This window comes from Tachypleus tridentatus, chromosome 13, assembly GCF_004210375.1.
Source record: "Tachypleus tridentatus isolate NWPU-2018 chromosome 13, ASM421037v1, whole genome shotgun sequence".
Lineage (NCBI taxonomy): Eukaryota > Metazoa > Arthropoda > Merostomata > Xiphosura > Limulidae > Tachypleus > Tachypleus tridentatus.
Genome location: NC_134837.1, coordinates 254,690,668 through 254,968,937, shown reverse-complemented (window position 1 = coordinate 254,968,937; position 278,270 = coordinate 254,690,668). Strand labels below are relative to the sequence as shown.

Here is a 278,270-nt window from a genome sequence, read left to right as displayed (position 1 = left end):
AAATAAAAAACGAAATAAGATTTTGTTTTTATTTGACTCGTAGAAATTTTCTCACTAATTTCCTTCTTGTATGACACGGTAGAAGCGGCAAACTCTACCTACTCATTTTTAGTTACACTGTAGCCCAGTCGATATATTTCATTGTCAAATGGCTTTCGAACTTGAACTTCGTGTAGTTTAAATTCGAACAATTAAAAGTCTAGTTCCAATCACTCAGTGGCATTAGCTTTATAAACCTGCTGTGTAGATGTTTTGAATATAGTTAGATCCACGATTACACATTTCATTATTTTAAATGTGGAGTGTTTCACGGACTCAACTGTGGAGTCTTATAACTTCGAAAGTCGGTTATTGTAACCTCAACAATTAATCCTGCTATTTACTTGTTTATTATCAAGCATAACGCTTCACGAAGGTTATTTGTTCTGCACCTACCTCGAGTATCGAAACCAAATTTTCAAAATTATAAGCCCTCAAGTTTAATAATGTCACAAAAAGAGCCACAGGGTAAAAGGTTAGGCAATGTTTTATCAACGAATAGTGGGATTGACCGTCACATTATAATGTCCCACACGGCTGGGAGGGCGTGCATGTTTGGTGCGACCGGTATTCGAACCCGCGACTCTCGAATTACGAGTCGAACGCCTTAACACGCTTGGCCATGCCGGGCCAACATGTTAGGTAAAATCATTCACCACACTATGTAACAAAATTTTTACTTTTTCTTGTTCCTGGACAGAAAGTGTTATTTCCCAATTGCTCATGACTAAAGTAAATGGAAAAGACCTATTTTTTTTCTTCTAACTTTTCTTTTGTGACCTGGGTGATGAAATTTTCAAATTTACCCATATTTCAGAACATTCCAGGTAGATTCAGTGCTGAGTAGCTGATAGAGAATTTTCTCGAACTTATAAGAATTTTCAAGAACTTTCTAGAATGTTGTAGAAGCCTCAAAGCTGTGCTGCTCCACAGCGGAAATAAGTATCTGTCTCTCTCCCTGACTCATTCGGTGCACCTCAAAGAGGAATACAACAGCATCAAGACCTTGCTAGAAGCCTTGAAGTTTGATGAATATGGCTGGGAAGTTATTGGATACTTCAAAATGGTGGCATTCCTGGCGAGTCTCCAAGGAGGCTTTACCAAGTTTCCCTGTTATCTTTGCCTTTGGGACAGCGGGGACACCGCAGCGCACTACAACAGGAAGAACTGGCCACAAAGGACCAAGCTCTCTGTGGGGTGGCACAATGTTAAGTGTGAGCCACTAGTGGACCTCCAGAAGGTGTTTTTCGCACCATTGCACATAAAATTGGGTCTTATGAAACAATTTGTCACAGCTCTTGATTAGGATTCTGCAGCCTTTAAGTACTTTCGAGACTTCTTTCCTAAGCTGTCTGAAGCAAAGGTCAAAGCTGGTGTCTTCGTTGGACCACAAATAAAGAAGATCCTGGAGTGCACAGAATTTCCCAAGAAGGTCAGTAGGAAGGAAAAACAAAGCTTGGGGCAGCTTTGTCACAGTAGTTCGGGGCTTCTTGGGCAATCACAAAGCCGAAAATTATGTGGAACTGGTTGAAGCTCTGATGAAGAACTACGGCAAAATGGGCTGCAGGATATCCTTGAAAGTCCATATCTTTTAGGCTCATTTTGATAAATTCAACGAGAACATGGGATCATACTCAGAGGAGCAAGGCGAGCACTTCCACCAAGATATACTGGACTTTGAACGCCGCTACCAAGGAGCGCGTTGCGAAAATATGATGGGAGACTGTATTTGGGGGGCTGATACGTGAAAGTGATTTACATTACAGTCGCAAGTCTCGAAAAACTACTCACTTATAAACATTTTAGTATAACTTTAGTATAAATACATGTAAATCTTGATTCGTAAGTTGTTTTATTCTGACCTTATGTAAATGAAAATGCGCAAATTTGCCCGTTTTTTTCATACAAAATAGGTTAATTTCTAAATTTCATTATCCAGGTCACAAAAGCAAAGTTTGAAGGAAATAATGACCACTTTGTGTACTTTTACAACATAAACAATTAAGAAATAACACTTACTATCCAGGAACAAAATTTGTGTTGCATAGTGTTATTTATAAATATGTGAATAAAAAAGAAACGACAAGACAACACATTGAAATATGCATTTGAATAATCGGTTATTATCATTTTTAATAAATAAAGAAAAACTCAGTGATGTTTTTTTATATATTATTATTGCTTTCCTTTATTGAAGGATGGCCTTAGTGGATACACTAGTTTTGCCAAAACTACTATAATGTTCAACAAGATAATATTTTGATAAATGAAACAATGAATGTGTTCACATTTTGTTGTGGAATGGCTCCTGCTCCGTACGGTGCAAAACACCCCAGAACATCAGCGACAGAATATGAAAACTACGTGATGTGTAGACCAGTGTCCAGTGTTGATAAGCAGACGGAATTCCAGGCAAAATATAGAAGTCCAGAATTAAGTAGATCACGCACCGAATTGATTCCAGTAATGGAGCCAGTGGACTACAAGAGAAGCACAAATGTTAACCACATCATACAGTGAGAATACGACCATCACATGTTCACATCCATCTAACAAAACTTACTTCTCCATCGAACATTCTATGACATTCTGTGTACTTCGAAAATGACGTATCATCTGTCGTCGGTTTTAAGCAAAACTTTTAAACTAAAGCTGCGAGTGATTACATTAAGAAACAGTGCAAGACAAAAAGTAAATGTATTAATAACAGATAATTAGAAACCAGTGGGTATATTCTTTGGACTGCTGGGCCTAGCATGGCCTAGCGCGTTAAGGCGTGCACTTCGTAATCTGAGGGTCGCGGGTTCGCGCCCGAGTCGCGTCAAACATGCTCGCCCTCCCAGCCTTGGGGGCGCTATAATGTGACGGTAAATCTCACTTTTCGTTGGTAAAAGAGTAGCCCAAGAGTTGGCGGTGGGTGGTGATGACTAGCTGCCTTCCCTCTAGTGTTACACTGCTAAATTAGGGACGGCTAGCACAGATAGCCCTCGAGTAGCTTTGTGCGAAATTCCAAAACAAACAAACAATCTTTGGACTGGTTTACTTGTCGTGGCTGATTCAGGCTAAAAAATAAAATTGCATAGACATTGGTTTGACATCCACCATTGTCCGGAGTAGAGTTTCTTTTTAGGAGGGGCTACTTTGGCTGCACATATTTTTTTTCTAATAATTATTTAAAAAGCAATAAAGAGATAGTGCTAGACTTATATAAATGGTGCCTAACATAAAGATGTGTCGCATATTAATTTAATTGTATGTATACATGTTTCGAATTTTGATAAATGATTGATTTTAATTCGTTTTTATAGTAAAAACAAACCCTTGTAAACGTTTTCTGAGCGGTCCTGCTCAGATCTTTCTTCTATCTTACATTATTACAAATTGTGTCATTTTCAATTTCTTTTCATTATTAAGTGATATCCAGTGAAACGTTGTGAAGGTAAAAGTGCACCAACTGGTATCCTTATTCAAAGAAATGTTGCGATGCAGAAAATTTGCCTCTAAAAATCACTAATTATTATGTCACAAAAAGAGTAAAATCATTAAAAGATAATTTATAAGTTGTTATAAAGCAAAAAGTTGGACTTTTGTATTTAAAAATAACTCAAAAATTCAGATAAAATATGAATAACCTACAGAATTTTCATGAAGCATTTTTATAGGCTTTAGGTTCATGTATTTAACCTGAATTAGTGCTCGCTAACATTGATATCACAAAGGAAAGACAAGCAGCTGAATTTGTTACTCCATTTACAAGAGCGAAATCCACAAGTTAGTATATTTTTTGTAAGCTAAAATAGTTTGTTGCCATTTCTTGTAAGCAGAAACGAGTTGCTGTTGTTTGTTTTTTGTAACGGTATAAGTAAATTCTGTTTTAAATTGCATTTATTTTATAGTATTTAATAATTAACTTAAACAATAAAAAAGACGAATAAAAAATACATACCTGATTTCTAAAATTATGGTTATGACAGTCAAACCATACACCAAGTAGGTAATGGCGCATGTTAAAATGAAAGAAGAAAACTCCTGCAAAGGAAATATATATATATATATTTAACGAATTATTAATATAGTTTAAATGTGTTGTCCCCACGGCATGTAGGTCCTAACTATTCAGATGCATCTTCTGCAAGGATACATTATATATTGTCGTTTGCATTTTAATTTCATTCGTCTGCGCTATATTAGTAACTCTCTTTGTTTTGGACCTTGTTTTTAAAATTATGCGCAAATGTATTTATATCTTTGAGAAAATTAAACACATGTTTTTTTCATAATTATCAAATAGTAAAAAGAGGAAATACGACACTGAATTTAAAATGAAGGAGTGGCTTGTTTATATATAAACAAATAGTAGGACAAAGCTGCATAATTTTGAAAGAGGAAAAAAAACCCCAGCTAAGCCCAAAAAATATTTGACAATTTATAAAATCCATTATTATAAATAAATAAAATTTGATATTTCTTTCAAACTTATAAAACCTTACCATTTAATACTATACTAATTTATAATGTTTATATGAAAACCCATTCGGTTTAAAAATCGTAAATGTTAACACGGTATGCAATGGTAGACTGCGATTCTTGTATTAAAAAGAAGATAAATCGGAAAATATATAAAACAAACTAGTTAAACGTAAAGCTGTATTAAACCTATAGACCAGTTTTATTTTGGTAAATATTAATTACTTTGTTTTCTACGTAGTCTATAAATTCGAGTGTCAAACATAAAACGCTGCAAACTATATTACCTGAGAACCGTCAACATGTGTCTTAAAACAATTCCTTGTCTCAACGTACTGAATCAACACATTATGTCTACCTAAACTTAAAGTCAAACTACAACTTATTGTTTCTTTGTGTGTTTTTTTAATTTCGCGCAAAGCTACACAAGGGCTATCTGCGCTAACCGTCCCCAATTCATCAGTGTAAGACCAGTGGGAAGGCAGCTAGTCATCACCACCCACCGCCAACTCTTGGGCTACTCTTTTACAAATTAATAGTGGCATTAACCGTCACATTATAACGTCCCCACAGCTGAAAGGGCATGCATATTTGGTACGACCGGGATTCGAACCCGCGACCCTCGAATTACGAGTTAAACGCCTTAACCCACCTGGCCTACTCTTTTATAAATTGTATAATAAAAAAGGTTTTTTTGGGCAAATTATTCAAAGTCGAGCTTATATGTATGAAATGAGTAAATCTAGGTATATTTTGCTCTTTTTACGAATCATATAACAAACAGCTAATCACATATAAAAAATATGTACCATTGTTGTAATACAACGAGAGTATAATTCATAACAAAAAAAAGAAACCCATAGACGCTGTAGAATTTGAATATATACAGCTTAAGTTCACAACGCACCCAAACTGACTAACAAATTATGACACCCAGTTTGTGACGTTTTCCCGTGAGTCTTCTAATTCAGCGACCTAAAATACACTCTAAGGCTTAAGGCAATACCTTCTGATAATTATCTAGACGGCCTTACACACGTGTTAATAACAGCTATAATTATCAACAAATGAATAACTCAAAGGGAAGAAAAACAAATAAAATTATTCTCACTCGAATTTGCTCATTTATTTCTAATAACTCGTGAAAGTAAATAAATTGGAACTCTAAATCTAAAGAACAAACGATGCTGAAGTCGATGCAGTGTAGCTAATTAAATAGATACGATAAATTTAGTGAAAATTGAAAACAAACAGCTAGAATTTGAAAATGGCGAAGATATAAGTTTTGTACTGATAGATTCTAAAACTACGTTCATTTGTTGTTTTTTTTAAACATATCCTCTTGAAACGTTCCAAATTAGTTATGTCTACAAAGTCTGTTATAACATTTTGTTCATACAAAACAATGTTTTGAACAAATATATTGGGAACCATCTGTGTATTTCACAGAAAAAACAATGATTTCACCCAGCATGGTTTTTTTGGTAATGTATTTACACAAAGTGTTATAACAGACAAACATCGTGTTTTATGTGTAGTTCAGTGGTACTAAACAATAAAAAAGCCGGTAATGTTTGAGGTTTAAATTACATTAAATCATTATTTGGGCATTTTCACTATTATCGATGTTTTCGACCATAATCCCAATAATATTACACACTTTTTTAAGCAAAAAAGACTAAACCCACGTCTATACATGTATAAACACTAGAACAATAATTCTATTTCGTGCATTATTCCCACCTTTTTGTTTATATATTTATCATGGCATTCATTGCGACTTCTTTGAAACGACTATATTTCTTTATGTAAACAAACAACTGTATACGTAACCCTAAACCTAGAATATAACTGATGATTATTTATTCAAGTTAGAAATTGTCAGCTTGACAAGAATTATCTATGTCTTGAAAAAACACAAAGTTTCAAGATCGTCCTCTTACCATATGTCTGTCAATTAGGTTCCCAAGTTCCAAAATAAGTATTGCAAAATGGCACACTATATACAACTTACACCAGAGTGGTAATAGAGGATCAAACTTTGGATCATTTGGGTCAGGCTATGTACAAAAATAAAGAGAAACTGTCAGAGTCTTTTAAATACTGGTTAAGAAAACGAAAACATCTACTGAGCGTACATCATTAACAAATCTGGTTTGATTTTCGCGCAAAGCTACTCGAGGGCTATCCGTACTACCTATCACTAATTTAGCAGAGATAGAAAAAAGACAAGGCAACTATTGAACACTGTCAACTTTGGGCTACTATTTTACCAACCAATAGTGGGGTTGGCTCTTACAGTATATTATTATCACGAATGAAAGCGAAAGCTTATTAGGTGATAGTGATTCAAACCCGTGACCCTCAGGGCTATGCCAGACCTACTCGTGAAATGAATCATATATTGGACTAATAACTGGACTAATATAGAATTGTCGCACTGTTTCATAGTAAATTGTATGTCTAATACTATTTATAAAGTTTAGGGGCTATCAGCTCAAAAAAAAAAATAGTTCGAACTTAGCATAAAACATGAAGACGATATTTTCAACGTGAACGACGTCATATAAAACGCATTGTGTGTACATTATAATTTAGACATACCTGATCCAAATTATGAACTGTGCTAACCAGAGGAAGGGCAACCAGTCAGAAACACATGCCGACTAAGTGGCTATTCTAAACCGAACATCGGAGTTAAACTGTCACAGTCAAAACGAACCAACTGAAAGTGCAGAACAAGACTAGCGTTTCATCGCGACTCGAACCTTGAACTTCTGCTGTCCATTTTGACACGCTAATTCTGGGGAGAGGACGTTTGTTTTAATTTTGCGCAAAGCAACACGAGGGCTATCGGATATCCGCCCCTAATTTTGCAGTGTAAGACTAGAGGGAAGGCAGCTAGTCATCACCACCCACCGCCAACTCTTGGGCTACTTTTTTGCCGACAATTAGTGGGATTGACCTTTACATTATAACGCCTTCGCGGCTGAAATGGCGAGCATGTTTGGTGCGATGGGGATTAGAACTCGCGACATTCAGATTACGAGTCGAACGTCTTAACCACCTGGCCTCATATCGAGAAAGTTCCTGTTTGGCACTATGCAATTTTGAGATTCATTTCACTGTATGTGTGTGTGTGTTAATGTCTATATAAATATAACAGTACTGTATTTTGTATGTTCATGTAACTACTTCTCAGAATGTGGATGGATCTTCACCAAAACTGGCATAGAGGTTCATTAGGTCCGTGGTAGGGAAGCTACATATAGATTTTAAGTTTTGCTGTGTTTTGGGCTGTTTTTGCCTTTTAACCACTTATTCGTCCCTTGTTGATAGAGTTTTACCAAATTTGGCATGAAGGTTTGTCGGGTCCATTCGGAGGTACACTCAGACTTAAAGTTTCAAATCTTGTATTTTGCTTTCTTAATAAGTGTTTTCTTACAATTACCTGTAAGGGATGCAACTTTTCATATTCTATGATAACCTTTCATTAATCACAAGTTCACAAAACTTTCCTCCAGGGTACAAGTACTGTAAAACTGTATAAACTGTAAAAGCTAAATGTGTAAATGTTCTTGTTTATTTTAACAAAAGTTAAAAAAATATGTCAAATTTTAATTTTGTAGCACAGTAAGTGTATTAAAAATAAAAATATTTGTTCATAATTTTTAACTCTTCTGAGTGAAGAGTTAATACAAAACCCGTTCAAAACTAAAGTGAAGCTTCCAGAGTTTCTCTAAGTTACCAACAGATGGCGCAAAACAAAATGCTTTTGTCCTCGAAATGGAAGAATGGCGTTAAGCCTTTTTACCATAATTAATATTACTTTTTATCTGATTTATACACGACATATTTATCTAATTAATTCACTCGCAGTACGTTTTCGTGTGAACCGTAGTAGTCTTTGATTGGTCATAATACGAACGTAATCAGATAACAGCTTGAAACTAGGAGCTGAGATGTGAGAACTGCTTGCGTCTGAATATGGTATACTCTTAACGTTCGTCGAAATGTCGAACATTAATTCTGTTCTAATTAAACTATTACACTGTTTATTATTTGCCGAAAGTAGTTAGTTATTCAATAAATGCAATTGCGAAAATATAATTATGAAATTGGTTTATTCGTTTGTAGTTATCATAAAATTACACAAGGAGCTAATTATGTTGTGTCCACCACGGGTATCGAAACCCGGTTTCGAGCGTTGTAACTCCACACCTTAGACATACCGCCGTGCCACTGGAAGACTTTGAACATAGAGAAATCATGTCTGTTTTTGGTGAAACCAGAATCCTTGTATTATGAATGAACGACGTTTATCATTTAGTAAATTAATTATCAACTTCATGTAACTGTAACGGAACCAATCGGCACAAGTCTAGTAAATACCAACTGTAATGCGACATCTAACAAAGTTTGCGTAAAATATTACAGACTATTATGTCATATGACGAGTGCCTGCACAATCAAACGTTTCCATACACAAATACATGTATATCTCCTTTTGGCGACATAATTTTGCAAATATTAGTAGTTTACACCAAGTCAACAGATAGCAGAATAACCAGCTCTTTATGCGTTTTGAAGCGATTTACACCATATTAATCATTGGCAAATAGGCTTGATTATACCCATATTTTAACGTATAAGCCTCACTTTTATTGAGTAATAAAATCGTACGATTAACGGAGGTAAATTTCTAAAAGATAACACGATTTTCTTTAAATCATAATCGACATACGTAATAATCAAAGCTAATTTACAATATATTTGGTATCGTGTCATCCCTCAGTGGGACCGCAATAAGTGTATGAACTTCACAACACTAAAATCTTAGGGGTCAATTCTCTACGATGGACACAGTAGATAGCCCATTGTGGCTTTGCTCTAAAAACAAACCAAGCAATAACGTTTATACTATGCTTATAATAATACCAAATAACTCAGTAACAACAACAACTACTATCAGAATCTGTTTATCAATCATTGAGTGCTCGTATAAGTGGATTACTGTCTTCAGATGTATTATAAAATAAATGTAGTACCATCAAAGCAAATTACTTTTCGTACCTCTGGTATATCTTCCAAATTACCAAGTCGAGGAGACCCTAGGGACCATCCGGGGCCTTTGAAAAGCATTGAAAACTTGTTGGAAAATCCTTTCATCTTATGAAATGTGTTCCATATGTGCATAAGCTGAAGAAACTATAGAATACATATAAAGTTCACACACTGCATCTTATAGCTACACTCAAACACTTACAAATCAACGGTGTATATTCACTGAACAAACGTGTCTTTATGTTAATTCATTTATCTAATTATTCGTAAATTTTACTCGCCATTGTTTATTAGATTAAGATTCATAATTCATCGTTCTGTATTTTTATTTCTATGATTCACTTTTATTAGTTTATTTCGATCAACAGTTTATCTTGTCAAAATCCAAAGTTCAGACGTTTTCATTTTGAGCCTATTTGCACAGAGAAAAGTGTGAATACTGTATGTATAGAATTATCAGAGTAAACATATAATAAAAACTTAACAAAAATGCCTAAAAATAGTTCATATAGGAAAATGTGAATGCTGTATGTATAGAATTCTCAGAGTAAACATATAATAAAAAACTGAACAAAGTGTCTAAAAATAGTTCATATAGGAACATGTTAATACTGTATGTATAGAATTCTCAGAGTAAACATACAATAAAAACTTAACAAAATGCCTAAAAATAGTTCATATAGGAAAATGTTAATACTGTATGTATAGAATTCTCAGAGTAAACATACAATAAAAACTTAACAAAAGTGCCTAAAAAATAGTTCATATAGGAAAATGTGAATGCTGTATGTATAGAATTCTCAGAGTAAACATATAATAAAAACTTAACAAAAGTGCCTAAAAATAGTTCATATAGAAAAGTGTGAATACTGTATGTACAGGATTATCAAAGTAAACATATAATAAAAACTTAACAAAAGTGCCTAAAAATAGTGCATATAGGAAAATGTTAATACTGTATGTATAGAATTCTCAGAGTAAACATACAATAAAAACTTAACAAAAAATGCCTAAAAATAGTTCATATAGAAAAGTGTGAATACTGTATGTATAGGATTATCAGAGTAAACATATAATAAAACTTAACAAAAGTGCCTAAAAATAGTTCATATAGGAAACTGTGAATACTGTATGTATAGAATTCTCAGAGTAAACATACAATAAAAACTTAACAAAATGCCTAAAAATAGTTCACACAGGAAAGTGTGAATTTCAGAGGAAATATAATATGAAACTCATTACGTAAGTTATCTTATCTTAGTTATAACTTATCCAACGATCGATGATAAACTTATCATAAGTGTCCGTCTATCTGATTTTCTAGCTTTGTCTTACATTCAACCACAAGACATTCATTGTTTTGACAGGGTGAACAAGTCCATAGTAGATTCTTTCTTTTCCTTCTGCCTCAAACGTTCCAAATAAATGATCCCACATGATCAAAACTCCTGCATACTTTTTTGTCAATACACCGACGGTTCCTCCCTGGAAAGGTTAAGAACCATTACTTATAAAGTTATCATTCAACCAATCAAGTATTGACACTTCAACTAAATCAGTAAGCTCAGTTTCAAAGTCAGGTTTCGATTCGTTTTTCTCATGACATGACTGATACATGTTAAATATTTCCAGTTGAATGTAAAATTTATCACAATGTATAGATGATTGAGTAAGTTATATCGAAACGTAATGGAATGTATCATAACTACATTTTGACATTGTGTGACATTACGAAATTAATGTGATGTCACCACAAATTGAATTTTTAAGGGAGTGTACCTAGCATCCCTTTCCAAAGCAAAATATTCGTATGTTTAGGTGATAAATATGTATTTTGACCGAAAATTTAAATTTACAAGATGGGAATATCCCTTGCAATTAAAGACACTGGGAAAAAAAAACAAAAAAAATATGGATCAACTTGGGGCACCGGGCCTATTGAGAAAGAGCTCCACAACAAGTCGTACCCCGGCCATGATAAGTAAAGGGAAGTGTTTTGTAGGGAGTGAAAAACCACGAACACAAAAATTGGTGTCAAAAAACCGTCCACGTGCCGAATGCAACATAATCCAAAAGTATCTTCGTCTGAGAAAGTGACACAAGTTACGTGTGGCGATGTTGCTTCCATGACATACCCGTTCAACCATCTCATATGTGAAACAGCATAATAATGAGATGGGCATTAATCCTATTCCATGAGAAGCTTACCGATCAAGTTGCTGGACCTGGCGTCCAAGGATTTCTGTGCGACCGGACGGACCATCGTGATGCTCATTGGAAATTACAACCTTGCTGTCACATTGCACTGGACAACAATGTACAAATAAGTTTTCTATCATACAGAAACTTAAGTTATAGTACATGATATATTGACATATACGAGAACTTCCGTCAAAATCGTTTTCGTTTAGTGACAACTGACATTCAAATTATTAACAAGGGTATTGGATTTTCGTTAAATTACAATATTACTTTTCCTAAGTAGTTTGTTTGCAGTTAAACACAGAACTACAAACGGACTGTGTGTGCTCTGCCCACAACGGGTATCGAAACCCAGTTTCTAGCGTGAGTCAGTAGACATATCGCTGTGCTACTGAGGATATCAATTAGTCATAATATTATAGTGACCCGTAAGTATGTAATTTGTTTCTTTGTTTGTTAAACACAAAGCTATATTATGAGATATCTGTGCTCCGCCTATCGCGGGGATCGGAACCATATTCTTAGTGTTATAAACTCTGAGATTTACCGCTGAACCACCGGAAATATACGTGTAATTCATGAACGTGTGATAAAGTAATGCCAAAGTATACACAACATAAATAAGAGAAAGATAGATTATAGCTTAAACGTGACAGATGAATACCTTGGATTTTAAACTAGTTATATTACGCAAAAGTATTGGTTGTGTACAGTGAGATGCCATTGTGTTAATGTAATGACCATTTCTTGATTCATCAATACAACCTCGTTGTGTTGTTATTCAACACGTAAAGCACTTCAGTGCTGATAGTAATAAAACACCTCATAAACCGAAGGACGTTTCCATTATTACTTACATTATTACATTTACAAAAATATTTACGTAAACTTCTCAGCCTGAACAGTGAATTTCTAGTGTAAGGTTTAGGGTCGTAAAATATAAACTCCAAAGGATCATAATAAAGCCTTGGTTTGAATTTCGCGCAAAGCTACTCGAGGGCTATCTGTGCTAGCCGTCCCTAATTTAGCAGTGTAAGACTAGAGGGAAGGCAGCTAGTCATCACCCCCCTTCCCCACCGCCAACTCTTGGGTTACTCTTTTACCAACGAATAGTTGGATTGACCGTTACATTATAACGCCCCCACGGCTAAAAGGACGAGTATGTTTGGTGTGACGGGGATTTTAAACCGAGATCCTCGGATCACGAGTCGAGAACCTTAACCACCTGGTAATGCTGGCCGAGAGAAAGAAAGTAAACTGCAAAAAATCATACCGTGATGACTTCGATGGTGACTTGGTGTATTCAAGATGTATTCCAAAGGACCAAGCTTCCCACTGCCTTTAGGAAGAGATAAAATTGAAAATTAGGTACTTTCAATTTGTTTTTACACAGCAGAAAAGCTATCACAATAAAATTAGTTTTTCTATAGTGCACAAACCAAAAGTATCTAAATAATGTGCTACAATATATCTACAAATACCCATATGTATATTGCTACTAGCAGCTACACAGCTATTTATCTCTATATTCCCAAACCACTGTCCAATTAGCATACTAACAAATACCAATATACTTATATTTATATTGGGAACAGCCTGAATATTCCTAACCTACTTTACACTACCCATACTTATATCTCTGATGGAAGCACTGTGAATATTATTGATTTATTTCAGACTAACTTACTAATATTGTGGTGCAGAACAGTACCCTCTTAATTATTAATTAAAATGCAACTTATATCGAAATATATCATGTTTTCTAAAGTTTCCAGATTAGACGAAAAGAGTTGTTCAAGTAGGCCCATCAACTCTCCTTATTTAGGTGCATACAAGATACGAGTTCATTAATGGGCAATTAACCGAGTTTCTTGCAGGAAAAGTAGCGCGAGCCATCCATATATAGAAACTGTCTTTTCTGTCCGAGAATCAGATGCTAGTGAGCTTTGTTAGTGCTCACATATTCTGTATTTAAGACTAAGTTTTCCTCCAACCTCGTAAGAAGACAACGTTTTACTTAACTTTAACGTACAGTATTGTTTGTGGGCGTTTTTATACAGTTGTGGTAATTTTAATTTATTGTAGAACTTTGCTTTCGAAATAGAGTTAGGGTTTGCTTTTACTTAAAGTTCCGGTTTAAGCATTCTGTTGGTTTGTGTTTTTTTTTCTATTCCGCGTCACAACAAAAGACTTACCTGATGGATATACGTCAGACTGCATCTTAAAACACTGTTCAACAAATGAAACAAACACGTTATAAGAATGAACATATATTTCTAAGAAATTGTTAATTCAGCTATTTATATTATGAAAACACACACACACACTCAAGTCAAAATTTATTTCCCATAACTATATAAATGATACCCACTTTGCATCACCATACATTTATAAAAAAAAACATGTAAACTAGAATTCTGTAAAAAAAACTTATTTTGCAATTAAAAGAGTATATTGAATTTTCTACCTCTGTGTGAATGCAAAACTGTTAAAGGAGATTCAACTGATAGTGAACAAGAAATGCAGAGGGTGGTATGAATATAGCCAACCTGTAGGAAAGAGAGCAAATGTGTTACAGGATCAAACTGGATTTTTAAAAAAAGTATGTATATATGTATATACATAAATGGTGTCAAATTTACTTAGAATACAACATTAATAGTTATTCAACATAATATATGAAATCTGTTTTGTCCCTTTAGAAATATTAGTTTTTTTTTAAACAGAAACAAGCTGTGAAATGTAAATTGAGTCAGCATTATAAACTGCACCTAATCTTTCTAACCTTAGTTACATGTTGGTGTTCCTCTCCAGTCCTTAAAAAAACAAAAAACATTTGAATTGTAAACTGATGAATAATAGTAAAACGTGTTGCATTTATTTTGAGCGATTGTAAACACAACCGTAGACTGTCAACCAGTTTGTTATAAAACAACGACATAAAATCTCACGAGACCTTAGATGTTTTGATAGAAATCCTGAATGTGGTTTTGCAGCCGACGACATAAAAAGTAAAGCATAAATAACTAGATGTCATTGTCGTTATAAGCCTAAATAACATAAAGTTAACTAGATGTCCAGTTCAGTCGTTATAAACACTGGTGTATTACAGTTCAAACAAGTAGTTCCATAGGGTGTATAAAAGTAAGACTACAAGTAGTTCCAGAGGGTGTATAGAAGTAAGACTACAAGTAGTTCCAGATGGTGTATAGAAGTAAGACTACAAGTAGTTCCAAAGGGTGTATAGAAGTAAGACTACAAGTAGTTCCAGAGGGTGTATAGAAGTAAGACTACAAGTAGTCCAAAGGGTGTATAAAAGTAAGACTACAAGAGTTCCAGGTGTATAGAAGTAAGACAAGTAGTTCCAGAGTATAGAAGTAAGACTACAAGTAGTTCCAATGGGGTGTATAGAAGTAGAAGTAAGACTACAAGTAGTTCCAGAGGGTGTATAGAAGTAAGACTACAAGTAGTTCCAGAGTATAGAAGTAAGACTACAAGTAGTTCCAGAGGGTGTATAGAAGTAAGACTACAAGTAGTTCCAAAGGGTGTATAGAAGACTACAAGTAGTTCCAAACTACAAGTAGACTACAAGTAGTTCCAAAGGGTGTATAGAAGTAAGACCACAAATAGTTCCGAGAGGTGTATAAAAATAAAACTACAAGTAGTTCCAAAGGGTGTATAGAAGTAAAACTACAAGTAGTTCCAATGGGCGTATATAACTAAGACTACAGGTAGTTCCGAAGGGTATATAAGTGTAAGACCATATGTAGTTTCAAAGGGTGTATATAACATTACAAGTACAAAGGGTGTATATAACACAAAGACCAGAAGACCATATGTAGTTTCAATATAACACAAAGACTACAAGCTATACCAACCATCACAATGATAAAATTGTATTAAACACATAATGAGTGTTCTTACAGTTCAACATTGAAAATAATTAAATTTGTTGACTTATATTAAACAAGCCGTAAGTAATAACTAAAGAAATGTTAATATATCTCAGAACGGTTGGTGTAGGTATTAACACTTCTACTAATAAAGCAGAGAACAACGTTTGATCTTCCTAGGTCATCTTCAGGTTAAGAAAGAGAGTTAAAGAAATGTTAATAATGACAGACTGTCATGTTGTTAATAATGGTAGACTATGAAAATAGAAACTGAAACCCAAAGGAATTCGAAGCTATGATTTGCTAAGGTAAATATTTTATAACTAACTAAACTACTGGACCTCGGCCACTGGCACAAGCTAATGAGTTTAGGAAGAAAAGATCTTAGGAAAACCTTTTACCTCATAAGATCAAAACAAACGAATGTTCTGATTTCTGTTTGTTGTTATTTTTATTTTTTTTCAAATCTCGTGCAAAGTTCTTCGAATGTTATCTACGCTAATTGTGCCTTATTTTTGAACCGTTAGACAAAAGGATTGTTTTGGTTGAGTTTCTTTGAATTTTGCCCAAAGCTACACGACGGCTATCTGCGCTAGCAGTTCCCAAATTAGCAGCCTAAGACTGGAGAGAAGGCAACCAGTCAACACCTCCGACCGCCATCTCTTGGGCTACTCTTTTACCAATGAATAGTGGGATTGATCGTCAAAATACAATCCCCCAAGGCTGACAGGGCAAGCATATTTGGTGTGGCGGGGATTCAAACCCGCGATCCTGAGATCACGAATCAAGCGCCTTAACTTCTTGGCCATGCGAAGCCTAGACTAAAGAAAAGGCAGCTGGTCAAAGAGTTACCAGTTCTTGTCGTCAGACCAAATAGTGGTATTTGACCGTCACTCTTACAACGAACGTGTAGCGCCAGTGTGCTTAGCACGAATTAGTTGTTTTTGGTTTTGGAGCAAACCACTGGGCTGCGTTCGGCTCTTAGTTACCGAGCTGATAGATTGCAATGTATTCTAAATAAATATTGTTTGAGGAAAAGAAAAGATAAAAAGATAGTAGGAGTGGTAAAACAGAATAGTTAACAAGAAATAAACTGATAGGTAAAGTAATGATTTTAAAAAATGGTAAAAGTGCAAGACAGTTCTCACTTTACACGATACGTTTGTTACTATTGCTTTAAATATAGATCCATGAATTACTTACTCCTAAACCACAGCAGTTAGTACGTCTTGCTATTCGTTTACCCAAGATGAAAATGGGAGAAGGAAACTGATACGAAGAGACGTGGTAGTGTTCAGCTCCTCAGATGAACTTGATGAAACATCCAAAAAAATATTCACTTCTGATTAATAGTGAAAATGTTCTTTATTAAAATATCGTAATACTTTAAAAAAATAAATATAAAACAAAATAGCATAGATTCATTAAATGTCTAATATCTATTCAGAACGTAACACCAGACATCAGTGGAAACGTCTTGTGATAGAGTTTCTGAATAAAATATATATTATATAAATGTTAGCACTTGGAACATTTAGATTTAAAACTCTCGTGCATTAAGATGGCTTATTATTTCCATGATTCTTAACTTAAAGTGTAAGTTTTGAGTGTGCATAAGAAAAAAACATTTCCATGAGAAATATTCTTCCAAAATTCGTACTGAAGGGATTTATTTACACATTTTGATAAAAGTTAAGAAAAATCGACCGTAACGTTCCGGATAAATATACTCGTAAAAGAATATATTTTTATTTAAACCAACGTTTCGTCACCTTTGCGGATTTTTTTACACAGAGCCCGGCACGGCCAAGCGTGTTAAGGCTGTGCGACTCGTAATCTGAGGGTCGCGGGTTCGCATCCCCCTTGCGCCAAACATGCTCGCCCTTTCAGCCGTGGGGGCGTTATAATGTGACGGTCAATCCCAATATTCGTTGGTAAAAGAATAGCCCAAGAGTTGGCGGTGTGTGGTGATAAGTAGTTGCCTTCTTTGTAGTCTTTTACACTACTAAATTGTGGACGGCTAGCGCAGATAGCTCTCGTGTAGCTTTGCGCAAAATTTAAAATATACATATACACAAGCCTAAGAACACACGGTTCCATTAGTTCAGTGAAACAGTTCGGAATATCCGTCATAAAGAGAAGGACAGGTGACGAAAATTGAAGTTTTAAAATAATGGTGTCTCCAGATCTTTAAGAATATTTCTGGAGAATTATGTTTCATATTTTACGGTTCATAACATTTTCTATTTGATATTTTTTTAAATTTTTATTTGGGGGAAAGTTTGAATTTAAATTGTAAATTAATTAGCAAAAATGGTAATGGCCACAAAAAAAAACTCAACACGTGACTTCTAGTGTATCACTCCGCCTACGTGTGTATGGGTCGTCTGGTTGAACACACATCATGATAACCCATGAACTCCTACAGTAATTGTCATGTCAGAACCAGTCATTCTCTGGTGTAACATGATAAGTGCGCTCCAGAAGAACTGTCATGTCACAAACAGTTTTCCTCTGACGTAGCGAAATAACCTATGCATGTCCTATAAGAACTGTCGTGTCACAGACAGTTTTTATGTGTCTTGAGTGGTGCGTTACCAAACAACCATAACAGTACTGGTGAATGAACTCCAAACTTAATATAGCTCTCATTTATGTTAATTGAAACACAACCTAAATTATAATATCTGTAGTGGCTGGTTTGAACAAATGAATCACGGTACATGACCTGCACGTGTGACCTGCTTATATCACACTAACCTCGTTCATATTCAATCCAAACAAGTTTATTTTACACTTCTAGTGTTACCATGACCTATCTGAGACACGACCGTCAGGGGTACTTAGTTAATGATAGGCAAACAATCTCACCATGGGATAGTCGGTGCATCCACCAATAACAAAAGTCAGCTATCAAAAAGGCTGCCAGCCATGTCCAGGTACTGTCCCATGGTAATGTTAGTACTCTGAAATTCCTGTATATCCAGCAGTATATCACTAGCTCCACACTACGACATGGAATTCTGCGAGAGATCAAAGTATTCATTAAGTTATCGATTTCTTCCCTAATATCAGATTCACTGTTTAATTTAACAAAACCAATTTCGTGCAGGGTGGACATATTTGAAACACAAAGTTAAAATGACTTAAACGTTGGTGAACCTGCAAACGAAACAAAATAAAGTATTTAAGTGGTTTTATTATATGTTATTAACATTGAATTGTAGTTATTTTATTTAGTGTAATGTGCTTCAGGAATGTTTTCGACTCTCTCTTTTTTACTCTCGTGTAAAATAATGTTCTTTCTTTGACGAGTGACCTCACAGTGGCACAGCCGTATATTTGCGGACGTACAACGCTAGAAACTGGATTTCGACACCCGTAGTGGGCAGTGTACGGATAGCCCATTGTGTAGCTTTGTGCTGAACTACAAGCAAAATCTTTGATGACTGTTAGTGGCTTATTCCATCAAGATTTGACATCCTTTTAACAGATCGCTGTTGAGAATATTCGAGAGTGGTAACTAAAAATGTTGTGAAAATTATAACTTAATGGGAAATTCAATATATTACAGGTTAAATTACAGATGAAAATTGCGCCACCTGTTAAAAGTTTTTTCATTAAATCAATTTTTTTTTTAATTTACTTTCTCAACATGAAATTCAATTACTGCACAAAAACTGTGTTTAAATTGTCTAATTTTTTTGTGCATAGTTACTCACCGTGTTATACAAGTGGTTAATATTTTTCGCATCCCCGTCACACCAAACATGCTCGCCCTTTCAGCCGTGGGGGGCGTTATAATGTTATCGTCAATCCCACTATTCGTTGGTAAAAGAGTAGCCCAAGAGTTGGCGGTGGGTGGTGATGACTAACTGCCTTCCCTCTAGTCTTACACTGCTAAATTAGGGATGGCTAGCACAGATAGCCCTCAAGTAGCTTTGTGCGAAATTAAAAAACAAACAAACAATAATATTTTTTATTTTGGTTTTAAATGGTAATGTAGTAATTTTAAGGTGTCGTAAAATAAAACTGATCGTAAGTAGGCTCCCGTCTACAAGATTAACTACTTTAATTATGTTTATGAGTTACTCTCAAAATGATAAACCCCTTTAAGTAATACAATTTTTTATAAGTGTGTTTGTTTGTTTTTGAAGGCACATAGTCATCACCACTCACCGCCATCTCTTGGGCTACTCTTTTATTAAGAAATAGTAGGATTGACCGTCACATTATAACCCTCCCACGGTTGAAAGGATAAGCATGTTTGGTGTGACGGGGATTCGAACCCGCGACCCTCGGATTGTGAGTCGAATGCCTTAACACACGTGGCCGTGCCGTGCCGGGCCTTTCAGAATATGACGGAGAATTTTTTTCCAGTTCCGTATTTCTTTTTTTTAATTCATTTTTATATAACCAGTAACTCCTGTCTCTTCGATGAGACTAACTTGTCAACTGCACTTGTGCTAATGTACTAGACTTTTCCTGTTTTCTGACCATTGGCCAGTAATTCACCTTGTGGCTATTTACCTTCACCATGGTTGTTTCTCTTCCAAAGACGACTATTTAGGTAAAGGGTAGGCTAACAACTCTTAATTTTCAAATATTCCGTCACCATATTGTGATTTTCGCATCGATAGAATATAATAATTGCTACTTAGAACTTTATATTTAAGAGACGGTTCATTGATATTTTATCTCATTTATTTTTGCTGTACTGCTTGTGAAGGTCATTCCTGTAACGTTCAGTGTTGGTTAGGAAGGTAGACAATGCTTGGTATTGACTAATAATAACCCAGGCTACACAGCCACCACTTATCTCCAACTGTGTACATGGCCCGCAAGTTAAAAAAAAAAAAAATCATCGCGATATTTTGTACTTTGCACACGTCTGAAACATGAATAAAACAAAAGGAAATGTTCCCAGTCGAAAAAGAAGTAATCGCGGATGTAATTTTTTTAAAAAACGTTATAAAAACAAAGATAGACGTTGGCTTGTATGCATTCCTAAATATAAGCTTGACCTGCTGTTGAGAAACATTCGTAATAGCTTGCGAATTCTAAGAGGAAAAATTAGTTATATACGTGTCACGTGTGGTGTTATCAACACATTAGGGATAGTACTGTACGTAGCCTTTGCCTTTAAACTGGATCATCCGAATAGTTGCAATGTAACGTATTCATGCAGTAGTGCCATCTATTTGTGTAAATTCGTAATATATATCTCTAATGAAAACCTTTAAGAACGTAAGCATAATATTAACAAAACTATCAATATTTTAGAACAAGCAGCTTGGTTTGTTCATCTCAGGCACTGTTTAGTAAAATGCTGCTGTTGAATGTCAGAGTTAATTGTGAATCTAACTGAGGGTTGATGTAAATCCTCCATTCAAACACATTAACTGAAGATATATATATTTAAAACGGTTTACACTTGTATAGAAATATCACAAATATTGTTGTTGTTTTCTGTTAAGCACAAAGCTACACAAAGGGATATCTGTGCTCTGTCTACCATGGATATCGAAACGAGGTTCCTAGAGGTATAAGTTCGCAGACATATCACTGTACCGCTGGGGGCCTCCACAAATGTACAAAAGCAATTGAGATGACCAACATTATCGCGTAGTACATTGATTTAAGATAAAAATATTAAGATATTATTATTATGATATCCCTTATCAAGTTAGTTTCACACACTTGAGCATTGATCATTATCAGTATGGAATACATCACCAAGTTAATTTTACACACGTATTATGTGTGCGTTTTTCTTATAGTAAAGCCAATTCGGGGCTATCTGCTGAGCCAACCGAGAGGAATCGAACCCTTGAGTTTATCATTGTAAATCCCGAGACACACCGCTGTACTAGCGGGGACACACACGTGTTAAGTTCTATATTCTGTTTTTGGAAATTTCTAAAACGAACGTTAAAGTAACATAAAGACATCAACAGCTTCACACTCACCAACATTCATTTGGAGGTTTGCTTGCATTCCACAAAGACATCTGTTTTCTCATCTCAACGCGGGTATCAAAGCCCGATCTTTAGTATTATAAACATGGGAGGGGGTTGATTTAAGGGAGAAATATGTATAACGTTTATGATATTTAGTTCATTTCTCTGTTTTAACACCAGGCGTCTAGTCGAAACGAAAAAAAAAATAGTGTTATATTAACCGATTTTTGCCATCATGTTTCAATCTCAGTTATTTTGGTTTCCCAGTGGCTCAACGGTAAGTCTGCAGGCTTACGGCGCTTAAAATCGGGCTTCGATATTAGTGGTGAACAGAACACTCACAAAGCCAATAGTGTAGCTACATGCTCAAAGGAATGATCCAGATTACACTCATTTATTTTCAGACAAAAGTCATTATTTTTCTTCCACTATTTTTCTCTGGTAATTTCTGAGCCAGTTTGTGCTGGTATTATTTGAAGACTGGTGGGTTCTACAAAAAACCATTGGAAAGAAAATGTATTCCAAGAACCCTTCTTTAACTTACACTTAGTCCGATTAGGTAGCTATTTGGATTATAATTTAAAGTACTCGTTTTTCATTGAGTATTTTGAAAACCACATGTCCTTTTCTTATGGATAGGACTTAATTAAACAACTGAAGACAAAACTGAACAAAAAAGAAAGGTACTGGATTCAAAATAAATAGGCCTGGCATGGCCAAGCGCGTAAGGCGTGCGACTCGAAATTCGCGGGTTCGCGCCCGCGTCGCGCTAAACATGCTCGCCATCCCAGCCGTGGGGGCATATAATGTAACAGTCAATCCCACTATTCGTTGGTAAAAGAGTAGCCCAAGAGTTGGCGGTGGGTGGTGATGACTAGCTGCCTTCCCTCTAGTCTTACACTGCTAAATTAGGGACGGCTAGCACAGATAGCCCTAGAGTAGCTTTGTGCGAAATTCCAAAACAAACAAACAAACAATTCAAAATAAATATTTACAACGTAGTGTTAGCGATTTGTAATAAACACACAAATATAAGAACTTAGGACTTACATCCATTTCTTTGCCGCCGATGTTGTATTGTGTGTAAACGATTTGTGGTAAACTCACGAAGATGAGAGCTTAAGCCTTATAACCCTATTTTTTGCCACCGATGGTGTTTCAAGTGATAGCCAGTTTCTGATCTAAGAGACTTTGCGCAAAACGTATGGTAGATCAACGTTGCTTCCTTCTACCCTCTTCATATCTTTTCAAAAAGTACATCAAACATCATTCTATGATGGAACTCTTGCTTATATGATATTGGAAAAACTTTTTTATTATGATGATGTGCAACCCTTAACTTCGCGAAATTTTCTCAAGATGCAAATATGACGTCATGAATACATCACGCGTGAAACTAATACACTAGCGCCATCTGTATAAATATAATAGTACTGTTTGTTGTATGTCCGTGTAAACACTTCGCAGGGTGTGAATAGATCTTCACCAAAATTGGTGTGGAGGTTCATTAGGTCTACGGGAAAATACACAAAATTTTCAATTTTGCATTTTTATTAGTGTTTTTGTGGGGTTTTTTAAACCACTACATCAGAAATTTGTTGTGTGCATGAGTAGATACATGGAAATTTAAGGTTTCACATTTTGTGCTTTGCTGTTTTTATGAACGTTTTGATTTTTTTAATATATGTATAAAGGAAACAACTTCACGTACTAAGATGACCTTTCATTAATCATAAACTTACATAACATCTGACCAGGGGACGGGTACTCCAGCTAGTGCGTATAAAACATTTTTCGAGGTTCTGTTTGAGCAATCCAAAAACTCACGTATATGTGAGGAGATTTCTATGAATGGTATATCATAAATTTGTGTCTGGACTTTCACCTTCGTGAGAAACCTTGTTTTTTACAAGTTTTAAAAATATTGGTACACAGGGGTTTTTCAGTCAATAAATTGGAATTTTACCTGGAAAGTTGTAAGAGCATTCCAATGGAAATGGACACAACGGTGTCGTTCACACGAGCGAATTTGTGACCTTTGTACAAAAGGATGACCTGTTCGATGAACATAACAACCACCATTGCAGGTAAAGCCTGTAATTAGAACAAAGTAAATAAATAGTAATTTGTTAACCTGTAAAAAAGAAGTTAAAATATTACAAAATCAGATAATGGTATTTCATATACAATGGCCTGTCGTATTATCGTGAACAACTTATAAATACTTTTATATCGATGTATGTTATACCAAACTCCAACACAGCCCGAGCAATAAAAAACAATAATATCTGATAGTTTGGAATTAAAGAAATTGTGTAATACGTTACATAGTTCATCAGATTTCGAATACAGTTTATTTGCATTGGCGTGTAATGATCATGGTTTTCACATATTCTAGACATGTTCGAGTTGGGAGTTGGGAGTACTCAGAGAAGAAACTACAGCCCTTCTTATTTCTTCAAATTAGTGATGATTCTTGACGGGCCCCCGCCAGTACAACGGTATGTCTTCGGATTTACAGTGCTAAAATCAGGGGCTCGATTCCCCTCGGTAGGCTCAGCAGATAGTCCGATGTGGCTTTGCTATAAGAAAACACACACACACACGCTAATTCTTGACGTATGTCATGTAATATTTTTGCAGATGACGTGATGTAAACTGCAAAATCCCTTGGTACAACAATGGTATCAAATGATTGAAAGGTTAACATTGTAACTTCTGGAATTGGATGTTCCTCGACGAACATTAACGAGTTCTTCCCACTGTACCAAACCAGACTCGAGACGATGAAATTACAACCACAGTTTGTTTACCGTTGTCTTTAGACAACTATTCTACAATGCATTTCCAGTCTTACTCCATATCAAAATTTGTGTTTTCTTATAGCAAAGCCACATCGGGTTATCTGCTGAGCCCACCGAGGGGAATCGAACCCCTGATTTTAGCATCGTAAATCCTCTGTCTCATCGGAAGACATATCCAAACGTGCCTATCTGAATTGCATTGTTGGAAGTGGGTCTAATCTCAGAACAAAACAGTTTCCAAAACAGTAGAGGTCTGTCTGTCCAACATCTTGTCCACCCTCTGCTTTCTGCACTGTATATTGTTTCTAGCTGCGGGAACTGGCGATGTCCGCAAGGTGTATTGTGGGTAGGAAAATGACCTGATGGCCCTGATAATGCTTTTCAGGCTCAACTTAAAGTTCAAGATATCTGGTAATCCAACCCTTACTTTACCTACATTGAAAAAGAGAGAAAATATCCTAAGTATTTCCTCTCCACAGCATATTATATACTCATCTTGAGTTCCACAATGCAGACGGTTAATAGTTATACCATTTACGTGGGAGATTTCGGTCTATATAGCAATCTGGGGGATCGAATACGTGAGTGAAGCAGGACACTGTACAGTCTGTACCCAAAAAAATATCACGTATGTTATGAAGCTTTAAATCACTGAATAATCACGTGTGGGGGATGGGAAGACGTATGATAAAACAAACATTTTGAGAAATAAAATGGTATTAAATAATCTTTGTTTTATACAACGTTTCATAAATACGTTCTATAAAAAAAAAAGACCACAGAACTTCGGGTCAATTTAATGTCCACTCATATACTAGCGATCCTAGTAGTTGTGTGACTTTAAAATATGATAAAGGATAAGTGTGTATGAAAAACAAAAAGCAGCAATACTCATATAATGAAAAACAGACTTGATCAAGATTCAGTGAGTTTGGATCACACGAAATAATAACAGTCTCATGTGGAAGAACATGAATGTGAGTTCAGCCTTGAAACAAATATAGGCATGTTGATCACGTGTAATTTTTCAACATGAATAATCTAGTTTTCTTTCATTTAATAAAAAATAAAACTTTTGTAAGAACTGTTACGTTTGATTTGTCTTAGTGACCATTTTATTAAAAACTTACATCATTTTCAGCTTTTTACTTTGTTGACCTACCCCCCCTTTAAAATTGCTGCCAAACCCGGATGAAAAAACGTGTTTTTGATTCTAGTCCTAACAAAAATTTATTGCTTTTTACGACAGTTGCGTGTTGTGTACGTGTTTTTCTTACAGTGAAGCCACTGTAAGATGGCTCAGGAATCGAGCCCCTGAGTTTAACATTGCAAATCTGTAGACTTACGGCTGTCCCAGTGGGGGACAGTGGCGTGTTGTATAAAATGAACATAATTTAAAATATATACAGGTAGATTAAAGTCGTTTTATCATATGAAATACCTGAAAGAGACAACAATCCTGGTAATAAATAGTTATGTCAAGAAAACACGTGTATTTATTAAAGATCATTCCAGAATTTAAACCTGTTCTTTCACAGAGATCTAGCATTGTGAGATTTGTTTTAAACTGATCTTCGTTTAAAACTTGTTTAACATTCAGCTCGTGGAAGTAATTCCTGAACATATAAGGCATTGTTAATATTTTAGCAAGCTCAAGTGAAAGAGAGTAGGACCCTTTCACTAACCGAATATTTTATAATTCTTCAAAAGTTTTAACCGAATACTGTAATCAAAATTCCTGCTTAGCCTCACGAAAATAACAGGCAAAAAAAATTACAGAAATAACTTATACATGAATACCACCTTCAGTGCATAATGTGGAACATCTTCAGCGTTCTTAAAACTGGTTTCTCCTGGAGTTACAAGGTAAAAAATGTATCTTAACTGTGCGAAAGCTTCCCAAAAAATTTCCATGGTGACTTACAACCAAGTGTACGTGTACGTCCTCTCGAAGAGTTTATTAGATCTAATAAAAAAAACATGATTAGAAAAACAAATATTTAAATAGAAATTTTAAAAGAAAATTATTTTTGAACAAGAGCTGTAATAGACCATAATAAGAATTTACAAGGTTCTTTGTAATCTGAATAACATGAACCAAAGCAGCTAAACCGGTTTGACATCCAACTTTATAAAACAATCAGGTACTTACGGTCAATAGTGCAAGGTACTGCAAGTGAAATCACCAACTTTAAAAACTGTGTCACGTACTGAAACATGCTTGCTCTCAAAACCGTTTCAATAATTCCATACTGTTTTAGCATCTTTTACGCACTGCTGTTCAAATCGAATGTGCCCCAGGTAATTACCAAAAAATCGCTTGGAATCGTATCCTCTGTAAAACAACAGTCATGAGACAGTAAATGTTCTAAGCCAGATTTAAAATGTTTGTGCTGTTGTTACAAACGTCTGCGCATGAAGATAATTACAACCTTTAATAGATATCATATCGTTAATATAAGATCTAGTTTGTAACCTTTAATAGGTACCATATCGCTAATATAAAATTTAGGTTGCAACCTTTAATAGGTGCCATATCGCTAATATAAGATCTACGTTGCAACCTTTAATAGGTACCGTATCGCTAATATAAGATCTAGATTGCAGTTTTTAATAGGTACCATATCGCTAATATGAAATTTAGGTTGCAACCTTTAATAGGTACCATATCGCTAATATAATATCTACGTTGCAACCTTTAATAGGTACCATATCGCTAATATAAGATCTAGGTTGCAACCTTTAATAGGTACCATATCGCTAATATGAACTTTAGGTTGCAACCTTTAATAGGTACCATATCGCTAATATAATATCTACGTTGCAACCTTTAATATGTACCATATCGCTAATATAAGATCTACATTGCCTAACATGTTTGATCTTCGTGATCTAAAAACATAAAATCGTTATCCGAGTGACGAAGAAACTCGATGTAAGTTTTGCCTACCCGATCAGAGCATACTCCAGACGAGAATAGATTAATCGTTTCTGTTACTCCAAGTCATGTGTGCATTTCTGACGTTCATCGTAGGGTAAAATCAGGAGGCAAGCCGACCTTGGACTCTTTCAAATCTTTATGAAGTTTAGTTACTTTGTCGAATGGAAACAGACTTTATGTTTGTTACCTCCTTGTAATAATTCAGAAATTTCCAAACTTTCAGTACTCTATGTACAAGTATATATCCTACACTTCTAAAGTTAAATAAGCTGTTGAATTAATGTAATCACGGACACTTGTTTCTGAATCTAAATCACTATCGAATAAAAAATGAATTTCATGAAAAGGAAAAACAAATCTTCGGTTTTATAACACCTATAATTAGGTTAGTAAAGCCTGTTTGTTTTTTTGAATTTCGCGGAAAGCTACTTGAGAGATATCTGCGCTAGCCGTCCCTAATTTATCAGTGTAAGACTAGAGGGAAGGCGGCTAGTCATCACTACCCATCGCCAACTCTTGGGCTACTCTTTTACCAACAAATAGTGGGATTGACCGTCACATTATAACACTTCCACGGCTGAAAGGGCGAGGATGTTTGGTGCCACCGGGATTCGAACCCACCACCATCGGATTACGAGTCGAACGCCTTTACAGTTAGCCTTAAGCTAGAGTGAACTCAATATAATCTTACAAATATTATCGTAAGCAGACAGGATTTGTGCATTTGTTTGTTACGTAGTTGAATTTCGCGCAAAGCTATTCAAGGGATATCTGCGCCAGGCTAGTAGTTAGGGCCCTACTTCCATGTAAAGACGCCAGAGAGCGCTACACTCATGTCGAATTCGGGGAGAGGGACGATGTCATTAAAGATGATGACGACACAGTTTCATAATGACACAAGTGGGGCGTGTTGTTAGGGTTGTGTTGGTAGACCGCCATGACAGGTGACCATCACGTGGGACCCTACCTACTCTATTTTTGGAATGGTAAGACCAGAGAGATAAAGAATAGTTAACGCTATCATCTTACTATTCGTGGGATAATTTTTGCCAAGAATAGTGTGGATGACCGTCGCATTATGACATTATCTGAAAAGGTGAACATCTGTGGTGACGAGGTTCGATTGTGTAATCAACAGACTGTAAATCGAACACTCCAGGCCCATGGTGAGGAACATATTTTCAACTGAATTGGAATGACTTACTTCAGTAAAAGAAAACAAAAACGTTTAATGTTTACAAGTATTGAACAACTGGTTTCCTCACTATCAACAGGCTGTTGTGAGTGTGTTTTCCTGTGTTTCTAGCACAAAACCACACAACAGGTTATATACATTCTGTCCACTGCAGGAATCTAACCATAATTTTAATGTTTTTAGTCCGTAAACTTACTGCTGACGAACTAAAGGTCAAAAGCACCGTAAAAACCGTTTAATCATTATAAACAGGCTATAAAAAACTATTAGTCATTGTGACTAGATTGTAAAACCAAATGGTATAACCCGTGATGACGAGAAAACCCACTTGTAGAGAAATATATATATATGTAAAAACGGCTGGTATGGGTTGAGAAACCACTAGTAGAGGAGCGAACAAAGTTTCGACCTTCTTCGGTCATCATCAGGTTCATGAAGAAAGAAAGGGTTACTGAGCGGAAGTTGACCACATGTTTGAAGGCGGTTGTGTAACTGAGTGACCTGACGATGACCAAAGAAGGTCAAAACGTTGTTCGCTCCTCTACATTTTCTCTACCTATACCAGCCGCTTTCACATATATAAATGGTATAACCATTATAAGTACTGTAAAAATAGTTTATTTATTATAAACATCGTGAAAACACTGTTTAACCATTATAAATAGATTATGGAAAACGATTCGTCATTATTACAAACAAACAGTGTAAAAACTGTTTAGCCATTATCACATATTGTGTTTGTGCCAATTTTCTGAGTTACCAAATGTTGTCTTAGCGATCACGGTTTAACATCTATGTTATACTTTTCTTACAAAATCTCATCTGAATGCAATAAAACAAACCGGTTTTGAAATAATGAAAGAACACATTCGGTTATCATATTTCGAACTCCAAGGCCGACAGTCTTCGTATATAATTTTCTTTGTCGTTATTAATAGCAACTGTGTTCTTTGACTAATTTGTTTGTTTTGTTTTTTGTTTTTTTTGTTTGTTTTGAAATTTCGCACAAAGCTACTCGAGGGCTATCTGTGATAGCCGTCCCTAATTTAGCAGTGTAAAACTAGAGGGAAGGAAGCTAGTCATCACCACCCACCGCCAACTCTTGGGCTACTCTTTTACCAACAAATAGTGGGATTGATCGTCACATTATAACGCCCCCACGGCTGAAAGGGCGAGCATGTTTGGCGCGACTGGGATGCGAACCCGCAACCCTCAGATTACGAGTCGCACGCCTTAACACGCTTGGCCATGCCGGGCCGTTTTGTTTTTTAATTTCGCGCAAAGCTACACGAGGACTATCTGCGTTAGCCGTCCTTACTTTTGCAGTGTAAGTCTGACTAGTTTTGAACTGTGTCTAAAACATGTGTTAACACCAAGAAAGACCCTGGCTGGTTCGAAATACATTTAATGAGTGGAAATGTTTTACTGCCGAAGAGAAGTACATTTTTCACACAAACGTGTAACATTTAGCTGAGTTTTGTTTTCTTATCGCCCTCTTAAGTTAACACTATTTAACATCGGTGAAAAAAGATAGGCTTTGTTTGCTCTTAAGCACAAAATTGCACGGTGGGTTAGATGTGTTGTGCCTCACCACGGGTATCGAAACCTATCTCCATTAGTCCTGAAACTTAGCGCTAAACCTACTAGTAAAGTGTTCGGAGTGGAATGCTGTGGAATTTATTTGATGTGGGTTGTCATGAGCCAAAATGATTATACAAACGCTGTAATTCTAATTTTGTAATTAGCAATTTAGCTATGAACTGAGAAAATGTTCACCAGTTTTATAGCGCAGATGAACAACATTCGTGCCATATAGTTGATTCCATATATAAAAAGAATTGTTTTTAAACACAAGAATACAGTTTAATCACTCCAAAGATATAGATTGCGCCTGGTGATTAGGGAGCTACAGTAGTATTATAAAAACCTTAAGGTCAAAACCTGTTGCGGTGAGGGCGTTGTAAAGTTGTTAAAGTTCCCTCCTGTATATTACTTCAAACCCAGGGACAGTCCTAGAATAGCTTCACTTAGTAATCCTTTACGATAGTAGGGACAGATTCACCGCCTGTCTAAATATCGCAGACCACTAAAATATAAGTATAATAAAAAACAGTTATAAGGTAGATATGAATATTCTCCAAGCTTGTTGTTTTAATGATCGACCAGCGCCTATCCAGGAAACTTGTGGTTGAGAAACGCTGATTTAAATAGTTCTGTGCAAAAGTGTTAGGACAAGAAAATATTTTTCATTCTTTTCATTTTATGGGGCTAATTCTTCCATGCTATTACAGAATGTAAATTTTAACATTATGGTAATGTTTCACTGATCCATGTTGACAACTGAATGAGTCAGGGTGAGAATACTTATTATTCTATAGAATTACCATATACTTGTACTAGGTTAATGTCATAAGGGTTCAGTTTGAATGAACATACTGATCAAATTTAGGGTCTGAAGTAACTGTCATGGTGTCCAATGCAGTGTCTTGACTATATAGAAAGAAGCTAGCAAGGGGCTGGTGCTGGTATATGCTAGAATAACTCAATTTAGTAACACTCAACAAATAAACCTTTATAAAAATAGTGTTTAACACTATATGTTAAGTTTTGTTGTCACCCGATCCTAAAGTGTAGAGAATTGTTAACACATCAGGAAGATTGCATAAATCCTTCACGTGATGCTGGTTGGACTCACTGATAAATTGCTATAGACTTAAAACACTTTCCAAACATTGTCAAGTACATCCTAGATCGTGGACCAAGACAGGTAAATTTGAAAATATTAAAGAAAGAGGCAGAACACCTAAACCAATTGATACTGATGTTAAGTATCTTTGTTTATGAAGCCTTCAGGACAGAAGGAAGACTGTCACTGATCTCAAGCATGAGATAAACAACCAGGTACCACATGATAGAAAAGTGTCCAGATGAACAGTATCAAGAAGACTGAATGAGAATGAAATATTTGGTTATGTATCAGTTGAAAACCTTTACTTCTGTCTTTAAATATTGTTAAGAGACTCAAATGTTCTGAAAAGTACAAAAACTGGACTTTTTGTGATTGGAAGAGGGCTTTATGCACAGATGAGTCCAAGTTTGAAATACTTGGGTCAAAGCGTAGTTTGTACGCCAGACGGAACAAAGGTGAAATATACTTACCTCAGTGTACACCACCTACCATAAAGCATGAAGGAGGCAATGGGATGGTTCGGGGGTGACCTTCTGCTAAGGCGACAAGAGATGTTTAAAAAGTAGTTGGAATAATGGACTGGCACAAGTACCATAAGACACTGATCCTACATGGTATACCCAGTGGTTTGCATATTATTGGTAAGAATTCTACTTCCAAGAAGATAATGACCTCAAACATTCATCTAACCTATACAGAAATCGCTTAGTTACGAAAGAAGCTGCTGGAGTCATTCATATAATATAATGTCCCCAACAGAGCCCCGATCTCAACCCAAATTAACAGATCTGTGATATGGTAGATCAAAAACTTGACAAATCAAAAGTTATTTCCAAGAAATATTATGGGAGTGTACTAGAAACATTTGGAGTAAAACTCCAAAGGACACTTTGATTAAATATGTTGCAACAATGCCCAAAAGATTGTATGCACTTATTAAAGCAAAGGGGAACACACAATATATTAACTGTTTACTGAACTCAAACACTTACACTGAGTTTCTGTTGTACTGGACCTGAAGATTAATAACATGTTGATGTTTCACCTTATTTATCTTCTGCTGTTCTTTAAAGTAGCCTGAAATCTAATTTCTAATTTTATCCTAACACTTTTACACAGTATTGTGCATTTACCAAAAGTATTTGTTTTGTTTGTTTGTTTGTTTGTTTGTTTGTTTGTTTGTTTGTTTGTTTGTTTGTTTCTTGAATTTTGCGCAAAGCTACACGGAGGCTATCTGCGCTATCCGTTCCTAATTTACTAGTGTAAGACTAGAGGGAAGGCAGTTAGTAAATACCACCCACCGCCAACTCTTGGGCTACTCTTTTACCACCGAATAGTGTGACTGATCGTCACATTATAACGCCCCCACTGCTGAAAGAGCGGGCATGTTTGGTGTGACGGGAATTCGAACCCACGACCTTAAGATTGCGAGTCGAATGCCTCAATCACCTGGTCATGCCGGGCGAAGTATTATTATAACACACCAATTGCTAACTAGTTCTTATCTTACTTTTCGACCGCTTATCTGTCTTCAAGAAAGTCTTGAAAAGGATTGTCTTTCATACGCTAGCGATGGAGATTCGAACGAAGATTTTTCCTCCGGGTATATTATAGGACAGTTAGTAACCACTATCCAATTGTAATAATAGCAACATTAATAAAAAGTTACTTATTATAATTATATTTAATGATCGTATATATACAGGTTGCTAACTGTAAACACAATTGATGTTAAAACGCTTCTCTTTTATTCTGAATTTCGTACTGTAAGACTAACAATAGTTAATTTGTACTTTTTAGGATGGATGTTGAAGCATCCAAAAAATAACTAACAAAGATTGGTCTTTCAAAAGCCACCCCTTTTTTTTCCAATAGAAACACGTTACTTCATTAAACTTTAACCACTCAGCTCTTAACCATATTTCCTGAACACAACACTAGTAAACCCCGTAGCTCAAAAAGAACAAAAGGTAGATGTAATTTCCTTCCTGAGCCTTGGTTTACAGTAAACTTCTTTAACGTTCAACTAAACAAATGTTTGTTTCGTTCATGCACGTTGGCTCAATGGTATATGTTGTAATTGAATAGTGGAAGAAGCTTACAATGCTAAAAATAGATTTTCGATACCTGTGATGGGCAGAGAAAAGGTAGCCTATCATGTAGCTTTGTGTTTAGCATCTATCCAGCAAACCATTAAAGTTTATTTTATAACTATAGCTAGCTTAGAAAGTTAAAGTTAATGCATTATTTACAGATGATGTAATATCAAAAATTAGTGGTTGTATTTTGTGTAAAGCTATTGGAAGGTCATCTCCGCTAGACGTCTTTAATTTTCAAAACACAAAGACAGAAGAAAGATAGCTAGTTAATATTTTGGATTACTTTCTTTCAATCTACGGTCTATGGACCTGCAGATCTTATGTTCACGTCCTGTTACTGCGGGCCCATCATGGCCAGGTGGTTAAAACATTCGACTCGAAATCCGAGTCAACTCTTGGGCTACTCTTTTACAAACGAATAATGGGATTGACCGTACATTATAACGCCCCTACGGCTGAAAGAACTAGCATGTTTAGTGTGACAGCGATTCGAACCTACGACTCTAAAGTTACGAGTCAAGCTCCCTAACCACCTGGCCATGCCGGGCCTGGCTGTAGATGCAAAAATAATTGCTAAAAGTGTAATTATAATGAAAAAAAAGAAAATATAACACAGTAGATTTCATTAAACTAACTGTAAATAGACGAGTTATATGTAAGAAGTAATTTTAAATCATCAGCTATTTACCGTTTAGATTCAAGTCACCAGTATACAAAATATAAACATACTTGTGTATTTGATAAAGTGCACATGAAGGGTGAAAAGCTGGTAGAATATGTTCATCAGTTACCTATCTACTGATGTATTACATATGCACAAGTCATTATGACACCAGTATAGCAAAATCTATATACAACTTTCTCCGAAAACTTGAATCATTAATGATAATACATTTATAGTAACTAAATATATTTCTGGAAATTTATTTACTTCGTCATGTAAGTTATATAAACAGAGTAAAACTTGGAGGAATTGGAATCGTGAAATTATTAGATAAATGGTTATTTTCATTTCTCGAATAAGTAATAACTTACAAGGAGTTGTAACAATTATTTTTCCCAAATGTATATTTAAATATCTTAATAAATCTGTGAATTATCAACCAATTAATTTATAAGTAAAGTTTAATGATTAGTATGAGAGTATAATGTTACATCTGATTAATGGTTTCTGAAACAATTTCATAAAACACTGGTGAATAGTTCAGCTCTCTTTATATTTAGCGTAATTTGGTGTAATGTTGAACAAAGTTATGTAAACAAAATGCGTTATGCATAATACTATTGTAGAAACCAGTAGTTCACAAAAGTAACTTAAGGTGGCGTTTTCTAGTTCCAGTTTATTATACGCTGTGTATTTCCTGCTACTAAGACTTGTTTAGTGATTATAATGTAAAAATTTCGTTTAACTGTGGGTACCTTGAGATGAATGTTGTAGGATGATTTGTTAGTGTGTTCAAATTTCAAATAACGTTTCAATGCCCAACTTTCTCAATTGTTTTTTTTATAAGACTTGGTAATATGTACTGTTTTCAAAAACTTTACCAAATTATTCTTAGAACTTTGTAAAAACTGAAGTGCAGCTCATCTCTAGTAATTATCTGTTACAGGTAATAGGACTACTTTCCTTCTTGTCATTACTGTTTTAGGTAGAATATCAGAGTAATAGCTCAAAGTTTGTTTTGAAGTTCGGGAAACCTTTCATATATTTTTGTCGTTAATAAACTTGTACTAAACAAGTATATTCATTATACTTTTTAATTACCACAAAATCTGTTAAAATGTTATGGTGATTTGTAATACACACTTATGAATAGGAACGTGAGAAACGTAACTTTTTCACTTAAACGTTATATATGTACACAACCAATATGCAGGTTTTTAAATATACTTCTGACATTACTGTATCTATTTTGAGAAATTTTAACGTTTTAAGTTTTCTTATTTAATATCAGAAACTTTTCACTTATTGCAAGTGTAGTTTTAACAGTTTAAGTTTTAAATCTTAATCACTTCAATATCATTCAAGATTCAGCTAAGTATACGTCAACCACAAGTACTGAGAAGTTATGCTGATAACTGCAACAAGCCTAGTTAACTCCTCTGATCTCTCTTTAAAATCTCTAATCCTAACATTCCTAGATAAAATTAAACCTTTAAAAAGAGAAAACTAAACTAACTGTGGTAAACAATGAAGTTTTTTTATGGTTCAGTTGCCCTGCTCTTAATTTCAAAATGGTGGATTTCTTATACCTCCCCACTCCATTTTTCTACATTACCATAATTTAATTAGAACTAGGTAATTTGTGGCATATGGTAATATATAAATGTTCAGGTTCATTAATTGCTTACACTCAATTAATCAATTACTCTCATATGTGATTTGGATGACTGGAATAATTGCAAATAGTAATAATTAGAAAAATTAACTTCAGTTAGTTAATTATATTTGTTGCTAGGGGAAGTGAAGCTTCCTCCATTTTGTACATATTAATGACTTTATCAATTTATCTAAATAATTATTTTTCATTGATTCTGGTCATCGTCCTAGCGATTGTTTTTATTAAAGAAAAATGTATAAACTGATAAAACAAAATGTTTACATGTTCACCAATTTCCACGTATACCTTCATAACTTTGTACTTTGGTCATCTTCAGGTACAAAAGTGTCATTTTCCTCCAGAAGTGCTGTTCCCTCTTTACTGAGGGTTGATCCTAAATACAACCCACAGTACAAACATATATTCTAATATGACCAAAGGGTAGTCTTTGTTGTCAAGGAAGAAGTGTTCTAGTTCATGTTGTAGCCCTAATTCTTCTTAGTGGTAAGATCTGTTGTGAGGTTAGGGTTAGTGTAGCCACACACCGAGTATAATTCTTATTATGAAAAGGTATACAGAACTGTGTTTTATTGTACACATACTCTTTATAAATCTATAACCTGATGCTGTTGGAGAAACATAACGCATATGAATTACCATAATTTCAGTTATAAGTATACTTTGGATGGGACTAACCTAGACAGTGTCGTGGAAGAAAGCAACCTTGGTAAATAGTTGAACAGTTTCTAAAGCCATCCAACCAGTGTGCTGTTGCTAGTGGTAGGGCAAATAGGATTTTCAGTTGTATCCTTAGAAATATTGAATATAAGCTAAAAACGGTTATTTTATTGTACAAGTCACTGGTTAGGTCACATTTGGAATAACATTTTCAATTTAGGGCTCCTTACATTAGGAGATACACCAAAATGTTGAAATAGTTCAGTGTAGGGTTACTAAAGTGGTATCTGGGATGGAGAGGTTACCACAAGGAGAAGCTGAAATCTTTCAAACTGTTTCCTCTTGGAACAAAGAAAGTTGGGATATATGATAGAGATTTTTAAAATTGTAAGAGGAAATGCTTATGTTGAACAGTGAGAAGTAGGGTTAAGAGACATAGTATAAAATTTTGATATGGTAGGAGCCATCTTCAGCTAAGACATTTTCAAATTTGTAACAGTGTTCTTGGCCTTTAGAACTAGTTGCCTTTGGATGTTGTAGAGGCAATACATTTCAATGAAATTAGTGAAAAAAAAAACTTGATTAGTACATGAATTATAAGGGCTTTCTTCAAGATTTTTATTTAAATTACTTTAGTTTATAGGATTGGAGAGCTTAGATGGACCAATGGGTCCTATGTTGTCCCAGGACATTATGTTATGTTAAAATGAAGAAAGGAAAACAATGACTCAGTTTCTGTTTATTGACAATATTATCAAATATTTATACAGTATGATTTAATTATACTTGCCCGAAGAAATATATTTACATATTAAGAAAGAAAATATATTTTTTTATGTTCATCTAGTTTATCCTTTTGAATTACAGGATTATTAATTCCTGTTCACTTCCCTATGTGTATATTTTATTTAAAAATAATAGCTGATATTTTAAGATTGTTTATTAACAAAATAATAACTGTGGTATTTTATTAGAATATGAGTAAAGATTTTCTCATTGTTACACATAATTTTGAATCAAAGAAACTGTATCTCAGGTTTAATTTGTGGTAGGATAACAAGAACTTTGTTTAATTAGTACAAAACTACACAACAGACAATATATGCTCTATCAACCAGAGGGAATCAAACCCCAGACCTTAGCTCTACGAGTCCATAAAATCACGTATGATCTACTTTAGAGAGAAAACGAGGAAGTAAGGGTGAAATTAGGTCTATATTTTACTATATTAATCTATGGGTGAGATAGAATTATTCCTTGCACAGAGAAACCACATGAAATTAGGTCCATATTTTACTATATTAATCTATGGGTGAGATAGAATTATTCCTTGCACAGAGAAACCACAAAGTTTATGATGTACACTGACATGGCGTCATATTTTCTAAGCAGTTGATGTATTTTTGAGGATTTAATTAATGTTTTTAATGCATACTATCACCTTGGCTAAGTACTAGTATTCAGTGTGCATGTGAGCTAAACACCATTATTAGGAGAATAATGTTGGCCCTTTATTTTTGATATCCTAAGGTGTAACACTCACAAGAACTGGTTACCCGCAGAATACTACAAAGCAGTGTTACCTGAGCAGTTAGGCATTTTGTCAAGATGTCAACCACATTTTATGTGTGGGTAATATCATGCAAAGTTAAGACTTCAGTATCTGTGGCTTATTTTACTGTGCTGTGTGCTTATTGTAATAATAACTTGTGTACTTGCTTAATTACAGTATGCACATTGCACAGTAAAATAACCCACAAGTAGTAAAATCTTAATTGGTAGGCCTAGTGAGTATGCAGCATTATAGTAGACATTGAAGTCTACTTTGATGAGATAGAATTTTTATATATTTATATAATTCAAAGTTAAGTGCAGAGGATAAATATTTAATTTACATGCCATTGAAAATATTTCATATACACTATCATTAGTGTATTTATGTAGAAGTTAATAACTCATCTTGAATGTTTGAAACTTAAAAACACAGAAGAGGAACTATGTTTTTAGTTTCGTATGTCGATTTAAAAAGTTAGTCGATGTTGTTTACGTTTAATGAGAAAGCATCTTTACATCTTTATTACATCCTGAAAAGTTCCTAAAACTTTGGAACTTTTAACATAAATTTCACTGTTTCCAGAGTAGTTTTTTTGAAATAAGTATGCCTGTATCATTCAGTTAAATGTCCATGTGTGTGTGTTTATATATACACAAAAAAACGTATGATGAAATATGCAAAAACAGATTATTCATTGTCCAACAGCTAAACTAAATTAACTTTGTTACTCCCCCTATTGGTGGGTAAGCACTTGAATTTGAAGGAATAAACATAATACATAACAAAAGGAACCTAACTGAGGTTTGTCATATCTAGCTTATGGCATACATTTACTCTGGTATATGAAGCTTTAAACCTGCTAGTTCTTTCTTTCTTTTCTGAAGATATGACGAGAAAAGCATATCTAGTAATCATAAGGTCAAAGGCAAGCAGGATGTGGCATCATTATTACAAGGGACCTACCGTTAAATTATTACTGTTAAAATCTCTTTTTTTGTGTGTGAGGCAAATGCAAAAATACCTTTAAGTATAGGTTTATTATAGTGTGAATAGTAAAAAGAAATGACATTTTTTTAAGTTGAGTGTAATTCAGATTTTTATGAGAAAAATGCTACTATGAAAGATAATTATGTTTGTTTATTATTTTTTGCCCTCTTCTCATACCTCAAAACAGATGGTGAGAGGGAGAAATTGAAAGATACACACATATATATTATATATATCAACTCTGTTAGGTGGTAGCTTTCATGTCTAATTAATAATTATCTTTCTTAGTCTAATTACTAAATGTAGGTCTATTTGAAGAACTGTTCACATATACAGAAGCAATCTACTCTGTGTCTGAAATCCTCATTTCATAATTTCATACAAATAATTTTGTTTCTACAATAAAGATTATCTTTTTATGTGGTTAAGAAAATTAAGTTTCCAGTCCGTTTAAAAAAAAACAACATTTTTTAAGTCAATATTTAAAACACTAAAGGTGACTTTAATCTGTACAGTTACCCGTTACAACTACGTAAACTATTATATTTTAGTTATCTAACGATAGTTTTTCAGTCTTGTTACCAATCTGCCACTTCTGGAAGTCCATCCAGTTCATGACCACTTGATGATCTCATCAGCCCTGAAAAAATTGTAAAATAATGATGCACGTGAACAAACTTTCAATGTGTATTAAATGTAACTAAACTGCTAACAGTTTTACAACTTGCTGATAACATACATTCCCTCTGTCACTTCCTGTTTCCTAAGAAGGGTCTGTAAAGTCAGAAATCTTCAAGTGTTGTCTTATAAAACACTTAGAAGTAGTTTCCAATGACTCAGATATAAGTAATTTTCAACTAACCATAGTCCAACCAACATATGCCATATCCGTATTAACTTAATAATACGAGTTTAACACGTCTATACATTCAAACACTCTCTTTTGTAACTTGCTTTTATCATGAACTTACAAAAAAAATCACAATGTGTCTCATTTATATAGCACACTGTCTTTAAACAACACAGGACCCGTTGGTTCATCTTGGCTGTTCCGTACTCTAAACTATGTTGAAACTATTAACAAATAAATCAGAAGAAAAATTCTTAAAGCAACCCCTTACCATGTTGACTGTCCAATAAAAACGATTTTGTTAAATGACTTTGCAAAGCATCTTTCATCAGACTTTCCAAAACTTTTCCCACAAATTATATAAATCTAATGGGTCTATAATTACTGGGACAATTTTTATCACCTTCCTTGAAAAGAGGAGTCACTTTAGCCAACTTCCATTCCTCTGGAAGTAATACTTGTACAAAATTACTGTTAAAATTATAGTTATTAAAAATGAACACCAAAGAGAAGTTACTTTAGCCAACTTCCATTCCTCTGGAAGTAATACTTGTACAAAATTACTGTTAAAATTATAGTTATTAAAAATGAACACCAAAGAGAAGTTACTTTAGCTAACTTCCATTCCTCTGGAAGTAATACTTGTACAAAATTACTGTTAAAATTAAAGTTATTAAAAATGAACACCAAAGAGAAGTTACTTTAGCCAACTTCCATTCCTCTGGAAGTAATACTTGTACAAAATTACTGTTAAAATTATAGTTATTAAAAATGAACACCAAAGAGAAGTTACTTTAGCCAACTTCCATTCCTCTGGAAGTAATACTTGTACAAAATTACTGTTAAAATTATAGTTATTAAAAATGAACACCAAAGAGAAGTTACTTTAGCTAACTTCCATTCCTCTGGAAGTAATACTTGTACAAAATTACTGTTAAAATTATAATTAAAAATGAACACCAAAGTATGTCATTTGTAAACTATACATAGTAAGCTTAACTTAGAGAAAATAATTAATTTGGTTTTATCCATTAACTTACAAGCTCAAAATACTCAGTGCATTAACAGTGGTCAAAATCCAAGCAGAATGTTGTATATTTACATTATCCAAGCTTTAATATAAATATTTCTTATTGTTACAGTCTCATCTGAGGTGAAAATAAAACTTTTATAATTCCCAAGACTTAGAAAATCTAGTTCTTCATACAAGAGATTATATATGTCTAACTGGTATTCTCACCAGTAAACTGAGAATCATTTTATAATTAATTAAACTAACTTCATGTTCCTAAGCCTTTCTGTTAAGGAAACTTTAAAAAAATAAATAACCAAAATACTAAATATAACTTTGTTTATGAATATGTGTGTTTTCTTACAGTAAGGCCACATCGGGCTATCTGCTAAGCCCACTGAAGGGAATCCAACCCCTGATTTTAGCATTGTAAATCTGTAGACTTACCGCTGTACTAGCGTGGGGCACTTTGACAGTGAACAGCATCTTGTAGTTAAAGCCTTTCTTAATTTGAGACAAACCTTACAACATCTATTACATTCCCTTTTTTTTAAACAAGGCTCGAATTCATGGTAATTTAAGGCATAAAAATGTGAAAAATGTTATTTTTTGTTTCTTATTATTTCGAGCACGATAACAAGGTAAAGCTAGATGTAGTATTTAAAAATATATATTTGTGAACACTAAATAGCATTCTCACAATGTAATTTCAGTGATACAGTGTAATTATACAAAGTAAGTTGATAAGATAATCAGCAGTAAGTGGGTAAAATGATTTGATAAAGTTTCTTTAAAACAAAATAATATTACATTAAAGGTGTCACATTCTCACAAAGATCTGGACAGTTTGCTAGAGGAAAGCTACGCTCGGCAATCTGCTGTGTCAATCACGAGGAACTGAACTCCCCAGATTTTAGAGTTATAAGTCAGTAAACTTACTACTCCGTAACCAAAGAACAATCTGGAGAGAAAACTATCTTAACAAAATTTGTACTCTGTAAAAATATGAAAGTGTTGCTTAATTATCACTGCCTGTTTTACATATTTACACAGAATAAGAAGCATTTTACAAAATGTCTTTGTGTATTACCTTACAATTGGGTAGAACAGAAATTGCCATAAAACTTATCCGTCCATATGTAATGATATGACCGCTACACAGAATATCTATGATGTTACATCCAAACTTTGTGTACTGGAATACCTGCACACTGTTCCTGAGACTGAAATAACATTCTGTACAAAACTGCTTCAAATCTGACCAACTTAATGGATTCTACATTGTTCTCGTGTATATACAGATGGAACTTACTTAAGAATTAGAGAATAAATTAAGGAAAGGAAAGTAACATGGCATGGACAGGTGGTTCGGGTGCTCAACTCGTAATCTGAGGGTCGAGGATTTGAATCCCCGTTACACCGAACAAGCTTGCCCTTTCAGCCATGGAGGAATTGTAATGTGATGGTCAATCCCACCATTTGTTGGTAAAAGAGTCGGGGGTGGGTGGTGATGACTAGCTGGCCTCCCTCTAGTCTTGCATTGCTAAATTAGGGATAGCTAGCACAGATAGCCCTCGTGTAGCTTTGCAAAAAATTCAGAAAAAAAAAAAAATTGAGGAAAGTAGCATACCTAGAGCCAAACAGCTACAGGACATCATCATCTAGGTTTTGGTTCAAAAGTTCTTCCAGAGAAAGTGTTATTACTTTTGACTGGGTACTGGTGAGAGGCAAGACCTGTCTCTGTCCATCTGCACCCACTGCTGTTGTCTTCTCTTTCTAAATTGCAAGTAATGATTGAAGTGTAAGGACTTACTTCCTTAGTACGAAAATATCTCAAGCTCTTTTATTTATCTTCTGTTTCTACACATATCACCCTAGGTTTTCTACATGATATTAAAAAAAAAAAATGTTATAATTATTTGGATGGAGCTATTCTGCCCAAATAAACTTAAACCACATTCAAATATTCATATCTGACATCTATCACAAGTAATAGGCAAAACACTAAAATTTACCTAACCCTTTCTGTAGTTAAGAATATTGTAATTTTCCTGAAGAAAGTGAATTGTACAAAAACCATTATTTAATAAAAGTCCGTGTGTGTATCTGCTTTTACTGCTGAAATCCTTGTCCAGTTGTCATCAAACCTGGTGTGTATCTTTAAGTCTTCCCAAGTAGCAATATAAGGGGGAGAAGTTAGGGTTCTTACCTGACCCTTCACATCACCCCAATGGACTCGTATGTCTTCTCTGTGCATGGTATCCCCTTATAACTGACAAACTAGATGAATGATTGTCACCAAACCTTGTATATTCCCTTAGTGTCTCCTGAGGAGCAACAGAGGGGGGCAGGAGCATTTGGATTTTACTTCCTTATTTTGCTCAAGGCCCTTCTATCTTTATGTATTTTCAACAGGTGTGTCAGCTAGTAGTTACTCCAACATCTTTAGAAAGTTTTCTTGTTATTTACTAGTGGCGGATGTCAAATATGTTTCTAACAGCAACATAAACCACACTTCAATAATATACATAATATTTAGAAATGCTTGTTATATAGCAAAAACTAAACCAAACAAGTATTTTTTTCTCTTTCAAAGTCAACATAGAACAGTGCTTATAAAGTGAAGAATAACCAATCTCTCACCTAGTTCTGGGTAAAAAAAATTCTTACCAGGGGAAGTGGTAACAAATGTCTCTAGTTTATTTTTCAGACTGTTAACCTCATGTTCTGGTGGTCTGTATTCAGTTTCAAGATTCTGGTCCAACTGTTGCCACTGTTCATCCAAATTACTGACATTCTACACATGCAGACAACAGACACACATAAACGTGTCAAAACTCTCTCACGCATGAATGTAAACAAGACATTACATTTCTGACAAATAATAATGGAAACACATACAATAAACCTATAGGTACGAAACAAGCATACATAAAAGAAGTAGAAATAAGACATGAAATATGCTATTCACACAATTTCATAGATTATACTCGATTTTGTTACCGACATTTTTAGGTACACAACTGTGTTGAACCAGTTAAAATACAGCCCATACAGAAACAACATATTAAGATGTTACTTACAAAAGCCATTAAGTTTTACAAGTGTATGAGTAGACAACACTAGTGGAGCATATACAATAAAATTCAACTACACATAAAGAAGAAAACAACATGCAACATACAAAAAGACCAGTTTGCCAAAAATGATATGGATGTATGTACACGTATTAACTGTGCTAAACAGCCCCAAAATTGGAAAAAAATGGAATGTATCTCATGTTTTCTATCACTTTCTTTAATATGCAAAATCGTCTTTGAGCTTCTATCTTGTATACATGTGGCTTTATATGTTCTTAATTTAGAAGTTACTCTGTACTTTGTGCATGTTTCATAACTATGGTGAGCACAGTACAGATAGTCCACTGTGTAGATTTGTATTTAAAAACAAACAAATGATTCTTGCACAACCTTCTGTGTTGTCAAATTTAAAAATTAAGAAAATATAAAAAGGAAAAAATAAATAGAAAATCAATACCTGAAACAGACATAATTAAAATTTAAAATTTTACTAATTTTATAAGTAGTTTATGAAGTTATAAGATTAAAAATTAAAATTAGGTGCCAAAAATGGGTGCAGCCTCGGAAGTAAGAAAAACAGGCAAAAATTGATATCAATCGTATGTTAAAACAAAAAACCACCACACAGAAAGTTACATCACAGATATTCATGGTTACATATCTATCAAAACTTTAGAATAACAGAGAATGAGGTAGGCTTGTCTGAACAGAATTACAACAGTAACTTATATATGCACAGTATCTACAGCTCAACGATGTATTTTTAGAAAAAAATAATTGTCATTAATAGGGACGTTAGAATTCGTTTGAAATTATATAGTGACAGTAACTTTTAGAATTGTATAAACTGCAATAAAAAGTAAAGTTTAGAAAGTGTTGAAAAATTATTCTCACATATTAAAACAACCCCCCCCCCAGATTGTTTTGGCTCAGTTGGATGTACTCATTTCGATATAAAACAGTGTTTTCTCAGTTCTTTACAAAGCCTTCTTAAAAATTCAATTACAACCACTTAGAAACATAATTACTGCATACATAATTAAGTTGTTATTACTCACATGTTTTGTTGAGTCATGCTTTTGCAAAAGGTCTCCATTTTCATCTTTTGGTTCTGCTTGTTTTTGTTCATCGAGACTTAAAAGCTGCTGAAAGATTGAACCATAAACAAATGTCCTTTCAGCAAATAATGGCTAAATCAAGAATGTTTACAAGTGTTGTTGTTTTTTAAATATAACTTATTTTCTTTATATTTTATGTTGAAATATTAGTGTTTACCATACCCGAATCTTCACAGGCTTTAACATTTGTGAATTTTTGTCTTTCTTTCTTTGATAAACTCCAATATTTCACAAACAGAACAATCCTAAGATGTAAAAAAATATTTCCAGTCATTTTGAGTTGCTGATTTAATGATAATTTCCTAATACTGATCCAGTGTAACTGAGCAGGAAATCACTTAGATAACTCTGATAGATTTTCACTGACATTTCAGAAAACCACCAGCTGTATGGTCACTACATATATAAAACTACCAGCTGTACAGTCATGATACACATAAAACCACCAGCTGTATGATCACGACATCTATAAAACCACCAGCTGTATGATCACGACACCTATAAAACCACCAGATGTATGGTCACGACACCTATAAAACCACCAGATGTATGGTCACGACACCTATAAAACCACCAGATGTATAGTCACGACACCTATAAAACCACCAGATGTATGGTCACGACACCTATAAAACCACCAGATGTATGGTCACGACACCTATAAAACCACCAGATGTATGGTCACGACACCTATAAAACCAACAGCTGTATGGTCAAGACATCTATAAAACCACCAGCTGTATGGTCACGACATCTATAAAACCACCAGCAGTATGGTCACGACATCTATAAAACCACCAGCAGTATGGTCACGACATCTATAAAACCACCAGCTGTATGGTCACGACATCTATAAAACCACCAGCTGTATGGTCACGACATCTATAAAACCACCAGCTGTATGGTCACGACACCTATAAAACCACCAGATGTATGGTCACGACACCTATAAAACCACCAGCTGTGTGGTCACGACATCTATAAAACCACCAGCTGTATGGTCACGACATCTATAAAACCACCAGCAGTATGGTCAAGACATCTATAAAACCACCAGCTGTATGGTCACGACATCTATAAAACCACCAGCTGTATGGTCACGACACCTATAAAACCACCAGATGTATGGTCACGACACCTATAAAACCACCAGCAGTATGGTCAAGACATCTATAAAACCACCAGCTGTATGGTCACGACATCTATAAAACCACCAGCAGTATGGTCACGACATCTATAAAACCACAAGGTGTATGATCAAGACATCTATAAAACCACCAGCTGTATGGTCACGACACCTATAAAACCACCAGATGTATGGTCACGACACCTATAAAACCAACAGCTGTATGGTCATGACATCTATAAAACCACCAGATATATGGTTCAGACATCTATTTATCCAGATGGCAGGTAACTAATTTAATCTCAGCAGGTGAGGAACATTTATAGCTTTGATGGAAAAGTGTATTTAAATAATCTTGACCAATGAGATATAATAGCATAAGCAGGACAGTAAACTTGCTGTACTGTTTGTTTCAAGATAAAATTAAATACTAATTTAGCTGTCGAGTTCAATGTTTCAACACTACAAACAGACATATATTGTTTATGGTTTTGTATTATCTGTTTTGAAGTTTTAACTCAGTTAATTCTGTATTACCTGAATATGAAATTTGAAAAAAAAAATCACAGAATAATGTTGTTATTACTTTATTACCAAGTTGAGATATCACATAGTTGCTGTTACTTTATTATCATGTTAACATGTTATGCAACTTCTGTTATTATTTGATTACCAAATTAATATATTACATGGCTGCTGTCATTAATTTATTACATGATTGAAGTGTGAGTCTACAGATGTGCTGAGACTACAACTAAGAAACATCTAATACTCATTACTGGAATGTTTTTACAACTGTATACTTCAGTTTCTTTTTAAAAACAATCATTTATGCTATGTAATCAAAAATCATGTTATCATTATCGCATCTCATGAATTATGAAAACTTAATGGGAGACAGATACCGAAACCAATGTGCTGTAGCGGGATGATTTTTTTCTTTTGTATGTGTGAAGTAAATGCTTTAATGGTTAGTGATGTGAAGAAATACAACCTTAGGATTTCCTACGTTTGTAATCAAAAGCACCATGGAGATAATTCTCCAGTACAGAGTTAAATGTTCATACCTTTAACGTTTCCAAATTTACGTTATCTGTATCTTGAGGAAGTTCTTTTCTCTTCTCAACTACTTCTGATGTCAATATGGCTTGTAGCTGTTTGTTTCTAGCAAGTAAGTCAAACACCTGTGAACAGAAGACAACTATTTGATGTCTGTGGAGGTTTATACTACTGTGATTTATGTTTGTTTCCAGGTTCTCGAGTGTAGATAACTTTTGGTAAAAAAATTCAATTTTATATGCATGATTAAATAAAGGAAAGGTGGTGGTAATATTTAATTATATTATTAATTATATTAACACAATAATTATTTATTAGGACATACAGCTGTGTGACTAATTACATATACGGTGTACTAATACTGAATCAAATGTATTTTAATATTTTAAGCCTACAGTATTCAAACATTTTAGAGTATTTTAAAAAAAAGGAAAATTTTTTGTGTACAATATGTATTATTCAAAATTCCTTACAGTATTTACTACAAATTTTCTATTATAAAATAAAGAACTATACAAAGATTTTATAATTACCAGAAGTGTCCCCAAATGTGCTTACCTGATAGCTGGTATTTTCAAGTTGCTTATTAAGCATTTCCAAATTCTCCTTTAAAGAGGCATTCTCCAAACATTTAATGGAGTATTTTTCACACAGTGCAAGTATTTCTTGTTTAATTTCTTGAAGTTCTGCCCTAATAATTTAAGAAGGTCAAAGTTTCTGAAAACTAGTGTACAGGTAACAGACAAAACGTTGAATTTCTCAATAGAACTATTACTTGAGATTGAGAAAATATATAAATTTCCCATTAAAACTGAACATTTTTTATACGATAATTTCCTATTGAATACATGAGCTAAAACATTTGGTAATCAAGTACATCTTGAAAGAGCACAATGATATTAGAAACATAATTAATTACTAGGCCTAATCTTCATGATACGATTCAAAATAGATTGCAGATGGATTTCTATTCATTGCTATTGTTTCATCCATTGCATATTTCATGTTAGAGTCATGTAAAACTTGAATTTAAATCTATTTTATGTCTGAAGCATACTTGCTTGCTTAGAAATACAAAAGGTTTAATATTAAGGTGTTAAATGGAAAAACGTAGCAAAACTTCCAGTGCTTAACACCATCTAATTAGTGTTTGACACAATAAAAGAAAATCTAAGAAAATAGTTGATATTAACATAAACAACACTCTGAAGCACGAGCCAACATAAACTAACCAAAACAAAGAGTTTTCCCGTTATGAGGTAATGCCTCAATACATATCTTTAAACTAATTACAAGAAAGTTTTAAGAATTTTGAAGAGAATTTCAATTTAAAAAAAAAGTTAACAAAGAGAATTGGAGAACATACAAACATACTATTAATTCCAAAAATTACATATAGCTCTAAAGAATACAAATAGAATTATTAAGTCATGAGCTTTTCTTGAATGGCTATTCTGTATTGCCAAACAAATAACATACAGCCAGAGTACACACACTTACTCATGTTCCTTATACTGACTCCCAACACTGCATGACCGTTCTGTCTGCTTAAAAAATTCATCTTTAAACTTAGCAATTTCTTGTTGAAGGTTTTCTTTATGAGCTTTTCTCAGAGCATCAAGGGCTGTAGACAGAATTATTCATCCATTTTTAGTTAATCAGATACATATATGAATATAACTGTCAAAGGACAACTGAAGGACTTAAAATGCAATTATGTTAATAATAAAATGTCAGTAAAATACATTTTAATAATTAATATACATTAAATTATTTTATTCCTGAAAATGTAAACAACTTATTAGCTCAGGTTTAATAAAACATTGGTGTAAGATAAAAAAAAACGTTTTAAGAAATCCTTATCCTTAAAATGCTTTATCACTTTTTAACTTTCTAATGAGACACACGATCTTCAGTACTAAAAATTCCTGAGTGAACCAGGAAAAAAAATCTAATTTTTTCAAAGTCTGAAGTAGAAACAGTATTGAAAATATTTATGAAAAAATTTTGAAAAAGAACACAAAAGCCAAGTACCACTGAAATCCAACTCCCTTTGCCCTTTGAAAATGCACTGTGACAGAGTACAGTTATTTGACTGGCTATCATTTAGCCAATAAAGTGCCACACCAATATAAAGCTTTCAAAAGCAAAAGCAGTCACACTATGCCTAGTAACAATAGTGTAATTCCAGTTATGATTTCCAGAACTGAAATTCTGCATTTAAAATGTGTAGAAATCAAACTTTCTACTGAATATGGATATTCAGTTCAAAAGATTACAGCAACATCTCATGTTTCAGTAGAAGTTCTATCTGAAACTTCGAAGAGTGTATACAAAACTGGTAGGAAAAAAACCCAAGAAAAACTTCAAACTTTCCAAAAATGATGCTAGTTATGTTAAGGTGTACCCCACAAGATAAATTCTGGTCAAGTATGTTATTGCAAATTATCATATGTAAATACAGATGTGAATGTTACATCAAGAACAGTAAAATTGACATTAGCATAATATGAACTCTATACATGTATAGTTAGCTGTTTGATAACCATGTTTGGCAAAAAGAAGCCAATAACAAGGGGGTTAAAACAAGTATTTCACTACAAACAGTAAAATAAGCAAAGTTGGAGCTGTGTGCTTTTTACAAATGAAACCAACTTTGAATTGTTTGGCAACAATCAATGACATTTTGTTCAAGAGCAAGGACAACAATGATATAGTTTACTTACAACACCCACAGCAAAGGATGGTGATGGATCAGTTCAAGTTTAAGCCATCAGTGTCAGTGGTCTACATATAAATTACAAAACCCTGACAAATGGCAACCATAGTCAGATGTTCATTCATCATGCCAATCTCTCAGAAATACAACACACTCTGTGGAGATTCATCTACTAGCGAGACTACAATACCAAATGGAGAAGGTCAAAAGACAATAAACAAATTTGGCTGACTTTTGTGGAGTAATAAAGGGCATTTAGAAAATGACATCTGATTCTCTTTGAACTCAACAAGTTACTAATGTGCTGTAAAATTACATGCCTATCTTTATATTTTATTTAATAATGTTTCGTAACAATGACAATACTAAATGATATTTAAATCTCAAATCTCTGGGAATATAGATACTGCATTTTCAGCAAGTTATATCAAACAAAGTAAAAAAGTATTTTAAAAAGATTTCTGAATTTACAGCTACAATATATTCTAACAAGTAATTAAAATAAGTAAGAGTATGAAAAGTTACATGAGTCATTCAGAACAGACATTATTAACAGAAGTTGTGATATTGGGAGATCTCTCAATTAAAACTTCACTATTTGATGATTGTTTCAAAATATTTTAATCAGAATGGGGTAAGTTACTGTTTCCACTAAATGAGAGATTCTATGAGGATGAATTGCAGGGCCTTGATGATTTAACAATTACTTTCCAGTCCTCTTTAACAATCTCATGTATTGTGCTGTACCTGTAGCCACAGCTAACTCAATTTCATTTTTTGAATCTAAATCCTAACAACATCTGAGTTTTATACCCTTTCAAACGAATCTGGATTGGGAAATAATCTCGAAACCCAATCACACACATGATCATCCCCATAGACAATTAGTTCTCTCATGCACAGTACCTGAATATATGAAAATTGATACTTACCTTTGAGATGACGCATGCAATTGTATAGAGTGTTTTGTTATATTGCCTTCATACATGTTATATGTCTTCACAGTTTTGTTAAGTTATAATTATGTCATCATTGTCAACCAAGCACGTAAGAATACCTATAAATAGATTTACTATGAGGTCAGCATGATCACAACCACGTGGGATTTCTTACAATAGACACTGGAGGCTTTGGAATTTGAATTAGGGACTACCCATGTACCTGCTCAAACGAGGAATTGATTTTTTATTTTTTTGGAAACTCTCAAAGATTGTCTTGATTTTGATAACGTGAGAGTCTGAATGTATAATATATTTAGTATAGGCCTTAATTCATTGTTTCTATCTTGTCATGACCCCATATTGAACTGATATGTCTGTTACGCTGTAATTTCGTGTTCACACTAGTAATAATATGGCTTTTGTGTACAATTGTCTTCTATAGGCCTGTAATTCAACGTCGCTAAACTTGATTGTTACAGTTTCATGGTGTGGATGATATGAATGCAGTTCATCACATTAAATTACATTTAAACATCAGTGATCGTCATGTGGGTTCACATGGGACAACACTACCCAAAATGTTTTTAAATTTCATTCTGTTACTTTGAAACTTACGTTTTAATTTGTTTAATATATATTATTTAAAACGGAATATAAATAGATCCTGAAACATTCAAGTATTAATGTCTGTCACCAATCCACAAGTGTCCAATGTCTGTCACTACCGTCATTGTGATTTTACTATTCACATAAATTCTAATTCACATCTGATGAATCTGTTTGTATAATTACTAAATTCATCATCTTGTTAGCAATTCACTTTTTTGTGACTCCTATATGCCTATCATGTGTTTGTGTGTTTTCATAAGTACAGTACACAAAATAAGCAGATCTTCTCCGTGGGACACACAATGTACATACCTGCTCTAGTTGCCTGAGTTTCTTCTGCTAAAACCTTCTCCTTTTCATTCTCCAACTGTTCAAGTTCTAGTTGATGTTTTTTCTGCATATCTGATATCATTCGCTTGTATGAATTTTCCATTGCTATCAATCCTTTTTCAGAGAGACCCTACAAAATAGCAGGAAAATACTCAATCCTTTATCAGAGGGAACCTACAAAATAGCAGGAAAATACTCAATCCTTTATCAGAGGGAACCTACAAAATAGCAGGAAAATACTCAATCCTTTTTCAGAGAGACCCTACAAAATAGCAGGAAAATACTCAATCCTTTTTCAGAGACCCTACAAAATAGCATGAAAATACTCAATCCTTTTTCAGAGAGACCCTACAAAATAGCAGGAAAATACTCAATCCTTTTTCAGAGAGACCCTACAAAATAGCAGGAAAATACCTTACCTTACCTCTTCTACTGTACCCTTCAACAATACCTTCCTAATGCAATTCAATTTTACCACACAGTGACATTTACAAGTTAAGTTTATTTGAACACGTATGTCTGCCCTATAAAATAAAACATGGAATAGACTGTGTAGTGCAACGAACAGCTAATCACACCATGTCTATTTCAATTCTTGTGTACATTGACCTGTCTGTTAATATAACATCACTACATTTAAGAACAGTAGGTCTAAAAATGTCAAGAGATTTTTGCAATGTTGAAAGATCAATGAATATGACATCATAAATTCTACCATGAAATCATAAATAACCTGATTTTATGGTTTTGATACTTAGTGTAGCAAAAAATGGCAACATTATAATGAAACTGTCATGCACAAGAAACACACTGCTGCCACAGTTGTGATACATACATACATATAATGTGAATATACACAAAATAATCAAAATAAAATCATTAAACTTAGCTTTAAATACATCCTTAATGTAGCCTGTAATGTCATGTTGAATATAAAACTATCTAAAAAAACAGAATAAAAAGACAACTTTTTAGGTTGCATTGGACAAAATAATTAACTGTCTTAAACTAGTAATTTGTTTGGTGACTTTCTTGAATAATACTACAGAATATATAGTGACAAAATCAACTGATATCAAAATAAATAATTCATCAAATTTAAAGCTTGATTACAATTAATGTTTAACAAAGAACTTGCTCAGATTCTGTAAAATAATATCCAATTAATGAAACAAACTTACCTTCCACTGTTCAATCTCTGACTGGTATCGTCTTCGTATGGCCTCCTCACTGATAATGTCATGTTTTGTTTCAAGTTTGTTGTGATAACTCTCGATTAGGATCTTCATCTGTTCCTCATGTTCGAACTATAATAAAGGAACATATCATAAATACTATTCAGAAAGCTGTAGTTCATTTCCATTTACCACTAAGTAATGGAATTTGACATGTTCGGTGTACTTATTGAAGATGCACATAGAAACGTTTTTACTTAAATTTGTAGCTTTTATTTTGTGACAAATTCTGACTGTTATTAATTCTTACTATTAGCCCAAATTATATATTAGGCTAATTCATTCCAGAATAAACTTCCACGAGACAGTAGGTATACAATAAAAAGTTTAATTTGATGTGAAACTTTACATAGTTTGTAAGCTATCATATAATACTGTTTAATGACCTGGTCTTCAGTAAAACTCATGTTCATAGAAATGTACAAAAATATTCTAACACTGAAAAAAAAAATTTTAAATGACATATTTATTTCCCCAATCTAATTATCTGAACATGCCCTTTTTGATGTGTTATTTCGTTTTTTTAATTTATCTTGTATGTTGTTTTCTACATATCATGGCTTGTTTGCTATATGGTACAGCTTGGGTGTTTTTCTGTCAGTTATTACTCTGTTTTGTGGACTGTAAGCCAATACACAGAACATCATATCTTGTATTATTTTCTGTGTAGGACTTGTCTCGTCCATATCTCAAATTTTGTTACATATATCAATTGTAACAATTCATTCCAGGTTTTTTATATAGACTGTTTGTCTTCAAAGTGTTACTTCTTAAGTGTTCAGTAGAGTGCTTATCGCCACAAAGTTACATATAAGAATATGTCACGATTACTTTTCAGATAACAAATATTAAATGAAAACGCTTTAACTTGAGTAATATTAATTTCACATATTAATAATGTATTATTAAAATATCTTTGTGAAAAACTCTTCTAACACTGAACAACTAAATCTAGAGTAAACTTTGATGATTCAACAACACAAAGTCATTAAGATATTATAACATTGGGCATTTAATAAAAGTTACTTACAGTGCGACTTTTAAGTAATACCTATCTAGATTTACTTAATTTTCTTATCTAAAGGCAAAAATAACTTTAAGTTCACAATGCTTTATCATGCAAAATTAGTTTTAATGAAAATTTCTTATGCTGCTCTTTTGGAAAACACACCAGTTCACTGAATTCACTAAGACTTAAAAAAGATAATTTTACCTCCTTATCAGTAAAAAGTAATTTCTTCTGTTTGTTTCTAAGTTGTATGAATTTTGCACAAAGCTACACAAGGGCTATCTGCACTAGCTGTTCCTAATTTAGCAGTGTAAGATTAGAGGGGAAACAGCTAGTCATCACCACCCACCTCCAACTCTTGGGCTACTCTTTTACCAACAAATAGTAGGACTGACCATCACATTATAATACCCTCCTGGCTGAAAGGGCAAGCATGTTTGGTGTGTCAAAGATTCAAATCCATGATCCTTAAATTACAATTCAAGTGCCATAACCACCTGGCCATGCCAAGGCCTTTTTTTTTCTGAGGCAATGTAATCATTTATTTATTGCAGCATGCTATTTCCAATTGCAACTGTTTCTTGATATATCTGTTTTGGTGATTTTGCCATATTATCAGGAACAAAGATAACAAGTAATGGCAGTTTATTTTCAATTACTGAGTGTCAATTAGTCAGGAAGAAAATGTATTTTTAAAAATCACGAGTCAGTTGATATTCAGTCTTCTCTACGTAGTTTATAGTTTTACATTAACAATATTGTCATTAACTTGGTCATTTTCATCTAGACTAGGTTAGGGTTTTGTGAAAGAATAAATGAATTACGAGGATTATGTGGCTTTGCCAAGTTTGGGTGTCAGTGTTGGAGCACATTCATGGCCACAAAGTGCAAAATCCAATTTTGTTTTGCTATAATGAAGTTCTCAAAATCCCAGCTGTCCACTTTAATTACTAGTCTATGCCTGGCCAAGCATGTTGGTATAAAACAATCAAATGTAACTAAAAAAATATAGTAAGATACCAACATGTTTATATTTCACTACATGTCACATAGTAATCTGTAAAGTGGTAATTGTTGTCACTTCTTAATAAATCAGCAGACTGACAAAGTTGCTAACTTAGAAATAGAAACACTATATATAAAGTTATACAAGTACATATAAATATTTATACTTACCTCAATATATTTCAAATGCTTCTGAGAAAGCTGGAGTTCATTTTGTAGTTTAGAGATGTTCTCATTGTGGAGTTTATCCTAAAAAAAACCAAAACAAGTAAGTGATGTCGAGAAAACCCACTTGTAGAGAATTATATATGCAAAAACGGCTTGTTTGGGTTGAGAAAATATTTTACGTAGAAGAGCGAACAACGTTTCGACCTTCTTCGGTCATCATCATGATTTGTGAACCTGATGATGACCGAAGAAGGTCGAAACGTTGTTCGCTCTTCTACATAAAATATTTTCTCAACCCAAATGAGCTGTTTTTGCATATATAATACAAAACAGATAAGCGCATGATAAGGAAACACAAGGTACAAATCAAAATCATTTTATATTCTTAACCTTTTCAATGTGAATTATTATCTTGAAGAACCTGTTTTCAGTTTTTGCAGGTGTGCAGCCACTGGATGACTTATATTCATAAAGAACCTCTTGTTTAAACTTCATGTCATAAGATAAAAACCTGAAATCTTTACAAGAGTATCAAGACAAATCACTTCAGTTGTTTTTCACATTCAAAAACCCTACTGAGTAATGAATGTTTAAGTATTAAACATGTACTGAATATACCCTAACTTAAGAGAACATCTCTCACCGTATACAGTTCCATTCAGTTTTTAAATCAACAAATGGAAACAATTCATCAAACACAAAAGAACATTGTTATCCAAGCAATTTAATATAACAAACAATATTCCTAAAAAGTCCCTAATTAGACCCTAAAACTGAAAAAAAATATTCTGTAAAGGCTCAAAATGATCCAACTAGAAAAATATTTATTTTTAGTTTTTGGGTATTTGTATTAAAGTGATAAACATACAGTTTAAAACAAATATTCATTAAGTCAGTGCATTTACAATGTTAAAAGTCTTGTCATCCAAACCCTGTACACAATGAGGTTTCATACGTCAATTGAGCATTACTAAACATTCCTCAAGTACTTTATATACTTTAAAGACCTAAATCTTCATTTCAAAGATTATTTTTAAGTTCGTTTCTTTTTAGAAAGAGAACTACATATTAATGTTCTGTAAACAGTGATTTAAATATTTTTTTCACACATACACACAAAGAATTATTGTAACTAATTCTGTGAATTTATGCATGAAAGTAAAGAACAACATATAACAGTATATTAACCACACTATATCTGCCACATTCAGCACTGACAAGACTCTTTGTTGAACACCAAGGCTCAACAGACCAGAAGAAACACAATAGACAGCAGTAGTTAAAACAATATTAACAGTATCAAACTGCAAGAACAACAACTGTTATTTGTGAACTACATTAATCTGATGAATATTAATTTTCATCAATTCTGTAAGGTCACACTCAACAGACACCATAATTAAATGGCACAACCTAACATGTAAATCATGTGATAATTAGTGGTATTTTTATGTAATTGTAGATAAAAATAATTAAGCATAGAACAGGTAATTTTGAACAATAAAAGTAAACATTTCCAAGATGGAGTTAGCAAAAGATGTTAGGTTTGATTTCATAATATTTAATGATTTCAATTCATGTAGTCTAACATTTTTTCCTTTCTGTTCTATAAGAACCAGTATAAACTGTAGTTCTCAACAATTTCTAAGGATAAGCTACTAAATACATCACATGTATTATTTTCTGTCTTCAGAGTAGTAATGTTATTACTTTCCTAAAACAACCGGAAACATTTCTGTTTGAAGTTCAGAATTGTATTCTGACACGACTGAAAGTCCTTTTCTGTACACATTATTTATGATTTTTTTTCTTCAAAGGCCCAGAAATTTGAGTGCTTCCATATAATCGACTATTCTTCTTCCGAGTAAAAAGGACCAATGTTGCACATCTCACAGCTACCAGCCTCATTGCTTTGTGGTTCGCAAGCATCATTATAGTAAGTGGTATTTACAGATGAAACCAATTTCCAGACACATCTCAGACAAGGAAACTCGCAATACCAGCAGATTCATTTGGTACTGAAAGTGTTTTTGTGATGATTTTGTCTTCTCTTTAAAATTAAAATAAAGACCAGAAGATCATTTCTATTAGAAGACCAAAAATTTGTATTATACGAATATAAAAACTAGGAAACTGAAACGGCTACTTCCTCCTATTGTTGGTTTCCAGCTTTGTAGCTTCTTCTAGTGGATACCCCAAAACCAATCACAAAGAACTTCCAGAAAGACAGCAAGATCTTCTTGTAGATTAACTGGCAGTGAAGTGAACACAGAAACTACATTTGAAGCCAATGTTAACTCAGTTTCTTTACCAAGAAGATAACATCACCTCATGACCTATACTCTCAACAAGAATTGGTCAGCTCTCAGCATAATTGGCCAGCAAAGAATATTTCAGTTCTGACTCATTCATCTTGGGTTCCATATGTAATACAGAAACATCCCCACTGGCAACAGACACATCACTTACCAGAGAACAAAGGGCAAAGCAATTAGAATAAGACAATGTTAGCAACTGATACAGTAGGAACTAAATAACCTGTAATTTCGAACACTGATTTATTATTACAGAAGATAGAAAAGCTCTACTTTGCCTGCATATCACACTTGTAATTTATTTTCACTTTTAAAATCTGTGAAAACATTTTGTTCAAAAAAGGCTTTCCATGGTTTTGTTGCTTTATTCGTTTGTGCAATATCTACTAGAACATTGGAAAATTTGTATGTATGTGTATAAATATCTTCCACACAGCATACTTAGCAAAACACACTATAATAAAAAAATGAAAACATTTGATATTTTCAACCCCTCTCCTCCCTAAAAAATGGGTTCCTTAAATCAGAAAAGAATTATCACCAACTACTTTAAACAAGAAGACTACACTTTTTTTTATCTAACCTAAAATGTTGAAATACTTTTAAAGGTTAAATATTTTATAAAATGCAACATTATAATACAGAATTTCTATTTGTAACTAGAATATTACCTGTTTCTCAGTAAGCTCCTGCATTTCTTCTTTAATGGCTTCCACGTCAGCAAGATGGTTTGATTTGAGATTACCTATTTCCTCTTGATGTTGTTTCATTATTTGACTAAGTTGATTCTGAACTTCATCACAACGAAGACACATGCTACCCTTACGTTCTGAGTTCTGAACTATGTCCAACTTTGCCTGTAACCGACAAATTTCTTCTCTGAATTCTCTGCAAGTTGGACACCCTTCTTCAAGCTGCTGTTTATGTCGTTGCTGCAAATTTGTCAATTTTAACTGAAACTCAGACAGGTCTTGTTGGTAGCTACTTTTCTCTTCATTGACCTCATCATAAAAGCACTTCTGTATATCAGTTGCTCTGGCAACACTCTGTGTGGCGACATTCTCTAAACACTTCTCATTCATCTGAGCTACACAACTGTGGGAAGTCTGTGGCAATACACAAAGAATTAGTCGTTGACATAAATTATCCCTCAAATAAGTTGTCCATTGTTTTTCTTCTATTCCACAACTTTCTCGTGCATTAGAATGAGTTTTGGAATTACTAGTTATTGCGTCAGCTTTGCTTTTCAGATATTCAATAGAACCACGTAGGATGCCACTGAACGCTGTAAGGTGTGCTAATTCAGTAATTTTTATCAAAATTTCTTGGCTAAGAGAAGATTTCAATTTCAAGTCACGTAAAGATTCCTGCTTTGATAAACCAGTCTTCAGTTCATTTGAAAATATCTTCTGTTCTTTTTGCAAAGACTTATCAGTTAGGTTATACCAAAGGTCAAATGACTCTTGATCATAGTGCAGTAAGCTGATTTGTTGGTTTTTTTGGTGGGCTATTAATTTTAGGTATTTTTTACAGGTTTCTGTGACAACATGGAGGAGACTTTCTAACAGTAATTCTTCACTAATGGTTCTTTCGACTGATAACTGGTTAGCTCTACTCTCACTGACAAATGCTTCTTTACATTTGAGCGGTTCTATTTCATGCAATTCATTATCAGAGATATCTTTAAGGGAAGAAAAAAGGTTTGATAAATTATTGGCTCTGTTAGTATTTAAGGCCTCATTGATGTGTAAAAACTGTTCTTCTATGTTTTCTAGTTGAGAAGTTATATTGAAGCTATCATATGGAATGGCATCAACTTTATCTGCAGCTGTGAGATCACTTCCATGTTTAACAAGAAGAAAATCTTTGAGGAAATCAGGCAAAGTTTCTTTTATTCCTACATTCACTTCTTTAGATGTAGCTTCTAATGAAGACAGTTTTTTTTCTAGGGTTGACAGCCAATGACTTACATGGTTTATTTCCTCAATTAAATCTTTCCTTTTAGACATATCAAAGTTAGCAAGTCTGTCTATGGCTTTCACAACTTCACAAAAAAGGATTAGTCGATACACAATGTCTAATGATATTCTTTTATCTGAGTTCATGTTCATATTTTCAAAACCACTATGAGATAAATTATCAAGAGTTTTTACAAGATGCTTTAATTCCTTTTTAATGTTGCTCTCAACATCCTTTCCTTGTGTATGCAAAAGGTATAAAATATTATGAAACCAGAAACCTAAAGACTGAACTTTCTCAGAAATGAAGTAAACACATTCAGAGAGTGACTGAAGTTGCATGCTGTCATTTTTCACTGCTTCTAATTCATCCAAGTCACAAAAACTGTTATTCAAAGATAAAGTTTTCCATTCTTCAGGGTCACTTTCTTCACTGTCATCTGTAATTTGTAAATAAATCTTTGGTTTTTCCAAGTTATCTCTCTGACCAATTTTTTGGTCTAAGGATCCAGCTAAACTAGAAACATTTTTCACTTTTGTATCCAAATTATTGAGTCGAATAAGTAAGTTTTGAGTATCTGCTAATGAACTTTCAGAGCTAGGTTGAATTTGACTCTCTTGTTTTTCAGTTCCCTTGATGTCTTGTGATTCTTTAAGAGAATATTCAATGGATCCTATTTTCTGTTCAAGATCTACAATTTTTCTTTCAAACTCTTTGGATAAGTTCAAACCTTCTTTTCCACGAAGCGAACTTTTCCGTTTTTCTTGTCTGGATTCATTTCTTGCAAGCTTCTGCTTTGTCTGACGGAAATTTCTTTCAGATACCGTGAGTTTTGATGTTAAATCATCCACTCGGGCAGTCATCAGAGCTAACTGAGAAGAATGATCTTCTTGCATCTTCTTTAAGTCTTGCTGCAGTTTGAAGTAGTTGATCTCAAGGTCGTCAAAATTTTGGTCTGCTTCATGTAACTTCCTTTTTAGGCTCCTTATAACTTCATTTGATGTTTTCAGTTTGACTTGGAATTCTGAATTCTCCATTAGTAAGAGAGAATCTGTTTGTTTAATAGCTGCTCCATCAGAATTACAAATAGAGTTTTTTAGCATGGTCTCTAAATTTCTAACATGGGCTTGCAGGTCAGTTTGGTCTTTTAATTTTTCCAGCTCAGCATGTACTTTTCTCAGCTCTTTCTCCAGCTCCATAATGTCAGTCTTACGAATGCTCAGTTCAATTTTGAGTCTTTCGATTTCTTTCTGCTGATCCTCACAAACTCCTTCAAGTTCAGCTTTCATATCTTTCTTAGATCTTCTTTCATTGATTCCAAGTAACTTCTCCAGTTCCTTAGAAACTTCCTTCCAACAGCTCTCCTCTCTCCTTTCAGGAGATTTCTCAAGCTTACAATTAACACTCATCAACTGATTTTTACAGTTTTGGATAGCTCCTTGTAATTCTTCTGCTTTCCCTAATTTGGAAGGAATGGATAATTTTCTGAATAGTTTTGCTTCCCATTCTGCTCTTTCTTTCTTGTACTTAATCTTTAAAGCTTCATATTTTGATTTATATGGATTTTCCCCACTTTCACTTTGTTTTTGATGTTTTCTTTCTAATTTATCTTCAGGGTTTTTATCAGAAATGTTCTTGGAATTTCCTGTAGATGTCTTCTGTTCACGTTCTTTACTATTATCTACAGATTTCAGTTCTTCATGTGACCCATGTTTTGCTTCCAAAAGCTCTTCTTTGCTATCATTTACATTCAAAGTCTTAGGTGCCAAGTGTTCTTTAGAATAACAGTTTTTCAAAGATGGTGTTGGACTATCTAATCTTGAAACATGTTTGTTGTCAGAAGTGTTATGTCCATCGTCCAGAACTTTATCGATATGTTCCTAAAGTACAATAAATTTAAAAGAAAAAAAAAAGAGAGTTGAAGCAAGTTGAAAATTATTTATAACTAAACCTTAACTGATAAAGAAATCTTATTTCTTTGTTTTTTAAAAGACAGACTATGACCATTTCTGAAGAATATGAACATGCAAGAACTGATAAAGTGTAAACCATAGTTAGAGGTATTAATCAGAAAAGAACAGTTGTGTCACTGTTTTAAATATTATGATATCTTCAAGCAACTCAAACATTGTTCTTAAAAGGAACTTTTCTAGAGCAAGTAAAATAAATACATGAAACATTTTATATTAATTTACATAATTTTATTTTTAGTGATTTAAAATGAAATATGAACAGTGAACCTTAACTCTAAAGGTTAAATAATAATTCCATTTTGCCTAATCAAGTAAGTGACATAAAAATAAACTGTACTTATGAGTATCATAGGCTGCTTTGATTATACATCTAATTCTGCACACCTTCTATTATATTCATTCAGTACCAATTCTTTTAAATTTTCCCTCTTCTGTTTTTAGAATTACGTAATTTGTTGTAGTGCAGTCCATAAATGCATAAAAAGAAATTTTTGGAACTAGCATAATGTCAAAGTATAATTTAAATAAACTGCAATTTGAAATGCACCATACAAAATCAAGATAATGATGTAGTCATTGTACTGGACATACAACTATCCACTTCCCTTATGATTTCTTTATATGTTCTTTGAAGAAATGATTAGTTGACATAAGGCAGACCGTAAAATAAACTTTAAGAAATGTGTGTTTTTGAAAACACATTGATGCACTGGCTACTTTAACTTTATTTTTAAAATTGTTTTTTTGAAATTATATTCTTTTAAGCTGGCAGAATGTTAGTTCCAAATCATTTCCCACACGTATAACTAGAGTCTGAGAGCTGGTATTGGGACCAAATGCCCAGATATTTCTCCATTATTTATAGTGGTTTCGACAGTTTGTTTTTGTACTTTCAGAGTTCATTTCATTCTAATTATATTCATTTATTGTTCATACTTTGAAGCTTACCCAGTATGGTGAATCTCTTCCATGTATGCTTGAGTTAGACCTGTCACTTAGTATCCCATCACTCTGTTGGTCAACCTCCAACCCACATGCAAGTTGTTCACTATCAGTGGCTGCAGGTGACTGTAGCTGCTTAACAGCTCTATACCTTGATGACGAACATGATCGAGCCTTTTCTTTGACTTTTGAGATGGCAGTTCTGTTCAAAGGTGGAGATGGAGGTAATGTCCGTGGAGAAACTTCTTCAGTTAGTTCCTCTTCATCCACGAAAGAAAAATATTCTGAAAGATCATCATTAGAAGAAACATCCAATAGTTTGACTGAATCGTGCCTGGGACTAATTACCCCAAGTTTGGTCCTGGAAGCGATATTAGTAACTCCTTCTGTATGACACTCCTTTTGCAATTCTTGTATCGCACATTTTGCAGCATCACCAATAGCCTGAATCCAGTTGTTTCGAATCCCAGCAGTGATGGCAGCAAATACATACTTCTTGTTATCAGTAGTCTTGAAACAAATTACAAAATGTGTTATCTACCTGATAGCAATATCAACCCTTAGTGAATGTATTAAACATCAAAGTTTTTATTTACTATATTTAACTGAAAAACAAAAAAATCAACAATAGAATAACTATGTCTCATACATAATTTAAACAAATTATATTTTTAAGTCACAAAAGCAAAGAAAAAAACTGCAAGTTTGTTTATTTCACATTGTTGTTCCATTTTTTAAATCACTTATATCAAAGTCATTTTCTAATGCTTCATATCATTGATATCTGATTAATATACTTATAGATAGAAAAAACAGGAAACAAAAATATATAGGTAGTATAGATATGTATAAAATGTTTATATAGTATTAGATGGCTGAGCCCAAACAAACTTTCATATATTTCATTCAAACAAAATAGTTATTTAATAAAGATAATTTATCAAAGTAAACCAGTGATGCAGACTTACCGTGATACAAAATGCGTAGTCTTTATCTGTTTCCATTTCCTCCACTCCTTTTACCAACTGTAAATCTAAAACACCATCCACATTATTTGACTCCTCTGCATTAGGGTTGAGGTAAAAAAGCCAAAGAAGAATTACGAAGAACAAACCAATGTTTACTCCATTCATTATGTCCTTTTCTCAACAACCAGCCTTTCTTAAGAAACAAGTCCTAGCATCAAGGAAAGATATTTTATATCAAGAAATAAAATCAAAATATTTGATCATCCCTGTCAGCCTATATATTTGGTTGAGGAATAATTTGTGAGCGTTTTTTCAAGTTAACAAAATATATTCATAAATGAAACGCTTTCGCAAAATATTTCATGTCATTTGGTAGATAATTTTTTGCTCTAATAGATGGTGTGTTTGATTTTCATATGTCTTTAATCTTTGCTTTCATTTTCAGCTCATTAAATGGAATGTCAAGTGGACAAAATCGAGCATTTTCGACACCATCTGCTTTTCGCATTTAATTTCTTGCAATTTCGTTTAAAACAATGCATACTATATACCTAGGTATTACATGAAATAAAGTATCATAATAAATGTTTTGGGTGTAATGTGTTCATGCATTGAAGTATTGTATAGTCTTGCATGTAATGCTTGAATGAAATTATTTAAAAAATGCTCACGAATTATTCCTCAACCTAATACATAATCCAAGAGGTTTTGGATTCCAAAATATATGACTTAAATTTCAAAGAAGAAAAGTACATATGTCAACTTTTCTCTTACAGAGAAGTACCTTGTCTGCTAGATAAAATTAATTATTCTACCACTGTTTTCGTTTACAAATTGGTCTGTCAAGTCATGCACAGAAAAATGTGATATTATAAAATAGATCTCATATTAAATTTTCACAAGCACATATATAACTGTATGTAGACTGAAAAAAACTAGTTTTATCCTAAACAACTTAACTAAAACTAGTTTTATCCTAAACAACTTAACGGTGCTTGTGCACACAATTTAAAACTATAAATTCTTCCATTTGTTTAATTTTTTTCTTTGATGTAGCACACCTTAATGTTGTACCTCAATCACTAGAGTATGATACAAATGTAAGATACTACAAACGTTTTGATCGTTGTAGGTCTCATTTCTCAAATGGATTCATTTATGTTTGAGTGCTGATGTGTAAGTTCAACAGAAGATATGTTTATTTCAGGATTCCTAATAAATAATAAGTTCAATTATTCTGTGATTGTGGTTACTTTATAGCAGTGGAATACCAGTTTAGAATGTCAATAAATTTCTTTTTAAACCCAGCAGACAACTGAAATATCTACATATTCCTTATACTGATCATTCACTTTTTTTTTACATGAATATGTATTATTTTTTCATAGTTTTCATAGTAGTTTTTACCCCAGGTGTGGACTCTGAATGAATCTGTGACCCCAAGACGAAGAAGTCTAAGCCACATCCATCTGGATCACCACGTACCTAAATATGAAAGAACACAAATGGAATATTTCTGTTGAAGGAAAACATTATTTCCAGACATTTATGACACATTTTCGTTTCTGAATACTTATGACTCGGGTGATATGTAACCAGTGAAATATAACCATGAGCTATAAAATAATCTGTTATTCAGAAGTTAACTAAAACATTTCAAACAGCTTGTGTTTGTACACTGAACCAATTATTGTAGTTTTCAGGATATAAAAATTAGAATTAAGTAGAATCTCTCAGACCTAGTTGGATACTTGCTGAATTTAATAAGAAAGACACTTTTAATGGACCACAAACAGCATTGCTAAAAAGAAACTGGATGGTAGTTGCACATTTTACACATATTTAGACACTAGAATTTAGCTATTAAAATTTCCCTAAATATAAATAAATGCCATTGGCTGAATTACCTCTATATTCCATTTAATATTTCCAGTCTAATACCAAGGTTTCAACAAAAGCATTCCATATGATAACAGAATGAAATAAAAGAGCATTAAAATTGAAGTTTTAACAATTTACATCAGTTATATGCAATCTGATATCTAAACTAAGGTTGCAAACTATGTTTAAGATACTGTTTTTCAATTCTTTAATGGTCTTCCTTCATAACAGTTATGTATGAATTTAACTCAGTCTAAAAAATGTTCTGGTTTTCTAAAGCTGCAAAAGTTTAATCTATAATTAAAATTTTTAAGTCAAAACAAAAGTTAATACTTTTCCTTAACGAATTAAAACCAAAGATATTAATACAGCTATTGTGTTTAGGTTAAAATTATAAGGCAGTGGTTGAATTTTCTTGATAACTGAAATATTTTTTGAAATTTTGTTCTCATACAAGGACTCAAGTTATTAAAGTGCTCCATCATTCTCCAGTATCTAACATTAATTTCTGATACACTCAATCAACTCAAGGGCCCAGCATGGCCAAGCGTGTTAAGGCGTTTGGCTAGTAATCAGAGGGTCGCGGGTTCAAATCCCGGTTGCACCAAAATGCTCGCCCTCCCAGCCATGGGGGCGTTATAATGTGACGGTCAATCCCACTATTCATTAGTAAAAGAGTAGCCCAAGAGTTGGCGGTGGGTGGTGATGACTAGCTACCTTCCCTCTAGTCTTACACTGCTAAATTAGGGACGGCTAGCACAGATAGCCCTCGAGTAGCTTTGCGTGAAATTCAAAAACAAACAAAAACTCAAATTAATGTCTCAAAACATTTCCTATCATCTCTTAAAAAACCACCATGACAAATGTTCATGAATCTGTTCCTTTGAAAGTATTATTATAATTAATTCAATATTTCAGTTATTGGTTTGATCACGAACTGGAATTTAACAAGCTAAGATAAAATTAAACCTAATTTTTGAAACTTCAAAACCTTCCTCTTATTTAACAGTTACTAGTTTTTAGTGGGTAAATTCATCCACATTAGGTGACAAACGTAAAAAAAAGTTCTTGTAATGTTAGTGGATGACAGTTACCTTGTCCTGATTCTGCCACTTTGTGGGTGAAATACTAGTTTGTGATTCTGACTGATGGTCAAACTGAGACTCTTCTTGACAGTCTTTGTTAACTGAAATTCGTTGATTAATTGTTTCTAATAAAGAAAACAAGTGTATAGTATTATGAAACATATACAGGCATTTGTCTTAACTATAGGATTATTTGTATTTTACAAATAAACACAAGTAACATACATAACAACTTTCAATTTCCACTGTAACCTTCCTATTTAGATGTATCCATAGCAATTAACAATGAACTAAAAACCTAGGTTTATCACCTTTCAAACAATAAAACATTACCACAGGGTGGGTGAAATTGAGTAACTCTCAACTCCTTCAACTAGCATAAAGTTAATATTTCCTTCAACTAGAGAGTAATATACTACAACACAGTAACTAAACTAAAATATAAGATAAACAAAATTACAAGTTTATTAACAATGAAACAATTCAAACAGTATGAAATCTACCTTGTTCACTAGTATGTGTTAAAATACTTTTCTCAGGCTGAACATGAAACGAATTCTGGTGTTTCTTCCTCTCAGTTTCCCTGGTCGCAGGAGATGGTATCATCTTAGCAACTCCGTCAGATCGGCCACGCTGGCTTCTTATGCTACCCATCTCTCTTCAGGTAACGTCTTACACCAGGTTTCCCCTTATCTGTATTTTCTTCTGGCTTACTAAAAAAAACAACAACAAAGGCATTTGATTACTTTTTGAGATAAAAACCACATATCTTATTCAAACTTTTTATCATCATATTCCTATTTTATGTTGTACAAAATGTGTTTTTATGATTATTATAATGTATATTGATTAATTCATGATCTAAGAAGTAAAATAATTTATAATTTTTTAAGTTAATTGTGATCACAGCTATTTTCCCAAGAAAATGTGTTTTGTGACAATTCATAAAAAGAATAAACACAGCAATAACACATTGGTGTAATAATGAACAAAAGATAAAAGAATTAATAAAAGATAATAATTCCAACTAGTGTCAAAACTAGGTAGATGTTTAATGCTTTATTAATTTTTTGGTCTTTTGTGCATTATTATACTGTATTATTACCATTTCTCAAGCTTTCATTTCATCATTTCACAAAGAAGTTAAGCCTAAATGAAACATAACGAAATTCCCAAACTACAAAAGTACGGTGTGCAGGTAATTTAAAAACTAGGTTAAAAATCAGGGTTCATCAATGAAACTTCCTGCGTTTGACACAGTTTTTAAATCAGTGTGTTAAAAGTGTTTTCACCTTGTTTTTCAGGATCTCAACTTAGAAGTAATGCTTCAAAAATGAAGTTAAAAAAAATTTAGAAAACTACACATTTAGGGCATGTAAGTAAATAATTGTCTTTCTCAATCTCATTTGCAGATATAATATACCTTTAATGGCTTTCAACAAAGGAAAGCAGTATTCTGTTTCCATGACAGAATATCAAACGTTTTAGCTTTGAGGACTGGAAACAAGTTCAGTATCAAATATTACTACTGATTACTAATTTTGCATAGAGTTTCAATTTAATGGATTAATGAACTTGTAGGTTATTGATGGCTCCTGGCAAAACTGTAACAGTGGAATATTTAGTCAATAAAGATACATCAGTGGACGAGTATCGTTATTTTATCTATAATAATAGAAATCTCTCATAATGGACACAAAGACAACTTCCAAAACGTAAAATTAATATTAAATTTCATTGTATAAACATGATTTTGGAGTTACCATTGTACATAGCACATTGATCAAAAATTAATTTCTTTTCACCTGTTAATCACCGAAGAAAATCCGATCTAAAATCCTAAGGACACAAAAAATATTCTAGAGAGAAAATCTTGGAGCAAAAAATTACCATTGTTTATTCTGTTTAATAACATTTGAAAAAAAGTGGAAACCTCACTTGGGGAAATTAAAAATCTTGACTTATACGGTGAATCCACCATTACATATCATCTTGATTTATACGGTGAATACACCATTACATATCATCTTGATTTATACGGTGAATACACCATTACATATCATCTTGATTTATACGGTGAATACACCATTACATATCATCTTGATTTATAAGGTGAATACACCATTACATATCATCTTGATTTATAAGGTGAATACACCATTACATATCATCTTGATTTATATGGTGAATTCACCATTACATATCATCTTGATTTATACGGTGAATACACCATTACATATCATCTTGATTTATACGGTGAATTCACCATTACATATCATCTTGATTTATACGGTGAATTCACCATTACATATCATCTTGATTTATATGGTGAATTCACCATTACATATCATCTTGATTTATATGGTGAATTCACCATTACATATCATCTTGATTTATATGGTGAATTCACCATTACATATCATCTTGATTTATATGGTGAATTCACCATTACATATCATCTTGATTTATATGGTGAATTCACCATTACATATCCTCATATTACAGGATGCAAATTCATAATTGTTTTTTTTTCAATTATTAATAGGGAAAATAAGAAAAAGGTTTAACAAATTTACACAATGCTCCATCTACAGAACATATATACATTTGGAATGTTAAATAACACTATGTAACAAAATTTTTACTTTTTCTTATTCCTGGCAGAAAGTGTTATTTCCCAATTGCTTATGCCTAAAGTAAATGGAAAGGACCTATTTTTCTCTTCAAACTTTATTTTTGTGACCTAGGAGTGTATAACAAAAACATTATGGGAGAATATTTTTGGGGGCTGATAAGTGAAAGTAATTTACATTACAGTCACAAATTTGAAAAAAAACTACTCACTTATAAACATTTTTGCCTATTTTTGTATAACTTTAGTATAAATACATGTAAATCTTGATTCATATGTTGTTTTATTCAGACCTTATGTAAATGAAAATGTGCAATAAAAAATAGGTGAATTTCTAAATTTCATTATCCAGGTCACAAAAGCAAAGTTTGAAGGGAATAATGGTCATTTTCTGTACTTTTACAACATAAGCAATTAAGAAATAACACATATTATCCAGAAACAACATTTGTGTTACATAGTGTTATTATTTCAAAGCAAGTAATATCAAGGAAAATTGTAGAATTTCTCATGCTGATTTAAGTACTGTACACTAACTTGTTAATACTGTTATTACGTGAATACTAAACACAGATAAAATAACAATGACAAAAATTATCTAAAAATAGAAGAAAGAAACAGACAAAATACAAGTTTTCTAATTTCTTATGAAACTTACTTATCTTGATTTGATACCTCCTCCACTTGCAAACATTTCTTCGTTTTTGTGTCTGGTGATAAAAGAAATAAAGGAATTTATGAGATTCTACATAATGACATTTCATTGCTAATTTAATGTTTATTAAACACAATAAAAGCAGTCCTAAATAAATTCCCAATGATTTGTAGGCAAACTTATGAATATATAATTCTAACATTAACCACTGTTTACTGGTTTGTAATTTCAAGTAAACTTTTTTTTTCTCACAAAATCTTGGGCTGTCCAATATTTTCAATGTAAATAAGAGTAAATCTTGATTTTTTTTGGACCACCAAACTTTCACTCAACAAATAAATTTTCACATTACTACAGTATGGATTTTACCATCAATATTCATCACTTTGTAGTTTTAGAAGGTTTTGTTTGAAGTTGACAAAGGAGAATTTCACTCAGTAACTTTTCATTCTATCATAATCTTTTAAAAAGTGCTCCTTTTCTGCTGTTCATGATGCCTGATTGCCCTTACCCATACATCATTATAAAAACTCAATATGCCATACCTTATCACTAGATACCAACAAACACACCAAGTACAGCATTGGATCAATAAACAACTTGCATGACCAGATAGCACGCAGAACTAGCAGTGAGATTCAGTTTACTTTATAGAGATAGTTAAAGTTGTGTTTACATTAAGTTTTCCCTTTTTTCTTAACCTTATTATGCCTGGGTGAATCCCCAGTTTTTAAATTCATGCTCTAACACAAATAATTGGATAACAAGTAACTACAGAGAGTTTGGTGTGTTGTATTACAGTACATGATGTATGTCATTTTGTCTGATCATATCCTATCTGATAATTATGCATTCTGGTAATAGTCCTGCAGCAAAGCTTTCATTACAAAACTCTCATAAAATATACATGTTCAAAGCATGCCACTCTTCCCTTCTTGCTTTCCAATATCCATCTAATGTACAAAGGTGACACCTTTTTAGCTTCTGTTTTAACAGTCTAGCCACACAAATCTAACTGACTTGTGTTTTTATTTGTAATAACAAGAATATCAGTTTATTCTTCACTTGTTGAAGGTTTGTACCTGTTAAATTAGAGGTATGACTGGATGCCTTATTTCAATGAACTCATACACTGTTTACCTCATTTCTGTACAGAGATTATATTTATACGTAGTACAAAAGGTCCAGGACATTTGTTTGATAGCAAGCAGAGTTCATTTGACTTGATCCATAATGAGCCTCTGGTACAGTGTTCAGTGATGACCATGAATCCCTTTGAAAAAGTTTTGTCACATACCTTACACCACTTTTAGAAGATTTTGTCATCCACTGACTACAGCAAAATGGTACAAGACTTGTTACAGCTACATTAAATATCACCACATACTGTCATGTTTTTCTCAGCTAGGTACCATTCATAGTTTTATACAGTTGATCTCCCATTCCTGGATATTATGTGGAACCATCTTGTAAACATATGGCTCATGTCTCCTTTATAGCAGGAAATCCTTCTTCATTATGTTGTATACTGTTGTCTTGGGTTTGTGAGTGGGTTTTGCAAATAACCTTTGTGTTCATGTATTCTCACTTGTTATAACTAGTTCCAATGTCATAAAGAAGAGAGGATGTTACTCAACCTTCCCAAAAGCAACCAGTTTTTGGTGACTTCGTGCTACCTACAAAATGTAACATAATATCAAATTGTTGTTTTTATGTATACTATTGTTTCATAGCTTTATACTGGTTGTGATTGTCACATGACTTGTAGATTTGCACATCCCAAATTATTTTATTATATCATACTCAACCCTCTGTTTTTGGAAACAAAACAAATGTTATCTTTATGAAACACAATACAAAACCCATTAGATTGTTATATGATTAAAGACTATGGCTTCTTACCTTTCTCAACAGAAGGAGGGTAGCTAATACTTCCACTATTGCTCAGAATGTTTCTCAAGTTCTTACTTTCTATGTGCTTCCACTCAATAGTATTGTCACTTTTCATTCTGTTATTAATCACAGTAGTTTTTTTAATGGGTGTAGAATGTAGATTATTCTTAAGGATAAGTTTATCGCTCTCTTTAGTTGAAATAACATCTTCTGTTTCTGCCTTCCTAACTTGTTCCCACGATGGTTCGGGTTTGGGTTGTGATGGGAACTTGGAGCTGAATGTATTGTATCTCTCTCGAGTGGAGGCACTTCTAATGAGATCACTAGAGATATCAGATTTTTTGTCACGCTAAAGAAAGATGGATTTATAAGACTTGTTATTTTAAGATGGTATTAAAACTATATATAAAAACAATAAAACATCTTTCACATTCGTTTTCATTACCATAAGCACACTTCTGAAAATGCTGGATGTCTTGGGTACAATATTATCTTATTCAGCAAAACAACAAACAACAAAACTTACATTACAAGCATTATTACCTTAACAGACAAAAATGTACTGCTTGCTGCACAGAGCTTTAAGCTAATTAGCCTAAATAAAGATAAAATCTTGTATTAAGGGCCAGAAATTAATAGTGAGAGTTAAAGGTCATATGGAGCATTTATACTAATAAATTTATATTACTTCAAGTACGTCTTACTATTATGATGTATTCGACAAGGATCTCAAACTATACAACACCTCACAATAAATTAAGGCCTGAGACTAGGTGATTAGAGAAACTAATGAAACTTAGCTCTATTAATAATAGTGTAAATATTTCCATTATACATGTATATTTTGAAAATATAAAGCTGTACAAGTGGGTGTTAGCAGCTGGAAGTTAAAGAAGCTAAGGTAAAAATGTTAATTAATTTTACAGCCACAAGGAGAGCTAGCTTTGTATTTTGAAGTAAAATATAAAAACGTTTGATGGGCTCACACACAAAAGGAAATAATTTGGAATGGCTATGTTTGTGGTCACTGGTGGTACTTCTATGAATCACACATGTTAAAAAAGTATACCAATTACAAAACTGCTTCTCACTGTTTGCATTTTTTGCAAATCTCCATCTGAAGTCTGTGAATTTTGTGCAGAGCTACACAAGGGCTCTCTGCACAAGCCATCCATAACTTAGCAGTGTAAGACTAGAGGGAAGGCAGCTAGTCATCACCCCCTAACACCAACTATTGGGCTACTCTTTTACACTTTTGGTGTGATGGGAATTCGAACTCATGGCCCCCACATTGGGAGTCAAAAGCCTTAACCACCTAGCCAAATCTGGCCTCATTTTAAGCACACAGTTTATTACATGCACTGATGGTATTATAGTGCTGAATTCTCAATACCCCCCACACTTAGAAATATTTTAAACTCTTTAAACCTGTAATTTATTGCATATTCTGCTGGAATTATCTTCATGATTTCCTAATAATCATTGTCATACCTTAGAAATATTCAATTTTCTTAATGTTAAGGACAATAACATGGTTTCAATTATTTTCAGCCAAAGAGACAAATGTTATTGAATGTGCTTCACATGTCTAATGGGTAAAATGGGATTTTCTGCTGGATGCGAACCTTGTTAAAGTAGCCTTTTTCTTTTAGGACACAGTTACCTCTTGTAATAATGCACACAACATTAAATGATCCCTGAACTGAAAACAACTTAATTAAACTGACTTATTCATTTTTAAAGTGTTAGTTCTATATAATAATTCATTTAACCCAACTTAAGGTTTTGTTTTGTACTTTAAAATATTCAAAACAAAGCATTTCTGCTTTATCTTTTAAAACAATCAAATTTATTAATAAGTTTTAGTTCACTTTAAGACCCTAAATATCCACGAATCTTGATTTTGTGTAAAACATAGTGTAAGTGGTTCTTAAGTAACATTTGGTTGTTTTTTTTTTATGATAATAGCAAGTTTTGTAAGATCATGATAAACCCGTCAAATTTTAAATAACAAAAACATACCTGATTTCCAAGATCTGTTACTGTAGCTTTGCCACCAGGAATTGTTGCAAACCTCTTGTTTCTACCTCTTATTGCATTTGATGGAAAACGTGAAAGAATATCAAACCACCTGCAAGAATTTCCAAGGATTAGATAAGAAATTTCTATCTTAAATGTGCAATTACAAAATTTTATATTAAACTTTAAATATTATATTATTTTTTATAAAATGTAATTACTTTCTAATTAATTACAAATAATTATTTTATTATCTTCAGAAGAAATCAGATTTTTTATTTCTATGCATTAATTGCCTCATATTACTAAAACTGAACCATTTACAAAAATATGTTGATGGTTAGTCAGCTTGGCTAATCTTCTGACATTCCTTAAAGAGGTTATTGTTTATCTAGATGAGAAGAAATGTGTGGATTTGGTGAATCTAGGTTTTCAATAAACATTTAAGAATATGCCAATATAAAAAACTTGATAGAAATACTGTAGATATCAAGCTAACTTGGCTTATTAAATAGAAGATTGACTGGATGGATGAGAGCATGAATTTGTTACAGGGTTTGGTACCTTACCTTCAAAAAGACATTGAAGTGTTGGAAAGGGTTCAGAGGAAGATTACTAGAATGACACATGGTATAGAAAGATTATCATACATGGACATTTAAAGATTTGTTAAACTGTTTTTACTTGAAAAAAGAAGAGTTAGAAAGGATGTGATTGATGTTTCACAACTGCTAAGGGAACTGACAATGCTGATGTATCAACTTTAACCATACCTAATGGTGGAATCGAACAAGAAGTTTTTAAGTTTGGTTTTGGTTTTTAATACGTAAGTTTAATAGATTATACAGCCTAGTTTGACCAATTTGTTCTGTTTTGTCCTTAACTGTTATATTACTGTATGCAAAAAAAACCTCTCTCTCAGTTTCGTTTTCCTGAAATAAGAAATTTGAGTTATATTTCTGGTATTTAGGTAAACAACGTATGAGTAGTAAACAAAAATGAGTCAATACTATTGTAATTATACATAAATCCCAAACTGATATGTATATGTATCTAACCTAAAATTCATAAAATTTTAAAAGGACAAAATGGAGCTTATTATCCCATCAAGGATGTCCCTTCCAGCTCCTTATTACTCATGTATTCATCCACTCTCTTGTGGAATTCAGTTAAACTTCCATCTTCTCCAGCCTTGAAGGCAGCTCATTCCAAACGTCAACCACCCTGTTGGTTCTATTCAAAATTATAGATTACCATTGTTTTTCATGTCAATTTATTAAGTTTTGCAAAAATAACTGTAAATGGTCAATCTTCTGTTCTAGAAAGTGTGGTTTTAAATATTTTTATCCATGATGTTCTTTGTGATTTACAAAATTTCTTTTTCTACTCAACTTCAACCTATATATATGTTCTTTTAGCAAGACTAATATCTGTAATATACACATATTTTTCTCTCCAAGTGGGTAACACTGATAGACAAACTGATTATTTTGTAAAATAAGACTTTAAGTTCATGATTTTAATGACAACATAAATTTAAAGTGAAGTGTTTTTAAATATAAAGAAATTCATCTTGAAATACATTTTAAAGTCAGGAATAAATAAAAGTAACACATAAACTCTCTAATTACAAACTTGTTTTTATATTGTTTGCTCCTGGTGTATATTCATATATTGTATCATACTAACTGCATGTGTGAAGAATATATAAAAAAAAATTAGTCTAAAGAATTGATATAACAAAACAGGATGAAAGGAGTGCTTTCATATAGTGGAATTCATTGCAATAGTGATGATACATTTGCTTAAATGTTTGGTTGTTTCATATATACAAGTTATTATAGACCTTGTGAACAACAAAGCCAGCCATGGACCCAGAACTTATTTGGTGTATAAATAGTTTAAATATGTTTGTTTAAAAATGTTGATGTGGTCCATATTGAACCTCAGTGGCATATCAAAAGTTAAAAAATTTCTGAGAAGGTTTTGGTTTGTTTGGGAGCAAAGCAACATTGGACTATCATCTGTTGTGTCCACTACGGGGACTCAAACCTGAGGTTTTAGCATTGTCAGTCCATAGACTTACCACTGTCCCACTGAAGGACTTCTGAGAAGGACATATTCTCACAAAAAAGAAAAAGATAGTTTTCACCGTAAAATAAGTTTTTATCATGAAAAGTTTAGCCTGAAAATGTAAGTAAACCAAATTACAGTAAATTCTTAATTAACAATAACGAATTTCTTGTATTAGTTGAGAATAATTTATGTACTTATATTTACTGCCACATGCACAGGTCTACTTCCAAATTCTCTCTCTATATTAAATCATTGAAATGTTTTAGACAGAAATAAAATGAAAAACCTTATCATTATTACACTTACTTTCATGTATTATTTCCTGATTTTTATAATGGTTTCTTACATAAAAGAATTACTTTGTAAATGAAGAAAATAAGAAATTATTAAAATATGAACAAAGTTTGACAAGATGTTTTGTTTTTTCTTCTTCCACGAGTAGACTTTGTAAACATTCTGTATTAAATATTCTGTATTCTTTAAATATTATAAAGAAAACACCTCTGTTTCGTTAACACTGTTTGTATACACACCAGTTTCTCTCTTCTTTGCTGGTTCCTTTGATGAAATGAACTTTATCAGGGGTTGCAATAGCAATGGAGAACTGGTTTCCTGTAACATTCTCTCCATCCGAGACCTCCAGTGCTTTGTTCATGTCTATCACTGCTTGAGGTACAGTATCAGGCTGCAGTGTATGGAATAAATGACGTCACAAATAATAAGCAAATAAGACTGAGTTACAGCTATCTTATTTAAAATTGATTCTGTTCCACAACCTTCTTCATGTATTATTATTATATACATACACAAAGAATCAATAGAGTTTCCAAGTTTAGAATCACATATATCAATGCAACTTTTCTTCAACTGGAAACTAATTTTAAGATTATAACAGTAATTAACCAATAATTTAATTTTAAATTATTTTGTTCAAAGTTTAACAGCAAGATGAACCCTTAGGTAAAAAAAAAAGCTTCTAAATTTGTATTTTTAATTGGAAAAATGACAAGATAATTATCTATTTTTAATTAGTTGCAGATTTTGGTGAAAATAATGCACTGAACTGGTGATATCCAGGAACTTGGAAAGCTTTTTACGGCACATTTTAGCCAGAAACTGTAAGACAGGATATTTGAAATATTTTCTGTACCCTTATGGCATAATAACCAATGCACTTTGCAAAAGTTCAAAGGTTTTAAATTCAAACTTTTGTATATTCATATTCATTATTTATAATTTATAGAAACAGAAACAACACCTCTTTCTCTCTAGGCTACTTAATTACTTTGTTTCTAGAAAAAACTAACATTTTTAACAATTAAATAGATTAAATAACAAAACTATGAATGCCAGTATTATTTATTGTTACCTTCTCCCTAAAAAAAGAAATCTCACTTGGTAGATCAGTTCACAAGGTTACCTACAACTTATAGAAGTTAATTCTCCATAAACTGAAGTGCACAGTGTTACATATCGATACACACGAAAATTAAAATTTATAATTATAATGCATTGAATCATCATCCAGTACTCTTATTATTAATAATGTATTTTCATTGTTAGTAATTGATTTCATAGTAAGAAGTCATAAAGGATAACATAATTAAAAGGTGCATTATGTTTGAAACTGTATTAAGTAAAACAAAAAGAATAGTCAACTGACAGTTATAAGGTTTATATATATCAACCTTCTTGATAAACTGATAAGACTAGTTGAGAAGGACTTACTTAGAATGGCAATTCTTGTTATTACTATATTTCTCTGTCTTTATAGAAAAAAACAGTTGAATCTCACAAAAAATCCTTAATTTCTGTTATACAAAATTCACAAGGTTTTTCAGAGTTAACAAGCACCCAACTTTAATGTTCTATTTTGGAAAATGACAGTATGTACACATTACACATAGTTTATGAACTAATACTTCATCTTTGAAAACCAAACCAGCCTCATGTTAGTTTTGTTGACTGGTTACATTATTTGAGAATAATATCTTTAGGTGTGTATATGTTTCAGTTATTCTGACAGAACACCACCACATGATGGAAAATGTATAATGTAAAATGGAAATAATCTCTTTCTGCACAGTTAAATAAGTTTACGTTTTTGTTAATTTAAATCATCCACTCTCTATCATCTGGCTTTCTTTCTATAACAATAACTAAAATAGAAGTTTTCTCTGCATATTTATATGAGGCCCATAGTAGTTCGCTAGTAATTTTGAAGGCTTACAACACTAAAAATCAGGTTTTACTATGAGCTATACCCACAGTGGCCAAAACACAAATACCTATTGTACAGTTTTACATTTCAATTCACAGTAAAATCAAACAAAAATCAGTGCCACTTATAAGGTATTGTGGAAACATCATAGAAACTATCAAAAGAAAAACAACTGATTGGTTTATCATACACATATATTAACTCTTAGTATTCAAACATAAGTACAAGTTTAACTTACATGCTCATCAACAGAATATGTAAATTCACCATCATCATAGAGCACAAACCAGCGTCTCTGCCACCTCTGCAAAGATATATATGAAAGTACACTGTTTGTCTTTTACCTAATCTAAACCACTGTTAAAACTAAGTTGCTTAATTATTACTTATTCAGTTCCTGGAGTGGTAGTGGTTTACTCATTACTTATTCAGTTCCTAGAGTGGTAGTGGCATACTCGTTACTTACTCAGTTCCTAGAGTGGTAGTGGCATACTCGTTACTTACTCAGTTCCTAGAGTCGTAGTGGCATACTCGTTACTTACTCAGTTCCCAGAGTGGTAGTGGCATACTCGTTACTTACTCAGTTCCTAGAGTCGTAGTGGCATACTCGTTACTTACTCAGTTCCCAGAGTGGTAGTGGCATACTCGTTACTTACTCAGTTCCTAGAGTCGTAGTGGTTTACTTATTATTTACTCATTTCCTGAAGTGGTAGTGGTTTACTTGTTACTTACTCAGTTCCTAAGGTGGTAGTGGTTTACTTGTTACTTACTCAGTTCCTAAGGTGGTAGTGGTGTACTCGTTACTTACTCAGTTCCTAAGGTGGTAGTGGTGTACTCGTTACTTACTCAGTTCCCAGAGTGGTAGTGGCATACTCGTTACTTACTCAGTTCCTAGAGTCGTAGTGGTTTACTTATTATTTACTCATTTCCTGAAGTGGTAGTGGTTTACTTGTTACTTACTCAGTTCCTAAGGTGGTAGTGGTTTACTTGTTACTTACTCAGTTCCTAAGGTGGTAGTGGTGTACTCGTTACTTATTCAGTTCCTAGAGTGGTAGTGGCATACTTGTTACTTACTCAGTTCCTAGAGTGGTAGTAGCATACTCATTACTTACTCAGTTCCTAGAGTGGTAGTGGCATACTCGTTACTTACTCAGTTCCTAGAGTGGTAGTGGTTTACTTATTATTTACTCATTTCCTGAAGTGGTAGTGGTTTACTTGTTACTTACTCAGTTCCTAAGGTGGTAGTGGTTTACTTGTTACTTACTCATTTCCTAAGGTGGTAGTAGCATACTCATTACTTACTCAGTTCCTAGAATGGTAGTGGCATACTTATTACTTACTCAGTTCCTAGAGTGGCAGTGGCATACTCGTTACTTACTCAGTTCCTAGAGTGGTAGTGGCATACCATTACTTACTCAGTTCCCTAGAGTGGTAGTGGCATACTCGTTACTTACTCAGTTCCTAGAGTGGCAGTGGCATACTCGTTATTTACTCAGTTCCTAGAGTGGCAGTGGCATACTCGTTACTTACTCAGTTCCTAGAGTGGCAGTGGCATACTCGTTACTCACTCAGTTCCCAGAGTGGCAGTGGCATACCTCGTTACTTCACTCAGTTCCTAGAGTGGTAGTGGCATACTCGTTACTTACTCAGTTCCTAGAGTGGCAGTGGCATACTCGTTACTTACTCAGTTCCTAGAGTGGCAGTGGCATACTCGTTACTTACTCAGTTCCTAGAGTGGTAGTAGCATACTCATTACTTACTCAGTTCCTAGAGTGGTAGTGGCATACTTATTACTTACTCAGTCCTAGAGTGGTAGTGGCATACCTCGTTACCACTCAGTTCCTAGAGTGGTAGTGGCATACTCGTTACTTACTCAGTTCCTAGAGTGGTAGTGGCATACTCGTTACTTACTCAGTTCCTAGAGTGGTAGTAGCATACTCATTACTTACTCAGTTCCTAGAGTGGTAGTGGCATACTTATTACTTACTCAGTTCCTAGAGTGGTAGTGGCATACTCGTTACTTACTCAGTTCCTAGAGTGGTAGTGGCATACTCGTTACTTACTCAGTTCCTAGAGTGGTAGTGGCATACCTCGTTACTCACTCAGTTCCTAGAGTGGTAGTGGCACACTCGTTACTTCACTCAGTTCCTAGAGTGGTAGTGGCATACTCGTTACCTCACTCAGTTCCAGAGTGGCAGTGGCATACTCGTTACTTACTCAGTTCCTAGAGTGGAAGTGGCACACCCTGTTACTTCACTCAGTTCCTAGAGTGGTAGTAGCATACTCATTACTTACTCAGTTCCTAGAATGGTAGTGGCATACTTATTACTTACTCAGTTCCCAGAGTGGCAGTGGCACACCTCGTTACTCCACTCAGTTCCTAGAGTGGTAGTGGCACACTCGTTACTTCACTCAGTTCCTAGAGTGGCAGTGGCATACTCGTTACTTCACTCAGTTCCTAGAGTGGCAGTGGCATACTCGTTACTTACTCAGTTCCTAGAGTGGTAGTGGCATACTCGTTACTTACTCAGTTCCTAGAGTCGTAGTGGTTTACTTATTATTTACTCATTTCCTGAAGTGGTAGTGGTTTCACTTGTTACTCACCCAGTCCTAAGGTGGTAGTGGTTTACTTGTTACTTACTCAGTTCCTAAGGTGGTAGTGGTGTACTCGTTACTTACTCAGTTCCCAGAGTGGTAGTGGCATACTCGTTACTTACTCAGTTCCTAGAGTCGTAGTGGTTTACTTATTATTTACTCATTTCCTGAAGTGGTAGTGGTTTACTTGTTACTTACTCAGTTCCTAAGGTGGTAGTGGTTTACTTGTTACTTACTCAGTTCCTAAGGTGGTAGTGGTGTACTCGTTACTTATTCAGTTCCTAGAGTGGTAGTGGCATACTCGTTACTTACTCAGTTCCTAGAGTGGTAGTAGCATACTCGTTACTTACTCAGTTCCTAGAGTGGTAGTAGCATACTCATTACTTACTCAGTTCCTAGAGTGGTAGTGGCATACTCGTTACTTACTCAGTTCCTAGAGTGGTAGTGGCATACTCGTTACTTACTCAGTTCCTAGAGTGGTAGTGGCATACTCGTTACTTACTCAGTTCCTAGAGTGGTAGTGGTTTACTTATTATTTACTCATTTCCTGAAGTGGTAGTGGTTTACTTGTTACTTACTCAGTTCCTAAGGTGGTAGTGGTTTACTTGTTACTTACTCAGTTCCTAAGGTGGTAGTAGCATACTCATTACTTACTCAGTTCCTAGAATGGTAGTGGCATACTCGTTACTTACTCAGTTCCTAGAGTGGTAGTGGCATACTTATTACTTACTCAGTTCCTAGAGTGGTAGTGGCATACTCGTTACTTACTCAGTTCCTAGAGTGGCAGTGGCATACTCGTTACTTACTCAGTTCCTAGAGTGGCAGTGGCATACTCGTTACTTACTCAGTTCCTAGAGTGGCAGTGGCATACTCGTTACTTACTCAGTTCCTAGAGTGGCAGTGGCATACCTCGTTACTCTACTCAGTTCCTAGAGTGGTAGTGGCACACTCGTTACTTACTCAGTTCCTAGAGTGGTAGTGGCATACTCGTTACTTCACCTCAGTTCCTAGAGTGGCAGTGGCATACCTGTTACTTACACTCAGTTCCTAGAGTGGTAGTGGCATACTCGTTACTTCACTCAGTTCCTAGAGTGGCAGTGGCATACCTGTTACTTACCCAGTTCCTAGAGTGGCAGTGGCATACCTCGTTACTTACTCAGTCCTAGAGTGGCAGTGGCATACTCGTTACTTACTCAGTTCCTAGAGTGGTAGTGGCATACTTGTTACTTACTCAGTTCCTAGAGTGGTAGTGGCATACTCGTTACTTACTCAGTTCCTAGAGTGGTAGTGGCATACTCGTTACTTACTCAGTTCCTAGAGTGGTAGTGGCATACTCGTTACTTACTCAGTTCCTAGAGTGGCAGTGGCATACCTGTTACTTACTCAGTTCCCTAGAGTGGTAGTGGCACACTCGTTACTTACTCAGTTCCCAGAGTGGTAGTGGCATACTCGTTACTTACTCAGTTCCTAGAGTGGTAGTGGCATACTCGTTACTTACTCAGTTCCCAGAGTGGTAGTGGTTTACTTATTATTTACTCATTTCCTGAAGTGGTAGTGGTGTACTTGTTACCTGTTCAGTTCCTAGAGCAGTAGTAGTTTACTTTTTCACTTACTCAGTTCCTGAAGTGGCAGTGGTTTACTTTCTACTTATCCAGTTTCTGAAGTTCTCAAAAGTTTACACTTTAAATGTATGTGGCTAACACTATTAACATCTATATAAATTTCAAACATGACAAAATGTACTTAAACACATTTCATTAAGCATTTTAGTTATTTCCCTGTAAGATCAAAATTATGATCAGTCACTTAAGCCACAATTAGTGATCTGCTGCTCATATGATATGAATTTGAGTATTGTATTAGAAATTAGTACTCAATTAAAAGAGTACTATATATATATATATATTCATTAGGCTTAGTTCACTATTACCTCGACTTATAACTATAACTACAATATACAACTTAGAATTACTAATGTTGTGAAACAAAGATTTTAGTTTTCACACGTTTTCATCTTCACTGAAACTGTACATGAAAAATTAACTTTTAAGGCAAACTTGCAAAGTTAGGGCTATTCCATGTGACTTTCTATAAATATTCTGGATTATCAAATAAATGCACAAGAATAATGAATGGAAGGAACCATGACACATATATTTACTAAATGAAGATTTACACTAATGGTTACAAAACTTTTTTTTGTCTTTAGTCCACTTGAACTGGACAGATCCCATGAATCACCTATCATTTCTACCCTCACTTACTTTCACTCTCCACCACAAAGTAAATCAGTGGAACTGAAGACCAGCCTGAAAACACCAGTGTTCCAATGAAACACTTGTAACTTGTAATGTGTTGTCCTTTTTTCTGTTTATTCTGGTATGTGATGGTTAATAGTAGGGTCAGATTAAGGGCAAGTGATACCCTAAGCACAGCCCAACAACGATGCACCCCTTGGCCCCTACACTGCTTAACTGACAAGACATTAAGACTCAATAAGTAGTCAAAGTGAAATAAAAGTTTGAAAATTTATAACCCTTCTTCAGTTTTCTTCCAGGTCAGACCCCACAACTATATTAAATAAAAACTTTTTATTTTATTTATTTAACAGATTGGACATGAATCAAAATCAAGCAATGACTGAGGCCTTTTATTTAGAAATGATGAGAGAAATCACCTCTTTGGTTAATGATATTTAAAAAGAATAATTTTTACTGTACATCTGTTTTCACTCTGAGTTTATAATTCTCACTTTGATGTTAACAATTTCTCACTTTGAACTTAAAATCCTGTATGCAGATTATTTACTTATACCTCAATATTTATTTAAAGTTTAAAGTTTTATTCTAGATTTTTTAATTGCAAAGTCTTTGATCAAGCCCTCAAAACTAATTTGGCATAACAAATCTGCTTCTATACTTAGCGGAGACATACCGTGTTTCCCCGAAAATAAGACAGGGCTTATATTAATTTTCACTCCAAAATATGACACTAGGGCTTAGTTTCGGGGGATGTCTTATTTTGATATATTAAAAAATGAAGTTATAAAGTAAAACTATTAAACTAACCATTTAAAATAAACTATTATTAAACTATTAAACTAACTAATTAATACTTAAACAAACTAATTAACTAACTATTAAACTAATTAATAATTTTTTTTTTATTTATTTCCTCTTCCTGCCACTCTTAACTAGGGCTTATTTTAAGGGTAGGGCTTATATTAAAACTATCCCCAAAAATCACACTAGGTCTTATTTTATGGGTAGGTCTTATTATCGGAGAAACACGGTAGTTGTTCTATTGAGATTTTTAATATGCTTGACTTGAGAAAATGAACGCTCGGCTGTGCAATTTGTGACCATTAATGTTAAAAATATACGCAATGCAATGTTTAAGTTTGGAAACAGAGCCAAAGAAATCGTGTTTTTAACAATGCAGAGAAAAGTCGAACACGGCAGATAATGTCAATTATAAAAAAAAAAATCGACTAAAGATGAGTGTGGCTGTGAAAGAGTTAAGGAATTAAGCTAAGGGAAAAAACTCTGTGGTGCCCCCTTCTCTTGGTGTCCTGAGCACCTGTTTATTTTGCTTAATGGTTAATAATGTTGAGTGGGGAAGTAGGGTAATGACTGGTTGTATTTAATTTAATTAATTACCTGAACTATATATATGTGCAACTGATTGACTTATTCTATACATGGTATTTAAATTAACGTAACATAACGTTTTGGGATAACGTAGGGCCTATTGATCCATCTCAGCTGCTTCATACTCTAAACTAAACTAAAATATCATTAATAAATTTAAAATTTGAAATTCGCACAAAGCTACAGGGGGGCTATCTACGCCAACCGTCCCTAATCTAGCAATCAGGGGCGAAGATTTTTTACACCCGATGGAGGGGGGATTTTTGCAACCACTTATGTGGACTGTTCAATTTGCAAATTGGTAATCTCTGATTACGCGAACCTGAACATGCAGTCACAGAGTAATCTTCTTGTTGCCACGATATTTGTATTATACTTATGCCTACTGACTGATACTTACGAACTATCGCTTAATTCGAAAAGCTTAGAAGCACGCCTATATTAAAGATGTACATTTCGGCTACTGAAAAAGCCCACATCTAGGCCTAATTATGCAATTCGATTGGTTAGAACACGAGAATCACAAGAACAAACACACAGTTTGTGGGCCTGTGATGCAATAAAACAATTCAACAGAACAAACTGTAGGGGGGATGATTGTATGCACCATACCCCCCACCTAAATTGAAGGGGGGATGTATCCCCCATCCCCCCAGGATCTACGCCCCTGCTAGCAGTGTAAGACAAGAGAGAAAACAGCTAGTCATCACTCCCACCGCCAACTCTTGGGCTACTCGTTTACAAACGAATAGTGGGGATTAACCGTCACGTTATAACGCCCACACGTCTGAAAGGGCGAACACGTTTGGTGTGACGAGTATTCGAACCCGCGACCCTCAGATTACGAGTCGAGCGCCCTAACCACCTGGCCATGCCGGGCCACCAACCCTTCAATTAAACTACTAAAAATTTTCGTTCCAATTTATTTTCTATTTACCATTTACGTTTAAATATTATAAAAAAAAATCTGACTCCGAAGGCCTTTTTTTTTGTAGAGCTTAAAAGTTAAAATAAAAGGAAAGAAGATTAAAACATTTTTGCGAAGAGAATTTTCCGTTAACCCAAAATTACAAAAACGAAACTTGTAACATACGGGTACGAATAGGATAATATGCTGAATCGGGCACACCCAAAATGCAGCTTTTAACATTTGTTACCGCAAGTAACCACATAACACACAAAAAATGGCCGAAAGCACTAACTCCTTCTTTCTAAAAGGGTCACATTAATTAATAAAATCTTTCCAACGAATTGCTTGGATTACGGTCGAGAGCTTGACCTAACTACCACCTGTACAAAGAGAACTGAATCTTTGTGAGAAACCGATTGCACTACGCCTAAAGGAGGTCAGTACAGTTTGTAATGTCACTGAAAACCTATTTATGTGAAGCATATAGCTAAGAAAAGCGAGAACACACACATGCATGTTTTCGTCACTTTCAAAGCCTTTCTCAATTTCCTCAAACATGAAAATTTCAAACCTGCGCAGCATGGATGGCCTAACCCAGGAGTTCTTACACTTTTTTTGCCGAGTCCCCTTTGAAAATATTTCAGGCTGTGAGGACTTCTCCCCCTCACATACACACAAAGTGACAGAAACTTACAATACACATTCCGAAGTATCTCTGTTCATGATATTTTTATGTTCTTGCGCGTGTCTGCTAATCCACTCGTCCACCCTCAATAGTCTTGCGGACCCCCTCAAAACGAGGGTCTAAGTAACAAGTACGCATTTCAAATGCTAAGACTCTTCTAAAATCATTCAAGATAGAAATTAGCAGTTTCATCCATACAATTGTCTAAAGCACTTGTAAGTTTTATAGTTGCTTTACTATTTACAGACAACGAAACAGAGTTGTATTTCTACTATTTTTTTTCCAGTTTTCTACGGAATTTCAGTAACGTAAACGAAATATCGTGTATGTTTTGCATCATCCTCAGATGGCTCAACGTTGCTTGAGAATTCATAGCACTAAAAACAGAATTCGATACACACAAATAACTCATTGTATATCGTTGGGCGTAGAAAAAGAACAAACAAAACGTATTTATTCTAAACCAGTTCTGAAATAATTGATTTTTTTTGTGGTTTATAACGCTGGTAATAACAAAAACCATCGCTATTAATTAATAAACTCTTAGTTGGGTGCCCTACATGTAAACGACCCCCTTTTTTTAACCCCAGCTCCACTTTGATGGTCACCTAAAATTAAATTTAATGCTGCAAAAACTGTCTAACGTGAGGTTTGCTAGTAATGTTTTTCAACCTGACACGAACTTCTAATTCATGGCTTATGTAGGCCTAACTGTGTTATTAATTTCGTGACCCCCCTCAGGAAAACCTGGAAATGCACCTGTAAATGATGCACCAGAGATGAATGAATACCGTCAAAGAAACTTAAATTACAATTAATAATAATTTAAACAGTTGTGATTTGTTTTGAATTTCGCACAAAACTATTACAGGGCTATCTGTACCAGCCGTCATTCATTTAGTAGTGAAAGGCCAGAGGAAAGTCAGTTAGTCAACATCACCCACCGTTGAATTTTGGGTTACTTGTTCAACAATGAATACCTGGTTCGACTGTCACAAAATAATTTTCCTAAAGTTAAAAGGGCGAGTATATTCGATAAAGAAAATTTGAAACCGTGACCCGCTGATTGCGAGCCGAGAGCCCTAACCACCAGATCATGTTAGGCCTAAACAATTGTGATTATGATGTTTCTGAAACTGTTCACTTGTAAAAACACCGGCTTTTATTGATACATTTACAGCCTATAGAGCTAGTTTGATTTGTTTGTTTGTTTGTTTGTTTGTTTGTTTGAATTAGCGATTGATCTGTTTGTTGTCTTAAGCCTTAAAACTCTCACACAAATGCCCGACTTTTATTACTCGGGATCAGAAGTTGTGACTGAAATTCTAAAAGAAAATTTAAAAATTTTAGAACAAAAAGTGGAAAATGAAAGCCATACTAACACCAGCTGAGGGACGAAACTATGAATAACAGCAGTATTCACTACTCCAGAGTATAGGAGGTCTAAAGGTTATGGCACTGGACTCGCAATCTTTAGGCCGAAGGTTCGAATCCCCGTCACTGAACATGCTCGCCCTTTCAGCCGTGGATATGTTATATCTTATTTCCCTCTAGTCTGTTACTATTAAATTAGGGGCAGCTAGCACAGATATTCCTCGAATAGAAAGGCGCGAAATTCGTAAATAAACAAACCAGAATAGAGGCACTGCACTCAATCAAGTCCCTCATGTTCTTAGATGATGAATTTCATAAAGTTCCTATGGCTCATTGCTAAATATCGAGTTTCTATACCCATGGTTAACACAGCTCGGATAGTCCATTGTGTAGTTTTGTGCTTACTAACAAACAAAAGGAAATACTATTGTTGATATCAACCCACAGTGAAATATATTTTCGTGTAAATTTAATAAAAGTATAATCAAAGAGAGAGAATGATCGACGCTGAAAAGAAACCTAAATATAGTCACGAACAATCAAATACTATTAAAATTATATAATAAGTTATATTCAAAATACTCAACAGATGGCGAAAGGGAAGAGAAAAATCGACAAAGGGAGTAGGCAATGCCTTTCTGCGATGGGCCGACAGCATTCCTCACAGAAGGTTACAACAAACAGTTCTACAATGTTAAATACAATTTCTAACATGAATGTACTTCTGCTATAGTTTCAGAATGACTAAATACCATAATAAAATTCAAAGCTTCACAAAGTTTATAAATTTAAAACGTTAAGATCCGGGATTTGATTCCTTGCAGTGGACAGATTACTTTGTTTTGAATTTCACGCACAGCCACACGAGATCTATCAGCGTTAGCCCTCGCTAATTTAGGGTTGTAAGACAAGACCGAAGGCAGCTAGTCATCACCACCCACCGCCAACCCTTGGGCTACTCTTTTATCAACAAATAGTGGGATTGACCATAGGTTTATAATGCCCTAAAGGCCGAAAGGGCGAGCATATTTGATATGACGGAGATTCGAATCCGCTATTACGAGTTGAGTACCTTACCCACCTGGTCATGCCAGGCTTGCGGTGGACAGAGAACGGATAGCCCGTTGTGTAGCTTTACACTAAGACAATGACGCTTTGGATAGCCCGTTGTGTAGCTTTACACTAAGACAACGACGCTTTATACAATTACTTCAAAGTCAAACTCAAGTTTTAAATTTAATACAAATGATACTGCTATCGAGATTAAAGACCCGTGATTCTTATGAATCAGATAACTGGAAATTTGAATATAACTTAAACATAATAGTAATACACACAAGAACACGGGCTGTTTATTTAACAACGATAATCTAAACCCAGGTACACTTTCTGTACTTATTATTACCGTTTCTCAATAATCCACGTTGGACACTCGACTCGTAATGAGGGTCGCGGGTTCGAATCCCCGTCATACCAAATATGCTCGCCCCTTTTCAGCCGTGGGGGCGTTATAAAGTGACGGGCAATCCCAGTGTTTGTTGGTAAAAGAGTAGTCCAATAGCTGACGGTAGGTGGTGATGACTAGCTCCCTTCTCTCTAGTCTGACACAGCTAAATTGAGGACGGCTAGCGCAGATAGCCCTCGTGTAGCTTTGCGCGAAATTCAAAACAAACCAAACCAATCATCCACGTTGGAGTTTAATTACAACCAACTTAAAACTTAAGTACATAGCTCTGGAATCTCGAATACTCAGTAGAAAATGTTAGAGAAATGTGGAAAAGTGAACTGAAAATGTATTTCATGGCTTCAGAGGTCGGCAATATTAATGTTCTTGTTTCTTTGCAGGATTTTTACATGATGAAAATCGGTATTGAGGACCAAGTGGAACTGATCTGAATTGTGTGCGTGTGTGCATTTTTTTCTTATAGCAAAGCCACATCGGGCTATCTGCTTAGTTCACCGAGGATCTAAATTAAACATCTGTAGCAGATCAGTGATTTTGAGGGTGACCAATCTGTGTTTATTCTGTAAACGTGTGTAGACATTCAGCCAATGCAATCAGATTTTGGTACATCTCACATTGGTATGCATGTACGTTCTGTTACGTGTTATAATTTATTTCAGACGAGTCTCCGATTTATTACGTTACATACTTACATATTACTAGTTCAAACAACCAGAAATATGAATTTGAGTTTATAAGCTAATTAAATTTCGATACGTATCAAACTTATGATATATCCAATCAAGATTGATACACACAATTTTCTTTTTTAACACATATATTTTAATACACAAACAACAATACAATTTATAATAACGGTTATTACAAATAATGATTTATATGCAACACTTTTACAAATTTAGAGACAATACTGAGCCTTATATCCGGTCTAGAACTGAACATTTTATCGATCACCCAGGTCCACTACGAGTAAATTAATTATGAGTTGATAATGTCGTACTATGTTTAAGCTAACGATGTCTTTTTTTGGCTGGCCTCATACCGGTTACAAGCTCATTTCTTACCGAGGATGATATTTAACGTCCTCGTAGAAACTCTAACGTCCGAAGTAATTCACTGAAGTTAAACGGTTTGTAATGTTATATTGTAAATATATAAACGTTCCTAGTCCAATTCTGTAGGTTTTCCGATTAGCAGGCGTTAATCACAATTATACCTTCCGAGGCATATATCACTCTGACTGTAGCTAATCAATAATAATCTACTGTCTCTCAGCTCGCTGTTTGTTATAAGAATCACACGAGTTTCTCGAAGTTTCAACAATGTTCTAAAACACACTAACGTTTGAGTAAAACAAATATTGTTGATTCTTACTCTCAAGAATCTTTACAGATTTAGAAAACAAGAGGAACTTGCGCAATACACAATACACGCCACGTTCAAAAAAGAAACCACACTGAAACAACTGTAGGTATTAAAATAAACATATAACGCTAAATTCGTTACAGTGCTCATTGTCAATAATAAATTTATAAAAATAAAGTTTCTTTGTATGTATGTGGTCTGTGTATAGAATCAGAGTCACTGACAGGGAGTTTGATGTAACCCCTCTCCGATGTTTCTTATATCTCGACAAACAAGAAAAAAAGGCAAGAGGGGGGGAGATGAAAAGAAAAGTCAAGACAAAGTTCCTCCAAAGCATGCTATATTTATCTATATATAATTTGTGAAGTGTCTTTACATTTTAAAATATTGTATTTTGTAATGAGGATCCCTAATAATAACAACAAAACAAAAAATCATTTTCTAGAAAAACAAACTATCCAAAATGTTAAATATAAACCAAACGGAGTGCTGAGGGTGAAAACGCGTTTTTACTTTTGTTGGGAGGGGGTGTAGTTTTCTAGATATATATCCCCTCTTCCTTTGCACTGAAATCCTGGCTACACATCTAAGTAGAATATGATGCTCTGTTTTGGCAGCGTTTAACATATGAAAGCACTGTAATGTGCTATTTTATTTCTGTTAAAATAGTTAGCTTTAATGGGCCGACAAACATCTTTTCACTTCACTTTCAGATGTGGTTGGTAAAAAATGTTTAAAATTTTGTTTATTGTTATCTCGATCGTGAGAAGTTCTACTTCAAGAAAGAAAACTGTGTCAAAATACATCACAAACTTTGGCCTAAACTTCCCATTTTATCGTATACGTGATTAAATAATCCGCTACTTGTAAAACTGGGTTGAGTGTCGCCTCTACCTCAATAACTAATTACTTCTTAGAGTTATAAGACAGTTTGGTTTAGATCTGTGACTTTAGAACAAGTAATTAGTTGTTGTTGTCTCTTTTTTTTTAATCAGATATTCTGAGTCAGACGACACACTGCCCTTAAATTATAAGCACGTCTAACAAAAAACCCACTGGCCTAATACCCCTGGTGAATGTCTTTGTCAATACGATACGCAGCAGTGCGCTACTCAAATTATGATTCATGCGGTTATGCAATACAAAGGATTTGAAACAACATAACACACAATAAATTACACAAATGTATTGGAACGTGTAACAAAAAATGCATAATAAGTATCTATATAATACACGTATACATGATCTAAAATTAACTTATTTTGATATCAAACTTCAAGCAGGAATGATGCATAGACCAAATCCTACTCTAAAATACAAAATAACAAAAGTAACTTACTATATAGGCTTAGCTACAGATGTTTTACTGCCACGTTCTTTGACCGTGGTGAAATTCATAATATGAGTAACTAGATATTTTTTTTAATACCCAGAATAGATCTTACGTCCAAAAGCTTTGTAAGATCAAATATAAAAAGCAAATAACTTATAAGATACTTTTAACCTTCTAGATTCGTATCCATTATAAAAGGTGGGGTCATGGCCTATCTATTATTGCACTGAGGCTGGGGATCTGAAAGGTTGGGGTCAGATTCCTCAAAAACGTTCTCCGTTCTTGGGGGCTGTAAGAATGCTATAAGATTCAAACAAGAACAGCCGAAGAGTTGGCAATGTGTGATGTAAGTAGAAAATTAGAAACGGTTAAGTGTATAACACATGTTCTTTAATTTGTGATAAAAAACGAAGTTAAAAACCTTTAATTGTAACTATCCTTGCAAAAACCTTATCTTTTAGTTACTCATATGAGTAAAAAACTAGGATTACACTATGTAAAAAAAAATTTACTTTTTCTTATTCCTGGGCAAAAAGTGTTATTTCCCAATTGCTTAAGCCTAAAGTAAATGGAAAAGACCTGTTTTTCTCTTCAACTTTTCTTTTGTGACCTGGGACCGTATAACGAAAACATGATGGGAGACTATTTGTAGGCTGACACGTGAAAATGATTTACATTACAGTCGCAAAACTAGAAAAACTACTCACTTCTGAACATTTTCGTATGACTTTAGTATAAATACATGTAAATATTGATTCATATGTTGTTTTATTCAGACCTTATGTAAATAAAAATGTGCAAATTTGCATGTTTTTACATAGAAAATAGGTTAATTTCTAAATTTCATTATCCAGATCACAAAAGCAAAGTTTGAAGGGAATAATGGCCATTTTCTGTACTTTTACAACATATGAAGTTAAGAAATAACACATTATCCAGGAACAAAATTTGTGTTGCATAGTGTTATATAAGGAAAAAATTTAGTACCTCGGTGGACATAGCGTAACAGCTTAGTTTTGTGCAAAAAATAATAACACAAAAAATAAAATAATCTTAAACGTTCCATGTTTATTGCATAAAGAGTAATATCTGCCTAAGTATGTCCTGATACAACCGGGTTCGAACCCCCAACCCAAAAAAACATATTCACCCTTTCAGTCGCAATAATGTGACAGTCACTCCCACTGTTCGTTGGTAAAAAGCAACAACAAAAGTCTAAATGTTGGCAACAGGTGATGATAACTAGTTGCCTCGCCTGTAGTATTTCTCTGCTAACTTAAGAACAACTTAACACAGACAGCCGTCGTGTAGGCTTGCTCGAAATTTAAAACACGCCAATTTTCTTAAGAGAGAAAATTTTAATTCGCGTAAAAGCTGAATTAGCATTTCTTTTCAGCTATCGTTATGAATATGTTGCTGTTGTTGGACGTACAAATAATAAGACCTTATTTTACCTGTAATTATTCTATAATGGCTTTGGGTAAATAAATAATTACATTTACTTTTAGCAATTCATGTATCTCATTAAAAAAAAAATATTCAGTTTTTTTCTACAAACAAAAATCCACCTATATGTATATATATCATCACTTATACAACATCAGAGCTTCTCGTGGTCGTTTTTAAGAATCGCAAGCCCCGCGAAAAATTAATTAACAGCTGTTGTGTCTCCTTTGTGTTAACACTTTTTAAAACGTTTATATGGTTAGTTGTTAAGTAGTTGTGCCTGACAAGTGAATTCTCAGTCGTAAAGGCCTGGTACAAGTGATAAACCATGCTTTTCATCACGTAATATGTGTATTACACAAGCCCACACGATTTCACTAGCGTTGTCTGATAACTTGCCCACTCCCTTCACGCGCAGCATGTTGGGAAATAGAACATCAAACAGGTTGAAGGTGTGCTAAAACTGAGCACGTTATTATAAAAGTCTGGTGACGTCGGTGGGTCACACACAGGTGGGAAAAACTTATCACTGAGTAATAATGTTGAATTATAACTGAATATCGTAACTTGATAGAAAAAACAACAAACTTATATCATAATAAAGTTAAATTTTCCGGCTTCTAGTAATATTTATTATAAAGACTTTGTGTTTCCGTTTAGGTACACGACACATGTCCTTTCAGTTTGTCAACTTACACCGTAAACGTTTATCCCCTATATACATGCTATGCCCGGCTCGGCATGGCCAGGTGAGTTAAGGAGTTCGACTCGTAATCCGAGGGTCGCGGGTTCGAATCCCGGTCGCACCAAAATGCTCGCCCTTTTAGCCGTGGGGGCGTTATAATGTTACAGTCAATCCCACTATTCGTTGGTAAAAGAGTAGTCCAAGAGTTCGCGGTGGGTGGTGATGAAAAGCTGCCTTCACTCTAGTCTTAAACTGCTAAATTATGGACGGATAGCGCAGATAGCCCTCGAGTAGCTTTGCGCAAAATTCAGAAATAAAACAAAAAACGAACAAACATGTTATGTTCCTTCTCGAAATTACTTCTGTGAGCGCCAACGGCTAGAAGGAAAGCAGCTAGTTAAAAACGCCCATTGTCAACACTTAACTCCATGAACTTGACAGGCCCGCAGAAGAAATAGATACGTATATCTACATACTACCGATGGGCCACACTTGGATCCATATCGTTGAAATCCAACTACCAAGTCATTGTCCCAGTACGGTTAGTCGTTAATGCGAACACAGTGACTTGAACGATTAAACAAATTAATCTAATCTTTGAAAATCGGTTCATGACACTAGCAAATGTTCTGTGTATTAACATGGTGTACATGTTGATACTATAGACCATTAGCGAACCCTGGTGCTTTAATACAACCGGTTATAGATTTTATTGATTTGGATAAAATGGTTAACTGTTAATCGTCAAAGATAATCTGATGTTTAAAAATAAACAAATATAAAATAAATGAGTAATTACTTTATATCCGTAAAAGCCTAACATACTTGGTCTTTAGAAGCAGAGGTGGGTTTGGGGCCGAAAACACCATTAATAAACAACGTACCATTCAATTAATAAAGTAATTATACCTAATTATTCCACCATCTGGCTTGTTTGTGTTATAAATCTATATATCTTATAGTTAGTTCATTTTTATAGTGTACGCTTAAACGTACTTTACTTATACACGTTTTAATTTGAGTTTACGCTTAGCTTTGATTCAATATAGAAGTTATATGTAGTTTGAAGAAGAGAACACTGCAGCCTAATGTAGGTTATCTTCAAATATTAAGACACAACAGAAACACGAGCCTATCACGTGCTCTGTATTTGCACGTGATTAATACAAGATATACGTCCACGGGATTGTATCTTTAACTGATAGCACCAATATAGCTGAGTTCTGTTTCGGATGGGCCAAATAATGTTGTAAATCGTGTATCTCAGGACGGCTGGTATGGGTATTAACACTTTTATTAATAAAGCAGAGAACAACGCTTCAATCCACTTAGGTCATCTTCAGGTTAACAAAGAGTCATCACGAATGTCGTAACTTCTTTATCCTCTCAAGTAGAAGATATATTCCCCCTTCCTTTTTAAAAACAAAAAACGATAGCTCAGAATCCAGCAGTTCACAGAAAATAAAGTTTATGATATATCGAATTCGTGACATACTCAATGAATAACCTTTTCAAATATTTAATGATTGTAATAAGCTGTTCGGACTTCCCTCGCGAGAATGTTGTGTACGATTCTGTCAAAGGTTGCACAATGTTCAAATAGAGTTCTTGACAAGTAGCAATTACAATAACTATTTAAATATTCGAGACTGACCTAAACACATCAAACTACGTCTGAAGTTTTCCAGTAGCACGTATACGATAACATGACTACATTTGGTTGTAGTTGAAAGAACAGCCTAAAAGTAAAACCTTAAGCTTATAATTTGGAGCGAAGACAGTAATACATTAATCATAATGCAAAGGAGAGACGTATGTTGTTATCAGCACACCACTGTGTAAAAACACCGAAACTCTGAAGGTTATACAAGTTAAAATAATGGTAACAATATATCAGCAACAACTTAAATGGCTCGATTTGAATTCTGTGGAAAGACACACGAGGGCTATCTGCACTAACCATCTATCCTTTACCAGTGAATGATTAGAAGGAAAGAAGCACCATCTACTACCAACTCTCGAGTTACTCTTTTACAAACGAATAGTGAGATTAACCGTCACATTATAATGCCTCTACGACTGTAAGGGCGATCAATACAACTCAACATAAACTTCCATACAGACATCAACACGGTGTTTCTCATATTGTAATAGTCGATGATCAACAAATACACCACAAGTATACAAAACTATATATATTTCTAGAAATATTGAATAGAATAGGCAAACCTTTTCTTTTTTACGTGGGTCCAACAACAACAAAATTTGTTTTAAATATTATATTGCCTTCATTTGTAAATACTTTAAATTATGACACGAGGAAGTCAAATATTCGTTAAAATGGCGTGACATATTAGACTTTTTAAGAACTAAATAGAGTTACAGTAATTCCATATTAAAAACGGTGATTTTTTATCATTATGACAAGTTTTATTTCACATTATTTTGAAGCGACTCGTTTAGCACAAACCATATAAATTTCATCTGAAATAATTTCCACTTGAAAACTGCCTAACTTAACGTCCTTTGATCCTAGAGGTGTATAGAGTGTTAAATCTGTTAATTTGTTTTGACTCTCCACCCATTCCAATAATATTAACTATGTTCCCACCCTCCTTTTGTTATCTAACTTTCCCAACAACAAATACATGATATCCTATCTTTCACGACGAATTTCAAAAGCATTGTGTGTTATCTGAAAGCCTGTTTAGGGTTAACCAATTCTAAAGGCCTTAGTTAAAAAATGAGTTTACAAAACTCTATAGCGATAACCATCTCAATTACAGCTACCACCTGATCTTAGTGGTCAGAGTTTGATAACTTATTTCTTGAATTGTCTTGATCATGTTTATTAAAGTCAAAATGTTCATTCTAATTACCAACAACACACTTAGGGCCAAAACAGCGCTTCACTAGCTCTGCGGCGAGTCTGAAGGCTTATAAACTAAAAATCGATTTTCGATACTTGCGGCGGAAAGAGACGTTCTAAGGAGTAACTTTGAACTTAATAAAAAAGAAAAAAAAAACAAACGTAACATCTATATAATCAATGCATATCGTAGAATTAGGCTTAAAATGTCGGGATCCACTTTTATTGTGTGTTGTTAGGCCTATGACCTAGACTGTTTTTGTATTACTTTAAAACGTATGCTGTTAAAGAGCATACGACTTTGGCTGTTATTGTTTTCTTAGGTATACAATGGACTATCTACATTCTGTTTATTTCGGGGAATCATATTCTAACTTTGAACGCTGTAGGTCAGTAAACTTAACGCTGTCTCACTGTGGGAACGCGCTTGACTTCGGACACGTTACTTGCGTAAATAGACGAACTCGTAGAATGAAACAGCAAATTAGGATTCGCTTAATAAAACTTACAACTTTTTTCTTGTTTCTTTATTATTTCTGTAAAATAACGTGGCTTTTTACGTGCTATAACATATATAAAATAAGTACGCAAATAATGGAACTATTTAAAATGTATAAATACATAGTTCACGATCTAGATAGGATAAATATCTATCACTATTGAGAACCTAAAACTAGTTGTTATTGGGGAATATATATATATGTAAAAACGGCTGGTATGGGTTGAGAAATTATTATGTAGAGGAGCGAAACATATATATTTTTCTCTGCATTTAGGTTTTCTCGTCATCACGGATGGTTGTTGTTGGGTTTTTATATATAATACTTTTTTATTCCACTAAATTCTCAGGCCTTGAGAAACTATATCGATTACAAAATAATAATAATAAATTAATTAATTAATTAATTCATCGAGTACAACAGATAATACTGTTTTGAACGATTTTGCTTTTACTGCGTTAATTATGGGTGACGATATACCTTAAATAAGCTATGTCAGAGATAGAAGACAAAACGAACACAAGTAACACAAACATGAATAAGAAAACAATGTTATATAAATATACGAATATTTTAATTGACATTCTGCACCTTACATCGTTAACTTTCCAAGCGCATAGTAATAATAAATTTAATTCATAAATAATTATATAAAATAATAAATATATTAGCAATGTTAAATTAAATTAAATACATAACGCCTTGTTATGAATTGTTACCTTCAAAACAGAATTCATAATACACATATATAACGTCTAGACCACAACTATGTCGTATTTTATTCCAGTCGCTCTGACGAACCTTGGTATTGGATCAGCATTAGATATAGCAGGTGTAGTATGTTTGACATATCAGAGACATTGAAACCGGGGGATGTACACCCCCATTTTTACATATTTCACTATAAATTACAGTATTATATTATTACATTCTTTTTCTAGAAGTACGGTATTTCCCCAGACTCCCCAGACTGCGCTGATTTTAGCAGCTTTTAATATCGTGTTGTAAAGTCTGCATGTCGAGCCAAGAACCTCCACTATTTCTATACCCCTCTCTTCACCCCAATATATTATATATGTTCTCACGGATTCTTAGAATAAGCAAACTCTGAGGTCTAATGAATCTCCCCAAGTCTACAATAAAACAATTATTCTTAAGAAATGAAATTTAGATGTAGAATAAAAGTTTGAATGTTTTGTTAGAATTACATTTAACCACTGGTTGAAAGGTATTAGTGGAATTTGTAATAGTGAAACTTAAGAATAAATCTACGTGAAATATATTTTATTATACAATAAACTGGAGTATCAGTCCACTTGACGGAAGTTATGTAAATACATGATTGAAAGGTTATCTTCGGACATGAAAAACTGCTTCTCTTATACGTAACTATAAAAACATGCCATAAAAACCGCAAAACACAGCCTGTGTAACTGAATCTCCTAGGTAAACTAATGAATCTCCGGCCCAAATCTGGTAAGTTCCATCCACATCCGGGCCCGCGTTGGCCAAGCGTGTTAAGGCGTTCGACTCGTAATCCGAAGGTCGCGGGTTCGAATCTCGATCGCACCAAACATGCTTGCCCTTTCAGCCGTGGGGGCGTTATAATGTGACGTTCAATCCCACCATTCGTTGGTAAAAGAGTAGCCCAAGAGTTGGCGGTGGGGGGTGATGACTAGCTGCCTTCCATCTAGTCTTACACTGCTAAATTAGGGACGGCTAGCGCAGATAGCCCTCGAGTAGCTTTGCGCGAAATTCAAAAAAACAAACAAAACAACCATCCACATCCTACGAAGTATTTAGATACAACAAAGAACATTATTATATATATAGAAATGAGCAGTACACACACTTTTCAGTGAAGCGATGAAGCTGATACTTAGCTCTCGTAAACGGCGTAGTAGAAACACAAGTATGGTCAATTTCCTGGTTCACAGAGCCGTCTTCGAAAACACTTAAACGGAAAAGTTGTGTTTATTACAATCTATTTAAATGCATACATTTGATCGAATTTTACGTATTTTATTAAAACTCCACATTTTTGTTTAGTTTCTAAGAAGCTTCGTCAAAATCAATCGTAATGAGAAATATTATTTTGAATTTCGCAGGAAACTACATGAGCGCCCCCGTGCATTAGCCGTCCCTAATTTATCAGTGAAAGACCAGATGGCAGGGTGATAGTCATCACCACCTACTGCCAACTCTTGGGCTACTCTTTTACCAACGAATAGTAGGATCGACCGTAACACGACTAAAAGGGCGAGCGTGTTTGATGGGACGGGGAGTCGAACCGGCGACCCTCAGATTGTGAGTAAGGCGCTCCAAAAACTTTCGCACTCCAACGATAATCATTAATTCACACGCGGTGAAGAAAACTTTATTTTTGGCATACATGCTGTGACGTGTAAGCTGACGTAGGCTCACCCACATAGTATCACTTAGCGTGGCTTATTACAGTGGAAAATCTCTCTAAAAGGCACAGAACACCGTTTGAAAGCGACGTTTGCAAAAGTGAAATTAATCTTACTGGGAAGAAAGGGTAAATCAAAACACAGTTCTTGGCCTAGCTGAAGTAAAATATTTTATTCCCACACAGGTTTAAACAAACATGTTGCACACTTCATTCAAACTCGTGAAAGAAAACCACACGCATGTCTAATCTAAATAAACATAACGACACCCGTTTCAGGACTTTATCCACATAAAGTCGACCGAAATACAAGCCTAATCGATACAGGCTAGCTGTCCTCATGTTATCCTTCCATAAACATCTCTTTGAACTTTAAGGTATCACCTAGCGACGCCGATAAACGAAAGAAAACTTAACTCTGACCTTTAGCCACCACTCTACAGTTGCTATACAACAAACTCTATACTGAATGTTATATCGATATTATAATTTTGAAAACAAATTCATGTTTATAAGTTATGTTGCGTGTTCCAAGTATTATAAATATAGAAACGAGCTAAACAATAGTACATTATCCTGAAACCTCAAAATTAATATTTAACAAGACGATTTTCGGCTTCTTCCATAACGAGAAACGTTCTCGAAACGCCAGGTTGACAAAAAAGTACAGCAGACAGTAATTTTCACCTGCACAGCGTTGAAAAAAAACGTTTTCAAAAAGCAAAAGTGCGCACTTCAAGAGAAGTTTGTTTGAGAAACCGTGCACGTGCTGTAGGTGTTGTTGTTGGGTGCCGCTCGGTGTCACGACCCCGGAAATAAGGACTTCTTCAGAATAGGTTACCCTGGTTTGGAGTTTCTTAAAGCGAACAGAACTTCCGCTTAATATGGAATTTCCTTGAGCGTGGGAAGAACATAGCAGCACGAGCGACAGTTATGGAGGTTGTTAATAATATATTTATTTTTTTTCCATTCAAACTGTTTTGGCATCTAATTTTTTAAAGACAATACCTTAGCGATTCGGTTATTTGTTTACTTTTATAACAGCCTTGTTTTATTTACACCAAAGAGAGCCACTATGAATTGAGATCAGCGTCGGTTGTGAAGTTTTACGTGGAGAGATATTAGAAATTGGCATACGACTAACAGAAAAGGAACACTAGATGGAGCTGTGCTAATCAAATACGTACTGACCACACTACGTCCCTAATTAATAACTAAATTTTTCGTAGAAAATATACGAGAATACCTCTTATTCTAACTTATTCCACAATTACAGGATAAATACATTCACATTTAGAGAAGTAGTTTTACTATAAGCATAAGTAATAACAGCATAATTATTGACGAATATAGTTGTCAGATTTCGTTCTTTTCTTATGTAGGCGATACAGTAAGTAAATATGACAGGTTTTATCACACGACCATATATCCGGGGATGTTCTCTAAATGCATCCTGTCTCTGTTCAGGCAACATCCTGTTTCTCAGGCAACTTCATAAACTCTAACAACAGTTGCAACCCTTCTGTGATTTTTTTTAACAACAAGAAATGTTCCCGATTGGTGTTTGTTGTAAGTCAAAGACTGTCTTAATAAACCCACGTATTTTCAAGCGCGTGCTGCTTCACGCTTAACCACCGACGCAATTTCTAAGTCGACTACTTAATGGCGTATTTCAACCTGATCGACATCTCAAACACACATGGGCTAAATTACAACATCAGATGATCGAATGTTTCAGATCCAACTGTTCTTAAATTTTGATGCACTAACCACAGAGAGGATAACCAGTCAACCGCACCCGCCGCCACAAGAGCTTTATCCAGCTACTGGAACCGATTATTGCGACTATAGCTGAGAATGCGAAGAAAATTGAAACTGCAACTCGGCCCACAAATTACTAGGCCATGCTCTGCCCCAGCGTTTAATGACAAATCACATTCTAAACAGATATTTGTTTGTTTGTTTGTTTGTTTGTTTAATTTCGCGCAAAGCTACTCGAGGGCTATCTGCGCCAGCCGTCCCTAATTTAGCAGTGTAAAACTATAGGAAAGGCAGCTAGCCACCACCACCACCCACCGCCAACTCTTGGGCTACTCGTTTACCAACGATAGTTGGATTGACCGTCATATTATAACGCCCCCATGCCTGTTAAAAGCAAGCATGTTTGGTGCGACGGGGATGCGAACCCGCGACCCTCAGATTACGAGTCGCACGCCTTAACCCACATGGCCATGCCGGGCCCCTAAACAGATATCTATGATTCCAAAGACATGCATATTAGACAAATACGTAACGTGTTTATAATAAGGATACATAAGTAAGATGTTTACAAGAAAGAAGTCCAAGGATTATATCGCTCAAATTTGGGTTTCGATACCCGCGGTTTGTAAAGTACAGAAGCCTATTATATAGTTTTGCGCTTAACAATAAAACAAAATTTAAAACCTAATGTGCTCATCAAATGACATTTTTTTCGAAAACCTTGCTGCCTGGTTAACCACGACACATTCGAAATTTTGCCAGATAATTTAGAAGGTTAACCTGGAGCACGTGCAAGTGATTGATATCTAGTAAAAATTAAATATTTTAGAAGTAACTGGATTCTCAGAATAATTCCATTTCCTTGTAGTATGTCATCCACAAGCTAATGACTTCATCTATAAATGTAAAAACGGCTCGTTTGGGTCGAGAAAAATTTTTACGTAGAGAAGTGAACAACGTTTCGACCTTCTTCGGTCATCGTCAGGTTCACAAAGAAAGAGAGAGGTAACTGACGGGAAGCTGACCACATGTTTGAAAGGGGTTGTGGGATGAGTGTCGGAATGTAGAGGGCAGGCTTACATGTTGAATATACAATTTTATATTATTTATTTTTTATTTTTTAAAATTATTATTTATTATATTATATTTTAATATAGATATAAATACAAAGAACTACATGACTTACAAAAACAAAAAAAATGAACTTCGACCATCAACTGGCATGCTGCATCAAACCAGAGATTTACGGATTTATACAACGAAACATAAACCAAATCAATACTAGGAATGACAGAGACAAAAAGATCTGCCACAACAAAAAACAAGAAAAACTAAGATGCAAACACAAATATACAGCATCTCCAAACCTCATAAACCAGATTGTCCATTACGACCAATAATGTCCACATATGAATCGTTTAATTACAATCTTGGTAAATACATAGCATGGGCATTCTCCAAATATGTAACATCAGCCAGCTCATTCATCAAAGACTCTTTTAATTTCAAGTCTAATCTAAATCAACTTAATCATAAAGCCTTAATGGCCAGTTTCGATGTTATATCCCTCTTTACAGAAGTTCCAACCGCTGAAGCCTGCAAGATAGCCTTAGAACTCTATATCCGAGACCCTAACCCAACTATAGACATTCCCAGTAACCAGTTAGCAACCCTCATAGAATTCACCACGATAAAGACAAACTTCATGTTCAACAACCAAAACTATATGCAAACAAATGGCCTAAGCATGGGAAACCCAGTATCACCAGTTCTAGCCAATATTTTTATGACACAAGTTGAAACACAAGCAATTAACACAGCATTACATCCACCACTATATTGGTACAGATATGTAGACGACACGATTGCGGGATTCAAATCTACAGAACACATACTTAATTTTTTTCAATCACATTAACGCTATACATCCCAACATTAACTTCACATGTGAACAAGAAGAAAGCAAACAAATATTATTTCTTAACCTCAAAATTACAAGAACCGATACACAATTTAAAACAGAAATCCACCGAAAAATCACCCATACTGGACTATACATTCCTTGGGACTCAGCACATGAAACAAAACAAAAACTCAACATACTAAGAAACCAAATAAACACAGCCATAAAACTATGCTCACCAGATAAAATTAACAATGCATTAGACAAAATAAAACAATACTTCATCAACATCAATAAGTTTCCTCCACAAACCGTGGAAAACATTATACGCACACACCTAGACATAAAGCAAAATCAATCAACAAAGGTAAATATATCTCACGAATCAAAAAATCACGAAACCATATACTGCTGCATACTATATACTCCCGACATCAGCAGAAAAATAACCAACATTTGGCAAAAACTAGTAACAAAATATGACATTCCAGTTAATACCAGATTTATTCAAAAACCAGGCACAAAACTGAGGTCTATACTATGTAAAAACTACACTGACAAACACCACACCAACATTATTTATAAAATACAATGTGATAACTGCCACGACTTCTATATTGGAGAAACAAGTAGAAAAATGGAAACCAGATTCAAAGAACATAAAAAGTCACCTTCACACGTTTTCGAACAGTGCAAGTCAAATAAACACAACATAACCATAGAAAACACTCAAATATTGAATAAAGAAACAAACATAAACAAACGCAAAATTAAAGTAGCCTTACTTATACAACAACTTAAGCCCAAAATAAACCAATACAAAGGAACACCTTTATATCTATATTAAAATATAATATAATAAATAATAATTAAAAAAATAAATAATATAAAATTGTATATTCAACATCTAAGCCCGCCCTCTACATTCCGACACTCATTACACAACCCCTTTCAAACATGTGGTCAGCTTTCGGTCAGTCACCTTTCTCTTTGTGAACCTGACGATGACCGAAGAAGGTCGAAACGTTGTTCACTCCTCTACGTAAAAAATTTTCTCACAACCCAAACGAGCCATTTTTACATATATATTTCTCTACAAATGGGTTTTCCCGACATCGCTGATTAATGACTTCATCATTCCGAGTCTAAAAATCGAGAAGTTACTCTGAAGATTATCGAAATCTCCTGGTTTGTCTGATAAAAAAAAACTTTGCTATACAAACAAACACACTATAATGTGAAAATAAAATAATTAATCTGGGTTCTTCACTGCACTAAGTCTTGTTCAAGCGTGATGACTTCATAGTATAAGCGTGTCATTTTGATCTCGTGAATTACTCTGACATTTAAGTATCAACCCAGGTGGCACTACTTTTGGGTTTAGCTTCACTCTTGGTAACGACGCGAACACTAACACGTAACCAGTGTCATAGCAGGTACTGTTCTCAAAGCTTCGTGAATATTGTGTTTTTCTGTGATTTCTGCGTTAAAATGAATCGTTCGTAACTAGTCGTGGAACAGTGAAAAAAGCTGGTTCACAGCGTCCATACACATGGTGATTAGTAACGCTTCATAGAACGAGACTCGCATAAGAACGCCCCCAGACGTGCGTTTCTGAAACATTAAAATTTATGACAGGTCGACAAACAAAGTAATACCAAGGATTGTGTTAAGATGGAAGTTCTTCCATGATGAATTATCTTCAACAGGATTTATTACATGGCATTATGCACCGCCTTTTATAAAACCTGTGTATATATGAGAAACGTTCTTTCAAAGGTTTGCTTGCACATCTCCAGAAGGTTTTATCATTTTATCATTTATCTGTACGGCCCGGCATGGCCTAGCGCGTAAGGCGTGCGACTCGTAATCCGAGGGTCGCGGGTTCGCGCCCGCGTCGCGCTAAACATGCTCGCCCTCCCAGCCGTGGGGGTGTATAATGTGACGGTCAATCCCACTTTTCGTTGGTAAAAGAGTAGCCCAAGAGTTGGCGGTGGGTGGTGATGACTAGCTGCCTTCCCTCTAGTCTTACACTGCTAAATTAGGGACGGCTAGCACAGATAGCCCTCGAGTAGCTTTGTGCGAAATTCCCAAACAAACAAACAAAATTTATCTGTACTTACAAGAATACTGTTAGAATTTCTTCGTATTCGCTATCCATCAATGTTAGTCTATCTATTTGACGACTTTCACTGTATGAAAACATTTAAAAAATGCGCAAATATTGTACGTACAAAATTAAGATAATCCATGAGATGAATTCGTAGCGTATTCATAGAATACTTATTGGTAAAAATCGGTAACATTAACAACTTTTAATACATAGAAAATCCAGTACGTTATGGGGACGTTACCTTCCAACAATAGCTTTTATGTCACGTTGCTTAGCAACAAGAGTATAACCTGATATTGTTGTTAGGCTATGTACTAAAAGCATAATATGAAGTGTATTAGAACAATACTGGAAAAACTTTGAGTAATTTTAAGTTTTTGACAACACTCACTGTAAAAACTTACACAAAAAAGGGGTGGAAAACTACGGCGAGTAATATGTATGAAATCTCAGAAGTCCCCTACTGGGATCAATTACAATATTGAGGTTATTTCTGTTTAAACTCTTACGAAGAACTTGGTAACTACCAAAAATAGTGACACTTGAGTAACATGGTGTGTAAATAGTTTTGAGAAACGTGCTACGAGGCTCATAGGATCTCATCAGTAAATCTAGGGTTAAATTGTCTGTAGTAGAAAACAGTGATTTCCCCTGGTGAAGACAGAACTTTGCGATGACTGAACCATCAAGGTAAATTAAAAAAAAAACAACAACAACAACAAATGGTTGCCGTCACTTTATAACGCCCCCACGGTTGAACAGAACAGGCGAGAATGTTTACTGACAGAATTCGGGTTCGTGACCTGCAGTTTGCGAGTTGAGCACCTTAATCACTTGGCCACTTGTATCCTATCTGAAAGATAGGATATAACAGTAAGGAAAGTCCAAACTGTGATAACATTATTAACATCACGTTACAACATTCGTACAGAATGTTCGATTTGCAACAGCATTCTAAACTAAATGAGCACTCCGTAGAGTTTATACACCAACCGCGCAACACTGATTACATACGGGTCTCAAAAAATACAAAAACGTGTCCATATGTCCGTCGTTATTAACGGACACTGACCAACCCTGGCAGGAGAATAAGGAATAATGTTCTATATATGTCTATCAAGTTTGATCAAAATCCGATCATTTTTGATAGGCTTATACAGCAGACATAGTGTAAAAACATCGGTCCTCGTGTTGACAGACAGGGATTTTGTTTTTATATTTGACCTTAAACTGACCCTCCAAAAGCTAATCTCTTTTAAATTGGGTAATAGTTCAAATGGCAACATTCTTTGTAACATTAAGCAGTTTTGATCAATTTAGATTTGAACTTGATCTCAAATTAAATAAACATCGTAATCTCAAGTTCCGGATCCACAAGAGGTCATCATTTCACGAAAATGTTCAAAAGACTATTTGATATGGTGACCTACAAACTTTTATATGAAACTTACACACTCACTTGTAGACCTTTTGATTACAGACTATAACTAATCAAAACACAAAAACACCCACTGGTTAACTTTTATTAAATAAGGGAAATATGATTGGATGAAAATATCAGGTGAAGACAGCGAGTTCCATGTTAATTTAAAATGAATGAATGAATGACTGCTGGAAAAAAAAAAAAAACTTAGCTAATAAGCAAAAAATCTTATTTAATAAAAACGGATGAAGACTGAAACAACAGATGGCACTGTTACTCATTTATTTCCCATTTTCGGATCATAATAAATCGAAAGGTTGTTAAATCGATAACGTTATTCGATTGTTTGTTTGTTTTGAATTTCGCATAAAGCTACTCGAGGACTATCTGTGCTAGCCGTCCCTTATTTAGCAGTGTAAGACTAGAAGGAAGGCAGCTAGTCATCACCACCCACCGCCAACTCTTGGGCTACTCTTTTACCAACGAATAGTGGGATGGACCGTAACATTGTAACGCCCCCAGGGCTGAAAGGGCGAGCATGTTTGACGCGACGGGGATGCGAACCCGCGACCCTCGGATTACGAGTCGCACGCCTTAACCCACCTGGCCGGGCCGAGGTTATTCAAAACATCAACAATTAGCAAGTTATAAAACATAATAAAATAAGTTTGTTCGAAGAAAGACCCCAAAATTCACATTTAAGCGTGAGCACTATTAACTTACAATAACGAAAATATCAAATATGAGGAAAAACCTTTCAGGGCAACGAGTTACATAAAAAATATAAGTAGAACGCAAAATATCAAATTACAAATTTGATGAAAAGTTGATAAAATTGGCAAAACTCAATTTTGCCTTTTTCGTCAAGACCATTAAAGACTAGACACCATGATGAAATATCAGATATTCTTAGCATTCGGACTTGTAGCGGTACTTTGGAACGGTTCTTAAGTATACAAGGCTGTCACTTTAATTAAAATAATCGTGACCTGTGTTACTTGAGAAATACGCGTTGATTAAAAGTTATACCACTGACCTCCCCCATAGATCGATGTTACGAAACCCCATATTCTGATACAGTCTCAGCTGCTTGAAACGTAAACACTCTTTTTTATTTATCCATCTGCAATGTTAAGTGTCTGAAAGCATTCAGAAGTTTTAATTAAACAACGTGATTTTTGCACTGTCTTTCTAAATTGTTTTGTCTGCAATGTTAATAATGTGGCATGAATTTTCTGTGTTTATTTATCTACGTTAATGATACAACAGAATAACACCACCATTACACTTCTTGTCAAGTTTACGTGTTATTAAATTATTTTCAACAGAAGGATGCAATTATTGACTGAAACAATACATCTACGAAACTGTATAATATATATATATAATCCAGTCCAGTTATTTATTTCTCATTGGAGTTCAGCATCAAAACCATCATAAATTAACCAAAATCGAGAGAGTTTTCATTTATTTAATACTGTGATGTCTTGGTATCATGAATTTCCTTCTGTTAAAAGGAGAAAAAAAATCACTAGATGGAAGAACGTGCCAACGCTTTTTGTTGTTTAATTGTTTTAACTGAAAGGCTACATAATATATTTATATTCTATCCGTCATAGACAGTTTTAAGAGTTGCGAGTCTTAAAACTAACCGCTGACCCGTTTGGGGTGATGGGGTGGAATTATCGATCACACCTTAAAGTATTTGGAATAAAATACGGACCATTTAAACCGTACAACGTACAATAGGATTCGAATGTTACGTGGAAACTGAAATCTAAGAAAGTGATAAAATGAGAGATTATAAATTGGTCTGACTTAATGTTTTCAAACAAAATATTCATATTAGGAACGAAATGTTATGCTCAACGTCTAGAACAGTCAGAGTTTAAAATCGGACTGTAGTAGAATCGTAACAACAACAAAAATCACAAACTTAAAAACTTTAAAAACACAACTAGACATTTATTAATAATATCTGTTTCCAGCTTACTAGTACACTCCTAAATATTAGGGCCCAGGCATGACCAGGTAGTTAGGGCGCTCGACTCGTAATCTGAAAGTCGCTGGTTCGAATCAACATCACAGAAAACATGTTCGCTCTTTTAGCCATGGGGGCCTTTAAGGTTACGATCAATCCCACTATTCGTTAATAAGATAATAGCCCAAAAACTAGTTGGAGTTGGTGGTGATGACTAATTACCTTCCCACTATTCTTACATTGCTAAATTAAGGACGGCTAGCGCAGATAGGCCTCGTGTAGCTTTCCGCGAAATTTAAAAGAAATAAGCCATCGCCGATAAACTGAGCTAACTATTCACTTTCGTAACTATTATATCCAACATATTACAACGGATTATTTACAACTGGTCGTAAATCCCACAATCACAATGTCGAAACGTCGCACATTTTTCAGCGTTGCCCAACTGTTCAATACGAGCTCCTACCTTCAGTTGGATATTAGGTTAATGCTCTCCCTAACTAATTGTAATTCATACAATCAGAATCAATTGAACTCTTATACTTTCCAGTAAACACGTGTTTATTTTCCCGTCACTACAAATAGACGAATGATTCATCTTCGGCTATATATATATATATTCAACTATTCCATCAATCATTCAGTAATCGGAACATTAATAAATTATAACGTCGTCTAAACGTTTTTTTACCACTGAACTGAAACATTTTCTCAGAACCTGCTGTTGTTTGGTGTTAGATCAATGTAGCATACACATAACGTTTTCTGTCAGGAATAATTAATGTTCAAGTGGTAGAAATCAGTTATGTGAAAAATTCCGGGAACGAACAAAACCCTGGTATGTTTTTACAAAGATCTGTATATTTGATTTAGTTTGACAACTGACTACACAGTTTCTAGGTTGCTTTACATACTTATAAATTGTGGAGCCAACCTGTAAATAAGTATACCTTTGAATATTCTCAATAACAAACAGCAATCTGATCTACTGGTGTAGTTCGATGGGGAGATTCACATTAGAACCCCTCCCCAGGTTTGTGGCCAGCTGCCGCTAAAACACTATGGGTGGCTTGGGCGAGTTACAATAGTAGCAGTCAAACCCCACTATTTGGACAGGTAAGAGTTGGTGACGGATGCCACTGTGTAATAGCATTTACTTACGGTCTATCAGCTCATAATTCGGGACAGTTATAACTGCGTTCTTTGTGCAGCATCCCTCAGAAACTCTGAAACAATCAAAGAGTACCACGACGTTCTAGAACGCGTCATCAACAAACGTTTGCAGATGTGCGCGTGCTACTCTGTCATCTACAGTGAAAACCGAAACAAAAAACCCTGAGAAATCACATGAGTAACTAACTTTAGCTCACAGCACCTGTGAAGCTCAAACTTTTGCGTAGATGCAAATCTGTTACACATCTGTCTCATACCTACATCCCCTGAAGCAAACACATTTATCTTGTGTTAACACTCTTATTGTTGTTCAGAAAATTTGAAGTACAGAAAAACAAACTGACATCATGATATCACACCACATGTCATTATTTTATTTTGTGTATATTTTATAACATGACAAGATTTATTAATAATGTGGACAGCACGTTATTGAAAACAGAAACACGCATCGTATATAGAAAACGTTGAATCGGTATGTATGACGCTAGAATCCGAATTTCGATGCCCGTGGTGGGTAGAGCACAATTTGGTTTGAATTTTGTGCAAAGTTACACGAGAATTATCTGCGCTAGCCGTCTCTAATTTTACAGTGTAAGATTAGAGGGAAGGCAGCTAGTCATCACCACCCACCGCCAACTCTTGGACTACTCTTTTACAAACGAATAGTCACTTTATAACGCCTCCACGACTGAAAGGTCGAACATGTTTGGTGGGACTGGGATTCGAACCCTTGACCCTCGGATTACGAGTCGAATGCCTTAACCACCTGGCCATGCCGGCACAGATAGCCCCTTCTGTTGCTTTGTGCTTAACTTCAAACAAACAAACTAGATTCATAAGAGATTTGACATACGTTTTGTGGTCACGATTTCATAATATTTAACGAGTACAACGAAGAAATCTGAAATATGTCTTGAACTCATAATGTATGAGAATGCTAAAAAAAAACTCACTAAACGATCCGCAAAAACACGTGTTGTTCTCTCCGTGTACGTATTTTTTTTCTTCTTCTTTCATGTCTTTTCCGTGCTGAACAGTTTTCTATCCGTCGTGATTTCGATATCACTTAGAAATGTTTTCAAAAAGTAAAAAAAAAACAAAAAAAAACGAATTGCTCAAATCAATTACGTTTATTTTCATTTTACCTACATTTCTTTAACGGTTAGTTGGATTCGTCTGCAAAGAACCACGTGCGTTCTTTCTGAACGAGCTAAAATATGAAACAAAATAAAAAGCGCTGTGCCATCCCTCACAAACACGTGTCATCCTAAATAAAATAAACTGAAACTGAAACCAAAAATAGAGCTGCGTCTCTATCAACCTAATACACTTACAGTAGGTGTACAAATTAATCTTAAACGGCAACAAGCAAACCAACAACAAAGAATTACGAGACAGAGATACGGGGGGTCACGTATCGGTAATTCTTTCCTTTTTCGTTCTGATGACGTACCATACAATTAATTTACTTGTCACTGAACTATTATAAGTGGAAATCTGTCATAGTATTTTGATCTCGCTTATCAACATGGCCCGGTATTTGTATACGAGATAAACTTGAAAAGGAGCAGGCCTTAACCGTTAACTGTTTTATTTTAAATCAAACTACAATACGTGTGGTGTGATGACATACGTAAACAACAAGCATTGGTTAAGATACTCGATAAGGTACAATGACGTCGATGTTATTTTTTTTTTTGTCTTGTTAACGTTATTACACGTATTATTAACACTTTTTTTTCTTCTTCTAGCTGATGCCTAACAGAAGTGGAAAGTGCTTGCTTGTTTGTTTATAGTTAAAGACAAAACTACCCACCCGGGTTTTATCGTTTAAATCCACGGCTGTGCTGCTGTGCCACTGGGGGGCGCTAATTGAGAGTTTAGTATAGAAGAAACTAATCCTTTGCGCATTATTCTGAGAAAATCTACAGTTATTTCACTAGGGCAATGTTTTAAGTCTAACATGAAAAAAAATCGCAGTGTATATATAACTTGTATATATAGAAATATCTTGAAATTTTGAAAAAGGAATTAGTAGATGGTTTGGTTTGTTTTGAATTTCGCGCAAAGCTACTCGAGGGCTATCTGCACTAGCCGTCCCTAATTTAGCAGTGTAAGACTAGAGGGAAGGCAGTTAGTCATCACCACCCACCGCCAACTCTTGGTCTACTCTTTTACCAACGAATAGTAGGATTGACCGTAACGTTATAACACCCCCCCCAGGGCTGAAAGGGCGAGCATGTTTGGGGCGACGAGGATGCGAACCCGCGACCCTCAGATTACGACTCGCACGCCTTAAAACGCTTGGCCATGCCGGGCCTAAGACCAGAGGGAAGGCAGCTACTCATCAACGCCCACCGCCAACTCTTGGGCTACTCTTTTACCAACGAAGAGTAGGACTGACCGCACATTATAACGCCCCCACGGCTGAAATGACGAACATGTTTGGTGTGACGGGGATTCGAACCCGCGACCGTCGGATTAGGAGTCGAGTGCCTTAACCATCTAGCCACGTGGGCTTTAGCAGAGGGAATAACTACTTTTGAATATACGTTTGCGGACTTACAGCACTAAAATCAGGGTTCAATCCCTTGCGGTGGCTAGAAGATTGCAGGCAGCCAATTATGTAGCTTTACGCTACAAAACAACAGTGGGAGAAAAATAAAATCTGTTCCTATCTTCCTAACTGTAATGTCAGAAACAAGTTTATTGTCATACTTGATGTCTTGTATCCGGCTATAAATGTAACATAACGTAAAGTGGGAACATGATAATAAATTGTGCCGATAATAGATCCAAAATATGGATCTGGATGCACGACCAAGTTTGCCGTGATACACCAAAAAAATTCGTCATTCGATTATCAAAACACTCGCCCGCCAGTGGCACAGCGGCATGTCTGCGGACTCACACTACTGAAAAAAAAACAAACGGTTTTCGATACCCGCGGTGAGCAGGACACAGGTAGCTCACTGTGTAGCTTTGTCCTTAATTCTAAACAAACAAACAAAAAATCAAAACACACAATATATATATAATAAGAGGGCATTCGATTCTAGAATAACAAATATTTTTTTCCAAAACTACCCCACGGTTAAGAGTTGATTCTTATATCCTTATCTGTTTGTGGGTAAGCACACAACTGCATAATATGTTGTCTGTAATGTGTCCATCACGAGTATCGAAACCTGGTTTTTAGCGTTGTAAGTCGACAGAGATACCGCCAAGCCACTTGGGGCGGGGGAGGCTTACGTCTTTCAGTCATGTTTGTAGACTTCTTAATAATTATAAGTTTATTTCTTTGTTACAAAACACAACGATACACACTTAGCTCTCCATCCCGTGCCCATCACGTGTATCAAAACCCGATTTTCAGTGAAAGTAGGTGGGTGGGTGGGGGCTCACACAACTAAAGATAAAGCAAAATATATTCTAGTTAATGAAAGAGAGAGGATAAAGCATAACCTGATATCATTCGTGTTAAATAACACTTCAGATGTCTTTAAGTATCACTTATCCATCAGCCTTAGTAAAATACGAACTGTCGAGTACATTTATGATATTAGCAATTGCATCAACTTACAACTGCATGGTTACAAATACAACAAAAAATGAAAGAAATAATTTCACTTGAGAAACAAATGTTGCAATATCTCGTAGGTGTAGACTTTACCTAACATTACAGTTTATATTCCTTTCGGTGACGTTTATGTCCACGATAGTAATATTATAATATTAGTTCATTTCACAACTTCTACGTAGAAGTCAGTCTCAGCACAGTACACGATACATTAATTCTAGTTAATGAAAGAGAGAGGATAAAGCATAACCTGATATCATTCGTGTTAAATAACACTTTAGATGTCTTTAAGTATCACGTAACGTAACATCCGGTTCTGGCACGTGAACCGGATGTTACGTTACGCACGTGATTATAAATAATGTTTGGTTAAGGAAAAACGTTCCTTAGGTTTTATATATATATATATATATATCTTAATCAATTTTTCTTCTTTAAGCCACATACATACATATATATACACATAAACGTATACATTACTGTGACATATCTACTTAATTAGTCGTATTTATTTGTGTGTTTACAAATAGTAAAACCACATCGGGCTATCTGCTGAATTTATTTATGTATTATATGTTTTGTAAATTTAACATTCTAAAACAACAACAACAAAACTCCTACCTTCGTCCTGTTCACAGGAATAGAAAAGTCAAAATCAGGAGCAACAAATAGGTAGCCACATTTGGACACATTTCTCGAGGCCTAAGAAGAAAATGATAAAAATATTAGAATACAGAACAGAAGGATTTGTTTTTTGGCAAAACAGGGTTGAATCCCAGTACAAAAAAAAAATAAGAAATTCTAAAATTCGGTAAGTAATAACGTTCGGTATTATTTTAGCCTTTGAAATGACACTGATTATTTCTTAACACCAGTGACCGTCAGGCTGGAATGTCCAGGTGTTTAGAGTGCTCGATTCGCAATTTGTGGGTCGGAAGTTCGAATCCCCGTCTCGCAATATATACTCGTACTTTCATTAGTTGTTAGGAAAAGAGTTGTCGGTTATTATTTGTTCCTAGTGCAGATAGCCCTCGTACGTTTTTACGCAAAATTCGAAACAACCCTTGTCATTAGTACAGATCAGATAACGTAACAAATATACGGTTTCCCTTTTCTTTCATCAGGTGTGGTCAATTTACTATTGAAAGATTTTTTTAGTTTTATTTATTTCGAATTTTGCGTCAGGGGTCGTCTCTCCTAGCCGTCCCTAATTAGTAATGACAGACAAGAGGGAAGCCAATTAGTTAGTGAACACCACGAACTTTTGGGCTACTCTTTCACCAACGAATAATGGGATTTATCGTAACATTACAAAACCCCCACGGCTGAAAAGACGATGTCGTTCGATGTGACGGGGATTCGAACTCGCAGATTGCGAGTCGAGAGTCCTAACCACTTAACCATGCCCAACCATTTCAGTTTGATGTGTACATGAATGGCTGCTGTTCAAATTGTGTTGCCTTTTAAATAATCACCGAAAGTCTTGAATAATTGTCGTAAAAAATGAATAAATTTTACTTTGTGTTAATATATACAGAAGCGCAATTTATTTCAGTCCAAAAGTAGGTACTCTGTTTCTTGCTGTATACGTACATACACTGCAGCTGTTCCTAATATAACGCATTAAAGTGAATAAATATCCATACGCAAAACCAGTGATTTTTTTTTTCAAAGTTAAATCTATTAGGATAACCTTTCTTCTTCACATCATAATAAACCAAACTTTCTGTTTTGTTTACAGTTTTTTTTTAAAGAATGAAAAACAATGTGTGTAATTAATCAACATTGTTTGAAGTTAACCACAAAGCCACCCATGTCTGTGCTCTGCCCACCACAGGTCTCTAAACTCGGTTTCTAGTGTCGTAAGTCCGTAGACATTCCGCTGAAGGGCTTAATTAAATACAGCAACAACGAATCTAATTATTTCACTCTTATAACTAAAGGATTCTCACAGTAAATTTATTTCGAAAAGAATGCGATGTGTATTTAAGTAAGAAATCAGAAGTTTAAAAAAGTATTTTATTTTGTAGTAAACTAATCGGCTCTTCTAATACAAAGCTGTTCTATTTGTGAAATTAATAAAATAAGCAAACCATCAAGTGATTCGATTAAGCCTATTTGAAGATCACTACACAATCGACATGGATTTTACCAATTTAAATTGCGTCGTTGTTACAAACTAATTAGTTTGCCTCTTAAGCTGGATTAAAATAAGTAACTGCCCTTTTATGTTGGCCCGGCATGGCCAGGTGGGTGAAGGCGTGCGACTCGTAATCCGAGGATTGCAGGTTCGCATCCCCGTCGCACCAAACATGCTCGCCCTTTCAGCCGTGGAAGCGTTATAATGTCACGGTCAATCCCACTATTCGTTGGTAAAAGAGTAGTCGAAGAGTTGGCGGTGGGTAGTGATGACCAGCTGCCTTCCCATTGTCGACGAATTAATACGAGACGTTTTACACTGCAAAATTAGGGACGGCTAGCGCAGATAGCCCTTGAGTAGCTTTGCGCGAAATTCTAAAACAAACGAACCTTTTATGTTTATTATCTTTAACAATAAAATGAAAAACGTTATCGTTTCTTTATTATTCTTCAATTTATTATTTCATTTGTAATTTTAATTTATTTATTTTGAAAGATAAATGTACATTAGATTTTATGTCTGGCCGCCCAGTGGCTCTGAGGCAAATTTACAGGCTTACCACGCTAAAAATAAAGTTTCGATTCTCAGTGTAAAAATAACCTATTATGTAGCTTTGTGCTTAACAAAAACTAAACAAAAAACAAGTTTCTGTTGTTTTACTATATTTAATCGACGAGCGAATGTCAAGTACAGTGGAACCCCTCTAAGAGGCCACCCCTTGAAAGCGGTCATTCAATCAGTTCCTTTTTTGTTTACATAATCACTAATTATGTACAGTGGAACCCCTTTAATCAGGCCAGTTTCCCTCAGTCCCGAGGGTGGCTGCTGCTTTATAGGGGTTCCACTGTAACTAGATATCTTCGAAGAGATTGTTGGATAGTGGTGTATCGAATGTGTCGTGAATATGACGCAAGATTTCCCTTTGTTTTTATGGGGGGAGGTCCCATAACTCGGGGATTTATAATATAGGTTTTGACACCTGCGGAGCACAGATGTCCAGTCCATTGTGTAGCTTTGCGGTTAACAACACACAGGCACAAAAATCGTTCTTATAATCAAAGAACGGTTTATTTAAAACTTGTTCACAAGATACGAAGACGTTGATTCGTTCAGTATTCAGACAAAAACTGTTTATATATCTTCCCACATTTCCATGATAGCTGAAGAAAAAAAGAAGCGAACAAGACAGGTAAGTGTCTTTCATGTATATTCATCTCTGTGTTTACAACCACGGCGATTCCTCACAGTCCAGTATGACGGAACTAATGGTTACCCATTACAACACATGGTAATTGTGTTTTTCGCTTCTTTTTTTTTACCTCAAGACCACATGGGAAGAATGAAAATAAACGTCCAATAGGTCAAGAAGGCCACCACCGTCTGGTGAGACCTGACCGTTAGCAGGCCTTCCCGTCGACTCTCATTAGATAAGAAATTAGGAAATGCATCCCTACTAGAAACCGTTGCTAGAGAAACGGGAAATTCTTATCTCGGGGAAAAAGAAAAAAACACGTGAGAATGTCGTCTTATTTAGCATCAGTTCCAGGCGGGAAACACGTTCAGCTTCAGCATAAACAAAACGTTGTCTCATTACCAACGGATGGCAAAGGCACCCAAAAACCCCTCCGAACATGCTGTCTCAAAACAAACACAAGAACTACGACGAATCACGTTGAAGCTAATTTATTGCAGCAAATAAAGATATTTGTTTATACGCTGTCAGACACAGTGATTAGAAGCATGCCTCCTGACGGATGTGTAAACAATCTATAACTGATTAGTAACGTTAAAATAACTTCACTTCGATTCGGTATGCAAGACATGCAGGTCTCTTACTAACGAACTAATAATAATTATCGCATATTTTTACTTGTATTCCAACGGAACGTTCCACGCGCAGGGAAAACGAAAGAGTTCTTCACTTATTCGCCAAACCGTGTTGTCAATTCTGCTTTAAAGTATTCAAGTAAAAACTGGAATTAAAAGGCTAAAGGCAATTCTTACACGAACCTGTCCTTCAATTTACCCAAGTGAAGGGGGAAAAATTTTGTACACCTCAATTTTCTGTTATCAGCTGAAGAAGGCAATAACGTATTACGTAAAAATTTCAAAGAGCGAAAACTTTAGAAAACTAATTTTTCTGACGCTATATGAGCATGCCCATACGTCGACACAGTACAGTACGACGTGTGTACATAAAGCACCTTACACTCGTGTACGAATTAACTCTACAACTTATTAAGAGCAACATGTTGCATGCAATACCGGCTGCCTGTCGCATCGGCCCGGCACAGCCAAGTGTGTTAAGTCGTTCGACTCGTAATCTGAGGGTCGCGGGTTCGAATCCCCGTCGCACCAAACATGCTCGCCCTTTGAGCCGTGGGGGCGTTATAATGTTACGGTCAATCCCACTATTCGTTGGTAAAAGAGTAGCCCAAGAGTTGGCGGTGGGTGGTGATGACTAGCTGCCTTCCCTCTAGTCTTACACTGCTGAATTAGGGACGGCTAGCACAGATAGCTCTCGAGTAGCTTTGTGCGAAATTCAAAACAAACAAACAATCCTGTCGCATTATGGTTTATGTTTTACTACTTCGAATGTATATGTGATGCTTTGATTACAACATGTAAGTGCTGTTTTATTATTATTCTTGTTAAGCGCAAAGCTACACAACGGACTATATGTGTTCTACCCACCGAATGTATCGAAACCCAATTTTTAGCGTACAAAGCATTCAGGCTTGATGCTGAGACACCAGAAGACGAATACGATCTTATTGGCTGATGGCAGGGTGTGGCCTAGTTATTAGTGTGATGGACTATGAATCCAAGTCTTTATGGTTACTGCAAATTCGCGTTTTGCACTTTGAAGCCATGAGTGAATTCTACGAGTGACGGTGAAATCCTCTATTCGATTAGAATGGTCCAAGTGTTGGCAGTGAGTGTTGTTAACTCGCGACCTTCCCTGCAACCTAATATTTTAAAAGCAGTGACGTTTAGCGCAGATAGTTGTTCTGTATGTAACTTCGCGCAAATAAAAAAAAAATCCTCATAAAGCTATACATTTAACCTAGTGCATTTACATAAAGCAATATTTCAAAAATTACGTTCGAGTCAGTCAAGTCAATACACTGTAAACTAGTAGGTCATTCAGTAGAGCACACATCTACGTCATGCAGCGTTGATCATATTTGGCTCTAAAAAAATATATGAAAATATATCCGTTTGTTTCTTTGTTTTTTTTTAATTTCGCGCAAAACCACACGAGGTCTATCTGCGCTAGCCGTCCCTAATTTAACAGTGTAACATTAGAAGGAAGCCAGCAAATTACCACCACCCCGCGTCAACTCTTGGGCTACTCTTTTACCAACGAATAGTGGGATTGACCGTTACATTATAACGCCCCCACAGCTGAAAGAGCGAGACTCAACTCTAGTCCTACACTACTAAAGTAGGGACGGCTAACGCAGATAACCCTCGTGTAGCTTTGCGCGAAATTCAAAACAAACAAATTTATTTTCAAGCCTTTCAGTTACACGAAAGTGACACACGTAAATGAATCCTTGCACTGTTTAGTAAGTAGAGAACAAAAAAAAAAAAAACTGATGTTAAAATGGACAACGTGTCCAGTGAATTGGCAAAATTAATTGATTAACTTATGTGTATCTTGTAGTGCTCAAAGTAATCTGACAACAAGGAGCAATCTAATAAACAAACTTGTTATCATCCTGAGTTACTGTATCACGTTAACCATTTAAAAAAAAACAATCGGTAAACATTTTCGAGGTTATATTTCATATATTAAAACACATAAAAAAACAATATTTTGCAACAGAGGGTGATTTTAGCAAGGAAAATGAAGTCAAAGAAAAATCACTTGGCATTTTTTAATAGTACACATTTGGCTAATATGAATTCCTCCCTGCCCTGCATCCAAAGTCAATTCCCAGAAGTTCTGGATTTATTACGTTAGTATTTTCCTAGAGGGATAATATGTTTGACCTAAAATTCACATGCAGAGATCATTGACATAAGCGTCAATGTCCTTTTGGTTTTCCAGCAGCCACAGGAGTCAGGCCTTCAAACGTTGCTTCCTGTGTACGAGAATCAGGAATTTTTGCATCAGCTGAACCACAGTACTGATAAAGATGCTTCTCATACTTAAGACAAGTGGTTTGCTACTCTAGAAGGTGTATTGAAAAATACGACTTACTGGTATACTTCGTCTTGAAACTTGTGGTCCTCTATGCCGCTTAATATTATTTATTGTCTTCAAAGGATTTTACTGACATCAATTTCTGCTTCGTAAAATATTGCCGTGAGCCAAAACACACACAAAAAACAACCAAATATAAATATCTTGCGAGTAATATATATAATATTACCCTGACAATAATACAGCCTCATCAGAAGAGAGACAGTAGAAATAATGTGAACTGAAAAAACATACATACACACACACACGCACACACCTTCGACTTGCTGACAAACCTTTTTTTAGCTTCAGCTAGTAAATATTGTATGTTAAGTAACATCTTCCTTTGAACCCGTAAAGAAATACTACTTCAGCAGGTTAGGCTTCATACACGTTTCTTTTAAAGAATTCTAGCTATAAGTTAACCGTATTGCTTAATCTTAAGCAGTCAATTGGTTTACTGATTCACCAGTTCTTGAGAATCATGTAATAAAGTTAATTAAAATGAAATAAATTAGTTTGTTTTTTGAATTTCGCACAAAGCTACTCGAGGGCTATCTGTGCTAGCCGTCCCTAATTTAGCAGTATAAGGCTAGAGGGAAGGCAGCTAGTCATCACCATCCACCGCCAACTCTTGGGCTACTCTTTTACCAACGAATAGTGGGATTGACCGTAACATTATAACGCCCCCACGGCTGGGAGGGCGAGCATGTTTGGCGCGACTTGGGCGCGAACCCGCGACCCTCAGATTACGAAGCGCACGCCTTAACGCGCTAGGCCATGCCAGGCCCGAAATAAATTAAAAATAAATAAAACAGTGTTAATATATATAATGTTGTGCTATTTATAATTACCTAAAAATCGGATTTATAAGTGACTTAAATAAAATGTATAATAATGACAGTTCACTAGCTTTATATGGATCACACCCTTACAGCTGTGGTTCATGAAAATGAAGATAGATATATCGTTCAGACGATTATTAAATCGTGATGAGCTCTGGTATTTGGCATAAAGCTTCGTACGCACGGGATATGGTAGATGTATTGTAGCTTACATATTAAAGCATATTTTCTTTTGTATTTACTAAGGTTCTTTGAATTGTCCAAATTGTGAAGAAATTCTAGGTAAAATAACCTGAGAAAAATAACACTCCTCGCCATGTTTAGTTCCATACAAACACATTTTACTTGTGATTAAATATATGTCACTAGTTTTAACACTTATATATTATTATGTGAAACAGAACTGCATATTGTTGAATATCTTAAGTATTACTTTCTGTACGTATGCCCACTACGTTTTCATCTTCTCAAAAAATAATTGCTCATAACAATTAAACTCCGCTAATGAATTGGAAATTATTCACAAGGACTATTCGTTTATTGTTTTTACATTTACCAATTCAATTACCTCAGGTATGTAACAGTACCTTACTCTAACACAGTTATGCTGTTGTACGTTTGTGGCTCGTATGCCTTCTTATTTTGTAACTTGTTTACTGTGCCCAGCTGGAGAGTTTATTTCGTAGGTTTATTACTGTAAATATTTGAAATTGTTTGTATTGTGTTGCGAACTTGGACTGTAAACATGGGCAAGTAGTGTTGTTGTTTAACGTACAGGGTGGTCCAAAAGTAATGTGTCTCACATGCGAGTACTTCATAGTGCTACAGATCAATTACTTTGTAGACCACCACGTAGTGCATAATAGACGTAAACAACATTTAGGCCATCAGTAATAACCCATGTTAAATCATTACTGGACAAATTTAATGTGACATTTAGATTACATAACCAGTCGACCGTCCAAAGTAGCTACTGGACAGTAAACCTGAGAATAATACGAGAGAAACCTCACTACTGGACGTTATTTCCCAAGTTGGATATTTTATAATAAATTGTTAGGAATTACATTACATTGTTATTAACATTTCAAAATGTGACGTCGTATAAATAACAAAATGCAGATTTACCGTATGTTACTCATGAAGGGCAAGCGTAGATAATCCTCGTTTAGTTTTGGGCGAAATTCCGAATAAGTAAATTGTTGACAAAAATCAAATGAAAAATTTGTGTTCTAAATTCAAAATGGAATAAATAAACCCGTGATGATAATAAAAACTGTAAAACTTATCAAAGAATGAAAATGGTAGATTGACAGCAAGCTGATCACCTAATAAATATTTGGGCGTGGCCTTGTCGTTGTCCCCTGACTGTGAGTTAAGTATTCACTTTTCGCGGGGCCTGGCATGGCCAAGCACGTAAGGCGTGCGACTCGTAATCCGAGGGTCGCGGGTTCGCGCCCGCGTCGCGCCAAACATGCTCGCCCTCCCAGCCGTGAAGGCGTTATAATGTTACAGTCAATCCCACTATTCGTTGTAAAAAGAGTAGCCCAAGAGTTGGCAGTGGGTGGTGATGACTAGCTGCCTTCGCTCTAGTCTTACACTGCTAAATTAGGGACGGCTAGCACAGATAGCTCTCGAGTAGCTTTGTGCGAAATTCCAAAACAAACAAACAAACACTTTTCGCGTTCTCTTCCTGCAAAATCACGCTCCCGCATTCCGCACTTTGGGTGGGCTATAGGAGTAAATATTCAGTTAAAAACGAATAGCCCATCAGTTTGTAGAGGGTGCTGTCGACTGCCTACCTCAATTCTGGTCTATCAGTTCAAAATTAGAGCTGGGCATGCGTAAGTGGTCCTTTGTGTGACTTTCGCGGCAATTTAAAATAAATATATGATTACATCTTATAAACAACCAACTTATACTGAAGAGGTTCCAGAATGTCCTGTATTATTGACACAATTGGCCAGGACTGGCTGAATTAAAGTTCACGTGCCGTTAAATAAAGACAAGTTTGTTTGTTATTTACATTTAACAAAGATATTTTATTTGCATTAGTCACCGTTTGCGAGGTCTGTAACCTAAGCAAGACCAATCACTTCCCTACACTTCAGATCACTGCGTGATGAAGTAACAGCTTCACAACCTAATGTTCTTGTTGTGTTGAAATGTTTAAAAGGCAGACAGGAAACTTAACACGTTGTCTGAAATATTGGACTCTTCAGCTAACATTCCGTTTTACTTCCCTTATATCTCATACGTGTACTTGACGGCTTTTAGTTGCAATAGTCTAGAACATCACGCAAAACATACAATTAACATTTTATCCTGGTTATTAAAAATAATCGGTTCGTTCTGCCAATTGTCATTGTGGTGGCGAAGTTAGGAACCAGGCAACACTTATTGCGAGTTTTTCCAGTCTCCATTGAAGCGGGTCAAAGGCTGAAAAGACAAGACTGCACTTTGAGCATGCATTGTAGATCACGTTTCAGATAACGACCGGTGTGTAATCGGATCTCACAATACAGGGGTCACTAGCCTCTGGGGCGTCTTCGGTGATCCGTCTAATTTGCTTTGTTGTGATGAGCTGACTTGTGGTTTCCTACACTTGTAAAGCTTGTATTGTTCATAGTTCAACACGAATAGAAACAACGCGAACAAATAGATCACTAGCATAGTGACTAACAGGTGAGATTCACTTCCAATCCCGTGATAAAGATTTGGACAATATATTCTCAAAGTATTTGGTAATTATCTTACCACATTGTGTTAAATAACTACAACTGAACGGTAAGATAAAACGCTGCTAGTTATCACGTCTTGAAACAAACAAACATCAACACATATCTAGCTTGAAATTGAAGGTTAAGAATAGGAAACCCAAAACGTAACTTGCTTGCTTCATTTTGAGATTTAAATGACAAAATGAATCATCGTGCACGACATTAAGAAAACAAATCATTTATCCTTGTCAGTGATCTTTAAAGAATAAAATCTGATCTTTATAGGTTTATTCGAAGCAAACTAGATCCTGTTAACCCTTGGCAGGATTAGGTACTTATGCATTGGTTCTAAACCACAGTTGGTTATGTTGACTCGAGTTCAGACAAGTTCGATACTTGAGTAGTGATAATGTGTCCAACATATAAGACTCGCAAAGCTTCATTAGTGTATGTAACCTTTACCGTGTCAGTGCTTGGTAACCTTGTTTCTTCACGCAGGTTGACCTACTCACTATGTGTACCAACAGGTTTGATGCGACTGTGTTAAAATGACCCACTGACTGATATACACTATAAGCTCTTTCCTTTAGTTAGTTGTGGCCTGGTATGGCCAAGTGGTTAAGGCATTCGACTCATAATCTGAGGGTCGCAGGTTCGAATCCCCGTCACACCTAACATGCTCGCCTTTTCAGTCGTGGAGGCGTTGTAATGTGATGGTCAATCCAATTATTCATTGATAAAATAATAGTTAGTCCATGAGCTGGCAGTGGGTGGTGATGACTAGCTGCCTTCACTCTAATCCTACACTGTTAAATTAGGGACGGCTAGGGGAGATAGCCCTCATGTAGCTTTGTGCAAAATTCAAACAAAACTTTTAGCTGTGATATAATTTAGCTTTGTATAGATATCTAAGTATAGGCCGCTTAAAATCTGCACATATTTAAACTTATTTTTTTACTTTCTTAAACTGTGTTATATGCAGACTGGTGTTTACTTGATAACGCACGATTTATGACCCTTTATAGAATATAACTAATATACATTACACAAAAATGTATTATACAGTGTTTAAATGTTGCAACATAACGTACTTATATTAGTACATACAACTGGAGTTCAAACCTTTAAATGATGCAACATAACATACACTAGTGTATACAACTGGATTTTGATCTACTAATTTACACGATTCAACACACTTTACCTGCACTATTGACACGATTCAACGCACTTTACCTGCACTATTGACACGATTCAACGCACTTTACCTGCACTATTGACACGACACAACGCACTTTACCTGCACTATTGACACGACACACACACTTTACCTGCACTATTGACACGACACAACACACTTTACCTGCACTATTGACACGACATTGAACGCGACTCTTTACCTGCACTATTGACACACGACAACGCACTTTACACTGCACTATTATTGACGACCAACGCGCACTTTACCTGCACTATTGGACACGACACTACTGACACTTTTACCTACACCTGCACGATTGACACGACGACTAACGCACTGCGACCTGCACTACTTATTGACATGATTCAACGCACTTTACCTGCACTATTGACACGACACAACGCACTTTACCTGCACTATTGACACGACACAACGCACTTTACCTGCACTATTGACACGACACAACGCACTTTACCTGCACTATTGACACGACACAACGCACTTTACCTGCACTATTGACACGACACAAACACTCAATTACCTGCACACTTATTGACACGATACAATGCACTGCTTACTGCACTATTGCTGATTCAATACACTTTACCACTATTGACTGATTCAATACACATTACGCTGCCGATTCAATGCACTGCACTTTACCTGCACTACTGACACGATTCAATACACTTTACCTGCACTACTGACACGATACAATACACTTTACCTGCACTACTGACATGATTCAATACACTTTACCTGCACTACTGACATGATTCAATACACTTTACCTGCACTACTGACACGATTCAATACACTTTACTTGCACTACTGATATGATTCAATACACTTTACCTACACTATTGATATGATTCAATACACTTTACCTACACTATTGATATGATTCAATACACTTTACTTACACTATTGATATGATTCAATACACTTTACCTACACTATTGATATGATTCAATACACTTTACCTACACTATTGATATGATTCAATACACTTTACCTACACTATTGATATGATTCAATACACTTTACCTACACTATTGATATGATTCAATACACTTTACCTGCACTATTGATATGATTCAATACTTTACCTGCCTATTGCATTATATGATTCAATACACTATTATTGATATGATTCAATACACTTTACCTACACTATTGATATGATTCAATACACTTTACTTACACTATTGATATGATTCAATACATTTTACCTGCACTATTGATATGATTCAATACACTTTACTTACACTATTGATATGATTCAATACACTTTACCTACACTATTGATATGATTCAATACACTTTACCTACACTATTGATATGATTCAATACACTTTACCTGCACTATTGATATGATTCAATACACTTTACTTACACTATTGATATGATTCAATTCACTTTACCTACACTATTGATATGATTCAATACACATTACCTACACTACTGACATGATTCAATACACTTTACCTACACTATTGACATGATTCAATACACTTTACCTACACTATTGATATGATTCAATACACTTTACCTACACTACTGACATGATTCAATACACTTTACCTACACTATTGACATGATTCAATACACTTTACCTACACGATTGACATGATTCAATACACTTTACCTACACGATTGATATGATTCAATACACTTTACCTACACGATTGACATGATTCAATACACTTTACCTACACGATTGACATGATTCAATACACTTTACCTACACGATTGACATGATTCAATACACTTTATCTGCACTACTGACATGATTCAATACACTTTACTTACACTAGTGACATGATTCAATACACTTTACTTACACTATTGACATGATTCAATACACTTTACCTGCACTATTGATATGATTCAATACACTTTACCTACATTATTGATATGATTCAATACACTTTACCTACACTATTGATATGATTTAATACACTTTACCTACACTATTGATATGATTCAATACACTTTACCTACACTATTGATATGATTCAATACACTTTACCTACATTATTGATATGATTCAATACATTTTACCTACATTATTGATATGATTCAATACACTTTACCTACACGATTGACATGATTCAATACACTTTACCTACACGATTGACATGATTCAATACACTTTATCTGCACTACTGACATGATTCAATACACTTTACCTACACGATTGACATGATTCAATACACTTTACCTACACGATTGACATGATTCAATACACTTTACCTACACGATTGACATGATTCAATACACTTTACCTACACGATTGACATGATTCAATACACTTTATCTGCACTACTGACATGATTCAATACACTTTACCTACACGATTGACATGATTCAATACACTTTACCTACACGATTGACATGATTCAATACACTTTACCTACGATTGACATGATTCAATACACTTTATCTGCACTACTGACATGATTCAATACACTTTACCTACACGATTGACATGATTCAATACACTTTACCTACACGATTGACATGATTCAATACACTTTATCTGCACTACTGACATGATTCAATACACTTTACCTACACGATTGACATGATTCAATACACTTTACCTACACGATTGACATGATTCAATACACTTTACCTACACGATTGACATGATTCAATACACTTTATCTGCACTACTGACATGATTCAATACACTTTACCTACACGATTGACATGATTCAATACACTTTACCTACACGATTGACATGATTCAATACACTTTACCTACACGATTGACATGATTCAATACACTTTATCTGCACTACTGACATGATTCAATACACTTTACCTACACGATTGACATGATTCAATACACTTTACCTACACGATTGACATGATTCAATACACTTTACCTACACGATTGACATGATTCAATACACTTTATCTGCACTACTGACATGATTCAATACACTTTACCTACACGATTGACATGATTCAATACACTTTACCTACACGATTGACATGATTCAATACACTTTACCTACACTATTGACATGATTCAATACACTTTACCTACACTACTGACATGATTCAATACATATGTACTGAATATGTACATGTTATCGTTAGCAAGGAACCAGTGTATAATGTTCTGATCCAGTCCATATATTTTTCTGATCCAGTCCATCTCTACGTTTGGTGTAGAAGATTGCACGTTGACCACTAAATCTCTGACTATTTATACTTTTTAAGAACTGCAGAAAAAAATTCAAACGCACATGAGGACAGAGGTTATTTTTATTTTCATTTATTAACGTCTGAACATCAGGTACTAATAAAAGCCCCAAAAATACTGAGGTGCCACTTTTATATAACTGTTAAAACAGTTTATTCTTTATACAACTTATATATAACTAATAAAGAGTTAAAGCGATGTAAAGTCGAACCAAATATACATTCATAAAACTTTAAGAAATTAACAACAGACTAAATTTTACAAGCTTTCAAATTCTATATACAAGATTTTTTTTCTATCTAGAATTCTGTGTTTAGTTAATTAGAGATGAAAGAATAAAGGTGCCCTCACTTGTTATCACGTAAATAACCCTATACGTTTAAGAAGCTCTGACGTCAATAAGTGTTTATATATATATATAAATTGGCAGGAGCCCCTCGTGTTTGCCTTTTCTGGGTATAGCAGTCAAAACTCTCACTTAGAAGCCTAATCAAATTATACTGTGAAAGACCTTATTGACTGTTATCGGTACACGAGTACATACATACAGAGATATATGTATATGTAGGTAGATATAAATGTGATAACAGCTTTATATGTTTAGGTTCTTAACAGCTTTATAAGTTTAGGTTCTTGTAAAATATATTTTTCCCAGTGGTTTGAAAGGGTCCAAAATAAGTAAAAATAGCTTTTTGTAGAGTACAAAAATACTGAGTAACAAACTGGTAGAAGTACAGACGTGTGCAAAAAATGTTAAGACAAGAGAATAGTTTTTTCATTCTTTCCATTATATGGGGCTAATTCTTCAATGTCATTACACAATGTAATGCTTCACTGATCCCTTTTACAAGTGAGCCAGAGTGAGAATACTTATCATTCTTTAGAATTCCCATATACTTGTATCAAGGGTACGTCATGAGGATTCTATTTGAATTAACATAATGATTAAATATAGGGTCTGAAATAACTATCATGGTATCCCATGCAATGTCTTAACTGTATATAAAGAAGCTAGCAAGGGGCTGGTGCTGGTATTGACTAGAGTACATCAATTTAACAGGTCTCCACAAATAAACCTTTATAAAAACAATGTTTAACAATATATATCAAGTTTTGTTGTAATGACAAGGCCCAAAGAACGTAGAAACTTTTTAGTAAAGCAGATAGTTTACATAAAACCTTTACATGATGTTAGTTGGACTCTCCAACAAATTTCTGCAGACCTGAAATGCTTCCCAAACACTGTCAAGTACACCCTAGATCGTGGACCAAGACAGGTGAATTTGAAAATATTAAAGGAAGAGGCAGAACACCTGAACTCAATGATACTGATATTAAGTATCTTCAGGATAGAAGGAAGACTGTCACTGATCTTAAGCATGATATAAACAACTATTTACCAAATGACAGAAAAGTGTCCACATCTACAGTATGAAGAAGACTTAATGAGAATGAAATATTCAATCATAACTTATTGTCAAAGATTGAAATATGAAGTACAAAAACTGGGCTATTGATGATTGGAAAAAAGTGTTATGAACGGATGAGTCCAAGTTTGAATTATTTGCTTCAAAACGTTAGTTGCACATCTGGTGGAAGAAATGTGAAACATACTTACCTCATAAAAGCGTAGGGAAGATAGTGTGATGGTTTTGGGCTGTTTTCCCACCGAAGCGAGAGGATATATTTGCGAAATAGATGAAATAATAACAGACCAGCAGAAGTACCATCAAATACTGATCCATTATGGTATACCTAGTGGTCTGTGTATTATTAGTAAATAATTCTACTACCAAAAAGATAATGACCCTAAACACTCACACAAAGTACGCATAAGTTAGTTAGCTAAAAAGGAAGCTACTTGAGTCACTCAAATGACGTATGAAACTCAAAAGTCTATATTGGCGATCACTCAGATAACACACGCCCTGCAAATTTAAACTTTATAAAAGTTATTTAGGTTTTAATAATAGATTTTCCATAATTAAGCTATGCAGATTTCGAAAATAATATTCATTTTTTGTTTCAATCAAGTTAGGATTATTTCAGAAATAGAGAAAAAAAAATCTCTTACTTAGATCAAATTCAGTACACATTTACAACAAATATAACAGAATACGTTTAAGTCATTTAAAATACACAAACGTTTGTTGCCATAGTGACGAATAAAAATATCGAAAAGAAAAAACAATGTCAAAGTGCACGCACAAAGAAATAGTATCCAGAAATAACACGCCATGCAACTTGTTAACCGTATACATACTAGCGGTGTGTTTCTCGTGGGTTCTAGAACGACCGATAAGGTTCTCACGTCGATATATAGAAATATGTAATTAGTGAGTTTTAATATTTTAAGCATAAGAAATATGACTCGATTCCAACAAAAATGATTCAGTCATGTAAAAAACACATATGACGTGTTGTGAAAAATCTGTACTTGACGGAGAAAAATGGATATCATTTTTGGATTCAGAGTTCAGGAATTACTTTAGAACACGTAAACGTTTGAAGACAATAAAACCATCGCAGGCCTGTGTTATTAGAAACAAGAGACGAAGGCAAAGACAGTATTTCAGTTTGTAACTTGAAAGAACTAATCACAGAAATAAAGGTTATCTTTCATTAACCTTCGTAGAGGAAAATCACAAAACAAGATAGAGAATTCGATGTGAGTGACAAACATTATACACTCTACCTCGACCTGCTTACTTCTTATCATATAGCTGACGAAACTATCTGTGGAATGTGAACCAAAATGAGTTATATTGAAAATAACAGTTAAATATAAAATCAGACGTTTCAGAGAAATGTGATGGCGGAAGAGGTGACTGATAGGTGTCCTCCACCAAATGACTGTTACACTGATGAACAGAAGTCCAATCGTAAAACTAAGTTACTGGAAAAGGATCTTCTGTGTAATCGATATATCAGAGGCACGTGCTCCATGCATGTAAACGATATTGAGGTCAGATTCATCAGTGTAATTAAAGGGAAAAGCTGACCCTAACACGAAAGAAACATAAAAGTGACCTCCACGTGATCGAATGCCTGAAATTATTTTTGTCTTGCGAGATGAATATTAGGTCTTCTCATTGTGAGATCTATATATAACGTTGAAAACTTTATTACAATGATACCAGAAAACACACGGAGTGGATTCTGAGCCATACAATTCTTCAAATTTAAAAAGTTGGCTCGGCTGTATAGAAATATCAGCTGTTGTTTCGAGAGTCGAAGCAAATCTGACATAAAAACCAACTTATTTAGCCTTGTATTTTTCTTTTTCTAACAACATTGTGGACTTTTATCAGCCCACTTTTAAGTAGAAATAAAGATGGTAAAATTACAGTACGAAATTTAAAAACACCAATGATCTTTTTATCCATGTACTTTCTGCTTCAATACCAGGTCATCTGAAGAAGTTCAAGAAAGCTTAATGTATCAATGTTTCAGGCGAAGCGGAGGAACAATAAACAGAGTATTTTGTAAGCTGTTTATCTAATAATGTGATGTCAGGTTATGAACCCGAAACAATATTATTGACGTATTTTTCTCTCCCCACTAGGCTTCAACAGATATATTAACAATAGAATATAGGATTTAAAAAAGTGAACATTGTTTGGTGGGTTAATTATTTAGTAATCTAATGCTACGTTATGAACCCGAAGCAATATTGTTGACCTATTGTTTTCTCCCCATGAGGTTTCAGTAGCTATATTGACACAGTTGACAAGAAGCTGCAGACATCGAAGATCTACTGACAGAAATGTCAAATCAAAATTACCTACATGCATAATTCTCTAACTTACCCTGAACTGGAGCAAAATATTTTCGATTTGCAAAAAAAAAAAAAAAAAATTAAAATTACCGTTCCTCTAGTAACACCATTGTCTACTGAAACGTTCGTATTGACACGTTTCACGTCAAACTCGGAGTTTCAGAGGTAGCATTTGATTGGCCAAGATTTGACCTTGATATAAAGATATCATGTCAGGGTAAACGTGACCTCAACTAATCCTATACACTCTCTGTTGGCAGACTTTCGATATTCCACACCAATTTCACGACAAGAAAACGACTTTTGATTCACGCAGTACATATACACAGAAGTAGATGATACGAGTCTCACCAGTGCTTATTTGTGGTACTGTGAACGTGTATTTGTAGGAAATGTTCTTATTTACCAACCATAATGTACATTCTCTAGTGTGGCTTACTTGAAATTTCGTGTGAAGCTACACTCGGACCATCTGCGCTAGCTGTCCCTTATTTAATAGTGAAAGACTTAAAGTGAAGACAGCTAGTCATTACCATCCACCTCCATCTCTTGGGCTACTGTTTTATAAACGAACAGTGGGACTGACCTTCACATTATAAAGCCCCCCACGGCTGATAGGGCGAGCACGTTTTATGAGACGCGGATTCGAACCAGCGATCCTAAGATTGCGAATCGAGCGCCCTAACCATCTGGCCGTGCAGGGCCCATTTTTCGCACAAAGCTGGGGAATTAACTCTATTAATGGATTTATTTTGAACCTCTATATCATCGACTAATGCTACTGAAATAATTAATTGAAATTACGATTTAATCGATTAATTTCATGAAAACGATCCCTTAACTGAAATTAGTTTCTGATTATTGTTGTTTTAGATTATCCAAGTAATCGAATACTAATTTTTACAATTTTTCCATTAAATTTTATTTAAATTAATTCAAGTTCATTCAGCTTAATCGGCCATTATGACGATAATAATTAACTAACTCAAATTAGGGTTTCCGATTATTACCGATTTTTATTGTTCTAACTACCCAATTAATCGAAATATTGCGAACATGATTTATCACTATTATTCTTATTTTGATAATCTGAGACGGTTCAGCTTTGAGAAGGCTACGCCTGGTTATTAGAAGAGTTTCCTCGTGATTCGAAATCTCAGGTTCGATTCCTGTTGCCACAAAGGGGTAAACCTACTAAGGTTATCTGTCACCATTCTTAAACTGTCGATTAGAGGAAAGGCAGTAGCCACCACCAACTCTCTGTCTACTTAAATATTAAATAACATAAATTTGCGGTTTCTTTACATTGTGTTACGTATGTAACAACTCTTTTCATTTGTTATGACCATTACAATAAAAGTGTCAATACATATCCTGTTAACAATACGTATTTGACACAATGGTCAAGACAGAAACTTAGAAGTCCTGGTATGAAATAAAATAACGATATTAGTCCTACGCTACAATTAGAACATTCTGAATGGTGCCACATGTTTAGGCACTAAGAGGTGCCGGTAACGCATTCCGGCCCATCTTGACCACTAATTACACCAATACTCAAGCTTTCTTAAGACACAATAATATACATTAATACACAAAACATATGAATACAAACTGACCATTATGAACCAGACGTAAAGAAAAAAAACATACACGATTATCTATCCATACAAAGTAATAAAACTCTCTATATCATAGTGATAGGAAGCTTTGATAAGGCTAAGTAAACTTCAACAACACTAAAAACCTGTCATCGTTTTCGCGGATTAGGTTACAACATCCGTATTCATATTGCGCACGAATACCACGTCATTTTCTCTGAAATTGGATTACACGAAACAACCAGTTCGTAACCACAACCATCTTAAAGAGCGTGCTTTAACACTGAAACTTAACCCTACCACAAACCAGTATCATCTACAGGGAATGATGACTAGTTTGATTTATTGGGTTTTCTTCATTTTTGTTTTATGACTAGACATAGGAATGAAACTTGTGGAAAAAAGTCTATTTCATCGCAGAATATTCGAGTACAATGTTCAGCAAGATACCTGTTATTAACAGTTACGAGTTTTGTCGTTAAACGTTTTGAGGGTTACAGAATATTTTCAGCCATTTTTTAAGAGATAAAAGTAAAACTACGTATATAAAGTTTCATATTGCAAAATGCCCAGGAAGTACATTAGAATCGTGAATTTGTTTCACAATTTTCGAGAAAAGCTACGATAAAGCTATATACACACAGTTGTCCCTAATTTTTGAATATATAGACAAGAAGGTTTGGTTTGAATTTCGCGCAAAGCTACACGAGGATTACCTGCGCTAGCCGTCTCTAATTTAGCAGTGTAAGACTAAAGGAAAGGCAGCTAGTCGTCATCACCTAGCGCTAACTCTTGGGCTACACTTTTACCAACGAATAGTGGGATTGACCGTCACTTTAAAACGCCCACACGGCTGAAAGGGTGAGCATGTTTGGTGTGACGGGGATTCGAACCTGCGACCCTCAAACAAGAAGGAAGGGAGCCAGTAGACAACACAACTACCAGCTCATAGTTCCTTATTTTGACTTAATAGTAGAATTTGACCGTCACTTTTAGAGTGTATCCACGACCCCAGAGTGAAGCCTTTTTTGTTACACGCCAGTGAGACATGAAACACGAACGCTCGAACTCATAATCAGGACACATTAATTTCTTGGCCATACGCGGCTCACCTGTGTAACTTCATGTGTAAGACACTGGCCAAAACACTTTTAGCTAAATTATCACTTGACACCATTACATGCGCTAAATGAGTTGAATCTGTGATATCCTGCCAAATGTTAATGTTAATTTAAATATAAGTGTCAAGAAATCCGACGACGGATCCTGTAGTGGACTGCATGTTATAAGAAAAAAATTAATTACAAAAAAGAGAAAGTAATACTTATAAATGCAAACATATAAACAAATTGGTTTGGATTTCGCGCAAAGCTACACGAGGACTTACTGCGCTAGCCGTCTCTAATATTGCAGTTTAAGACTAGAGGGAAGGCAGCTAGCCATCTCAACCCACAGCCAACTCTTGGGCTACTCTTTAACCAAAGAACAGTGGGATTGAACGTCACGTCATAATACCTTCAAGGCTGAAAGGGCGACCATGTTTGGTATGGCGGGGATCCGAACACGCTACTCTCAGATCACTAGTCGAGCGCCTTAACCACCTGGCCATTCCGGGCCGTACGAATGTTGTCCTTTATAGTTTTCATAAAATTGCCCAACAGAAAATCACCCTGTTTCTGCTATGTATAGCGTTTCTCACGTGATTATTAATTACTAACGACTCGCTGAATGATACATAGTTACTGTTTTTCATAAATTATCATCAAGATGTTTCTACATATTTTATTATTAATACAGAAACTCTAAGATCAAACACGTTTTAAAGCTTGGCTTTTTCTTCTATAGTTCTATAGGGGACTACCTTATCTGAGCGTACCACAGGGATCGAACCCCGATATTTAGTGTTATAAACTCTAGAGCTTACTATTGATCCCCATCTGTGGGCTCAGCAGATAGCCCAATGTGGTTTTGCTATAAAAAAAAACACATACTATTGATCCAGCGGAGGCTCGTCCGCCTCAGAAGGACATAGCAATATGAATGTCGAAACATGGGAGACAAAATGAGACGAGTGCGTTTTTTAACACTAATCTGAATCGATGCTTCAAAAGTCAATGGTTTTCCTCAACACCGAAACAAACCGTGTGTCTCACTAGTAAAAGTTTAACCCTATTGCAATGGTTTTCTTTAACACAGAAACAAACTTTGTGTCTCACTAGTAAAAGTTGAACAAAATCGCATTATGTAAATATGTTACAAATTTTTTACTTTGTACTTTGCAGTTTTTTTTACTTAAGTGTGTCTATATTTCACAAAAGTATCGTAGTTTTATTGAAATGTAGTTTGGTAAGTTATAAACCGGTCCAGAAATAACATTGTTCGATTGAGAAATCAGCAGAAATAAATTCATGGTTTACTTAGATTGTTACTTGGAAGCAAGAACATTCAACTACACAACTGAAATACTTGTACATGTATTAAGTAACAAAGATAAATTAATTACCTGCACGTTACGACGTGCATTAAAAGGTTAAGTGTTTACTTGGTCTTTCCTCGGAAGATATACGAGGAGATTTGGGCGTTGAAAACATTTTCACTCATCAACCGACAACTCATTTACATAAACGCGGTAATTACTGTGAATTTGACCTTATACTCATTATACAAAGTATACTTCTACTCAGGGGAGTAGATCTTGGGGGGATGGGGGTATAACCCCCTTCATTTCAGGTGGGGGGTATTTGCATACAATCATCCCCCCCTACAGTTTGGTCTGTTGAATTGTTTTATTGCTTCACAGGCCACCAAATTGTGCGTTTGTTCTTGTGTTTCTCGTGTTCTAACCAATCGAATTGGATAATTAGGCCTAGATGTAGGCTTTTTCAGTAGCCGAAATGTACATCTTTAATATAGGCGTGCTTCTAAGCTTTTAGATCTAAGCGATAGTTCGTCAGTATCAGTCAGTAGGCCTAAGTATACATGCAAGTATCGTGGCCACAAGATTACTCTGTGACTGCATGTTTACAGCTTTCAGGTTCACGTAATCAGAGATTACCAATTTGCAAATTGAACAGTCCACATAAGTGGTTGCAAAAATCATCCCTCCCATCGGATTTAAAAAATCTACGCCCCAGCTTCTAACATTGTTTTATTCAGTATTTATTACTTCAATATACTGTTAAGTGTGCTATAAGTAAGTGTTTTAATTATGATTGATTGTTTGTTTGTTTTTGAATTTCGCACAAAGCTACTCGAGGGCTATCTGTGCTAGCCGTCCCTAATTTTGCAGTGTAAGACTAGAGGGAAGGCAGCTAGTCATCACCATCCACCGCCAGCTCTTGGGCTACTCTTTTACCAACGAATAGTGGGATTGACCGTCACATTATACGCCCCCACGGCTGGGAGGGCGAGCATGTTTAGCGCGACGCGGGCACGAACCCGCGACCCTCAGATTACGAGTCGCACGCCTTACGCGCTTGGCCATGCCAGGCCTGCAAAGTCAAGACCAAAACGAAAATTCCAGACTTATCTATATATATATATATATATATATATTTCTTGAGGACCTGTAAAATCGCATCTTTGTACCAACTCCCAAGTAAAGTTATCAAAATACGGCCGAGTAATTGACCCAAATGATGCTTGTGTTTTAATGAACTCCAAACTACCTTAAAAAGACCCAAAATGAGCAAACCAAATTTTTATGTCAATGGGTTGGACGTATGAAAACAATTACTTGTGTCAATTTACAACTTTATTACTGTAAATATGACCGCGTAGAACCCTAAAAAAAAAAAAATGTGTGTTGTTTGACCTTTGACACCAAAATCTTCTTTAAAATGCCTAAATAAAATGAAAAAAAAAATGTTTGGGCGTAATATACCAAAGTATAACTACTAACATTCAAGTCAGTCCGTCGAGAAATTAAAAAATGTCGGTCGACTGAAAGTGGATGGAAGAAGTCACAATATACAAACAGTATCTAAGAAGACATAATTACTTCAAATTAATTTTATCTTGACCGAATATTTGTCCTAAAGAACAAGATTTCACTGCTAGACGCATACTGACAAACCAACGTTATATTTTGCAAAGTTTGAGCACTATACATGGTGTTTCAAAAATTGTCCATAAAGATATTTAATATGCCATCTGTCGTTTTCAATTGGTGTACGATGCAAGCGTAGGAATCGGAACGTTTGCAAAAGACATCCACGATGTTTGTTTTATTTTACGAAAATACCATGAAACTGACGTATTGTGTACAGTCCTGGAATGTCATTCTCTGGATATAACAACATCAGTCTTATTATGCATTGTAATCATACACTGTATGTATTATAGTTATATTTATCATATTCTGGTCTGCAAAGATTAATACCTTTATCAATGTGATGTCTCTGTTTTCGCTTTTTACAAGTGGGGACCGCATCACCCCCGTATCAGAACTGGGTTGTCATTTTATCAAGTATATACTGCATATTAGAGAAGAAAAATAAGTCACCATCAGTTGTGGCGAAAGTTACAGTTGTACGACCTTGGACATTTTCATGTGACAAGGTAAAACGTTTGCAACGCCCATCACTTCCAGATCCACCTACTTAAGTATAGTTAGCCCCATTCTAAACCTTTCTCAGTAAATACCAGTTTTCTCCTACAAATATTCGGTCGTCGTATAATAGTGTCTCAGTTCTCCTTGGCCCCCTTTATCATACAGCTTGGGGGTTTTCATCCAACTTTTATTGGCTGAATTGGGGGGTCACCTTCACTTTAACCTCTGAACAGAACTGTCAATGTTTCTTTTTGCCGTAAGTTTTAAATTTAAAACTGGCGTTGTTCTGCTGAAGAAAAATATTATATACATATAAACAAACACATACCTTTCCACACTCAAATTTGGTGCTAACCCCACTAGATGGAGTTTTTTGTTACGTGTTTTGTGGCTTGAATTATTATTATCTTTAATCTAGTGTGTGTCAACAATAAACCACACTCAAGATAACAATAACACAGAAACAATGCGTCAATAAATAGAAACATCTACAAGCAACAGGTGCTATCAGAAAAAGAGAGAAACAAACAAAATCAGTGTGTACTTTTCATTATCTATACTTGCAAAACTCAACTACCATATTTGTTTAGCCTTATAAAGTTATCCCTAAAGTCCTGTAAATATTAATTTAAGAATATCAGCATACGCACTCGGACGTTTTGACGTAAATGAGATATAGCAATCCAATAACAGTTGATTTATTTACCTACTATACTTTGCAGCGTGGGTGTGTATATATACATGTAAAGACACCTGGTAGTGAGTCGTGCGGCCAAAGCCAACCTGCAAGACACACTGTGTGTTATTAACAGGAGTAATAGTTCAATGTTATCTCACCTTCTGTAACTTGGACTGCGATAACCCAAACTATGGCATGATTTCAGTGGATGTGCTCTTGTTCATTCGTTCGTTTTTTGAATTCTGCGCAGACCTACATGAGAGCTATCTGCGCTAGCCATCCCTAATTCAGCAGTGTAAGACTAGAGGGAAGGCAGCTAGTCATCACCACCTACTGCCAACTCTCAGTCTACACTTTTACCAACGAATAGTGGGATTGATTGTAATATTATAACGCTCCCATGGCTGAAAGGACGAACATGTTTGGTGTGACGGGGATTCGAACCCGTGACCCTCAGTATACGAGTCGAGCACCTTAACCATCTGGCCAGGATGTGCGCTTCAGAATTTTTATTTCCCATACTAAATTTCAAGGCAATCCATTAAGAAATAAACGAGATATAAAATATCCAAGTTGTATTGGATTTCTTACTTATTTTTTTATTCCGCAGTGAAAGAAGAAAAGCTTTACTTAGAAATATAAACTTAACTTTTATGGACTTTTCTTCCAATTAAGTGCAGCGATAGATCTTTAAAACCTCTAATTAGGTGTCAGATTTGATCTAAACTGAAGCCAATTGCTTGTTTATAGTTCTGCACAAAGCTACAAAATGGGTTATCTGTGCTTTGATCACTACAGATATCGAAACTTGTTTTCTAGAGTTGTAAAGTCCGCAGACATACCGCTAGGCTACTGGATTCAACAAAAACCGCTCAAACTTGGCCAAACATCCAGTACAAGGGATAAGCAACCCCCTTTTATAAATTATCGAAGTGTATTTGATTTTACCAGCTTTGAGTTCTACTTCCAAAGCAATAAATCTCGTTAAACAGATAAAAATTCTAAGCACGTGGTAGCTGAAGAAAAACAAAAATCGAAAAAATAAATGTAAGCTGGTCATCAGATGTGTTATTTTTTCCCACTGATTTTAATTTTCTGATCCTTATTTTAAATCACATCTAGGTCTTCGCTGTATTAAAAAAAATGATCCAAAGCGCTTCTCTAAGTGAAAAAAAAATATTTGTCTGCGGATGTAAATGTCCAAACCCTTCGTGTTTTTATGCACTTCCAACAAGTTCATTCATTTCCTTTTTCTTACCCCACCCCACATTTTGCTTCCGACGCGAAAAGCTTAATAACTGATTTTAATGTGTATCTGTCTGTACAAGTGGAAAAGAAGATATCTATATATATGATCTTCGAGACTGAAGTTCGCGCGTGTCCAAACCTTTGGCTTGTTGCTTTTCATCAGAAAACGCAAGACATGTGTTTGTGTGTGTGTTTGTGTTTTGAATTTCGCACAAAGCTATTCATGGGCTATCTGTCCCTAATTTAGCAGTGTAAGACTAGATGGAAGGCAGCTCGTCATCATTACCCACCGCCAACTCTTGGGCTACTCTTTTTACCAACGAATAGTGGGATTGACCGTAACTTTATAACGCCCCCACGGCTGAAAGGGCGAGCATGTTTAGCGCGACGGGGATGCGAACCCGCGACCCTCGGATTACGAGCCACACACCTTAACACGCTTGGCCATGCCGGGCCACGCAAGACATTCAACAAATATACTGAAGGCTCGTTTAGATCCACGAAAAATAGGCGGATTAAAAAATATATATCGCTAACGTTAATTCTACCTAAACTGTTTACTGTTTGTTTTGTTTTTAATATTTAACGATGGCAGTTGTGATAAATTTTAAAAGTACCCTTCAGTTTGAACAAGTGTGCGATCTCTGAAGGAGTGTGGTTTACCACACAAATCAACATTCGTATACACGTGAGAGTTCCGCTGTGATTGTTTATTTGTGATAATGGTAGATAAAACAAAGGTTTATCAACACGTGTACTTTCACCGTATATTACTATATGACCAAACACGCTTACACTTATAATAAAGTACATGCGATATTTTTCAGGTGTTTTATTATAATGCAAAACTAACACCTACTGTCGTGAGTTACTAGCTGAACTGATCTTTCGCCGTATAAGTTAGTTGTTCTGACATACGTACTCTCACTAGGGGCGTTATAATGTAACAATCAATCCCACTAGTCATTGATAAAAGAGTAGCCTTAGAGTTGGCGGTGGGTGTTAATGACTAGCTGCCTTTCCTCTAGTATTATACTGCCAAATTAGGGACGGCTAGCGCAGATAGCCCTCGTGTAGCTTTTTGCAAAATTCAAAACAAACAAACCACTCCCAATATTACTAGCGAATAACACACACACAGAGACACCATTCCTATGAAGGCGACGAAAAAACGGTGCATCTGGTGAGTTAGTTTGTCTTAGAATTTCGCTTAAAGTTACACGGTGGCTATCTGCGCTAGCCGTCCCTAATTTAGCAGTATAATACTAGAGGAAAGGCAGCTAGTCATTAACACCCACCGCCAACTCTAAGGCTACTCTTTTATCAATGGCTAGTGGGATTGACCGTAACATTATAACGCTCCCACGGCTGAAAGGGCGAGCATGTTTGGTGTGGCCGGGATTCGAACCCGCAACCCTCGGATTACAAGTAGAACGCCTTAACCACCTGGTTTGCCTGGCCACTAGTATTGGGAAGAGACCGAGATAAAGTGACTAACTATTAAACTCATAAATGTGGGGGGCGAAATAGATAAAGTAAGTATTTTTAGAGTATCACTGGTCCATACCAAAGATCCCCTAAAAGTTTATCGGAGGTCAGAGTTTGGTACGTAATCACTACAATAGTAACATAGTCAAATATTGAAATGGCTATCTAATTGTTAAAAACAAAGAAATTAATAACTGTGGTATAGCTTTGGGGCATATCTAAAGACCCATTGAAAGTTTCATGGAGATCAGAGTTTGATAAGCTGGAATATTGTTGTTACCAACGAGAGAAGCAAAAATATGAAAAACAAATCATATTTATTTCTTCAAGAAATTAATCTATGTTTCTAGTACCGGGAAACAATGCTCAGTGAGTTTAGAACTGCGTAACTGACAGGTTGTTTGGACATTAGCTGAAAATAACTCCTGTCAACAGTGTGAATTATGAGTTCTTGGGGGAGAAGGAATCATGTTAAAAATTATCTAAATACTGCTAGAAACAGTTTCTGAATGTCACAATGGATCTGGTATTGATACAGTTTATAAATATCACAATGGATCGGGTATTGAAACAGTTTCTAAATATCACAATGGATCTGGTATTGATACAGTTTATAAATATCACAATGGATCGGGTATTGAAACAGTTTCTAAATATCACAATGGATCGGGTATTGAAACAGTTTCTAAATATCACAATGGATCTGGTATTGAAACAGTTTCTAAATATCACAATGGATCTGGTATTGAAACAGTTTTTAAATGTCACAATGGATCTGGTACTGAAACAGTTTCTAACGCCACAATCAAGCTGGCATTGAAACAGTTTCTAACGTCACAATGAACCTAGCATTGAAACAGTTTTTAAATGAGAAGGCTTGAAATTATAAGCTTGAAGATAAACTTCCTTTGTGAAAGACATAACCAAGTAATTTATTTAAGTGCCTTACTAAGAATAACTATTAGGTTAACTGGACTACTTCTTCCCAGGAGTATGGATAGTTCTTGAAAAGAAAGGAGTACAAAGCACAGCTGTCCAGGAAATACCTAAAAGTCAACGTCGATAGTCCATACGTTTTAGTGATCTGTTCAAAATGTTTTATGATGGTTATACACAATATGTATGTGTGTGTATGGTCTGATGCATCTACGAATCAAAATCGTACAAATCGGGTTGGGCGTGACTCAGCAATATGTGTTCCCGACTATAAATTCAAAGATTCATGGGTCACAGCTTATTGTGACAAAGAAATAAACTCCAGATTTGAGGCCCATGGGTTTACTGAAAGAATGAGAGTGAAATTTTACTGTTCGATCAGACAAGAGAAGCCAGAAAATTGGCGGTGAGTACTTTGACTAGCTGCCTTTCCTCTATATTACAAGTCCAACGCTATGGATGGATATGTGTATATATGTAACTTTGCGCGAAAGGTTTTATAAATAGAAGTAAGCGGAACACTGGTTTTTAACATACTTATTAAGTTTGTCATTATGACCAAACACTAGACTCCGATTTGTATCCCTGAAGCATGTCGTTATGACGCAACACTTGACTCTGATTTGTATCCCTGAAGCACGTCGTTGTGTCCCAACAGCAGATTATGATTTGTATCCTTGAAGTTTGTCGTTATGACCCAACACTAGACTCTGATTCGTATCTATATGAATCCAATCTTAAACTAGCTGAAACGACTAAAAAGTTTAAAAAAACATCTTGTCATCACCACACACCGCCAAATCTTGGGCTACTGTTTTACTAACAAATAATGGAATTGATCTTAACTTTATAACGCTCCCATGGCTGAAAAAGCGAGTATGTTTGGTGTGACGGGGATTCAAACCCACGATTCACAGATTACGAGTTGAGCGCCCTAACCAACTGGCCATGTCAGGTCACATGGTTTCAGTTAAACAAGTCCATCAAATTAATACATAAAGTCCAACAACTCAAACGTTTGTTGTTTTCTTTATACATCATGCTTATCAAAGTAGAGAGATTTAAAATCAACCGAATCCGTCCAGTTTCTCCATAAAGTCCAATACAAGACTCAAACATTTTTTTCTAAAAACAAACCATCATTATTGAGCCACAGGAAATTTTGTTTGTTTTGTTTTGCTTTAAATCTACTGAGTCCTATCAGCCATGGAAGCGCTATAATGTGACGGCCAATTTAATGGTAAAATAATAGCTCAAGAGTTGGAGGATGCATTCCCCTCTACGACTATGAAATCACAGACGGACAGCGCAGATAGCTTTCCTGTAACTTTGCGCAAAATTCAAATCAAATTCATTAATTCATAAGTTCTAGCACGAGGCTTGAAGATCTGAACAAACCACGCTTATTACAGATGAGAGTTTTTTTGGTTTTCTTTAATAATCTGACTCCTTTCAACCAACAGCAAACACTTGTTAAATTTCCATTTCGTATTAGACAAAAATGACAACTGTAGCTAGTTCTTGATGACTCGTGGTTTTCCAACATGTAATTTCCGAGATTTCTTTCAACGAAGAAACATGTTTGGTATCGGTTGTTGATATCCCCCCCATCTTTCACTTTTTTCCCCCTGGGAGGGTTTCGTCTCATGAAAATGCTTACCTAGAAATTTGTTAAAGCTGTTTGTACACATAATTCACAAAGCCCAAACTTAATGGTGTACGTAGGTGTTCAGGGTTAATACTGTACTCAAGTGTAATTATTGTTTGAATTATGCTTCATTACAATTCACCGACTGCCTCAGACTTAACAGACAACTCCACTGTACACGTTAGCCCACACAAGCATTAATGCCCACGTTCGCATCAAGCACGTGGGCACTGTATGTATGAGTTGTGGGAGTATGCAAGCACGTGGGAAATCAACAAGGCTTCTGATTTCTAGTGGGACAAAGAACACAAACAATAATAATCAGTCACATATTTACAATCAAAGATTTTCAAATATCAACGCCGAGAAAAGCAAGTACATTAACCCTAAAACTACTGTTTTGTTTCCACTACCGGTGGAGGTCTATCGTATTGAATAAAAAAAACTGTCTGACATATTGGGTGAAATTACTCTAACTAAAGTAAGTAGAAAGCTCTAGCAGTAGTTAACTGGATTCATTGCAATACTAATGATCATTCTATTTAAATTATGTACATAACTCATGGCTTAATTATCATAGAAACTTCAAAATTTCCAAGTTCTAAATCATCTGTGAAACGACATTGCCTAACAGAAATCCTAATGCGCATGCGTGATCTAATATTTTTGAATTAGGCCAAACTACATGACATTTTAACATTATAAAGCTAGGGAAAAAATTGGAGTGAACGTTTAAAAAAAACAAACAAACTTAAAGAGTGTTATTAAAAAGCTTTACGGTTAAAAATTTGGTAAACTCGTAAGTTTAAAAAAAAATGAAAATCCAAAGCCATAAAAGCATCATATCAAATACCTCGTGAGTGATAAGAGAAAAAGTCTAATCTTTTTATACTTTAGTTTACACCTATTACATCCAAAACTCAGATCTCGGTAACTACTACACCGACTATCACCAGTCACAACTGGGTAACATTTTTATAACTAGGCAACATTTATATATCGTTCAAAAATAAATAAAACAGTTAAAAATTTCCACAAAAAAGATACGTTTCAGATTCAACCAATAAAATTACAATAAAAAGCGTAAGTTTCAGATTTAACCAATTGAAATAACATAAAAGTTGTAAATTTCAAATATACAATAGCGGAAAAAAGCGTAAGTTTCAGATTTAACCAATTGAAATAACATATTCCTCGGTAAAAGAGTAGCCAAATAGTTGGCGGTTGTAAATTTCAAATAGGGACGGCTAGCGCGGATAGTCCTTGTGTAGCTTTGCGCGAAATTAAAAACAAACAAACAATAAAAAAAACCTTAATATACGGGATATCAATTTTTTTCTTTAGCGAAAATCACATGAGTATGGGCCTGGCATGGCCAAGTGGTTAAGGCACTCAACTCGTAACTTGAGGGTCATATGTCGATCATAAAAGTTTCATATCGCACGATGATATTGATATCCTGTACGATATGTCGATCATAAAAGTTTCATATCGCACGATGATATTGATATCCTGTACGATATGTCGATCATAAAAGTTTCATATCGCACGATGATATTGATATCCGTATGATATTGATATCCTGTACGATATGTCGATCATAAAAGTTTCATATCGCACGATGATATTGATATCCTGTACAATATGCCGATCATCAAAATTTCATATCTCACGATGATATTGATATCCTGTACAATACGTCGATCATAAGAATTTCATATCACACGATGATATTGATATCCTGCACAATATGTCGATCATAAGAATTTCATATCACACGATGATATTGATATCCTGCACAATACGTCGATCATAAGAATTTCATATCACACGATGATATAATGATATTATTCTACAATATTTAGAATAACGTAACGATGTAGGACTGATTTTACTTTTTGTGAGGACATTCAGGTAGGTGGTCATTTTAGGGACTTGTAACGCTAAAATCTAGGGGCTTATTTCCCCACGGTGAACAGAGCGCCACAGTATGTTTGGGTTAAAAGCAACAACAAACCCTAACACGTCCAATTCTCGTTAAGCATTAGAAGCATCATGGTAGAAATTAATGGAAACAGTGAGAATCCCAACTGACTAAGGAATGGATTTTAATTATTACTTATCAGAATGATATAATTTGTTCTCAGGTATATTGTATTATTGTATATATACCAAAAACACCATTTTCAATTAGGTCCTTTTTTTGATATTTGAATGACGCGTTAAATTAGCTGTGTTTAATTACTCTGGTAATGGCATACATGTATTTAAAACACGGTTAAGTTTGTTTGTAATAAAGCACAAAGCTACACAATGAATCATCTGTGTTCTGCCCACCACAGGTATCGAAACCCGGATTCTAGCGTTTTAAGTCCGCAGACTTTGCCACTGGATGGGTCACAGTTGTATATCTCCGACTTTCACATACCGTCAGTACCGAACGGACTTTAAATCACTCATTGTCTATAATAATAGTTAGAACTTTCCCGACCCCAAGTGGCACATCAAGAAGTCCGCGGATTTACACTGCTGGAAACCAGGTTTCAATATCCGTGGTGTCTGAGCACAGATAGCCTATTGTGTAGCTCTATGCTTAACTACAAACAAATGGCACAACATTCACAGAAGCACGACCAGTGTTTTGCTGCCCTGGGCAAACGCTGACTTTGCCGTCTACTCCCTCCCTCCGCCGTTTTATAAGAATTCTACACAATTACGCCCCCAAGAATCTGCTGCCCTGCGCAAACGCACGTGCTGCCCCACCGGTCTGGCAGGTCCTAGACAGAAGTAAAATTGATGTAGAGATACAATAGAAAATAAAAAAGGCAACAAAGTTGTCACGAAAGTCCACACGTCAGGACACTGTTAACATAGCCACTTCTACACGTCACTTACAAAAACATGAGTCACAAACCGCGATAAATGATATTATACCCTGTACGGTAGTAACTTACAATTGTAAAAACATTAAACTTAAATGTAACAAGAAACGTGATAAGGTTACGTTTATGTTATAATACAGAGTTAAAAGTAGAGCGAAATTAGTGACATATATAAACCATGCAGCCAACTTCTCGCCACGTGCATTTTACTCGCTCACATGCCATCAATTTGAGATTTAAAAAAATAACTCCTATCACACTATCGTTTCCTATAAATAAAATTCATACCCACTCGGGTCTATTTTGTTCTACTCAGATATATTTCTCTGTTAGCCTGTGCTCGTCCATCACTCATTAAAAACGGGTGTGTGTCTTTACGTACCGCAATTTAAAATTAGTTCTATGGTTCAATCCGACACGCATAAGACGTGGCTGAGTGGTTGTCTTAAGAAAGTGATTTACGGCTATAAATTTAACTCTCGATTCCTCGGTTATCATGATTTGTATTTCAATTTTTTTTTGTTAACTCAACAACTGAAAATCGCGTGTAAGAAAGAAAAGATAATGGTAGACTCCACCCACCCCCTCGCACCCTCCAACAGGATAACACTTGTATTTTTTTAAACAACATAAACAATAAGAAATAATAATAATTAATGTTCGTTTGGAAGCCATTACAATTCATCACCGAAGGCTGTTTTAACAGGAAGTAGAAGGAACTGCTCCTCTCCTCAGTAGACTCACACCGCTAGAAACCGAGTTTCGATACTCGTGGTGGGCTGAGCACAGATAGCCTATTGTGCAGCTTTGTGCTCAACTGCAAACAAACAAACGAATATAAAATATTTATGACTGGAAATAAATTACGTCTGTTACAATATATGTTATATATAGCGGCGACGAAGCTTTTAGTTCGATACCATGATGCTTATGCTGGTTAAGATACAACAGATATAGCGGTGGTCAAGACGTAATTTATATCATCAACTACTTCATTAACAACAGCTCCATGGTATGAGTCAAATTAAGTTAGTGTACCTCGATTCCCCCTCCCCGAGTGTCTCAGCGTCTGAGGGGTTATAACGTTAAAAAACGAGCTTGAATACCCGCGGCAGGCATAGTGCAGATAGCACACTGTATAACTGTTTTGTGCCTTATAACAACACAAACTGTAATTCATCAGTTTTTATGTCATTACACATAACAATACGATATTTTTACTAACACCAACTAATATATATTATGATTAAGATATTTTATTACAAATTAACTCAATTCGTCGTTCAGAACTTTTATTTATTGTGAAAAGTAATTAGCTATCTGTGATATTCTTCCCTTCGGTATCAAAACCCGAATCTTAGCGCTGTAAACAGTAAGACTGTTTGTAGTTAAACACAAAACTAACCAATAGGTTGTTCGTCTCTGTCCACCACGGATATCGAAACCCAGTTTCTTGCGTTGTAAAGTTACACGAGGGCTATCTGGGCTAGCCGTCCCTAATTTAACAGTGTATTGTTTGTTTTTGTTTGTTTTTTGGAATTTCGCACAAAGCTACTCGAGGGCTATCTGTGCTAGCCGTCCCTAATTTAGCAGTGTAAGACTAGAGGGAAGGCAGCTAGTCATCACCACCCACCGCCAACTCTTGGGCTACTCTTTTACCGACTAATACTGGGATTGACCGAACATTATAACGTCCCCACTGCTGAAAAGGCTAGCATGTTTGGTGTGACGGGGATTCGAACCTGCGACCCTCATATTACAAGTCGAGCGTCCTAACCACTTGGCCAACCGGGGTCAAAACAAGAGAAATTCAGAAGGTCGAGAAACGTGACATCAGTACAGGACAACCGAACTACACAACAAATGATTCGTAGACAGCACTGTAAGCAAATTTTCTATAAATTATCGCTTCTAAAAAATACCAACTGTAACATTCGTGCTGTACAACAATCTAAAACATAACACTCGTACCGAATTTAAACGAAACGGCCTTGTATATCTAACACCTTTCTTGTTTGTGCTTTTATACTATTGCTATAAATCATGCACGAGTGGTTCAAAGTGACGTATGTAACGTGCCAAAAAAACAGCCTGAGGATTTACTAAAATAGTTTTTTATAACTTGCTTTTCTTACTTGTTTTCCTCTTGATAAATTTCATTTTGAAATCTATATTTTTGTGTTGCTTCTTCCTAGAAAATTCAATGGAGCTTCGATATCCACTTGTGAAACATATATGTGTATGTATATAAAAACCTTTATATTCCTGCATGACCATTCTATTAAACCTTTTTCAGATTTCAAAGGCATCAGTTGCAAATTTTAATGACAAGAAACGCCTTCGTTTATAAGCCCCCCGCTAGTACAACGGTATGTCTATGGATTTATAACGCTAAAATCAGGGGTTCGATTCCCCTCGGTGGGCTCAGCAGATAGCCCGATGTGGGTTTGCTATAAGGAAAAACACACGCCTTCGTTTAGGCATATGTAAAGAGGTACAGGCGAGATGTGACATCAACACCTCAATATCACCATTGTAGCAGCGGACTTACGAAGTGGGTAACTAACTACCCCCTTCTTATATCGTTCAAAATTTATGTCACATTTTTGAAAATGTGTTATTCATTGCCAGCCAATTCCTTCTAAATCCGCCACTGCATTGTAGTTCTATATTCCAATTTGAACATCTAATTAAATTATCGGTTTTGTTTTCCAAATCTGCCAAAGAAAAATGGATAATGTGTTCTATGGATAACACCTGATGGTAGGTAGTACCTTAACACTAAAGACATAACTGCTGAAGAAGTCTTATGTGACATATTCTTTTCAGTATCTGAAAGTCCGTAGTGCACTATTTTCTGACCGTTTCTAAGGCACTAAAAAAACAAAAAAACAAAACCAACAACAACTTCATATTTAATTGTATCTATATGTTAAACATTTCTTTTCCACAGAGTTTCGAGCCAAAACCCATAGTTATTAAAACTCAGTTAATGGAGACGGTGTTACGTATTTAACAAGTAATAGTGAATGGTGTCACAGTTCTATGCGGAACGAAACAAATGTCTTTATATATATCACAACAATGAAATTTGTTTTATAATAAACGATAAGCTATGTTATTAATAGTAATAATAATGAAAGAGAACAGCGACAAATAACATTGAACATCCTGAGAAATATTCAGTTTAGAACAGTTACCATCCTGGAACGAATAAGTATGGGTGACGTAACTTTTTAAATAGCCGTTTGTATGTAGGTAAACGAAACATATAACAGCGGCATTTCAAAGAGGCAGTCATATTAATTAGACAGACAAGACCATGCCCACACACGGTTTGACCCACATAGTACAACCACCCTGCATAGATTAAGCCTAGAGTGATATGGCACATTTATTGAACGTATGGAGGTTCCAAAACAAACTTTGGGAACCGTCCTAACATCTTACAGATAAATTTATATTCCAAGTGATGCTGCAGAAATATCTTTCAGCTCCCTAGATGCGATTGTTCCATTCGTTTATTTGTTGAATTTCGCGCAAAGCTACTCGTTGACCATCTGCGTTAGTCGTCATTAATTTAGAAGTGGAAGGAAGCAGCCGGTCGACACCATATACCATCAACTCTTGGGCTACCACAATCGAATAGTAGGATTCATTCCCAAATTATAACACACCCATAGCTGAAAGGGCAAGCATTTTCGTCATGGGATTCAAGCCCGCGAATCGCAGATTGCGAGTTTAACGTCCTAACCTGACCACCAGGCTATTTCAGGTCTTGAGGAAGGTACACTACCACGCGAGAGAATATACGGGTCTGAATAAATAAGCATATGTCCGAGTGAAATATGAATTCGGCTACTAGTTAACCTAGTTAGCAAGACCTTATTTTTCTCCTCATGATATTAATGAAGAAAGCACTCAAGGCCACTTGGGTTTCAGGACTTATCGCTGTTTGGTGAGATGCGCCAGAATGGCGTTTTCACCTTAGTTACAGTTGTCAAAGTCTTACATTCTCTTCTGCGATAGCTTTGTAATTTTAGTCAGTCAAGTCCAGAAGTGCGAAACTTGAACCCAAATAGAAATTAATCTTCAATATGACGATTTGTTTTTATACTATCTACTAGTTGTGGAGATTTACATAGTGCATAATAATGATTGTTTTGGTTTGAATTTCGCGCAAAGCTACACGAGGGCCATCTGCGCTAGCCGTCCCTAATTTAGCACTGTAAGACTGGATGGAAAGCAGCTAGTCATTACCACCCACCGCAAACTCTTGGGCTACTGTTTTACCAACGAATACCAGAATTGACTGTCACATTATAACGCTCCAACGGCTGAAAGGGCGAGCATGTTTGGTGTGAAGGGGATTCGAACCCGCGACCTTCGGATTACGAGTCGAGTACCTTAACTATCTGGCCATGCCGGGCCACATAATAATGAGCAACTTCATGTTTCTGCCTGTTAAATCAGTATCAAACAAACAGTTTGCGCGTTATAAATAATTTTCTACAAGCAATACGTAGGGAACTCTTTGAGTAATTAATGTGCTAATTGTAATATTGAATATATATATATATATATATATTTGCTTGTGTTTTCATTTTATCAGTCTCGTGCTATTAGGCATCCCGTAAACACGAAATTCAGCAACTTATAAATAATTTCGTCAACAAATAGCTTTAAAGATGTTGTATTTTTTAAAAAATCTTATTGATACAGACCACCTCATGTGAATAACAGATCTCTTTTCTACACCGATAAATAAAATGGATAACATGCCCCATGGGTAATGTATTCTTTCCAAGAGCAAGCAGCACACAACATGAGAATTTTTTTTCGTCAGTAAAATGATTTTGTTTATAATCTAGTTTTCTGAAAAACGGGCTTGCATTTGTAGCAAGTGTCTAGGGAGAAGAAAAAAAAATTAAGAGATTGTTAACTTAAGCAGAATTAGCTCCATCTGACGGCCGAATACAGCATACAAAATACTAAAAATATCAATAATAAATTCATAAATAAACGAATAAAGTTTCGTTTATTAGATTCTTAAGACATCCGAGTATGAAGATGTTGAATATAGTTCCACGTGTTTTTTTATAATGTTTGTGACGTCTTCATTACGCATATACAAATTAATTCTGGCACTTTATCATTTTGAAAACTAACAGACGACCCCTGAAGAAAAGTACCAGCATTTAATTCGAGACTGCATCTACTTTGATAACCTCAAATTAATCATTTAAATTCTGCTTATCCCACTAATTAGTCCAATTTGTCGATAAGGTTTCCTTGTTAACGGAGGCTCGTCAGACAAGTAAAGAGGACATGCCTCCTAAAAGATTTTGGACTAATAAATTATTTCTTGTATTTTGTATTAATACATATATTATATTTGTTTTGGACATAAATTATTGAAAAAAATACATTTTTTTAAAGCAAAGCGCTCAAACAAGTTTTATTGTCTCGCTTCATGTTGAGAAACATGGAACAGCTGACTCAGCCTTTTTATTATTATTATTATCTCTACAATTTCCCTACAGTTCCGACAGAAATAGGCAAGGAAAACCGAATCTTCTTATCAGGTTTAACAACGGTTTTTACCACAGCTATACATACTGCTAACAGACAAAATCTTGGACCGGCATGGCCAAGCGTGTTAAGGCGTGCGACCCCGTCGCGCCAAACATGCTCGCCCTTTCAGCCGTGGGGGCGTTATAACGTGACGGTCAATCCCACTATTCGTTGGTAAAAGAGTAGCCCAAGAGTTGGCGGTGGGTGGTGATGACTATCTGCCTTCCCTCTAGTCTTACACTGCTAAATTAGGGGTGGCTAGCGCAGATAACCCTCGTGTAGCTTTGCGCGAAATTCCAACCAATCCAAATCGTTAAAATTAACAACATTTGTACAAGTCAACTAAGGTTACACAAATATGAGTTTGAAAATTGACTTTACTTTACAATATTATTGCTAAGTATGTTATCAAACTTAATACAATAAACGATTAATTATATCGGAAAACACAAACTTTCCCCAACATATATATACTTACTACGTACCATTGTTATTCAGGACGATTATTCAGGAATGATGTCTGGATATCTCAGTTCAGTCTTCAGTTGGGAAGTGAACAAATATTTTAGCATACGAGACAAAGTTATATCATATAACCGACGTTTCAAAATGTGATTAAACTATTTTTTCTCGAACTTTCAGCAAATTTACACAAGCGTTTGTCTGCTTGGAAGTTCGCGCAAAACTATGCGTCTTTTGTTCATTCCATCTTTCCCAAATTAGCGCAACAGAAAAACATGTTTGTTCAGATCGGGGATTAACCTTACATCTTACACTTTAACACTACAGGAGCAATATTGCCGGGATGGATCTTGCCTGCCCAGTGACCTTCAGAGGGCGACGTCACACCAGCACCAGATGTCTAGAATGACAACAGTTACTCGGGGGTTGAGCTCTAAGACCTTGGTTGACACCTTATCAATCCACAGATTTCTAAGCCTACTTTTCACCGATAAGTTATTTCGAGACATAAGCCACTCTTACGGCGTGTTGCACAATGGGTATTTAAATATCGGAAAGAGCTGTCTTATTCTCTCCTACCAGATATCAGTGTTGCATATTGGTGTATAAAAAACATTTTAACACTGCAAATAAACAACCTTATAACACCGGCTTTTCTCTCTCTCTCTCTTTTCACTTTCCATTTGTTTTATTTCTATCTAAAACTAGGAACTTTATACAGGTAGCCATTTATTATTTTATCAACACGGTTCTTGCAAGAATAACGTTTACTACTTAGCATGGAAAACACCCACTGTATAATTCGAGTATAATTTAACATTTAGTGTAACCATTCGCAGCTTTGAACTTTCAGTTACGGTTCAGGTTTTAATGGAACGCTTTTGAAAGCTACACGAGGGTTATCTGCGCTAGCTGACCCTATTTTAGCAGTGTAAGGCACCTAGTCATCACCACCCACCTCCAACTCTTGGTCTACTCTATCACCAACGGATAGTGGGATTGGCCGTCCATTATAACGCTCCCACGGATGAAAGGGCGAGCATGTTTGGTACAACGGGGATTCGAGTCCGCGACCATTAGATTACGAGTCGAGTGCTTTAACCACTTGCCCATGCCGGGCGAATATAAAGAGAACGTTTAATCAAAATTATATGCAAGTCCCTGAGATACGTTACAGGTTCATTGATACGACAATACAAAAAAGGTGTAAATATCGCGGGTAGATGCGCGTCAGAGAAACGTGTTTACTTCAACGTGGAATTATTGTTTTTTAAAGTTAGTTTACTTGGTAAGAATATCGTTTTTTAGAAAGCACGCCAGAACAAGCAATACACGTAAGTGATTCAAAATTCGCGTATCATTAACGGATCGTTGTGAGAACTGGAAGGTCCGTAGGATGAGAAGCAAATGAAACTGACACAGACGTTCTGTGGCGCTCGTTCGACCACCTGGTGGTTGTTTAGGTGTAAAAAAGTATTCACAGCAAAATACTGTGTCTTAGCAATGCCAAAGATTACACCAATTCTGGTGTTATTGTGATTCAAAACCAACTTACAAGTCACCTGACAGACATATAATCTCAAGATCAATAACCCTATTTAACAACATTTTTACTTTTTCTTGTTCCTGGGCAGAAAGGGTTATTTCCCAATTGCCTATGCATAAAGTAAATGGAAAAGACCTATTTTTCTCTTCAAATTTTGCTTTTGTGACCTGGGAGCGTATAACGAAAACATGATGTGAGACTATATTTGGGGGCTGGTACGTGAAAGTTATTTACATTACAGTCGCAAATCTCGAGAAACTACTCACTTCTAAAGATTTTTGTGTAACTTTAGTATAAATACATGTAAATCTTGATTCATATGCAGTTTTATTCAGACCTTATGTAAATGAAAATATGCAAATTTGCCTGTTTTTACATAGAAAATAGATTAATTTCTAAATTTCATTATCCAGGTCACAGAAGCAAAGTTTGAAGGGAAAAGTGGTCATTTTCTGTACTGTTACAACATAAGCAATGAAGAAATAACACAAACTATTCAGGAACAAAATTTGTATTACATAGTGTTATAATTCCATCAGTAGCAGGTGGCATCAGTAAACTACCACCTGGTGGCCAAACGGTGCGTCATGGAGTGTATTATTGACATTTCTTCTTTTACTGATCCTCCTCCACGAACTCACAGATGTTAGCGATGATTCATCAATGTTTCGCGAAATTCTAATCACCTGTTGTAATATTATCACACATGCACACACATATCGTTAGACCAGCGTCATCATCACTCAACTGAACCTATTCTCCGAATTTTACTGTAAACACTTCATAAACAGAAACATTTCTTAAAACACATAACGACTTCAGGTAAGTAGTGTGCACCAAAAACATCTGCACCTTCACATAAAAGATCCTAAACGGTTCTGTTCTTACGTTTGATTCAATTTTGGTTACTCCCAACAATGAACATCAGAAATATCCAACCAATGTAAGCAAACCAGTGTAGAGAATAAATGGATGGCGCTTGGATACCGCATGACTTGTTTGCTTGTTGTTAAGCGCAAAGCTATACAATGGGCTGTTTTTGCTTCGACCATCACGGAAAACTCTCATGACCAACCACTGGCTGGTTCACATACAAATGACATTTTAAAATGGAGAAACTTTAAACGTTATCTTAAAAACCACAAAATTCTCAAATGCCACCAAGATCGGAATATTTCGTTTATATCCCTAGTGGCCAACTTTAACAATACTACTTTATATCTTCTATACGTTTATACCCCTAGTGGCCAACTTTAACAATACCACTTTATATTTTCTATATGTTTATACCCCTAGTACCCAACTTTAACAATACAACTTAATATCTTCGACTGATATATGATTGATATAACTGTGTACGAACACGGTACTTCTAATTAAGCCTTGTAGGACACTGAATTTCTCTATTTCAAGGGGCCAAAATGTTTCAAATATCTTTCTCTCTTGTCGAATTACATGTCCAATTTTTCAATATCACTAAAGTACAAAACACTGGGCATCAAAGTATGTTAAACCTGTACGTATAAACATTCATAAAAACAAACGAACCATTCATTTCGTATTGTCTCCCTTCGAACCAGTCACCAAGAATGCGGGCTTAACGAAAAACTTAGAGCCAGCAATAATAATGAGCAACTTTGTTCATTGTTTCATGGTGCATACACTGAAAACTACCAATAACTGACTGAAGAGACATCTGTGTTCCTGATGACTTCTGTCTGAAGAGATATCTGTGTTCCTGATGACTTCTGTATGAAGAGATATCTGTGTTCCTGATGCCTTTTGTCTGAAATGACATCTGTGTTCCTGATGACTTCTGTCTGAAGAGATATCTGTATTCCTGATGCCTTTTGTCTGAAATGACATCTGTGTTCCTGATGACTTCTGTCTGAAGAGATATCTGTGTTCCTGATGCCTTTTGTCTGAAGAGATATCTGTATTCCTGATGCATTTTGTCTGAAGAGATATCTGATGACATTTTGTCTGAATCTGTAGATGATCTGAAGAGATATCTGTATTTCCTGATGTATTCCTGATGCATTTTGTCTGAAGAGATATCTGTATTCCTGATGCATTTTGTCTGAAGAGATATCTGTATCTGTGAAGAGATATCTGTATTCCTGATGCTATTTGTCTGAAGAGATATCTGTATTCCTGATGCATTTTGTCTGAAGAGATATCTGTATTCCTGATGCATTTTGTCTGAAGAGATATCTGTGTTCCTGATGACTTTTGTCTGAAAAGACATCTGTGTTCCTGATGACTTCTGTCTGAAGAGATATCTGTATTCCTGATGCCTTTTGTCTGAAGAGATATCTGTATTCCTGATGCCTTTGTCTGAAGAGATATCTGTATTCCTGATGCATTTTGTCTGAAGAGATATCTGTATTCCTGATGCATTTTGTCTGAAGAGATATCTGTATTCCTGATGCATTTTGTCTGAAGAGATATCTGTATTCCTGATGACGTTTGTCTGAAGAGATATCTGTATTCCTGATGCTATTTGTCTGAAGAGATATCTGTATTCCTGATGCATTTTGTCTGAAGAGATATCTGTATTCCTGATGACGTTTGTCTGAAGAGATATCTGTATTCCTCATGACGTTTGTCTGAAGAGATATCTGAAGCATGATAAGTGTACAAGTAAAACGCACATTCATGTTAATGGAAACAAACTTAAGCCTGTATATTCAAGTCTTGAGCATTGTAACAACCAGTGGCGTCATTTTAAGTGGGAGGGGTCACCTGTCGTCCTTCTCAAGCTCAGAAGGAAGTCTTAAATGTCACTTACTTTGAAATATTTCTAGTCAGGCCGGGCGAAGATATAATATACGCAAAGCGTAAGGCTTCCATTCCCCCAGCCATAACTGAACTAGGGGCCCACGCTAGCCCTCTTTTCTTTGCCCTCCTTCCCTCAACCTTTTGGGATATGATGTTCCTTATAATAACAGCTGTAACGTACGTTTAATTCATATTCTAAAACAGATTGGAACAGAAGAAATAAAGACAGATATAAAGACGAATAATAAAAACCCATGTACAGATACGAATAATAATAATATGTATAGGGACGAATCATAAAGACATGTAGAAACGGATCTTTGTTTGTTTTGAATTTTCACGCAAAGCTACACGAAGGTATTAGCGCTAGCCGTCCCTAATTTACCAATGTAAGACGAAAGGGAAGGCAGCTAGTCATCACCACCTACCGCCAACTCATGAGATACACTTTTTATCAACGAATAGCAAGATTGGACCGTCACATTATAACGTCCCCACGGCTGAAAGGACGAGCATGTTTGCTGTGACATTGATTCGAACCAATGACTCTCGGATTACGAGTCGAGTGCCTTAACTAACTGGCCATGCCGGGCTTTGTTACACGTGAACAAGAAGGAATCTTCAATATCCGCGGCACTTGAAATTCTTTTGGGCAGAATTACAAGAAAATAATTATGAGACGTTTCTTTCGTTTTTCGTTAGCTACGTTTCTGTACGTCAGTTTTACCAAGCGTGGGGCTTGCGTGCACTCAATTCGATTTTATTACCCCAAGGGCCTCTACAAGTCTATCCTCAACGTGCAAGTATTTTGGGTAAGATTAGAGTAACTGAGCTACGAGACTTTGGACATGGTTAAATACATCAATCGAAATGGGTGGCCTCTTAAGTCCAAAACTACAATTAGATCTGAAATTGGTCAAGAGATGACGGAATCATTATTTAAAAGTTTGAACCTGAAAACCAGAAGTCATTCTACGAACCATTATGTCGCGACTAGAAATGCGAGAAGTTTTGGAACGCAGAGTTAACAGATTTTATTTTTGTCTGCTCAGGAACACATCAAAACGCCTCTTCAGCAGAGGTGTATTTTTAACCGTGCCAGCTGGCAATATTTTGATATTAATACGCTCTAAAACCTTATAATTTTGGTTTAAAAAATCGAAACATTTTGTATTTGGAAAAAAGAAACACACGAGAGTTTACATTCTTTTACTGGTAACAAAAAGTAATATATATATATATATCGATACAAATCTATAAAAAAAAAACTGACTTCTTATACTAATTCATTCCAATGTTGGGAACTGATAAAAGTCTACGAAAAAACAAAATGCCACATCGTGGCAGTACAGTAACAAATTTCAATGTTACAGTTTCTCTTTTTTAATTCTACCTTCGGTTAAAAAAACGATATTCCTAATATACGTATTGGTGTGTTTTCTTATTGCAAAGCCACATCGGGATATCTGCTGAGTCCACAGAGGGTAATCGAACCCCAGATTTTAGCGTTGCAAATCCGTAGACTTACCTCTGTACCAGTGGAGGACTCGTAATTTATATACATATAAAGGATAATTAAAGAGTTGGTCTGCTTTATAATATCGAATAATGAATTAATTGCAATCTCTTGACATTATTCACAAATCTAAATTTAGTTTACAATATTTGCGACGTTAAAATCAAGCGTTCGATTTCCCTTGCATACCTGCTGTGATTTTGTTATAAGAAACCTCACAAACAAACTCAGCGTTGCATAAAAAGTGTGGTCATACAAAAAAAAACGTAATAAACATTATAGAACTACAGATGATACGTGTAAACAGGTAACGTAAACGCCACCTAGGTATTTCCATTTCAAAATTCAGGTATATAATTCACTACTACCAAAAATAACTTTATGTTCAATAATCAAAACTAGCTACAAATAAATGGCCTAAGTTTGGGGAACTTCGTGTCACCAGTTCTAGCTAACATTTTCAAGACACAGAATGAATCACAAGCGATCAGTTCAGCCTTACACCCACCACTAAACTGGTACAGGTTGATGATACAATTGCTGGATTCACATCTACAGAACACACAATTTTTTGTCAACTACGTTAACTCCATACACCCCAACATTAAGTTCACCTGTGAACAGGAAAAAACTAACCAAGTAGCATTTCTCAACCTCAAGATCACAAGAACTGATATACAATTCAAAACAGAAATCCATGGAAAAATAACCATATTGGACTATACATTCTCTGGAACTCAGCACATGAAACAAAACAAAAACTCAACTTAAGAAACCAACTAAATACAGCCACAAAACTATTTTCACCTGATAACATTAATGATGAAGCAAACAAAATAAAACAACACTTCATCAACCTCAAGAAATTTCCTCAAAAACTCTTGAAAAAATTATGCACACACACCTGGTTTAACAACACGGTCAACAACAAACAAACAATAATAAATAAATCCCAAGAAACAACAAACTACAAAACCTTATACTGCTGCATACAATATATTCCTGATATCAACAAAACAATAACCAATATTTGGAAAACACTTATAACAAAACACAACATTCCAGTAAATACCAAATTTATTCAAATAAAAAACCGGGTACAAAACCAAAGTTCATACTATGTAACAACTACACTGACAAACACAACACTAACATTATTTATAAAATACAATGCAACAACTGCCACGACTTCTGTATCAGCGAAACAAGCAGAAAAATGGAAACCAGATTCAGAGAACATTAAAAAAAAAACAAACAATTTCACACATTTTTGAAGACTGTAAATCAAATAAACACAACATAACCATAGAAAACACCCAGATACTAAATAGGGAAACAAAAATAAACAAACGCAAAATCAAAGAAACCCTACTTATACAACAACTAAAGCCAAAATAAAGGAACACCTTTATACCTATACTGATTAATAACCTAACATATACTGCAACGCCCCCTAAAATACCGCGCTTGTTCATACTCTCGTCCCTAAGATATGTGCTCGGCAACGGTCTCTTACAAACTTTATTAACTTGAAGATGACCTAAGAAGGTCGAAACGTTGTTCTGTACTTTATTTTAATTAAAGTCTTAACACCCATACCAGCCGTTTTGAGAATACAAATTGGATTCGTATAGTAATTAACTCCAGTCAGGTTTCAAATCGTTTGGTCTTGTAAAAAAAAAAAAAAAATTTCACTAACCTGTTTCATTAATTACGTAATAATAGACGTTACGATGACTGGTAAAGTACAGAGTACCTCACCGGAGGACCCGACATGACTGGTTAAGTACAGAGTACCTCACCGTAGGACCCGACATGACTGGTTAAGTACAGAGTACCTCACCGGAGGACCCGACATGACTGGTTAAGTACAAAGTACCTCACCGTATGACCCGACATGGCTGGTTAGGTACAGAGTACCTCACCGTAGGACCCGACATGACTGGTTAAGTACAAAGTACCTCACCGTAGGACCCGACATGACTGGTTAAGTACAGAGTACCTCACCGGAGGACCCGACATGGCTAAGTGGTACAAAGTACCTCACTGTATGACCCGACATGGCTAAGTGGTACAAAGTACAAAGTACCTCACCGGAGGACCCGACATGGCTAAGTGGTACAAAGTACCTCACCGTATGACCCGACATGGCTGGTTAAGTACAGAGTACCTCACCGTAGGACCCGACATGACTGGTTAAGTACAGAGTACCTCACCGGAGGACCCGACATGGCTAGGTGGTTAGGGCGCTCGACTTGCAATCTGTGGGTCACGGGTCCGAATCCACTTCCCTCCAAACACGCTCGCCCTTTCAGCCGTGGGGGCGGTATAACTGCAGTCAATCTCACGATTTGTTGGCAAAAGCGTAGCCCAAGTGTTGGCGACGAGTGGTGATGACTAGCTGCTAGGTTAGGAACGGCTAGCGCAAATAGCCTTCGTATAGCTTTGCACGAAATTCGAAACAAATCAAAGCACGACATTATGGATACAGCAACTTTCTGTTAGTCGTGTGAGGAATACTTTGGTGTAAAACAATTCTACATTACAAAAAAAAAATCACACAACGTTTCACAGAGCTGCTATAAATGAACGAGTCATTCACACAGCGTGTGTGTTTTTTGTAGCAACGCCACATCGGGCTATCTGCAGAGCCCACCGAGGGTAATGGAACCCCTGATTTCAACATTGTAAATCCGTAGACTTACCGCTGTACTAGCGGGGGGACATTCACACAGCTTTACCTTCAGTATCTTGTGAATCAAACCGGTTTACTTTAACCTAGTCCTTAAAGCAATAGCAATGATGTATATAAACCTGTCAGAATATTGAATTAAAACACGTCTAACTTCCTGTGTTGTTTCGTTTTTACCAGACTGTTTCACGTTTTGGTTTTGTTGTTTAAATGTATTACTGCATCAAAGTTTCAAAGAAACTAAAGGAAGATTTGATAACAAATAACTGACTGAGAGTAAAGATAAAATTCCAAATATGATTTGTTTTTTATTCAACTCAGATCATGTTAACAACCTTAAAATGCAGCTTCGCGAATAATGAGACGAAATTTAGTTTAAAAACTGCAAAACTTAACATCATTGTTTTGTGCGATCTTAAGTGTTAGTCGGTGTAATCGAAAATGTTAACCCGACAAATAACTTCCCGTCAGTTCTGTTAAAGGCCATTTTATTAACATTCACAAAATAGTCCCTTTAATATAAGTAAACTTAGTTAAATGGTTATTCATCTCAATCTGATAGTATTATGTTCCAGTGTTATATGTTTACAATAACAAACAAAAGCTTATGTCGTATTTGCGCATTTCGTCATGTATTATATGCTGACCTCTCTGTATAAACGAAAAGCAACATCAGTTTAAAATATATAACATTTGAAGAGCTCTTGTCCAACCTTCCTCCGTGATTCACTCACAAATTTATAGATCAATGACCATAAGATTTCGGTTTTGATACCCGCAATGAGAATACAAGATCGTGTAGCTTTGTGTACAATAATTTGGATTGAAATTTTGACAGTTTCTTCCATATCTAAACTAATAAAATAAACTCGTAGTAATTCCACGATATTATGGGCTCTCCAATAAAGTTACGGAAAACAAAATTATCCCTTGTTACAGACCACCAATTTATAATATATATAGATAGATTCTATCCTGGTGCTATGTAAGTCAGTACAGACAGCTTCGCCTGTAGATGGCCATGACGAGTCACTTTAAACCAAAGCGAAGTGCCACTGACACTGTACTTTTCATGCAACCCTTACAACAATCAACAATGCTGAATACGTGAAACCACAACTAAAAATAAAACGTCTGAGTACGAACATTTACACACACGCACACTTGCGTGTTTTATATCTGTAAACAAATTTAAATCTGTTGTTTGCTTTTTTCAGAATTTTCTCACAAAGCTACTCAACATTTAACTGCACAAAGCCGTCCCTAATTTTGAGCTTACAAGACTAGCGGGAATGCAACTAGTTTGTAGCAATAACAGAATCTGACCGTTCCACGTAACTCACGACTACAGGCTTTTATGATAACGCATCGCGAATTACTAGGCTACGTCATGTTTGCGTTGTTTTTAATTCCTCGCGATGCTACACGAGGACTATCTGCGCTAGTCGTCCCTAATTTAGCAGTGTACGACTAGAAGGAAGGCAGCTAGTCATCACCACCCACCGCCAACTCTTGGACTACTCTTTTACCAACAAATAGTGGGATTGACCGTAACTTTATAACGCCCCCACGGCTGAAAGAACGAGCATGTTTAGTGTGACGGGGATTCGAACCCGCGACCCTAAAACTAAAAGCTGAAATTTACAAAGCCAGAAACTAGCGAGCTCTCTGCGTCAGTGACGTATACACACAGTAACAGACTCAAGACAGTGTAATTCACGCATTGGCTTTTTAAAATTACGTTTTACTGAATTTTCTCACAAATACAGTAGTGTGCAAAAGGGTTGGGACAAGAAAATATTTTTCATTCTTTCCATTTTGTGGGCTAATTCTTCCACGTCATTACAGAAGGTAAATTTTAACACTATGGTAATGTTTCACTGATTCCTGTTGACAACTGAATGAGTGAGGGTGACAATACTTGGCATTCTATAGAATTACCATATACTTGTATCAAGTTAATGTCATAAGGGTTCTGTTTGAACGAACATAATTATCAAATTTGGGGTATGAAATAATATTCAGGGTTAAGCACGAGATAAACAATTATTTACCATACGACAGAAAAGTGCCCAGATATACAGCATCAGGAAGACTGAATAATAATGGAAAACCTGGTCGCAGTTTAAAAACCTTTACTTCGACCTCCAAACATTATCGAGAGTCTGAAAGTTACTTCAGGGTTCAAAAACCGGACTCTTGATAATTGAAAAAATGTGTTATGGACGGACGAGTCCAAGTTCGAAAGACTTGGTTCAAAGGTTACGTCTGGCGGAAGTAAGATTAATTTTACTTAGTGCACAGCACCTACAAATGAAAAATGGGGAAAAGGTGTGATGGTTTGTGGGTGTTTTTTCTGCTAAGGTGACAAGAGCTATTTGTAAAACAGATGTAATAATGGGCCAGTACAAGTACCATGAGATACTGGTCCGTTATGGTATACCCAGTGGTTATCGTATTGTTGGTAAAGGATTCTACTACCAAGAAGATAATGACCTCAAACATTCATCCAACCTATGCAGAAATTACTTAGCTAATAAAGAAGCTGGTGGAGTCATTGAAATGATACAATGTACCCCACAGAGCCCCACTTCCAACCCACTTGATCAGATCTGGGATTTAACAGATCAACAACTTGACAAATAAAAAGTTACTTCAAAAGAAACTTTATGTGAGTGTATTTGAAATATTTGGAGTAAAGTCCCAAAGGACACTTTGATTACATATGTTGTAGCAATGTCTGAAAGACTGTCTGTAGTTATTAAAGGAGGACACAAAATATTAACTGTTTGCTAAACACAAACACTTCCACTGAGTTTCTGTTGCACTAAATATGAAGATTAATAACATTTCCATGTCCTATGATTTACCTTCCATTGTTCTTTGAAAGTAGCCTGAAATCTAATTCTTGACTTTGTTCTAACACCTTTGACCAGTTCTGTATATGTTCAAACCTGTGATTTATCACAATCAAAATGAATCTGGTACTTCATAAATTATATGCCCCCTGATGAGGCAGCAATAACTTTAAGGACTTACAACACTAAAATCCTGGGTTTGACTATCCGTGGTGAACAAAGCGCAGATAGCCCCATTATGTAATTTTGCGCTAAAAGATTATATTTCTGTTTAATTAGAGTTTTCTACATTATTAAGTATTTTATTACAAAACACATACTGTGGCTATTACAAAACACAGGGTGTATGTAGTCTATCTCTTCGGTGTTTTAATTTACTAAAAAAAATTAACCCTCAAATTACCGACTTTCTATACCATTCACTACAGTATTTAAGTTACAACACTTCGTGTGAAAAACTGACCCAAAATTGGGTAAAATCACTAAGAACTGCAGAACTCAGACAAAATTTGTGGATTTAAATGTAAACGTAATGTTATGTTTGTTGAAATTTCACTCGTGTGTGACTCGTTATTAGGGGCCCTGTAACCAACAAAATTCATGGAGCCATAAATAATTTGATGTTCAAGAGTTCAGAAAAGTTTTTTAAAAAATGAATGGAGTTGGGACCCATCAGTAAAATTAGGCTTAATAGAGCACCATAACGGAGCCCGACATGACCAGGTGGTTACAGCGCTTGACTGGTAATCTAAAAGGTCGCGGGTTCGAATCTTCGTTACACCAAACATGTTCGCCCTTTCAGCCGTAGGAGCATTATTATGATACAATCTACCCCACTATTCGTTGGTAAAAGAGTTGGCGGTGGGTGGTGATGACTAGCTGCCTTCCCTCTAGTTTTACACTGCTAAATTGGGGACGGCTAACGTTGACATCCCTCGTGTAGCTTTGCGCGAAATTCAAAACAAGGAAGCACACAAGCTTTCCAAGGGATGCGTCTTCCCACAAGTTCCGCTTTATATGGATAGATTTCTGAACTTTCCACACCGTCGTATTTTATTCTATTTTCCAAACTATTCTTTCTTTAAGAGTACTCGAAAAAAAATGCAAACTTGACTGTGTTTCTGGGATTCTGATTACTCGTCCAAATACTCAGAGATTACGAAAACAGGTGGATTAACTGATAACACGCCGAAATGCTTCTTTTTTGTGGGTGTCTGTAAGTTTCGAAACAACCAGATTGTTTTACACTTCACTCTTTTATTAATTGTGTGTAGATGTTTTATCTTAGAGATTAATCGGGACATGTGTACGTCCATAAAAACACACACACTCAGCAAGGGAGGGGCTATCAATTGATGTGCGATGATATACTGTAGATGGCGCTGTTTGAATTTATATTAAAATAATGTTTCATTTTTTTAGTTTGTTTCTTTGTTAATCAGGATAAACGTATGTGTATGTGTGTTTTCTTACTGCAATGTCACATTTGGCTATCTGCGGAATCGAACCCCTGATTTTAGCGTCGTAAATCCGTAGACTGACCGCTGTCTCAACGAGAAGCACTCAGGATAAGATGACAATTTGTAACCTCGATGTATTTCTGTCACATGACTGGTTTTTACATCAAGCGAGGAAAAGTCCAGAGTTCGATAGTTAACTAATTGGAAATTAACTTAATGGCTTAAATTCAGATACATTTAACCTCTGTATGGAACAATGGAATTTCTCCAAATTATAAAAACGAAATGATTAACATATCTGATATACAAGCACGCCATATTTAAATAGTAAAGTAACTTTGATCTTTCGTAGCTGTTACCAAAGTTCTTGACCTTCAATGAGACAGCAGTAAGTCTATGAACGAAAGGCGCTAAAATCTGAGGTTCGATTCGCCCACGACATGTTACCCTTCTGTAAACCCTAACTCCGTATTCCACTAATCAAGTATTCTGGTAATGAAACATTCAACAAAATTATTTCACCCCAGTGTGCTTGTGAGCATGATTTCAATATAAATATATGGTGAGAGTTGATGACAATGTTATTTTCTTCAAGGCCACTGGCACAAAACAAACATACTCTCACACACATGTCAACAGGTGTCGCTACTGGATCGCACGCTGCACTCGGGTACATTGTAAAATATTACATGGTGTTATCACATAATAACACGTGTTAATCGCTGCACCAAATTCTCTCTACATAACATATTTATTGAGAACCATGTTTATTAAAACTTTATATACGCGAGTGTCGCGGGTTCGAATCCTTGTTAAACCACACATACTCGCCCTTTAAGCTGTGGGAGCGTTATAATGTGACGGTCAATCCCACTATTCGTTAGTAAAAGACTAGCCCAAGTGATGGCGGTGGGTAGTGATTATTAGCTGCCTTCCCTCTAGTCTTACACTGCTAAATTAGGGACGGCTAGCACAGATAGCCCTCGAGTAGCTTTGTGCGAAATTCCAAAAACAAACAAACAAACAAGCTCTGTGAAACACCAAAGTGTCTGAGCCCTGTGCCAATCAAGAAACGAGCAAGTTGGCTACAGGGATGGTTATCCCAAGACAGACAATGGAAAATTGTGGCCAAGGAAAGAGAAAGACACTTAGTCCAAACACATGGGATACCCATTTCCCCCTTATGGGATGGTTTAAGTAAAGACAGCCTCACTCTTACCACTCCACGTGATGGTGTAAACATGCTGCTCAACAGCTCGTGCACTACAGTCTGCTAAATTACAGACGGCTTGCGCAGATAACTCTCGTGTAGCTTTGCGCGAAATTCAAAACAAATCAAACCAACTTTCTATAGTAATATTTCATGTCGAATTTTTTTTTTTTTTTTTTTTCTTCTCATTGCTACACAATGGGCTATCTGTGCTGTGTCAACTATGGGTATCGAAACCTTAACCTATTTTTTTTTCGACCGTGGAACGTTACAACGTCTCCCGCTGGTACAGTGGTAAGTCTACAGATTTACGACGCTAAAATAAGAGGTTAGATTCCCCTCGGTGGATTCAACAGGTAGCCCGATGTGGCCTTGCTGTAAGAAAACACATACACGTTACAATGTTCCGCTCAATCCCACTTTTATTTGGTAAATAAGTCGTCCAAGAATTGGTAGGTGAGTGGTGTTGACTAGCTGTCTTCAATCTGGACTAAAATTAGGGACGGCTAGCACAACTTTGAGATTTATAGCGTTATGCAAAGTATAATAATTTAAATTTAGAAATAAACATATTTATTTTTCCAGTTGATAGGATTCGTATGGTAGCACGTGACAACAATTTAAAAAACAAAAACAAACTATAGGCTATGAATCATTATTAATACTCGTAATTCGATAGTGTAAGAAGGAATACAAAAACACAACATATCCAGCAATCTGTTATGAAACTGGGAATTGTCGTGTCTACAATGTTTTTTTTTGTTTGTTTTTTTTGAAGGGTGAGATCAGAATGTCGTTTTGATTCGGAGAAACTTATATATATCGACCTAATAATAATAATGTTTACGTACTTTCCTTTATAATTCTAAAATTATTTGTCATTAAATGTATCATGATATTTTTGGTACTTACGTTTTATTGGTGGCCATTGAAATCACTTGAATGTACGAGAAATTTAAAACATTAATACAATATTAAATTATACCTCACTCTTACTTATTTAGGTTTATTTAGATTAATTTGCGTTTTTTTTTTCTTTTCACAACAACAAAACACTTAATAAAGAAGTATTAGACTTATACATACTACACAGAAAAAACAACTGTTTCTGGAGCCCAAAATTTGGGTAGATCCCAAATTTATTATCATCTCTGGGGCGAGGATAGCACGTGGCTTAACTAGATTTTTAAAAAAATTTGTTACCCACATTAAATTTAATAACATCACATTTATATTAAAATCTGATAAAAAGAAATTAATAAATTAATGCTCTCTCCCCTTGATACTTAATATTTTTTTTGTTTTTTTCCTAGATTTGACCAGTGTCAATTCTCGAAACTTGAGAGAAGAAATAACTATATTGCTACTGGCATATGTTGATTACCCTCTACCTATTAAGTATCTCACAATGAACATATGAAATGTATATGAACGACTTTACAATAAACCACTAATATCACACGTTTGTCATAAAATAGACTTAACAATAATAATAATAGAATATTGGATATATTAGAATAGCTTAACACTAACAGCATCTCACCGAAACTATGATAAGCCTAATAACAGAATCACAGCTTATCTCTTTTTCTGCTATTACACCACAACAAAAATAATTTTTTTTTCATTCAGGACATAATACATAACTATTATAAACATTTATATAATGAATTTGCAAATGTACCCATAAAACCTGATGACTAATTATGCCGTAGAAACAGAAGTCAACAAACGTTCAGTATTCGCTGACAAAAATAGTTGTAAAATAGTCTACAGTTATCTCTATTTGTCGTTATTACTATACAATATTATATTTTTATAACGGAGGGAAAAACAGAATTGAAAACATACCACAGTATAATCTTTGAGAAACTAGGGATTACGAAGTAGTTTTCCCTTGTTTGAAAATATATCAGTTTAATCTTAGTTTAAAATAACCCTCTGTTTTAACGTCGAGGTGTAAACATCTTTTAAAATCGCATCATGTTTACTTACTTTGTTACTTTCTAGGGCGTCAGCCGAATGGGCTTCCTTCGTCTTGAAACAGTGACGACATTTTGATTTGTTGAACATATTTGGAGCAAAATTCTTGCAATCCGTCTTTGGTGTCATTGTTATAAACCTCGCGAGTTAACGTCTTAAACTGGTTTCAAAATTCCACTCTTGACAGAAAACGGTTTGTTTATATTAATTTTTACCACATTACTTTAGGCTTACAGTCAACAACGCACGAAATATTATTCAAGTCGTTTATCTCAGTTTATGTACTCATTTTCAAACAAGATTTGCTGAAAACTTAGACCTCTTATGCAAGGTATGGTGATTACAAATCCTATAAACATTTACAATAAAAGTTAACACAAAAAAACTTTAAATTTTGTCGAACAAAGTTAAACCACCTTGTTTTCTTCAACTCAGTTCAAGTTCACGTCTGCTCCCAACAGTCACCAGAAAGCGTACTTCCTCGAACCTACGTTTCTCAGCGCTCGCGGCTCCTATTACTTAAAGCCCTCGCTGACATTCTAGCAAAGTATGTATCAACAAGTAACCTCACTTAAAAAAAACAAAATCACAACAAACGAAAAACGTCAATTGTCTTGACACCTATAAGTCGAATTATTTTAGAGAAATGTAGCTTACACTTCGAAGGACATTTACAGATGAAGAGTCAACCCATTTGAAAAATTCATTAACTGAGAATAACACAGTTAAATACAACCATCACCACAGTACGACTTCAACTAACTAAACCCTAACCGCCAGGTACGCTACACTGTACTGTGTATCTCACACAACGTAAACTACATACTTGCTCACTAGAGGGCGATGGTTTATAAACTCGAGAAAAGCTGTTCGCTGTATTCCTACTTAGTCTACTTAAAACGAAACCAAGGCCTAGAAAAGTTGAGTTTCGGAGAACAACAACTCTCATTAAATAATATTTCTACATTTTTATTTATGGATATAAAAAAGTTGTTCTAAAGAAATAATTAATTTATAACCTTGACTTTGCAAGATTAGTTAAGTTCGTCCAATAAGTCAATATGCAATTTTTTTAAACAGGATTTTTCTACAGATTTTGATACCAAAGTCTTCTGATGCTTCTGGAAAAACAACAAAAAATTGCTAATTTACTTACCTTTGCCGACGACATTTTCAGAAAGTTCGAATGATGAAAGTGCTGAGACACATGCATAGTATTTGTTTGTTTGTAATTATGTTACACAATGAACTGCCAGGTGTCAAAGTCCGAATTTTAGCGCCACAACATGTATCGTGACATTCGATTTTTAACAAAAGAAATCAATATTTCTAATCGAATCCACAAAATATGTTTTATAACTTGCTTAAAATATTATAAATCAATTTTGTAATAATTATAATGCGTTAACAAATTCGGATAATTCAATTCATATGCACAGAGAAAACATTACATCCTTAAAATATTTTCTTCATTCTTATGTACGAGCTGGAAATGAAGAAAATTTAATCTCACAGCAACCACAGTGTTTTGGAAACTATGAGAAACAAAAAACAAAAACGAATACTTTTTTTTTTCACCATTTTCGAAACGTGCTCCTCCTCAAGATGGCTCAACGTTAAGTCTGAAGGCTTGTAGTACCAAAAATTGAGTTTCGATACCGGCGAGGGACAGAGCACAGATAAGTCACTGATTCACAACAAAGAATTTCCAAATTAATGTCAGAAAAGTATATAAAATATCCATTTTAAGTTTCCTTGATCAGGCCACCTATTTTAATTTATATATTTATTTTCGTGAATTAATTTAAATATCATTTTGTCATTATTAAAATAATTTATATTTATTTATTATTCTCGCAATTTTTTGAAGACAATGGACTAGTTTATTTTTAATCAGTGTTTTATTTTACCAGCTTATTTTCTCACGTTTGTCGATTAAATTATTAACATAATTCAAATAAGATACTTGTATATTATTCATTACTTGAAATACATGAACGAGGTTGCTTGTACACAGAGCCTGACATGGTCAGGTGAATAAGGTTCGCGCAAAAATACACGAGATGCGCTAGCCTTCCCTAATTTTGCAGTGTAAAACTAGAGAGAAGGCAGCTAGCCATCACCACCCACCGCCAACTCTTGGGCGACTCTTTTACCAACGAATAGCAGAATTGACCTCAGATTAAGAGTCGAGTGCCGTAACCACCTGGCCATGCCGGGCCAATCCAATAGCTATCTTGCATATAAATATATCTTTTCAGGAAATACGATACTACAAAATATTATGCTTGACAACGAAAGACATGAAATCTTACTGTATAAAACATTGACTACTGTTGATGCAGCTTCCAGGTTCGACGTTTGCTTGATATAAAGTATTTGATTAATAACCTACTTATAGTTTAACACATCTTACACAGAAAACAAAACTACTTAAATGTTAATGTCATTCACGATTACTGCATTTCTTTCTAGAGATATTTTATCACAGTAATACGTTTAAAAAGCAATCGTTACAGAAATCGATGCAACTTAAAAAAAAAAACAGTTTCAGACAAACGTGAATATATTACACTCTATACTCAAAAACAATTCCTTATCATACAACTAGAATGATATAAAACTCAGTGGCCAATCAGGAATGGTTTCTTATCATATAACTAGAACTACATGAAACTTAGTGGCCGAATAATAAAAGCTGTAGAATATGCAAAGAAAGACAAATATTGTGACACTTCTAAAATTATTAAAAGCTTGAGTCACTTCCTGTACACCCGACTTGTGAAAACTTCGAATATCGGAGTTTCTTATACCATCTTCAGGTTTCTGAAATCCTGGCCTGAGTCCACCTGAAACCAAATTCTAGTATTTGTAGCCGCGTAACATTGGTTCATAGAATGACTCTGAGTTGTTGTTTTGTTGTTGCTTTTTGTATTGTTGGCGCACGACAATATAGCTAATAACGAGAGGTAAAAAAGTCGTATGGTTAAATTAATAATTTTAAGTGCCACGGCTATTGAGGATTCCTTCTTGTTCTGGGAGAATAAGAGTTGCCAAAAGCTCTGTTAATTTTTCGTTGTGTAATCTTCATGCCCGGAATTTTACCATTAGGTGAAAAGTGATAAAAATTGGTATAATAAATAAATATTTGCATACATATTTGTGCTTCAATTATATCACTTCCTGATAAATGCATTCTGCTTCAATTTGAAAGTTATTCAATGAAAATGTTTTATTTATTTATTTACCACTATAAGTAAGTGCTAGGAAGAACCAGGAAATCGCTAAAAATAAATATGTAGGGACATGAAATGGGTTTAAAGCGAAATGCACACACATACTAAATAAAAACCTCTGTTTAAACGTATGCGAACATAAAACGAGTTTACAGCTAAATATATGTACTAAATATAACCTTCTGTTTTATAATTTTGGTAAAGTAGAATATTGTTTTCGCTGCAAGCTAGTTTTTAGATTATTTTTTTTTTTAAAAATCGAAATAAATTTAAAGTTAGTTTTATAAAATAAATATTTCTTAGGAAAAGCTTAGAAGAGATCGAGGAAAATCCATTCGTAATTAAAACCTACAGAAAAGAACTGAATTTGAATTTTGAAATCCTCGAATTTGTGATGATATCATACACAGAAGTGAGATATTTGATTTGATCAAGATGCGTATGTAATCTGTAAATACTACAAGTATTTCTTCAATCAATTTGTTTTTCAATGCACTCGCGTCTCTTGTGAATTAATCTCGAATATTTTAGGACGAATTTCTGTCATAGAAGCGGTGACTGGATGACAGTAACTGTAAAATGACACACCTATACTCTATCTTATCAACTAATTCATTCGTCTTTACTTTTCTTTTTGTTATCGTGAAATTTATAGCAGTCTGGCAAACAATGACAAAGCCAAATAATGTCAAAGTCAATAAGGTGTTAATAAACTAGGCTGACTGAATATGCCACACGTAACGTGATATCACATATATTTACGCAAGAGGAACGACTCTTGTTTGTCTGTTTGAAGTTAATTACAAAGCTACACAGCGGGCTATTTGTGCTCTGCCCGCCAGGGGTATCAAAACCAGATTTCTAGCGTTGTAGATCCCTATACATATCGTCGTGCCACTAGGGAGCAAGAGGAAAGAGAGGGCGTAACTTATGAGTTTTTTTTTTTTTAATCATGCTTAAGATACAAGTGGTATTCGTTTTGCAAGAGAGGTGTTGCTTTATAGTGTTTTGCTCTTTCCCCCAAACAGGATGACTAAAGATGCTCTATTTCTATGATTTTAAGCTTAAAACACACTCGATTATCTGCCCCTGAAAGCTTTAATAAATATGTGAAATTCTGGCCTAAAAACTCACATTTAACGTTTAACCAACACGAAATGCTATTATAATATTTAAACCACATCGAGTAAAATATTCCATCATTGTTTTTTTTTTTAATTTTGGCGTTTATATAATATTTATTACATATATATTTTTATTGTAATAAGTCCTCGAATTTGTTTAGTTAAACAATAAGTAACTAGTGATTAATATCATTTAAGTTGTTGTTGTTTTTGGAATTTCGCACAAAGCTACTCGAGGGCTATCTGTGCTAGCCGTCCCTAATTTAGCAGTGTAAGACTAGAGGGAAGGCAGCTAGTCATCACCACCCACCGCCAACTCTTGGGCTACTCTTTTACCAACGAATAGTGGGATTGACCGTCACATTATAACGCCCCCACGGCTGGGAGGGCGAGCATGTTTAGCGCGACGCGGGCGCGAACCCGCGACCCTCGGATTACGAGTCGCACGCTTTACGCGCTAGGCCATGCCGGGCCAATATCATTTAAGAAAAACGTGTATCTACGTTTTAACTAATATAATACAGGTGGCTCTAGCGAGGGGCCGACTGAAGATGATTGCACTGAAATGTTTGTTCATCTTCCTCAATTAATGCCGTCCATTAATCCCTCAAAGATTTTATCCTTTTACACGGTTCATTCAGTTAAGAAAAGTTGGAGCCGTGATTGATGTAACACAAACATTAATTAAGTGAATTAGTTATATCCGAGCTTGTTTTGAAACTAAGTTATCAAACACATACTGCGACCTTCAAAGTTACAGGTTAAATGCTAAAAGCCTGCAAAGCATTCGAAAGCAACAGCTGGGAAATGTGATGAAACGATAGGTAAACTGACTTTCTTTTTAAAATATATTTGTTGAGTACTGTTCAAAATACATATTATTGATCATACAACAGTAATGTTATTAAAGATATTCAGAGTAACCTACATTTCTTTAACTTTTCATCTTCGACAGATACAAATAAATAAATAATTTGTAATTTGTATTTAGCATATTGCTTTTACGGAATTACAATAAAATTCTTATGTATGAATATAAAATAATTTGACCCCCCAGTGGTTCAGCGGTATGTCTGCGGAGTTACAACGTTAAGAACCAGGTTTCGATGCTCGTGGTGGGCAGAGCACAGATAGCCCACTAAGTAGCTTCTAAAATCAGGGGTTTGATTCCCCTCGGTGGGCTCAGCATATAGCCCAATGTGGCTTTCCTGTAAGAAAAAACACATAAAATAATTTAAAAACTTGATATGCCATCTGTCGGCTAATAAACTAACTATTGTGGTGGCATAAGATCCGAGAAAACATTTAGTTGAAAAAAATACTCGTAAATTGGTAAAACTGAAAACAAAGATACTTCTTTACTTATAATTTTGTTTTGATATTTTCGGGTCATTCCTAATGAGATTCATAATGCAGGCAAATGGGCCTCATCTGCAGACACCCCACTTGGTTTGGGATGGACTTCCTCTCCAGTCAAATGTTTTGGGATCTGCTTCCTTGCGGTAGCTGAGGCTACCTGGGAGAAGGTAGTGCAATGTACCAGTTCGGCAGTTCAAGATTATTATCCATTGTCTGTCTTGGGAGAACCATCCCTGTAGCCAACTTGCTCGTTTCTTGATTGGCACAGGGCTCAGACACTTTGGTGTTTCACAGAGCTTGTTTGTTTGTTTGTTTTTGGAATTTCGCACAAAGCTACTCGAGGGCTATCTGTGCTAGCCGTCCCTAATTTAGCAGTGTAAGACTATGGGGAAGGCAGCTAGTCATCACCACCCACCACCAACTCTTGGGCAACGAATAGTTGGATTGACCGTCACATTATAACGCTCCCACGGCTGAAAAGAGCGTACATGTTTGGTGCGGCCGGGATTCGAACCCGCGACCCTCATATTACGAGTCGCACGCCTTAACACGTTTAGCCATGCCGGGCCCACAGAGCTTGACTAAACCAATGTGTTTTGATCCTCTCAATTGCGGCGATCAGACGGACTCCGGTCCTCTCTACCGTCTGTTTGCTCTGGATTGTACTTACAGGATAAAGCAACACCACCCTGCTCTCCCATGGGACGTTATTGAGGTCCGGGTAGTGATGCGTCATGTTGATAGTCACCTTCAAGCTTTAACTGGGTTGTCATTCATAACATCTTACCGACGAGAGAACATTTGTACCTCTGAAGCATCAGTAGTACCGAGTCATGTCCACAGTGTGATGCTCGGGTGGAGTCTGTTCCACACATGTTGGTCTTCTGCCCGACGTCGGATGAGATACGGAAAAAAGGCGAACCATCTTTTACCGTATCCCTTCGATCTCGGCGAGGACCATATTGTATCAGGTGCCGGTCCTCGTTCCCAGCCATCTGGTCTTTACTTTCCATCATACTATATCTGTGTTTTAGTACTTCATCTGGCCTACCCGCAATTAATATGTTTATGAGCGTGCGCCGGTGATAACTATATAATGCTGGCTAAGGACAGGTACAAACTGCTACTCCGCAGGCCCGGCATGGCCAAGCGTGTTAAGGCGTGCGACTCGTAATCTGAGGGTCGCGGGTTCGCATCCCCGTCGCGCCAAACATGCTCGCCCTTTCAGCCGTGGGGGCGTTATAATGTGACGGTCAATCCCACTATTCGTTGGTAAAAGAGTAGCCCAAGAATTGGCGGTGGGTGGTGATGACTAGCTGCCTTCTCTCTAGTCTTACACTGCTAAATTAGGAACGGCTAGCACTGATAGCCCTCGTGTAGCTTTGTGCGAAATTCCAAAACAAACAAAACAAAAAAGCTACTCCGTCTTGAGACAGACTATCAATTACTGGGACTGGGGGACTTTTACCATCGGTGGCTTCCAGATGTCTCGCCTATATGTACACTTGGCAGTGAAAGGGTTCAATTAATTTTTAGATTGTACTTGTACTTTTATTACTGTAATTGTATTTTCGTTTTTTGTATATTTAATTGTATTCATTTTACTTTTTCTGTATTTAATTTTTGTTTGTTTCTGTGTGTTTTCTTATAGCAAAGCCACAATGGGCTATCTGCTGAGTTCACCGAGGGGAATCGAACCCCTGAGTTTAGCTATACGTAAGATTTCTGGAAATTTAACATTGTACTGTTTTCGTTTTACTAACTTAAAATATACACAGCTGTTTTAATGTTAATTCACATTGTTGTACATACTTATTGTACCTTTACTTGTATTTCACACTTTGTTAAATACAATGTTAAATCACATTGTTGTATACACTTATTGTACCTTTATTTATATCTCACACTTTGTTAAACACAATGTTAAATCACATTGTTGTATACACTTATTGTACCTTTATTTATATTTCACACTTTGTTAAATACAATGTTAAATCACATTGTTGTATACACTTATTGTACCTTTATTTATATCTCACACTTTGTTAAACACAATGTTAAATCACATTGTTGTATACACTTATTGTACCTTTATTTATATTTCACACTTTGTTAAATACAATGTTAAATCACATTGTTGTATACACTTATTGTACCTTTATTTATATCTCACACTTTGTTAAACACAATGTTAAATCACATTGTTGTATACACTTATTGTACCTTTATTTATATTTCACACTTTGTTAAATACAATGTTAAATCACATTGTTGTATACACTTATTGTACCTTTATTTATATCTCACACTTTGTTAAACACAATGTTAAATCACATTGTTGTATACACTTATTGTACCTTTATTTATATTTCACACTTTGTTAAATACAATGTTAAATCACATTGTTGTATACACTTATTGTACCTTTATTTATATCTCACACTTTGTTAAACACAATGTTAAATCACATTGTTGTATACACTTATTGTACCTTTATTTGTATTTCACACTTTTTATGCAATGTTAAATCATATTGTTCTACATCTTTATGTATATTTATTATTCTTTTGTATTTTTGTACTGATCTTGTGTTTAATAAATTCAAAATTATACTCGTCAGTTTAGACAACTGGATGGAATACTTTATACTTGTACAATTCGTTTACTGGGCTACCAATTACGGCCTTATTTCTATAATAGGGACTAAAGAGGTGAGTTTATTTAACTTACCCCCAAATGGTAGTACCTTATTTTAATGTACCTTCTTCCTTTATTTTTACTTTAGAGAGCAGTCACTCTCCCACAACTGTCTGCAGGCTTTGAGCACCCACATCTCGCTTTCATAATGTCTATTATTTTTATTTCTATTGCTATTCCTTTATTTTGCTTTACATTATTTTATTTCTTTACGAGAGACTGCTGAATGGAGGTTAAGACTGATAGACGGTGTATCCCCATTATATTGTAGGTCCTATTTCTTCAGCCACCTCCACAATCTTGGGTACATTTTGTACCCCACATTGTAGCTTGTACCCAAGGATTATTTCAGTTGACGCAGCGTTTTCTATTTTTATTTCAGCTTGTTTTTGGTTATAATAAACAATCTATTAACATATAAATAAATCGTACAGACATATCTGGGTCGTCATTAAAAAAAATTACGATAGAAATAATTTTATTTCATAGCGAGTTTCAGTAAAAAAATGTTTCACCTACAGATAATATTTGAAGATTTTTTAATGTTAGTAACAAGTTGACCAAAGTTAGTAAAATAACCATTTTTGCTCTTAACCAAACACATGCATATACTCTGCTGGCCAAAATCTCAAGGCCAATGAACATAAAGAAAAATATCCATTTTGCGTTGTTAGACTCAACCATTTATTTGAGTAGAGCTTCGAAAGATGAAAATAAGAAAAGGGAAAATAAAAAAAACGTTTTTTATCATTTAATAGGGAAAACGTGAACACTATGAAATTAGCCTAAATACTAGCTGGCCAAATGTTTAAGACCATACTGAAACGAAGCGTTAATCGGTAAACACGTAATGAAATTTAGTCATTTGTGTTCAAGCATTAGCGTTGTCAACATCTCCCACTGATATCTCCTGTGTTACATTAGGTAAAACCATGGCAAAGGCTAAAAAGTTGACAAAGTTTGAACGTGGCAGAATTGTCGAGCTGCAAAAGCAAGGTCTCTCTAAATGTACCATCGCTGGTGAGATTGGGCGTAGTAAAACTGCTCTTGCAAATTTATTAAAAGACCCTGAGGGATACGGAACGAGAATTTGAAGTGGTCGGCCAAAGAAAATTTCGCCGGCGTTGAGCAGGAGGATTCGAGGGATTGTCCGGCAATACACCAGCCAATCGTCGAACCAGGTTAAGGCCCTTACGGACGCAGAATGCAACTCATGAACAATAAGACGGCATCTACGAGACAAAGGCTTTAAAACCATAAATGTATTCTTAGGCCACGCCTTCTTCCACACCGCAAAACAACTCGGTTAAACTTTGTTGAAAAGCACCAAACATGGGACGTAGAAAAGTGGACAAAGGTTTTGTTCTCTGATGAGAAAAAAATTAACCTGGATGGTCTAGATGGCTTCCAACGTAACTGGCACTATAAGGATATCCCACTGTAGACATTTTCTACACGACACAGTGGAGGAGGTTTCATCATGATCTGGGGTGCTTTCTCCTTCCATGGAACAATGGAGCTTCAGGGTATACAGGGGCGTCAAACAGCAAGTAGCTACATTGGCATGTTGGAGAGAGAATCCTTATTGACTGAAGGCCCTCGCTTGTGTAGAAATGACTGGATCTTTCAGCAGGATAATGCTTTAATCCAAATGCCCGCAGGATAAAGGACTTTTTCATGGCGAATATGTGACTCTTTTGAACCATCTAGCGTGTTCGCCCGAACTGAACCTCATTGAAAATGTTTAGGGGTGGATGGCAATGGAAGTCAATAGAAATGGACGTCAATTCCAAACAGTGCATGATCTTCGTGAAGCCATCTTCACCACTTAGAATAAAATTCCAGCCAGCCTTCTGCAAACGCTTATGTCGACCTTTCCAAAGCGAATGTTTGAGGTTATTTGCAATGATGGCCGTGCAACTCACTACTGAGACCTCTTGTTGAGCATTTCCTACCCTGTTTAGGACTTTTTTTTGGTATGGTCTTAAACTTTTGACCAGCTAGTATTTAGGATAATTTCATAGTTGTCACATTTTCCCTATTAAATGCTAAAAAATGCTTTTTTTTCTTTTCTCTTTTCTTATTTTGATCTTTCGAAGCTCTACTCAAATAAGTGGTTGAGTCTAACAACGCAAAATGCATTGCTTTCTTTATGTTCATTGGCCTTAAGATTTTGGCCAGCAGTGTATTAAAAAAATCTGATAGTGCTGTACTCACTTTGAAAATTTACAAATAATATTGGTCCCAGGTAGAATCCCCATCACTACAAACATGCTTGCCCTTTTATTTGAGGGGGCGTTATAATGTGACAGTTAATCCCACTATTCGTTGGTAAAAGGGTAGCCCAAGAGTTAGCTGTGGGTGGTGATGACTAGCTGCCTTTACTCTAGTCTTACACTGCTAAATTAGGGATGTCTATCGCAGGCGCCCTCGTGTAGCTTTGCGCGAAATTCAAAAATAAACAAAATATAAACATTATTGATATGATTCTTTACAAAACTCGAAGTTTCCTGGAACCGTTTCAAACTTTCGTTTCACTTGAACAAAAATTAGTCCTAACTTCATTTTGTAGAAACCACTCTTTTCTTTAGAATATGTTTGCTTTGAATTTCGCTCAAAGCTTCTCGGCAGCTATCTACACTCGCCGTCCCTAATTTAGCAGTGTAAGACTAGAAGGAATGATAGTCACCACACCCACCGCCAATTCTTCGGCTACTCTTTTACAAACGAATAGTGGGATTGACCGTTACATTATAACGTCTCCACGGCTGAAGAGGCGAGTATGTTTGGTGTGACGAGTATTCGAACCCGTGACCTTCAGATTACGAGTCGAGTGCCTTAACCACCTGGCCATGTCCGGCTAACTGTGAAGCACCGATAAATTGGAATAAGTGTTTACATAATTAATAGCAATTTAAAACACGTAATGACCAAACATTTATTGATCTAAAATTATAAATAGAAAGTAGAGATAATTATTTAATTTAATTATTCTTTTTTATTCTTCTGTTCTTTACACTTGGAGAGAGGTTTCAGTTTTGAAACTTTTATTTTATTCGTTGTTATAGAAATGCTAATGTTATACGTGTGCCAATTTTGTTAAGTTAGAGTTTGTTGTTTAACACAAAAGAAATGGCTTAAGAAACAGAAGAGCCCCGGAAATCACCATGATATTACTTGGGTTTACACCCCCTTTCAGACCCGGCATGGGCACATGGTTAAGGCACTCGACTCGCCATCTGAGGGTCGCGGGTTCTAATCCCCATCACACCAAACATGCTCGCTTTTTTAGCCGTGGGGGTGTTACAATGTGGTAAAAGAGTAGCCCAAAACGTTGGTTCGTAGTAAGTGAAAACCAGCAAAGGTTGAAAATAATACTAACAATAACAAAAGAAAACTCTTTCGGAGGATTACTGAACGTGCTGGCCCAGCATGACCAGGTGGTCAGGAAGCTGTACTCTTGATCTGAGGGTTGTGGGTCAAAATCCTCGTCGTACCAAACACCTTTCAGGCGTGGGGGAGCTATAAATTTCGCACAATCCCACTATTCGTTGGCAAAAAAGTAGCCCAAGAGTTGGTGGTGGGTGATGATGACTAGCTGTCTTTCCTCCTTACACTGCTAAATTAGGGACGGCTAGCGCAAATAGCCCTCGTGTAGCTTTGCGCGAAATTAAGAAACAAAGAAACGATATAACGAATCACTAAACCAATCTAGATTTTCAAATGTAATTTACGCACGTTCACTCTTGGAAAAAACAAAACAAAAACAACAGTAGAAAGAAGAGATAGCGTGAAGAAAGTGAATAAATAGGAACTGTCTGATGGTATTAAAGGAAACAACAAGAAGTTGTTTTTTATAAAAGACTCAAACTTTATTGCTTTTCAAACTTTGAAGTGAAATGACAAAAACAGTAACACGTAGGAAGCCATCGCAAACAAAAACAAGAGGTTATTTGACATTCGAAGCGAGGTCATGATAAATATTGAAACACCAATATATAAATGTCAATCCATAAATCACAAAAGTGTCTTGGAAGTGTTCTTCCATCACTGTCGCTGAGTTTCGATCATTTGCTAAACAGTTTATATCTGCGGGTTTTAAATCGATAATGGGTATTTCGGTGTTTAGCCCATGAATTACACATGTGCTTCGTCTTGCCAAGTTATACACGTACAAAGCCGCATCGAAATGGAACATCTGAATACGTAGTGTCTCGCGCATCCATCTCCGCAGCCAACGAGAGAGCCAAGTTAAGTCACAGTCACACACCCACGGGTTGTTTTCTAATAAGACTCCTCCTGTGGTAGAAATAACAGTGACACACTGTTGAAATCACTGATATTTGTGGTTGGTCTTTTTTTATTAGAAAGAAAATTCCACATTAATAAGAAAATCTTAAGTTAATATATGCTTACGAGTAAAAACGTTCTGTTGGGATTTAATACTATAACAATCATAGTACAAATAAAATGAAAGAGCTCGTGCGAAGGTTTATCTTTGGCGAATGTTAAAAATCGATATTGTATTTTTCCTGAAAATATGTAAATACAGAGAGCTTTGAAGCAGCGTTTGGCGCCAGAATAAATACAGATTATTACGCCATGCAATCTCAGTTTGTTTTTTTCTTTTGTTTTCTATATTAACTTTCGAACGTTGATGGTTAAAATTATCTCGTCTTTTACAGAAACTTACATAGATGGCGCTGCCTATTTCTAATCTATATCGGCAAAGTTGCCACTGGATACGAAACAGAAATATGAAGTAAAATATGCCATGGCGTAGTGACATTCATTACACATTGGAGCTCAGTAGCTATAATTAGACATGATAACAAACGCGAAGTAATTTTTTAAAGACATTTTTTACTCTTCTTTATTAAGAGGTGGCACCATAAAAAATGAGAGAACACGATATAGATTCACAACTCCGTTAGAGTATCAAGGTAATATAAAAATGTATGAATATCCATCATTTTATCTCTTCTCATGAACGGATGCTGCAAAAAGCAAATAAGATGTTTAATATTACCAGGAAATACTAGAAACTATCCAGGAAAGTTTAAGAAATGTTTATTAATTTTCTTCGAATTTCTCATTAAAATATACAAACCTGTTCATCTGGAACTATATTCTCCAAATTTCATATTAAAACACACCAGCTTTAAATCTCCTCTATCTATTTCTTCTCATGTTTCGCATTAAAACACACCAGTTTCAAATCACCTCTATCTATTTCTTCTCATGTTTTGCATTAAAACACGCAAGCTTCAAATCACCTCTATCTATGTTTCCTCATGTTTCGCATTAAAACACACCAGATCCAAATCACCTCTATCTATTTCTTCTCATGTTTTGCATAAAACACACCAGCTCCAAATCGCCTCTATCTATGTTTTCTTATGTTTCGTATTAAAACACACCAGCTCCAAATCACCTCTATCTATTTCTTCTCATGTTTTGCATTAAAACACGCCAGCTTTAAATCACCTGTATCTATGTTTCCTCATGTTTCGCATTAAAACACACCAGTTTCAAATCACCTGTATCTATGTTTCCTCATGTTTCGCATTAAAACACGCCAGCTTTAAATCACCTGTATCTATGTTTCCTCATGTTTCGCATTAAAACACGCCAGCTTTAAATCACCTGTATCTGTGTTTCCTCATGTTTCGCATTAAAACACACCAGTTTTAAATCACCTCTATCTATGTTTCCTCATGTTTCGCATTAAAACACACCAGCTCCAAATCACCTCTATCTATTTCTTCTCATGTTTTGCATTAAAACACGCCAGCTTCAAATCACCTCTATCTATGTTTCTTCATGTTTCGCATTAAAACACACCAGCTTCAAATCACCTGTATCTATGTTTCCTCATGTTTCGCATTAAAACACACCAGTTTCAAATCACCTCTATCTATGTTTCCTCATGTTTCGCATTAAAACACACCAGATTCAACTCACCTGTATCTATGTTTCCTCATGTTTCGCATTAAAACACACCAGTTTCAAATCACCTCTATCTATGTTTCCTCATGTTTCGCATTAAAACACACCAGTTTCAAATCACCTCTACCCATTTCTTCTCATGTCGCGCATTAAAATACACCAGCTCCAAATCGCCTCTATCTAAGTTATATCATGTTTCGCATTAAAACACACCAGCTCCAAATCACCTCTATCTATTTCTTCTCATGTTTTGCATTAAAACACGCCAGCTTTAAATCACCTGTATCTATGTTTCCTCATGTTTCGCATTAAAACACACCAGCTTCAAATCACCTCTATCTATGTTTCCTCATGTTTCGCATTAAAACACACCAGTTTAAAATCACCTCTACCTATTTCTTCTCATGTTTCGCATTGAAACACGCCAGCTTTAAATCACCTGTATCTATGTTTCCTCATGTTTCGCATTAAAACACACCAGTTTCAAATCACCTGTATCTATATTTCCTCATGTTTCGCATTAAAACACACCAGTTTCAAATCACCTCTACCTATTTCTTCTCATGTCGCGCATTAAAATACACCAGCTTCAAATCACCTCTATCTATGTTTCTTCATGTTTCGCATTAAAACACACCAGCTTCAAATCACCTGTATCTATGTTTCCTCATGTTTCGCATTAAAACACACCAGTTTCAAATCACCTCTATCTATGTTTCCTCATGTTTCGCATTAAAACACACCAGTTTCAAATCACCTCTACCTATTTCTTCTCATGTTTCGCATTAAAACACGCCAGCTTTAAATAACCTGTATCTATGTTTCCTCATGTTTTGCATTAAAATACACCAGCTCCAAATCGCCTCTATCTAAGTTTTATCATGTTTCGCATTAAAACACACCAGCTCCAAATCACCTCTATCTATTTCTTCTCATGTTTTGCATTAAAACACGCCAGCTTCAAATCACCTCTATCTATGTTTCCTCATGTTTCGCATTAAAACACGCCAGCTTCAAATCACCTGTATCTATATTTCCTCATGTTTCGCATTAAAACACACCAGTTTCAAATCACCTCTATCTATGTTTCCTCATGTTTCGCATTAAAACACACCAGTTTCAAATCACCTCTATCTATGTTTTCTCATGTTTCGCATTAAAACACACCAGTTTCAAATCACCTCTACCTATTTCTTCTCATGTTTCGCATTAAAACACGCCAGCTTTAAATCACCTGTATCTATGTTTCTTTATGTTTCGCATTAAAACACACCAGCTCCAAATCACCTCTATCTATGTTTTCTCATGTTTCGCATTAAAATACACCAGCTTCAAATCACCTCTATCTATGTTTTCTCATGTTTTTCATTATAACACACCAACTTCATATGATAACGGCTCATAACATTCGTTAACAATCGGACTTGTGTTTAAAGCTTTGAAACGAAATTTTGTTGTGCCTTAAAGTCATACTTTATCAACCTTTAAGTTTACTTGACCCAGTTTTTAATTACCAACATTTCTAAAACATGTGATGAGGGGAAATAGTTCTAATTAATTAATTAATTTTGATTACCCTCCCAAGTAAGTAAGTAGCTAATTATTGCTTTCTTTCTTTATATTGTCAGCTTTAATAACACATTTCATTAAACTAGTCTTGCGTGTGACAACATAATTAATATTTTTAAAAGTTTTCACCTGTTATGTGTTTTGTTCCATCAGGTTCACCCGTTTCATCTTCTGCTGGCTGGAGGACGCTGCGTTCCATTTTTTGCAAGCAGTTGTTTCTTAAATCCAAAGTCAAGTACCTGATATCCGACAGGTAGCGCAGCAGTTGAGAAGGTAGTCTGGTAATATTGGTGCCAGTAATTCTGAGAATGAGCTTGTGAGAGTGATGTAAGCCCAGAAAAGCATCTGGAAGCACGTTCTGTAGATTGCGGCCAGTGATGGTAAGGTCACGGAGCTTGGCGCCAAAAGTCCATTGGAGCTGATGAGACAAAGTTGGTTCCTCGACTTCCACTACTACTCGGCGAAGCGAAACGGATTTGTGAAGCACGTCATGAAGCTGAAAAGATCGAACATTGGCGTATGTGCTGGTTTTGAACGTTCGCAGGAATCTGTACATACAAAAGAAATGTCTTAGCGTCATCACCTACATGTTTCTGTAGACTAAATATGGCATAATGTTCACAGTTTTTACTAAAATTAGAAAGTCATTGAATTTTGAAAAAATTGCTTTTTATTTAATCTGTAAATTAGGCGCCACAGGTGCTTCACGCTATTCAAAGCATTTATGTGGTGCACACATGTGTTTATTTGTTTTGAATTTCGCACAAAGCTACTCGAGGGCTATCTGCGCTCGCCATCCCTAATTTACCAGCGTAAGACTAGTAGGAAGGCAGCTAGTCATCACCATCCACCTCCAACTCTTGGGCTACTCTTTTACCAACGAAAAGTGGGATTGACCGTCACATTATAACACTCCCACAGCTGAAAGGGGTGAGCATGTTTGGTGTGAAGGGGATTCGAACCCGCGACCCTCGGATTACGAATGTAATGTCTTAACCACCTGGCCATGACGTATGTTATTGATGACCTTATAACCTTGTGAATAAGCAATAATTCAATGTGACAGATGTACTGTTGTTGACGTGTTATTACATATTATTCTTTGCCTTTGCTCGTAAGTTCGTTGATTTATAATGTACCAGATATTATTAGCTGTTACTTAATAAATAATACGATACATTATAAAAGGTCTAATTAAGAAGTTTAACAATGAAGAAATTCTATGGAATCAGACTTGAAATATTCGTGTATCTTTCACGAAAACTTTGTGTAAAAATAATTAAGGCTAAAGATATTGAATGACACATTGTAATAGATTTTGACTTGATTAACATGATGCGTAATTCGAATATAAAAGAACGTTACTGAATGTAATTTAAGAAAAAAACACTGATATATTCACATTAATAATGTTCTTTTCTTTCTCTCACTGAGTTCTAGTCCCCCAAAAGAGACAGCGGTAAGTTTATGAACTTAGAACGCTAAAATTCAGGGTTCGATTTCCTGCGGTGAAAGAGTAAGTAGCTCAATGTGACTTTGTTCCAAAACAAACAAACAGTGACTTGGAATCGCGAGCCCGGCACTCGACTCGTAATCTAAAAGTCGCGGGTTCGAATCCCCGTCATACCAAACATACTCGCCCTTTCAGCCATGGAGGCGTTATAATGTGAAATTCAATCCCACTATTCGTTGGTAAAAGAGTAGCCCAAGAGTTGGCGGTGAGCGGTGATGACTAGCTACATTCCCTCAATCAAGTCTTATACTGCTAAATTTGGGACGGCTAGCGCATAAAGCCTTCGAGTGACTTTGCGCGAAATTCAAAATAAGCCAAACTTGGAATTGTGATGTTTGATTATGTTCTAATTTTCTTATGAGTATAATTTTGTTGTGGCAGAATAAATCTGAATACTCAGATAATTGGTATTTAATAAGATATTTCAGATATACATTTCATTAAAGTTCATACCTGAGTTCTTGTAGAGTTCGAGAGTCCAAATATTTCAGGGCTAAGCCGCGCATGTCCAGTTCTACCAGTCGCTTTAAACCGCTGAAACTCACAGTACCCAATATTTCAATTGGATTGTGAGAAATGTCTAAGGTGTGTAGGTTTACCACGTGAGCCCACAAGTGAGATGGAACTTCTTCTATCAGATTATGTGAAAGATCTAGATGTCGCAACTGTTGCAAGTGGCGAAACGCAAGTGCAGAAATATTTCTCAGCAGGTTGTTTGCGAGTGTCAAGGTTCTTAGTCGTGACAAAGGAAGACAAAACAACTGAGATAAATTTGTATTTTTTAGGTTCAATGATCGTAACGACTTCAACGAATAAAGAAATCCATAATTAAACTTCGGCAAAGGATTATGGGATAAATCGAGTTTAATCAGATGCGTAAGATTCTCTATATTTAGGCTTAGCAGCTGATTGGAGGACAAGTTCAAAAAACTTAACTTGTAAAGATGATTGATTACATCATATTGGATCACAGGAATATGATTGGCTGAAACGTCAATAAATCTTAGAGTAACCACAACAGGAAAAAAAATTTTAAAAAGTGGACGGACGATTATATTGTGAGAAAGATTTATTCTCTCCAATTTGGTTCCCACAAAGGCACTTTCCGGCAGTGTTGCTATCCTATTGTAACTCAAATCCACGATTCTGATTTCTTCTAGAGATGTAAAGGCCTCTGGGGAGATGGTGGAAATATTATTATACCTCAGACTCAAAATCTGGATTGGTGGTTTGCCTTGAAAGTCTGTAGAGCTAACAGATTTTATACTATTGTGGTCTAATTGCAATACTTGAAGGTTTGTTGCTTCAGTGAAGACAGTCGGAGGAATGACAGTCAGTTTATTGAAAGACAGAAACAAACGATGGAGTGAATTTCCTAAGAAGTCGAAAAACCCCGTTGGAATTAATGATATGTTGTTGTGGCTCAAATCCAACGTTTGAATATGAAGGACGCCGTCGACATCTTTGTACGTCAAAAACTTATCCAGTCTGCTAATACGATTATTTGAAACATTTAAATGCATTGGAAAGTTAGGGTTGCTTACATTGCTAAACATATTGAACGAAAACCTCCATAAGTTATTAAACTGTAGAAACACGCTTGTTAAACTTGTTAAGTTATGAAAAGTCAAAGGCTCTATTATACGAAGTCTATTGTGTGATAGCACAATGGCATTCAGCATGGGACAACTTGTGAAAGATGTGTGTCGAAGAATTTCAAGTCTGTTTCCCAAAAGTACAACATTCCTGAGTCTAGGAAGTTCACTAAATGTTTTTGGTTCAATCGTTCGTACTTCATTATGAGACAGAATTATATTAGTCAGAGTAGTGTGCACTTCTTTTCTGAACAGGTTTTGTGGAATGAACACGACATTGTTTCCCTCCAAATCGCAATGAACCATGCTGGTTAAGTTTAACAGAAACGTGGAAGACAACTTAAAAATCTTGTTGTGGTCCATTTGAAACCATTCAACCTCATTTAGATATTTCACAATCATTTCATGAGAAACATCATGGGATTCAAACAAAGATCCCAGTTCCACAGCTTTCAATGAGTTCCTCAGAGGAAATAAAATTGTTGTATCCACATTGAAGAGACTGTTATAAGAAAGTTTTAATTCTTTTAGTTTTAACGTGTGAAGAAAAGTTTTCTCAGAGATGTACCTGATACCATTATTAGCTAAGTTAAGATATAATAAAGTGCTACTCCAGCCGTAAAAATCGCTTGAATGTACTTTTCTTATTTGATTATGTTGAAGACTCAAACGAAGAAGCCGCTTGGAAGTCACCAGAGCTTCTTTTGGAACACTTTTCAAGAGGTTTCTCGAAAGATCTAATACTTCTAAGCTCTTTCTACATGCATACAAATCGTACTTCTCTAGATATGAAAGCTGATTTCCTCGCATTAAAAGCTGTTGAAGGTGTTCCAATTCTTTTAATGCCTTTGGAAAAGATTTCATTATATTGAAACTCAAGTCTAAGGCAGTCAAGGTCGCTTCTAAACCTTCAAAGGCCCCAGCAGGTATGGAAGACAATCGGTTATTAGCTAAAGATAACTTTTGGAGATGAAGACCTCGAAATGCTTTTACTGACAATATCCTCAGATAATTATAGCTCAGACTTAGTTTGTGTACGGAAAAAGATCCGTTTAAAATATCACTTTCTAACTGTGTCAAAACGTTATGACTGAAATCTAATTCATCCAAATGACGCGTTGATAACTTCCAATTACTTGGAAGAGATGGAAACAGATTGCCTCCAAGGTTTAACATTTTTAAGTATCTGAGATTAGAAAGAGCATCTGGAGGAATCCAGTCTAGAAGATTGTCGGATAAAGACAGCGTGGTCAAGGACTCTGGAAAAGGTTGGCCCTCTAATTTGCTAATGTGGTTGTTTGTAAGATCTAAAGACGTGACGTTTCGAAGACCCCTAAACAAGCTGTCTTCTATAAATGATATATGATTGCTACCTAAAAGGATACTGGAAAGAGTTAAACGTGACCAGAGTTTTTCAAAAGACCCACGACTTAAGTCCTCCAGTTTATTTGAATTTAAATTTAACCATTGGAGATAAGATAACTTTCTTAAAGCTTTAACTGGAAATCCGTTAATCTGATTGTGACTCAGATCTAAAGAAGTCATCAGATGCTCAGATCCGCGAAACACGTGAAGTGGAAGGGTCACTAAATTATTGTACATCAGTCTAAGAGAAGATACCGCTGTGCCATCTAGCGACTCATTGTACAATACTGGAAGGCCAGTCCTCGCAAATGTCAGCTGGTAGACTTCTTTAAAGGGAATCTTTGGAAAGTTCAAAAATGGTACACTCACACAGCTAGTTTCTTGTTGTCTAGTATCACACGTGCACAAAGGATTGAAGCTACACGGCATAGGAAATGCAGAGGAGTGATCCAAGAACCCAAACAAAACGCCAACAAGTTTCCACACGAGAAGCGCCATCTAGAAGAATGAAAACAAATAAACAAACTTGAATATAAATATTAAGTATTTTTGCAGGGTACATATATTTAGTATGTAAAAACAAATATTTTAAAAGTAATTAATAATTTCTGAACAACCAATCAACATTTCTGAACAGATATATAGTAAAAGAGCAAATTAATAAAGACAGATTTTAATTGAATTTCCTGCACACTACTACCATTTTCACTAATGGTCAATTTTGTAAACCCTTATTAACCTGAAAAGTGACCTAAGAAGGTCGAAAAGTTGTTCTCTACTTTACTTTAATAAAAGTTTCAATACCAGTACCAGCTGTCTTAAGATACATTTTTACTTCAAATGGATTTCTCGTCATCACAAATAATGGTGAATTTATAGGGGTGTAATAAAATAAGAAAAGAAAAAGTTAAAATGGTTGTTTGTTTGTTTTGAATTTCGCACAAAGCTACACGAGGGCTATCTGTGCTAGCCGTCCTTAATTTAGCAGTGTAAGACTAGAGGGAAGGCAGCTAGTTATCACCACCCACCGCCAACTCTTAGGCTACTCTTAGGCTAATCTTAGGCGCTAAACAACATAAGTAGACGAAGCCGGTAAGATAATTCCATATATTTTCACTTCTAAAAGTTAGAATAACGAAAGATATATTCTCGCCAAGTAATAGCCAGAGCACACGTGGTGTGACGTAAGTTTGTTTGTTTGTTAGTAGTTAAGCACAAACATGCTAGACGGTTTCTTGGTGTGTGAGTCCGCTGTGCCACTGGCGGAGACATGACATCAGTATGAAATAGCTAACCGATGTCTGTAAAGGAGTCATTGATTTTGGATCATTTGGAGAAATCCAAACACGTACGAGAGTGACTGCGGGAATCCGTTTAAGGAGAGAACGAATGAATGTTGTTTGTCCTAATAGAAACAGGAAGAATTCACAACTAGTGTTCAAATAACGACAAACAAAATCTAATGATTGAAGCATCCTGTTCAAAAACACGACTAACAAAGTCTTAGACCAGAAGGAAGGCAACTAGCCAATAACTACTACCCAATGTCGATTCTTGGGCAACTCTTTTACCAACGAAAAGTTCACTGAGTGTCATTATAACACCACCACGGCTGAAAGGTCATGAATTCTATTAAGCATATAAAGTCTAGTTTTATTTTACAAAACTACCTACATTTCTCAAGGCTTCATGCGAATTCTGTTAAATTTAGACATTGTGTTTTGTAAAACAAGAAGAATCGCAAACCTTCCTCTCAATATCATATTTTCAGTTAAAAAGCTTTGACTGTTAAGATATTAATATAATATTGTCCTATTACATACCAAACAGTGAATGTACGATGTTGTTTTTAATGTTCCGATCAACTAACGTACACGAATTACGTTCGTAAGACAAGACCGAGAAAAGTTGAAGTTCTAAATAATTTAACTTATAGTAACTGGGAGAACTATTAATAACATATAGTGTCATTTACAATCTAATTAAGAAACTGTTCTTTTAGTCGTGAAATTTATATCGTTATTATAAATATATATATTAACCTGGAGCAATCCCCCATTAGTGAAAACTGAGGGGGCGTGTTCCCCTCGCATCTTTGTCCATTGAGAGGTATAAGTAACGTTTTTCTTGTCAATCAGTTTACGAAGCGTATAGTAGTTTAATTTTTACAAATCAACTTGCACACAACTGACAATGTAACATTACAATTAGCATTAGATTACGTCATCTGATTTTTGAAAAGCGAGGTAATACAGTAAAACAGATTCACTGACAAAGACCGTTAACCACGGAGATTAGGAAAATAATAATTGTTATTCGTTCGAATGACGGTCGAACGATCCAAAAACAACATATTGCACTGAGCTAATTTTTTGATTGTTCGATGACTCATTTTTTCCTTTTATTTTGATACATTGGAATTTTCAAACGTAAACTTTTAGTAGAACGAATACAACTTCTCAACATCCAAATAACAAAAGTAAATTATAAAAAGAAAAACAAACAAAAAATATGAAAAATGTGTTCAACCAAAGCAAAGCGTTTAAACTTTGTTGACCAAACACTCACGTCTGTCCATTTATTGAAGGGCAGCGAGGAAGATTTTATCTTCACTTCTCCCCAATGTAGATCTAGGTCTGTATTTAACTATCGGAAGGGAAAGGTTTTACTGTAAAACACTTACTAGTTATAAAACTACAGTTTACAGAAACAATTAAATCACACTTTTGTTCTTGATAAGTCTTTCTCTGTAAAAAAAAAAAAACCTTAAAAACGACAACAACACAATCTGAACTTTTGACAAGACTTAAGTGATAAAACTAGTGATAAACGATTTTAGCTCACGAAAGAAAAATGACTGGAAATTGAAAGAGGTGTTGAAACCAACATGAAATATAAAAAAAAAAACTGACAAAGACGACAATGCAGACCAGGTCATTATGTGAATATATGAGGAGTGGTAAATATATAACTTCAGAGAAAACGATTGTTGCCAGGTGCAGACTTGGCGCGAAAGTTATCGTCGGTTATGAGCTTCTCGCCTTCACAAACAAGCAAACAATATATCGAAAAATAACGTTTGTATTCACTGTCATTTTCTAGTCATAGCTCTGCGATATACAGATAGAATTTAATATACATAAATAAAATATTTTTTTTTGTTGACCAAGGGTACGGTTTTTACCACTTACATCGATTACGAAAGAAATGAATCCATAAAGAAGCGATACTTTTCTTTGTCCTACAGTACTGGACATTTTCGTTATTACCTGCCAGTTCAGATCCTGTTATATATGCATATATATGAAATACTGATCAACTAAAATACTTCTGTTATCTATAGCCACGAGACTTACAGACCTCTATTACACACTGAAATAAAATACTGTTAGTTTATATCGAACTGTAACAAATATAATTCAACTATTACACAACTCAACTGATTTAATCAGTGATCAACTGGTTATTAATCGTTTTGGAACTAAGCACAGAGCTACACAATGGGCTATCGATGCTCTGCCCACTACGGGTATCAAAACCCAGTTTCCAGCAGTGTGAGTCTGCAGACATACCGCTGTGCCACTCGGAGGTCGAACTGGTTACTTTTAATTGTTAATGACTAATTACTGTTACAGTGATTACCAATCCACATGTTAAGTGTGGGTGTTTTAAAGAACCACCAAAAGTACATTTCTGGAGATGGTAAGGTAAATAGCTACAAACAAGGTCCGGCATGGCCAGGTGATTAAGGCACTCGACTTGTAATTTAAGGGTCGCGGGTTCGAATCCCTGTCACACCAAACATGCTCGCCCTTTCAGCCAAGGGGCGTTATAATATGACGGTCAATCCCACTAATGTTGGTAAAAGAGTAGTCCGAGAGTTGATGGTGGGTTATGATGACTAGCTACGTTTCCTTTAGTCTTACACTGCTAATTTAGGGATGGCTAGCGCAGATGGCCCTCGTGTAGTTTTGCGCGAAATTCAAAACACACCAAACCTTTACAAACAGTTATTCGTTATGAACCTTTAGCTGCGAATATTAACTTGTAAAGATTTAATCTCTTGATTTTCCGCCTGGGTTATTTGCAAAACGTGGAAAGACAAAAATACGTATTTAGGTTACTGGTCGAGCGCTCTATGTACGAACAATTACAATAACAGATTTCAGTCTTCTCTAGTCTCTTTGCTGCTGTATGGCTTACATTCAATTTGCTTGTGTTAGCGTGCATGCTGTGTTATCTAGTCTCTGCTGACCACAATAGTCGAACTCTGAAAGTTTATATGAACTATCGAAGATGGGGTGGATGGATTTGTTATGGAGTGATCAGCAACGAGTTTTATTTGTAACTAATAAAATACTACAGGATTTGTGTTTAGTTTATTAAAGCCACTTATTGTACAGTTTAGGAAAAATCCATAAACACTAAAAGTTAAATTAAACCAAATATTATTACAATAATATTTATTATTAACTGAATGTATCAATGCAAGTAAAAAAAAAAAACAAACAGAAATACACAAGCTATTGAGTTTCATTATGTTTAAGTTACGTTTTCATGAGAATTGGTGAATGTTTCATGAAGAAACGATACCGAGATTTGTAAATTTCGGAAGCTGGTATTTTAACCTTAAGCGAAACGAAGACTAAACGACCAGGCTAATAAGCCCAAAGAACAAGCATAGGCACCCTGATTTAGGACTGATGACCAGATGAAGACCATTCAGTCAGCAGCGGTCGTCGTCTACATTACTATTTTTAGTCTATCACCGATGGCGCAATGTTGTTTTAGTTTTATCTCAAGTAATGAACGTGTTGTTATCGGCTAGAAATACTATCTACCTGGCATTTACGAGTTCAACAATATACATTGTACCTACATGTTGCTCAACTAACATTATGATTGACACAGGTGATTAAGGCACTCGACTCGTAATCCGTGGATGGCGGGTTTGAATCCTCGTCGCATCAAACATGCTCGCCCTTTCAGCCGTGGGAGTGTTATAATGTTACGGTCAATCCCACTATTCGTTGGTAAAAGAGTAGCCTAAGAGTTGGCGGTGGGTGGTGATGAATAGCTGCCTTCCCTCTAGACTAGTTGTCTTACACTGCTAAATTAGGGACGACTAGCGCAGATAGCCTTCGTGTAGCTTTGCGCGAAATTCAAAACAAATCAACACCGTGATCTAAATCTAGTACACTTTTAAAATTAATTTATCTTGTTTTTAACTCTAAAAACCATTCCATAATTATACGTAGTTTTTATAGCTTTTTTCTGAAATAAGTCACTGGAAAGTAAACAACAATTAAATCTATAATCTGTTGGGATGGTCAGAGATAATAAAAAAGCTGCTGCAATCAGTCTGTTTCTCTATGGTACTTACAAATAACTGCTAAAGTTGCGTTGTATAGCCTTATTGGAGTATTCAGTTACCATCATCGAATGTTTCATAACTTGTATAACTGTGGGGTTATTTTGTTCTTCTATAGCACGTATTTTTGAGGAGAAATCGTAAAAAGCGAAATTACTACTTAGCAATGAGTTCAGTTTATAAACATTTATTAGTTTATTGTAAGGTCGCTAGATGGCAGCGATACTTGTACTTACAAAATGACTACTCTTTTTGACTTCACTGCGAAAAAAAATGATATCTTACGAAACAGTTTTAATAAAATACACAAATAAGGACAATATCCTAAATTAATATTCAAGGTACCAAGAAGATCACGTTTTTATGCAACTGACAAATCTGTGTACATGTTATTGATGTCTGAATGTAAAAACACTAGTTTCTTAATTATCAAAACAACATTAATCAAATAGTGGTCTAAAGTTTTTCAAGTTTTTAGTTGGGTCAAGCCTGGCAGATGTGTGTGTATGCTTGGTATAATACAGCATGGTCTAGAATTAGAGGAGATTAATGGACATGACCTTAGCATACAGTGAACTGGATTGTGTGTACGTGTAGTGAGTTTGGGGTGAAGTTGGAAGGCTTGGGCTCTGTAAATGCCCCCTTAACGTTGGCCCAGCCCTCACAGGTACTTGTGACATCCTGGAAGTACCATTCCAACTTTACTAGCTCTTGACGTGATCGAAAATTAGGGAAACTGATATGATATATATGATATATACGCACACATAAAAACACAAAAATTGTGTGTTTGTCTGTCTGTTACCTAACTACTCTTAGACCAGAAGGTAAGTTTTAACTAAACTTTGTGGGCTGATAGTGTGGGATAAGAGAAAGGTTAGTGATTGTTAAAAAGCCCTCCCCTGTTATTGCTGCTATTGAACATTTATTATCTTTGACGCAAATTAACGTTAACTACATTCATTAATGGCGCTACGTTTTTAAACAAAGAGAGGATTAAACTTTCTATAATACAATACACACGCAGTGAGGGGGACATACAAATGTGTTATATATCTCAGAAAATGCGATAACACTCTAAGAAGGAATGAAATGGAAAATATGCCCGTTATTATTGCAATAATACATAAATTCAAGTGAAGTTTCTACTCCAACAACCACCATAAGGCTGATTTGAAGAGCTCTTTCTAAGTTACGTATACCCGCTTCTTACTTTGACCCCTTTTCTTTAAATTTCTGCCCATAAGACACCTCTACAACCAATGACCTTCAATTAATTAATCACATGAAACATGGTAAAAGGATATTAAGAGGTGGGTATTGAAAGTGGGAAACAAAGATCTTTCACAGCTACTACTTTGATAATTATGTCTTCCTACAAAGTCACCGTAACCATCACACGGTGTATACTGCGTTCGAAGTTCTGAAGGCCTATATATTTTAGTGAGATAATAACAAGTATTATAACAGTATGATATCTTGTAAATACATTGTGTGAACGTTAGGATTGTTTGTTTTTACCATAACATCCACCAACACATTGTTTTCAAACTCATTACACACACACACACACACACAAATATATATATATATATGTTACTTGCTCACCCTCCTTTTTGAAAAAATTCACTGAAGTCGGTTGATAAGAGAGTATTTGTTTTATTTTTATAATCCAACAAGCTGAAGTACCTGTTCTTTGTATGGGATGACAATGACAAAAAATACGAAAACAGTATAGGGATAAATACACAAAACCATACTCTAACGGATTTACTAATGTATATTTATTTTATTATATATGATTGTTTGAGTTTAATATAAATTTAGAAATGCATGTAACTTATATTGTTAAATGTTTATTACGAAAGTCCTGCTTGTTCTCTAAATTTGTAGAAAATTCTCGAGTGTAAGAATTAATAATATATGTTTTAAATTGTTGATAACTGAACTTTCTAGAACCTCGTCTAAATGTTTATAAATCGACACGCAGAAAGACAGTTTAATATTGATGGTTTCCTGCAATTGGTATACTATTAATCCTGGCAGCTATAATTGTGATAAACGCTTATTAATCGAGAGAGTGTACGTATTCAACCAGGAAAGTTTACAGATGTCGAACATAATGAACTCTTCAATTTCAGTGAATTAATTTCGGAAGTTAATATTTCTACGAGAAAACTACGTATCTTCATCTGTGATAAAATCACGTGCGAGAAGTGAGAGATAGCTTACCCGTTCAGTGAACTGTACTGATATTAACATAGAATGAATCTGTTCATCGTGAACCATCGATAAAATATTCAGTTCCAGACGAGATAGAAATCTCATTATTGTTTATAAGTTTGTAAAACTTTTGTATATAAATCATTATTTGTAATAACTCTTATTACAAATTGTATTGTTGTTTGTACATTAAAATATATTTGTATTAAGAAGGAAAATTGGGTGTGTTAATCTTGTTGGCAAACATCATAAATATGATACATATCGACATTTAAATAACTTCTAAACTAAAATTAAAATGTTCGGTTATTTGAAATAGTGATACGTAATTTACGTTACTTAATAAATCGGAGACTCGTCCGAGATAAATTATAACACGACAATACAAAAATATCTACATAAGTAACCAGTGAGCACGTAGCTAATCTTACCAGCTTATGGTTATTAGCCATTGTAAGACTTTATAACACTATTTAGTTTAAGAGCTTTTATTCATTCAACAATAGGAATTCAACATTAGGTTATTCTTGAAAGTATTTAGTTACTTATGCAGTGATTTTGTATGGTTTTATGTATTCATATCTATCTTGTTTCTGTACCATTTAGTATTGCTATCCCTAAATTATGGTTAATTTGTATACATTTTCATCACTTGTATGATTAGGAAAAACGACGTCTCTGTAATTAGGAAAAACAACCACTATATAATTAGGAAAAACAACCACTATATAATTAGGAAAAACATCTTTGTAACTAGAAAAAATAACCATTATATAATTAGGAAAACAACCAATACTTAGTTACGAAAAACGACAACACCATAATTAGGAAAAACAACCATTACATATAATTAGAAAAAAAACACAATAAAAAGTTAGAGAAAAAGAGAAATCTATAATTAGAAAAACAACTATGTAATTAGGAAAAAATACAACTATATAATTAGACGCTTGTATGTCGTTAGAAGTAATTGCCGTCATCGAGATTGCCTAGCTAATCTCTGAAAGCTCGAGTGTGTGTGTGTGTGGTTTCTTATAGCAAAGCTACATTGGGCTGTCTGCTGAGTCCACCGATTGAAAGCTCGAATCACTAGAATATTCCTCACTCAGTTTAGGAAGGGAAGTTTCAGTTCATTCTTCATTGTTCACCTTAAATATTTTTCGACTGTCTCAAGCATTAGTCGAAAAGAATAACATTAAAATGCCAATTCACATTATCAGCAGGACATAGTTTTCACTTTCTAAACTTTACGCCCCTCTTTGAAAAAACAAAAAGATATCAAACTGTATTGATTGACAAGAAACCATTCTTGACATTGGATAAAGACTTGAAATATATCATATATAGTCATTTAGCTGGGGTTTGCTGAGCTTCTGCGAATAATATATATCTATAATAATACTTGACCAATGTGTTTATAACAAAATAATCCATGAGTTAAGTGCTCAAAATATAAAGAAAAGCTATCTATATATACACATATAAATTACGTAGATAAACGTACAATTAATTTATTTGTTTACTCAAAGGTCAAATACATCGAAGAGATTAAAACACAAGTACATAAAAAGAAGCACTACATACAGTTTGAAAGACATAACAACATCGTGACTAACTACTGATCTGTATGAAATAATCTATCTGGATATATATTTAGATTATTGTTACTAAGTATCATTTATTACTGTTTTGGTTTGTTTTTTGAATTTCGCGCAAAAGCTACTCGAGGGCTATCTACGCTAGCCGTCCATAATTTAGCAGTGTAAGACTGGAGGGAAGGCAGCTAGTCATCACCACCCACCGCCAACTCTTGGACTACTCTTTTACCAACGAATAGTGGGATTGACCGTCACATAACAACGCCCCCACGGCTGAAAGGGCGAGCATGTTTGGTGCGACCGGGATTCGAACCCGCGACCCTCGGATTACTAGTCGAACGCCTTAACCCACCTGGCCATGACGGGCCCATTACTGTTTTATTATTGCTCGCCCAAAAATACGTTTCGGTAGCTTTTTGTAGAATGTAGGTACAGTTACGTTCTAACATCAATATCTCCCCAACAGCACAGCTGTGTTGCTGAGATAAACCTTTGCTTATTCATTAAACGATAAGAAATAATTCATTAAACAAAGACCCATGTTTGAACGTGTGCATGGAGCAACAATATAGTTTGTTTAATCATACATTGTTTTAAACTTTTATTATCTTGTAAGCGTAATTTAATTTAAATCGTGTGTGTGTGTGTTTTCTTATAGCAAAGTCACATCGGACTATCTGCCGAGCTCTCCGAAGAGAATCGAACCCCTGATTTTAGCGTTGTAAATCCGTAGACTTACTGCCGTACTAGCGGGGGTCTGAATTAAGGACAAAGTTACACAATGAGCTATCAGTGCTCTGCTCACCATGAGTATCGAAGCTCGGTTTTCTTTATGTTGATATAAGAAGATAAAAATTTGCATATTATATCATGTTATACCATGTTAAGCTAAAGATGAATATTGTTTGAGAAACTATTACATTAAATCTCTCTCTTGTTCTTCCTTACTGAGAATAAAGGTTTTGTATTTTGTCCACTTTCCACTTTCTGAGTTTGTATTTCTGGGAGATGTTTTATATGGTCTTCAATCTCGATATAAGATGAAATCGTTTGTTTATCATTGAGCACAAAACTACGAAATTAGTAGCGCTCTGCTCATCGCAGGTATCAAAACCCGAATTTCGGCGTTCTGAGCTGTGACAGTCACCGCTGAAACATTGGGGTCCGTATATATTTTTGTCAATAATCTAAGACATTTGGGAATCTCTTTGTTCATTTCTTAATTGTTTAATTTGGGCTTAGATTTTAATCAGTTTATTTGATTGTTCTAAACTCACCAAAATGGGCTAGCTACATAACTGATCTGTTTCGACTGGGGCTTTTTTACGGAGTTGATTGTTTTACTTAAATGCATTTAATGGGACTTTAGTGCGGTCATAAATACTTCAACACAGTACTCACTGTGATAAATTAGACATTTATTTAAACATTGTTTTTCTTGTATAGTCAGCTCTGCTTTTCTAAACGAATTTAGTGTCAGTTGTCCACATATAGATTTTTCTACAAGTGGGTTTTCTCGTCGTCACTGATTGTTTACATTCTGTCCTTAACAGAGATTTTATTTAATGCCCTATGAACTGAGAATCACCGGATAATAACCAGTTTCTAAAATGTCTCTCAGTTGTTTGTGTGTGTATATATATATAATAAAAGCACAGAAACAAATGTGATCCTGGTAAAAGTCAACAAGAACACGGTTGATAAATGAAAAAGTCACAAATAAATAAAGATAGGATTGGCAGTCTGAAATAAATGAAACATGAATTTTGAATTCTACAAGTATGTCTAGTAAATCAAGAGCAAAACACACAAAAACTAGACGAGATCAAGTGAAACTATCAAGTCAGATTGAAATGGGCGTGGTCTAGCTGTTGGAGTTTTCGTATTGTAAATACAAAGGTCTGTACATTTTCTAGCCTGTTGCCGAAATAAAAAAGCGATCCGTGCTTTGGGGCTGTGGTTGTGTTATAAGAATGAGAGTCAGTTTCAACTACTGGTTAAACAAAAGTAGTCTAAGATTTGGCGGTAGGTGATGTTTACTTTTGCGAAAGATTCTGAAATCAAATAGGGAGACTGATAAATATGAACCACTGAATATTTCGAAATGCAAGTACCAGTGCTTTCCTAAAATTAAATAAAACATAACAAAACAAAGTATATGCAAGGAAATATGTTTCGAATTTTGCCATTTTTTTAACGTTCTAGCGTTTCTCCTGTTTTCTGAAAGTGCTCATAAATCTCCTCCCTGGTGTATCAATGGTAATTTTACAAAAAATACAACGATACAATCTAAGGCTTGTTTTCCTGTCGTTAGCAGAGCGTATATAGTTCACTGAGCGGCTTCGCGCTACAAAAAAGCTGCAAAAAAACAAACTCATTTAAAAGTTAATTGTGTTTCGTTCTAAGTAAAACAAGGCTTGCCATGTGTTTAGTATATTGGCATATTGCCAAGGTATCAAAATCTACCCTAGGGGCCTATCGCTGTCAATAATATTTATAGTTAACGTAGCGTGCCATAAACTTAAAGATTAAGCTCAAGGCTTAGCTGGAAATTAACACATTAGTACATAGAATGATAAATTATGATTTATCCGAGGTGACAGAACGATGGATCAATATGCCGAGTGGAATGTTGCTTTGAGAATGGGTGGGGGTGTATTCCTAGCTAGTTTATCACATATACGTTGTGTGTATGTGTTGAAGTATCATACAGCCTATTCGCTACCACCACGTAACTTGATATTGAGCAAAAATTTCTGTATTGATAAATACTTCATTTTACCTTCGTTTCTTTACACACATCACTTACGTGTTTATTTACTAACAATATAAGATCTTAAAAATTATATACTTTCTGTTCCTTTGTTCTAGAACTTTCCCGCGAAGCTACATAAAATTTTAGTTTCTTTATTTATAGCCTATCTGCTGGGATCTGCCCACTACGAGAGAGAACAACGGGCCAGCAGCACCCACCGCCAACTCTCGGGCTATTCTTTTTACCGGCGAATAGTTGGATTGACAGTCACATTATAATGCCCACATGGTTAAAAGTGCCAGTCATGTTCAGCGCCTGGTTTCGATCTCGCGAATCACATGTTTTGAGTCGATCGCCCTAACCATCAATTCATGCCAAGTGCTCTTGAGCTGATAAATTCTTGGACTGTTCTTGTCTGGCCAACTAATGGGACATCAACGTCTTTTAGAATTTCATATCCAAGCAAACCTATATATATAGTAACTTCCTTCTTATATCAAATGAAAACGATTTATGTATTTTGCCCGAATAAAAAACTATACTGTGAAAATGATTTTTAAACTATAAGAAGAATTTTTGTGATTAGTTTAAGGGCTGAACCTGCAAAAATTCGGAGCTTTAGCCCAACGGCGGGCTAAGCACAAATAGTCAATTATGTAACTTTGCGGGTTAACAACTAATCAGTAAATATTTTCATGCATTGTTTTACATTAATTTGTTTTCTACTTTAGCTATTACTTTTATATAACTAAGTAGTTTTCAATTCATCGTTATTTGTATGAATGGTAAAGCTGGCCCAACATGGCCAAATGGTTAGGGCGCTGGACTTGTAATTTGAGGGTCGAGAGTTCGAATCCCTCTCACACCAAACATTCCTGCCATTTTAGCCGTGAGTACATTATAAGGTGAAGGTCAATCCGCTATTCGTTCGTAAAAGAGTGGCCCAAAGTTGGCGGTGGGTGATGATGAACAAATGCCTTCCGTTTCACTGCTAAGTTAGGGATGTCTATCGTAGCTTTTTGCGAAATTCAAAAAAGCAAATAAACCTGGTAAAGCCAGATACATCCGTCCTAAATTATGAACTACTACTAACAAGAGGGAAGACAATCAGTCAGTCTACGACACACCAATCACGCTAAGCGAGGCTTAAAGCGTGAGGAATATTTTCTGGTAGTGCAGAGATTCAAACCCGTCTTACCAGCAGTACCACAAGACCAAGCTGCGCCCTTAAAATCTTAGTTAATAAATAAAATAATAAAGCTAACTAACATTTCTTTAATAGTGTTTTTCTATTGTTGTTTTTCCTTCTTATTTACTAATGGTTTTAAATGGTCTTTATTATTTGGCAACATAAGTTGTTGTTTTTTAGCATCACAAGTTTAATGAAGGTACAATTCTACGAAGAGACCGATGCTTGTAATACTACCAGGTTATCCTCGTTTCCAGTTAGTTTAAGCCTTTAAAAATCCGTACAGTTATTTGCTCAACATTTTTACGGTATTGTGAAAGCACACGTTTCTTCGATCATTCTTATCTCTCGTTCGTTTGTTCCAGACACAGTAATTGTTGCCCATCAGAGGATACGTTCTTTGTTACAGTTGTTACTGCTGTGCTATCTCATATATATAAAACTGCTCAAGTCTCGAGGGTAAAATTTGTGAGATTTTCAAACTAATGCCTCTCTTCAGGAAGAAGGGGTAAAAAAAATGGTGTTTAATTTGTTTGTTTTGACAGTTAATTACGTTTCTACGAACAAACTTAAATGAAAGAAACGTCCAAATGGGTATTTTCGAACCACTCTTTGAAACTAGTTGTGTAGTTGAGAATTAATACTGTCGAGGAATTTCGAAATGAAGGAACACTAATGATGTTAGTGTGTGATGAAGATATCTTTAGGCTTAACTCTCACATAAAAGGGTGTTATAAAAGGGCTTGCTAGTCTTAATGTTTAAAGAAATGTTACTCACTGAATGTGAACAAATGATTTTTCTTGATTGGCATGAAATCACTTAAAGGGAAGTGTGAACATTTATTGTTTAGAAAATTGTGTTTAGCTAAAAAACATTAACATATAAATGTAGTTATGATGTAACATGATTGGAGTTTTGTTTCTGCAGTATTGTAACGTTGTAAGAAAGTTTATCTGCTTATGGAAAAGTTTAAGAATGAGCTATCTGTATTGTGTCCACAGGTATCGAAACTCGGGTTCTAGCGTTATAAGCCTACAGTCTTTCCGCTGTTCCACCAAATTGCGCCAGCTCTTTTTGCTGTGGAGGCGTTATTATGTGACATTCAATTCCACTATTCGTTGGTAAAAGAGTAGCCCAAAAGTTGGCGGTGGGTGGTGATGACTAGTTGTCTTCCCTCTAGTCTTTCACTGCTAAATTAGGGGCGGCTAGTGCAGATACCCCTCATGTAACTTTACGTGAAATCCAAAACAAATACGTTTACGGTTATCTCCTGGGAGAACATATTATGGAAAAAACAGGTTTTAGTTAAGAGCATGTTTTAGGAAAAATTGGTTGTTGTTCAGAGTACACTGAGTACAGCATTAAAAATAACAGAGGAAAATATGATGTTCTATGCCCATACAAAAAAAAAAACTAGAAAAAATTTTTCACAATATGCATTTTTTTTTGTAGCGAAAAAACTACTTAAAGAGTTCTATCTTCGTTCTGTCTACAAAGGGAAATCGAATCTGGATTTAGCTTTGTATATCCATAAACGTACCACTAGTTTTCTGTTGGAACAAGTTTCAGTCGAGTGCTGTTTCAAACTGTCGCCCTCTGGTAGAGCGGTAAGTCTACGGATTTACAACGCTAAAAATTAGAGATCTATTTCTTTTGGTGAACTCAGCAGATAGTCAGATGCGGCTTTGCTATAAGAAAACACACACACATGCGTTCTAAATATGAAACAAATATTTGGAGGCGTTCACATAAAGTTTCTTTAAAGTTAAAGCATAGAAAATAAATTGTTAATATTTATAATAACTAGTTTGTAATAAGCGTGTTATTTCCAAAGTGCTCACAAATGTAAACTTTAAAGTAAAATTCTAAACTTCTGTTTAACATTAAAATATTAGAATATTTTTGTGCTTATATATGAATATATATATATAACATGAAGGATTTTTTATTGATCTTCAGAGGTAAAGAAACGCAAAGCAATATATTGACGAAATAAAATCTAGACATTAATTCATGTCACGCACTGAATTAGCAAGGATCTTTGTTCTAATGTATTGGGAAACAGTTGGTATTTAGTAACAATAACTTTTAAATTTTGATATCTGGTTACACAAACATCCAAGGTGTGATTTTGTACCTCAGATATCAAATCATTTTACTACCAAAACTCATTTCTTTTCAAATGTCCACTCTCTGTTTATAATTATTACAAACATTTAGTTCTTAGATTTTCATCCAAGCGTTTTGCTTATTCTGTTATATTCTGTTGTTCAGAATGCTTATGTGTTTTCGCTTTAACCCGTAATTGTTACGCTTCCTTATTGCATGTTTCAACCAATTTCTTTACGTAAGTAATTTATGCTGATTTTCTTTCACTATGCACCAAAAACATTTTCCTAAAGGATCGCAAGCTTTGAGGTAAAAATAATTTATCTAAATACTTTGACAAGGATGTTGTATTAATTGCAGTATATCAGAGATAAAGTCTGGGATATTCAAAGCAGATTTTTCTTTGTATTGTATTTTAAACACGAATGAGATGTTCTAAATAAACGGACATAAAATAGAGCAAACAAACAAAATTTTAAAAAATCATGCTAAATTTTTGAAATTCTAATGCGAAAAACTGATGAATTCTGAAACTAATTTCATTCATTAACGTTCTTCCATTATTTAAATTGACGTCTATTTTAGTCCAAACTTTCAAAAGCAACAAAAAGTTGATTGCTTTCATAACGAACATTTTTTTGAAACCATATCTCTACTTCTTAATTTCAGTAATTCAAATACTCGCCGAAAGGGCCTTATTCCCATTAAAAGCTGAATAAGTGGGTGTAATTTAAATGAGTTTAAATGCACTAAAATACATTAATGCCAAAATGCTTTTATGCAGCCCTCACGAAAGCGTTTTCTTACTCCGTATAAACAAAGCTCAGTTCTAGCTGTAAGCATACGATGACAGTTATTAAGAGTTTAGATTTATTTGATTCAAAGAACAAATCCATGTAAAATCAAGTATAGTGCTTCAAGCCGTCCTTCTACTGAAAAATCATACTCGCTGTACTAATTACAATGGAAATGTTCTTACTAAAGGCCCGGCATGGCCAGGTGGGTTAAGGCGTTCGACTCGTAATCTGAGGGTCGTGGGTTCGAATCCCCGTTGCACCAAACATGCTCGCCCTTTTAGGCGTTGGGGGCTTCATAATGTGACGGTCAATTCCACTATTCGTTGGCAAAAGAGTAGTCCAAGAGTTGGTGGTGGGTGGTGACGACTAACTGCCTTCCCTCTAGTCTTACACTGCTAAATTAGGGACGGCTAGCGCAGATAGTCCTTGAGTAGCTTTGCGCAAAATTCAAAACAAACAAGCAGCTAACTAAAACGTTCTTTGGTGTAAAGTTAAAGCAATAATCGCTAAAAATTAGTGAAACTTTGAAGCTATAACCGCTAAAACGTGCTTTAGCGACAACTTAAACTTATAACTGCTAAAGTAACTTATAACTATCATAAAAAGGCATAGTGCATGGTTATGTGGTTTTCCGTTATCAGCGATCACATGAACATTGTTTTTAACTTAGAGTTTGTTATCGAACAATCGTTTTATTACCCATTACACGCCGAATTCTCGTCGCACCAAACGTGCTCGACCTTTCAGCCGCGGAAGCGTTATTATGTTACGGTCAATCCCACTATTCGTTGGTAAAAAAGTAGCCCATGAGTTAGCAGTTGGTGGTAATAACAAGCTGCTTTCCCTCTAGTCTTACACTGCTAAATTTGGGACGGCTAGCGCAGATAGCCCTTGAGTAGCTTTGCGCAAAATTCAAAACAAACCGACCCAAACCAATTTAAACGTCTGGATTTGTTTTCTTATTCAAGTACTTTCAGTAGAATCCTGGTTTAAACTTATACGTTCCGGGAACATGTAACTAACAATTTATGAAGAACCTGCCATCTCTCCTGAACGGATACTTGACGTTCTGATTAAACTTTAAGTTATTGTTTCATCATGGGAATTCTCACATCTAACCTTCCGCGGAAAAAAATTCTCAGTCGTTACTGGGAATATGCAATATCCTGATACAAGTACTATTTATTAATATCTAAAATATTATTTATACAATCGCCAGCTACGTTCCAAGAAAAAAAAAACAACGTGTATATATATAATGGAAGTTTTCTACCAAACTGTAAACGATCTGGTTTCTGGTTTATTTATGACAAAATGAAATTACTTCGGTATCCGTTGTACCAACTAACATGTAATAGTTTATGATATTCTTAAAATTAAAAAAAATAAATTTAGGCAACGTTGAATTAAAAACGAAAACAAAACACGTGTCGTTGTTTAGGTGCACAAAACACTACAACAATAATTCGTTTGTGTACTTGTTTAGGGGTCCTACTGTTTATGTATTGATGTAAATACAACAATGAAAGAAAGGGGTCAAACTGTTTACATAGTGATGTAAAAACAACAATGAAAGAATGCGATCAAACTGTTTATATAGTGATGTAAAAACAACAATGAAAGAATGCGATCAAACTGTTTATGTAGTGATGTAAATACAACAATGAAAGAAAGGGGTCAAACTGTTTACATAGTGATGTAAAAACAACAATGAAAGAATGCGATCAAACTGTTTATATAGTGATGTAAAAACAACAATGAAAGAATGCGATCAAACTGTTTATGTAGTGATGTAAAAACAACAATGAAAGAATGGAGTCCAACTGTTTATGCAGTGATGTCAATACAACAATGAAAAAATGGGGTCCAACTGTTTATGTAGTGATGTAAATACAAGAATGAAAAAATGGGGTCCAACTGTTTATGTAGTGATGTAAATACAACAATGAAAAAATGGGGTCAAACTGTTTATCTGGTGATGTGAAAACAACAGTAAAGGAATGCGATTAAATTGTTTATATAGTGATGTGAAAACAACAATGAAAGAATGCGATCAAATTGTTTATATAGTGATGTGAAAACAACAATGAAAGAATGGGGTCCAACTGTTTATGTAGTGATGTAAATACAACAATGAAAGAATGTGATCAAACTGTTTATGTAGTGATGTAAATACAACAATGAAAGAATGTGATCAAACTGTTTATGTAGTGATGTAAATACAACAATGAAAGAATGCGATGAAACTGTTTATACAGTAATATAAATACAAATGTAAAATAATGGGACAAGGTTATCAACATACTGACGTAGATTCAACAATGAAAGAATGGGATCAAACTGTTTATATGGTGATGTAAATACAACAATGAAAGAATGGGATCAAACTGTTTATATGGTGATGTAAATACAACAATGAAAGAATGGGATTAAACTGTTTATATGGTGATGTAAATACAACAATGAAAGAATGGGATCAAACTGTTTATATGGTGATGTAAATACAACAATGAAAGAATGGGATTAAACTGTTTATATGGTGATGTAAATACAACAATGAAAGAATGGGATTAAACTGTTTATATGGTGATGTAAATACAACAATGATAGAATGTCTTAAATGCTTAGATGATGTAAACATTTCTATATATAAAGCAATCAGATAACATTTTCTTTTTACATATAGAACGCTAAACGTTCTAATTGAAGCAATACTAAGGTATGAGATACGGGGAGTTAAATTTTCGAATGTTTGATATTCCAAACTTCAGGGGACAATTACTTTGGTAATTTCACGAATGATATTCTTCAGTTTTTAGAACTGTTCTTACACGAGTCTAGTTTTAATTTATAGTATTAATTCTTAGATCTATTGTTAAAAGATTCCATATATTATATATTCATTATTTCGATCAATATTAGATAGTTATTTCTAATGGATATTTCCTCCATTTAATCACGCAAAAGAGTAAATTTATCAGTACCCTAGTGGGTCACCTGTAAGTTTACTGATTTAGTACGCTAAAATCCGGGGTTAGATTACTCGTAATAGTTTGTAATGTTTTGAATTTTACACAAAGCTACACGAAGGCTCTCTGCCCTAGTCGTCCCCAATTGGCAATGTAAGACTAGAGGGAACGCAGCTAGTCATCACCATTCACCGCCAACTTTTGGGCTACTCTTTTACTAATGAGTAGTGGGATTGACCATAACACTATAATTTATAATGCCCCCACGGCTGAAAGGGCGAGCATGTTTGGGGCAATGGGGATTCAAAACCCGCGACCCTCGGATGACGAGTCGAACGCTTTAGCCCACCAGGTCATGCCAGGCCTTATGTTCTAATAATCGCTGCTAAGTGTACGAATCCTTTGACGCATTCATAGAAATATATGAAAAATCACCAAATTCAGAGATGAAATTTAGGTTTTCATTGACGTTTCTCGATTTGGCAGATTTCATGATTTGATGTATATTAGAATCACCACTTGAAACATATTTATCTGAACAACTTAGTAAAAAATCAAATTATTATGTAAAATATGTAAGTATTTGTTATATCATAATAATTACTGCATTAAGATGTCTCTTACTTACACATGCTACTTCAATTTGTTCTATATTTTTGTCAATAAATGAAACTAGCTACAAGAAAAAGAAACCCTGTCTTTACGTTCATTAGCTCTTTTTGTTTTAGGTTTAAGTAACAACAAGTTAAGACTATTCTTCGTTGTTCAGAACTAATGACGTGCGTTTATGTTCAATTGAACAAAGGTAAGTTTAATAACCGCTAACCCTTGCAAAGTAACATATGAACCTCTGAAACCGGTTCGATTGATACACTTCTGGAAGGCCTCGCAACAAACTCTGTGCTTTAGCTATGTTTGTTTTGTATTAGCCGTGAACTCAGAGATATTGAATATTCCACTAACCGTTTATGTTTATTTCGAAAATAAATTTCCTTGGAATGCTTACATAAGAAGATATCTTCCATTTTTGGTCTTCCAGTGACGTATATAGGATTTTCAATCTGCAGAAACAGTCTTCAAACTATGTAGATGTACTATCCAGTAAATTAAGAGTTGTTTTCCTATTAGTGGTTCTCAGAGCATCTAGAGCGCCTCTGGAAAACCCACGAAATAGGATTGTTTCAGCCTTCCTCATTTCTTTAATTTGGAGAACAAATTATTTGTAGTGGTTTACCTTTGACTCATAGACTTCTCGCGAGCTCGTGACGTTTTATCACATGAACCACTACCACTTTATCATCACGGTGAACTGTCACATCCGGATGACTACATTCACCATTACAATTAAGGGTGACAGGTTTCTAAAGAAACGTCTAGCCCTTATCCTTAGTTTCACTAATATACGGTCACAGATATTTACAGTTACTACTAAAATGGCTGGTTGCTGGAGAACCTACTAGCCCTTATCCTGTGTTTGGCTGATAAAATGGTCACAGATGTTTGCTACAGATATAATAATTATTAAAACAAAACTAAGTCCAATTTTTTATTTAAGTCTTAAATAGCATTAAAAAGACTAAATGGCCCTAAAAAGTTATGAATTTTTTAAAAGTGGACAGTGTCTCCATCGTCAATGATACTGTCTAGCGTTAGGTGTAGACCTGTGGATAAAACATGCGTGAAACAGCGCCGTCGCTCAGAGTCGTAACGACGGCGCGACAGTAAAATATGGGCTATTGTGACTTGAGTGCCACACAGTCAACGCATTGGTGTATTTGTTCCAGATAAAAGAAAACGATGAGCTGAACAATTGTGACTAATGCGTAGTTTAGTTAGAACAAGTTCCTCCTTCCGATCCTTACGGAAACAAACGGCCAAATAGAGAGTTTTATCTGGAAAAGCTTGTTATCACGTTACTCACTCCGAGTCGACTGCCAATTGGCGAGAAGTCGGATATGGAACAGGCACAGCAGTGGTAGCACCAGAGCGAACAAACTTAGTTGCGGTGTCAGCGAGCTCATTCCCGCAAATACCAACGTGGCGTGGTATCCAGAGGAACTGGATAGAAGTAAGTGTTAAAGAGAAATGGACCAGTCGGTTTTGAATATCGGCGAGAACAGAATGAGAACTAACGTGAAGCGATTCCAGGGCCAGTAGAGAACTAAACGAATCAGCATAAATAGTACAATTCGAGTGCTGCCTAGCTTATATGTGATCCAGAGCAAGAAAAGTGGCGTACAATTGGTGATGAACATAGAAACTTAGAGGGGATTCTGTGTGTAACCACTGAACCGCAAGAAACCATGACAGAGCCCAAACAGTCACCTGATTTCAAACCATCTGTATAAATAGGGATAAAAGAATGGTTCGAAAGATGTTTGGCAAATAACAGACGGTACTTCCAATCAGGAGTGTCCACCTTTCACAGATAACTCAAAGATAGGCCACAGCTGGGGACTGTAATAAGCCATGTAATAAGCCCAATTCATCTAACTGTGTCTGAATATGAAGATTATAAGGAACAATGGCAGATCGTCTGTTCTGAAAAAACCTGACCCACCGAGGAAAGAAAACACAAACCAAGGTGGGATGCTGTGGTAAAGATCGAAGTTTCGAAGCATACAGTAAAGACAGTTGCAAATGGCAGATATATATAGGAGGTTCATGAGATTCTGTGTACAAACTCTGGACTGGGAAAGTGCAGAAAGCCTCCGTGCAGAGCCTAAGCCCCTGATGGTAAATGAGATTCAACATCTTCAAAGCTGAGATCCTGGCAGAGCTATAGACCAGAGAGCCATAGTCCAGTTTCAATCGAATGAGAGCATAATACATTTTCTTTAGCATAAAACATCGATCCACTCGCCAAGGGGTGGAAGAGAGGACACGGAGAATGTTTAATGCCCTTGCACACTTAACTCGTAGCTGCTTGATGTGTGGTATAAAAGTTAACTTACGGTCAAAGATAAGCCCTAAGAACTTTGCCTCATGGACCACGGGAAGTAAAACTTCACCAACTGAGAGTCCAAAATCGTGGTGAATACCCCTTTGGCGGCAAAAGTGCATGCAAAAGTTTTAGAGAGAGATAGGTTAAAACCGTTTGCTGTAAACGACTGAGAGCAATCTGTAGCCCTACTTAATAAACCTCATGTTCAATGACTGACACGGGGTATGGAAGTTGTTGACATAGAGCACGTTTGCAAAAGTAAGAGAGAGTGTCCAGTGATGGCATTAATCTTTATTGTGAAAAGTGTGACCCACACGACTTCGAATCGTCTGCCCATTAAAATTTTCTAATTAAAATTGTAAATGGCCATGCAGCCCATATAAGTGGATTCTTGCAAAATGCCATAAGTCCATGTAGTGCCGTAAGCCTTCTCAATGGCAAAGAACAGAGCGACCCCTCCTATCAATAACAGCACTTCCCCAGAGGGATTAATGTCTGTTAAAGTCCCTCAGGATTAAAAAGAGAGATAGCAACTGTTCAATGAGAGCATCAAGGTCTGATTGATCATATGTCTATCCAGAGGACAGCTAGAGAGAACAAACAGTGATGGAATGACCCAAGGAAACACGGATTGCTACGGCCTCCAAAAGTGTGTCAAATGGCAAAGACAGGCTGGGCACATGCTGACCGATTAGTAGTGCTACCCTTTCATCCACTCGTCCATCACATATCCTGTCATTTCTGTACAAATAAAGCTGCTGAAATATTTCTGTTTCGACATGTTTAGATCCCTGAAGAGGTAAACTGAAAGAACAGAACCTTCTCTGGGAGGTCCCCTCACCACGCACCGAGTGGTTATGATATATTTATCTCTATAGTAAGTCTGAGGATTTGTGATGACGAGAAACTTATTGAAGTGAAACGTATCTCAGGTCGGTTGGTATGACGATTAACACTTTTACCAAAATAAAAAAGAGAACAACGTTTTTATCTTCTTAGGCCAACTTTAGGTTAACAAAGTTTAAATTATATTTACCTTTTTTTTAATTATCTGAAAGAACATATGGTTCTTTCATCACCTACGTGTCATATTCATCTAATAATAAAAATGTTTCCGTTTCATCTGCACCCCCCCCCCTGAGGTAAAGCGATATATCATATATCTGCGAACTGACAACGCTAGAAATGAAGTTTATTAACCTGAAAATGACACAAGAAGGTCGAAGTGTTGTTCTCTGCTTTCTTTTGGTAAGTGTTAATCCCCATACCAACGTACCGAGATACATTTTTAACTCGAGGGATTGTACTTCAAAGGAAGAGCTATGTCAGTGATATACATTTTTATAGTCATATAACCTACAGATAAAATTAAGGTAAAGATGTTGAAAAGTACAAGATTTCTTTACGTTTTGAGTTTTGTTAAAAAACGCTTAACTTGAAATCTATATTTTTACACGAGATTTACTTAAATATGATATATTCTGGCACACTTTCCAAGATATTTACCGAATGTTTCCAAAAAATAAACAAACAAACCGAAAATAAAATGTCTTATTTCTTTGTTTGTAGTTAAGCGCAAAGTTACACAAAGAGCTATCTGTGCTTTGCCATTCACGGGTATCGAAACCCGGTTTCTAGTGTTGTCATTTCACAGACATACCGCTTTACCACAGGGTATGTAGATGATTAAAGAAACGAGTTTTTCACATAATCCAAAAATAAGTAAATAAATAAAAGACGCTGGTAGTTTTTTACCTTAGAAAAGGACATCATTTACTTTTGCCATAACATTTGCTGTCTGATGGGTTCAAGGATTGATACCTATTGCTACTGAATACATTCCACCTTTCAATAATGGCCAAGTTATAACAGAGATACCAGAATCCTTTATTGGTTGTTTTGAATTTTGCGCAAAGCTACACGAAGGCTATCTGCGCTAGCCGTCCCTAATTTAGCAGTGTGAGACTAGAGGGAAGGTAGCTAGTCATTACCACCCATCGCCAGTTCTTGGCTACTCTTTTATCAATGAATAGTGGGATTGACCATCACATTATAACGCCCCCCACGGCTGAAAGGGCGAACATGTTTGGTGCGACGGGAGATGAATTATTCGGTTTTAAAGAGCCAGATGGTTACGGCGCTCAACTCTCTATCTGAGGATCACAGGTTCGTACTCAGACAACGGTGCACAGCATACCATACTCCAAGTAATCGCTGCCTGAAAAACGTTGTGTTCATTAGTTGCTTCCACTACATATCCATTCATTTATAGCAAACTCAAGTAGCTGTGTTTTTTGCGCGATTGGATTGTTGAAATGAACGCTGGGAAACCGCGTCCTAATAAATTAGAAGGTATATAGAAAACATACAGAAGTGGCAACTTTATAATGGAACGTTTTGAAATGACAACTAAATACTAGGTCAAGAGATACAGTCATCAGAGAAAGCATGACCGGACATGGAGACATGGACAGTAAAGTCGTAGTGAGACTCCAAAATAGTTTTAATATAACTCGGTCATCCTGTGTAACATAGAATATGTACTAATGTAAACGTTCTTTTTACACTTAGAGTTTTTTTGATTAAGTAATTATAACTTGGACAAGAACGTTCGGAACAAACTGTTAATTAGTTTAAGTGGAAGTGGTGGAGTTAACGGAATGCAATCAGCAAGCCTTGTAACTTATAAACATATTTCAGCTTTCTTTCTAACTTCTAATAATCAGAAAATTCCCAAAACGTTCGAGCGAAACAAACTCTATACTTTACTAGCAGACAAGTATTGACTACTCTCTGTCTTAAAGCTGCACATTAATACGTTTACATGTAGTCTTATTTTCTACCACGTACCTGCACAAATGACCTTATGGATTGTGCCCACCAAAGGGATTGAATCCCGAGTTTTAGCATTATAAGCTCTTAAGCTAAGTCACGGGAGGGCTCGAATTGTACTCGTTCTTGTTGAAGAGAAAATTCAAGGGTAATTTTTAGATGAAATAATTGATCCGTTTGCAATACATATAACAAAAACTCTATTGATGTGTCGCATAAAATATTAATTAGACCCTTAGATTTTTTTCATTCAAATATCTTTAAAATAAAAACTTCAATGTTGTTTGTCGTAATACAGAATTCGATTGTAAATTTAAAAAAATACACTACTGAAAATATAGAAATAATTTGTTATGTTTTCTTATTGTCTTCTAATAAATTCAACTTCTGTTTTTTTTTATAATAGTTCAAACCAAACAGCTTCCTGAGTCAAGTTAAGTTTCGAAACCTGTGTTGTTATTTAACAATAGGAAGAAATGACAAAATGACTTTCATGCGATTCTAAATAGATCTGAGGAGTAATCACTTCTTTCAAGTTTGTTTTTTTTCTCATGTAATAGAGAGAATATAATCCTATCAAGTACAACATATCTGATTAAACACAGTACCATCGAAGCATCGGCCGTTTCATCAGCGCTAGATAACAGTGTAATGGAACTAGATTGAGGAAATGGATGACCTGAACACACTAATGTTTCCCGGGTTTTTTTGTGTAGGCGATCATAAATATTGTAGGATATTAAGCAAACCTTTCAGTGATATGTGTTTTTATGATATATATATGTAGGAACCTAAGCTTACAAGTATGCAATAAGATTGTGTGGGTGTATTTCTACAAAGTTAAAACTATCATTCCGAAAGTTCAAGTTGAACAAACTTCGCTACAAACACCCACTCACGTGCTTTCAAAACACGTTTTCTCGTCGAGTTTACGTTACTTTTGTTTGTTTGTTTGCTTATTTTAATCGCGATTATTTCTAAATCATTTGTTTGTCTTTAAGGTAAAGCCACGTTGGTCTATCTACTGTGTCTACTGCAGGAAATCGAACCCCGAAAGGTGTGTGTGTGTGTGTATACTTATTTCATTGGAAGTTGTATTCTTTTCTGATGTGTTGTTTCCAAATATTTCACGAACAACTAATCGCAAACAAATATTAGTATTGAATTATACCAGTGTTCAAGAAACAAATAAATGTTTTGATAATAGAAATATTAAATAACTACGTTGATAATTAAAACGTGTATATATTTATTGAGACTGATGAGAAAGAAAAACATTTGTTTTTAAATACGAATTTCAGCATCCCGAACGTGAACTTGGTTATCTCAAAATAATTTTAGAAAACGGGAAAACTTAACATACAAAACATTATCAATTGTCTTTCCAGCTTTTATCCGCAACTACATGATCGTCGTTTCACTGGCGTTGCGTTTGTTTGTTTTTGAAATTCGCACAAAGCTACTCGAGGGCTATTTGTGCTAGCCGTCCCTAATTTAGCAGTGTAAGACTAGAGGGAAAGCAGCTAGTTATCACCACTCACCGCCAACTCTTGGGCTACTCTTTTACCAAGAAATAGTGGGATTGACCGTTACATTATAACGCCCCCACGGCTGAAAGGGCGAGCATGTTTGGCGCGACGTGGATGCGAACCCGCGACCCTCAGATTACGAGTCGCACGCCTTAACACGTTTGGCCATGCCAGGCCAGGTTGCGTTGCGAGTTTAGACATTTTTTTTTTGCCATTACATGGATGAAAAACCAAAATCCACATTTACAGTGGTTTGAAGTAGTAACGCCTGAACTTTATAAACCCGTAGTGAAAAGTGAAGAGTCCATTTAGCGGTGTCTCATTAAGGCTCCTCAGGTACACGTTATTAATTCTAAGTCGATTTGTTATCCTTTGTAACTTACTATTAATTTTCTTCATCGTTTAAAGACCTTTAGCAGATTGTTCGTGTTAAATATTTATAGGGAAATGTCTGAAATATAAACATCAACTTTATATTTGATTTTTTAAAACTATGTGTGAAACTAAGTATCTTTTTCCTTCCAGTCTTTTGTCAGTAGTTGGTTATTTAATTTTTGATTTTTAATTAACTAAATTTTAAAGAGGACTGTGTGATATTTTGTTATTATAATTAAGGAGGCGTGATCTAATTGGCATAGCCTGACAGTTAGGGCGTTCATAGGTCGACTGGGGAGTCGCGGGTTCAAGTCCCCATTGTCGAACATGCTTTACAAGTTGAGGTTACGTCAATTGTTACGTTAGTAAATGAAACGAACCTGTCTCATTTTAACAGGGTAGTGAAAGTGTTTTTTTGTTTTACAACGTCAAACTATTTGAAACCTGACTGGAATTAATTACTATACGAATCCAATAAAGCGATTTTTATTTTTACTTCTGTTTGTTTTTCAAATTGTGTCGAAATGGTAGGTCCTTTCGGAACAGACTTCACTGTTTAGTAAACGTCAAGAACTGATACCGAATCCGTTCGCTACCTCAAACCCTTCAACAAATCTCTTGATGTTGAATCTTAAAATATAACAGGGATAAAAGAAGATATCCCTTTATATAACCACGATTGAACAATGTTATATTCATTCACGCTTGTAACGTTTTAATGCAAAAGCAACAACAATTATAGAACTCATTTTATGTCATGCGGCTATTGCGGCTTCAACCATGAAGTTTCTAATCCGTATCCATGCATACCGACGACTAGGCCACATAAACAAGCATTACTTTGAATTTAAATTCAGATTATACGTATAAGTATCCTAAGAAATGGCGGTGGGTAAATGATGATTAGATCCTTTCTCTCCAGACTTACACTGCTAAAGTAGGGACGGCTAGTGCAAATAGCCCTCTGGTGTCTTTGGGCAAAAATTCAAAACAAACAAACAGATGTGTTAGTAGTTTTGTTCAAAATTAAACGATAAAACTGACCCAAGAAAATTCTGGACACACCTCAAACGACTCACCAGTGACAATTCAGCCGCATATCTTACACTAGAGTATAATAATAATAATAAATAATACAACAGCTCACAGAAATAAAAAAACCGAAACTTTCAAACACAAACTACAGAATATAATTAAAACACATACTGATCCAGATATGAATACCTATTTTTTACAACAAAGTCACAAATTATATACTAAACAATGAAAAACAATTTTAACCAATTTTCCCACAAGTATATCTGAGACAAATACAAGACACATAACAAGCTACGAAGACACCATCCTAACGAAAGAAATATCCATACATGAACTTTGTGAAGCAATAAAAACACATTAAACACATATCCGGGTGTAGATGAGAATACAAGCCATTCTCATAAAAAAGGGCACTTCGAAAATGTTAGTCCACATAAAAGCACCTTTTAACTTATCACTATCCTCAGGATACACACCAGTTTCTTGGAAGCATGCAAATATATTAATGTTCTATAAGGAAGGAAGGCCAGCCAATAAACCTAATAGTTACCGAACAATCAGCTTGGGGCCTGGCATGGCCAAGTGTGTTAAAGCGTTCGACTCGTAATCCGAGGGTAGCGGGTTCGAGTCCCGGTCGTACCAAACATGTTTGCCCTTTCAGCCGTGAGGGCGTCATAATTTGACGGTCAATCTCACTATTCGTTGGTAAAAGAGTAGCCCAAGAGTTGGCGGTGGGTCGTGATGACTAGTTGTCTTCCCTCTAGTCTTACACTGATAAATTAGGGACGGCTAGCGCAGATAGCCCTCGAGTAGCTTTGCGCGAAATTCAAAACAAACAAACCAACCAGCCTGACCAGCTGTGTAGGCAAAATTGTTGGTCGTATAATTAGCAATAGACTCTCCACATACTTAGAAATAACCTCTAATTGGCTTCAGAAAATTCAGACAAACAACTGACCACAGGTCAGTCTAACTGAAGATATAATAGTTAACTTCAATAAAAAACAATGCACTGTCTCCTGCTTTCTTGACATTGAGAAAGCATTCGACACTGTATAGTACAATGGTATATGCTTCCGTATGTAAGAAATGGAACTACCGCGTGGAATTATTCGCTGGTTATCTAACTGTTTGGAAAACAGAAAATGTAGAATAAATGCAGAGGAAATCTTTTCTGAGTACTTTATTCCAGAAGCTGGTGTCCCTCAGGGAGGGCTGGTTAGCCCTATACTCTTCATCATGTATATAAACAATATGCCACTGAAGGATCCTAATCATGGATTTTCCTCACAGTTCGCTGATGACGTGGCAGTCTGGAAAGGTGCCCCAACGCCAGCGATAGCAGCCACAAACACACAATCATAATTAAATAGAATAAGCGAATACTGGCAAAAACATAGAATCATAATAAATACAGCAAAAACACAACTAATCGTATTTACAAGGCTGACAAAGCACAAAAAATATACAGCCGGAAATATATATGTATGGAACATTACTTCAGAGTGGCACATCGGCAAAATTTCTAGATCTAACCTATGACTCAAAATTAACATGGACTAACCACTTAAATGAAATTAAAAGTAAATTCTGGCGAAGAACCAACTTTACTAGGAGTCTAACTGGCAAGAATAGTGGAGCATCAATAGACAATATATTAAAAATTTACAAAACATATATTAGACCAGTAACTGACTATGCAGCTCCAGCTTGGATTACTGTAAGTGACAAAATAATCAAAAGCAAGCTGTAAACAATACAAAACACACTACTGACAACAACATACAGAGTTCCCAGAACCACATTTTCAGAATTCATACAAAAAAAAATTCTAACATACCAACCATACTAGATAGCCTCCTACATAGTAGAATAATGTATTTTGATAAAAATTGGATGAAAAATGAATTATTATGCGAAGTAGACAGGTACCGCATACATGATGAAGATAGTCCTGTACATCTCCCCTCGATCAACATATATTTTAAACATAAGAATAAACTGGGCCCGGCATGGCCGAGTGTGTTAAGGCCGACTCGTAATCCGAGGGTCGCGGGATCGAATCCCGGTCGCACCAAACATGCTCGCCCTTTCAGCCGTATGGGCGTTATAATGTGACGGTCAATCCCACTATTAGTTGGTAAAAGAGTAGCCCAAGAGTTGGTGGTGGGTGGTGGTGACTAGCTGCCTTCCCTCTAGTCTTACACTGCTAAATTAGGGACGGCTAGAACAGATAGCCCTCGTGTAGCTTTGCGCAAAATTAAAAACAAACAAACATGAATAAATTAAAATAGAAAAAAAATATTATAAAGGATAAATAAAAAGGCTACCATCAAACTAATAAGGCAAATAACATGTATAAATGTACGAAACTAGTACATGGACATTGCCCCTGAAAACGGGTCGGAGTAAACTCAGACCACTGACCCTAAAGCACTAGCCATACTAACCTACACTGCATGATCATGGAAGTAAAGAAAGGAAGAGGTCGAAGTGTATCTAGGGTTCATAAGATCACCCAAATCCCGAGAGAGAGGTAGAGTGGTGATAGCACCTGGTTAACAAGTTTGGTATGCACTCCAAACAGCACCAGTATGGTGGTACGTGATGATTTTGAACAGTGGTTCTCAAACTTTTTAGGCTCGTGTATCACATTTTGTTTAAACATTTTTTGAAGTACAAACCCGGGTCTAAGATAAAAAAAGGAAAAAATCAGCAGCAAATATTTATTTATTTAACATTTGTCTATTAATCGGAAATGTACGTTTGTTTTTCCTGGCGCAGCTGAAAATATCTCGTGCAATATTTATCTGTTTGAAGAGTTCGATTTGTTTTCAATTTCGCGCAAAGCTACACAAGGACTATCTGTGCTATCCGTCCCTAATTTAGCAGTGTAAGACTAGAGGGAAGGCACCTAGTCATCACCACCCACCGCCAACTCTTTACCAACGAATAGTGGGATTGAACGTAACTTTATAACGCCTACACGGTTGAAATGACGAACACGTTTGGTGTGACGGAGATTCGAACCCGCAGCCCTCGGATCACGAGTCGAGCGCCTTAAACACATGGCCATGCCGGTCCCTGTTTCAAGGGAAGAAAAAGTTGGTAAGTCTATGTATACGAAGGTCGAGTTTACAAGTGAATAAATTAGTGTACAAGTCCTCGGGAAGCTCAAACCTAGCTTAAATATTAATTATGTCGTGTACCAAAGACATTAGCTCCATGTACCACAATCTGAGAATACCTAATCTAGAATGTCATAATTGTTGACGTCAAAATATAAATGATTACGAACTGACTCGTTAGACAAGGTAGAGATATCACGTGAGACCCTTATTATAGACGTATCTTAACATTAAATAGTTACGTAAGCTATTTCATGATTCATGGCTTTGAGTTAAAACTGGAGTTACTTAAAAACGTTTAAGCATTAATTCAGTGTCTCGCTAAGGGCTTAATAAATTATCTTCGTGAATTACGTACGTAATTACTTTGTATAATCAGGTAATACCACGTTTTCTTTATTGTCGTTGCTTCATTTTGAATGTAATCTTATCGAGATAAAGCTAGGGTTTAACGTTGATGCATACATCGTAGTTAGCGATGTATAAAAAAGAATTATTTTCATAATTCATGTTCTTCCTCATTTCCAGTAAAATCATTCTTAACCCTAAAATTAAAATCGGCTTTCCAAACTGTTCATGAACTTGTTGATAACTGGGTCACTTATAATATAGAGGTCACATTAAAAGGGGCAACATAGATACCGTAAATATTGTAATTAAAGCACTATAATAGAAGACTAAATATTACTGCTGGGTGACCAATGTATTTCACACAGAATATGAGTAACTTCGCCCAGTTTATGGTCAGTTCTTCGTAATAACTGCTGTAACGGAAATAAAAAAACCAGTAAAAAATTACTCTCAATGAATGGTATTAAAACAAGTTGGCAATTCACACTACCAAACAGAATTATGGGAAATACAGTTTGTTTTTTGTAAAGTCACACTAGACTATCTTCTGCGCATAACTCCGGTAATCGAATCCCCATCTTGAGCATTATAAGTCTATAAACTTACAACTCTCTCATTGGGGGGGCATGATAAACAAAAACAATCGTTTATAAATAATTGTCCTCATTTCTCAGAAACATTTGTTGGTTTTTCTTGGGCCACTAGGATTGGTTGGATTTGTTTTGAATTTCGCGCAAATCTACAGGAGGGCCATCTACACCAGCCGTTCCTAATTTAGCAGTCTAAGAATAGAGGGAAGGCAACTAGTCATCACCACCCACCGCCAACTCTTGGGTTACTCTTTAACCAACGAATACTGGGATTGACCGTCACATTCTAACGCCACCAGGGTTTAAAGGGCGAGCATGTTTGGTATGACGGGGATTCGAACCCGCGATCCTCGGATTACAAGTCGATTGCCTTAACCACGTGGCCATGCCGTACCTGGCCAGTTGGAGACAGTTTTGGTTGAAATTTAGGATTTTGTCTTGTAAACACTGTTAAGTTTACGTTTCGAATACCATGACAAAAAATTATTTCTCTTCGGTACTTTTAAGCGCAAAGCTTCACTATGAGCTACTCATGGTGTGTTTACTGCAGGAGTGGATACTCAAATTATACCTTTAGAAGCTTTCGAATTTATCTTTGAGCAACAAATAAAAAAATTTGGCATCAATGTTTGGCATACTATCTCTTTGTGTCCGTCACAGGGATTGAGCGTGACTTCTGGCGCTAGAATCTCTAAAGCTTGACGCTGAGCCACAATTAAATATATCTGGTCTCAGTGTTTGATATTTGAAATAACAAAAGTCGTTAAAGCTGCTGCGTAAGACAGGGCAAGTGATCACGGTTTTGACTGGGTGAACGTATTCGTCTTCACTCTACTTCGAGTCCGGCATGGCCAGGTGGTTAAGGTACTCGACTCGTAATCCGAAGGTTGCGGGCTCGAATCAGCTGTGGGGGCGTTATAATGTTACGGTCAATCCCACTATTCATTGGTAAAAGAGTAGCTCAAGAGTTAGCGGTGGGTGGTGATGACTAGCTGCCTTCCCTCTAGTCTTACACTGCTATATTAGGAACAGCTAGCGCAGCAAGCCCTCTGTACCTTTGCGCGAAATTCAAAACAAGCAAACTGTACTGGGACCATGTGATATCCACACAGATAAAACGGTTAAAGAAAGCTCTCTATCCAAGTACATATTAGCTTATATTTAGTTTAGAATTACTGTTGTATAAACAAATACATCTCAAAAGTAATTTTAAGTACACCCTTGTGCAAATTAATTGAAACAAGGCGGATAATTACGATTTTTTTTATTTTTCAGAAGATTATTAATCCGCTTTGGCATGGAGTCCACGAGTTGACTGCAATCTTTACTAATTTTTGGATCGCGGTACCACACCTCAATTGTGGTCTCAATTACCTTATCTTTCGTAGTATAGTCTTTTTTCTGAAGTCTTTCTTTATAAATCGCCCAAATATTTTCAATAGGATTTAAGTCCGGAGAGTTTCCAGGCCAGTCCAGCACCTTTATTCGCGTTGTAGTTATAAAATTCGTCACAAGTTTCGATGTGTGGCACGGAGCTAGATCTTGCTGAAAAATGTCAGATCCATTTGGAAATCTCTTTTTCAATTCTGGAACGACTCTTCTCTGCAAAACGTCGATGTACTGTGGTCCTCGCATCATACCTTCTACGATATGTAAGCCTCCGACGCGTGAGTAGCTGAAAAAGCCCCAAAACATCTTCTTCAAGGGATGTTTTACGAACTGATTGATGTGAGATCCTCGAAGTTTCTCACCTGGAGATCTGCGAACATGCAGACTTCTTTGACCCTGTTAGAAGAAATGAGTCTCGTCACTGAATAACACCTTCCTCCATTGTTCTTGCGTCCAGTTCTTGTATTTCAGACCCCATTGATACCGTTTTTTCTTCATTGAATTGGTAAAAAGTTGTTTTTTGACTGGTCTCCTTGTCCTTCTAACGCAATTTCGAATGACGTAATATTCCTCAAAATTTTGTCATATACCCCAAAAATAGATCGACCGTACTGCAAAACACAGCTTTTCACGTTTGTGTGAAAAAATGACTAGTAAAGGAGATCAGCGAGTCCAGCGAGCCTACACCGGCCGCCATGCTGAAAATATTGTAAAATGACCATTTGTTTTAATTAATTTGCACAAGTAGAACTGTTTTATTATGGAAGATTCGATAATGCCTTAATGACTATCTACTCGCGTTGTCAGACTCGATTTGTTCTTTACTTTTGTCATGCCCCCTAATGGCACAGCGGTATGTCTGCGGACTTACACTACTAAAAAGCGGATATCAATACCCGTGATTGGCAAAGCACAGATAACTCATTGTGTATGCTTAATTCTGAACAAAGAAATACATTCGTCGTCAGTCTAAAATTGTATACATTTCCTTTTTTGTTAGCCTTAAATAAGAACCTCGTTTATTGTCCGTGTATGTATATAAATTTTCTTTTATTGTTTGTTTTTGTATTTTCGCGCAAAGCTACACAAGGGCTATCTGCGCTATCCTTCCCTAATTTAGCAATGTAAGACTAGAGGGAATTCAGCTAGTCATCACCATTAACTCTTGGGCTACTCTTTTTACCAATGAGTAGTGGGATTGACCGTAACATTATAACGCCCCTACGGCTGAAAGGGCGAGCATGTTTGGCGCGACGGGGATGCGAACCCGCGACCCTCAGATTACGAGTCGCACGCCTTAACGCGCTTGGCCATGCCGGGCCTTGCTTTCATTACCAAAACCTATTTGCATTATGTGCTTTTGTTATTATTATTGCTCACTCGATATTTATCGTCGGTGTGCACTCGGTACTTACTGTCAGTTTGCACGCGATGTTAATTTAGTACGAGTCTTATTCTATAATTACTTATCGTTAAAGTACTTGATACTCATATATTATTATTGCACACTCAATATTTATTTATTGTGAATCTTACTTTATAGATGTATCGTTCATGTACATTCCATATTTATTTATTGCTATTATTATTCGGTAGTTAATAATGTATTGATAAATAAAACAGATGATCATACGAATATGTGGACAGTTAAATAACTGTTCCAAATTAGCTACCACATACTACAAAAAGATTGATTTAAGTTGTCTCATGCGTTAATAACAAATCTGACGTCATTCTCTTGCTTAAATGAACCACACGCGCTTCAGATACGGAGCGAGATCATAGAGTAACGAGCCAATAATCAATTACCTAATACCAGATCTTTTAGCGTATTAATTAGTACAGCTATTCTATATCCCTTTTGGATGACGTATTCTAGCTAAGTGAAGTTAAATAGAACTGAATAATCGAATGAGCAGTTCATAAACCTGTTGAAGAGTGTCTTCTCCCTTCCTCCCATGTTCACCTGATTACGATAAACTTATCATAATGTGCAAGATAATGGTTTTAGAAATAGGTTTTTAACGCTTAATTGAAAAAATAATTGCTTATATATGATGTTTAAAAGGTGCGAAATGAACCTATATAAGGAATAGGTAATATAGTGAACAACCACGTATCTTATCCTATTCTTTCGAATTAAATTACTTCAGGTATTGTTACTTCGAGCAAGAATTCTTTTCTTCATCTGCAAAACTGAGAGTTAACTTGGGTTACTCTGAAAAAAAAAGTCTTCACCTAGAACAAACTTCCAATAACCTCTACTTCATTCATGAATGTTTGAGCCTTCAGTCTGGCCCATGTTCATGAAGTTATATTCTTTACTTTCATGAACAATCTAGTTCGTGTATCATTTTTTTTGTCTTTGTTAATTTGGTAGGCACCCACCTGCTCCCATTGTACACAAAATCAAACTGTCCTCTATTCCGTTTTCTAGCCTGCTTTTCTACAGATTCCAAACATACACGAGTACCTTTGAGTGTTGTTGAACCACTGAAGCCTGCTCTTAGGTTTTCACATTAAGACTCAAATTCCTTACACGTTTTGTCTTTGACAAAAAACTACTTTGTAGAAAGTTTCATAAAGGAGTTGAATAAACAAAGAAACAAACATAGTAGTTTGTATTAAAATGAACTTCGAGGGTTGATGTGAATTGAAAATGAAGAAATTGAAATGATGTCTTTTCCCCAACGAAAACAACAAACAGGAAGAACGCATGCCATCTGGTTTTAAAACAGGTTTGGAAGGCAGTGCAAAATGGAAATGAAAGTTTTGAAATTATGGTTAAAAAGCAACAGCTCATTAATATGAGCTCTGGAAGCCAGATGGGAATTTAAATTGAAGATGTTGAAATTAGTTTAAAAACGAAAACATGAACTGTAAAACAATCTACTAGCTTTTCAGTGAGGGTTTCATGGAAAATTCCCATTTTTTTACACTGAGTATTTTATTCTTTGAGGAGAATATTTAATGTTCTTTCACTTTAAATTGCATTGAGCGAAATCCGAGAATTTTGGCATTATTGCATTGTCTTAGGATATACGGTTTTCAAATTATGCCTTTTGTTAATGATACAAATAAAGTATTGGTTATGTGATTATGATGAACCTTTAAATCTCATGAATTAGTTGCGGTAATCTCTTCAATAAAAGTGTTAAATAATTGTTTTAGAGTGGGTGTACTTGGTAATTAGAAAATTTATTTTTTGAAATTCGCGCAAAGCTGTACGAGGCCTATCTTCGCTAGCCCTCCCTAATTTGGCAGTGTAAGACTAGAGGGAAGGCAGCTAGTCATCACCACCCACCGCTAACTCTTGGGCAACTATTTTACCAACGAATAGTAGGATTGACCGTTACATTATAACGCCCTCACGACTGAAAGAGCGAGCATGTTTGGTGTGACGGAGTTTCGAACCCACGACTCTGGGATTACGGGTCGAGTGCCTTAACCACCTGACAATGTAGGGCCAATTAAAAAGTATAAAACAACATTTCTTAATGAACTTGAAAGCTGGAAAAATGTAATTTCTATTTCATTACTTATATAAGGTAACCAGGGTTGAATTTTTCACTAAAATATTTTTCTGTCCGCAAAGTTGTTCTCCCCCCCCCAATAAGAATAAACGAAACAAAACATTTCTTGATTGAGAAATATTTCCAAGTGCTACAAAAACAACAGCCTCCAACAGATTTGATCAGAACAACACTCCAACAACGTTTCTGTTTCTACTGATGTTACACTGAGGTAAAGTTTACTTAAGTTTCACTTTGTATATGATTAATTTATTAGTGCATAGACCGCTAAAACTTCTTAAGGAGTCATTAGAAAATTATGGTAACTACCAACCATTACCAGAAAACAGTACCAGTCCCGCCCTGATATACAGAAAAGAGTGTCATGTCCGCCCTGATAATCTATTTCAGAAATAAAATGATGCAAGATTTCTTAAAGATAATGCGTGTTAGATGTGACATTGAACGCGCATTGTTGTTTTTAGAGAAGAATCAAACTGGTGCGATTGATAAATTATGATGTAAGGACAAGAGTTTTTGTTTAAAAAAGTGTCTTTTTCCCGAATACAGCACTTAATAGCAGAAGAAAGCTTTATAGCAGATTCTCTTGTTTTTATCCTTTTGTATAAATTGTCACTTCCTCAAATGTGTTTGATATTCGTTATTAATAATAAAAGAATAGAAAAGCAGAATATAATAGAAGCTTTCAGCAAAAGGCATCAGAGAACATTTTTTTTTTGTGGGAAACGTGATATATTATAAAATATAATGTGACATGTAATTAGTGCTTCGATACAATATTTATACGAAATGTGATATAAAGCACTTCGTATACTCTAATTAGTAATGTGTTTGATGACTAATGCATATTAACGTGGTACTGATGGCCATGACCTACAGAATGACGGGTTATAACACAACAAACCGGGTTTGTAGCTTTGTGCTTTGGCCCGGCATGGCCAGATGGGTTAAGGAGTTCGACTCGTATATCTGAGGATTGCGGGTTCGAATCCCCGGCACACCAAATATCCTCGCCCTTTCAGCCGTGGGGTCGTTATAATGTGATGGTCAATCCCATTATTCATTGGTAAAAGAGTAGCTCAAGAGTTGGCGGTGGGTGGTGATGACTTCTATCTAGTCTTACGCTGATAAATTAGTGACAGTTAACGGAGATAGTCCTTGTATAGCTTTGAGCGAAATTCAAAACAAACAAAACTTTGCGTTTAAATACAAACAAGCAAACTGACGGTTATATTGTCTTTTCCATTCACTGCTTTCAACTGAATATCAAACTATCCTTTCTTAATTTCAACACCATAAATTTGTGGGTGAAGTATCATGAAAATGTTATATAGGGCAGAGGATGTACGATTCGGTATCAATTGGTGTGGTAGAACACCTAAATTCTTATATAGGGTATACATTGTACGATCCAACATACCTTTCTCCTAAAGGGTTTAAGGGCGTGTTCATCAGGATGTGGGTGAGGTTCTCCGAATGGAGAGCATTCACACCCAACAGTCCTCTCTCCTCATCCGAGATATCACGTTTTAGTTAAGATTTTCAAATTTTCTCACTTGTGACTCCCACTGAATAGAAAATGTTAATTTGTTTCTGTCCACAAACTCTGTTCCCTTATTCTCTCACAGTAAAAATTTCTAGAATAAATGTCAATAACATGAAATATATTGCGTCAACAATTTGATGGTAGCAACAAAAAAATAAATCAGGAAATATTAAATGCTATAAAAGTTTTTTTTATTTTCCCTTACTTATTTTCATCTTTCGAAGCTCTACTCAAATAAGTGGTTGAGTCTGACAACGCAAAATGCATATTTTTTTCTTTATGTTCATTGGCGTTAAGATTTTGGCCAGCAGTGTATTTGTGTCACCTCTCCTACCGATCCAGTGGTATGTCACACGAATTACAGCGCTAGTTTCGATACCGTGGTGGGCACAGCACAGATAGCCCATTGTAGTGTCCTGGTGAAAAAACAGCGGTAACTTTACGGACTTAGAACACTAAAATTCGTGGCTCTTTTCTCCGTCGTGGATATAGAAGATAGTCTAATGTCGCTTTGCTCAAAAACAAACATAGATTGTGTATGTATACATATGTTACGTTTTTCGGGCAAAGCATTTCTTAAATTATATTCATTTCAATGAAAGCCCATAGAAACGGCGATCTGCGCTTAGACGTTCCTAATCTTAAAGTAATAAATCAGATGGAAGGTTGATAGTCAACAGTACACACCGCCGACTCTTTGGATGTTTTTGTCTTAAAAGATAGTGGAATTTGTCCACCACGATTATAGCACAACCACGACCCCCTGAAGTATAGAACCTGTGCTTCTTTGTTTCTTTTACGGCTACGGGACGCAAGCCAGAATCCTCGCATTCGCAATTATAGATAAAGGAGTAAACACCATTTAACAATATATTTCTGCTAATTATGTTTAGACACAATTTCTCAATAAATTTGATAAAAATATCCTTAAACCATATGTAAAACCTCAAATACGTAAAACTAGAATTTCCAAAACTACTTAAAACCTTAATAAAGAATGAAGCTTAAAAATCGACCACAACCATAAAGTACTTAGATTATGTTACAATACAGAAAGAAGGCTGATAGAACTTAGCCGTCTTAATTAATTGTACTTCACGATATTGAATTATTATAACTGATATTTCTGCAGGTGTATTTACTTGTTGCAGTTGAAAAAAAAATTATTGTTTGTTACACGAAGACTATTCTTTAGCGTTTAAGTTGGAAAAAAATTATTTTTTATTACACAAAGACAATTATTGTTTGGCGTTTAAGTTGGAAAGAAAATGATTGTTTGTTACACGAGGAAAATTATTGTTTGGCATTTAAGTTGGAAAAACTTTATTGTTTGTTACTCGAGAAAATTATTGTTTGGCGTTTAAGTTGGAAAAAAATGATTGTTTGTTACACGAGGAAAATTATTGTTTGGCATTTAAGTTGGAAAAAATTATTGTTTGTTACACGAAGATAATTGTTGTTTGGCATTTAAGTTGGAAGAAAGTGATTGTTTATTACACAAAGACAATTATTGTTTGGCGTTTAAGTTGGAAAGAAAATGATTGTTTGTTACACGAGGAAAATTATTGTTTGGCATTTAAGTTGGAAAAACTTTATTGTTTGTTACTCGAGAAAATTATTGTTTGGCGTTTAAGTTGGAAAAAAATGATTGTTTGTTACACGAGGAAAATTATTGTTTGGCATTTAAGTTGGAAAAAATTATTGTTTGTTACACGAAGATAATTGTTGTTTGGCATTTAAGTTGGAAGAAAGTGATTGTTTGTTACACGAAGATAATTATTGTTTGGCATTTAAGTTGGAAAATATTTATTGTTTGTTACACGAAGATAATTATTGTTTGGCATTTAAGTTGGAAAAATTTATTGTTTGTTACTCGAGAAAAATTATTGTTTAACGTTTAAGTCGGAAAAAAGTGATTGTTTGTTACACGAAGATAATTATTGTTTGGCATTTAAGTTGGAAAATATTTATTGTTTGTTACACGAAGATAATTATTGTTTGGGATTTAAGTTGGAAAAATTTATTGTTTGTTACTCGAGAAAAATTATTGTTTAACATTTAAGTTGGAAAAAATTATTGTTTGTTACACGAAGATAATTATTGTTTGGCATTTAAGTTAGAAAATATTTATTGTTTGTTACACGAAGATAATTATTGTTTGGCATTTAAGTTGGAAAAATTTATTGTTTGTTACTCGAGAAAAATTATTGTTTAACGTTTAAGTTGGAAAAAATGATTGTTTGTTACACGAAGATAATTATTGTTTGGCATTTAAGTTGGAAAATATTTATTGTTTGTTACACGAAGATAATTATTGTTTGGCATTTAAGTTGGAAAAAATGATTGTTTGTTACACGAAGATAATTATTGTTTGGCATTTAAGTTGGAAAATATTTATTGTTTGTTACACGAAGATAATTATTGTTTGGCATTTAAGAAGACGTTGTGTAAAAAGAAAATCGTAACTTCAAAAAAACAAAAGATTGTATTAAACCGCCATGTTGATATTTTCATGACAACTTTTCTAAGGTGTCAGTTTTCCGAACAGTTGAGAAATATTTACCTATACAGATATACGTGATTAACAGGTAAATTCAAACTCGAGCCTTGCCTCATTCTGGTAACACGATTTGTTTTGAAAAAGATGCTAAGAATGGTAAAACCATAGGTCAATATTTTTCTTATATTTCCATCGAATTCCTTCCTTTTTGATAACTGTCGCCCTTACGGAGGAAAACAAACTTTTATCCAAAACGTTAGGTAGATGACACCATTAGATAGTCGGCCCGGTATGGCCAGGTGGGTTAAGACACTCGACTCGTAATCTGAGGGTCGGGGTTCGAATCCCTGTCACACTAAGCATACTCGCTCTTTCAGCCTTTGGGGCGTTATAATTTGACGGTCAATCCCACTATTCATTAGCAAAAGAGTAGCTCAAGAGTTGGCGATGGGTGGTGATGACTAGCTACCTTCCCTCTTGTCTTACACTGTTAAATTAGGGACGGCTAGCGCACATAGCCCTCGTATAGCTTTGCGCGAAATTAAAAAAAAAAAGTCCTATTGTACTTAAGTCGTTGTGTGGTTTAGAATTATTTTCTACTAATTTTATACCTATTTTAACATACATTTTATTTTGTAGGTCATTAAATACTTAGCAGAAAAAAGTTTGATAATCCTGATAAAAATGTGTGACAAAGATCAGAAAATACGTTTATGAAACATCCAAATAGAGAAAATAAGGTTATGTAAGAATTATCAGACTATACGTAGAGAAGACACCCGAACGTTAGCGTTCTCAGATTCGATTTCCTTATCCTTGGAAATAGGAGGTAGCTAAAGCAAATAATCTCTTATATGTGAAAATTAGATCAATAAAACTGTCTGCGTTTGTAACTTCTGGACGATTTTACCGTAACGCGTTGTTCGTAATTTCCTCTATGTTTTTACGTAGAATAAACGTGAAAACTCTGATATTGTGCGTTTTATTAAAGGACCTAGGCTGTTATTATTTGCATGAAAATTGTAAGGTTTTGGGTGATAGTGGATAGGAAGGCGTTATTCGAAACGCCTGCTCCAAGATGTGCAAAAAGTGCAAGGACGAAAGATAATAAAGCGAAGATAAGATTCAGGACGAAAATTGAATACAATAAGTCCTCAGGTAGAATGGGCTTCATTAAACAAATAGTAACGTGAAGATTAAATGAATTAATTCAGCAACAGAAAGAGAAAAACACAAACAAGACAAACGTCATACACAGATAGAGATATCCTTCTATCTTTGTTTGTTTGTTTTGGAATTTCGCACAAAGCTACTCGAGGGCTATCTGTGCTAGCCGTCCCTAATTTAGCAGTGTAAGACTAGAGGGAAGGCAGCTAGTCATCACCCCCCACCGCCAACTCTTGGGCTACTCTTTTACCAACGAATAGTGGGATTGATCGTCACATTATACACCCCCACGGCTGGGAGGGCGAGCATGTTTAGCGCGACGCGGGCGCGAACCCGCGAATTACGAGTCCCACGCCTTACGCGCTAGGCCATTATCCTTCTATCTCAAAACTAGATTAAACAAAACATCTAATACAGTTATATCAATCACTCTAGGTATGTGAGGTATACAAATAAATGCTGTAGTTTCTATGCCTATTTACGTCTAAATTTTGTGTTACGAAACGCCAAATAATTAACGTGTGTTTATTTTGAAAGAAGTAAATCTTTGGCAATTATTTCTTGAAGTTGTATAACACAAACTATTTTTTATCAAGTATCAACAATCGACACCTAAAAATTGTTGTAACAATCAGCACATAAATAAAAAGCCAAATAATAACAATTAACACATAAGCACAAAGCCACGTTATAACAAACAATGCATAAAGGTAAAGCCATGTAGTAATAATCCACATCTAAAGCGATATAGTAACAATTATCATATTACAAAGACAAACAAATGAATGAAGAAACTACAGAAAAAAATACATCTTCGTTGGGACCACCTGAGCGAGTGTATACGTTTTACTGACATTGAGCATATTGCGAACGGGAAGAAATTTTATTCATAGAAAGAAGTGATCAAAGAAGTTCCTTTATACGGTAAGACAAGTAGTAGCACGTTTCCCGTACAGTTACGCGAAGTTTAAGACAATTTTAGAATTGTTGAAGCATAATATACGATATGGGATTTACATATTTGAATCAGTTTGGCTGTAGCTAAACACAAAAGTACACAATGAGCTTACTATACACAGACCACAATAGGTATCGAAATCCGAATTTTAGTGTCGTAAGCCTACAGAATTACTGCTGGGCCAATAGGATTACGCTTTTTATATTGTTAAACCGTAAAACATAACCCAAAGTTTATCTTTGTAATTCAAGATGGCGATCCGAAAGGTTTACTTTAATGTATTTTGAAAGGTTTAATTTAGAATGTTATTTGTAATCAAAATTAAAGGCCTGGCATGGCCAGGTGGGTTAAGACGTTCGACTCGTAATGCGAGGATTGGATTACGCATTCAAATCCCTGTCGCACCAAACATGCTTGCCCTTCAGCCGTGGGGGAGTTATAATATAACGGTCAATCCCACTATTCGTTGGTAAAAGAGTAGCCAAAGAGTTGGCGGTGGGTAGTGATGACTAGCTGCCTTCCCTCTAGTCTTACACTGCTAAATTAGGGACGGCTAGCACAGATAACCCTCGTGTAGCTTTGTGCGAAATTCAAAACAAGGAAACTAATCAAAATTAAATATACTGATAGCAGTATTTCATTTTAATGACTTCTCCACATCTTAAACGAAACATTTTACACGTGTCTTGTAAAGCCCTAATTAATACAAACTTATAGACCTTTATAAATAAGCTTAATTATGAAAGTTTGTCAGTTTATATTTTTGCAAAGTATACCTGAAACACTTTTTATTTACCCTTAATAACGCATATTTCTTACCTGAAAATTTCTGTATTAACGTTTGTCGACAAATGATTTAGATACAATATTATGTTTTTGATTTAGCTCATGTTATTTATACCAATGTGTAGATTTTACCGTCCAAACTACTAAAATGTATGTCCCCCACTGGAACAATGGTAAGTCTTCAGCTTTCCAAAGCTAAAATGAGGGGTTCGATTCCCTCGTTGGACACAGCAGATTGCCCGAAGTGGCTTTGCTATAAGAAACACACACACTAAAATATACACGTGAAGCCTAATCTATCATTTGGTTTAACACGTCACTGAGTTATACTAGTTTTAACGATTCTTGTCCTTCAACCTCTGGACAAGTCGAAAGATTAAGAGTATGCTTCGAACATTGTTTGGTATTTTGGAAAGCGCTTAAAAGAATATTAAAATACAAAACATATTTATAGATATATTCTGAGCATTTAATGGCTAAAATATTATGTTAGTGAAAAAAGAATATATTAAAAATATATTCTTTACAGTAGTGGCATTGTAAAGAAACAACTCGCTGGCGTAAGCGATCAGAGACTCTGTAGTTCAGGCCTAGCTGTTTCTAACTTCGAACTGTGACCAGAGTGTGTGGTAACCAGTCAGAAATACCAGTCATCCGAATGGGATAACTTTAAAGGAGGAGGTTAATTAACTTTCGTTATTATAATGCGTTTAAGGCTGAATGTACGAAGTTTGGTACGCTTGTCTTAATGCGTTGAATTATTGTAAAGGTTTTATAATGAATCCAAAAGAGGTACATAATTAATTAACTAACAATAAGTTGGGTGTCTTTCTTTCGGTTCCTCTGTTAATTATGTTAATTTCAAATATTTCTACATCGAAAGCCAATGAACTTGGGTCCGGTATCGCCGAGTGGTTAAGGCACTCGATTCGTAATCCGAGGGTTGAGGGTTCGAATTCCCGTCACTTCAAATATTCTCGCCCTTTCAGCCGTGGGACCTTTATAATACGACGGTGAATCCCATTATTGGTTGGTCGGTGTGATGACTAGCTGCCTTCCTTCTATTCTTAAACTGCTAAATTAGGGACGGCTAGCGCAGATAGTCTGTGTGTGGCTTTGCGTAAAATTCAAAACAAGTGAACATAACTCATGAATTTGTTTAAAGACAAAGAAAGATTGGATGGTTTGGAATCATTACTTAGATATACACTGAATTACTCACCTAGAACACTGTTTATAAAACTAATATTTATTTGTGGTAAGTTACGACGAGATATTATACTTCTAATCAGACAGCTTCTCAGAAAATATCGTCTTCCTATATAATTAGTGATGACGAAAAAAACCCACTTGTAGAGAAAAATATATATGTAAAAACGGCTGGTTTGGGTTGAGAATTTTTTTATGTAGAGGAGTGAACAACGTTTCGACCTTCTTTCTTCGGTCATCGTCAGGTTCATAAAGAAAGAAAGAGTTAACTGACCGATAGCTTACGATCGTATGAGCGTGTACTGTTAATGGTGTAAGGTATGTTAGTTCAGATATAATGGTTACATAGATAAGTACAAATACATAAAGAAAACACGAAGACTTACACTTCTCGTACAATCGTTGTGATTCCTTGGGACTCAGCATATGAAACAAAACAAAAACTCAACATACTAAGAAACCAAATAAACACAGCCATAAAACTATGCTCACCAGATAAAATTAACGATGAATTAGATAAAATAAAACAATTCTTCATCAAAATCAATAAGTTTTGCTTCACAAACTGTAGAAAACATTATACGCACACACCTAAACAAGAAGCAAAATCAACCAACAAAAGTAAATATATCCCACGAATTAAAAAAAATCACGAAACCATACACTGCTGCATATCATATATTCCTGACATCAGCAGACAAATAACCAACATTTGGCAAAAACTAGTAACAAAATATGACATTCCAGTTAATACCAAATTTATTCAAAAACCAGGCACAAAACTGAGGTCTATACTATATAAAAACTACACTGACAAACACCACACCAACATTATTTATAAAATACAATGTGATAACTGCCACGACTTCTATATTGGAGAAACAAGTAGAAAAATGGAAACCAGATTCAAAGAACATAAAAAGTCACCTTCACACGTTTTCGAACACTGTAAGTCAAATAAACACAACATAACCATAGAAAACACTCAAATACTAAATAAAGAAACAAACATAAACGCAAAATTAAAGAAGCCTTACATATACAACAACTCAAACCCAACATAAACCAATACAAAGGAACACCTTTATACCTATATTAATAAATGTAATCAAACATTTAAGCACGCCCTCTAAATTCCTACACTCAGTTACATAACCCCCTTCAAACATGCGGTCAGCTATCGGTCAGTTACCTCTTCCTTTCTTTGTGAACCTGACGATGACGAAGAAGGTCGAAACGTTGTTCGCTCCTCTACATAAAAAGTTTTCTCAACCCAAACCAGCCGTTTTTACATATATGTTTTTCGTCATCCTAAATGTGTTTATATTTTGTGTTTATTTTGTATTTTCATATTTTTCTACTAGCTTCCTCTGATGCCAAGGAATGAAAGCATATCATCATTATTTGAAAACGGAATTGACTTTTATTACCATACTGGTTAATCTTGAAATACCTGAGGGAATATATATATATTAATTTAATTTACAAAAGACCCCAAACATTTTTTCTTTGTCAATACTTTGTAGCTTAACCTCCCTCTGGTAATATATTTAGACACTAAATTTAAATTATTGGAGCGTACTTATGAGATCAGATATTACTGAGGAATTTTATAATTGATACATTGCTAGCTTTGAATTACTTTGAGCACATAACACAAAGAAACATATATGGAAAGACAAATAATAACTTGTTTGTTACTATCAACGTTATAAACGTAAACATTCCGCTATAAAATAAGAATTCTTTTCTGCTCAAAGACGGTGATCGGCACAAACACAGAATCGGTCACGTCACAATTTATTTGTGAGGTAAAAAGAATGAAAGCATATAGATACAATGGCACTGTTTGCCCAACAGAAGACTAAAATATCTGTGAAATATCGAATTTGGTGGAAGCTACTCGAGAGTTATCTGTGTTCTACGCGGCCAAAGTTTTGAGCAGAAGGACTATAGGGAAAATAGTCAGTCAATATCACATGGTTATAACTCTTGGTTTACTCTAAACACATAATGGAATTTGACTACTGCCACTGTGATAACACATTTATTGGCCCAATATACGGAGGGCGAGATTTTATTTGTGTTAATGGTGCGCGAATGACGAAATCACGGATGAAAACCTGATAATTTGATGAAGATGCATGACATCGTACAAACTAGTTATGTATTGAAATAGTTTTAGTAGATTAAGCTTGTATGAAGTGGTAGTTTAAGCTGTGTATAAGGTTATAAGGAGATTTCAAGGAAAATCTTACAAACTATGGCATTGTAAGATATTGTGTTAACGTCAACTGTCAGATTACAGCTGAATTACACAATTCATTTGCTCGTCGCCAGATTCACCTCAAATCTATTACACGTTCTATTTCCCACTTTTCCCTAGATATTACATTTCTGGCCTCTCAAACGCGTAAACTCGAACTTCACTCAGTGTTGTTTCAGTGGAGATGAACTTGCTCAGTTGTACAGTTAACAAGACGTTTGTAACTGTATTGCAATGGACGATTTGTGCTCGTTTCGAGGAACAGAGAATAAGTAACACAGGTTTGATTCCACGTGGCAGCTGAAACTTCAGGTTTGATACCACCTAACAGTTAAACATTAGGTTTGATTCATATGACGGCGAGAACTTCCGATTAAAAGTCTTATTTTTAAGAACCCTAAAGCTAAAACAAAAACAGAATACATTAAAATATATCAACTGCTTTACATCTGATGTATCCAGTGCCGATGAAGCCTTTCCCGAATAACAGAGCTCAGAGCAGCTGCGACACGATAGACGTAGTTATGGTACAAGTGACATATAAATCACAATTTGTACGAACAGCAGCTAATATTGTTTTAACCAAACTAAGCAATTTAATTACAAGTATTATCAACTTTATTTAAGTCATTTACAATTAGGAAAGTGATCATGTAGCTCCATTTGGAGAAATATCAGGAAGTCTAAAGATAGATCTCTGTAATAAGCTTGTTTAGTTAAACGTGAAGATACAATGTAGAACATAAACATTATTTGGTCTTCCTCTGAAAGTTATAGCTCCGAAAGCAGGTCAAGACAAATTAATTTACGTGTTATTTGGTGCATGGAATAATTTATCTCGTTATACCATTTGAAATCAACATTTTGAGTTGAAATTCGATTGATTTTTTAGACGTCACAATGTTCTCATAGAGGTGTATGTTTATAATCTTATTTCTACCAACTATCTCGTCTCTCTTATTTATCAGAACATCTTAAACACCAATTAAAATAAAGAAAGAAAAACCTTGAGAATAAACAGAAAGATATTCAGAGACAACAAAGCTGTATTCTCCAACATCAAAAGTGTTCCTAAAAGCACATAAAGAAAAATATAAACGGCAGAAAGCCCTCAGAAGTTCAATCTATGGTATTTTTAAGCATTGAAAAAAAACTATTCGAATCGATAGTAATCCAAAACATTTTAATACAATGCCATTCGAAGCAGACTTGGAAGACGTTACAAATGTGAGAACAAATCTGATGGAGAAATTTCTCAATCGAACGGTAGTTTTTCTAGGAAAATGGGTTACTTTGAATTTTCCAAAATAAATATTCCCCTACAGTAACCAAAGAACATTGTAATATGACCCATAAAAGAAATAAAAAACAATAAACGCGACTCTTCATACATTACGTCACTCAGCTATTATAATATTGTAAGAATTTGAATTATTGGGACAAAGAACTTCGTTTTAACCATTGGGACAAAGAATTTCTGTCTGATGACTTAGTGTAACGACAAACACTTTATTCCACCTATTTCCCAAAAGAGAATTTCAGTTGATATTAATTTATATAGTTTAATTCAAACACGAAATTAAATTTTAAAATAATCAGTTAAAAACAAAAACACGAAACCCACTAAACCATGCATTTTAAACTGAATATTTCTTAATCTGATTCATGGTCTGATGGTTGGGTCGCTCACCTCACAATACGGAAATCTCGAGATCAAATCTCTGTTACTGTACATGCTCCTACTTTCAGCGGAGGGGGTGTTATAATGTGACGATCAATCCCATTGGTCATTGCTTAAAGAGTAGTCTAAGAACTGGAGGTGGGTGATAATGACCAGCTGCCTATCCTCTAGTGCAGTGCTGCTACGTTAGAGACGGTTATCACAGATAGTCCTCGAGTAACTTTAGATGAAATTCAAAATAAACCTTCCCTCTAGTCTTATACTGCTAAATTAGGGACGGCTAGCGCAGATAAACCTTGAGTAGCTTTGCGCGAAATTCAAAAAACAAAACAACAAAATAAACCAAACCAACGTATTTTTGTCTTTTGTGTGTAAAAATAGTTTTATCACACTAAATTTCGACGGCTAAAACCTTAAAACACAAGATAATTACTAAATGTTTCTGATGTACGCATACATTTACTTGTTATTTGTACATTTTACCCATTATTTTCCACCTCAGTGGCTCAACGGTAAGTTTGAAGTCTTACGATACGAAAATTCAGGTTTTGATACCCGTGGTGAGCAGATCACAGACAGCCCTTTGTGTAGACTTATGCTTAACAACTTTAACTTTGATTATCATGCAGTAATATTTTCTTAAAGTACTCCGATCAAAAGTTCTTGCTCGCAATTTGAGGGTCGAAAATTCGAATCCCCATCGCACCAAACATACACTTTCAGACGTAGGGGCGTTATAATGTTTCGGTCAGTCCCACTATTCGTTGGTAAGAAAGTTGCTCAAGAGTGAGTTGGCGGTAGATGGTGATGACTACCTGCCATCTCTCTAGTCTTTATTGCCAAATTAGGGACGGCTGACGAAGATAGCCTTCGTAACAAACCAGTTCAAGTTCTTGAGATGTAAAATAAAAATCAGTAATTCTTAAGAAGCTGGGCTCGGCATCGTATTGCCTGACAAGATATGTTTATATGCATGGGAGCTATTGGATTGGCCCGGCATGGACCGCTGGTTAAGGCACTCGATTCGTAATCCGAGGGTCGCGGGTTCGAATCCCTTCTATGGAGTCAGCCGGTAGCCCAATGTGGGTTTGCTTTAAAAATACACACATACATAAACAGACAAATATGCACGTGTCATCCTTATAAATATAACAATACAATTCATAAGGATGGATAAATAACCAAGTCACCCATATTAATATGATAACATAATTTATCAGATTAGATAAGTAGCTAACTTTACAAACGTAATTGGTATAAATCCAATAATATATGTGAACAGGCTAGATAAAAAACAAATCTATACATGTCGTTACAGGTTGACGTACTCGGCTTGTGAATCACAGAGCTCGTGCCTTGCGACTCCCTCCCTCTAAAACGGCGAGGCATTGAGAGCGCTCGTGTTGTTCTGCGCGAAATTCTGAGGCAAACAAAATAAACCATTGTCACTCATACATTTAGAGCAACAGAAGGAGGAGAGTTAGATGTCTGGTTCACATTGGTCCTAAAAACAAGGAAATGTCAAGATGGATAAAAAAATCTGTCTGTACATTTCAGCAGCCAACGTGCCATCAATTTATTGTAGATCTCCAACACCATTTGCTGAGATTCAATTCTTTCACTGTAGGTGTACAGTTATCATAATATCATTCTTCTTTCTGTTGTCGAACGAACCATCATTGATTACTAACAGTCAATTTGAATTTGGATTTATCTGCAAAGATTACACAACCCCAGCTTTGCAAAGCTCGTGTCCAATGATATGTATCTTACTGTCCTGGGAGTAACATTCACGTTTGTACTTACAGTTAGATAATTGGAATGATCGCTTTTTCATTGTCGTATATCACATACAGAACAAACCCCGAGTTATTTAACATCGGTTTTGAAGAGTTTGGGTTTTCTGTCTCAAACGTTTCTGTTATCAACAATACTCGTATTAAGAAGTACGGGTTAAATGGGCTGTTTAAGTTGAGAACCTGGAATTCTATCATTATATTATCTGCTTCACTTCTACTTTCTCAAATCTAGCAGTGATAATAAGTTGACACTAACCTAAAGATCTAAATTTCGTCAAAATAGTGTTATTGACACGATCAGGGCCGAATTACTCATTAGGCGCAATATCAAACACACAGTGTACGAAAATTATTTAGTTTAACTTACACAGCTGGCAGGGTATTCAAACGGAAGGTGTCTAGGCCCTAAGATCGTCTTGATTCCGCAATGGACACGACCTTCGGACAATGTGACCCCCAAACATTTATCTCCTCTTTCCTTTAAATGTTGCTAAAAATTTGAAATGATACACTACACCCCCTGAAGGATACATCGCATGGTAATTTGATGCACTACACCCCCTGAAGGATACATCGCATGGTAATTTGATGCACTACACCCCTTGAAGGATACATCGCATGGTAATTTGATGCACTACACCCCCTGAAGGATACATCGCATGGTAATTTGATGCACTACACCCCCTGAAGGATACATCACATGGTAATTTGATGCACTACACCCCCTGAAGGATACATCACATGGTAATTTGACACCCATTCTTTGTCTAGATGTTGCAGACAAGCTAAACGAAGGCACTAAGCGCCTTGAATGATCATATAGTATGTTTGGTATCCCAATCCTTTCGTTTCTCTAAATATTACAAACAAGCTAAAAAAAGAAAAAAAACACTAAGCGCTCCGAAGGTCAAATCGTAAGCCAGTTTTGGTGAATATTCACTCTTAGCCTCACTTAAGATGTTTTAAATCTAAAACTAAAAGACATCATTGGATAATCAAAGCAATCCAGTGTTAGTGACTTTGTTTGTATTCTTTTTTAGATATCATCAAGAATCTACAGAAAGGAACTGGTTGACATCCTGGACAGAGTACTATTGCTGAATGAATTAAACAAATTAAGAATCTACAGAAAGGAACTGGATGACATCCTGGACAGAGTACTAGTGCTAAATGAATTAAACAAACCAAGAATCTACAGAAAGGAACTAGATGACATCCTGGACAGAATACTAGTGCTAAATGAATTAAACAAATCAAAAATCTACAGAAAGGAACTGGATGACATCGTGGACAGAGTACTAGTGCTAAATGAATTAAACACACCAAGAATCTACAGAAAGGAACTGGATGACATCCTGGACAGAATACTAGTGTTAAATGAATTAAACAAATCAAGAATCTACAGAAGGGAACTGGATGACATCCTGGACAGAATACTAGTGCTGAATGAATTAAACAAATTAAGAATCTACAGAAAGGAACTGGATGACATCCTGGACAGAATACTAGTGCTGAATGAATTAAACAAATTAAGAATCTACAGAAAGGAACTGGATGACATCCTGGACAGAGTACTAGTGCTAAATGAATTAAACAAACCAAGAATCTACAGAAAGGAACTGGATGACATCCTGGACAGAATACTAGTGCTAAATGAATTAAACAAATCAAGAATCTACAGAAGGGAACTGGATGACATCCTGGACAGAATACTAGTGCTAAATGAATTAAACAAATCAAGAATCTACAGGAAGGAACTGGATGTCATCCTGGACAGAGTACCAGTGCTAAATGAATTAAACAAATCAAGAATTTACAGGAAGGAGCTGGAGGACATCCTGGACAGAGTACTAGTGCTGAATGAACTAAACAAATCAAGAATCTACAGAAAGGTACTGGATAACATCCTTGTCAGAGTACCAGTGTTAAATGAATTAAACAAAGAAGTTTTGAGTTCAGTCTAAATAGTTTTGAAGTGTTTCTGCTAAACTACAGAAAGGTACTGGATGCGACCCTGAACAGAACATTAGTGTTAAATATAATATCTCAGTAACTATCAGAAAGAATAACAAATAACGTTAGTTTCATTAAAACAAACATGATTTGTAATGTTGAAATACATGATTGCGTTTCTCTGGCACAAAGCTATCAAGCATGCCGATCAGATACTTACAGAATATCTTAAGTCGTAAGAAATATCACAAATGGAAAATAATGTGTAATTTATTTATGTCATTACGATTTTAACGTTTTTTCTTGTCATAAATGCAGATAGCTTAGACGGGCTAAACAGATATTTAACTTCACTGTCGGTTTAGCAATTTCATGCTGACTTATCAGCAAATTTCGAAACCTCTACGGTAATAACTGTCAAGACTTGCCCAATTTTCAAAAAAACCACTGTAGTTTAAGAAGCAATTTCCTCGCATAATGGTAGAAAATTTATCGTTACTGCTCCGTAGAGGTATAGCAGGTATCTCTAGATATTGCATAGAAAGAAATAAACGTCAATAACATTTGAATAAAGGGTAACCGTGGACGGTATTGTACAGTGCATATGTGTGTGACTTGTTCGTACAATTCCATGGAAATTCCAAATCCTATACGATGCACTTAAGTAAGGAAGCACATTATGCTAATATAATCACAGGTAGGAAGCAGCGATTTATAAGCACGAGTAATAGTTTTATTCATGGTGAAACATATTATTTGTTTCAAGAGAGCATAGGGCTGTGTTTACTGGGTTCAGGATGTGCCTCAAGAAGACAGACTAATGTCCTGTCAAAACATGTAGTATATTTCACCATCAATATAATTATTCTTTATGCTTAGAAATCGTTGTGGGCCTGCCTATTGTTTCTATACCTTGCAGTTGGCTTTGAAAATAGTAATATATTATTCTGCTGTTCCGAACAACCAACAGCCAACATACTCTTATGTTATAATAATAATATAATATCTTATCTACATAAAAATGCTTGGTTGAATAATATTTCTAACATTCAATATTTTTCATTTATGAATTACAAGTTTGTTTAACTGGCGTTCACGTGAGTGGCAGATCAGATAGGTGTTCTGCAGATCTCGGAAGTAAGCAACAATACGAAAATCAAAAGGAAGCTTGCTATTGCGCATGAGCGTTTGCGAAGAATTTATTGCTTTCAAAATTCTTATATTTCTTGCCTTGATTTTTTTGTAACGTATGGAATACTGGAGTAATAAATGTATTTTACAAATGAAACGGTTAAACTCTAGAAAATAATGTTTTTTAAACCACCAGTAAATAAAACTTATTTTACAATTAAGAAGGGTTTTGTTTTGAAAAGACTATATTTAGTCACCATTTACTGTACGAGCAGAAACCCTAGAAGAAAAACAAACAAATCAATTCCTTATTTTGGGCAGCGTTGTAGATCTACTGACTAACAACGCTAGAACCGGAGGTACGGTACCCCGCAGTGGACATAGCTTATACCTCAGTGTGGCTTTGTTCTAAAATAAAAAAAAAAAAATAGAAAAACCGAAATTAGGGATGATTATACGCAGACAGTCTTAGTATAGACCTAAAATTTAAAACAAGCATTTTTCCTGATACACTAGCATGTTTGTGCATTTTACGATTATGCACGTTCAGTATGAAATGGTGTATTTTCCACTTTTCGTAGAATTACGTGATTCGCTTATACAATACATGCCTATTCAATAATATCTGTCTCTTGAATGTTTGGAGAACGTTTTGGACATAAATGTGGACTTTAGGACTTGTGTTTGTTTGTTTGTTTTGGAATTTCGCACAAAGCTACTCGAGGGCTATCTGTGCTAGCCGTCCCTAATTTAGCAGTGTAAGACTAGAGGGAAGGCAACTAGTCATCACCACCCACCGCCAACTCTTGGGCTACTCTTTTACCAACGAATAGTGGGATTGACCGTCACATTATACGCCCCCACGGCTGGAAGGGCGAGCATGTTTAGCGCGACGCGGGCGCGAACCCGCGACCCTCGGATTACGAGTCACACGCCTTACGCGCTTGGCCATGCCAGGCCCTTTAGGACTTGTGATACGTGTTCAATTTTTCAGGGAAGGATCAATGCAATGTTGGCGCTAATGTAAGGAAAGCTCAATGACCACCTAACAGGTTTAACCAAAATATCTGAAGTAATGTGATTAACAACTCTCAAAACGTCCGTCACTTGATTTCTCTAAAGTGTTTCACTTTCGAGAACTTGTTTCACAAATAGAAACATTGTGAATTTTTAAAAGCCATATTTCTTCCGCTTCAATACTTTCCTTATTACCTTGTACGTTTGTTACTAAGAGCAAAGACGCGCGATGGAGTGAATGCGCCCTTCCAACTGCGGGTATGGAAACCTGATTTTTATCGTTATAAGCCCTTAATCTTACCGCTGAGCCATCGATAACATTAGTGTTATAGTTCGGATGGAACTTAAATAGTTTTGTTGTCCTCCATTCAAACGTAATTGGTGTAACTAATGAGTCATAGCTCTAAGAATTGAGTTTCGATACCAAACTGGGAAGAGCATAGATACCTCATTGTGTACCTTTGATCTTAACGACAAACCCAGTCAGCACGATGAGCTAAATCAACATACATTAGTAAATATTTCATGATTAGAAAAACACAGAGTTGAAACACATAAAAAACATTAGTTTTGAGCATCAAAAATTTAATCATAACAACAAATGTTTTTGGCTACCAGTGCTTCAAAGACGCGAAATACTGAACTCTTTAAAGTTAAGCACAAAATTACACAATGGACTCACCACGGATATCGAAACACAGTTTCTAGTGGTATAAGTCAACAGACATACTGCTGTGCCGCTCGGGAGGCCGTCCACTCCAGAGAGAAACGAAAAAAAAACACTATAATTATATTATTTTTGCAAATGTTAATCTTAAAACATACCTATCTCGGTCTATAGATAACACTACACAACAAAGTTTTTGCTTCTTGAACACTGTTGGGTGTTTCTTATAGATTTTTGGCTGCTGATCACGAAAATCACATCCAAATTTGCCCATCACGTACCGTTTCATCGAAATCTTTAGTTGTGCTACAATGGAAAAATGATATCAGGGCAACTGGAATCCGTCAATGCTTGCTGACTACTGTTGGATACTGCAACGTGATGCACCGGACATTTAATACAAACGAAAATCAGGAGCAAAACACATTTAATTATGTTGAACTTAATAGCGTATTAGAAACATAAACGCAATTAAATACGTCATTGCCGGTAAACAGTTAACTGTCTATTTCTCAGAGTTCCTACGTGATGAAGCAAAACCAAAACTATATTTATGAATACCCACCAGGTACCTGTCACAATCAGCAAAAACACATTTCAGGAAATAAAACTTTTCAAAAAAAAAATTCTTGTGCAGTGTTGTCAAATTAGGCTGTAAATGTAACAATTGTGAACCGGGTTTGAAATAAAAAAGACGCAAACTATTATTGAAGAACTTTTAGAGTTTTTCCATTATTATTGTAAATATTAACAATAAACAATGAAGTATTGAAAAGTGAATTAATTAAATAGATAATTTATTTATCATAACAATGTAAATGTAACAAGAGAAATGATATGTATCAGTTGTACAGAGAAAAACATGTAGACTATGTTTGTACACGTTTGGTGTATTTCCCAACAAACGTGTTCCAAACATCAGTAACAAGTTTATAGTTTTGTTATAGACAAATAAGGCGACTCATTAGAAGTCTCTACATGTGTGGACAGTATGTTAGAGCTCCTACTTAATGACCACTGGTCAACTGGCTGAATGGTCTTTAAGACAATAACCATCTGGGACCTATCGATCAGCGAATGTCATCTGATAGCCGAATCTCAACTGAACGCCCAATCCATCAAACCACAAATGTCGCATCTTTGAGACGTTTTCCGGTTAGTTGAGCAGTGGAGTGTCTTATCAGTTTGAAAGAAAAATATTTTTGTTGCAAGGCATTGAGTTATTGTTTCAGCAAATGTCAATATAAGACAGTTTAAGCACTGGCTGACATTTGTTATGACATATAACTTAAATGTATAGTTTCACAGGATAATGGCTTTGGTTTATTACCTTACAGTTGTTACATAAGTACTTTGATTGGATACTAACATTAAATACCATTGTCTAACAGTTTTGGTTGGTTACTTTGAGATTGTAACATTGAATACCATTATTTAACACGACTGTTTTGTTTGTCTGTTTTTGAATTTCGCGTAAAACTTACTCGAGGGCTATTTGTACTAGCCGTCCTTAATTTAGCAGTGTAAGACTAGAGGGAAGGCAGCTAGTCATCACCACCCACCGCCAACTCTTGGGCTACTCTCTTACTAACGAATAGTGGGATTGATCGTAATAAAATAACGCCCCCACGGCTGAAAAGGCGAGCATGTTTTGTGCGACGGGAATTCGAAACCGCGACCTTGAAATTTCTAGTCGAACGCCCTAACCCACTGGCCATGCTAGGCCGACAGTGTTTTGATTGGCTACTTTGAAATTGTAACTTTGATACATTGAATATCACAATTTAATACGACACTGCTTTGGTTAGTTATTTTGAGATTGCAATATTAGTGCCTTGAAGACACACATGGCAAATAACTAAACCTACGAACGTCATTTTTGAAGCTAAAAAGCCAGATGGATTAGACAAATTCATAGAAACAGGTGTACATTTCTACGTCTTATTTAATAGTATGGAGCTGGTTCACCGCGAGCACTGACATCACGTGAAACTGATGAAAAGAAATGTTGTGTATGATACGATTATATTTTTCGACCAAACATTGACGAGAGGTTGTTCTGATTGTTAAAATAATATTGGTGGCGGAAATCTATTTCGTAAATTTATTCAAAGAACACAAGAAAGTTCAGGCATTTAATATGGCCGCCACAATCACTAGATCTAGATGTCACCAAAATTTTATGAGACTCCACAGCATTTAAACCTGTTTGCTGTGGTGGTCAAGTTAGGTGCCAAACTCTTTCTGAATTTTTTTAAAACCAGTCTCTAACAGTTTTAGATTGAACTGTTCATCGTCAGATGAATCTGGTTGGTAATAATGTATCTAGTCGGCATTAAGGTTCATGTAATAATTTTCCTGTCACTTTAATTTTCTCGCAGGTTCGAATCCTCGTCACACCAAGCATGCTCGCCCTTTCAGACGTGGAGGCGTTATAACATGGCAGTCAATCCCACCGTTCGTTGGTAAAAGAGTAGCCCAAGAGTGGGCGGTGGGTGGTGATGCCTAGTTTCCTTTCCTCTAGCCTTACACTGCTAAATTAGGGACGGGTAGCGCAGATAGCCCTCGTACAGCTTTGCGCGAAATTCAAAATCAAAAACAAACACTTTGATTTTCAATGACATCATATATCCTGGATTATTCCAGCCATAAAAGCTGTTCATAGTGTCGCACAACACAAGACATTTATATCTGTAACATTCTTTTGGATTCCATAGCACATAAACAGAACCAATTCATGGGAAAGTATAAAATATAATCTATCTGATCAAACCACATCCGTCCATTCATCTTCCATCCAATTTTTTATGTTTCTTAAACCATTTTGCATGGGACCTTTACACTTACTTTTAGTGTTGGTAGAGGTTTCTGAATGGCAGAACTGTGTCCTGATAACCCATCTTGAGTGTAGTTTTATTCAAGTAGTTTTGACAAAGATTGGTTATTGTGGGCTAGCCTTAAATTGTGGCGCACTTTTAACACTGCAGTATTTTCTTTTCGGCTCACTGCTTAGGTTAATGTTCGTCTGCTGTGATCTATCAACTTAGATTTTTGGTTACTGTTATGCTTATCTGATGTGATCTTTATATATAACTGACTTCACTTCTGACACTGTTCCTTGGGATACATTAATTATTTTAGAAGTTCGTATTATTGAAAACAGTGATAAACGTCCACGCGTTTCTGGACATGTGACAGAAAATTTTAAAACATTTTTCAAAGAAATAACGAATAAAACGCTATTCGTATTCAGATATATCTAATAATGTAGAGGCCCGGCATGGCCAAGCGTGTTAAGGCGTGCGATTCGTAATCCGAGGGTCGCGGGTTCTCATCCCCGTCGCGCCAAACATGCTTGCCCTTTCAGCCGTGGGGGTGTTATAATGTGACGGTCAATTGCACTATTCGTTGGTAAAAGAGTAGCCCAAGAGTTGGCGGTGGGTAGTGATGACTAGCTGCCTTCCCTCTAGTCTTACACTAGTAAATTAAGGACGGCTAGCACAGAGAGCCCTCGAGTAGCTTTGTGCGAAATTCAAAAAACAAACAAACAATAATGTAGAGACACAAAATAGTGAATTTTAAAAGGCAAGATGTCTTCATTATTTGTTTTCTAGTCCATGAATATGTTTAAGTTAAACATACAATGAATTTCTAGTATAACTTATGTTAAGTACTTGTTTTTTCAAGTGTAATGCAATTTTTATAGAAATCCACGCAACTTTTCTTTGCATTTAATATTTTTTTCATGAATCTCTTTGGAATTCTGGTCAAGATTTTATTGAAACTTGTATGAACGATGTTGTAGTAATGGGAAAAGAAAATTCAAGCAATTTTTAGAAACACACACACACACACATATATATATAAGAAAACATTTCAGATTGGAAATGACAGACGTACACACATGTAATGATATACAGAGCAAGAACCGAGAGTGCTATGACTAACAAACAAGTGCATTTTAGGCATGATAATTGTTTGTTTTCAATTTCGCGCAAAGCTACACGAGGGCTATATGTGCTAGCCGTCCCTAATTTAGCAGTGTAAGACTAGAGGCAAAGTAGCTAGCCATCACCACCACCGCCAACTCTTGGGCTACTCGTTTACAAACGAATAGTGGAGATTGACCGTCACGTTATAATGCCCCCACTGCTGAAAGGGTGAGCATGTATGGTACGATGAGGATTCGAACCCGCGCCCCTCGAATTACGAGTCGAGTGTCTAAACCACCCGACCATGCTGGACCATAATGTTAAATATCCATAAGTTCTATATTTTCAGAACAGTATTGATATATTTATATATTAATATATTTATTCATCTATACCCTGTACACACCGTTCCTGAAGATTTTATATTTATCACCAGCCAATTGTGCACAACCCTGTTGAAGCCCAAGTGGAATAATCCTATCACATTCGGCATAGTGTCAGCTTCACTGCTTCCCGAATCCAAAATGGATAAAAAATAAAAAAAAAAACGACCAGTGCTTGCGAGTGTAAAAAATAACAAGTCTTACATACAGATATATTTGCCTGTTAAGTTCTTTAGACATAAAACTGGACGAGATCTACCATAAATCATTACGTCATGGAATATTGTAATTTTTTTTACCAAACTTACGTAAAATCCCGTGAAACTTGTTCGATACATTATCATCAATCGTCAAAAAAAATATCTACCTATAAAAAAACAAACTTGCCTTGAACAGTTGTTTAGAAAAGCTCGTGGTGAGTTATGAAAAGACGAACATAGAAAACCTAATAAAAAATAAGGAAGAAAAACGTTTTTATACCTCTTGACTTTATCAAAATGAGTACTTTTATAGAGTATCTTATTCGTTTGTTGTGTGTGTGTGTGTGTGTGTGTGTGTGTTTAAGCCAATCTGTTTTGAGAAGCCCAGGATGTAGGAGCGAACTCGAATTCGTGAGATACTGCAAAACTCTCCCCGAACGTTTAAGTCTTTCTCAAGTTTCTGAAACAAATTTTCTGGCTTTTGGTGTCCCGATTTTTGCTCTGTAGTCACGTGTCGTTTGCAGCGTATTATGACTTTAGTGTTGTTTCATTTAATGGAAAATTTATTTATTTACTTCTTGATGCAACATAAAGTAAATGAACCTTTTCCGATACCTTATGTTTTTGTAAGGTCATTGTATAGCCGATTCTTGCGAGTACACGCAAGTAAAGCAGAAGATACGGCTGAAGGAAGCCCGTTTTGTTGAGTAACTGTGTGTACTTCTTATAATCATTCTATCCCTGGTCAGTTACGTCTTAAAACGATTTAAAATTTTGTGGAACCTTTAATTATGCACTTCCATCTTCTCTCTTTCTTCTACACATACATGCCTACACTCTGATTCCTCTTAACTGAAAAAAGGCTAGTTCTTTCTGTCGAAGAAGTTTTTCAGGCTCTAACTTGAAGCCAAAGAGACCAATACAACAATTTTTGACAAGCAGTATGTCGAAGTGATCTCAAATTGATCTCTGAGGTCACACAGCCCATATTACTTTTCGTACACCTGTACCCCAAGTATAGAGTTTGTATCTTTAAAAAGTGACCGTGCATAAAGAAAGGAATTTGCACTCTTATGTACACAGAAAAAGCGAATGTTATTTTTATGTTTAAAGCAGAGGGTATTATGTTTTTTTTATTTATCTGTCTTCAAGATAAAGTGGAGAGTGTTACGATATAATGCTTATCTAAAACTACACTCAAAGCGAAGAGTGTTGTTATACCAGTTGGAGTATCCGTTAACACAGGTATTTAGAAAGATATACCAGCTGGAGTACCCGTTATGTAAATTTACGATTAATGAAAGGCTATCTTATGCTTCACTCTCTCTATTTATATATAATAACTTAATCATACTGTAACCATGGCAACGTTTAAGCACATCGTAACCATGATAACGTTTAAGCCTACTAATTTAATTCGCGGATTGTTGAAACTATAAATAATCCTTACTGCTAAATAGAATTTTCCGAGAATCTAATCCAAGAAGGAAGCTAATTTATTGGTTTTGCATGAAGTTGTGAATATATAAAACTTAATACCACTAATTTACGAGTCGTACATGGCGGTGACTTTAGTCTACACATTCGTTTAGAGTGACAGCTGTGTTTCCAGTAGGTGTGTTAAGTTGGAATACAAGAAACCAAGTTGAATACTTTTTATGGATTTAAGTTATTTTTCTCATAATTCCAAATGCGCGCTCAGCTTTCATCTGCACGTGTTAAAACATTCTGTTTAAAAGTAAACATATTAAACTACCAATTTAGAATATTTATATTATAAATATGAAACAAGAAGTATACTATTACATAGGATGTTTCGTTGAGCTTCAGTTGGCATGGTCAAGTAGTTACTGTGCTGAGCTACTGATCGGAAGGTGTGTGGTGGAGTTCTTGATGCCATTATGTTACTGAATACGCTCAACATTTAACCTGGTAGTATTATATAATTGATAATAAACCTAGCTGTTCCGTTAAGAACGGATGCATACATGGCAGGTGCTACTGTTCGATTTATTCCCATTTAGTCAATAGGGCTAACCACGACAGGACTGTATTGCTCTCTGACCTGACTTGTCTGTCGCGTGAGATGCAATTCAGAGTGAAATTACCTATTTCAACTTAAACCTTCTGAACCTTTTTGGCAGGAAAAACATAATGGTTTGGAAGAGTTTGTTGATTTTTTTTACCTTCTGATTTTTATTATCTTTTCTGAGTACTGAACTATAATTCTTTAAGATTTAGGCCCGGCATGAGCAGGTGGTTAGGGCCCTCGACTCGTAATCCGAGGGTCGCGGGTTCGCATCCCCGTCGCACCAAACATACTCGTCCTTTCAGCCGTGGGGGCGTTATAATGTAACGATCAATCCCACTATTTGTTGGTAAGAGAGTAGCAGAGTAGGCAGTGGGTAGTGATGACTAGCTAGCTACATTCCCTCTGTCTCTCGCAGGTATCTAAATCAGATTTTAAGCGTTATAAGGGTAAACATATTGTACTAAAATACCATTTATTTCACACAGAGCCACAGATAAATCTATTTAAGAGGAAGTAATGTGTTAGACATACTATAAGACTTATTACTCAAGAAAAAAAGTATTACATTTGTTAGTAAGTAAAAAGTATCTGCCATCCTAGGTTATTTGACTAAAGCTCACCAACAATGGCTAGGCTTACATGCAACTAGAATAACATTCTTTATTAAATTTGTGTTAAGCAAGTAATATACTCAATTTAACATGTTATTATAAAAACATCCTTAAAAGAATATAATAATGGTGTTAAAAAACATTATGTAGAAAGAACGTTTTGTTAAAATGTTCGTGTAATGAATTAAGATTTTTTATATTCGTTGTTCAAAAACGTTGTGCGGAATTTTTGAGACCCCTTGATAGAATGTCGTGTTTGGTTCCTGATAAGCACATATTTACACAGTGGGCTGTCCGTACTCTGCTCTCCAAGGTACGTAAACGCAATTTTAGTCTAGTAACCCTGCTTATTTACTGCTGAACCACTGGCGGGTGGGGATTATTTTATCCAAAGGAAACTCAGTTCAATTTTGTTTGTTTGTTGAGTTACGAGCAAAGATATACGAGAACTATGTGCGTTAGCCATTTTTAATTTAGAGGTGATTGGCTAGGTGGAAGGCAATTGATCAACACTGCCCACCACCAACTCTTAAGCCTCTTTTGTACTAACGAATAGTGGTGTTGACCGTCACATTATAACGTCCCCATGGCTGAAAGGGGTTAACACATTCAGTGGCGGGATTCGAACCTGCGACCCTCAACCTCCAGATTATGGCAGGCCAGCCCAGGTAACTCATTAATAATAAATAAGAAAAAGAAAATAAATTTTAATTATAAGTCACGTGAAGCAAAGTTTCAGAATTTTTATTGTTGGTAAGGGCAACAATGTTGTGCCAAGAACGATTATCAAAACCCGGTTTTAGCGTTATAAGCCCTCATATTTATCACAGAGCCACATTACTATTGCAAGTGTTTTGCTAGAAGGAGTGGTGTTAATAAAACATTCCTCAGTTTGCATAAAGATACGAGTTGTTGTTTTTGAATGTCGCGAAAAGCTACTCGAGGGCTATCTGCGCTAGCCGTCCCTAATTTAGCAGTGTAAGACTAGAGGGAATGCAGCTAGTCATGATCCCCACCGCCAATTCTTGGGCTACTCTTTTACCAACGAAAAGTGGGATTAATCCTAACATAAAGCCCCCACGGCTGGGAGGGCGATCATGTTTGGTGCGACCGGGATTCGAAGCCGCGACCCTCGGATTACAAGTCGAACGCCTTAACACACTTGGCCATGCCGGGTCATAAAGATACGACAATAATTGATTTAGTGGTTCTTTATCATGTTAAACTTAATCATCTTAACGTAACTTGATAATCAGACACTTATGAACCTACTTATGAATCATATGCTTTCCTTAACTATACTATTACATCAGTATAACATCCACTTACTTTCTGGTACTTATATAATGTAATTATACGAACATAATTAATACAAGGGTTAAGTACAGTTTGTTTTTTCTTTAATGGAGCGGAGTGATTTTCAGAAAAGAAAGAAAAATGCAGAAATATTGTTTATCTTCGTCTTTGCTTAATAATTATTGTTGTACATATAAATTTACGTTTCAGTTATTTTGAACAGCTGCTTTAACTTCCTGGTACCCGTCGCGCCAAACATGCTCGCCCTTTCAGCCGTGGGGGCGTTATAATGTGACGGTCAATCCCACTATTCGTTGGTGAAAGAGTAGCCCAAGAGTTGGCGGTGGGTGGTGATGACTAGCTGCCTTCCCTCTAGTCTTACACTGCTAAATTAGGGACGGCTAGCGCAGATAGCCCTCGAGTTGCTTTGTGCAAAATTCAAAAACAAACAAACAAACTTCCTGGCAACTAATTAAAATTACATTCGCTGTTTCTTGTACATTATAATTATGATTAAAACCATAACCGAAATTTAATGTTTATTTCTGTTTTTTCTACGTTATTATTGTCATTACTCTACATAGAAATTAATAGAAGAGCTAGCTTCTTTAACTATGAAATATAAACACAGTTTTTGTTTTCTGCGGGTTTTTTCCTTTTGGCTAGAAGTTTATCGCCTTATCTTATATAATGTGGAAACACAAAACACTAATTCTTGTTATACAAGAATCTTGTTTAGAAAGTGTGTTTCGACATTTTGTTTTAAGCGCAAAGTTATACAATGGGCTATCTACACTGTTTGCTGGGGAATTGAATCCAGAATTTTAGCGTTATAAATTCGAACATTTATCACTAGAGGGTGTTCAGAGCGTACGATGACTGAATAAAGATAAGAGATATTTGGACCCCGCTAGTACAGCGGTAAGTCTGCAGAGTTACAACGCTAAAATCAGGGGTTCGATTCCCCTCGGTGGGCTCAGTAGATAACCCGAGGTGGCTTTGCTAAATGAAAACACACATAAGATATTTTTGGCACTACCAACTTTTTCAAATGATTTTAAGTTTAATAATGATTTGAGGTAACTTGATTACACTTAAGGTGAAATTTCTTTCTTTCTCTGGAGATATAAAACCATATTTTCAAAATTTGAACCGATTTGATGTTAAAAACGAGTACATGCATTTAACCCAAAAAACGAACCTATAACTGTTAAAAATGCGTTTTATACATTCTTATATGTATAGACACTGTTGATAGGAGTTAGATTTGATACCAATAAATTAGCCCATGCATTTCACCCATGTATACCTGTTAACACAAACATGTGAGCACAACAGAGTTAAACACAGATTTTTTCATGACGAACTCAATAGACGATTTTAGCCGCTAAAAGGTAACTAGATGTGATCTAGTCTGAGTATCAGTAAAAGAAACGGAAATGATTTATCCTCGTGCCTTATGAATTGGGTTGTTCATCCTAACACAGACCGCTTTATAATCTGTCCTTAAAGCACAAAACTATCGACATAAGTAAGTGTTCCACGTCGATCAAAGGCATCGCTTTTGTTTGCGGGGCCTTTGAATTTTTATGTGTATAGCATTTTGAATTCAGAACCCTTCATCTGCACCAAATGAAACGATGGCACGGCCTTTCAGTGATGTAGAAGACATTAAAAATAAAATAATAATTAGAACTTACTCAGCAAATTCCCATAATTATTCAGCCTTTCTGTTAGAATGTACATATATTAAAACCACGATTGTATGTGGCAGACCACACGAAATACTTAAGAGGGACAAAAATTCAAGCGCAGACTGGAACATTACCATAAAAGCAACTCCAAAAATCAATATGTCATTATTCATGCGCATGTTTTACGTGTTTTGTTTTGTGAACACACGTCTGTTTTGTCGTATTTTACTCATGTTCCTACATGTTCTAGGACGCTGATAATAATATTTCGTTTACAGGCTTAACTGTATTAATTGTCTCTTCAATTTTGGTTATTATTGCGTGATAGAGGTAACCGACAGTGAGCGTTTGAGTGAAATACCAGAGACTACCACAACTGTACAGAATCACGCAGGTAACCAATAACTCATTTTTGGTGTCTCCAAAGTCACATAATGGGAAGTTTTTTGACACAATACACAACCTGCACACGGTAATGGAAAGTTAAATTATGACTTGTGGTAACCATTATCTGCACAAAATGGCCGTCATAAATTGCTAGCTCAAACTCTCGTGGCTCTTCGGTTATGTTAACAAATCTTACTTTTCTTTAGGTGGTAGTTTTACTGCTTAAGGCATACTGGTGTGGTATTAGGCCCAGTCATATTTATGGCATAATGAAATGACATTAAATCCAGTTATACTGACGAAATGCAGACCGGTATAATAGTGGAGTCAGTTATGGAAAAATACAAGTTTTTCATCGTAACCGAACTTGTGAATATGACTGATTGACGGCCATCTTAATTTTCTTCTAATCGTCTATTAAGCAGTTTCTCAGTATACTATGACTGAATTCAGTTTTTTGGAACACATTACGTAATAGCAGATGGAGTATTTAGGTTTCAGTTTTAACTTGGATTACTGTTTAGGAACGACAACAGAAGACAATTTATTCTAAGCATCTGTTCGTTGTTGTTAACTTCTGCTTCAAAAAGCTTTTGAGTTCCTGATATATTAAACATTCTACGTAGAGTTTTATACGTTAGTGTTAAGTATACCCTGGTTATATTAGTGGCATAACTGCTTTGTCCTGAGCTCATTAGAATAATCCCACTACTACACTGCCAGGATTATGAAATACTACCTTGGATACATAACCGGGGACGAAAGACCAGCGATAGTCCTCATATAAATTCCTTTGAACACCTCTAGGTATTCCTTTGACAACGGGTAATTCAGCTCCCTAACTCACCACGCAACGTCAGAAATACTTTGGTTGCGGAACAGAACAGAGTAAGAACGTTATCCGCCAGCTGATCAGAAATGTCTTTTCTGCAGAAAGAACGTGTTGATGCCATGAGGACAATACTGATTACTTCCTCTTCTCGACATTGAGGATATTCATGTTCCAAAGATAGTGACTAGGTTTACAATATTAGTTGGAGATACTCATGTCTCACAGATAGTAACCAGGGATACATTGTTAAATGAGGATACTCGTGTTCCAAAGATAGTGACTAGGTGTACAATATTAGTTGGAAATACTCATGTCTCACAGATAGTAACCAGGGGTACATTGTTAAATGAGGATACTCGTGTTCCAAAGATAGTGACCAGGTGTACAATATTAGTTGGAGATACTCATGTCTTACAGATAGTAACCAGGGGTACATTGTTAAATGAGGATACTCGTGTTCCAAAGATAGTGACCAGGTGTACAATATTAGTTGGAGATACTCATGTCTCACAGATAGTAGTAACCAGGGGTACATTGTGAGAATACCAAAGATAGTGACTAGGTGTACATATTGTTGGAGATGAATTGTTGAATGAGAATACTCGTGTTCCAAAGATAGTGACTAGGTGTACAATATTAATTAATTTGGCTTAAAACTAATTTAGTTATAACATTTTCTAATTTATTGTTTTTAATGGTTTATTTATTTATATAAAGAGCGAGGTACAGAGAACAATAGAAAAGGTTTGAAATTACTTAATTAGATTTGCCGCGCATCGAATAATCGAATGCACTAATACCAGCTTACCTATAATAATACTATTTTATGTAGTGTTAGAAAGGGTAAAATCATTCACGTTTAGTGCAAACTGAAATATAAAACACGTGTCATAGAAATTCTTTCTTTCGAATATTCACTCAAAAGCTACACATGGCTTATCGACACCAGCCTTAATTAATTTTGAGGCTACAGACTAGAGGAAAGGAAGCGAGCCGACAACACCAACCCCCAACGCTTGAGCTACTCTAATTCATGAGGGAAATTTTATTGTCACTCTTATAACGCATATACGGCCCAGAAGACCGATATAGAAGCAACGAGCTGCAGATCAGGGACCCTTGAATTCACAGCTCAATACGTTGATAACTAATCCATGCTTTGATTCCATAAAGGCGGGAAAAATCTGAAGAGCCAAAAGAATAAAAAAAGTTGAACTGAATGTTTCGAAAAGATAAAAAAACAAAAAGGGAAACGAACATAAGAGTTACGTTTTAATTAATATTAATTAATATTTACTTCTCTTCTCCTACGATAAAAAATACAGCTACATTTTCTAGGAGAGTAAATAAATGTTAATTTGAAAGTTAATTCTAAATTGAGAACAATCAAATAAAAAAGTTATTTTTTATCTGTAAATCAAGTGTAAACTATTTTACTTGATTTTATGAATTCTTAATCTCTTGAAACGTATATTCAGACAATGTACATATACACCGTTGGGCACATAACATTAAATCTAATTACAACACGGAATTTTGCTAGAAATTCATCATGAGCTTAGAATCACAGACTTATTTAAAACTATGCATTTTAAATTGTATTAAAACACTTACAGTCATTTTTTTAAAATTGGAATAGTCGTTAGAAATCTAATAATTCTCAACCTATTTTCCCGAGGAGTGAAAACATTTGCAATTTATATCGAAATTACTAATACGGTAAGTACCGAGCACGGGCGTAAAGACCCTTTGTAATCGTCTTTAACTTTTATCACACAAAGAACGCGAACACTGACGACAGAGTGTATTTGAACAACGAAATATCTGAACTGTTCGAAGCAACGGCGGTAATAAACGTGATGTTAAGGTCTCGCGATGACACTTTTAATCACAGCATTGTAATCTGGTTAGTATAAACTTTGTGAAACCAAGAGATTTATGGTTCGCTGCACGCTCCAAATTTTACGCTCCGTAGGCACGTTATAGGAGTGACAATAAAATCCCTCTGACGATCAGACAAGAGTAGCCAAAGTGTTGGCGATTATTTCTATTAACTAGCCGCTTTTCTTCCAGTTTGCAGTTGAGAATTAGAATTAGCTATATGCAGACTGTTCGCGTGCAGCTTTCGGTTTAATTCCAAAACAAACATGGTGTACGTGATGTTACACACTTACTGTCATGTCTACTACAGTCAAATCACAAGTGATGTACATGATGTTATCATAGAATTAAGCACTCAACATCTTTAGGAGATTTTGGCCCCATAGTTAAGGCGATCGACTCGTAATTTGAGGGTCGCAGGTTCGAATATCCGTCGCACAAAACATGCTTAGACTTTCAGCCGTGGGACGTTATAATGTGACGGTCAATCTCACTATTCGTTGGTAAAAGAGTAGCTCAAGAATCGGCGGTAGGTAGTGAAGACTAGCTGCCTTCCCTCTATTCTTACACTACTAAATTAGGGACGGCTAGCGCAGATAGCCCTCGTATAATTTTTGCGAAATTCAAAAAACAAACAAACTTTTTCTACTTACTTAACTTCCACAAAACTCTAACTTAGACTTAACATTTACTTATAGGAGTAAACACACCCTACGATATTTCAACATCTTTGTACAAGCTAACAGTATAGGTAATAACTTATTTTGCTTTTCACCTACATATAAATCACAGATAACTACCACAATATATTTGCATATATATTTTACAGAAACGTACAACGAACCAGCAATGCACTAAACTTTTACTCCTTGTAAATTATTCGATACGAATATTTAGTAACTGAAATGTTTATTTGAAGCAAGCCTGAAAGAACTAAGCATTATATTTAATAGAATTAAACAGAAACAGCGAAATCATTCATTTAAATTCGAACCGGATCGGCAATGAACAAATAATTTGTTGTTGTTGTTTTTAACGTGTTTCTGATCCTATTCCATTTACGAACTATTTTTTTGCTCGTAACATATAATCTAACTTTCGAGTACGTAACGTTTTCATGTTGTTTTGGAATTTCGCACAAAGCTACTCGAGGGCTATCTGTGCTAGCCGTCCCTAATTTAGCAGTGTAAGACTAGAGGGAAGGCAGCTAGTCATCACCACCCACCGCCAGCTATTGGGCTACTCTTTTACCAACGAAAAGTGGGATTGACCGTCACATTATAACGCACCCACGGCTGGGAGGGCGAGCATGTTTGGCGCGACTCAGGCGCGAATCCGCGACCCTCAGATTACGAAGCGCACGCCTTAACGCGCTAGGCCATGCCAGGCCTCGTAACGTTTTGAATAATTTTCCTTTTTCCGCACTGTAGCCCAGTAGTAAACTTTGATGTTTCTTAATATAAAGTTCGTAGATTGATCCCTATCGTGGTTTTTGCGCATGTAGTTTATTATGAAACACTGCGCTTAATAATAAATAATTTAAAATACTTTTCAAAAGTTTTCATAAGACGCTTTCGTTAACGAAAAAGTAAAAAAAAATAAAAGAATTTCTGACTGTACTTTTTTTTTACAAGAAAACAGCTGACAATCTCTAAACTTAGCAAACAAAACCAATATTTCAATCGTTTTACTTGTCTACCATTAGTTGTTTTTTTTTTAACTTCTTAATCGGTAAATGGATTTTGTGAAGTCAAATTGATTGTGCAACAGATGCCAGATCCGTTATTTGTCGGAAGTCAAGTTCGATCTATCGGACCTGATAAGCAAGGGTGTATAAATTTCAATAGAATATAGATCACATATTGAACGAAACTCAAATCGAAATTGGATTTTCTTACAAAGAATGAAGAAAACAAAACGCTTAGTGCGTGTTTTGGTATAAAACATAAAAGTAATTTTAAGAGCACCTTATAAAATGGATTTATTTTCGATATTTGTATTTAAAATATTTTAATTGATATAAAACTTAGATGTAGAACTAATGCTGATGTTCACATCTTATGTAAATACGTTATACTAAAGCATTCTGTACACCAATCTGGATGTGGGCCCAGAAATGTGTTTGCGTTTGGGATCCCTAATGACAAACAAACATAAATAAAACATATTGTCAGCATTGCAAATAATCCAACTAATTTCTAACAGCTTTCCTTGTGTATTTTACTCTATTTTCAAGTTAGTTTTTTTTAATCTAAAAATCACATTCATAATAAAAAAACACGGTGATTTGATGGTTAAGAAAACACCCAATTCTTACAAATGTGCCTCAAACTATTGAATTATACTTTCAAACTTCGCTATTTTTGTAATACAGACGAACATTAGTTTATATAAGACTTTTGCAGCTTCAGTTTTATATACTTAAGCCTAATTATGGAGTATAAAAATACTAAATAGTTCATTTGTGTTTATCACGCTGACGATATATTAATAAAAGTAACAGTAATGTTCACATATTATATTATGCATTTACTTATTTCTATTTTATCACTCTGTCTATATGTCCCTATGGACGATAAAAGTGAAAAAAACTTTAACTAATACCATATTTTTATCATGACTTGCCTCGTAATATTGAAAAGGGCATCTTTTTACACAGTTATACGTATTAACTTACAAAATGAAATATTCAAATAAAAGCCCTACAAGTATGTTTATAACAAAATCTAGAATTTCGACACTAGGGAAAATATGTTTTAAAAGGTTGCTGAACTGCACTTATGAGAATTGACTGAAACATTACAAAAAACACACTAAAATCTGCTTTATACGAATAGTGAAACGATTTGTTGTTTAAAGACTCGTGACATACATAAATTAATGTGTAGAATTACACACGGACTTTTCTCTCCGTTAAAATATATTTATTTGCGAGCTTTCTGCCTTCTTACTGGAGGCTTCTTCAGTCAACAACGTACAAGGTTGCTCGATGAAGGCTCCAGTGCAAGGGCCTAAAGCTCACAACCGAAAGTATTTTAACGCAGATAAAAGTCCGTGTGTAATTCTTCAATAGAAGGATTTCCTAGAATGTCTAAATTATTTAATATACAGCGTTTGGTTAAAGTAAGTTAAAGATTTAACTAAGACATTCATTCCGAGAAATTTATAACTGTTAATAAAATAGTTTATTGTTCGTATAAAATTAATGTACGACTTAAGTTGACATGAAGCTGTATTTTAATGATCTACATAACAAGTTTCTTGAATTTCGAGGAAAGCTACTAGAGGGCTAACGGTGCTAATTTTAAAGTGATAGTCCAGTCATCTAATAACGTACTACCTTGTTTTAACAGTCCAGTCATATGACGAGCTAAGTCAGAATGTTTTTTTAAAAATCACTTCCCATCGGTGAATTGATTAAACTATCCTTCCAGAGAAACTAACACAAACTTTGTTCCAACTTTTACACCGAATAAACGGTAGCCATCTTTCCAGTTTGAGGAAACTGTTCTTTCAAGGTTTAAGAGCTTCCAGCGCTCATATTTTTATAGCATGGCTGAGGTAGGAGGTTCTAGCTTCAGGAAATAAAATGAAGACTCTTTTTTAAAAATATTTGAACTAAAATTAGTTTCTAGTCTGTTTGTTGTTGTTTTTTTATAAATTTGATTATTTTTATAGCCGAAGAAAATATTCTCCCTCTCCATTCTCTGTGAAGTAACAAAAATATCAAAGAAGAATATAGCTGGATAATTTACTGTTTTCACTCAAGTAAACTCAACTTTTCTTCAAATTTTAAGTCGGTTCCAAACTACGAGTGGCCAAACTTCTCTTGTTCCTTTAACGAAATCAAAATGAGAAAGTTAATTTTACAAATCCACTTATGAGTATTGTAGTTTTCTTTACAGTTTATACACCAGTAAACTTCCAAATATGCTTCCACCAGTGTCACAGTTGGACATAGAAAGTTAGAAATTGGGTTTCTATACCCGTGGTTATGACAGAGCACAGATAGCCAGCCCATTGCGTAGCTTTGTTCTTAACTAGATACAGTGGAACAAATATATTACTGTAACCTAAAACGAAATAATTTCAGTTCAGGTTAGAGTTTCTGTTTACAGTAATTTCATTATGTGACTCTAAGTGTTATGGATATGATGCAAGAGATTAAACTCTGTCGCAAGTAAAATAAAAAAATATTGAAACCACCATAATTTGGTTTAAGCAGGATACATTATTTAGAGTTCTATATGATGTATCAAATATTTTATAAATTTAAAATATACCTGGTTAAAAGTGCACGTTTTCAGCTGGGACGTCTGTCACTAAGCTCTCTCGCTTCGCACAAAGTAGCACTTTTCTCTTCGTATTCCAGCAGACGATAAGCGAATGTCACTTCTACGTTACGAGCGTCTCACAAATAAATGTATCTTCTGCGTGCGGGAGATGTGATGTAGACTTGGCAATCTTCCAAAATATTATATAAGAGGGAGTAGCAAGTTATGTAGTTTCGGTTTAGGCCTATCCAGGGTTACACCATTCTTTCTCTTGTTTTACTCTGATGTATTTCATTTAAGAATCCAAAGCGAAATAAAATGAAAAAAAAAAATCTATTATTGAAATAAGTCACACTAGATCCTTAGGGAAAAAGAAGTTTTTATCCAATTATGAGCTTAAAAAATATTTTCTAACAACACTTTTTATCTTTAAACCCGTATTTCAAAGAAATATGAGTGAAAAACACCTCTAAAGATCCACATCTCTTGCTTGAAGCTAAAATATTGAAAACCAACGTGTAAAAAATATTTATAAATCAAGTAATTAAATAAAAGAAAAACTACCCTGCTAAATAAGTAAATTAATCATAAAATGGTACAAAACAATCAGTGGGTTAGAGGGCGTTCCATAAAAATGGAGTGTGTTTGTTTTTCTAATAACAAAGCCACGTCGGGTTATCTGCTGAGCCAGCCGAAGGTAATCGAACCCCTGAGTTGAGCGTTGTAAATCCGTAGACTTACCCTGTACGAGCGGGGTACTCTATAATACTGAATAGTTCAACATCAACTATGGATATCTGCTTATTTTCCCTGAATCTTCCATCTATTTTCGTGTTATACCCACTAAACACCATGCAAGATATTTGTATTTGTTCTTTGTAGTCATAGATAGAAAAGCTACACTAAAGATATCTTAACACGTGGATTATGTGTATTACTTGTGGAGTTTCGACTATATACCATGGTATGTATTGGAGGGACATGTGCATATGCATGGAGGGATATACAATACAAACGGAAGGAAGAAAAAAGATGGAACACCACAATATCATTGATATTTGACAAGATATTCCTCAGACGTCTGCCATTTCAAATTATAGATTTATAATTAAAATTTTAACGGTTATTTAATTGCAAGGTGATTAATTACAGTAACATTCACGTGTTTCTACTTATGTAATGAAAGTAGTTAGCATTTGTTTTGGGTTCAACATCTTCACAATCTTTGTCACGGCGAGTTTCAAGTAATCGTATTTATGTCTCTAATTTACCTATTTAGTCCAAAAGTTATTTTTAAAAGATCAGCTCTATTATTTCGTATGTAGAACGATTAATTTCAATTACTCGTGGCGCCTGTGCATTAGATCCGAGTGTGGTGTATGCATGACGCCGTATATACACTCTGAGAATAGAAAAAAAACAAAGTTTTACGTGATGGGAAACGGAGGCAAAACTAGAAACTCGTGACCCCTAATGTAAGTCTACACGCACACAGGATAAAAATTTCGCAAAGTTGTGGGTCGCATATTGCGTAATAAAAATGTTTTTCTGGTATCATATAAGCAAGAGTTCCATTACAGTATTAAGTAATGGAAATGTTTATGTTGGTGTAAAATGAAATTAACAATTGCAATTTGTGATTTCTACATTACTAAACATACTATTGTGTAAAACTCATTCATTCTTATATTAGCTGGTTGTTTCACATACTTTTCTACCAAAGCACCCTCTCGCTGCACGAGCCTGACCCGAAATGAACTGTCTTGGTATTGACTCAATATTGCTCTACACTCTTTAACACCCACCATTTGTTTGCTGTCACGCGTAAAACTCCACTATTGTGCTAACCAATACGATCGAGCCACAAATTTTACTGTTATAAATCTTCAAGACTGTCGCTCAACCACCGAAGGGGGAAGAAAATAACATATATATAATTATACAGTCATAAAAAAATATCACTTTACAATGTGTCGGTATACATTCTTTGATAAAAAAGTATAATGCTATTGTTTTTAAAACACAGTTAAGCTAGGGAACCTGTCGGTAATGGAAGACAACACTCTCTGGCGAGTTATATCCAAGAAACAGTTAGCAACAGTGACCACGAACAATTAATACATTTTTTACAATATGTTCATTCCACTTATAATTCCCGTAGTTGTGAACTAGTCCGTCATGGATAGGTGGTTGAGGCACCCCACTTGTAATCTGAGTGTCGCGGGGTTAATTTCCGTCACACCAAACATGCTCGCCCTTTCAGCTGTGGGAGCGTTATAATGTTACGATCAATCCCACTGGTTGTTTGTAAAAGAGTAGCCCAAGAGTTGGCGGTGGGTGGTGATGACTAGCTGCCTTCCCTCAAGTCTTGCACTACTAAACTAGGGATGACTAACGCAGATAGCTCTCGTGTAGCTTTGCGCGAAATTCAAAAACCAAACGAAGGTTTGAATTAAGACAAACTACAAATACCCTACAGGATTATTTTATTAGTATAAGGGAACTGTTTTTATTTATGTTATAATTTTAGTTTAAGTTGTAGCTGATGAAGATACTTCGTGAAGGCCCGGCATGGCCAGGTAGTTGAGGCAATAAATTCGTAATCTGAGGGTCGCGGATTCGAATCCGTCACACCAAACATGCTTTCAGTTTCATCTGTGGGGGCATTATAATGTGACAGACAATCCCACTATTTGCTGGTAAAAAGAGTATCTCAAGAGTTGGCGGTGGGAGGTGATGACTAACTGCCTTCTTTCTAGTCTTACGCTGCTAAATTAGAGACGGCTACCGCAGATAACCCTCGTGTAGCTTTGCGCGAATTTCAAAACAAACCAAACCAAAACTTTTGTGAAAATTTGGTTTCAAAAATAAAATAATTATAGATGATAACATGTGTATTAGAAAATGAATACATACCTATGTACTTACAAAATATGTGTAGATAGGGATTATTCATTGTGGGAGAGAAGAAATTCAAATGATTCTCCGTTATTACAGATTTCTATCTGTTTGTTTGCAGTTAAGCACAGAACTACAAGTTGGACTGCCAGTGCTATGCCTACTAAGGGTATCGAAACTCGGTTTCTAGCGTTGTAAGTCCGCAGACATGCCGTTGTTTCACTGCAAGGAGGAAGCTACAGATTTCTGAAGTGGAGAACATGGGCGATTATCGACAGCATGAACATTTCAAGTATTTGATTTAAGAGCTCTCAACCAATCAGTCCTAAGTTCTGATACTGAAAGTCACGTTCTATTTGCCTTTCTCATCAAATTAAACTCAACCGACTCCAGCCTCGTGCTCTAACGAGATCTTATATGGAATCTTTTAACCAATCAGTCCGTTGCACGTGAACAGGGTAAGAAGAAAGATTAAAACTTGTCATCAAAGATCGAGGTAAGTTTGGGGTAGGCTGGGTTCTCTTGTGAGGAAACAAAATAATCGAGCAAAGAGAATTAGCTGGTGACCAAGCAATCGATAAATGTTGTCATTAATGACAAAGGCTCTCAGGCTGTAGCGAGGCGAAGGCGTAGAAGAAGGAGTGCTCATACAGTGGATAAAAACACTGAGATTGTAAGTTAATGGGCGGGTTAGGCCTTGTGACCTTCTGTGTCAGATATCTCGTGCAACATGTTACGAAATTGACTGCGATTAGTATAATCGCTTCTACGGTGTGACTGTTAATGTGAAAACCAAAGCTTGTATTTACCTTTGCCTACAGCCTATTTTGTTATAAAAAATATGTCTGATTATAGAAAGCTTGGTCATTAAATACTTGTATTTACCTTTTGTGAAGTTACAATAGAAAATATACTTTCAGTATTTAGGTCTCATTATCAGTAACACAAGCCTACGAATTTAAACTTTATAAAAGTTGTTTGGGCTTAAACAACGCATTTTTTATATATCAGCTACTTGTATTTCGAAAATAGCATTCACTTTTTTTTCTGTCATGTAAGAATTTTTTTACAAATCGTGAAGAAAAAAAACCTCTTATTTATATCAAATTTACAACAAATTTAACATAAATATAACAGAATATGTCCGCGTCATTACGTAAAAACCATTACCATAGCACGAATAAATAAATTGAAAAGCAAGAATAATAGCAAAGTGCACACACAAATATATACCATCTGTCTATGGATTTACAACGCTACAATCAAGGGTTCGATTCCTATCAGTGGACGCAGCAGATAGACCGAAGTGGCTTTGCTATAATAAAAACACACGCTAAATACCATCCAGAAATGACATGTTATGCAGCCTGTTAACCTTAGAAACACCAGCGGCGTGTTTCCCTCAAGTTAAAACTCTCACATCGCAATTGGTCAACAAAAAAAATCTGTAGCCAGTGGTTGTCAACGTTTCAAACAGAACAGAATGTGACCCGATTTCGATGTAAATTATTTACTTCAGTAAAAGTACATATGACGTTTTATGAAAATATGTGCATGATGAAATAAATTGGATACCATATTGTGGATTCAACGTACACGAATTACTTTAGAACGTGAAAATTTCAAGACAATAAAACCACCGCATGGTTTGTTATTCGAATTTCGTGTTAACATTTTTTACAGTATGTGTGTGTTTTTTATAGCAAAGCCACGTGGGGCTATCTGCCGTGACCACCGAGGGGAATCGAACGCCTGATTTTAGCATTGTAAATCCGAAGAATTACTGCTGTACCATCAGGGATTTTTTTTTCTCTGAGAAGAGTGTATATCGAGGATATAAATTAGTAAACTTATTTTTTGCAGTATTTGTTTGTTTGTTTTCGCACAAAGCTAATCGAGGGCTATCTGCGCTAGCCGTCCCTAATTTAGCAGTGTAAGACTAGAGGGAAGGAAGCTACTCAGCACACCCCACACCGTCCACTAATACTCCTACGAAATTCAAATTTAAGCTAGTCATCACCACCCACCGCCAACTCTTGGGCTACTCTTTTACCAACGACCGTCACATTATAACGTCCCCACGGCTGAAAGGGCGAGCATGTTTGGTGTGACGGATTCGAATCCGCGACCCTCGGATTACAAGTTTAGTGCCTCAACTGCCTGGCCATGCCGGGTCTTCACGAAGGTATCTTCATTCATCAGTTACAACTTAAAACGAAAATTATGACATAAGTAAAAACAGTTCCCTTACACTAATAGAATAATCTTGCAGGGTATTTGTAGTTCATCTTAAAATAATCCTGCAGGGTATTTGTAGTTCGTCTTAAAATAATCCTGCAGGGTATTTGTAGTTCGTCTTAGTTCAGACCTAGGTTTTGTTTATAAAATGTTTCAGAAGATTTTTTGATTTATAATCATCTGTAGTTTAAATTTTCTTTGAGAAGCCTTTCCTCCAATGGTTTAGCAACAAGCATGAGAGCTTATAAAGCTACAATTTGGGATTCGACCTCAACAATGAACATAGTATACACAGCCATTGTATAGCTTTCCGGTTAAACTAAAACAAATGAAAAAAATTCTCTTTTAGAAAAAGTTATTCTTTTGATAAAATATACCACACAAGTTGTTGATTAGACTTGGTTCACTTACAGACTTTACACTTTGTAAAACGAAGAAATGATTAAGCTGAAAAAATTATACCACGAAATGGGAACATTAGTTTTAATAGGCCATTAAGTTGGAGTGTTTTCACCCACAGAAACCAATACGATATTGTTAACCTCATTAAGAAGAGACATTATTGTTTCAACGAAACTCGTTTGAATGTGTACGTTGGCTCCTCTATATAACTCATTACCAATACTTACTGAGCCTCAAAAAAAACAACTATTATTTTTCAGAGTAATTATAACAGGCGTTTTCCTTCAAGAACTATGCAGTAATTTATAAAAACGTTTAATATTTTAACAATAAAAAAACCATCTTATTTGCAAATAAATAAGTATAATAAATGCAAATTACTTAAAACTTGAACTCTCAGCAATAGATTGTACGCGGCAATTCGTAAAAGTACTCTATGTTTTGATTCCATAATTTGAAAGGACTCGTAAAATTGTCATAGAAATATTAATTTTCAACTTGTATGTCACCCAGGGAGAGTCTGAGTTAAATAGCCAGATCAGGACTCCTATGACTCAACTATAGCTGTCCATAATTCTCAGCTACTGACCACAGAACAGACGGTCAGCCAGCAAGAGCCGCTCTGTTTTGAATTTCGCGCAAAGCTACAAGAGGGCTATCTGCGCTAGCCATCCATAATTTATCAGTGTAAGACTAGAGGGAAGGGAGCTAGTCATCATCCCCCACACCGACCACTCTTGGGCTACTCTTTTATCAACGAATAGTCGGATTGAGATTGACCACACATTATAATGCCTCCACGGGTGAAAGAGCGAGCATGTTTGAAGTGACGGGGATTCGAACCCACGACCATCAGATTACGAGTCGATCTACCTAGCCGCCTAGATATGCCGGACTTTGTTTGTTGATAAGGGTAATGGGCTATCTGCGCCATGCCAATCAGCGGTAATGAAACCCGGTTTGTTCGTTTTTTGCATTATACGCTTTCCAACCAATAGTTATATTTTTGATTTGAAAATACTCCCCAAAGTACTAGTCACAGTAAAAGAAAGATAGAAGCACTATTCCCTAACTGTAGTATAACGAATAAATAACTTAGTGTTTTTAAGATACCGCGTGGGTTAAAGGTTAAGTTTATCACAAAGTAGAAGAGTTAAAAACCAGCAAAATAAACAAAAACGATTGTTTGAGTTCTTCTCAAAAACTCGTAATCTGAGGGTCGCTGTGGAGACGTTATAACGTGGCGGTCAATTCCACTATTCTTTGGTAAAAGAGTAGCTCAAGAGTCGGCGGTGATGACTAGATGCCTTCCCTCTAGTTTTACACTGCTAAATTAGGGACGGCTAGTGCGGATAGCCCTCGAGTAGCTTTGCACGAAATTCAAAAAACAAAAAAAATAAACCATTTCAAAGATACTTTTCTCCTTGAGAGGTAATAAAAAGAATCGGATTTCTTAGTTCATAGAATCGTTATTATTCCTACTCTTAAGATATACTAGATTTAAATCAAAATATTAAGAAAAGTTTTACTTGAACGGAAGACTTATAACCATGTAATTTTTCTGTATTTTGTCACGAATGGCGCCTTATGCGACGAGTGAGTTAAGCGGCGACGTTAGAAATCATAAGGTGCAGACACAGCCATCCATCATTTAGAAATTTGAACGAGAGTGAATAAAACAAATCAGCAGCACCCTCCGCCTACGTGACAGCTCTTAATTGAATAGCGAGAATGGTTTTCACTCTTATAACGCGCTAACAACTGAAGGTTCGCGTTCGCTTCTGGTCGGATTTTTGGTCTTATAGATCAGAGATGATCAGGTTCTTTTGGACCTCTTTCATCTTGTCTGTACTTTGACTTGTTAACTGTGTGTTGTTAATGTTGGAACTACATTGAAGTCAGAGTGAATAATATTTGCTCTGACCCCTTTCAGGGCGTATGCCCATTTATGTAATTGCCTTTTGCTTGGCCCAGCATGGCCAAGCGTGTTGAGACGTGCGACTCGTAATCTGAGGGTCGCGGGTTCGCATCCCCTTCGCGTCAAACATGTTCGCCCTTTCGCCCTATAATATGACGCTCAATCCCACTATTCGTTGGTAAAAAGAGTAGCCCAAGAGTTGGCGGTGGGTGGTGATGACTAACTGCCTTCCCTCTTGTCTTACACTGCTAAATTAGAGATGGCTAGCGCATGTAGCCTTGTGTAGTTTTGCACAAACAATCATCTGTGACTTGAATTTCGCGCAAACCTATTCGAGGTTTACCAACGAATAGTGGGATCGACCGTAACATTATAACACCTCCACGGCTGAAAGGGTAAGCATATTTGGTGCGACGGGGATTCGAACCCGCGAGCCTCAGATTAAGAGTCGAACGCCTTAACCACCTGGTCATGCCGGACCGTCACAGATGACACAAACAAACAATAAAAACAACAAAATATAAAGTGACCAAAATACAGAAAAACTAAAATTAACATTAAATTTCATAAGTCCGTACAATCAGCTGTTATCAGCAGTAGCAAAGAAAGTTCCCCCATTAACCTCAATTATACCTACAGATACCCCCCAAAAAACATAATAGAACACCTGCCCGTGGTACCTAAAGTCATGTGGTAAGTTGGCCTCACTATTTTCTAAGTAGGGTTATAAACACTGTGTCAAACAAGGCGCTTCTGAAATTTCTTGTGAGTTGAAACGCAAAATCGGGTAATAAATTCGGATCAGCGACCCCGAAAACTTACTGTAAGATCCCATCTGCACAGATGACCTTTCGGGGGCTACGTTACGTAAATAAGAACGCCCTCCTAACCGTCCAGAGTCAGTTTGTCAAAGGGAACGTGTACATACACACATAAAGATACAGCTGAATTAATATAAAGTTTTTGGCACGACAATCACATAAGATTTTACTGTTTTATTTTATATTATTCGATACATCTAAATATACGCCTAAAAGCAAACGATCTCTTTAAATTATCGAAAAAATATATGACTTTTCATAGCTTATACTGCTGAGTTAATTGGAAAGGATTCAAAAGCGTATTAAACTACGTACAAAGCATGCCAGTAATGAGTTCACTAATGGTCTTATATTTGAAATCACCAAGTGAAGAAGGAATATACTTGATTTATCATAAGTGAATAGACAGCTATGTTATAACATATAACAGATCAAAGTTGAAATAGGTACATACCATTTCTTTTTTATATTCTGAAGTGCAATTAGTACAGAATTTCTGGATCATTAATTTCCACAAAAAAAAAGAAAACGAAACATCTAGAAAAGAACAACTGGAGAGTGAATTATCAAACAATATGAGAATATTCCCTTAACAAAGAAAATGAATCTCCTCAGGAAAAAAAAACACATTTTGAAAACTAATAAAAAACTGATCGTGGAAATTTGAACTTTACAGACGTAAAATTTTGTAAGATTTTTTGTCATCGAATATGTTTACAATTGTGAACGTTTCAAAGAACGTTCTTGTATATAAACGAAATAAGGGCGAAGAGAGAGACGTTGAAATCTCCTTGAAGAAATGATTAAACTATTGAATGACTATAAGGGAAAGGCTATAAATCTCGACATCATCAGGAAATGTGCGGAGAGCTAAAATAATAAAACTGCACGTTTTATGCTATCGCACGTTTTCTATACTTTCAAAAATCGAACAGGGAAATACGTGCCTGGTTTAATGAAGTTTCAGGTTCAATAAATTTTGTTTCGTAAGAAAAGAAAACTGAGAACGGTAGGGCAGTCATTTAATAATTTGGTACATCAAAAAGTACCTCGCTGTTATAAGATAAGAACAAAAGCTAACAACATGATTACTGAAAGCACAGGCCCGGCATGGCCAGGTGGTTAAGGCACTCGACTCGTAATCTGAGGGTCGCGGGTTCGAATTCTCGTCACACCAAACCTTCTCGCTCTTTCAGCCGGGGAGTGTTATAATTTTATGGTTAATCCCACTATTCATTGATGAAAGAGTAGCCAAAGAGTTGGCTGTGGATGGTGATGAATAGCTGTCGTTTCTCTGGTGTTACACTACTAAATTAGGGACGGCTAGCGCAGAGAGCCTTCGAGTAGGTTTCCGCGAAATTCAAAACACAAACAAACCAATTGAAAGCACTAAATATGGAACGAGGCTTAACAAGAAGTAAAACACGCACGTGCTGTGGATTTCAAAATTTTAGTTTTAAATAATATATCTTTGTATAGTAATCGTTTTTAACGCAAAGCTTTACAGTAAGTTATCTTAGAGGAATCGAAACCTGGATGTTAGCGTTCTCAGTCCAAAAACAAAGCGTTAACTCACAAGAAATATCGTAATAGGAATTACCTTACTTGAAAATTTCCTAATTATCGGGTCCGGCATGGCCAAGTGGTTAAGGCACTGGAATTGTAATCCGAGAATCGCGGGGTCGAATCTCTGTCACACAAAGCGTGTTCGTCCTTTAAGCCGTGGGAACGTTTTAATTTACGGTCAATCCTACTATTCGTTGATAAAAGAGACAATTTTATCACCTCCCTTTAAAAGAGGAGTCACACTAACTACCTTTTAATCTTCTGGAACCTGGAAACTATTCAAGGACTTAGAAAAAATGATGGTAAGTGGATCACATATCCAATCTTTAACCCATTCAAAACCCCTGGAGTAATATTATCTGGCCTAGGAGCACCATCATTTTCTTCTGTTCAATCTCATTTCCATCTATTAATTGGTTAAGATGTAAAAAGCTGCTTAAATATTCATTATTAAAAACCGAAGAAAAAGCTAAATTTAAAAACCAAGCCATCTAATAATCATCAGATATTTGCCTTCCTTTATCATCTTTCAAGGGTCCTCCCCTCATTTTAGTATTTTGTTTATCCTTAATGTATTTAACGAAATCCTTACTTTTATTTTTTTTTTTTTTACATTTTCAGCCAACCTTTTCTGATATACTCTGTTTGATGTCTTAATTTTCTGTTTCACAAGCATTCTTAATGTTAAATGGTCTTCAACGTCCCCTGTCATACCAGTCAATTTAAATTTCTTAAATTTATTATTATTTTTGTAAATTTTATCTCTTAAACTCTATGCAAGCCAACCTGTTTTTTACTTGTATCGACTCTTTCCTTTCTATAGAAAATTTGTTTACCCTAAATATATAAAACATTTTCACATCTCATCAGTGTTTCCAAATAAATCAGCTGTCCAATACACAACAGATAATTCTTGTCGCATCCATTCAAAACCCAACGTTTATCTCCTTCGTTCATGTCCTTATTCATTGAAACTCCTATTGTTGTTTAACAGCAAACCGATACATTAATGAATTTAATATTCTATTTAAAAATTAATACGACCATTCACAGAAAGTCACCGGAATCTAATTTTTGTTCCGATATCTAACACAATGAACACTATTTCACCAATTTTTACTTCAATAGCTCAGATAGGTTAAAGTGTTGGGCTGCTGGTGGGAAAGTTCAAGATTCGAATTCACGATATAATGATTAAGATGCTCAGTGGGTCCTGCATGGCCAGGTGATTAGGGCGCTTAACTCGTAATCTGAGAGTCGCGAGTTCGAACTCCTGTCACACCAAACATGCTTGCCCTTTCAGCCGTGAGGGCGTTATAATGTAACGGTCAATCCCACTATTAGTTGGTAGAAGACTAAACCAAGAGTTAACGGAAGGTGGTAATGACTAGCTGCCTTCCCTGTAGTCTCAGACTGCTGAATCGAAACATACGAATTCTGCAATTCTAGTTTCATTAAATAGGGTAATATTTTGTTTGTTTGTTTGTTTTTTTAATTTCGCGCAAAGCTACAAGAGGGGTATCTGTGCTTGCCATCCCCAATTTAGCAGTGTAAGATTAGAGAGAAGGCAGCTTGTCACCACTACCCACCGCCAACTCTTGGCCTACTCTTTTACCAACGAATAGTGGGATTGATCGTAACTATATAACGCCTCCTCGGTTGAAAGGACAAGCATGTTTGGTGCGATGGGGATTCGAACGCCTTTACCCACCTGGCCATGCCGGGTCCCCAATTGGAGATGTTTAATAAACTACTTAACGTCGATAAGGAAAGGCACAGGAATGTAGTTAGCTACAACAAACGAGTCCATTATCTGACGATGTGACTTGCTGTGGGTCTTAGAAGGAAACCCAGAAACAGTTGTACGCATCACAACATGCATTATTATGAGAACTGATCAGGTATGGCGTACACATGTCCAGAACACAAAACATTATTAAACCTTATGAATGAGAGCTTAAATACGATTTGTACACTACTAATCTACTATTTTGGAGACACTAGATTTGTGCAAAAAAGAAAATTACGTATTTATTGTGGCGTCGGTGATCGAACCAAGGATCTCTCCATCTGCAGTAGAATGCTCCACCACGAAGCTCTATCCCTTTGATGGTAAGTACTTGGTGTTAAGAAATGTATTTACTTGCTGGAGTTGCAATATGATCAAGAAATACTGGATTCGATAGAGAAAATATTGAGAGATGCTATGTTTAAACGTCATATCTTCGAATATTTGTATTATTCGTTATAGAAAGGAATTGTTGCCTTGTGCGTGCGCGTGTTTTCTTTAGAATATATGTGACATGCGCAAAACGGTTCTTTTATTTTCGATGTCATCGTATGTCTTAAATAAAACCTACAGCAATAACTTTTAAATCAAAACTTGTTCCCTGAAGATTTCAGAGAAGCGAGAAAGACGGTAAACTAAGTTTTCTTTTTACCCACTACGTGTTCATGCAACAGTGGTCCTCTGCGGAAACCGAAAAAAACGCAGTCCAACTATCCGAACATTCATTGATTTGCTCTTTATATATATGGGTATATAAAGTCCATATTTCTTATTCTGCTGCTGGTGCACAATAGTGTTTCCTTCCAGAAAGATTAGATTGATTTTCGACCCAAAAATGAGGAAATTCGTAGCTTCTTCAAGCAAGGAAGAAGGCTTGGTTGTATGCCTTCAGGGGATTACAACTCCATAGGTGAATAACTGATGAAGCTATTAATTTTACTTGTCCACCGCATTTGCTAATTAAACAATGCACTTTCAAATAATTATGCCAAATTGTTTTATGTGTACATTATTTTTCTGTCTAAATAGGAGCATGGTTTAATCACCCAGGGCTGTGGCTGATTTTTAAAAAAATATTTGTTCTTGCTCAGAGCAAGGGGCACTTCTTTAACTGTGTGAACTCAATTGTAGCTTATGTTAGTTAAAAAGCATATTGAATAACGTTGTAATCTCCAAACAAGGTTGTCTTGTATTATTACAAAAAGTGGCCAACTTGTACCGAGTATGTCTCAGGTTACCTTCTGAAAGTATGAATAATTCAAGTCTCCACTATTTCTGAAAGACTGTATTTTTTGTCTAGAATTAACTATTCAATGACACGAGTTTTTAGTAATAAAACAAGTAGGTTTTCTGAAACAATTCCTGCCAAATGTCTCCTCCAAAAATACCAGCGTTTATATTCCGAGTTATAATACTTTTCTCTACTGTTGTTGTTTTGAAGTAAGTACAAAGCTACGCAATGGGCTATTTGTGCTCTGCCTACCACGAGTATCGAAACCCAGTTTTTAGCGTAGTGAGTCCGCAGACATATCGTTGAGCCACTAGTGGGCACTTTTCTCGACATTTTATGGAACAAATTATTAAAGCGTTCTATTTTCACATCGATTAAGTTAGTTTCTTTAATTCGTTATCTTATTTTTATCTCTGACAAATGTATTAAAACTATTGTTTGTTGAAAAGCCTGTCACGATCTCTTTCCGAATTTCGTACTTCGTGCAATGTAAATAGTGTTGCTTACATACATTTGTACGTTGAAGTGATGGTCGAGGCACCGCTAAACAGTTTTCATTAAGTTAAAAGAAAAAGGAACTAGCTTAAAATTTAAGATTTGTTTTTGTTGTAGTTATGAAGGTTAGTTACTTTTTAACACTTTTCTTAACATTCCTAGTTGCACAGCGGTATGTCTGCGGCCTTACAACGCTAAAAACCGAGTTTCGATACCAGTACTGGGCAAAACACAGATAGCCCTTTGTGTAGCCATGTGCTTAATTATAAACAACAACAATATAATCAGTTTAAAATATTTTCGTGTCTGAATGTTTTAGTATTATAATAACGTATACTAAGGCTTATGTAAAGTTCAAAATTTTTCTCAGAATATATTTAAATTTTTACAAACTAAAAGTCACGGTCTTAAGGGATTGTACTCTGAACTTTACTAGTGATACATACATTTGCTAATACTCCAAACTCACCTACAATGAACTGACACTACCTAAGTTTGACGTCATGTGAAAATATACAGAGAAGTAAGTATTGAAAGGCAAAAGATAGACCAGAAATCCTATGTTTATACACCTGTGGTTTTAAATATAAAATGGACAGATTAAGGTAAATGTGAAGCAAATAAAAACTGCACTTAACGCTATTTTCACCACGAATGTTAGGCCTTTTGGTTTCTAAAGTTTCACTGGCTTTCACAGTTCAATAACTTGCATAACTTATTTCAAATCCGACTTTACGGCTAGCTTTTGCGTTGTTAACACACACATACTTCAGAAATTAGCTCTAACCCTTACCGACATTGTATAGGACTTGCATGAAACAGTTCACTGTTAAACTATCTTTCGTCATAAATATTTTAAGACATTTTGTTTCTTTGCAATCAAGCACGAAGCTACACAATGGACTTTATCTTCATTTAAGATTTAATTGTAGTATATAACAAACTTTTTAATAGTTTTTTTTAATGTCTTATCTGTAATTGTATCCACTATTTATGTATATATTACAGAGTTGAACATTTAGACAGTAGAGATATTAGTAAACCAGTTAAGTTGATGAAAATAAAGGCAAATCTTCCTTCAACAAAAGAATTAGTTATTCCCGTAAGTAAAGAAAGCTTTGCATTCACTTCCATCACCTGAACTGGTGTACCAATACTCTTTACTGTTTTAATCTTTAAAACGATACTTCTTCAACAAAGAGTTTACTTTTATTTCACACTCCATCAACTTTTCTATTCGTTACATTTTAAACAACTCATGAGGAGTAGAAAACCCAACCATGATGTTACATTTGTGCAGTTAAGTTTGGTTTGTTTTGAATTTCGCGCAAAGCTACATAAGGGCTATCTGCGCTAGCCGTCCCTAATTTAGCAGTGTAAGATTAGATGGAAGGCAGCTTGTCACCACTACCCACCGCCAACTCTTGGGCTACTCTTTTACCAATGAATAGTGGAATTGACGTTCAATTATAACGCCACCACGGCTGAAAGGACATCGAGCTAGAAACAGTAAATTTACATGCTGAAAAGCACCATGTTTCTTGCTTTTGATTAAATTCGTTTTTAACATAGGTTATTCTCGTGCTTTCAATTTCAGTACTCTAGAAATTACGACAAAATATTGTTGTCACGCGATATAACACATGAAGTTAGTTTTTCTTTTGTTAATGTGTCATATTTTCACAAACACGTCACAATACTACAAAGATCATGACAGCCTTAAGTGTTGTTAGGACTAACTGGTTTTTGTTTGTAATAATATACAACTTCTAAAAACTACTTTGATAAACGTCTTCTTTAGTTGGTGTTGGTACAGTTTTTTACCAGTTCATCATTAACCTTTTGATGAGTATCTTATTTTACGAATTACGTAAAATTCTGCGAAGACTAAATACTGTCTCATGAATCGTGTCAATATTTATCAGATCTACCACTGCTGGCTCGGCATGGCCACGTGGTTAAGGAACTCTACTCGTAATCCTAGGGTTGCAGATTCGAATCCCCGTCACACCAAACATGCTCGTCCTTTCAGCTGTGTGGACGTTATAATGTGACGGTCAATCCCACTATTCGTTGGTAAAAGAGTAGCCCAAGAGTTGGCGGTGAGTGGTGATGACTGTTGACTTCCCTCTAGTCTTACACTGCTAAATTAGGGACGGTTAGCGCAGATAGCCTTCGAGTGGCGTTGCGCGAAATTCAAAACAAACAAACAGATCTGCCATTGTTGTTCACGTCGATTTCACTAAATCGTATTTAAGATCGTACATCATAATTATGTTGAATGCCATTCATTTTATTACTATGTTACAACTGCTCCTGATAACATCTGCATTGTTTTTGTAATGCATTACTAGGCACTTAAATTAAAACCATCAGTTATCTTGTAAGAATGTTGCAATAACAATTAAAAAGACCAACGAATCAGATGCGAACTGTTGTAGAGGTTTTTGTACTTATAAGTATAAAAAAAAAAGAAATTGAATGACCGTTAATATCACGTAATATACTTTACTCAAATATTGTTATCACGTAAATTATGCCAATAACTTAAAGTGACAAGTGAAGACTATTAACATACATATATGTACCAATAATAATATTCCAACAATAACTTGAACAATAGAAAATAGACAAAATAATTCGACCGCTTACGTGAAAGCGAATTTCTCAAAACGCTCGAGTGATTGGGTTTATGATACTAACTTCTACAACTTAAAAACATTTATTATTTCTTATGAATGTCCGTAACATATAGACTACTATTGTAAATTTAAATAACATTCAGAAGACTACTTTTATAGAATTAAGTATATTCTGTTAAATCTCATTAACTGTTTATGGACTACACATTAGAATGTGATATCTCGACTAACGTATCGTTAATATATCTAATCCCAACTGACTTAGACTACAATTTCCGTGAAATAATTCACTATTTACCCATATCGTGGTGACCAAACGTTCGTGCCAGCAAAGCGCATGCGCAGAGGACGAGTCATCATGGCCCAAAAAGGGAAATCTGGAACAGGAATTCTGATGTATTGCAAAACATGTTTCAGTTTCAAATACTTAACTATAATTGCTTTAAATTTTTCTTGGTTACAAATTAAGTTTTATTATAACTTCCTAAAGGCAACCAAGAATATAAGTAAAAATAAGCGACGAAGTTCACGTTATTGTATTGGAACGTAGCATGGTGGCTCGAAGGGTAATGTAGATTGGAAAATGCAATATGGATGCTTCTATGAGAGACGTGGCCATTATGAGCCCGATGCAGCATTTGTTTTCTTTTCAAATAAAATCACTTTAAAAAAATAAAGTTGAATTGAGAAAAAAATGTGTGTAACCATGTTTCGATCAACCTTTCTTCCTCGA

At 35.5% G+C, this 278,270-nt stretch overlaps 4 protein-coding genes and 1 long non-coding RNA gene across 10 annotated transcripts; 1 reads left to right on the top strand and 4 right to left on the bottom strand.

Moving 5' to 3' along the window:
* Positions 1-2,323: 2,323 nt before the first annotated feature.
* On the bottom strand, positions 2,324-13,992 carry LOC143236520 (alkylglycerol monooxygenase-like). The gene is made up of 9 exons (XM_076474821.1): positions 13,968-13,992; positions 13,046-13,111; positions 11,779-11,875; positions 11,427-11,457; positions 10,906-11,055; positions 9,580-9,714; positions 6,450-6,566; positions 3,986-4,068; positions 2,324-2,519 (listed from the first exon to the last, which is right to left on the bottom strand). Exons 1-9 carry the CDS (start codon positions 13,990-13,992, stop codon positions 2,324-2,326), a joined length of 900 nt encoding a protein of 299 aa, XP_076330936.1.
* Positions 13,993-34,680: 20,688 nt separating this feature from the next.
* On the top strand, positions 34,681-66,291 carry LOC143240485 (uncharacterized). Of its 2 annotated transcripts, none has more exons than XR_013021785.1 (3): positions 34,681-34,963; positions 45,329-46,389; positions 64,725-66,291. It is a non-coding gene; the product is annotated as an uncharacterized LOC143240485 (long non-coding RNA). The 2 variants fall into 2 exon arrangements; XR_013021784.1 differs by lacking the exon at positions 64,725-66,291 and adding an exon at positions 56,973-58,965.
* On the bottom strand, positions 39,027-66,403 carry LOC143240483 (uncharacterized). Of its 4 annotated transcripts, none has more exons than XM_076482977.1 (15): positions 66,288-66,403; positions 64,720-64,797; positions 63,313-63,520; positions 62,351-62,854; positions 58,142-61,309; positions 55,159-55,236; positions 52,920-53,045; positions 51,721-51,868; positions 48,640-48,763; positions 47,698-47,830; positions 47,148-47,264; positions 44,895-44,981; positions 43,427-43,553; positions 42,387-42,532; positions 39,027-39,534 (listed from the first exon to the last, which is right to left on the bottom strand). In XM_076482977.1, the coding sequence occupies exons 3-14, from the start codon at positions 63,475-63,477 to the stop codon at positions 42,414-42,416; spliced, it is 4,896 nt and encodes a 1,631-aa protein (XP_076339092.1). In that variant the 5' UTR covers positions 63,478-63,520; positions 64,720-64,797; positions 66,288-66,403; the 3' UTR covers positions 39,027-39,534; positions 42,387-42,413. The 4 variants fall into 4 exon arrangements, with proteins under 4 accessions (XP_076339092.1, XP_076339093.1, XP_076339094.1 ...); XM_076482978.1 differs by having other exon boundaries at positions 44,895-44,978; XM_076482979.1 differs by lacking the exon at positions 43,427-43,553.
* A 378-nt stretch (positions 66,404-66,781) lies between these two features.
* LOC143240484 (uncharacterized) lies at positions 66,782-170,549 on the bottom strand. Of its 2 annotated transcripts, none has more exons than XM_076482982.1 (8): positions 170,523-170,549; positions 113,620-113,700; positions 78,013-78,078; positions 76,087-76,238; positions 73,481-73,589; positions 71,468-71,807; positions 69,569-69,620; positions 66,782-66,991 (listed from the first exon to the last, which is right to left on the bottom strand). In XM_076482982.1, exons 1-8 carry the CDS (start codon positions 170,532-170,534, stop codon positions 66,925-66,927), a joined length of 879 nt encoding a protein of 292 aa, XP_076339097.1. In that variant the 5' UTR covers positions 170,535-170,549; the 3' UTR covers positions 66,782-66,924. The 2 variants fall into 2 exon arrangements, with proteins under 2 accessions (XP_076339097.1, XP_076339096.1); XM_076482981.1 differs by lacking the exon at positions 170,523-170,549 and adding an exon at positions 168,220-168,981.
* A 13,707-nt stretch (positions 170,550-184,256) lies between these two features.
* Positions 184,257-188,888, bottom strand: LOC143236519 (uncharacterized). Its single transcript, XM_076474820.1, has 2 exons — positions 186,108-188,888; positions 184,257-184,689 (listed from the first exon to the last, which is right to left on the bottom strand). Exons 1-2 carry the CDS (start codon positions 188,849-188,851, stop codon positions 184,257-184,259), a joined length of 3,177 nt encoding a protein of 1,058 aa, XP_076330935.1. The 5' UTR covers positions 188,852-188,888.
* Between the last annotated feature and the right edge of the window lie 89,382 nt (positions 188,889-278,270).

Bases quoted from the DNA above. Each gene is read 5' to 3' on its own strand.
- LOC143236520 (XM_076474821.1), bottom strand. From the start codon at position 13,992: ATGCAGTCTGACGTATATCCATCAG. The intron at 11,458-11,778 runs GTAAGCTTCTCA...TTTTTTTCCCAG, and splicing joins CAGGTCCAGCAACTTGATCG to TGTCTTTAATTGCAAGGGAT. The intron at 4,069-6,449 runs GTAAGAGGACGA...TTTCCTTTGCAG, and splicing joins ACCTAATTGACAGACATATG to GAGTTTTCTTCTTTCATTTT.
- LOC143240483 (XM_076482977.1), bottom strand. From the start codon at position 63,477: ATGAATGGAGTAAACATTGGTTTGTTCTTCGTAATTCTTCTTTGGCTT. The intron at 62,855-63,312 runs GTAAGTCTGCAT...ATTTGTTTCAAG, and splicing joins ACTACGCATTTTGTATCACG to ACTACTGATAACAAGAAGTA. The intron at 61,310-62,350 runs GTAAGCTTCAAA...ATTGTACTTTAG, and splicing joins GAAGAGATTCACCATACTGG to GAACATATCGATAAAGTTCT.
- LOC143240484 (XM_076482981.1), bottom strand. From the start codon at position 168,336: ATGACACCAAAGACGGATTGCAAGAATTTTGCTCCAAATATGTTCAAC. The intron at 113,701-168,219 runs GTAAGTAAACAT...TTTTCTTCTTAG, and splicing joins ACGCCCTAGAAAGTAACAAA to GCCTCGAGAAATGTGTCCAA. The intron at 71,808-73,480 runs GTATGTTTTTGT...ATCTTTCTTTAG, and splicing joins TAACAGATCTTGGAAATCAG to CGTGACAAAAAATCTGATAT.
- LOC143236519 (XM_076474820.1), bottom strand. From the start codon at position 188,851: ATGTACAATAATTTAGTGACCCTTCCACTTCACGTGTTTCGCGGATCT. The intron at 184,690-186,107 runs GTATGAACTTTA...TTGTATGTACAG, and splicing joins CGAACTCTACAAGAACTCAG to ATTCCTGCGAACGTTCAAAA.